Here is a 240,143-nt window from a genome sequence, read left to right as displayed (position 1 = left end):
TGTAAAGCGACAATTTTTCAATAATATAATCTATTTTATTTATCGTGGAAACGCTTTTACCCTGGGGTAATCCTGGGGTATTCCCAATGTAATACATAAAGGCACAGAATTGACACTTTTATTTAAGAGACATTTGTACAGTTGTTCGGAGCAGCAGTATATAAATAGTTATTAAGATCAGCTCGCCTTGCTTACATTTGTCCTCTCTTTAAAATCTCTTTTACTAGTTTGCTATTGGCGCGCTCATCGCTCCGCTCCCTCTTACAGTGCATAGAAGCGCACGCATATGCATGTGGGATCCGATTGGGGTACGGTAACCAAAAACACCAGAAACGGGCACACTTACTAATCGTCTGTCTCTGACCGAAGATATCGATAGCCGGAGTACTCGGTTGCAACCGACCGTCGCCGCCAGAGTATCGTAATACGCACATCAAATCTGTTAAAATTAAGCCAAACAAACACTAATGGAATAAACTATGAATAAATATAAATAAATAAACCGTCAGTGTTCTACCATAAAAAGAGGACTCTGCATGTATGCACCCTCCGTACTGCTTACATTGCAGTGCTTTGACCTTTTCTGTGGCTCAGTCTAACATATTGTCGATCGCCGCGCATCTCCGAGCAATCCAATTATTTTCTATGTCCAACGCGAACCCGTCATATTAATCGAGCTCTAAATTATTGTGAAGTTTACGGCCACGCCCCTATAAATTGTATAAATTCGTCGAATAATAAACAAAATATATAAAAACTAAAACGGAGAATAGTTTGTCGAAAATGTGGAGTCAGAGTTGCCGGCAGCTTCCAACAACAGTCCAATGCCTAAATACTGCAAACTAAAAGCGGAATCGAAGGAAATTCAACTTGATTAAGAACAAAGTTTGGTTTGAAACATGCTAAAATATGAGCTACAAATAAATGATTTGCTTTTCATTGTACCGTTCGCACCCGTACTCGCACTCGTTTGCTTTCATTCACAACTTCCTCTCGTCTTTTAGGGTAAAAATCTTGTCTCGTTCTCAAGAACTCTGCCTTTTCCCCAGTGCATTTCGTTGCGGCCTGCTATCGGTGGTAAGTCCTTTGCCTCTATTGTTGCATCTGCCCCGCAGCATTGCGTGTAGTTTCCGACTGAAATGTAATTAACATGCGATTTACCGTTTGCATTTCAAGGTGTCATAAATCAGGGCATTGTTCCGTGCCCCCGTGTACCCCGCTGCCCCCGTGCACCACCCCTAGGGGTTTGAACATTTTCTATTGCTTGTTGTGGGGCTGGGGAGGCAGGCGGGCGCGTGTGCCGTCATTAAAAAGCTCACATTACCGTTGATTTCCTGGAGGCATTCATTTGGTAAGCATGGCCATATGAATTTTTGATTAGTGGCGGGGCAAACCCGCTGGACAGTGGCACTTAAAAGTATGCTTACATAAGGGGGCTACCCAGAGTAAGATTGGAAGCAGAGAAGGAAATGAATGAACAAGATAGAAAATATTGGCAAAGGAGGAAACTGGAAAGGGGTCTAAGATTCGCATTGTACAGAGTTTAAGATTTTATGTAGAAAACAGGCTTTCGATTCCCGTATAAATGATCCTGTACCCAGTAAGAAGTCTGCAATGCCATCAGATTCAGGCATGAACCTAAAACTCTACAACAAATTTACATAAAAAGTAAATTGAAAAATTGAATAGTAGAACAAAAATGCTAATCTAATCAAAGACTAGCAAATCGGAGGGCAATGATTAATAGTGCGGCGGCGGCACCCTTAAGCTTTATTCCTCTAACTGTCTCCGCAGACCACGCCCCTGGGCGTTGGTGGTTGCTGGATTCAATCCCCCTCACCGCCCCGTACCGTTCCGAGTCGCGTTGCGTTGTGGTGCCACCCACCCGGTGATGAGAAGTCGTAAATTTTGCAAATTTCTGGAGTATCTGTGATGTAGATTTTGGCAAGTCGACAACGAGGACAACTGGAGGACACGATGCGCCCTCATCACTAATTAGGTGTGAGCTTTGGGGCGTGGCATCCACCCATACACCCAGCCACCCAGCCACCCCGCTCTGGAATAATTAACCAAAGGCTGTGGCACTCCAGGCCATGGTCCTGTAAATCCTGTTAGGACATGATTGCTTTAAACGCTCTACTCAGTGCCGCATTCAAATTGAATTGTGAGTGGGGAGAAACACACACACACACACACAAACAAAACAAACAAACAAACAAACAAACAGAGAGCGAGAGAGAAAGACACTTCCGTCTGCTTGCCTGCCATTTCCGCTTCCGTTCGAACGCGTGCAATGGGGAAATGTAAAGCTTTTGATTTTGATTTTGATTTGCCTGCCCCGCTCTGTCACAAAATCCAAAATACATTTGGCGAAGAAAAGTAAGTAAAATTAAGGAAGAAACAAATTCAACAAAGAAAGTAATCAAAAATGAAAAACCAAAGCTAGAGAGAGAGAGTAAACCGAAAAGACATTCACGCGCCTCCCTCTCCCCACGACTAATTCGAGCAGCGTCCCTCCTTGATGCCGACTTCATTTGATTTACTGCAAAAGATCAAAGGGCAGCCAGGCATTTGGGGGCAATTGCTGCCACGACCTTACCCTCTGTTCTTGCATAAATTGAGTGACAGTTTTTTGTGGTGGGCTGTTGTACTTTTTAGGCGGCTTAAAGTTGCACACAAATCGAAATGGCATTGCTGTGGTGTGGGGGGAACAGCCACAGAAACCAACGTTACACAACACACACACACACAAACACACATCAACAGCAGCAGTCCTTCCTGCACTCCTACCTTCAGACCTTTAGCCGTGTGTTGCGGTTTGACTTATGCTTTTGACTTCCACTGACATCTTTGGGGTCTAGCTTTCCTTCCTTCCTGAGGTTCTTGCCTCTGCCACCGGTTCGTTTTTGAGCCATTTTTGGCATACAACAAATGCTTATGACATATTTTACACATGTGCTGCACGCACGCAGTGGCATACCACACGGCATCTGCACCTGAGATGCAGCTTAGGGCACACCCCACAGGCAAAACCTCTGGCAAACACACAACTCAAAGTGAGTTTAGCTTTTTGCTAAAACTTAACCTTTACTAATTTAATACAGAAATACATTTTTAATATTTAGAACTCAAAGATTTCTACAAAATAAATCTCTTCGAAACTAAGTTGAGCTTATAAAAATATTCGAAAATTGGTTGTGCGTGTTTTTTGAGCGATCTTTTATGGCCCTGACACGCGTTGAGCTGGAAAATTGGCAACGAAAAAGTTGAAACTGCCCTGAAATGATTCAGCCATATGCAAAAGTTCATTCCCATTCAGGCAGGCCCTAAAATTGAGCTCTCAGCGATAGATTAATATCTGGCTGGCACTTTGCTGCCAGGATGCCAGCGCACCTTTCAGCACAAAAGGAAGTTGGGGAAGGAGCCTGGAGAGCCAAGGAATGTGTTCTCGAAAAAGTACTTAAGCCATCCAGGCGGCAAACCTGAAGCTCATTTAATTTGCAAAACATTTCTCACACAAAGCCCAAAACCGACAAAAGTTTCAATAAAATTAACACTCAACTTGTTACACACAAAAGGGAACAAAGAGAGCAGCAAAGAGAGCGGCATAACGAGAGGTCTCTATCTCTATCTGGCTTACTCCTTTCCTTCCTTTGCAGAAAGCTAACACAACTAATTAAAACCACTTTGTAGACTTCATGGCAGACACATTTATTAGCGGAGAGGAGTCTCAGCTGAAAGAACGGCTTCCTTCCGCCAGATGCGCGTATGTACATTCATACTATATCCATTGTAGTCGTAGGAGATGTTTTAGGGCATATTGGATAGGTGATAATGATACTATAAGATATAACGATTGATTGGCCGAAATTGGAGCAGCGTCAGATGAGTCGATCTTTGAGTTGGACACATTTATTTTGCTTCCCAGAAGAGCCAAGACTGTAGGGGGCTTTATGGTGTTTGTACTTGAAAAGAAATTGCCACTAAATGTAGTATAATTATTTATGTTTTTATTGCGTGACCCTAAGAACAACCAAAAGAGCAACGATATAGTTTTCCAAACATTTTAAAGCTATTTCCACACTTTAGTGAGCATCTCCCTAGTCGCTATTAGCACCCATTTCATAGGGACCTTTTCGTTTTGTGGCATAAACCGTAGGAACTTGAGCCTTTTCTCAAATGTTAGCCGCTAAAGACGTGGGCGTGGCAGCCGCCACTGTATATGAGCAACAAGCAAACCGCAACGCGCCAAACTTCATTAAAAATGCACACGAAAGAGGGCAAGAGAGAGAGGAACAAGGTTCAGAGGGATACGCTTACGGAGGACTGCATTGGAATGAAGTTGCCATGGAGACGGGGCCACAGCTGGAGAGCTGGAAGTTTGGCTTTAATTTATGGGACTCATTAGATGCAATTTTCGAGCACCTGAGCGCCAAAGAGCCATTTGGCAGGCGTTCAACAGTCGCTGCAATTGTCTCCATGGCTAAGAATATAAAAATTGGGGCCAGTAGTCAAGTCCGGACAGCTGCCAGACGGATAAGTCAAGTCAGAGGCAGGGATAGGGCTCAGGACTAGGGCCAGAGATAGAGCAGAGGCCATGACCAGACTAAGGCGCAGCAGCAGAAGGAGCACAAGAAGCAGCAGCAGCAGCAGCAGCCAAACGTTTTCTAATTTTCCACGCCATTAAATCACGGATTTCAAGCCAGACGCATGCAATGGCAATGTGACATGGAACGTCCTCCCACTGCCAGGCGAAGGGGCCGTCGCATTGGACGCGCAACAAAAGGAGGCACAGACACAGACCCAGTCCGCTGTTGCTGCTGCAACTTGTCCAAGAAACAGGCAAATGTCCACCCACAATTGAGATTGAGAACTGAATGATAAGTTTTTGTACTCGGATGTGCAAGCAAAGTTGTTTCAATCTTGATGGAAAACCGGAGAAATAGAACTGCAGCACTGGAGATGGCTATGAGCTCGGTTATTGAATAACTTGTCTGGAAGTTGAGATATGCAAGTTGGGTTGTATCTAAACACTTAAGGGAATTTAACTTAAGGAACTTTGCAAAAATACAGAACTACAAACAAGTGCTAAATATTTTTTAAAGGTGAAAGTAACAGTGGGGATTTGCTGAAAAGATAACTTGAAGCTTTAAGACTTTTAAATGAAAGAATACTCGCAAAAAGCTCAGAAAAATATCTGAAAATGAACATAAGGATGAGGTTTATTTAGTTACAAATAAAAATCCCTCCAAAGATTGCATGATCAATCCGAATTTCTTGCAACTTTAAGGCACTCCAGCTCCAGCATTGTCATTGGTTTTCCCTACCCCCAAAATAACACCCGCACTGTCCCTGCTCTTCCCACCAAATTAACAACAAAGAGAACTCCTGTATTCTCATTGTTTACCCCACCTTATTGCAGTCTCGAACGTTTTTTTTCACGAAATTTATAGCAAGATTTTGTACAAAAACTGACCTGATCCGAAAAAAAGAAAACATCACCGAAAAAGTTCCTCGCCGAACACAAGGAGATAATTTCTGTTTAAAGTTTTCTGCAGCACCAACGTGACAGGCAAAAAGATAAACTTGGAAATAAACTTTTAACACGTTTCAGTTACGCGGCAGAAGGGGGAGAAGATACAGATACACACGCCCACACACACAAGCGCACACATCTTGCGTGTACTCATTAAATGCGGAAGACACGGAAGAAAAATGCAATTAATTGTCAACGCATTTGAGAAACAATTTTTATAGCATTGATTGCAGGTGGAAAGCCGCCTGCAGGCGGTACTGGAGGCAGTAGAGAAAATCGATTTAATTGAAAAAGTTTGCCATTTTTCTTGAGAGTTTTCTTTTCCTACTCTCGCTGGCGACAAAGTATTGTAATTACCGTTGCTTGTTGTATTTGACAGTTAACAGCAGTCGTGTCCTATGTGTTTGTGTGTATCATCAATAAAAATGGCGACAATGTTCAGCCTAACAATCGAAGAATGATGTTACAAGAGAGTGAGATAGGTGCATTCAAGAGTAGTGCGGCGGATGATTGGGTGTGTTTGTGGGTGTGTGTGTGTGCCGCATCTTGAGCCGAAACTTTTGTGCCCCACGATTCGTTTCGTTTCGCCAAAGTGCAATTCAGCGTCAACTGGAAGTTTTCTATGTGTTTCGTTGCATGCAACGTGTAAAGTTTTGTTGCACAGGTTTTTTGTCACATCAAAATGGGACTTATTGATTTGTTATCGTGTTTGTTATCGATCAATTTGGATATGTACTATTAGTGATTTATTACAAAATAATTTTAGAAATTAAGAATTATTATTATAAAATGAAAGGAGTATAAGAAATATATTCAGGCTATAAGGAAAACAACTTTTCAAATCTAATTTCTATCGATAATTTGTGAAGCGATTAATAATGAATTAGTTAAACTAAGCTAATTAGACTAAAAATCATTTTATGGCCAAGAAATGTATTCAGATTCGAAAGAGAATAAACTTTAAAATCACATATCATTATTACAATGGGTACTTATGTTCTTTAAACGTTTTGTGTTATCGATAACATGTGAAAAGATTAATAATCAACTGAAGAATGAACCCAATATTGGATAAAACGGATACAAAATCCCATAGATCTATCAGATAGCAAGTTATAAATTTGTCTAGCTTATAACTTATTTTCTGAAAACTCCCTCGAAAGAGTCTCCAATATTCGTTGCCACCAGGGATGCCTTCCGTAATTGGTAACCAAGTTGGTAGATGCTCCTCTGGCTGTTGTTCCTGTAATTGTTGTAGTTAAAAGTTAGACAGCAACGGCAACAGCCACGACGAGGAGGGCCGCCGTTTGCAGGTGTTCCTCCTCTGCCATATTATTTACAAGGGCAAAGGAGAAAGAGGCATACTCGTTGGTTAGAGGAAAGGCGCACAGGTATCCTGTTATTCGCCCACAAGGCACCTATAATTTAGCGCTGTTTATTTGTAAATGTCTGAAGCGACGCATCGAGTTTTGCAGCAGGAGCAAGAGCACGAGCACCTCGACATCCTAGTAGTCCTTGTCCTTGTCGTCGTCGTCGTCGTCACGGCGCTCCATGTCAACAGGGGCAACTTCATTGTCTCGATGGTGAGTACGAGAACGGATAGAATCCACTGTGTGCGAGTGAGTGTATGTCGGTGACATTAAGTGCAGTTGGTTTGTCGATTCGCAGAAAAACGTTTTGCAATTTATTAACTGACATTTGAAGTGTGCGCACTGCCGCGAGGAGGATACCGTGAGCGAAGGAGGTCCTCCAACGTTCGGTGGCTCCCATCGTGACTCCCAATGACACTTATTGCCATTGCCAGGACTCATGCCACAAGAGTCGGCCCCGGTGCATTGCATATTTGATTAAGCTGACAGGCGCCGCAAGGTACGCAATGATATTTGCAAAACCCCCAAAAACTTTGCAGACAAACGAGGCCCCCGAACCCAATCCCAGTCCCAAAACCCAAACCCAAACCCAAACCCAATCCTCCATTAAGGCCAAACACAGGGAACAACAATAATGCGTAAGTTTTCCGCTTTATTTTCGCAAGAAACGAGAGAAGTTTTTGGTAGTCGAATTTGGAATGGGACTATAGCCAGAAGCGGAAACTGTTTTGATATGTTAAACTGCGTAGAGGAAAAAAGGGGCAAAGAGCCAAAAGACCTTTAAGCCCAGACAAATACAACGGCCCTTGGTGGTTATTAAACGCGTATTATGTGAGCGACAGTTGGACAAGGGCAATGCCAAAGGCCCATCCACAGGACTTGTGCGATTAGCAATGCAAAAAAAGGAAGTAGAAAGATAAAAGGTTAATGGTCGTTGAACTAGTAGTCGGAGCTAATAGTTATTCCTTGTGAACCTACACAAATGTCAGCCACATCTAGGGGCGTCCACGTCGGCTCCTCGTTGGAGTCCTAATTGTTTATTTATGAAGTGTGCAACTCAGGCCACCTGAGAGTGTCCGTAAGCCTGTGGGTCTTACAACCATCAGCTTGAAATATTAAAGTTAAGACGATTTTGATGGCTGAAAATGTATGCGGACCGATTGGTACGAAAGATGGGTCGTTAAAATTGGAAGGAGGAAAACTATTTATGGACAATATTAACGCGAGACTCGCAATATGAGATTCTCAGCTCTTGGGGATTTTCTTTAATTTTGTAGTGCTTCTGATTTAAGTCATTAGAATTTCCATAGGTACATGCTGTACATGCTTTTTATACCCGGTACTCGAAGAGTAGTTAGGGTATATTGTATTTTTGTTTCCGACCCCATAAAGAATATATATTCTTGATCAGTATCAATAGCAGAGTCAATATAGCAATGTCTGTCCGTCTGACCGTCTGTCCGTCTTGATGAGCGACTGGATATAAGTTATATATAAGTATAAGTAATATAAGTATTAGGTATTATTATTATTACATATATGTAGGATAAGTTTATTAAAAGAATAGTTTATTAGGTTATTTAAGTATGAGTAAAGATTAAATGAAGTGTCTCTTGAACATATTTCAACGGCTTCTTCAACTACGACAAAACACGACTGCAAAACATGACGACTGACAACGGATTCTCTAACTACGACAAAACACGGCAGCACAACTTGACGACTGACAACTGATTCTGCAACTACTACAAAACACGACTGCACAACTTGACGACTGACAACTGATTGCCGACCGCTCTCTCTCTGTGCTCTGACGCTTCCACGCTCTCTCGCTCTCGCGATCTCCTCTTTGACCTATGCTCTCTTCTCTCTGCTCTCTTGGGGTGGGTCCGCGCTTGTACGCTGAGCTAGCCTTCTTACATATATTATTAGGAATAGTCAATATTTTTGTAGAATGTTATCTATTTAATCTCTTTAAAGTATTTTTCATCTACTTATTTTGATTCGTTTATTTGTTTATATGGCTTAGGTATATTTTAGGAATCATTTATATGTAAATTTAATCCGCGTTCAAAAACTTGTTAAGTATTTATTTTTTTTTTTTGTATTTAATCGCTACAGCGAATTTGGATGGTCGCACGACGATGAGTCCGCATTGACCAGGTACTTCAGTTTATGTTGGGGGAATATTAGACTCAAAAAAGAGTTGTTTGCCGAACGGACACCAAAAATATAATGTGTAGTATTAGTTAAGATTAGTTTAGTTTAGTATATTGTACTATTTTATAATTTGTTTGTTATAATTTAAAAGAATTTATTTGTAGTATTTCCATACAACAATTTTAGAACACTCCGCGGAACTTGAATGAATTATTAATCGTTTAATATCATTCGAATTATGCCAATAACTTATGACAAACTTGTGCAGTGATTGTACAAGGTTATGAAAGCAATTCGAAGTTTCCATGAAAAAGCACGATGATCCCCGTAAAGCATATGGAAGCACAGGTGTGAATCCCTCCCCTCACACAAGAACCATCCCAACAGAGGGTATATTTAACCAGTGCACTATGGGTAAAAAGCACGAATTTTTGGCATTTATGTAATTTTTTTGGGGTAAAATATTTGAATGCGACTTAACTTTTCTGATTCCTAAATATCCAGATAGAACAAAACTGGTTTTAGAAGATTTTTACCTAGTACCATATCTTTTTTGCGCGCTTTCAAAGTCGGCTGATTTTGAGATGCTTTGACTTGTGAAAAAGTGCTGGAAAAATTGAACAACTTGCAGCTGTAATTGCAGCTCGATTACAAAGTTTATATACAAGTAAAAATATGGAAATAACAGGTCGAGATATTTAAATTAATTGTTAATACATGTTTTTGTATAGGTGTGTGTAGTTATTAAGTTGTCCAATGTTTTGTTCGTGTGTCTTTTCAGCTTGGTACTAACAATTGCACGTGTTTTCTGTGGAATATTACTTTTGCACAGCACACCACTGCACAGAAGTTCAAGTTACTTGTTATTAAACAAATTTTGCCCGTTTTTGCCCCTTTTCGAAAAATTTTAAATTTTGCAGGTGCTTATGAGTTCACTCATGCAGCCGCTGCTGTAGGTCTGGACCAACAACAATCGTGAAGCAGACGCAATAAAATGTTGTAATTTAAAGAGTATTGACAGTATTGTATTGTATTGATTACAATTCAAACGAAAATGATCCAAATTATTGTTTAGTTAAACAAGCACTAAGCGAAATTCAATTGTACGTTGGAGCAATTCCAATCAAATTACTTTTACCCAAACAATCATTCAATCAGTCAATCAAATATATTTTTTAAAAGTTCTAAAATGTTTTAAAGGATCTTTTATCATAATTAATCTTTTGAATACCTTTTTTTATAATTAATACGACGTAAATGGGTTCCAGTTTGTATGGAGGGGTCCAAATGACTACATTTTTTTTTTCGAAATTCTACTTTAGTCTAACGAACATTCATGCCAATTTGTAGAGCTCTAGCTCTTTTGGTTTGGTTAATGCCAAAAAAACTTTTTACCCATAGTGTAGTGCCACAACGAACGCAGGATGTCCGATCAGGTCAGAGGCTCAAAAGGATTCCATTTGTCAGAGCTTATCAGAGCGGTGGAAATATTGTTTCCGCTCGAAGTATTTGATATGATATGAGCCCTATCCATTCCATTTATGCGTAATAATCCCACTGAGGCAACGAATTCTCCCTGTGGGGTCCATGCAACTAGTTAGTATTCCATGTTCAGAACTTCCTTTTACCAATTAAGCCCCAGCCACAACTATTTCAGACATCTGTTTGGCCAAACAGCTACGGACACTACATGACGCCACTCCCCAGAACAGGACATGGCTCCCTCTCTCTATCTCTGTCGCTTTTGGGGGTGTTGAAGCTCTCAGGTGTCATATTCCTGGCGTAACAGTCGGGGAATGTGACCCCGAAATGAGAGGCTGATTCATTCATTTGATATGCACGACACGACATGGGTAAAACAAACAGACATTTAACACTTTAATGTTCTGAAACACACGGCACAGAGAGACACACACAGAACACAAAGATGTGTGGGGGGGTTCTGCTGATGAGATCCGCCTGCTGCGTGTTGTTTGAGTGGAGGAAAAACTTCAATTAAAATGCCAGCATAACAATACACAATGGACTATCCGTTGGTGTTAGCGCTTTACCTTTTGCTGATTTTTTTTATTTTGCAATTTCCAATTTAATGCAAAATAGCCGTAAAGCCACACACACAAAAAAAAGGACAAAGTACAAATGGACAGATGTAGAGATGGGGTTAAGCTTCTCCCCAAACGCTTTCGCAGTGCCATAAAACGCAATGGAACAGCTCTCTTAACTGCCACCAACAACAGCAGCCACAAAAGCAACATTAAAAGCAACAACAAAATGTTAACCTGACTGACAATGGGGGCAATGTGGCTGACAATTGCATTGCTGGCTGCTCCGTTTTGCCCCACAGAGAACAGTAGAGTCGAGTCGAGCGCATGAAATGAATCCTCTTCAGATTTTCCATTTTTTAAAGGTGTTCTGGCGAGCATTTCTTATCAATATATGTATATGTACTGATTTTTTTCCTAATTAAATTCCTCAATACAAAAATTTACAATAATTATTGTATTGACTCAAAAATGTCTTATAAAGTCATAAATTTGATTTTTCAATTGGCGTAAAACACACTCGCAACCTCTTCAAGCATTACATTTCTTGCATTATTATTAATTGTTTTATGTTTGGGAGAACATGTTCCAGATAAAGTATAAATGAAAATAAAATCATTCGGGCTAGTAAAACGTAAAAGAAAACTCTACCAGAATAAAGTAGAAATGACTTCCCCGAATATTCCTTATATTTATAATATTTTCTGCCTGCCAATGGTATTGAGACACAAATGTTTGTCCTTCCAACCTTTAATCCCAAAGAATGCACAAACAGCCGGCTGAAAATATACATATACATACATACATACATATGTACATATGTACATATTTAATGTCTACATCTTACATTTTTGTATCTGCAAAATGAAACCGCAAACCAATGAAAAGTGAAATTGTTTTCCAGAACATTTCCTTCCCTTGTGTTTCTTGCAATCTCTCTTCTTGGGTATCCGCCCCCGCCCAGTTAGCGCGTTTGTGGCTTTGTTTTCCTTTGCATGGCGAAAAAGATGCTATAAAAGTGTACAGTCAAGTGATTTTGTAGCAATTTGCAGTTTGTTGGCATTACGAGCAGTGGTGGCAGCAGGTGTAGCAGGTCAGAAGGTGGCAGAGAGTGTGGACCGACCGGCTCGTAAATCTTTTTGCAAATGTTTGCCAAGTGAAAGCCAAGCAGGTCGCCGCTGATGGTTGCTTGTCCTCTCAGCGCGTATTCGCTGCCGTATCCTGTTGCCTTGACTGTCAGTAAATTCAATTTATTTAAAAGCTTGTCAACAATAAGTCAAATGAAATACTTTGCTCAGCTGTAAATATGGCGGGATACACCAGCCTGCCCCATATATAGAGGTACTCCTAGGACTCGGTAATAAAGCTGATTTATTTTGCACAGTGCGATTTGCTGGCAGTAGCCCATAATTGCCCTGGACCAACAGGAAAATCTCTTCTTTAAATTAAATCTCGAAAGAGAAAACATTCTTGGAAAGAAAATTCAGTTGAGGAAATGTTGGCAAACATTTTGTGGCTTGTGTTTGACCATAAATTTTAGATTCAAATTGAAAGACATTTATTGTGTGGAGCAGATACAATATTTACTCCTTTGTTTTACGCCTTAATGGATGGGTCCATGTGTCCTTTTTGGGCATGGCTCGCCCCGCTATGGATATCCAAGTTATTTCTAATTGTTCCGCCTGGCAACAGAGTAAATAAATCTTTGGTCTGGCGGTTGGGGTTCGGGTTTTGGCAATAGATAAGCCAGTGTCCAGTGGAAAGTTACCACAACAATTGGCTGCAGGACATGCGGATATGCTGAACTGCACACAGGATATCCCTGCACCATGCACTAAATGTGGATGGATGCTGCAGCAGCAGGAAGGAGCCTGGTGACGTGCCACATTTGGCAAATATACAAGTTTCAAGAGTTTCTGTTTTTTAACATTTGCAGCGAGCATAAAATAATGCAAAAAAATGGGACGGCGGGGCATAACGGGGCAGATTGTAGACGAGGGCGGTTCCAATAGAATTTCAAAGGCGAGCTATTTTTATAGCCGGTACCCGAAGAGTAAATGGAACAACGAAGGAATTGTGTTGAGAATAGAGCCATATAAAGCAACTTCCTTCGTGACTTAAAATTGTATGCGAAATAATAGGAGTACATTGTCGTTAAATAATATTTTATTTCCTTATCGGGCAAGTGCCCTTTGGACGAAACATCATTTGCATTCCTTTAAGTGTATAGCCCCATCCGCGCCAATAGAGCCAATATATTTTCCCCTTTTGTCCATGCTGGACACGGTCCCAATCACATGTATGCCGACAAGGTTACTGAAAATAGAAGACTACAATGTGACTATATTGTGGTGAGTGAAACAATATAAAATGTACAGACATACCCATAGTTACAATTATGGTGCCACAACACCTCTCGTTACCTGGTGCCCTCTCGCTTCCCCATCGTTGTCGTTGTCGTAGGTCGTAAACTTCTGATTCTTGCTATAAGTCATTGCATCACCAGCATCTCCTCTGAAACTTCCCAACTTTGTTAGCCGATATAAGTCATTTTCACTTTCGATTTGGAACTCATCGTATTGGGGATAGCGAGTGCTCTCCTCAAAATCTTCGAGGTGTATGCACAGCTCTTGGTTCTGTGACTTTGTAATAGCATGCAGCATGTCCAATCCTATGAAGAAGTCGCCTGAGATGTCACCAAACCCCTCCATGGAGTCCTCCCAGTCGCGGTAGAAACTCAGAAACTTGTTTGTATGACGTGCTATTACAGTCCAGCCTGCTACCTGCAAGCTCTGCATCGCTGAAAACTTGGAATGGTGCTAGGGCACCAAAATAATAATATTTATAATTATATTTACAATAAGATTCTTTGTTGAGTTATAAATGGTTTACGCATTATGGGCTATGGTTTTATCAGTTCGCTAGCATTCTGATTTGGAATGCGGTATGTATGTATGTACATAGGTATGTATGCATGTGTAAGTCTCTCATATTCCCGTTTTATTACTACGACTGTTTATTTATCAATGTTTCACAGCCTAATATTATACAGTAAGCATTCTCTAGCTCATAGTGATCGTTCAACCTCTGTAACTTTATCGTGCTACACATATGTACATATGTACATACATATGTACGTGTGAGACGCTTCGTCCGCGTCACAACTTTTATACCCAGTACTCAGTCTGCACCATGGTGGTTTTTTTCGTCTTTATCTTAATCTACAAGACATCCCGCCAACTCGCCCTCATAGCTCGCCAGCCTCTTCCAGTGTCGCACAATGCATCAGGCAGAGTGTGCGAGCGAGAAAGAATGACAGCCTTGACATTTACAGCACAAAACGATGCAGTTGTTACTGTTCCTAGTACCCCTTATTCACCTATGGTGTTAATGAAAGTGTTGAAGATTTATTTCAATTTTACTATGCTGGGATTTTCATCTGCCTTAAAATATTGAGATTTTGTTGTACTATTTGTATTATTGCCTACTCCTCGAATTGATGCAATGATGCAATGCAGAAACAGTCGAAACGGGTTTCTCTCTTGGCTATTATTATAACTGTCTCCTGCATTGGGAGTGGTGTGTATTAAACACTGCACTTCATTAAAATCAAGAAAGAGACGGAACAGCGGCAACAGATACAGCAACAGCAACACAATAAACCAAATTATTATTTTTATTTTTTTTTGTTGCTGCAACACTAACATGTGGTCTAACGGTTGGGGGGTTATCCTGCTCCACACTACACTTCAGGGCCAGGAAGAAAGCAACTTCCATTTACAGCAGTTTTCCTGCTATCATAACAAACAAATTCCCAGCATGTGCGTCTCCAGAGTGGCAAAAACTGACAGTGTGTGTGTATATGTACATGTGGCGGAGTGGGGATGGGTGTCTCAAATGGTCGAGAGTCCAAGAATTTAATTATACTTTTGATTTTAATGAAAAGACAAGCGCATATGGCATGTGCTGTTGCTCTCTTAGGGCCTGGATTTCCGTCTCTCTTTTTCCTTATTTTTATGGAATTTCACTTGGGAGACAGACTGGTTGGTGGGCATCGTTCTTCCTGACTTTTGCCTCATTTAGGGTCATTCATTCTTTGCTTTTTGCCAACAGGGCGAAAGTTCATTTCAGTGAATGTCAGCGCAACGGAGTTGTCGTCGTTCCGTCACTGCGAAATTGCAGTTTAATTACACTTTTTAAACATTTTAACTTGTCTTTCGCAATGCCATTGTAAAGGGACATTGGGAGGCGTTTTTGTGTGTGTACTCTCTGTGTGCTGTGAGAGAGAGCATTAAATGAAATTAGTCTCGCACAAGGGCATGGGAAAATGGAAAATGAAATGAAATGATTATATGCTTGGGAACACAAAAAATTGCAATGCGAATGGGTCAGGCCAGTGCACGACATTGAGCCTGAAACATATGTGATTCCAGTGCGGGGAAATTAAATGAATTTATGATAGTGTAAGGAAAATACATGTATGGTAAAGGGTGCGAGGGATGTACAATTAAATTAAATGTGGGATTGCAGAGGGTCAAGGAACTATAAATGAATTTTTTAAGATCAGAACTCGTGGAATAAGCGCAGATTTCTTCCATAAACCTAAGAATAATTTACCTAATCAAACAGATTTCAATAAGTCTCAGATAAACTAATTTATACATTTTTGCCTCTTCTTTCTAGAGCGTACATTTATATCAAATCAAATAAAGAATGCAAATACCTTCTCAAAACCCTAAGAACAACTCCCATTGGGTGTTATTGCTGCCATCATTTATCGCTTTATATGCACATACAATCCTTCATCAAGTCTGTTTCCCCTGCCACTCAGCCGCCCAGTCTCCCAGCATTTGAACAACATTCTGACCACACTTGAAGTCGTCACTTTAGTTGCATTTCCGGCTGCTGCGAGAAGGAGTCTATGCCATGCCACTCTCTGCTCCTGCCCCATAATGTCCTCTCCTGTGCTGTCCCTGTCCTGCATTTAATATGCAGTTCATGTTGTGGCAGAGGCATAGCCGACCGACTGACTACCAGGCTTTTGCAGCCATGATGCATGCACAGCATGCACTTGTAATCAAACATGTCCGTTGAGCGCGTCCGCCGCCATTTTGCAACGGTAGTGGGTGGAAAAGAGGGAAAGGGGGATTTTACCCTACCCATTCGTGCTTATTTGCATGCAACACTTTGACGCATTGTTCGCAAGTCGCAAAGACAGATGGCAGCCAGCCTCATTCTGTGCCAAGTGGTGCTGCTTGGACCAGCCACTGCTGTTGCTCCTTCTGCTGCTTATCCTTCTACTGTTGCTCCTACAGCTGTACGCACTTCTGCCACTACTGCTGCTCTGACTGCTTCTGTTCCATGTTCTTCTCCATCTACTGCGCCTCGAACTCTTCCTGCCTTTGCTTCTCCACTTGAGCTCTAATTAAAAGCAAATTTAAGCTTGCCACCAGTTCCCGCCATCACCTTGTGCCATATACATCACTACCCAAAAGACCACAAGGCCCCACAGACAGGGAGACTGAGACTGACTGAGACTGACTGAGAGACAGGCACACAAATTTGCCAAATGATTACGTTTACAAACGAACAAAGAACTCCGACCTGATACCGGTCGGTAGACGGTAGGAAGGATGCTGCTGTGATTGGGTGCGGAGAAGCTCTGGCACTTTACAAATGAGTGTTAATTAATACGATTTTAAGTAGCAGACAATCGAACCAGAGATTCACTTTGGTTCCTGCTGACATCATTAACCCATTTTAGGCGCAAAACCAATTAGACAGACCACCCCAATATGGGTACAATTTTCATTGAAATTTGAGTCACAGACGACGAGCTGCTTCCTCGTCAATTAATTTTGCCACTAAGACTGAGCTAAGACTCCCTTGAGTGTCTGTTGGAAAATCTATTAAATTGCAAATTTAAATCACTTATTTAATACAGAATGGGCTTAAATTCTGGGCAGATTTTCAATGTTTTTTATTGTATAATCTCCTGCCCATGAAAAATCTCGCATAAATCACAAGCTTTCCCTGCGGAAACCGACGTCAACACATTTTCAAAGTCAGAAATTAAATGAAAAAAAAAAGAATACAAAAAAAATGTAATGCCGCACACCGCAGCTGGCGACGTTAAGTGAAAATCTTCTAAGAGCGCCCAAGTAATGCACATAAATAATAAATACAACGAGAAATTAACTTTCCGGTGACAGTCAGTCGCTCGCAACGCCACAACGTGCCAGTCCGTCTACCACACCCGTCCTCGAAAATTCCCCAACTCTGGTACTACTGCCTTCCGGTTTAGGGGGGGGACTAGACCAGAACGGTAGCCGTGTGTTGTAGATTACGACTTAGGGATGCTCATCGCGTAGATTTGATGTTTGAGAACTAAGGAAAATGTGTTCTTGTAAGAATTTAAGTGGGGTTAGATATGTAAATATTCATTTAAAGTTAAGATATACGATAGTATTATTGTACATTTTTCATTTTTTTGCAATTTATTCTCGTATATTTAACATTCAAATTTCTATAAACTGATTTGCAAAGCTAAAAAGATATTTACAAAAAAACAATTAAAATTTCTCTGTTGACACTATTTTTGTTTGACAGAACCATTTCTCTTAAAATAGTATGGGTGTGTTTTTGAAAGATTCTCATAGTTGATAAAATCTAATCCAATAATTCAAATAATGCCTAATATACCCCCAGTGTTTTCCGGCTATGAGGTGTCGAAAAGAAAGGCAAAACCAACACCGAACTATTTACGAATGCAAAGCACATTGAAAGTTGTAAGCGTGCTACGTTGGCTTTTGGGGTTTTGGTTACGGTTTTTGCTCTTAAGGTGCGAACGCTAACCAACACAAAAAATACAAAGAAATACGCGAATAAGGGTGAGAAATAAGCGAGAAACTGTCAACGGGACATAGGAAAGCGTTGAGTTAACAGAGGGAGGCGTGGCATAAAATCTCAGACATGGCAGCCATAAAAATTCATAAATTTCGATCGCTCCCTCTCTCAGGGGCTGTAAAAGGTGGCAACGGCCCCTCCCAGAATATGGTATTATGAATGATGAAGAAAGAATAGCATAAAATTTCGGGCATCCCCATCTGAAGGTCAATAAAAGTAAATAGGGAAGAGGTGTGCTTTAAGACAGAGACTGGTGCGTGCATATTTGACAATTTTATTAGATTAAATTTCATATAAATGTGTTGATAATGGCAGCTAGACAATGTCTAGACTGAGCAAACAGAGATACACACAGCAGAGCCAGGAAGAGACATTGACATTTGATACGACAGAGACAGAGGGAGAGAGTTAGTGAGGGAGAGAGTGAGTGAAAGGTGAGTGAGAGAGTGCATTGCATGGCTGCTGTCACAAATGCCACAAAATCCACACCCAAGCAACAATGCAAAATTAATAGCTGTTGCATTGCCAGAGCGAGTACTCTCTCCTACCTCTCCAAAAGTGTCGTCTATGGCATTCCACGAATGTCAGCGACTCTCTCTCCCGATGTCATCATCATTTAGAAACTGGAAAAATGTCAAGGGCAAAAGTTTTTCTTCAGCTTTCGCTGACGTAGGTGTGATTTATGCAAAACAAAGCCATATTTGAATTTGAATTTTTACTACTTCAAGTGCACTTTCCTTGTATCCTTCCTTCAAGCTGTTTCTGCTGCTTTTACTCTTTGGCTAAACTATAGATAAATCCTTTAAGCTGTTGTCCGGTATAAATTGAAATTGCCGGTATAGGATTTTCCTTTTGTAATACCCGGTATTCGAAGAGTAAACAGGGTATATTATATATGTGTATATATATAATATTTGTGCGCGAAAGTGGATGTATGTAACGCCCAGATGGAAAGGTTTCCAACCCCATAAAGTATTTATATTCTTGATCAGCATCAATAGCCGAGTCGATAGAGCCACATCTGTCTGTCCGTCCGTCTGTCCATCTTGAGCGCCTGGATATCAGAGACTATAACAGCTAGAGCCACTAAATGTTTGCATCCAGATGGCTGCGGTATCACACTGTTACAAGTGTATTTCCAAATTTTTTTAGCAAAGTAATCATACAAAATAAATGACAAGGATTTAAAAAACTATTAAATACACTTTTAAATTTAAATTTAAATAAATAAAAAAATCTTAAATCTAACATTCAATATGCATATAAATATTTGTATTTCTTACATACATATATTTAGAAACAATATTTTGTATAATACAGCTGTTTAAATTTTCTGTGTATTAAAAATAAAAACTAAAAAACAAAAAGTTTTAGAAGTGTCTCTTCATGGAATTAATTTCTCCACCCCTCTTCCCGCCCTGGGATATATTTTTTGTATTATCTACTATTCCCAATTCGTCTCACAATCCTTCACCCTGTTTTATATATTTTCTATAAGAAACATTCAAAGCGACATTTGCATTTTATTGTTGAATGCCGGGCATTACAATGCCAACTTTCTGCTCTTTGCCTGCAATTTCCTTGGCGTGTCCTTCCTCTAGCCCGAAGAGTGTGTCTGCATGAAATAAGAGTTAATCTTGCGTCCACTGGGAAAAACACACTCCCCCACACACAGACCCACAAAGGACAGAGACGATTCGAGACAGACAGGAACGCATAGACAGAACTGAGTTGGCTCTCGTAACAGATGTCCTTGATTTTTCATTTCGAAAGGAAAATATATTTCAAAAGCTGAGATTTTGGCTGCAATTTTCCCGTCTCTCTCTGGCTTTGTGCGACATCAAAGTGCAACTTTACTCGCATAAACCCCCAAAGCGGGGTAAGCCGATAAAGCAGCGAAAAGTACGAATGGAAGGCAGCGACTAGCCTCATGAAGTATGCAATAATATTGTTACAATCGAATTGTCAACATGGGGAAAAACCGGAAGGCTGAGTCTCCCCAGCTCCGTCCGCCTTCACCGGAGATTTTAATAATATTTTAATAATAAAATCAGCAGTCGCCGCTGCTCTTTGCGGCGGGTGGTTGCTTTTTTATATATTTTCTTTTGCTTTTGATCTTACCTTGTGACGGGGCTTCAACCCTAACCCTCGCCGACGCTGTGGCCACAAGACGTTTTGATGGATGGATGGATGACGGGGCTCGATGTCATGGGTAGCATGATGTACATTTGTATTTATGCTGTATTTATGTATGAGGAGTAAAGTGGATTTAGCCGCAGCTTACATGTCATGAATCATATGTTGCTTTGCCCTCACAAAGGATCGAGTCTAATGTGCGTAATATTTGTTTGGGCAGAACAAGAAAAAATAGTTCATTTGTGGAATGGATATTGCGTAAAAATATAGGTTTAAATTTAGAAATAAACTGTTGGTGCGGCTACCGAAAGTTTTTATAATCAAAATAGCGTTTAGGTGCTTCTGAAATCTTTCACATTCGATCAGGCAATATACTGAGTGAAATGCATAATTATTTTTATTTATTATAAATTATTAAATATATTATAATTATTTAAATTCATAAAAATAGTAACAGTATGTGTACGATAATAAGTAGTATAAAAACTGGCTCCCAAAGATACTGCAGATATTGGGATCGTATTCAAATTGAAGAAGCAAATCAAATTGAATCTATGGAAATTTTTGATGCACAGTAAAGTATCAAATGAAATGGAAGTACAACTACTTTTCTCTCGCCATGTAATTGAGGGTATTCCATTTATATTGGAGCCTTATTTTCTAGCAACTTTCACTCTAGTTTCGCTGAAATTTTAAGCATGTCAAAGTTTTACTACTTCAAAGAGCATCTATCCATCAACTATTCCCTAAAATGGTCTGCATAATTATGCCAGACGAAAACATGAGTCTTCGTTGGTGCGTTCCCGCCCCCTGGTGTCGTGTGGCTAAATCCATGTGGCTCTCTCCATGTGTACTTTCAGCTTCAGTGGAGCACAATAATTGGGACATGTTGTCAGGTAAGCAGCAGCAGTAGCAGGACGACTGCCACGAGGATACAGAACCAGAGCAGAGGTCAGATGTGCCACAGTTCCGGGTATATGCTCCAGGGCTTGTTAGTCTTCTAGCCTTCTCAGCCACTGACTGATTGACAGACTCGGGTCAATTGCTGTGAGTCTCGTTCTCGTTAGCCTTCCTTCTCCCTGACAATCAACTTTTGCCAAAGCTATTGATTTAACTGATAGTTGCTCAAATATTAACCCCAGGGTATTTACTGTGCTCTTTTTTTCTTAGATTTTCTCTACTTTTCAATGACTTTTTTAATTAAAAACTTAGCTCTCATCTTAGCGGTATTATAACTTCATTGTAAGTGAAATAGTGCACAGCAAAAACTTTAAATTGTCGTCCCAAAAGCCAGTGAAAATCGGTCACATTCGAATAACATCTAGTACATCAGGGATGCAGCCACACATGCACATGGGTCATGGGCCCTGCAAAGCCCCAACAGAGAGCCACATGAATGGAGGAATAGCCCCCCAAAAGTTTGAGAGCGAGGGACGAAGCTTATTTGCATTTTTAATTAACTAACAAGTGCTTACAATTAAGGCGGCCAGCAGCAATATTTCCATAATAGCCAGTAGCTGCCAGTGAGGGTGGACACCGACATGGCTGTAAATCAATTAGGCGGCAAAACACGACAAGCATTTTGGCATAAATAACGCGCTCGAGACGATGTCATGTGTCGTATAATTTGCATGCTTCATATTTTAATTACTTAACTTTTTGGCATGAGTCCTAAAGATAAAACAGGGCTTGGTACCCCGTACTCTGCCTGTCCACGAACGCGGGTGCTCTTGTCAAAACTTGTGAATGATAATGTTGCATGTGTTGTCGTTGCCGCCACCGCTCCTGTCAAACTGTGTCAAGACGATGTCGGGAACAAAATACTTTGCACGCCACAAAACTGAAGGGAAAAGTCAGTCTGCCGTGACATTTATTGGCCCAAAAGCTCTACCCCGCCCTACCTTACCTCCTGGTTGCACTTGCTCTCTCTGCCCGGCGGCATGAAGTGCACCATTTGACGGCTTGTGCGCTAGCAGCGTAAATATTTTACCAACTCAAAAACTAACACCTGGCTGCCTAACGGACTGACTCTTGGAATTGCCGTCCTTCCTACGTTCGTTTCGTTCGTTCCAGCCAGCCAGCCATTGTGTTGGCATTGAGTCAATTTTGCCGCTTGACATAAATCAAATGTGATATTTTTATTTAATATTTTCTCTGCTCTGCAATGCCATGGAATTCTTGATTTCTGCTCACGCTCGACTGCCTTTTCGTGTGCGAGTAATTTGGTAATCTCTCCACCTCACACGCCCCCCCACACACGGATTGACTTTGAATTTCAATAGGTTTCGAATCGATTGTGGGATATATAATTTCATTTTGGTGGTTATTTGTGGCTGGCTGATTGTGGGAGACTATAGTTAGCTAAAACATCACGAAAATTAAAAAGAAAATTGCAAAACAGCAGAATCTTGCAAATTAGAACCACTCTGTGACTGGGCTGATTCAAATTTCTGAAAAGTACTAGAAATGTTGGCTAGTAAAGTTTCTGGAGATTCTTTTTGGACAGAAAATGCTAAATAACCCAACAAAAATAGTTGCTGATTTATAAAAACTCCGTTTCTTTAAAGTAAATGCATAGAACTTCATTCATTCATTCCAATAAAGACTCTAATAGTTTAAGTACTTTGTTAAGAACTGTCGACCAGCGGGGAGGCAGTGTTGCCGATCAAAGCAGTCACTTTTTGGCTAACGAGCGTGCCGAATTCAAGTAATTCAAGTATTAAATCTTGTCACTCTATGGGTCTCCCATGTTTAATATTGCACGCTTTTTATTAAGATATATTTCTATCTACACCATTGTCTGATATGTATATTATCTCATTTAAAGCTCAGAATCGTACAATATATATGCTTACCTAACTTTAGAAACTTTCTCGCTGTGTATGGTTAAAAAAAAGTACGCTTTTATATGAATTTAAAGATTGAGTCTTACAATTTCTCCTTCAATTTCATATTTTACACACCCCCTGTAGTCAGTCTGTATGTCAGTCTGCAACCGTTTTCCACGCCTCTTTTGGGCCACACTAATAATCATAATAATGGCGTCGCGCCATTGAAATGATAAATGATTGCCTACTGTGTTTTTACAACCACACACACACAAAAAACACACAGAGTGCGCTGAAAATGTGCTGAAAATGCGGTGAAAATAAGTATAAATAAATAAAATTATGCATACGTATTGTTGTGATGAAATGGAAAGAGCAAACGGTTTCAGCTCTCAAGGGGTCACCCACAGTCCTGGACCTACGACAACAAACAAAACTTTTGTTTTAATTGCAATGAACCCGACTTTGTGGCAGGGGGTTGAACCTACCCAAAAGTCAAGGGAATGTCTCAATAAGCACACGACTGAGGAATGGGGCCAAACCGCTTGGGGAGCACGATTTAACCTCAATTTTGATTAACAATGTCGTCTGGCAATGAAGCTGTCAACGTGAGGCCAGGAGGACCTCAGAACCTCAGAGTAGGAGGCGACGGAGAACCCAAAGGCAGACGCTTTCCCCACCTCTCTGGGGAGTTGCTTCGGTTTGTAGATTGAAAGGAAGGGATGGATGGATGCATGGTGGGATGCCAATGGTTCTCGGCAAATTGCAAGCCTGAAAAATGAGGACAATTTGTTTGTTGACTTGTTGGCAGCTGGTTCTGTCCCACCACAACACTTGCCATTTGCCACTCCTGTAACGCTTCCGACCCTTGCCACTCCTGCCAATGATTTCCTGAACAAATACACATTTTATTCGTGCGCATTATTCATTTGCTAATAACATGCTTATGGGCGAATGTGAGGCGTTGCCAATTCTGTAGATTGGCGGCCTTCTGTTTCAACGTTTTCCGCTGACTCTGCTCCGTCTTTAGCTGCATTATATACTGCTCCATCAGCTGACTGGGCATGGTCTGGCGGAAATTGAGTGTGGGCGTATCTGTAGAGCTGTTGCCAGTGGCCCTCTTGCGATGTGAACGCCAACGTTGACGCAGTCCCTCGATGCCATAGGCGGGTACTTCGATGCACAGAAAGTAGGCCAGTTCCATGCCGCTGATTAAAGAGCAGCCCAAAAAGAGACCGGCTATGCCACCAAAACTAACTGAAATAAACGTCGTATATTTGATATATCTGGGATATCTTCAGTGTTTCTGTGCTTCACTGTTATGTGCTTACCCATGAGATCCACCCAACCAAACAACAGGCTTGTGCGGTACACCATTATGGTCTCGAAGCGGTAATGCACATCCAAATCCACATACGAGTAATTCCCATAGACGTCGGGCGGCAGAAAGGCAGGCCGGACATCGCTGATATAGTTGAGGGAGTAGCAATTCCGATAGCATTTACAGAGCATGCCCTGGAAATTGTTGCGCACAAAGCCCTCCTCCCCGGGCTGATGTGAGTACCGTAGTAGGTCTAAGGATGGATGCAGTAAGTACAGTGCCCTGGGATTAGAACAAGTAGCTTTCAGGGCTTTGCTATCTACGAACCATTGTGCTCTGCCAGGCAGAGTAAATCCTGTGAACGGCACGACCGATATTGGCCTGGACACAAGCAGCATGCGGTTCGAGGCACGTGGCACGAGGAGCCACCGGGATGAAGCATGAAGTGTGTAAGGTTTTTGTCTGCGGTTGAACGAAACGTGCTTACCCGGTGGAAAGAGCAGGTCCATTGTGCAATTGCAGAAGCGCACTAAGTACTCCTGATGGCACTCCGATTGGCAATTCTCAATCATGTAAACGTAGCCCAGCAGCGACTTGAAATCCTGGCTGGTATGCTCATCCTTTTTTGTCAAGAGTTTAAATTTAGAGATCCTGAAACTTTGCCGTTACGCAATACTCACATCGAAAACGCACTGTCGCTGAGCGGAGCTCACTCCCCTCGTATCATTATCATAGAAATAAATGATGGGCTCAATCTCCAGCGATGTCTCCGTATTTGCGGGTACATAAAAGGGATCCTTGTGCCAAACAAAAGGCTCAGTGACCATCACATCGATGCCCTTTTCGTTTTTGCGGCCCGGCCAGTGTTTATCCGGTTGCAACAGCACACGCACTGATAGGGCGCTCATAGGACCGGCGGAGCCTGTGCGCCAGGGCCACATGGGATCCAGCAACTGCATGCGTCTGCCCTCGATGGTCTCCAGGGAGTTGAAGGCCCAACACAAGCCGTTCTTACTGCGACGCTTGGAGAAGATCTCACAGCAGTTGTAGCCATAGTGCCGCCACAGGCAGTCGGACAGGAGCTCATCACAGCTCCAGCTCATAAAGTCCACTACCAAACTGAAGTTTACGTGATTCAGGAGCTCAGTGGGCTGATGGCGAAGTCGCTCAAAGGACTGAAAGTGCCCGAAATGAACGTCGTCGTAGCTGCTGACAATCCGTTCGAAGAGATTCAATTGAACAGCATCCGTCACATTCGGCAGGAACCGGCTCTTGGCCTGGGCTAAACGATCCCAATTGAGGCGATTCCGATTGCAGATGGTGATTACAGGAAAGGGTATGCGATACACCGGATATCGGGTGCTGTCCACCACCGTCTGGAAGTGTCCATCGTTGTAGCGCTGCGAGAGTATCAGGCAGACATAGATGGCGCCCAGGAAAGCGCTCACAAAAGTGCACAGCCACACGAATCTTTCGCAGCGACTGGCTCGGGCTCCTAGCAGCCTGTCCAAACCATGGATCGTGGTGCGTTTGCCGAATCTTAAGGCTAACTGCCAGGCAGATTGCCCGAGCTGTTGGGCATAGCGACGTGCCAACGATTGCTGCGGCCGCGACGGCGGAAAATAAACCAGCGTCATGTTGAATTGGAACCAACTAAATCCAACCAATGTGTCGGAAAGCTCTTTTATATCGTTTTGCGTGATGGCGTTTCATTGGTAATTAGATGCCGTTTAGCGCCTTGTCATGTTTCAGTCCTACACCAGCAGCGGCTTTGACGTGTTTGGCTCCTATTAACCTTGCAGTCTGACACTGCCAGCAAATGTCACGCCAATCGATTGCATTTCCCCCAAGAGATTCGATTCGACCTGATTTGCATCCCACCCGGAATCCCAAACGGTGCTCGAGTACATGTGTCCAGCTAATTGGCACCAAAATGAATTCAATTGAACGCAATAAATCGAAAATGATTTGCACACAACGATTAGAAAGCACTCACAATGGAATGCAGCCGGTAAGAAAGTTTATGGCACTGCAGGCGGATGATTGAATACCCTTCAAACGTTTGCGGTGTGTACTTCGGAATACTTGATCAACGCACTATAAATGAGTTTAGCTACTCCACATCTATAGATTGTATCGATCTTTAAATCGGTTACTGCCGGTTACTGTTTTAAATGCAGAGAATTTACGGATTTGTATGAACATTTACATTTATCGATTTAATCGATTTTACAGAACGATTTTTATGTCTGAAAACAAAAAATAATTGGATTATTATGGATCCCAAGTAATTTGTAACTTTTTTAGAGACTTTAACTCTAGAAAACAATCAATTTCTGAATCGATAATTTGTTTTAAATAGATTATTAGAATTGTGTCTTGACTTAACAGGTTTCCATAATAGAGAGCTACGAAATTTCGGGTCTATTGAGTTCTAAATTAGTGTACTGACAGTACTTATCGAAACTTTGCTGCAAAGAAACATTTAAAAAGTAAAACTCTGCCACTGGCAAGCCCAACTGCGTATAACCCAGCGACCGTATCTGTTATAACTTTTAAAGTAAAAATTGCAATCTGAGATTATTTTAAACTTTTTTATATAAAAGTTACGAATAACACAACTTTTATATAAAAAAGTTTAAAATAAAATTGCAATTTTAATTTTTTCAATAAAAATCAGAATTAATAGTTATTTTTAATTTATACTTTTAAAATCAAAACTAAGAATTAATTATGATTTTTATAATAAAAATTATGATTTTTATTATAAAAGTTGAAAATAAGAATTATTCCGTAGCCCTTAATTTATAAAGTTAAAAATAAAAGTTTAATTGATTATCCTTCGAACTGAGTGTCTTGTTATAATGAATGTATGTATATTCCTGATCCTTCAGAATATACCTTTCACGTGATGCATTGCATGTCCTTCAAGGACGAATTTTAAGGATCTGGACTTGCAGTTTCGGGACAAAATTTCGCATATTCTCCACGATGATCACCACCGATTGGCTAATGCCATGTTTTTGAGCAGAATTAGATGTCGTATATCCATTTTCAGTGAGCTACACAATAATATTTAAAATTTCTAGAGATTGTTTCTTCAGTCTCAGGTACTATCTAATAAATTTATGAAATCGGCTTCGATTGTTATGAGAAATGTCTTAAATTGATGTTAGTATTACTAGAATATAACTAAAAAAATATTTAACATCAAATCTGCAGGCATATTGTTGACTAGAAAATTATGAAATATTAAATAAGTGAAAACAACGAAAAGTGCATAAATGAGTACATGCGACTTTTTTTAGTTTTTTATTTTTTGCTATTTAAAAGCTTTACATTTGTGTTTTTCTGGTATTGCCTATTTGTTAAGGATAAAGTGATTAATGTCTACAAAAAAATTGGTTACGTTTGCATTATGCGTTTAGAAGTTATGGGCGACGAAAGTCAGTTATTGTGAACATGTACTCATCATTGCTCCCCACTGTATGTACAAGTAAGCACACATATTATGACGGTGCACACATGACGCTCAACAAGACGGACGTACGAAGGGAGGAACAGACGGACAGACAAACATGGCTTAATCGAATCGGCTATTGATGCTGATCAAGAATATATATACTTTATGGGGTAGGAAACGTTTCCTTCTGTGCGTTACATACATTCACTTTGTGCACAAATACAATATACCCTATTTACTCTTCGAGTACCGGGTATAAATACTTATGTAACCTATATGCTCTTTGAGTACCGGGTATAAAAAAGCGGTGAAAACACCAAAGAAGCCAATGTCTGCTGTGATTTGCCTGAGATCAGCGAAGAAGCAACAGATTTCCAATGCGCACCCAATAAAGAGACGGCAAAGAAAGCAATTGCAAAACCAAAGCCATGCCCCTATGAATGGCCTCCGAGTACGTCAAAAAACAAGAGCGATTCGAAGAAACTAAATGAAACGGATGAGGAACAAAACCGAGCACGGGCGTTGTCAAAGGAAACATTTAGAAAGGAGCAGTTGATGCGCCGACCAGACCAGAGGTCCAAGGTGGACCCACAATCGACATCGCAGGAGCCGTCTCTGTTTCATAACATCAGCGTGGCCTGCAACTCCACCGCCCTGGCCAATGATACGGCCAGTACTCGGGTCCTAACCAACAAACTGAAAGCGAAGAATCGTTCTGCCGTAAACATCTCGAAGCAGGAACCCAAAATATATGAAATTATTATACTTGACTCATCCACGGAGAGCGTTACAGGCTAGAAACCAAACAAAGCGGCCGGTGAGGCTGATTCCACTGTGGTGACATCGACAACCAGCTGTGAGACAAAAGAGGCAAGGCCGTCACGACTCACCAACACCAAGAGGGGGATCCTGCTGCACAGCAGCGTTCTTGGTAACCCCAAATAGGATTGACTTTTTAAAGGAACTAAGGAACAATTATTGAAATCAATTGGTTAAACTTGAACCACGGTTTAATACTTACGAACACATTTACGATAGAATATTGACTATTATCAATACTTTTGTATTATTAAAATCAATGGATATTTCAATCTACGTGAATGGAATCAATCATCATGGCATTCATCATGCCTGTAATCGTACCTTTAGGCATTTTCCTCCTCCAGATAGATACTGTTGTTGCGGCGCATCCATTGGCCTACATGCTGTTCGATCTTTTGCGGATCGAAGGTGTCAAGCAGCCCAGCTGCCTTTCACTTGCGATCGTGCTCCTGGACAACGGACATCGTTTGATACAACATCTCTAGTTCGGCCGTTTCTGCTTTGTTCTCCCCAGCGCACAAAATCATCGTCAGCTCCGCCTTGCTCATTGCTGTTGCTGTATTGATGTTCCCCATGCCGAGGTCCTCTTCCTGCCGGGCATCTTCGGCCGCCTCCTCATCCTCCTGCACATCGGGGTCTATGTCTTCGGCTTTAAACAGATCCTCAAAATTCACCACATCAAGCTCTTCGCCATCGTCGATTTCCGTGTAGAACTGCAAAAACAAAATCGCTAAGCATTCGGAGTGCAAAGCAGAAAAGCAGGATAGCCTCACCTTTAATATGTGCGCCCAGGTTCTGGAGCGCTTGTATACCAGCGTCTCCAATGTTTCTTCGTTTACCAAGGCGTGCGACATGTTTGCATGTTCAGTAAGATGCTAACTTCACAAAAAATAAAGCGATGCCAGAATATAAACGTTAGAACCCAATTGCTATTAGTGTGACCGCGGGCACCAAAATATACCGTATCTTTTTCAAAATATACCGAGAAAAAAATATTCCTTGAAATTTGGCAAATGGCAAATACATTCTCAATTCAACTACCAGCTCTTTTTGTTTTTTTTTTATTTTCAGTTTGAATTTTAAACTACCACTGCAGTACACATGTTTACAAAACATAGCTGATTTTTATGCCTGTGTTAGTTACGTTCCACGCACAAACAAAATATATAGCAAATTTTTGGCTAGAATTTTTTATGATGAACCTTATATTTTGGCCCTGTGTACCAGCTGTTCTCTCAGTCCACACACGCACTTCGTATTGATATATCGATAAGAATCTGTGGATTTTGTTAACGTCGCTGGATACTCAAGAAACAAAAAGTCGAACCAAAAATGTTTGGCTCAGTTTTTGTATATGAAGTTTGGCAGAAATTGTTTGCTTTTGTGGTGCTGGATACCAGCCTTTAGGCGCAGGAGATGATTTCCCTGTAAAACACGCGGTTGTACGGTATACAATCCAATAAAATGGAGTATTTATAATAAGCCAAATTCATTCTTCAATCAGTGGCAAAAAGGTTTCCAAGCTTGTAATATCAAATAGAATATGACTTAAGACCAATGTATATTTATGGTATATTTTAAAAGTGAGAAGGAATAATTTGGTATATTTCCGAGGGTCTGACGGTATATTTGATCAAAAATCCGCGGTCACACTGCATAACTGTAAACGCTCAATGAAAAGTTTTGGTGGCAAAACATTGTGATATTTAAAAGTGATATTTAAAGTGTTTTAACTTCAATTTAAGCTAAGCGCAATCGTCTAAACGTTTTCTTTAACAAGTAAGTGCTGATTATTATGTTAATCCAAGACCCCCGCTCGCTCAAAATGGGGCAAAGTGTGTCGCAAAGTCTCACGCAAACGCGGTGACTCAAAAATTTGACGCACCTTCTGCTTGGCAAAGTCGGCGTCGGTGAAGTTCTCCAAATTGTTGTCTGCCGTCTGGGACTTGTCCTGGCTGACGGTGGGGAATATGCCATGGCTGGCAAAGAATCCATAGCACTCGCGGCGGTGCACCTCCTCCAGTATTTGCTCGTAGCTGGGCACAGGGATGCCCAAGTCGAGGTTTAGAAGCGTCTCTGACAGGCGCGTGTGGTAGATGCGCAGAAGCTGGGGCCGCTTGTGTCGCAGCACCTCCAGACTGAGGCTGGTGTAGAAAAAGTAGTTCAGATCGATGCCCGGGCTGCCCCAGATGCTCAGCTGGAAGTCAATGAGGATCAGGTCCTGCGGCCGCTTGGCGTTGTTGTACGTGAAGAGTAGATTGTTCGACCGCAGGTCGCCGTGGTTGAGTACCCGGATCTCCTGGTCCTGCAGCGCCTGGCAGCGCACCAGATTCGCGCGATGATTTTTCATGTATTTGGCAATCTTTTCGGCAATGCGCTCGCCGTTGCCTGCTAAGAAGCGCATCAGAAGGCCATCGTCCTTGGCCAGGCCGTTGGGCGACAGCATACCATCGCTGTAGGACTCAAAGATGTGCGGATCCAGCACTGCCAGCGCCATGGAAGTGGCGTGGAACTCTGCCAGACGTTCCATAACCAAGCGGCAGTGCTCCTCATTCAGGCCCGATTCGCGGCAGGCCATCACAAAGCCCAAATGGCCGAGGTCCTCAAACACCAGCGTGTTCTCCGGCCGCTTAAGGCACTGAAAGAGTCTGCGAAAAGGGGGAATTTAATACGGAATTAAACCTTCTACCCGAACTTGGTTCCTTACTTGGGTCCAAAGCGCCGCTTGCATTGCATGAGCAGCTCCAGGCGTGGCAGAACATCGTGATAGGAGATCTCCTTCAGGTAAACCTGCAGATCCTCAATAAACTTTACGGACTCCACTCGCGGTAAGCTCTTCACAATGAACAATGAATGGCCTTGCACCCTTTACGAAGCCACCTTTCAGACAGGCATTTAAAATGTGTTTGTGAGTTTCAAAAGGAACGAGAAGGGACGTGGGATCTCAGAGACTATAAAAGCTAGAGCCACCAAATTTTGCATCCAGACTTCTGTATGCTCACACTGAAACCAGTGTATTTCAAAAATAAGCCCCGCCCCCGCAAAAAGGCGAAGACCTCCCCAACCTACAATTTTGAAGATAAAAGAAAAGTAAAAACGCCATTCCGTAGGGAATGATCATATCTATCAGATCACCAAATTGGGATCTGATTGAATCATTATTATAGCCACAATGAATAAATTTATTTGCAGTGGCTAAACCAACCCTGTCCCGCAGCTTTTGTTGCTTTTTTCAGCTAAAGGAGCGTGTTCGCGTGAGTAGTGTTGTTGATGTAGATGACAGATGAAGAAAAAATGTAAAATTTGACAAATAACCGCTAAAGTGCAGATGTAGTACTGAGTGCCGGGAATAAAAGTTGTGACGCGTAAGAAGCGTCTCACACGTTCCTTCTCGTTTAATTTCAAAACTTAATATTTACCAAACGGTAAGCTAAAATCACAAAGTGTTTGGGTACACTTTATAGATGCATTCATTAGCTTTAAAGAATGGCTAGGTTTACTGCAACCAGAGGTAAGATACTTAAGTTTTGTGAAAAAAAAGTGTATATATTCTTGATCATCATCAATATCCGTCATCCGTCTTGTTGAGCGCCTGGATCTCGGAGACTATAAAAGCTAGAGCCACCAAATTTTGCATCCAGACTTCTGTATTCTCAAACTGTTACAAGTGTTTTTCAAAAATTCGCAAATTGCGAAAAATCTGCGGTTTTTAGTTTTCTGCTATCTTCAAAATTGTAGATTTGGGAGGTTTTCGCCCTTTTGCGGAGGCGGAAGGGGGCGTGTCTCATTTTTGAAATACACTTGTAACAGTGTGAGCATACAGACAGACATGGACTCGGCTATTGATGCTGATCAAGAATATATATACTTTATAGGGTCGTTACATACAACCGTTATTCGCACAAATACAATATACCCTATTTACTCTTCGAGTACCGTGTTTAAAATGGTTGATTTATGAGTTATTTTTACGAAATTTTGACTTTAAAAACTCAGGAAAAGTCGAAACAAATTAAATCCTGTGTCCACTATTTTTTTTATGAATAAGAATGAATAAGCTTTAAAAATTAAAAAAAATATATATATATAAAATATAAAAATAAAAAAAAAATTCTTTAAAAAAATGTAAAGCCCTCAGTCTATCAGAAAAAATTGGTTGGGTTCGAAGCGGAAAAAAAAGTTCGATTTTGTCAAGTAGTGTAATAAGATGTCGTTTAGCGCCTTGGAATGTTTCAGTCCTACACCAGCAGCGGCTCTAACGTGTTTGGCTCCTATTAACCCTCCAGTCTGACACAGCCGGACACTACCAGCAAATGTCAGGCCAATCAATTGCATATCCCCCAAGAGATTCGATTTGATTTGCATCCCACCAGGAATCCCAAAACGGTGCGCGAGTATATGTGTCCAGCTAATTGGCACCAAAATAAACTCAATTGAACGCAATCAATCGCAAATGATTTGCACACAACGATTAGAAAGCACTCACAATGGAATGCAGCCGGTAAGAAAGTTTATGGCACTGCAGGCGGATGATTGAATACCCTTCAAAGGTTTGCGGTGTGTGGTTTTCACTTCGGAATAGTTGATCAACGCACTCTAAATGAGTTAAGCTACTCCACATCTATAAATTGTATCGATTACTGGTTTTCTGACGATTATTCAGAATTTTGACTTAAATAAAAGGGGTTTTTAGGAAAGAATTGAAGTATTTTTATGAACATTTTATCGCCTTCTGAATCCTTTCAGCGATTCCAATGTCCTACATTTATCGATTTAATCGATTTTATACAATGTTTTCTCCAGAAAAAAAGTTGTAATGTCTGAAAAAAAAGAGTGATTGGATTATTTTGGATACTACGTATTTTGTAACTATTTAAAAGACTTTAACTCAAGAAGAAAATCCATTCGTGTATCGATAATCTGTTTTAAATAGATTATTGTGTCTTGACTTAACAGGTTTCCATAATCAAGAGCTTCGAAATTACGGGTCTATTGAGTTCTAAATGAGTGTAGCGACAGGAATTATCGAAATCTATTGATTTGTACCGATAATTTTGCTCTAAAGACAAATTTGAAAGAGTAAAACTCTGCCACTGGCAAACCCAACTGCGTATGAACTTTACCCGAAATGTGCCCTAAATATCCAGACCCACCAAAATATCGTTATAAAAGGGCTGAACTATGTGGCAAAGAACTAGAAAAGCACAAAATGTACGCCAGTAAGTTGGGAAAACTCCAGAGTCGGCTGCCAGTTGTGGCTTGGCGCGAGTGTCGAGATGCAACGGATGCATCAAAGTGCAGCAAATCCAAAGCAAGGACAGATTGGATGCAGTTGCTCGATAGCTATATATCCCGATCGCATATACACGGTTTATATATGCTTTTTTTACCAACCATGCGACGACGCATGCGGTGAGTGGAACGAAGATCTACCAGCTAAAGTTTTTAGCCAAGCTTTTCCGCTTTAGTGTGCTCTGGTCCTTGGCCTTGATCTGCGCCTTCTCTGTGCTGATATATGTGAGCTATCTGTTGGGCGAACGCTATCACAATCGGCACTTTCAGACCATAATCGCCCACTCGCATGCTCCCATACTGCAGATTGCCTTTCCAGTGGTCATAATATGCAACAAGAATCGTCTGAATTGGTCACGGTTGGAGGAGGTTAGAAGTCGATATAACATTACCCCATCCCAGGAGCCACTGCTCGAACGTATACTAACCGCCTACGATCGTTTGAGTTTTCATCGTTTTAATGTCTTTGATTCGCTGGAGGATCAGCCGCTGCAGGCGCTCAATCATCTGAATTTCACGCAGATTGTCAGTGAAATGTCATGGCGATGTGATGAGATCCTGACTAATTGTAGCTGGCAGACGACAGCGCGGAATTGCTGTAGTCTGTTCCGTCCACGTCGTCTACCCCTGGGTTACTGTCTGGCCTTCAATGAGCTCGAACAACGACGAAATGCTGCCTTTGGAATTGATACGGGATTGCTGGTACGCCTCCTACTCCATTCCGAGCAGCATGCTCCAGGGAATCTGGACACCAAAGGATTTATTGTGCGTTGAAGACTGCCTGTGAACAGAATAGCTTTTTATCTCTACTCTCCAACAGCTAAACATAGTGGAGCCTTCAGTGTGGTTTGGTTTTCCCATCGAGGTGGTGGCTCACACGCGCACCAATGTGGCGGTTACCGCCGTCTATCATTACTTCGATGAGCATACCCTAAGCCTGCCCTCCAGTCGGCGCCGTTGTGTGATGGACTACGAGCAGGATAGCGAGCACTTCCACACACTGATGGGGCAGAAGTACATGCTGGAGAACTGCCAGGCCGAGTGTCAGCAGAGGTACCTGCTCCGCTACTGCAACTGCACTTTGGATCTGTTCTATCCGCCGTCGAACTACAGCAGCTGCCAGGCGGCAGATTTTCCCTGTCTGGCGGCCCACAATCACTTGCTGCAGAACTTTGAGCAGTCCGGCGAGCATCCCTATGTACACACCGAGGATGCGGGTCTCATGTGCGATTGCCTGCACAACTGCAAGTCGCTGACACTAGTGACGGAGTTGCGCAAGAGCGTCATGCAGCCGTGGCTCCAGCCCAATTCCTCGCTGGTCCACGGCATGTGGCTGAATGTCTTCTTCAAGAAACCCTCCATGTTGGTCTATAGAACCAATCTGATCTACACCTGGGTGGATTTGTTGGGTAGGTTGAGATTATCCCACAAACCCTAAATCATCATATTGCTATAGCTCGTTTTATTTTTCATCGCAGTTTCTTTTGGTGGCATTTGCCAGCTGTGCCTCGGCTGCTCTCTGATCAGTCTCCTCGAGTTTCTCTACTTTGGACTGCTCAAAGTGCCTCGATTTCATTGGCAGAGAATAAGGCAGATGAAAAAGAATTGAAAATGTTAAAACTTGATTAATGAATTTATATATTTTTTAACATGATTTGAGAATGATTTTCATAAAATATCTACTGCTTAACAATACAGAACATATCATTTAGAGCTTTGCAATGTTGTTTTTATGGTTCTTATACTGGATACAAATATGAAAAAGCTTACAGCAAAGTGTTACGCATTGTTTTGGCGCATGCGCGCTTAAACCCCATTGAACAAAGAATTTAGTGAACAATGAAATTGCAGAACATGGAACTTCTAAAATGTAGAATATGAAATATAGAATTGCCAGGACATAGAATATAACATAATAGAATATAGAACACGGTATGTACTAAAATATAGAACGTGGACTTACATAGAATACAAAAGTGGACTGAGATAGAATACAAAATGGACTGCCAAAGTTAGTGCGTCAGCTCCTACCCGCGTGGGGGCGCTTTTAAGTCTACAACTTCGAAGAGTAAATAGGATATACTGTATTTATGCGAATAACGGTTGTATGTAACGCACAGAAGGAAACGATTCCGACCCCATAAAGTATATATATTCTTGATCAGCATCAATAGCCGAGTCGATTGACCCATATCTGTCTGTCCGTCCGTCCTTATGAGCGCCTGGATCTCAGAGACCATAAAAGCTAGAGCTCACACTGTTACAAGTGTATTTCAAAAATGAGCCCGCCCCCGCAAAAGGGCGAACACCTCCCAACCCTACAATTTTGAAGATAAAAGAAAACTAACGAGAAGGGACGTGTGAGACGCTTCTTACGCGTCACAACTTTTATACCCGGCACTCAGTACTGCATATGCACCTTAGCGGTGTTTTGTTAAATTTTATATTTTTTTCTTCATCTGTCATCTACTTCTACAACACCTCTCACACCAACACGCTCCCTTAGCTCGCCCCCCTTCCTTAAACCCACACACAGCAGACTCGCGGCAGAGGCCGCGCGAAGCAGAGTGTGAATGAGAGAATGTGAAAAAAGCAACAAAAGCTGCGGGACAGGGTGGGTTTAGCCACTGCAAATAAATTTCTTCATTGTGGCTATAATAATGATCCAATCCGATCCCAATTTGGTGATCTGATAGATATGGTCATTCCCTACGGAATGGCGTTTAGTTTTCTTTTATCTTCAAAATTGTAGATTTGGGAGGTTTTCGCCCTTTTGCGGGGGCCGAATGGGGCGTGGCTCACTTGTAACAGTGTGAGCATACAGAAGTCTGGATGCAAAATTTGGTGGCTCTAGCTTTTATGGTCTCTGAGATCCAGGCGCTCAACAAGACGGACGGACAGACGGACAGTCGGACAGACGGACGGACAGACAGACATGGCTCAATCGACTCGGCTATTGATGCTGATCAAGAATATATATACTTTATGGGGTCGGAGACGTTTCCTTCTGTGCGTTACATACATTCACTTTGTGCAAAAATACAATATACCCTATTTACTCTTCGAGTACCGGGTATAAAAACGCCATTCCGTAGGGAATGACCATATCTATCAGAAGATCACCAAATTGGCATCCGATTGGATCAATATTATAGCCACAATGAAGAAATTTATTTGCAGTGGCTAAAACCACACCGTCCCGCAGCTTATATTGGTTTTTTACACATTCTCTCATTCACACTCTGCTTCGCGCAGTTTGTGGCCTCTGCCTCTGCCGCGTGTCTCTGCAGTGTGTGGCTCTAGGGGAGGGTGGCGAGCTAAAGGAGCGTGTTGGCGTGAGCAGTGTTGTTGATGTAGATGACAGATGAAGAATAAATGTAAAATTTGACAAATAACCGCTAAGTTGCAGATGTAGTACTGAGTGCCGGGTATAAAAGTTGTGACGCGTAAGAAGCGTCTCACACGTCCCTTCTCGTTTTTTCTTAGCTTTTTGTTTTGTTTAAAGTGTTCGAAAAGCTAATCCTTTGCTTTTGCAGAGGGAAAACACCAGCAACCCGTAGATCAACATTGACTGCATTATAACGTGCTGACACTGGCAGGAAATTGTCATTAGATAGTGGCTCTGGTAACCTTTTCGCAATCTTTTGTTGTTCTTATCGCTTAATTAGCTTATTATATCTATATATTCTTACTTCGCATTCATCGGAAATACAGACATTTTTTTTTAATAATTTGAACACTTATCTGTATGCTCTCTCCTAAAATAGCTTTAATTAATAAATAATTTGTCTCAATTGCTTTAAATGAAAAGTGGGCTTAGAAATTTAATATGTATTTCGGTTTGGAGTTCGATTTTTAGTCCATTGTTCTCTCCTTTTTCGGAGTCCAGTTTTCGTACACTTTGTAGGGTCCTTCGATCTGGATGGGGAATTGCACAGGGATCGTGGCACTGCAGCTTCTCCATGCAAGTACGAATAATATCAAAAGCCTCCTGCTACATGAAATCCCGCCCTTGGGGTTTCCTGCCCTTGGGCAAGTCCAGTGGCCACAACATAGTCATCGGAAATGATTGCGTCACAAACAGTAATGGCCAGGAAGAACCTTTAATTTGGCTGCATGCCAACCAAAACGAGAAGGGACGTGTGAGACGCTTCTTACGCGTCACAACTTTTATACCCGGCACTCAGTACGACATCTGCACTTTAGCGGTTATTTGTCAAATTTTACATTTTTTCTTCATCTGTCATCTACATCAACAACACTGCTCACGCCAACACGCTCCTTTAGCTCGCCACCCTCCCCAGGGGCAGAGGCCATAAACAGCGCGAAGCAGACTGGGAATGCTGCGGGACGGGGTGGGTTTGGCCACTGCAAATTAATTTCTTCATTGTGGCTATAATAATGAACCAATCGTATTCCAATTTGGTGATCTGATAGATATGGTCATTCCCTACGAAATGGCGTTAGTTTTCTGCTATCTTCAAAATTGTAGATTTGGGAGGTTTTCGCCCTTTTGCGGAGGCGGAAGGGGGCGTGGCTCATTTTTGAAATACACTTGTAACAGTGTGAGCATACAGAAGTCTGGATGCAACATTTGGTGGCTCTAGCTCTTATAGTCTCTGAGTACTAGGCGCTCATCAGGACGGACAGACGGACAGACAGACAGACAGACATAGACTCGGCTATTGATGCTGATCAAGAATATATATACTTTATGGGGTCGGAAACGTTTCCTTCTGTGCGTTACATACAACCGTTATTCGCACAAATACAATATACCCTATTTACTCTTCGAGTACCGGGTATAAAAACATCGTTGGGCTTTAATAATGTAATTATTATTACTATTTATTCTACCTTCTAATATTAAGTTTTTTCTTAACCAATTATCTTACCAATTGTTAATTTACATACATAATTATGTATGTATAATTTAGAGTCTAAATTTTAGACCATTCATGTATTAAAAATATTGGGTCTAGATATTTTTTATGCTATATTTTCTACTTTTCGCTTCTTTTACTTGCTTACTAATGTTTGACCAAGATCATTATTGCATTTCGGTTCTTAGTTGTTACCAGCTTGCCAATTTTTTAATATTTATTTAAAGCTCAGATAGTCATCTTTCATATCGGCTATTTAATTTCCAGCCAACTTTATGAACATCTGTCCAAAGTAAATCTCATCGTCTTTTTGTTTTTCTAGTGAGTTTTTAACGGTTTATTGACTGGCTGCGGGCGGTGTCTTAACTGCTGCAATGTCGCGTTTGCTGCTTAACAAGCTGCGCTCCGGCTCCATCCGGATGTGGGGTTTTTGGAGGTTCGGATTGGGCAGGGTGTCTTGTCGAAATTACGCTCATAAACGTGACTTGACATAATAATCTGGCTGGCGCGATTCCGACGGTTCCGACTCGCCCGCTGGCTTTGTCTTTTGCGCTTTTGCCTTTTTGATTTTGATTTTTTTTTGTGTTCTCTGCCCTTGTAATTTCTTCTCTTTACTTTTTGTGGTAGCACTATATATCCCACGCTTTCCTTTTTCTGGTGTGGATTCCAAGGCGGCGCTAATTTTTTTAGGTGTTCTCTTTTTTTAATTTTTTTTTTGCGGTCAAGTTGTATGCTTTTTCTTCTCTTTGGGGTCGAATATGGCAAAAATTTCATTAGTTTTACAAACAAGCTAACAAACCGACCAAGAAACAAATATTTGCGCTTGAATTTTTTAACAGTTAAGCGGCAGTTTCTGTTGTTGTTGTTCCTGTTTCTATTTTTTCCCAGCTCTGGCGAGTTTTTATCTTGAGAAACAGGGAATAAAAGAAAGCAAAAAACTGTGGAAAAAAAGTGAAAAAGGCAATGGGTTGGTACCATCTGGGGTTATGGCCCGGTTCTAGGTGAAGCCAACAGACTCCAGGGATATCAAGTAAATAAACAGAAAAACGTATCAAAGAAATCGCTATGCGAGAGGATTCCCAGCGAAATAAATAATGTGGAGAGGTTCAGACATTCTCCACATAAACGAAATGGAAGCGTAGGGATTTAAATTGTCTTAGAAATTTAGGGCTGCGATAAAGAATGTGTTGTGCAAACCCGTTTAAAACATGCTCTATTATAGGTCAGAAACCAACGCAAATTCGCATTTCAATCGTATCACCTTTTCTACTATGGTGGTCTCATCAATGCTAACTCTGCTCTATCTTCCTCCTCCACTCTTATTGCAGCATTTACTCCAACAACAACGTGCCATACGCCAAAGCGAACAACAAAAAAACATTACAAAGCGGACAACTCTCTGAGAACATCTCAGCAGAGGTGCGCTCTTTCCCTAAACACTGCGGTCTTTAACTTTATACTTTGCACTTACAACAACAACTGCACTGGGAAGAGAGAATTAAAGATGATATTGTCCACGCACTCCCCATCTCACTCAACCCAACTAGAGCATAATTCAAAGCAACAACACACACACACATTGCAAATTTTTTTTTCTTTTTTTTTTTACGTGCGGAACCCAGCAGAACGCAGCCCTCCTCCCGCCCAACCGACCGAGGGGCGCTGACGCATGACGCGCGGTGCGATTAACCGAACCGGTCGAGAGCATGCAGGAAAGACAGATGTTAGGCTAATATTCGAGGAAAATTAGGACTAAACACAACTAAATTAGAGCAACTATAGCTAAGCAAGCAAAATTATCAAAGTCAAAAATTAAATTAACTACGGGAGAGGTAGGCTAGTATAAGAGATTTAAGAAGAGGAAGGGAGTGAGTCGAGGATATAATGTGATAGAGAGAATTAAAATCCGAGCATAACACTCTAAAGGGCTCGTGCAAGGCATAATTCGATCTACACATTGGAAGGAACAAAGGAATATAGTTTCTAGTGGGTCTAATGGGAATCGTAAAGTTTACGCGGCTCAACAAGTCAGGGCTGTCTACATCCCCCTTGATCAAGTTTTGCATAAAAATTACACCAAGCATTTTTCTACGACTAACTAAGGATGGAAGATTTATTAAAAGAAGTCTACTACGGTAGGATGGCAGTCTCACAGTTGCACCCCAGTTAAGGCCCCGTAGGGCAAATAATAAAAAGTTTTTCTGTACTGATTCAATACGGTCCTGATGTATGTTGTACTGAGGGCACCATACACATGAGCCGTATTCTAAAATCGGACGAACAAGCGATATATAGAGAGTCTTCGTTATATAGGGGTCATCAAATTCCTTTGACCACCTCTTTATAAACCCAAGCACACCGATGGCTTTATTTACCATGGTAGAAATGTGTTCAGAAAACTTTAACTTGGGGTCATTGCGGAAAATTATAAGTAAACTCGTGTGATAGAAAGTGTTCACAAGGAAAAGCTGCAGAAAAAAATGTCGAAATTTGTTGTGAAAAAGCCGGAAAGTGATGAAAAGTGTTTGGAAAAGTAGGAAATGAAAAGCGCATGTGTGTGGAGATCCAAAAACTCAGGAAAAATTTTAAAAATATCAAGCAAGTGGTCAAACATTTAACAATCTTCATGGAAATAGGCATAGAAAATGGCTATTGTGTCGCAATTTCAGCGCTGCTTCCCACGCTCGCTTCCAGTAATGGGAATTCGAATGGATAAAAGGCAAAATAGCGGGACCATCAATATCGTGATGTACCACTAAGTTTGATTTATTTTATTAAATGTTTTTTATACCCGGTACTCGAAGAGTAAATAGGGTATATTGTATTTGTGCACAAAGTGAATGTATGTAACGCACAGAAGGAAACGTTTCCGACCCCATAAAGTATATATATTCTTGATCAGCATCAATAGCCGAGTCGATTGAGCCATGTCTGTCTGTCCGTCCGTCCGTCTGTCCGTCTTGTTTGTCGGCTAAATCTCAGAGACTATAAGAGCTAGAGCCACCAAATTTTGGCACCAGACTTCTGTATGCTCACACTGAAACCAGTGTATTTCAAAAATGAGCCCCGCCCCCTTTCGCCCCCGCAAAAGGGAGAAAACCTCCCAAATCTACAATTTTGAAGATAACAGAGAACTAAAACGCCATTCCGTAGGGAATGACCATATCTATCAGATCACCAAATTGGGATCCGATTGGATCATTATTATAGCCACAATTAATTTTCAGTGGCCAAACCCACCCCGTCCCGCAGCTTATAGCAGCACACTCTGCTTCGCGCAGTTTATGGCCTCTGCCCCTGACACATCTCTGCCGCTGCCTCTGCCGCGACTCTGCCCTGACCTTGCAGTGTGTGTCTATAGGGGAGGCGAGCTAAAGGAGCGTGTTGGCGTGAGCAGTGTTGTTGATGTAGATGACAGATGAAGAAAAAATGTAAAATTTGTTAAATAACCGCTAAGTTGCAGATGTGGTACTGAGTGACGGGTATAAAAGTTGTGACGCGTAAGAAGCGTCTCACACGTCCCTTCTCGTTTTTTACTGAGAAGGGGAGTACGGTGGCAGGCAGTACACCGCGATTTTGGCAAGTGTGTGAAAGCCTTTAAGTTTTAATTATACCCGGTACTTGAAGAGTAAATAGGGTATATTGTATTTATGCGAATAACGGTTGCATGTAACGCACAGAAGAAAACGTTTCCGACCCCATAAAGTATATATATTCTTGATCAGCATCAATAGCCGAGTCTATGTCTGTCTGTCTATCTGTCCGTCTGTCCGTCCTGATGAGCGCCTAGTACCCCAAGTGTATTTCAAAAATGAGCCACGCCCCCTTCCGCCTCCGCAAAAAGGAACAAATTCCGTAGGGAATGACCATATCTATCAGATCACCAAATTGGGATGCGATTGGATCATTATTATAGCCACAATGAAGAAATTAATTTGCAGTGGCCAAACCCACCCCGTCCCGCAGCATTCACACTCTGCTTCGCGCTGCTTATGGCCTCTGCCCCTGACACGTCTCTTCCTCTAACTCTGCCTCTGCCTCTGCCGCGACTCTGCAGTGTGTGTCTATAGGGGAGGGTGGCGAGCTAAAGGAGCGTGTTCGCGTGAGTAGTGTTTTTGATGTAGATGACAGATGAAGAAAAAATGTAAAATTTGACAAATAACCGCTAAAGTGCAGATGTAGTACTGAGTGCCGGGTATAAAAGTTGTGACGCGTAAGAAGCGTCTCACACGTCCCTTCTCGTTTTTTTCTGCGAAGAAGTTAGATTTTCACTCTAACATCCCCAAACCTTTCATCCCTTTGGTACCTTAAAGCTACAAATGCCGGTCTCTTCAAATATATTTATTTTCTTCATTCATTTTGAGTGTTGCTAATTTGCTAGTCCACTCATGTGTGCAATGGCATGGTTTAATAAAATCTAAACAAAAATCTGCGACAACCCATTTTTACGGTAATTAGGTGGCACCGTGTTGTCCTTTGGATCCGCATACGGCCCGCGGCCAAAGACAACAGGGACACAGGAGCCCTTCTACCCGTCTAGGAGTCGCCTGGTCAGCCCCAGTAATATTTATTTTATTTTTTTGTATGCCGCAACTGTAGGTGATAAAACAGTAGGGAGTGCGGCATATACGAATATTGCGGGGAGCGAGTTTCGTAATGGATGCATCTATTAAGTTCCCTGAAATTTAAATGATTCCGATTATATATTGAAGAATGAATGAATGAAGAAAGCTCCTTCCTATTTGCAGTGCATTTGCAGTGGGTCCTTTGCCGGACACACACACACACAGTATCTCTCTCTCCTCCCATATCACCTTGTCTCATAAATTATGGCAAAGAGGTTACTTTGTAATCAGCAAATTAACTTTATCGCCAACGGCGCTTTATGAATGTACCAGTACATGTTGGGTGGGTCGATTGGTATGTTAGGGGCGTGTCCTCTCGCTCGACCTGGCCTCTGACGTTGGCCTTTACAGAGGGGGAAGAAAACTGGCTGTTCCCTGCCAAAATAGATTTATGTGTGTGTGTGTGTATATGAAATTTTAATAAATTATATTAAAATATTAACAAATCAGTCATTAAATCATGCTGGAAGGCAGACAGGCGGACAGGCGGGCGTTTTCCTGTTGGATAATCGAAATTTGAATGTTTACACTTCGTGTGGGTGTTGTGTGTGTGTGGGTGTGTGCGTGCATTGGGGAGGGTCACATAACTCATAAACATCCCCTTCTCCTTCATTTGTAGCTACTGCGGTCTCTCTATATCCATCCTCTCTGTAACTGCTATCCCCTCTTCCAATTGTATCTACAGCCCTCTCATCTCAAATGTACATACATATCTACCGGCCGCTCTTCCAACTGTATCTAGAGCCCCCCCTACACCATCTGTATCCCTAGCTGTACACCCTGAATGGTCGCGATTTGCGGTGTGTCGCGGTTTTGTTGGCATTGGGGATAAATACAGAGATAAAGAGAGAGAGGAGAGAGTGGCTGATGCAGAGGCAGAGCCGGCAGGAGTGTGGCAACCAGCACATGCGGTAATTTACCTAATTTTCAATGCCGGTTCTCCCACCCTACAAGCCAAATTTTTTGTGGGGTGGGATGGGGCTACTGATTGGATTTCACAGTATTGTACCCCCCCTCCCAAATCCATCCTCATTCAGCCGCCGCCCTGCCGCTATTCGCGAGAGTTAATCGAATCTGCCTTTTATGTTGACGCATTTTCATATCAGACAAAATCCTGCCAACCAATTTTCTTGTTTGCATTCGATTTTTCACTCCTGGGGAATGGGGGAACGTTCCCCTTCTTTTTGATTCACTAATTTCTGGCCATACTGCAAACAGTTTTGTAAAAGAAACCTCCCAACAATTATGTTTGTCTACGAAAATGTTTTTGTTTTTTGTGCACCAGAAATTTAATGTTGAATCATAAACACTTTGTGGGAGGTTTATGCTCTGTTTGTGAAGGCCAGAGTTACCTTTGCGGGTCCCTCATTAAAGTTGCCTTATCTTTCATCTTTAATCTTGGGAAATGACTGTCCAGGAAATGAACTCTAGAGCAGTGCGGGTGGGACATATCCTTTCCACAGAATATTGTTAATAAGAAAAAGGCAGGAGCAAGTGAAATCAAATAGCTGTCAAAATGTCAATAGCAAGTTATTTTAATTTTATTAAGGGTCACAGTACATGTATGTACATATGTATATACATATACATAGTATATGTATATCCACCTGCCAGACCCAAATCTAGGAGTGGCACATGTGTTGCCAAGACCGTTTAATAAAGCAGGGATTATCGCCAAGGCATTATTTCAATCACATACCAAGTGTCGAGTATTTAGCAGACAACACATCGCCCCAACCAATCCCATTCCCACGGACGGATGTATCTCCACGGTTGTGTGTATGCCCCATGTCAACTGAGGGGCAGAGAGTGGCGCTTCCCTAAAAAAAAGCCAATAAAAATACTTTGTTTGACAAATAAAAGCCACAGTGAGAGGAGCTTTGGCGATAAAATGTTGTAAGATAGCCGCCTGGCAGGGCAGGGTATACTCTCGGAGGAGTCTCAGTCTGAACTCCCTCCCACCCTGCCAATTGCCTGTGTTACTGACAGGTCACATGTGTGGCTGTGTGGGTGTAGTGTTTGTGCCGAGTCCTCACATCGCACTATGGTCCAGATGACCACTTTTCTTGGCCAAAACTAATAACTCGCGAACAGAATACGATTTTTTGATTTAGTCTTTTGATATTAGTTAAGAATAGGAAGAGGAAGGTTTTTTTAAAGGGATAAATCGGTTTTTTATTTTTTTCTCAAAATGTTAGAAGCAAAAAAAGGATGGGAATATGTTTAGCAGATCACGATTAAAACTTAAAAATCTACGATATTCGCATTTTCCCACAGAGCATGCTCTTCAGCAGTTTCCATTATAAAAAAATATTACACTGGCTACACTCTAGCCCTCCAAAATAGCTAGTGACTAACACTAATACTGACTAATGACTACTTCACAATTTTCTTCTTCATTGTGTTCCAAACGGCAAAAAACATTGAAAATTCTCATTTGAGGTTATGATCTATAAAGGCAAATTGTAAGAGTTGTGGTCAAATGTGGCATTTGTGACTATATACATTTTAGCAATCATTTAGTGCTCTACGACACACAATAGATTTCAAGGTGGGACTAGGTGGCACTCTATTAAAAAAACTTTCTCAAAATTTAGTCTTTACTACGAACTGATACATATTGAAGGCCTCACTTTGACACACAATTACGAATACATCGCCAACCACTAGATACCGTTCGCAATACAGAACACGTAGTAAAAACCCTACCTAATAAAATGAATCCAAAAAATTGGATCAGTTAATCGTATTTTTCAATTAATGAGACATTTAAAACAGCAAAAAAAGTGGTACATTTTCACTGCACGTGCTTTTCAATAATGACCGCTGGGTTTCACAGCTGATTTTGGGAAAGTGGCGTCATCTATGCAAATTTCTGGTACGCAACTTTGATGGTCACTCTTTTTCTAATACAGATCGCCAAAAACCAGTCTTGGTCTTAACTTTTAAAAATTGGCTTTTGGCCAAGAAAAGTGGTCATCTGGACCATAGTGCATCGTTTGACTTTACGAGCCAGTCGTAGTGCGCCGTGCGACCCTTGGATGTGTATGCTATGGCTATTGTTGCTGCCTTGAGTATACCTTACATCTGGTGTGGGGTATGATTCTCCGCTCCTTAAACTTCAAATCTCTGAGATGCCATTTGCTCTCTTGTCGTAAGTGGGAGATGAATTCTTAGAGTATTGACAGTGTCGTTTTATTTATTATCACCATTTTGTTATTTGCTTTCGACTTGCTGCAGCCTTAGCAGATCTTGTTGATGTTGTCGACAACTGTCCCACATCTTTCTTCGCTTTCTGTTTGACAATAATCAAGCCTGACGACTTTGCCTTTTCATATATTTGCCAACATGAGACAGCAGAATCGGCGGCGGCGACGGCCATAATATATATTTGTGTGTGTTTATTGTCTCCTCTTTGGTTCTCCTCTGTCTTTTTTTTCGAGGATTAGTACATGTTTTTATGCAGGGTACGAGTTGTATACTCATAGTGTTGATACAACTAGTTTTATACATTTCTTTGTAACGTAAGCTCTAGAGTTAAGGATCATTCTGTATCGTACAAATATTCAAGGGTTGGAAAAACGAGACAAGATGTTTTTATTTGCTAAAGTTGTGTAAAAAGGGAATACCTTATCGGGTGTTCTATTTAGGAGAAAATAATGTCGATAATTAAATTTTTGTATTCTAATAATTTTTTTTTAATTTTTTTATTTATTATTATTTTATTATTATTATTATTTTTATTTTGTTTATATTCATTGTTATTTATTCATTAATTCATTTCTATAATTTGAATTATTAATAGATTGAGGAAAATATTTGTTTCAGAAACTATTTAAGGCAAAAAATCGTTTTCTAACATTCAAGTGTGGTTCATAGACATACACATACATCTAGATTTTTCAATCCTGATTCCTTGCAAATATTCGTTGTTCCAAGGTATCCCTTATTCGAAATGTCAAATAAAATATTATATTTTAGATTTTTTCATATATGTATGAATATTTTTTCCGCGCACATATTTGTACTTAAATAGACGACCCCGTCCATCATTTGCTCCATCACTGGCATTCTCTTTGTGACTTTAAACGATAACTTTAAAGTAATCTGTGATGTCATCGTCGTCCCTTTCGTGACTTTTCCTCATGCTGTCGGCTTCCTTCTTTCAATTTTTAAGCGATGGCAGGCGCGGGGTAAAACTAATTAAAATTGTGGCGCATAAATATGCAAACGAGAGGAGAAGGGAAAAAAAAAGATGGAAGCCGCCGTTTTGGGCGGCAATTAAAATGGTAGAACAACTTTTGGGGGTCGTGGAAGCCTCTCAAGCACGTTTCGATATTGGAAAATGTTTCTGTTATACTGTATCTTTTCGTGTGTGTTTTGTGCGTTGGATTGATGTTTGCTCATATCTTGCAATCAATGCACACAGAGAGAGACAGACATAATTACAGTTGGCACATTAATCAAGTGGTCAGAATATGTCAGGCTGCTGCTTCTCTCTGGATCTGCCTTTTCCTATATCCAGGAATTGTCTCATCAAAATTGCTTTGCTTAACGGCTTGTCTGTTAGTTAATTGCAGTCACCAACACATTCAAATATGTATACCAACACTCTCAGCCACACTCGCACAGAGAGGAAGAGAGAGAAACGCACACACGCAGATGACGCTCAAAATTTCAATAAATGATTGCATACTTTCGGACGCTGAAAATATGTCATCGGCATTGGAAAATATGTACATATGTATGTTTGGATGGGCTTTGAAGCACCCATCCCTCGTTTTGATGGTTTCCATCCATCTCCACCACCCTCTGCCACCATAGAGTGGACAAATTTCTGGCATTGGTTTGATGGTTGTATATACGGCTTTTATTTGATGATTGATGCACTTTCAAACCATGTTTATTTCTCGTCGCTTTTGGCAATGTTTTGTATGAAGATTGCACATGTTACTGATTGATTTTGAAACTTGGCAGGTAGTTGAAGATATCATAAGCTTTGATTACATTTATCTACTGCCAAAGTTGGCAATTAAATCAGAGAACCTTTCATATCTAAATGAGGATTAGTATTTTGCAATAGGCAATACAAAATTTGAAGATTTCACCATCTATAATATATTAAAATCCATTTAGGTTCTGTGAATGTTAGCAAAAAATGTTTTGACTGTTTTGCTGATGAGCGTTCTCTGATTTTTCAAAACGAAAAATTTTACATTCATTTTTGAGAAAGTATAAATAATTTTAATTCCAAATTACTAATTTTATTTCAGGTTTTTTTCAGTGTTTTTTAATGTACATAAATGTATATGTATTTAGATAACTAAGGTAAGTGCGATCTTTAAATAATATACATACTTTTATCTATACTTTCTTCCATTTTCATTGTTTTGCCGTATACTTTCAATCTTGGATTTCTACTTCCCACTTGTCTACCTTTAATACTTCTATGTTCTACTATTAATTCTTGTTTTTATATTAACAAACCATTAACATTAAATGTCAAAAGTTTTTTTAACAGCGTCAGTTAAATTTTATAGACTCTGCTTTTATTTCGACTCCCCAATTACTGTCTGTCAAAAGTCTGTTTTTTTCGTGTGAAAATCAGCACGTGTGTCTGTCCCTCTGTCTCTCTCGCTGTCTTGTTTGAAAGGCATAACAATGATGCTGACAACAGCAGCAGCTATAGCATCAGCGGCAGCATCACGACAAAAATCAGTCGTACCGATAGAACACAACTCCATAGTTAGTCAAACAAACAGAGGGGACATTTAGGGGACAAAAACAAAAGCATCAACAGGAAAATGGCAGACAAACCAATCCTCAAAAATCCCACCGAATGTTGAAAAGCATTTACAAACATTGTGGTCGCTGAAAAAATACTCTTGTCACAGAGAGAGACAGAGAGAGAGAGAGAGAGAGCAAGAGAGAGGGTGATACGAATACAGAGAGTGTTATATAATAAACACATGCGGCTTGGGGTTTTTGCGGGCTAACTAGACTGTCGTTCGTACAAACGGACGGACGCACTGTCAAACATTCGGGACAGCGGACATCAGACATCAGACGGTGGTCAGGCGGACACCAGACACCGGACGAGCGGACAACCGGACCATCGCTGCCCGTCAGTGGCACTAGAACGTGAGAATCGCAGCCGCAGAGATTTGGCTTTTTATTGGGAGAGCCACCAACACCACCGGCATTATGCGCATTTTGTTTTGAAATCAAAGCAGCGACGACCCCCACTCATCTCTCGCCACTCTCCACTTTCTGTGTGGGTTGATTAGCTATAGGTGCAGGTTATCATGGAATTTGGGGTGGAATAAACAACAACAAAAATCGGCAATTAAAAGTGCAAAGAGGCATGAAAGAGCTGAACCCATAAAGAAAACCCACTCCAACTCTTTATGCAAAACTATGTAAATGACCTTATGAAAAATTACCTTATTATGTCGAATCAGAATGACGATGCAATGGATTGTAATTTCATCATTTCCCCCAATAATCATGGACTCAACAATCAATCGAATGTGCGGCGGGGTAATCGGCAATCATGCAACACGTGTGCGACATACAAGCACAGAAGTCCGGCCGGTAACCGAGAGAGAGTGAACCCATTGGTCCACACGTGACATGTGACATAAATTCCGGCACTACCCGCGCCAACAACGTACAGTGCGGAACACTGCAAGCAGTGCGAATGGGATTTTGCTTTGGCCTTTTTCTGATACAATTTTCTGTGTAGATTGCGTCACTCGAATGTGTGCAAATTCCGCATTGCAAAGCGGTTTAAAATTAAACTTAATTATAAACCGAAACCCCAACAATAATGCTGCCGTTGCCCCGCCGCCCAACCAATTTGACTTACATGAATGAATGAAAAGCCCCCTAGCCCTCGGACTGATAAGCCACGCGTCGTCGCGCGTCTCAGTTGGGCCGACCAGCACCGCACAGCCCCGCCGACCGCAGCGCGATTCGGTAGTTAGGGGAGCCAAGCAAATCGCGCGACTCAGCATAATGCCCCCAGTCGCCAGTCGGCAGTCCGACAAACCCCAGACACTGCTAGACATTTGAATTAATTCAAGTCTTCTCTCTCTATCTCTCTCTCTCTCTTTCCCTGTGTGTGTGATTACTGGAAACTAGGGAAATACTCATTACAAGTGCCCGCCCAGCGATGTTTTATGGATTTGTTCAACACCTTTGATTTCTAATCAATTGAAGTGCACTTGAGATAATATTCAGGAACTACTGAACCTAAATTCGTAGAGCGATAGCAGGAACTACATGCAGTGCATAGAGTTTCTTGACTCATGCCAAGTGTTGTACTTATTTTATATATCTGGTAGGAATGAACTCATGGGAATGCCCAGGGAATCATTTTGGTCTCATTGAGAAGGGTTCCTCCTTGCATAGATTTTGATGAACAATACCTTTAACGACGCCCAATTAAAGTGTATAAAAAGTATATGCAATAATATTAATACATAATAATAAAAAAAAGTAGAGAACACAATATATAATTTTTTTTTCATCTTTTCCCGAGTTTTTAAAATTGACATTTTGTTAAACTCTCGTCAGAAACAACCACATTTTTGCATTTCAAAGCTTAATATTTCCCAGACGGTAAGCCAAAACCACAAAGTGTTTGAGCTCACTTTTTAGCTGCATCAATCATCTTTTCAGATAAACAAAGTTCTTTAAAACCACTTTAAAAAAAGTTCTGCCATAGAAAAAAACATAATTCGTTAAAAAATTTATTAATCTATCAGAAAAAGTCGTTTAGGTTCGTTGAGGAAAAAAAGTTCGATTTCGTCGAGTAGTGTAATCAGACCCCTGAAACATACCACTATCATAATTCTAGCACGTTTAACGATCTCTTCCATGATAAAATCTGAAATATCTCCAGCAAAATATCTTGATTTGAGTTGAATTCCAGCTGACCTTTAGTGTGAAACAGGGTTCGGCATGGCCCTATCTATTGTGCATAGATAAACTCTACAAATTTTGCTTCATCAGCAAAACCAAAGACAGCTAGACAGTCACTCGTCTGGGTCTTTGTGGGGGGAGGGATTGAGTTCCCAATTCCTGCGGTTGACCGACCCGATCCGACCCAACCCACTTTTGGTTTAGTCATTTTACTCACGTGCAACGTGTACCGGGGCCATGTTGTTAATGGTCTATTAATGCGGTCGCCAGGTGGAAGGCATACCGTTTCTATCCCCATGCCGCCAAGCCAAGCCACGCGTCGTATGAGTAATATGCGCAACGACCTTCAACAAGTTGCCAAGTGAAACCCAACGGTACATACTTCCCTCTCCCTGTTGTTGGCTTCGACTTCGGCTTCGACTACGACTCTGCGACGGCGAATGCTGTGCTGTGTTGTGCGGCAGGAAGCGTGTTAATTAGCAAATACATAAAAAAAGCATGCCGGGAAATACGCACATAGATACAGAGCACACACACGCACTGACTTGTGAGTAGTATCTGTGTGAGTAGCTCGGTTGCTGTGCTTAGTAGAGGTACTGCCCGGTTTTTGATTTCAATGCATGACGGAACAAATCTTTGTGCTATTTCTGCAAATTTCGTACATTTGTTTTTGGCTGAAGGATGCCCTAACTGGTTTTTAAAATGTTATAAAATGTATAATAATTAAATTTGGAACCTTTTTCGAATTGTGACTTTAAAAAGTTTGTATTCATTAATAAACTTATTTTGGGTACCATAAAAGCTTGAAAAATCCGTTCAAAAATGCATTAAATAATCTACATTTACCACATTTTTTTGATGCGGTTTCCACAGCTTCCAAATTTATTTATTTTAAATGTATTTCATTAAATTTATGTATTTTATATTCCCTAATCGGATTTCTTTGGTATTTTTGTAACACAATCTTTAATATCTAATTCCCTGATGGTAATATCTTCACTTCAGATAAATCCATTTCGCCACAATGTCCTAGACAACAATGCACTCTGTTCGGATTACTTTAGCACGAGGGAGGCATCTGGTAATCCATAGATTTGTTCTTACCTTTCAGCCTCGACATGCCTTGGAATGTCTCTCACGTTGTGCCACGTAATTGAAAATTAACTTGTATGCGACGTTCTTGCAACGTTCTCTGCCAAGTATTTAGCTCGCCATATGCGTGCTGCATACCAAAAATTAGCAACCAAAATAGAAATAGAAACAATAGAAACACACGGCAAAGAGGTGTACAGTTAAAGGTTCCTAAACAAGGATATTTATTCACAATACTTGAGAGGGGGGTTGTGGAAGGGGCAACTAATTAAAGCTACACACCGACTAAACACTAAACTAAATGCTAAAGATACTAATCGATATACTCTATAGATTGGCTACCAAAACTGGCATTGGATGGCAGAATTCATGGGAGTGCCCCTGGCACACTGAAAGTACTCGGCAAACTGTGGCATCTGACTCAAGGCATAATTGAGGCGCGTGCTGCCCATGTCGTGGTATCTGTCGCCCTCGTCGCCGCAAAAGAAATGCGAGAACTGCAGGAAATAGTATCTGCCATTCGACTGTCGGCTCTGAGAATCCTTCATGTAGGTGCGAAACGCCAGCCGCGATCCACTGACATCCGAGGTGCGTTCATTCAGCACCACAGAGCTGTCGTTCAGGCACTTGACGGCCTCCACATACAGTGGCTGCTGTTGAAGCTGTTCGCTGTAGTCACGCATATTGCCCTGAACATCGTAGTCCACCAAATCCGTATCGAAGGCATGCAGCATCTCGTGGCCCAATGTGTTAGCCAAATCTCCGTAGAGCATTGCCGGCCAGAACTCAGAGTGGTAGAACGGCAGCTGAGCGTACGAGTACGGAATAATAATGATATTCCCCAGGCAGTAAAAGTAAGGCGTGGCATCGATGTTGTCCGTGAGATCGGGCGAATGATTGTTGAAACTGTACCATAGAGCCTTCTCTGTGGCGTTGGGATTGTCCTCCAGTTCTGCCGTCAGCGAATAGTAGTAGAGCAGGCTGTTCAGATGGTTCTCGTGAAAGTCGTGGCCCACAATCCAGTTTCTGTCGGCGGCCCAGAAGAAATCCTCCGTGACATTTCTGGGTACATTTCCGACATTCAAGCGCATGCCCAGGACCTTTGTCTGCAGCGCCTCCACTAGTCCTCTGTTGAGATTGAAGTTGTTTTGGTCCAGCGTCTGCACCAGCTGATCCTTGAGCTCTGTGAAGACACTGTGGATGACACGTTCATCGGATGGTCGCTGCTGCGCATAGTATACCCTCTCGTAGGCATAAATCATGGGCAGATAGAGGGTTCGACGCATGTGACGAATACAGGCAATGGATAGGGATTTCGAAGACTCCAAAGGAGACGATGATTGGCTACCCAATGGGTTGTGTGGCAGTTGCAGTAGATGGCTCAGAAATCTAGCAAGGCTGTACAGATTCAGTAGTAGTCTGTCCTGTCGATTGAGGTACAAAATCAACTGCCTGATGGCCGACAGCTCATCCACTTGGAACGAATGATCAGCATTCACCGATGAACGATTCAGCTGCCGCTTCAGGGCTCCCAACCAGTCCAATTCCGGCACTCTCCTGCGAATCTCCTCCAGCGTCAGGTTGTGAAAACTATCATCCGCAACGTTGGGCTTGGCCAGCCGGTTGAGGTGTACCTCCAGTCGACTAAACATCTCTTTGAGCTGATGAAAGCATAGATGCCGCTGTGGTAGTGCCTCATAAATCTCCCGCGTGAAATTCAGACTCAGATTGTGGTTGTGCGGCTGTATGAAGATCATGTGCTGGCTGATGTTGTGATGCCGCACTTCGATTTGCACATAATGATCGTGATAGCCATACCGTCCCAGGATAGAGACCAGCTGCATCCAGTGGGAGGTGTCCAGCGAGGGCAGTGGTGGCAAATGCTGCAGATATTGCCTAAGATTGGGACTTGTCAGCACCGTGCAGCTCTGGTAGTGGCTCAGCAGCTTCTGTTGCATGGGATAGCCATGTTCCGGTGCACTTGGATCTTGCAGCAGACGCAGGAATAAGTCCTCAAAGCGCTGATTGATCTGTGCCTCACTTATCGTTGTGGCTGTGCCACCCTCGCCATGGATGCGCCGCCAATTGCCACAGGCATAGGCATAGAAATCTACACAGGGATCCACATCTCTACGCACATAGCTCTCCAGTCTACGGATATGCTGCCAATTGATCGCAGGACTGCATTGGTTTTGGTATGGGCAGCTCTGATTGAGATGATGTGTAGGGGGCATTGCCTCGATGGAAATCGACAGCAGCAGCAGCAGCCACAGGCCTCGCGCCATTTCTAGAGCTTCCAAAAGTTTGATTTGAAATTTCTTTTTTACTCAGTTTTCACTTTGATTTCTCTCTTCTTTTTTCTTTGGGTTATTTGTTCCAACTGGCAATAGCTGTAGGCCTTTTGCTTGGTTCACTTTGTGGATTTTTAATCGCAATCATGTCAAAAATTTAATGGCAAAAATGAATTTCACAATTTACCGCGATCGTTTCTCAATTTTTATTTTTGAATTTTGTATGGGTTTTCGGAACGATTTGTTGCGCGTTTGCCGCTTGCTAAAAATCAACTAAATAATCGTTTCACGCGGTTCCGTTTTTTATGTTAATTCTCGCATTTCCATTACCATTCTCCCATTGTGCTGTTCGTGTCGGCTTGTGGTCTCGGCTCCAAACGAAATATAAAACCCATATACTACTCGTTAAATCCCTCTTAAGTATTTCTCGATTCACTGTCCGGTCGATTATGGATGCCAGTGTGTGTGTGAGATTCTTGCAGCTCGGCTCTTTTTTTCGCTTGGTTAGCTGATAACGCTTGAAGCGTTTTAAATACGTCTTTTCTTTTGAAATTCTTATCTATGAAAATGCACTGAACGCATTAAAGTTAAGAGAGTTCCAAGAAGAATATTTAGAACCCTAAAGTTTTATGGAAACATGAAAGAAAAGATGCTTTCTGTAGGGATTTATCTGAGAATTCAATAAATGTATCAGAATTTTATGGACAAAATATCACTTACATCTAGCCACATAAAGAGCACCCCATTATGGAATGTTATTTAATATTCAAAGTAAATGTTTATTGAAATTTATGTTTAGTTTATTTTGTACCTTTTTTTTGTTTTGTATTTTCTCTCAGTGTACAATTAATGACACTCACATTCTCTGTTCTCGCTGTGTTAATTGTTACACATAGTGTTTTAGTTATTAATTGCGATCGTTGCTCGGCAATCGAAACCCGATTATCTGTTTGAAATAACGTATGACGCAATTTGAGCTGCAATTCATGATTGCGGCTAACGATTAACGATTAACCTTAAGCACGAGAGGTGATCCCGTGTCAAGGGGTCACGAGTGCGAGTACGAATACATCTACTGGACATTCAAACATAAAGATAGTGCTCCCGATTCAATGGTTATTTTGGGAGGAGGCTTGTCCATGCACATTGCGATTTTTTCAGGAAATACTAAAATAGTTTCCAGAGATCTTTTAAATTTGTTGTTATTTTCGGAGTCATTGGACTCGATAAATAAAACAAATTATATCCATATAAAAAAGATAAATATTAGCATTTAGTCCTTAACATGCATTTAAAGGAGGTTTTTTTTTGTATAGGTTTCTAAGATAATACTCACCTATGTGTATGTGATTCAAACAAATTTGTTTCCTTTCTCTTCAAGCCCAATCCCAAAAACTATTTAAACATTCATATTTCATCATTTTGCATGGCATAATTTATTCATGGTTTATACTTCAATGGTTCCTAATCAATAAGCTGCAATCCGTCATTTGATTTTAATTGATTCCATTTTAATTAATTGCAGTTTAGCAAACAGAAAAACAAACAAAATAAAGAGTGTTCGGAGGACACTCACCTATAAATCCATAAGGGGCTCAGTAAAAATGCCACAAAATATATATATTCATCAATCATTTTTAATACGTGTGGTGTGACACTTTAAATAGGTGAAACATTTTTCATTTTCCGTAAAGAGAAAGTCACACTGCATTTATGCAAAATTATTGAAAATAGTTTCAAGGCACAAACGTGGGCGATAGGAGACAAAGAGAGAGCGGAAATCGTGTGTAGAATGTTGGTTTGTATCAAAGGGAAAATCAAGCGAAAATTATTTATATTAAAATTTTGCACTTTTTTCGGCACATAACTCCTATGATATCATCGTATCGTTTATGTACGAGTAAACCTATGAACAAGGCATACCGCCAAAGCGAAAATATGCAATTTAATTTATTAATTTATTAACAAGCGAGCGAAAATTAATCTCTGCATCCCCAGGATGGGTCCTGGTCCTGGCCCTGGCCAAAAGAGAAGAGAGAGAAAGGCCGTGAAGAATGCCGAGTCGTTAACGGTTCAATGGGAACCCAACACTTCCGCAGCAGCTCCTCTTTTGTTGGACATGCAGGCAGGCAGAGGCAGCTTTGCTCGCCTCACTGCGCTCCAAGGACCCAGAACCACTGCCGAGGACGCGTACGAGGACGCGTACGAGGACGTCAATGGACGCCTTGTTGAATCACCAATTTCATATTTCAATTACGCCTCACAGGACTTCGAGAGGGAATATACTTGTACAAGGCAAGAGGCTTGGCTAAGGGAAGGATATACATACATATGTACATATATAGATATCTGAAAGATAGAAAAAGACTGTCAGTAGATATACTGAAACAGAGTCGGAGACCTTCATCTCTTCCTTAACTTATAGAGAATATATAATTTCTAGGTTCTGGCATTTCGAGGGTCTTATAAAAGTAGAAAAATACACAACTCTGGTTAAAAATTGAAGAAAAATATTATCGGAAATTGGTCAAATTATTTATCAATTTCTAAAGCAATCTAAAATTGTTGGACGTAATCAGCAAAGTTGAAGAAAAGAAATATAAATAAATAAGTCATAATTTTCGCTTAAAGATCTTCTTTAGCTCCTTTCAAAATACTCATTTCCAGCTCTAGTTGATACCTTCTAAAAATGTAGACGGAAATTTATTTCAATGTACTTTAAGTATCTACCATTTGCCGAATTTATGCATCTCAACATATGTATCAGTTCCTTTGTTAAACTCTTAAGTGTGTCTTAACCTCTTAACCTAACCGAACTCTTTTGCTGTCTTCATTATTTCTTCATAGTTTATTTTTGAACCAGTGTTGATATTTTTTCTTGGGAAAATCTACACTTTCGCATAGTGTGAACTATCCCCCTTTTCTCGTTTGCCCACTTTTGGCCAAGTACATTTTCTTCTGCATTTTCGCTGAGTGAAGGCGAGCATTAAAAATATCTGTGGTTCACTTCCACTTCCACTGCCATTGCCAGCGCCAAACAGAGCAGAGATGAAGAAAAACTCTTGCACAGCGAAGAGGTTTTTCCATCCGTATTTCGCTCTCGAGTTACTCGCGGAGTAATTCAATTCAATTTCCGGCGTACAAACGATATTAAAGTTATTGAAAGAACAGTTCTGGGAGAGAAAACAAACAGACAAAGGAAAAATAGAGAGAGCGCCAAAATGGTGGAAAACCTTTTACTTTTCCAATTTGTTGTCTAGACCAAATCGTAAAGAATAAGAAAAGAGAGTGGTGCCTCGTCTTGCAGGGAAATATGCCACGTGGTTATTAGCAAATTGAAATTTGTCTGTTTAAAGGGCATGCCACCGACAATAACGACACAGATTTCCATTCACTCATGCAGGACACATCATCATCATCATTGGGAAACCAAAATTTGGCACCTGAGGTTGCTCCAAAACACCTAAAAATCTTGGCTTTCCATTTGGATTTTCATTGCTTTTTGGCTGTGATTTGCATAAGGTGGCAAATGGCACAAAAGTTTTCACATTCCCGAGCTCCATTCCATCCAAACGACAAGTTGTACAAAATGTACCAGACATATTTACTTATATGTATGTACATATATGTACTCGAATGTGTGTGATTTTTATTGTGGAACTGCTGCAATCCGCTGGGGTCTTGTTAGTACTCGTATTTGCTGGGCAAAGAATTCTCCAAAGTGGGCTAGGGGAATATTCGTTTATGAGGTTTTAATTGCTGTTGAAAATTTAAGAATACATTTTTACATTTGTGTGTGGCATTTTTGGTTTAACTTTGGTGTTGTGTTTTCCTTAGAAATTCTTGCTCTATCGTAGCCTTTTCAATGTTCTTTTCGATATCTTTACTATTTTCTCGCTCTCTTGTAGAAATCTAGAGATTTCCAAGTCAAAATTACCTCTTGTACGTACCATAATCTTGTAGAGTGTTTTCCCTGTGAAAGTGATCATAAAAATTATTCAAATGATTACCTGTTGAGTATATTCGCAGGTCACTTGAAGGCGCAAAAATTTCCTGGAAGGTTGGCGAAACCAATTAAAAGTAAAAACCCATTCTACTCGCAGCTGCTACAGGAGCTTACCTGATTTGATCAGTGCAGATTAGCGGAATGTCATAAATTTATTTTGTATGTACCTAAACGCACCGAACCTAAAGCTACCTGCCATTACTATAAGAAGCGCGGTAAAATCTCAGAGCCAGCACAGTTACAAACTGGAACGTCTAACGTGAACAACGAAATACCAAAATGGTTCTAAGCAATTCCACACCCAACCAGAAGCCGCACCACGAGCTCATGGTTGACACGGCGGCCATGAATAGCGAGGATCTGAGCGAACTGCTGCAACTGAATGCAGAGATTGAAGAGAGAAGACGATCCAGTCGTCACAGCAGTGATGCCTGCGGCCTGCTTCGAGCCACCATGACACGAGAGGAGCTCTTTGAGATCTCCTCGCTGGATGATGATCGCTTCCTGAGCGCCTTGGAGCATCAGAACTCGTATGCCACGCCATCCAAGGCGAGGGTGCAGGTAACGGACCTGGATCTGTCTAGCATTGAGAATTTGATGAGGTACTTTGACGAGGAGGTGCCCGTCACACCCACCAAGTCCGCCCAGGCAGCCAAACTGGTGGCTGGCAGCGGTAAGGTGGCCAGTGCCATTGCCAAGCTGGCGAATCAGCAGCCAGAGATGGTTGTCAGTCCGCCCAAGCCCAAGGTGGATGCTGGCAAGATAAAGATTAGCGAACTGAAGCAAAAATACGAACAGCAGCAACAGCCTGAAACGCCGCAAACATCCGGCAGAGGAGGAACTGGAGCCAGCAAGTCAGCGGGGAAATTGCCCATGAAAGTCAAGGAAATGGCACAACTTTTCAACTCGAAGATTAGCCAAGTCATGCGGCGAGGCGAAGAGCCACAATATGTCCAACTGCACAACGAATTCTCGCCCGAGGCCAAACCGCAGCCGCAGTCGAGATTGGAGTCGAGACAGGGCCCGTGCCTGGTGGCCGAGGAGGTGTTCCGTGAGCTGAGTGTGCGGGATAAAGCGTTGCTGTTCAACCAATTCGTTGGGGATATGGCAGCAAAGCATCCCAAATTCACGGCCCATGCGGCGGATCTCAAGGCAAAGGTAAAGAAACAGATGGCCCGCGGCGAGGTGGTGGCCGAACAGCAGGCGAGTGTCAAGCTGTTGGCCAAAGAGCTCGAAGCAAAATGCATCCTCGAGCCTGGCACACCACCGCGCCCTGCAGGACTATCCACCACATCGAGTCCGCCAAAGGAAAGCCGAGCTGTGGAGGAGCAGAAACCAGAAACCTGCACCTCCAATTTCCATGTGAGCACACTGACGGTGATCCTGAAGCCCAGTCCCGAGCGACGAGCACCACAGCCCCGGCCAAGACGTTGTCTGGAACGTCAGAGCGAGAGTCATGGGGGAGAGGGCTCGCAGAAACGGAATCTGGCCTCCATACGCAGTGTTTTGCCCATCGAGGCCTTTGCTCCGCCCAAGAAAATCCGTCGAACGCGTCAAGAGCGAATCGGCGCCGACCATCAGATGTTTTTTCAGAACGAGCCGCTGGAGAGTCTGTTCTACAGTTGGCTAAGTGCCGAGAATGGTGTACAATTCGACATTACCTGCGTGTCCAACAGCGAGCAGACCATAGAGATTGCTCTCGAGGAGACAGAGAGCTCCTCGGGGCAGGCGACGCAAGAGCAAACGGCCACATCGATGGGCGAGGTAAGCCAGCGATCGGCAGTGGAGCGGCTGCTAGAGGAGGCCATAGCCAAGCTGGAGCTGGAGAATAAGGTGAAAGAGTCCAGCCAGTCGGAGGAAAAAGAACAGGACACAAAGGACACGCCAACAGTGACGCCGCGAAAGGTAAAGCGTCAGGCACCGCCAGTGCCAGCGCCACGTCCAAGTTTGAGTCAAACGCAGTCCACGTGCGCCATGTCGAGCAGCTCGTCGAGTCGCAAGCAATCGGAGGCTGAGGAAAGTGAATCCGGGTTGTCTACACTACCAAAGGTAAGTCCTTACAAGCATATCACCCTCCTCGAGCATCCTTTAACATTTTTTGTGTCCCCTAAAAGATTACCAGCGATGAATCTCAGCCCGAAATGCACAAGGAAAATATGCAAACGAACGACTTTGACTTTGCCAAGCCGCAGCGTCCGCCACGCAAGAAGAAAATGCGTCGCACACTCACCTGGAAAAAGGAAAATTCCATTGTGGAGGCCACTGCCAATGCCATTACTTCCACCGACTCGGACTCGGATTACAAGCCAACTTTGGCAGCACCCACCAAAAAGAAGATTTCAACGAATATGCAAATGCCCGAACAGAGCTACATTGAGCTGGACAAATCGCTGATGCGGCAGGTGAACTCTCCGCGAAAGATCAAGTCCGCCTACACGCTGACTGTGATGTCGTCGCCTTCGCCGAATGCTGACAGCGATCAGTCGCCGGCACAGACGCCAAGGCAGTCGCTGGATCAGACCATGAGGGATAGCTTCATCGATCAGGGCTTTGAGACCTGCTCGAACGATGCCACGGATGGTGGCAGTCCCTTGAGACGTTCCTCCATGGGAACGACGGGTGGCAAGCCATCGGGATTTTCGACACCCGTCAAGGGTCGCCAGGCGGTGAGCCCCGCCCAGCAGCAGCTTTTCAGTCCGATCTTGACTCCGGCACAGGATAACAGACCGAGACGCAGCTCCTTGGCCATGCAGGTGATTCGAGAGGATCATCCTTTGGATCTAGATGACACGCCCAGCTCTCCGCGGACGCCCTGCAGCGAGCGGGAGTTCTTTGCGAATGCACCGACAATGGAGATGAATTCATCACAGGACGACCTTCCGGCACCCAAGCCAAAGTCAATGTTCTGGATATCCGCTGGAGACTTTACCGTCTCCCTGGAGATCTTCCATAACACGCCCGAACGTTTGGGTCTGCTGTACGAGATATTCACGCAGAAGAGCTGGGAAACGCGGGACATGGCCTTTGGCATCGATGCGCACAAGTTTACGCGGGGCGGCAGGCTGGAGGCCAAGCAATCGCTGCCCGAGCCTCCGGCCAGTGTGAAGGGATGCTCCCACTACTGGTTCGCCAGCGGTGATTTGGCCGTTCCCTTCAGCGGCAAACTAATGTCCGGCGAGAAGGTGGAGCGGCTGTTTGAGTTCTTGGATGCGGAGCTGAACGAACAGGCAGAGCTGCGCTTTGGCGTAGATCATCTGGAGTTCAGCTGCGTGCCCGAGTTCTGGCCCACCACCCAGAAGTACTCCATCGAGAGCAGCTACAGCATGCTCGTGGGACTGCAGACGGGCGCCAGCAATGGCCTGGAGGGACGCAACAAGTACTCCTGGCCGAATATTGGCAGCAACGCTAACAACACCATCAAAACAAGCGACCTGGACCAAACGGAGTTCGAGTCGGATAGTTTCAGCAACAACAGCGGCAGCGGCAGCGGCAGGCTCTCCTTCTCACCGGATATGTTCTCCCTCGACTACGAGGCAGTGCCACTGGATGAGCTGTTTGCCAAGGCGGCTCCTGTGGTCCGCTCACCAGCCATGTCCATGCCCCAGATGATGCAGGTCCTGAAGCAACAGCAAACAAAGCTAAAGAATGTGGAGGAAAGGATACGCTGCTATTCAAAGCCATCGAATCTGTCGGATGACTCGCTGGAGCATTGCCGCAATACCCCGGAATATGTGAAGAAGCTGCGCTCCATTATCCGAGCCATCGACAATATTGGCCGGGACAATGGATTCCGCACCTGCTCCATGGAACAGCTGGAGAGCTTCATGTATTTCCTCAGCGAATACGCGGATGTTTGTCTGGCAAACTGCAGCGAGCACATGGACAAAATATTGGACACTCTGCTCGATCGTCGTTCTGTGGAGGTTTGATAAAATATTGGACAAAATTCCATTTACAATTGTAATATGTCTTTAGCATAAGCATCTTCAGCAAATTAGTTTTAAAAGCCAACAACATATAATGTTAAAAATATTGTATTTTAAATAATAAAATTTAAAAGAAAAATCTAATACAAAAAGCGTTGACTTTGAATGATTTTATGACTCATTACTTGCCATTTCCGTTGTCAAATCTTAGCTCTGCTCCAAGAAAATTACTTCTTAGCCTTCAATCTGTTCTGTTCTATGCTCGTCGACAATCAATTTACGCTTAAGCTTAATTATATATAATTTTTCCCGCAAAGACTAGACCATATTCACGGAGACAAAAACTAAGATAAAAGTCGCATGCGATACACTTTTGGGATTATTATTGTGCCTCCAAAAAGCATGCAATGCTTTTTGGCTCAGTAAATCTATAAAATTCATGTATGTATGTACATATTCATACATATGTTTGTATGAATGTACATACATACATATGTTTATATGTTAATTAATATCAGGCTTTATTTCACAATTTTTGGCAAGTTAAAAGATAGCAGCAATCGAAGAATATTTTAAATTAAAGGAAGAATATGTACATATGTATGTCTTTAAATGTCGCACATAGACCTGCAGTTAGGGTGTAGACTTTATGTAGATTTTATTAATTATTTTTAGAGAAATATTTCTCTTGTACTTCCAAGTCATTATTCCCTTATGTGGACATGGCATGCCTTGCTATAATTTTTCTTAAAATAGTCACTTAAAAATTTCCAGAAATGTGAATAATTTCCATAAGAGTATGACCGATCCACCAGAACTTTAAATATTCGGTTAGTGCTCTGATGGCTGTTGGTAGCTGGAAGTTAAGTGAAGGAAGAGACTTAAACTCTACGCACAGAAATCACTCATCAATAAGCATTCGTCGTTTGGGAGTCCTTGGATTACCTTTAAAAATCAAAGCAGCATTTGTGGCAGCTTAAAGTTTTTAAACTGCAGCGTCAGCCTCTTGCCTCAAGAGATGTCCAATCCTGACTATTTGTTTGCACTGCACATACGCCACGCAGGACATGAGGAAAAGGCAGGCAGGCAGACAGGCAGGAGCAGGAGCAGGAGCAGGCATCACGTAAGCAGCAGAAGAGGATTTCTGCCATGGCAACAATGTTTGTGCAGTTGCCGCTCATTGCAGTAGTGCAGATAAATGGAAAAGGCACCGAAAGACGGGAAACGAGAACCGCCTCCGGTTCAATAACAATTTCACGTGCTCAAAGTGCTACGCAAACATGGAATCAAATATAAATCCGGAATAAAACGAAGCTTAGCATTTATGCGATGTTCTTCTGGTCAATGCCTTTTCTGGTTGTTTGCCATTTGAATCTAGGGACAAATAATATACCCAGTTGACAAAAAAGAAGAAACCACGTTCATATGAAGCAATCCCAAATAGATATTTTATTTGTGTTCTTTCTCTATCTCTCTTTCACTTGCATTTTTTCTCCCCGCTCCGTCTGTTCCTTGCGGCAGGGGAGGGAGGGAGGATGGAGGATTTTGGGGGAACCCAAATATAATTAAATGTACATTATCACTCTTAACGCTAAGAAACACAAACTAAAGCCTATGATATATGGTTTTTAAATGTATATTCATGTGTATTTATGTTTATGTATAGTTTAGAACATATTTTTACTTATGGTTTGGCATCAGGGCTTTAATTCCGGGCTTAAATGGATATATAAATATGCTTCAATCAATACGAATTTGGCCAACCAACTCTCAACTCTCTCTCTCCGTCTGGGGGTATCTTTTCTGTTCTTTACTTCTCATTTTTTCTATTCAGATTTTATGTATATTATTTAATTGGTTTTTGATTAGTGCCGACATTGCGCTCTCTTTTTTACTCATTCTGTCTCTCTTTATTTTCTGGCTCTGCGTGTCCTTTATTATTATAAATTGCTTAATGTTCATATTTCATTACAAATGAGCAATCATTTGTTTAGCTTATAACGAGTACATAATTTACAATTGCATTTGCATTGGTTTTTTCTTGTTTTTTATTCGGAGTTTGTGTATTTTTCTATGTACATGTGTGGGTATCGTGTGTGCTTTTGTTTATCTTTTTTGGGCTTTTCTTTCTTCGTTCTTTTCAACAATTTGGCAACATTTGAAATGTATATTTTTATTCAGAATTGTTTATTTAAATTAATGTATGTTTCAACTAACTAACTTGCTTCGGTCTGTGTGAGTGTGTGCGTGTGTTTTGATCTTGTTGTATTCCTTTTTTATGAAAGTATCTGTCCACAAAAATTGTAGGTATAATTCAGTTATTTTGTGCAAATACTCTCACTAAAACCCTGTTCAGTTTTAAGGAAAATTGCTATGGAAAATAAAGAACATTTAACTGGCAACGAAGCTAAAATGAATCCTTATTTAATGGTTCAAAAACTGTTTAATATGATTAAAGATTTGATGTAATTTTAGAACGTTGTACTATAAACTCCGACTAGGTTGCATCCATACGTAGTTGATTATAGATTTTACTTGGTTCTTTATAGAACCAAAACAATTATAAAAAATAAAAACCTAAATAATATAGTTAAAATGCTATAATTTCTTAGTCCTATTTCAACTGATTTTATAGTCGTCTTACTGTTGGAAATTATTGAAGATTTTAGGTATATTTAATGAAGGGCTTCTTGCGGTGTTCCGCTCAAAACTGCTTTAGAAATGTTTAAAATTTGGTATCATTTTTAATTCTACTTAAATAAAAGAAGATATTTTAAAGTTTTAATTATATACTGATTGATAACATTTTGGAGCTATTTAAATTGTATATATGTATGTATATCCTCATTTCTACTAATTAAGATGTAGAGTGTACCCTAGTCGGAGTGTTGAAACGCTGCTCTTTGTTGATTAATTTACTGCCTTTTGTGGGTCCACAAACTTTTTTCATGCTGCTGCTGGTTTTTTAATAATGCTAGGCCTGGAGTTCATCTTTTTTGTATGTACCAAAAATCGAATCAAATATTTATGGAGCTTTGTGGTGAAAAGGCAAACAATGCTAACCAAAAACTTGAAATGGCAATTTTGCGTTTGGCAATTTGCTTAATTAAGTTCATATTTTGTTGGGTTTGGATAATTTTTTACGTGCGTGGCGTCAAGTGTATGTTTGTGTTTGTGTTTCTGTGTCTGTTTTGTTTTTCTTTGCATTTTGTGTTGGTATGTTTTTTGTTTTTTAATGGCACTTTATATGTATATATGTATATATATATAATATAAGGATATATTTTCCATTGCAATGCAGCTCTAACGATGCGAGTGCGTTGCCAGCAGCAGTGAGAGGGTTGTCAGGAGCCAGCAAATCATTGGGGAACGATGGAGACGACTGGCGCTGCCCTTGCCCTTGGACCAGTCATAGCCCTTGGGATTGTTGCCTGTCAGCTTCTGTTCGGATTTGTCAATCTCATTCAGATTCGATTGATATTTAATGCCCACTAAAAACAGCAAACGGAAAAGGCAAATGGCAAAAACACACAGAGAAAGAAAGTCAATTGCTGGTTAAGCACTGAGTGCATTCGTAGTACTCACATTTGTCAATCACAATCACCGAATTCGTTGGCCCTCCACCGCCTAGGCCATTCAGCGGGGCGTTGGGGCCATCCAAAGTGTTTGCCATTGTTGTGGTTGTCGTGCGCCGCAGTGTTGTGGTTGTGGGCGGTGGCTGTGTGGTGGGTGGACTCGACACTGCAATGGGAAACGTACAATCGAATCGATTTGAATACGAGATGTATTTTTGGACATGAATCCCCAACACTCCACCCTCTCTCTCTCTCTCTCTCTCTCTCTCTCTATCAATTGTAATCAATGAGTAGACAATACAAAAAGAGGTCTTCATCTCAGTGCTGTGCTTCAGTCGGATGCAATCATAAACAACGCTTACAACTTCTTTTAATGGCCAGACACAGGAACCCCTCCATAACACTGCTCAGAGTCAATATCTTAACTGCGCTTTTCTCTTATTCCCGAAAGGAATTTTCAGGCATCGTGAATTCAGGTTTTCGCTCGCTCGCTCGCTCTGCTTTCGTTTTCAATTTCTTGGCTTTCCACACAGAGAGAGAGAGAGTGAGAGAAGGGAGGGAGCTTCTTGTTCTTTTCTTTAGCTTTTTTTTTTTCTTTTTTTTCGGTTGGATGCTGTCTGGTCTGGTGCGCTCCTCCTTCGGCATTATTGACGACAATTTGTTTGGGAAAATTTATGGTGCCCGGCAGTTGGCCTCCGCCTTGGCACTGGCACTGGCACCGGCACAGGCACCGGCACCAAAAACTACTCCTGACACAGGGAGATCTTCTTCTGCTTCTTCTGACCAACCACTTAATAAAATTGTCACAGGTTCATTGTTCTCATTGTTGGCACTTTACCGTCCCCGCCAACGCCCACACCACCATTATTATCAGCAGTCTGTCTGCATGCCACTCGCCTTTCGGATTGTGCGGGCCCATTGTTACCTTTAATTGGTAGAACGACACCCACTTCCGCACTATCCTTGTGCCCCCACCAGTCACCAGGCCTTTGTTGTGACAGAAAGTATCTGTAGCATAAATATACACATATTTGTCCGTAAATGTGTTCCGTATTGTATATATAAATTAAGTTGTCCTTTTTTATGGATGCCAACGCATCGATATTTTATATTGTTTTATGAACTTATTTGTACAGCATTGAAGTTGCGACTTTAATGGCAGCAAAAAAAAAATCGAAAAAAAAGAAAACCTCGTAAGTGTCGCAACTGGGGAGTGATTTGGCAAATTGACAGATTATTGACACTTTATTGGCCCAAAAGGGACTTTAATTGCCAAATGGGTTCCGTTTTCTGCTTTCGACCATTACATTTACTCTCTGTGGGTACGTAACGTGCTAACGAACTGTGAGGCAATCAATTGATAAAGCAAATGTTATGGGAGTGTAAAATTAATCCCCATGAAGTGGTGGGAGTATAAATCATTATACACAGATATTTTAGGGGGTTTTACTAAAAACTTTTTGGTACATTCAAATCATTTAAAGAAGGGAGTTTAAAAAGACATAAAAAGACTGTGCTTTTGTATTTCTGTTCCCAAAAATTCAACTTTGTTGAAATTGAATAGAGATCAACTGATAAAAATGAATTTACATACATAGAGAATTGTTAAGTAGTTTAAGCTATTGAGTAACCAATGTTAACTATTGTTAAGTAGTTAGTAGGCTATCGAGTAACATAAATATTAACTCATTTTCTAGTGTTCGTTCGGCAAACTCTTTTTTGAGTTCAAAATTTTTAGTAACATTTGTACATGGTCAATGCGGACTAATCGTCTGCGACCAACCAATTTCGCTGTAGCGATTAAATTAAAAAAAAAAGAAATATTAACTATCGATAAACTATCGTGGACCAGCGATCGATAGCTGGATCGGGTCGGTTTTCAATGGAAGTGAACGAGGAGAGAGAGAGATTGCTTGGAGAAGTAGAACCATATATAAAAAATACATTTAAAGAAACATGTGCAAAAATAAATCTTAAACTGCGTAAAAATATCTAAAATCGTGCTTGGAGAGCCCTCACAGAATCCACAAATTTTATCAGCTGTGAGAGAGTGGCAAAGCCCAACTTAATGAGATGTTTTCACACCCACACACACACAGTATATGTTCTAGTACTTTTACTACCTCACAGTTAAAGCTCACCTTTTTCGAATCGCATGGACCGCGCATGAACTCAGGGAAAGCAATACAAAAATACCTAAAAAGACGCCAATTTAAACACCTGTACATTCAAAAGTAGAGGACACAGGATATACTTTTTCTTTCGAATTTTCCTGAGTTTTTAAAGTCAAAATTTCTGAAAACATACCTCACAAAAATCAACATTTTTGCATTTGAAAGCATTTGAAACTATTTTTCAAACGGTTAGCATTATAGATGCATTCATCAGCTTTAAAGAATGGCAAAGCTCATTACAATCAGATGTAAGATACTTAGGTTATGTTAAATAAAGAAGTGCTACCTCTAAAAAAAAACAGTTACAAAAAATACCAGACTTTAAATATTCTTTAAAAAAAAGTTCTGCCTTAAAAAAAAAACATAATTCTTTAAACAAATTTGAAGACCTCTGTCTATCAGATTTTCAGTCTAAGTTTCGAAGCCAAGTGGTTCGAAGCTGATAAAAAAAAGTTAGATTTTGTCGAGTAGTGCCATTGACAAATCTGAACATAGTGTAATGTTGCACCGTCCACTTATTCGAATTTCTGTCGAAACTCTCTTCATTTATTATCCCTGAATGGGGACTGTTGTCCCCCCATACCTAGCCTCCCTGCACTTAAATGTATCCATACAGAGACACATAAATGATGGTCTGTCTCTGGCCAGTGGGCAACAAACTGCCGCCATAATTAAAACCACAAAATGATGCAGTTTTGAATTTCCCCAAACAAGCAATCCCAACCCATGCCCCCTGCAATTTATGTTCCGCTTTGGAATGGTGTGGCACCAATATTAGGAAGTATAAATAACACATATTACGGAGGGGTAGAGGGCAGTCCTCTCGCCGATGTTCCCACTTACTGTAAAGCTTTATGTTGCCATCCATGTCGCCACGAGGATTTTTGGCGACACACTTGTAGTTGCCATAGTCGCTGCCCTGGACATTGGTGATCGTCAGACGCATGGTCGCCTTGTACGATGGATGGCCCGGAATTGTTTCGGTTCTGCAAAAATAAAAAAAAAAGTGGTTAGGCTTAAGTGTCGTGTTTTGGGCAAGTTCAATGACAGCAAATTGCGCGTTGACGATTTGCAGCACCAACATATGTACATATTGTAGGTCAGCCTCCGGACTCAGAGCCTCAGAGAGACCCCAAACACAAATGAGAGGCAATCAGGAATCAAGGCCAAGGTGAAACTGATAAGTTCCCGGGGTCTGTTTCACTTAAATCTAATCAGAATGCGACCCGGCACACTCGGCACAGTGGCTACAAATGCTGCCAGAATCTGACACAAAATGCTGTCCGTATTTATTGGCTCGTAAAACATTACTTTCGACCCACTGTACCATTGTTACGATGAAGACTGACAGGCGCAACATGGATGCCGAGCAGAATCTTGACATTCTCTCTGGGTGGTGTAGAATCTCCAGGCCAGTTGCAATTTGTCCGGCATGCTGAAGCTTACTCTGATCGTTTGGCTTCTCTTCTCACTGGCCTGGCGCACCACTCCCACCAGCTGCCGCCAGACGCGTCCGCCGCAGACCATACGCCAGCTGCTGGCCACCCAATTGCAGAGCTACATGGACACCACAGCGCGTCCCTGTGAGAATTTCTATCAGTATGCCTGTGGCAACTGGCAGCTACAGCAGGAGCAGCCCGCGCAGCACAGAGACCGGGAAAAGGAGCGAGAACGTGAGCAGGAGCAGCTGCTGCCCAGCGATACGTTGGGCGTGCTCGATCTCAATTTGAATCGACAGCTGGAGATGGCACTGCGACGCTCCAATGAGAGCACCACGGAGGAGGAGCCACCCATCTACGATAAGCTGCGTCTCTACTATCGCTCCTGCAAGCGGCTGAAGCCGTACAACCTCAAGAAGTACCTGCAGCTGCTGCCCCCAGGGAATGGCACCCACTGGCCGCTGCTGAGTCGCAGCTGGCGGAGGGAAAAGTTCCATTGGCTGACGACGATCGGCAGACTGCGCCTCCATGGCCTGAATGGAGTGCTGCTCAAGGAGCAGGTGCTGCCGCGCTGGGACGACTCGAGTGTCTACTCCATTTACCTGGATAAGCCGAGTCTGGTGGAGACGCTGCCCATGGGCGAGGGCGCCATGATCGAGCTGCTCCTGGACATTGGCCAGACGAAACGAGTGGCGAATGCGTTGGCGCGGGAGGTGGATGACTTTGAGCGGCGGCTGCATCGCCTGCAGGAGCTGGAGGATGACGAGGGTGCCAAGGAAATGCAGCTGGGCTATCTGGCCGAGTATCTGCCGGAGCTCAAGTGGCTGCCGTTCATGCGGGAAATACGCGTGGACACCGAACCCGATGTACGCTCCACGCTAATCATCCAGAACATTCCCTACATGAGGGCGCTGCACGAGTTGGTGGAACGCCAGCAGCCATACACCATCTGCAACTACATAATGCTGAAGTTTCTGGCGTACCTCAAGCAGCAGGGTCCAGCGGAGATCTCGCGGGGCGAGTGCGTGGCCAGCATGAGACGTGCCATGCCGCTGGCCAGCAGCTGGATGATCGGGCAGCGGCTGTACGATCCCGAAGCCGAGCAGGATGTGGGCTCGCTGTTTCAGCAGCTCAAGCGGAGGTTTGCCCACATCCTCGAGGATAATCGACTGCAGCTGGCACCGCCCATTGTGCATGTCCTGCAGGAGAAGCTACGCGCCATGCGCCTCCAGCTGGGCTTTGTGCAGATGAACGACTCTGGCTATGTGGAGGAGTATTACCAGCAGGTGGAGCTGAATGGCCACAACTTTTATGCGAATCAGCTGAAGCTTCTGCGCCTGCGCGTCGAGAGGAATCACGAGCTGCTGCTCTCGAGCACAGCCACAGATCTGGGCAATGTCAGCTACCTCACGGAGTCCTGGCTGGCCAGCAGCTCCTCGCCGTTGTATGTGAAGCCTCGGAATCTCGTGCTAATGCCCTATGGCCTGCTGCAGCTGCCCGTGTGGCATCGCAACACGAGCTCTCTGCAGACTCATGCCGTTCTGGGCTTCGCCCTGGCCCACGAGCTCATCCACGGCTACGATGCCTCGGGCATTGACTATGATGGCCTGGGCAACATCATGGGACCCAGCGAGGAGATTGCAGGCAATCAGCGTTTCATCCAGGGTCTGCGCTGCATGCAACAGCAGTTGGCCACTGGCTCCAGGTCGCTCAACGAGAAGCTGGCTGACTATGAGGCACTGCGTCTCGTCTACGAGACCTTCTTTGGGCTGAAGCCAAAGCCCCGGGAGCCGCGTGATCCGCTGCTGTCGCAGTTTAGCCAGCGGCAGCTCTTCTTCATCAGTTTTGGGCAATTCTTTTGCGGTAAAATGCCGGCCCTCAGCCTACAGGCGCAATCCCACCTGGAGCACGCCGTCGACGAGCTGAGAGTGATGCAAACGCTGGCAAATTTTGAGGATTTCTCTCGGGAATTTGGCTGCGAGAAGCGCACCAAAATGCAGGCCAAGCAGCGCTGCAGGGTCTGGTAGCGACGAGTTCACCTTTAGCATTAGTTTCAACACAAATAAATAAGGCCCAAGAAAGTGTAATTTCATTTTTATGTTCCCTTCACCAGAGCTGGCAGCGCTCTGTGGATCGTGCCGTGGGACACTGGAATGCCTCATTAAATGCCGCAAAATTTGCTAGAGTCTGCTTCAGGCGCACAGCATCCGCGTCGTGGTCCAAGAAGTTCGAGGCGTCCCCATTGCCACAGAAAAACTGCGCCAGGTTGAGGAAGAATATGCGCTGCAGCGGCATGTCCGTGAAATCCGGCTGTGTCCTGTTTTGATGTGACTCTGCGCCAAAGTACGCATCGTAGGCGAGTTTGATGCCATCCATGTCCGCAACTCTCTCATTGAGGTAAGCTGTCTCGTTGCGGTTAATGCACTCCAGCCCGGCCTCGAAGCGCGCAGAGCTGCCAATCTGCAGGCCCGCCTCGCTGAGATTCCCCTGACCATCGTAGATCACGCCATGCCCATCGAATGCGTGCATCAGTTCGTGGGCCAGGATGAAGCCCAGCAAACTAAACTTGAACACTTTGTGGCTGTCCGGCAGGAAGACTGGCTCCTGCAGGAAGCCATAGGGAACGATGATGACATTCTGGCGTATCATGTAGTAGGGACTGGAGCTCATGCCCGTGCTCGAGTCGGTTATGTAATAGTACTCGCTGACCCGGTGCGGAGAGTGGCTTAGCTGTGACATCCATTGACGGTTGCGGAACTCCAGAAGCTGCAAGTGGCTGCGGGCGTAATCCAAATCCCCAGAGGACATATCCAAACTCGCATAATGCTGGCTGACGTATCGGCGATGGTCAATGTGCTGCGGCATGTTGCCAATGTTGAGAACCATATCGTGCACCTTCTGTGTGATCATTCTGCGCTGCGTGCGATCCAATCGCAGGCGATTTCGCTTCACGAGCCGCACAAACTGTCGACGAAGTTGCTCAAACGTTTGCACAACGGACGCGCTGTTCCTTTGCAGATGCCCGGCGGATCCCAGGAAGCGCTCCTTGTAGAGCAGACTCGTGGCTAGGTTCATGTTGCGGCGCACATCCTTGACGCACTCGAGCGGCTCCTCGCTGTCCATTGTCTCCTCCCACAGATAAAGCATGAGGCGCGTCATCATGTAGCTGGCCACCACACTGGGCTCCCTGTCGTTCAGCAGCTGCACCAGAGCCTTGAAGTAGCCCAAATTCTGAACATTCACACGAAACTGTGGCTCGATGGGCTGTGCCAGCAGCAACTCGATGAACTTTTGCCAGTGGACGCCAGTGCGGCGCTGCAGTTGCCGCACTGTCATATATTGGCCATTCGTGTCATCGTCGTCCTCATCAATGATATCTCGCAGTGCCGTCTCCAACGACTTTATTTTCTTTGTCAGCGTTAAAGCGTGGGCTGTGGGTACACCTAAGACAGCGAGGGTTCGCATGGTCTCCACAAACGGCCGCAGTCGCTGTCCCGTCTCTTCCAAGCTAGGCATTGAGAGATCCATGACGTATTCGCTGCTGTTGCTTGGACTCGATTGTATGAACACCTTCATCAGGATATTCACTTCGCCATAGCGATGCAGGCGTGCCAGTGTCTCCATCCATTTGAAGCGCTCCCCAGGCCAGACGCTGCCCTCGGGTGTGAACTGCGGCCAGGTTAAGCCCTCGTCGGGTGGCACGAGTGTCAGGTAGTGCCTGCCACTGCGTGTGTCACTCAAAGCGTTGCGGCAGGTGTGATAGAAGCTCCACACTTTGGCCTCCACACTGGTCAGATTGAAGTTTGGTGGCTGTGAGCGCTGCTCCAGCTCCTGCATTAGCGTGAGCAAGTCCTGGTTCACCTTGTGGTCCACCATTTGTGTAATCTCCGTGAAGGGGTCGTCCAAGTGCTTTTTCGCGTACTTGCCACACGCATGACCAAAGTAGTCATCGCAGGCACTCACTTCCGTATCCACGTAGCTGAGAATATTGTCCAGCAGGCGGGTATTGGGATTGGACACCTTCTGAGCTCCTACAGTGGCACAGGCGATGAGCGCGAGACAAATAATCCACATGATCGCTGGCGGAGAACTGACTTACAGTTGGTGCTGCTTCGCCCTGTCTACGTGTTTACGTTTAGCATTATCAGGAGAGGTCATGCCGAAGCTGATAGTCGGCGACCCCTGCTAATTCCGAGCTGCAAATTATTATGAATTGTGGACAAACACTTGCTGCCTCCCATTGGATGACTCATTGCAGGTAATTTTCCTATCAAAAGGGTTTTCCTCCTCGGAAATATATGTTTTCCCTCCCAACTTACTTGTACTTTGGTGATTCCGTAATCATTTGATCGTTTTCGCGTGTCCAATAGTTGAGCGATGTGGGATTCGCCTCAATGAAGCACTCCAACGTCACATTGAAGCCCATGGGTATGCCCACCAGCTGATGTGGGATCCAAACCATGGGGGAAACTGTATTGGCAGAAGCCCAAAAATATATGTAAGCAGTTGGAAAGACCCTCAAAACCGCATCAACTTACAGTCCACGCTGACTTTGATTCGCTTCGAGACGCTGGGCGGCACACCGTTGGAGGCAATGCACAGATAGGCGCCCATATGCAGCCGCGAGATGCGCTCCAGTTCAAGCGAGTCCGTCTCCAGGTCGTTCACTGTTCGATCCAAAAAGATGGCAACGAATTGAGCATGTAAATGTATTGGATGTGGTGGCTGACACTCACCTTCGAGCGTTTTATTTATGACAATCTTGTGGCCATCGTCTCGCTTCCATTTGATGGTCGGCTCGGGGCTGCCTTTCGCCTTGCAACGCAGCGTCACGTTATCGCCCTCTCGCACGATGACGTCGCTGGAGGTCAGGGCATCGTCGATGTTCGGCGGCACTGCAGGGCACAGGGGAAAAAGGAAGTGGTTGGTTGGCTGGGTTGAGTCTCATTATATTTGTCAGGCAGAAATATAATCTGAACGCGAAAAACCCATGATTTACAGGCTAACTTTGGTACCATTCCATTGTCATGTGTGTATTGGAGACCTTCTGCTATTTGCTCTAAATTTTTGTTAATTTTTAAAGAAAAAGTTATATTTATTCTTTTCATTATTTGAATTTTTTGCAAGTTTAAATTCTGTCAAAACCTATGAAAAAATCCAGCATAGCTTAAAAGAAAAACCCCCAAGAGAAAATCTGCAAAAAATAGAAGATTTCACGCATTGTTGACTCCGATGCACTGACACTGTGCTGGAACCCAAGTTTTTGGTTCCACTCAAAGTCACTGCCAAACTTGACTTTAAGGCCAATTAGCTTTGCGAGCAGGTTCTGGCCTGCTGAAGCTGCTTCCCCGCTTTTTTCCTGTTTCTTTCTTTTTTTTGGACTGCAAAGAGCAAAGAAGTTCCCATTTTAAATTCAAGGAGAAGAGTCGAGAAGTCTTGTTAATTTAAAAATCGATGCGGCAACCTTCATCAAATTGTCATCAGTTTCACTCTCCTTTTACTCGGTCAGCCCTTCACTCCTTCACTCTGCTTTCACACGGTCACTCCCTCACTCTTTTGCCCCTTCCTTCTCCTTTCTCGCACCCAGCCACGGCCAAACGAATCTTTCAATTGCCGGGGGAAACCCTTTTTCAGGCGTTAAGGCCCTCACAAATCTGTAATGAAAAATCTATGCAAATCACAGAGCATCACAAAGGAGCGCAGGCAGCGGTCTAAGGATTGTCCTCCGCAGGACACAGTTCGCAGGACATATGGATCCATTGACTGTCGCAATTGCTGACTTCTGGCTGACAGTTGCTGCATTTCTAACCCCCTTTTGCAAAGGCAAAAGCCTCATTTTATATTCCAAACATTTTCTGTAATCAAAACTTATCGCATGCGACTTTTTCACCACTGAGGTCAAAGCCTGGACATTGCTCGAGAGTCACGTAGCCATTGAGCGTTTAGTTACGTTCTGGCGTTGTCTGTCTGGCATTGACGCCTTCTGTCTAAGTACATACATACATACATATATACGTGGTCGTATTCAGCTCCAAAAAGCGACCCATCCAAACCAATTCAATTGAATGCCAGAGCCAAAGCCATACCCAAACCACTAATCAATGAAGCCCAGTGACGGGGAGTGTCAGGGACTAACTGACAGGCCATCTATATTGTCTATTTGTGCGCGTAATAACGAATATCTGCCATATCGGTGCCAGGTAAGAGGTTGTATAAGTATAAATATCAAGAGACGATTTTAGGGGCTTAGTTCGGACTATGTTCAGAACTAACATATGTATGTAGTTATGTGCTTACTTCTCTTTTGAATGATGTATTTGTCTTTATTATAATACCTTTGATTGAAACACATTTTAAACCGATATGTTTGATTTCTTAGAGTTCTACCGGTCTTATATAAGGTTAGCTTCCTGAAACATTTCATCTCCCTTTATGAACGTTCTGTATGCTGCCCCCTGAGCCACCTCATTATCCTTCAACTTTTGTGTGCCCACAAACCCAAAGGGGTGCAAAAAAACCGTAAGAAAAAACTGTAATTAAAAGCGGAAACTTTTGTAAACTTTTGTCTTTATACCTTTTGCGCTTCTTATATCCCCAATAATGACCGAAAAAGTTTCTCACGAAGCGTCGCCCTTGTTTTTTTTGTCATGCTATTAATAAACGCTTGATGTGCTAATCGCAGGACAGCAGCAAGGACACCACAGAGCAGTACCCTGGACTGGACACTACCGTAGAGAGTTAGCAGCAGCTGCTGCTGCTCTGTTTCATAGTTTTTTGACATATTAGTTTCTTTATTGATATTTTTAGCAGCTGGCGACAACAGAAAAAGTTTTAGCCCCCCAAAAATGTTTGCCCGAAAAGTTTGTCCTCCCCCTTGTGGATGAGCCGTTTAATTAGCGAAACATACAACGTTTGGCAGGACATAGGGATTTCTTCAAAATCTTTTTGACGCTATTTCTAATTGCGGTTTTTTATTTTTGTGGTCTACAATATTTCACACTCAAAATTATTACATTTTCCTTGTGCTCTCTGGCAAACTTATCTCTTATTTTTTTTCAACAAACGCGGATAACGACGTGCCATGGTCCATTCTAGCTATCTAATGAGCGGGAATTACTCTTCATATTTGCCACCAAGAACCACATACAAGCCGCAGCGACGCCTCGACTATGTGAGGCCAGTTTATCATGCTGCTCATAAATCTGTTGACTAAAAAAGTTGGTCGAGAAACTGCTACAGTGTCCCTGCCTGACTAGTAGATGGTGATTCTAACAATATTTTGGATGTTTTATTTAAATGCCGATTAGATGTATGGGTGGGATACCTTTTTGCTGGTGCGAGCGGAAAATGTACAGCTCTTAAATGTTTAGGAACTTGAAACAGAATCTTTATGGGGCTTTTAGGATATTTCAAAATATATTTTTAGAGCCGAATTTTGTTAAAAATATAACGGAAGCACGTTTCATTTATATATGACATTTTCAGCACAAAAAAGCTTTAAAACAGCTTTTAAGGTCTGAAATGTTTTTGGACATGAATATGTCTACCTGTAAAACATTATATAGTAGTGCTATGCTGGGCAGATAATGTCTCATGGTGGCACGTACAGCGCCAGGCAATGTCAACAAAATAATTGAATTTAATAAATTGCCTCATTATGTGAGCAGAAATGAGAAATTATGCGCCAACCCGTGGCGAGGTAGAGGCACTCTAGAGGCAGAGGCAGAGGCAAAGCCAGGGCCAGACCTAGGACGAGGACGAGGCTCAGGGACACGTTGGTGTTTGCTTCAGTTGCATGTTGCATTGGGCTTGGCATTTGGTGCGGTCATTTGTTTGGTGGCGAATGCTGATGCTGCCCCTGGGGGTTGATTCTGGGAGTTAGCAGCAGCCTGTCCGTGTAGTTTGTAGCAGGCGCTGGTCACATTTAAATGCATTTTGTGTGCATGGCTCATAAATTCAGACGCGGCGTTTAAATGTTTGTTTTTTTGCCATACTCAAGCCACAAATTTTGTGTCTGTTCTGTGCATTTTATTCCATTTGGCCGGCGCACATTTCACATTTCGTGTTGCACGTTGCGCATTTCGCATTTGAGTCAGCAAATTAAATTCACAAATGTGTTGCCGTCGCACCGGCCTGCTGGTATACCCAACAAAAAATGTGTGTATATATTTATTTATTCACTCATTTGTGGAACAAAAACAGTGACCACCGACAGCAATTGTGCAAACGACAAATGCAACATTTTAATTTCATTAAATATCTGCTTCACAATGTAATTATGTTCTATTTTTAGGGAGCGCAACCCCCAACCCCCAACCCCCAACCCTATTTCGTGCTTTGTTAAATTGTCTATCCAGGGGGTGGGTTGGCTTGTAATATTGCTGCAGATTTTTCCACATACGTATATTAAACATTGCGCACCATTTAATTTGTTGCTTTTAATTGGATTTGTTATGTAAATGAAATTCATTTGATTTGGCTGCGACAAGCGAACTCCCCTTCGCATCACAAGTATCACTCTTGTTTAGACAATGCAAAACGGGATATGGGAAAATGCCATTGCGCAGAACGACCCACTAATGGACAACATAATTTATTTCACCAATTGCTGGCCTACAACAGGTTTATAACATGAAAAGAATGGCGGGTTTTTGTGCCTAAGGGTTTCAATACCCTAAAGAAGGAATTTTTCTATTGGGGAAGAGAAAATAGGGTAAATTGTATTTGTGGTCCGTTTTTTGTTTGTTTTTTTGAAAGCTTTTATAATATATATTTATAATATATATTATTATTATATTAATAATATATATATATTATATTATATATTATAAAATAATAATAATAAAGCTTTTGAAAGCTATTTTAATTATTATTATTATTATATCAACCGCGGATACATATGTATCCGTATATTTTGTATTTGGATATCTAATGGCAAAGTCTTCAGTGTACACATTTCCCCTAAGTGAACGGATATGAATCTATGCAAATTCCAAAAGCGGATACCAAACGCTATGGCTGATCATGTTTTTTGTTATCGATGGAATACCAAATGTTTCAAATGCTTCCTATGCATTGTAAATATCTCTACAAAAATACTAATACCCTGCTGATGGCTAACAGAGTGATCTGCTCAAAAAAAAACTTCTCAGTCACTGAAGAGTCCTTCTCTCTAGCTTCATAGCGGAGGGGCACTTTACAATATTTTCTGTCTACCTCTTTTTTTTCGGCTTTTCTGGACAGCAACCCCCACCACCACCCCAAATTTGCCAGGAGGGAGGCCAGGCAAAAGCAAAGCAAAACAAAAATATATATGAAAAAATACCACTATGACAGCTCTCTGGTTGGTCTCTGGTCTGGTCAAAGCCAACAAAACGAGCAAGCGAATACGGAAAAGGCAGGAAAAAATGTTTTAAAATATGCCACAGCCATTTTTATACCTGGCAAAAGTGCTAAGGGGTATGCTCCAAAGGGTGGAGTAGGCCAGCGCCAGATATGTGCGTGAAAGCTGGAAAGCTGCCATTTAGCTTATTGATGTGCAATGCATTGAGCTATCTATAAGGTTCAATTATATATTTAAATCGGTCTGGGAGAGTGATTTATAATGGAAGAATCGAAGGTTCAGCTTTGGTTTTGCATGTAGGCAGCAGCTAAGAAGGGAAGATTTGTGTGTTTATTCCTTCCTCTGTTTATCCCAATGAATCCTCAAAGCACAGTCTCTCTCCTAGCTTTCTTTCCAAACAAGAATCTTAAAGGGTATCCCTTAGCCCACATCCATTGGTATTCCCTAGCCAAAAGCACAGCCTAAACAGAAATCCTGCAACGTGCAGCATATGTGTCCTTGCATTTCCATGCGGCGTCTATGTCTATGTCGGTGTCTCTGCCTCAGTGCCACAGTGCCTCCGCATCTGCATCTCCCTCTTGCTGTTTCCGTTCTAACTGTTGCACGGCACTGTGTGGCCGGTCCATTCTCCTCCTTTCACTTCATCGTACGCTGCCTGCCATTTGTTTGCGCACATATTTTTCAAGTTTTGCCACAAAAACTGATTTATGCGAGAGGGCCTAGTGGCTCGCCCACAGTCTGCTGTCTGCTGTCCGCTGTCCGCTGTGTCCCTTTGCCCATGTCCCCATGCAGTAGCCATAGCCATTGGGGCATCTGACTGCTGTTCAGTGCTATTCAGTTACGATGTGAACTGAACTTTGCGTCCCGTCGTTCTGTTTGTCCACCGGATGATGTTGATTTGTCAACTTGAAAAGCGGATCTTGTTCGAAAATTCTTGCATTTCCTCCAGCAGCAGCACATTGAAAAGTTGTTTTCGGCAAGTGTTTTATTAGGTTTATTTGCCAGCGAATCGCTTTGCCCACTCACGTAAAGAAAACCAAATAAAATGTGCATTCGCCAAGCAATTAACATTGAAAACTCTGCACTGCCAAATGGACAAACAAAGAGCAATTAACATTTGTTGTGTGTCGCGTGTGTATTTGTAGGGAGTTTCTCCATTATTTGATTTTCGATTTGGTTGTGGCCATTACCATTTTGTTTAGCTCTCTTTTTTATAGCGAGCAGTGACTAAAAGTAACCGCAAGCAATTTGCAGGTTTTTGTTTGATGAACAATTTAGCAGTCATCGATTTGAAAAGCGGAAATTAGAAGTGGATAGTGGAATGGGATTGGCAAAAAGGTAGCGATTTTTTGCAGGGACTCAATCGATATTTAAAATGATAACTGTGCTAGGCAGCGAGAGAGGGATCAATGGGAAGCTATTTTCGCCATTCTGCGAAAAAGAGTTACTGGACTTCTATAGTTTGTGTAGTTGAAGACTGTTTGTATCCACAGAATCCGAATGAGTTTGACTTCCTTCAAAGCGATGCAACACACCCATTTAATAGCGCTCAACTTGTGTTTTTTAGCTAAATATTTGTCTACTCTCCAAAACTCCATTTGAATGTCAGTCAGTTTCTCTACCACTTGACTCAAAATTCCAACCATAAATGATTGCTGTTCTAGCAGCTGGCAAAAATACGTCCTGGGGGTAGGAGAGCTTACTCTGATCATGGAATACCATGAAACACCCACCACCCTTGGTCAACACTGGCCGAATACCTAAAAACGGATATGCATATATCCGTGTTCCACGCACACACGCAAATGCAGATGTCAGATGTCAGACGGACGCGGGGCGAAAGAAGAACATCAGCCAGGGGACATGCTGGAAACATGCAGAGATCTGCATTTACATTTGGGTTTGGGTTTTCCCCCATAATTTTCCACACCAATAGCTCATTTCTAAAGCATACTTTTATGGATCGAGCTGTAATTCAAATATACGGCAACGGCATGGGGAAATATACAATAAAGGACATGCAAAGGTTTGAAGAACTCAGCAGCTGTCTTAGACTTACCAACAACTTTGACAAAGCCGTATTGGGTCTTGGCCGTCACCGTATTGATCTGGCACATGTAACGTCCCTTGTCCTCCTCCTGGACGTTGTTGATGTGCAGGAACCAGGTGCGATGCTTGTCATGCTTATCATGGGTCACACTAATCCTCGGATTACGCGTTATCACATGGTTGTGTACAGTAAGAATGGCCGATTGCTCAAAGTGCATCCACGCCACCTGTGAATAGATCCAATGAAAATGTATACCAATTTGAATGAATAATGTATACAGCGAGGGAGTGTGAGCTACAGTAAAACAATGCTAGAAGGTTGCAGTAAAAATCGATGCAATATTTGTGGTGACTTATACACCTTTTTAGGTGCCACTGTACGCGAGTATGGTAACAGGATATCGCTCTTCCAGCAAATGTGTCCCATCAAGTTGGGCCATTTATTAGTTCAGCTGATGACAAAGTGTCATCGCTTTTATTGGCCAAACTTCGGGCCCATCATCATCAATTCTTATGAAGGATTAACGATGGCATATATCCGGTCAAAACTTTTTTCTTCGCCCACATGTGACTGGCAGATGTTGCGACACCGCAAAAAATCGAAAAATTTCAGCCGCCTGCGTGCGTCATTGGTGAAATATTTTTCGCCTACCGAATTATGCAATAGTTTTTGCTGGGCCTTTTTTGGGTGCGAAAACAACAAGCAATTTATGCAAATTTAAGCATCCATTCCATCGACTAAGACGTGCTAAATGCGAGCCAGACGGAGCGAGCAAAGAGGCAGGGAGGAACATGTGCTGCTCGTGGGGGGAAAATGTGTTTCGTGTCGATGCCATTGCAATGATAAATTTCAAAAAAGGAGAGACATAGCAAAGGAGATAAACAAAGCTAATAGAATACCGAAAGCAAGCCACTATCAAGGGGCACAATCCTTGCCAGACAGCCAGCCATTCAGACAACCAGTCAGCCAGCCACCGAGCCAGTCAGTCAGCTCCCTCGATAGTGTCAGGACAAACAGAGACAGATATCGGTTAATTTTTCAATGTCTGCAATGAAAACGTGCACCAGACCCCACGAGATCCCAGGAATCGAAACTAAAGTTGAGAAGGCAGGCGACTTCTTATTTTACATTTTGGGACGGGTAGTCTACCCGTCAGCTCGTCTGTTCGTCTACTCTTTGGCATATTAAAAGTCAGCTTTCTGTATAGCATGGAAAATTAATGCATTTGCATTTATCAGTAAGAGGGAAGAACGCGTCAGCAATGAAAATCAATAAAAATGCATTTTCCAACTGCATTTAAGCTTTCTGTTCACACTTTGGCTTAAAGCGGAAAATTCTGCCTGAACCGAATAGAGTCAACTGCCGTTCACCATTTTCATTTTACAAATTTTGGTTCGGTTTTCTTGTTCTTTTTTTTTAGGTCATTTGAATTAAATTAATTAGGCGCCATGTATGGCCAACAAAAGTGGACTCCTCTGTGAATGTGTGTGGGTGTGGCCTTTGGCCAAATTATATTTTGGATTTTCGGGCGAGCAAAATGTCAGCGAAAGTCAAGGCAAAGTTGACACTGGGCTATGGCCTGGCCCTCTGACGGTGTGACTTTTTAATAGGCTTTGCCGCAGCACCCAGTAGCAGCCAGCACCCATCACCCAGTAGCAGCTGCTCCTATTAAAATTTTACGCATATTTAAGTCCATTTATGGCTGGGTGGAAATGGCAAAGGTCCTGCTGCTGGATTATCATCAGTCTGTGCGGCTTGAGGCGCACTCCAGTTTAATCTCAGTTTTAAAGTTTTTTGGCTAATTTGAGTTACATGACGCGACATATGTATGTAGATGGGTTGGACTTTCCCTAAGTGAAACATGTAGAGGGGCTTTGTGGAAGAGAACAATTAATTAAAATGAATTTATGGCTAGGGAATGCAGTGGTACTTGTTATTCCGAAGCCAAATTCAAGTCAGAGTTGACTCATTTCATTATTGATAAGGAATTGACTCTACAGTCAATATTCGTAGCCCCTTTCCTAAGTGGCAGCTCAACATAAAGCTCTAGTCACATCTGTCATCTCACACTCAAAAGAGTCTCTCGTCGGTTGCCCCCCAAAAAAATGCGACATGTCCAAGTAGTTTTGCCCCATTTGGTGATGTTTGAAATCTGCTCTCGTACTCGTATTTATCTTCATTTTCATGGCTGTGGCCTGGCCGTATGCTGATGGCCCCAGTCGATAGCAGACGACAGACAGAATGGCCAGTTTGCAATTTACGTAATGGCACAACTCTTCTCTCTTCACTCTCGGCTGTTCCTTCCTTTTCTAGTAGTTCTGAGTCCTGTCCTGTTCCTGTCTGTACCAAAAACACTAAATGAAGTCATAAAATTTTAAACAAAAACTAAAAAGGAAAACAACTAGTAAAAACTTTTAGCCGAAGCAAAAATAAACACACTTTATTATTCCTGAAAATGTTTATGCTTTTGTATGGTAGGGCAAACCCAGGGAGGAGAGTGTGTGGAGGGGGCAAGGCGGGGGCAAAGGCAGTACAAACACCAACATAAACAAACGAAACTTATGCTCATGTTCCTGACGTTACTGCACAATTGGCAAGTGGGTATTATAGCTTTTGTAGATGAGTTTGTATCTGCAAATGTATGGACAGATTCAGCATGAAAAGAATTTTACTTTGAATTTATTTCATTGCCATTTTGCCATCGGAAGACCATGACTTATTGTTGCCGCAGGATATATCTCGAAAAGATAGTCTAAGCGATCGAAACTGAAGTTTTTCTTGCAGTTATTTAGCTTAGACAATATGATTTGAGCAATGTTCGTCTCTCATATAGTTACCACTGGAAGTATCGGTCCGAATGGATTTATTTTCAAGGGCCACTGAAGATACTCGTCCTCTAACCAAAATCCAACAGTCTGTTTCAAGTTTTATTCATACTTTAAAGTTTTAACAACTCCAATTACCATTAAATAGATGCAGATAAATATACCAATCAATCTTTAAGAGTATCAATAGCCTCGGCCCCTGAAAGAAAAGTCTACCCAACGTTATTCCAAGTGTATTTGAATGAGAGTGTGTATGTGCTTGTGTTCATATCTCTCAGTGTGTGTGTGAGTCTCTGTCTCGACTGTTTATGTAGGCGTTGAAAATTGAAACACAAACAAAGACACAGTCTTCGGGAGCCTTGGCCGGGCATGAAAATTGTGCTGGGGTACCTATGGTGGGAGGGAGCTTTGGAGGGGACGGGGGTGAGCTTGGCAAATGAAAAGCATCTCGCTTAATATTAACAATTTAAGCGTAAACGTGTTAAAAGGAGCGTCGCAGCACTACGCGAGTTAATTTACACGCAGCTCAAATATTTGCACAGACGGAAATGGAGCAAAAAAAACAGCAAAAATAAATTAAATAGAGTGGCACGAAGCGGGTATGCTCTTTCAGTTTAGAGTAGAGAAGTAAGAGAAAATGGGGTATTTGTAGTGCGAGTCAATTTATTGATAAGTTACAAACAAAAATCCACTTGGAAGAGGTACACTAAAAAGTAGAATAAAGGAGTTGCTGAATATCATTTTGTCCGCTTCGATGTCTCCACCAATTATAGACAAAAACTAAAACACCTAGAAGGTAAAGGAGGTAAACCTTATAAGGAAGGCATTGCTCAAACTCATTTTAGCAGAGTATCGTCAGACGATTGAAGTTTCATGAAGATTGGATTCATATTCTCATGTTAAATATCAAAGTTTCATGAAGATTGGATTCATATTCTCATGTTAAATATCAAACTCTCATTTCGAAATTTGCTTTCAGCTCAAAATTCTTCACAGATTAATTATATCTGTAAAACCCTAATTTAAAATACTGTTGCTGCTGTAGTGTTCAATAATGAAAATGCTAAAATCTCTTGTCCTGATCAGTGTCAGACCCTCTCAAAATCCTCTCGCAGCTGTGACCAGAGCTCTTAGCAAGCAGTCATACCCCTCCGCTACCTGGTCTATCAAAATCAATTCCAAGTAACCTGGCTGTTAGCGAGGATGATGGAGATGAGCAAGAGCATGAGCAGGAGCAGGGGCAGAGGAGTAGCTGCAGGAGGAGCGTACATAGGTTGTTCTTAACCGTCGACTACGCAACTATTTTGCATGCAAAGTCACGTTTTATTGCAGCTACGAGCGGTTCCAGCGTTTGTTGTTTTTGTTGCCGGTTAACTTTTGAGCTTACCTGAGGCCAATGTGGCAGAGCAGGAGACAGAGATATATAGACAGAGACAGAGAACGACAGCGAGAGAGGAAGCGCTGAAGAGATGAATGAATGAATGGTTAAGAGCGGGGTTGGCGATGCTTCGCTGGGATCTGAGGGGTTTTGGGGCATGCCAAAACTTAAGGGTCATAAAAATTATTACGAGCACCACATAACATGCGGCGAGGGAGCCAGAAAAAGCAGACACAGAGAGAGAGATAGCATTAAGAGGGGGTAGAGAGAGAGAGAGCGAGAGGCAGAGGCAGAGACAAGGAGCGACGTGTCAAAATGAAATTTATGCACGTTTCGGTCGCACGCACATTATGGAAATTCAATTGGATGCAAATTTAAATTGCCGCACTCTACACACATACACATAGGAAAGAGGCACACAGACAGAGAGAAAGAGCGAGAGAGCGAGAGCGAGAGAGAGAGAGAGTAAGTGAATGAGTGCAAAAGATAGCCAGACTGCTATGCATATCAAGCGCAGCCTAAAAGTATGCACCAGACAATGCATATTGAGCAGTGTCGATGAGCTAGTGACCAGAGCCAGTCCATTTTGCCATTCATCTTTCCCCCGCTCTCCACCACTCGCTTTCTGTCTGTCTGTCTGTCTGTCTGCCATCTGCCAATTTTGTCCTCTCTCATTGCTTCAGTCACGCCTTGAATGCCGGAAAAACCATTAATTTTTGGCTCAACTTGAATTTCGGTCCCCGGGACTCACAAATTACTTAATTAAAGACGAAGACAAAATTCTCGAGTTGTTTTTGTCCCCCATTCTGCCGTTGACCAACTTTGTTTTGGCCCAAGCAAAAGGCAAACATGACAGCAGTTGTTGTTGGCAGGGACACAGGGAGAGAGAAAGGCAGGGAGAGGGGGGTAACGATGAGAGGGAGTGTGAGTGAAAGAGCTACAGAGAGAGTCAACAAGAAGGCGCCTGTTGCTAGTCATTCCAGAGTCCTGAGAGAGAGGGGGTGAGCAAGAGCAAGAGCCTTGGACTTGTTTGTTCTTGTCCTTCTGTCCTGCATCACTTGCAAATGCCCCTGGAGGCGACTCAAGTTTGTGGAAATGCGTCTACGCACATACCTACATATATTTGTGCAACATAGGCATAAACCAACTTCAGTAGTCACACAGCGGCAGTGAAAACTCTTTTTTAAGAGACCAAAGTACAGGTCTGAGCTGTGCAAGAGAAGGCTACATGGAAATAAATTTTAAAAGTTGGGTATAAAATGCTTTTAAAACTAGAAAGTAAGAGAATCCATAAGTGAAATTGTATTAATAAAATATAAACAGCCCATAAATAGTATTAAAATAAGCAATAATATATTTAAAACCCAAATATATTATTAATTTTGTATTTTTGTTATTTATTATATTAAATACATAACAGTAGATCATTTCTGATTTATTTTTATATTATTCCTATTTTATTATATCGAATATTGCTAACTCTATATTTTTTTCTCATTTTTATAAGTTTTAAAAATAATAATACATAATAAATTATTTATATTTTCAGTTCCTTTCATCAAAATTATACTGTAAGTCCTTCCAAGAACCAATCAACTGTTTATTTTGAAGGCAAAACCAATACACCCAACGCTGTGCAGAGTTTATTTATGATTTTCGTAGTAAATACAGAAGTAAGAACTCACCTTGTAGGAGCCCAGATTCTTGACCGAGCAGGCCAATTTGACATTACGCCCCGCGGGTACAGTAATGTTCTCGATGACATCTGTGAATTCGGGATCTTCGCTGATGACTGCAACAATAAACAGAGGGGAAGTACATGCATAAGTGTGTGTTGGAATCAGTACAGTAATTAAAGCAGTCACTCAATTAGTTTTGCTCGCACCCTTGAGTTTTCTTTGAATGCTTCCCCCCTCTATATATAAATAGAACACATTTCCATTAAGTGCCTGTGGATTTTTATAGTTCTAATTTTGGGTACAGCGATTTATGGGAATACTTAAAAATTACGAGCAATAAAGGAAAGCCCCTCTCACTCGAGGTTTTGACAGCACGAGAAGCTGAATAAAATCTAGTTTCTGTGAGCAAGATTTTTGAGTGGCATCATATCTGATCAAATCCAAGGGGAATACAAGGTGAAACTCGATTTGGACATTAAATGTTTTGTTTGAGCCTCTCTGCATGCGGACAAAGGTCTGCCAAAGCCATAAATCATAATTAAATTTTATGCCTTACACCCTTTTGCGAGCATTGCCTTTTTCGGACTACGGGTTCAGCTGGTTACCCCCATGCGAGAGTCCACGGTCCCAGTTCCTAGGTCCGGTACAGGCATTCGGTTTAGCCTAGTGTGAAATTGCATTTCGTTGCATTGTTGTTGCTTTGGTTGCTGCTACTTTTGTATCGTGTGTAAACGTTGGCCGCCTGCTGTATTGCCTTTTGTGTTCAGGATGAGCGCCACTCAGGCCCCATCCGCTGCTGCCAGCCCCCGACTGTGTTGGTGTTGGTGTTGGTGTTGCTGCTGTGTTTGGTGCATTAAAGGTGATAAATGTTGTGCAAACGGTTGGCAGCTTGGCAGCTCTCCGGTGAATGCGGGGGTGTGCATAGCTCTCTACGTGGCAGTGCCACGGCCATGGGACACACAATTCGCATTTGTATTGCCATCAATGCATACATTTATTTTTGTATGTGCAATAAAGCTGCTGGCTATCAATTCTTAAAGCTATAATATAACCAATATTCAGTTCCTTCCGAATATCTTTTATTTAATCTAAAGACTCGGTTCTAGATGTAACAAAGAAATTAGCTGGAAATTGCTAAGGCTCAATGATTGCTTTTTGTACTCAAACTTTCAGTCTTGTGTCTAAACATTAAATTCTAGTGGTTGAGTGCATTTCCTAATTCACTTTGTTTTTGCTATATTTCTCTTATTTGAAGTTGGCAAATTATTTTACAGACATGTGCCATAGGACTTATGACACTTTTGGTATCCAAATTGCGATTCAGAAATGTGAAATCATTTTGTTTGGTCAACACACGGGATGAAATGTCATCTGGCCAGACAGACTGTCGGGGGAGGGGGATGGGCATGTAAAGGCCATGGGCCATGGCTGTCAGCTACACATAGTACATAGTTGGGAGGGAGCATCATTTTTTTGTTTTTGGTTTTGGTATCATCGTTATCCTTGTTGGCTCGTTGCTCGCTTGATGCTGCTGTCCTGTCCTGTCCCGTCCATCCCGGATGCTGCTTCCACTCCGTGATGCAACGGCAGGCAACTCATTTAAGTTCTAATCACCTGCAACGACGACAATTAATTAGCTGGCTTTGGCCAACGACAGTGGAAGCAGCAGTCATTAGTTTGGCAGTTCCCCCCCTCACACACAGTCGGGGGTCATTCAGGACAGGGAACGACTTGGATTCCATGGTAGATAAACAACAAATACTAGCAGCAACATTCGGGGCAAACGGGGCATCAGCATAATGCGGCAAAAGGAAGCCTCAGTGGCAGGGATTGGGCCATTTGAACACCATCCCATGCGACAGATGCCAAGAGATGCAGCTCCCCAACGGATATTAAAAGCTGCCAGATGCAACAACGAATTGCAAAATATAATTAAGTTGTGCAACGAAGAAACTTGCATCCCTCCCGAGGCAACAGCAACAGCACCAGAGATGTCTTATGGCATCAAAGAGCTTTGATCCTTCAATCCTTGTTTCCGTCTCAACGTTTTACCCAGATTGCTTGCCGTCAGAATACTATTTTATTAGAGAGATAATCTTGCAATCTTCTGGTCTTAGCCTAAAGCAAATCCTGGCACTTGGCCTTGATCATGTTGAAGGTAACACTGCCCACATTCTGGGCAGCATTGCACAGCAGCTCAAAGATGTGTCGATTCCGCTGTCCCTGCTCCACGGTGCGCTCGTGCAGCTGTCGCAGAGCCACCGCGTAGGCATCGTACTTGGCCTCACTCTCCGTGTCCAACTTGAAGTTCTCGTAGAGCTGCTGCAGATCGTACAGCTGCCGCGAGGTGTCGTCATACAGCAAGCTGGGCGTCTGTGGCAGCAGCAGCGACCACTGTTCGTGCACCAGCTCCAAGAACTCAAAATTGCTAAACAGAAAGGTGACGAATAAGTCCAGACCTTTGGCTTTCATTTGCTCCAGCAGTTTCTCCGTCAAATGCTGCTCGGCACTGGCTGTCTCACGCAGCTGCTCGTAGTCTGTCGTCAGATGACGCTCCAGATAGGCATACACCTTCTGACGCTTCTCGAAAAAGTCGTGAGTGGCCAACATATCATTCAACTGCTGCAGCATGTTGTCCAGCTTTGGGGTGCTGTCCGCCAGATCCTCGTGCTCGCCTTCGATGATGTACTGCAAGACGTCGCGGAGGATCAACAGATAGTTGTCGATGATCTCGGCGCCCGATAGCTTCACCCGATCGTAGAGCTGCTGTCCAAACTGATTGAGATCTATGCTGGTGATGTTGCCCTCGCTCCGCGTGAGGTTCAGCTGCTCCAGAGCCGCTCCCACAGTTTGATCGTTAATGAGGTGATGTGGTCTCCTGGGCCTGGGCACTGGGCGATCAAACTGCTGGCATAGACGATGAAAACGCAGCTGCCGCATCTCCAGGGCACTGGCGTCCACAGCTGCCGTGATCATTGATTTCAGGCGATTGAGAAACACAAGATTCCGCAGTACAGAGGTGTGCTCCAGATTCGTATCCGGATGATGATGGGCATCTATTAGCTGCTTGATGAGCGTCACCTTCTGTGGCAGTATTTTAGTGGCTCTCGCCGCACCCAACTCCGCGGTGTAGTTGCTGAACCGTGGATTAGCCTCCATCTGGGCCAGAAAATCATTGAGACTCATTTCAACTCGCCGTTCGGCCTGCTCGGCCATTCCACGCAGCAGTTCCAGCTGAAAGTCCTTGGCATTAAGTGGCAAAAGTGGATCCACAGCGGCCATAGCCACAGCCACATCGACCACCACCCACGCGAGGCACAGACACAGAATCAACGAGCACTCAAACATCTTCTCAATAGGGCTTGGGCTGGCCAACTGATTGAGGCATCTGCTCATCAGCTCTCAGCATCAGCAGCAGCATCAGCAGCAGCATCAGCAGCAGCATCAGCATCAGCGGCAATCTCTCAGTCTCAATCGCAAGTGTAAACATCGAATCGAACCGACTGATTAGCACATGGAGGGGGAGACACAGGGAGGAAACAGCTTTAGCTTTGTCCGGGGTCAGTCGGTGAGGCATGGGTTGTGCTGCTTGATATGCTGACAGCTGATGTACGAACGCGTAGTTGCAAACCGAACGAGGCTGAGCCCGTTGTTGCCCTGCTCTTGCTTTGCTCTGCTTATCGCACTGCACTGTGCACCGGGAGAAATGTTGTGGCAGGCCCGAGTCCGGCGCTAGACCTCAGCAGCTGTGGCTAACCCCACCAGCCAGAACCAATTTAAGTTAGGGCCCATGACAAGGGCAAGCAGTGCAGGAAAAAATGGCGAGGCAAAGCCAACTAGTAGTTGCAGAAACGAAGGGGGCATATTGAATGTTCTAATGGATTACCAGAAACTTCAACCAGAAAGGCATTGGTTCCTATTTATAATCATTTCATGCACTGACCAACACTGCCTTGTTTTAGTGTTTTGGCCTTGCCCTTGCCATATCTCCCGCTTATCTATCATATTTCATTGCTTATCTCGATTCATTTGAAAACCATCTAAATATTCGTTATACCCTTCAAAACCTCGTTAGAGTATAACCAGTTGTTGCCGTAAACAGTCAAATGTGTTTCTGTGTGTGCGTGTGTCAGTGCACGTGAGTGCAAAAGTCAGAGTCTCTCCTCTTCCTTCCGTTTCCCAGCTATGTACGTGGGGCAATTGTGTTGACCAAGCTCTGGAGTCCTCTGTACCGGTCCTATGTGTATCTGGCTCTCTCTGCTCACAAGTTAAATAAAAGTTGCAGACGCTTTCCATTCATTGACAAAACTTCAACGGCATCCTAATTGTACTGTGGCGTGACTCGGCTGGGTATGGATACCTGGGGGCACACGAGACACGAGAGAGCTGTGTGCCTCTTTTTTTTGCCACAGCTTGATTGAAATTTGTCAGGTTGATTGAACTCGTTGCCTGGCCTTTGCCACTCGAGTTTAGTTTCGATTTCTCGAGCATTTTTTGCTTTCGTTTCTTGTTGGCAACCTTGTTCATTAGCTTTAAATATTTGATCAAAGCGACTAATGGCCGTGGATTGGTTGGTGCCCACACACACAATTCCGTAAATTGAAACTTGGCAACTTCTTCATGATTGCCAAACACCTACACATACCTCGGAAGACATCAGCGGGGCCCAAAAGCCCAGCATGCCACAACCCTCTCGGTTTACGGGCTTGGCAGAGAGCATAGAAAAAATAGTGGGAAATACGAGAGCACCACAACGTGCAAGTTTTTAGCCAGGGAAAATCAAAGCATAGAAGTAGAAATTTTCCAACAATTGCACAATTGGCATGCGCTACGCATTCTGCCTCAATGGCGGTCAGCATTTTGATTCCAAACATTGCCCTTCAAGGTTAAAGCATTCTATCTTTGGGGATTCGACAAAGGAGGGGAAATTCGAAATACTTCTTGGATATTTATGGTTTTATTTCTAGAAAAAGTTAAGCGGAAGTTAAAGTGTCAGAAAATATAAAAAACCACAAAAACAAAGAATTATTTCCATTCGCTGCGTTGCCAGTTCATAAGATGCTTAACCAGTGTTTAACAGCGTGTTAATTTAATCAGCAATTAGACAAAGAGAGTGACGAAACGGGCATTAAATGCAACAATTGAGAAAGTGTTATTTGTGTCTGTAACACTTTGCCGACCTTTTCAATCTTCACCAGCGTTCCCACTCAGCTTGTAACTTCTTAAGCAACCTAAAACAGTGTTAGAAAGCGAGCAAGTTCAGCAAGAAATGCAATAAGCAGCCACTGCAGAGACACAATCGAAGAGTAAATTGGCAATAAATTGATCAACTGAGCAAATAAAACTAATTCTACTTATAATACCCCTTTTTATAGGGCATCTATAACTCTTTGCTGCTTCACGCCACTCGCCGCAGCCAGCATTATCCCGCCATTTCTCTGTGTTGTGCCTTTGAGGGAAAACTTTGCCACGTTTTTTTCCATCGTCGCCATCCATTCCATTCCTTTTCTTGTTTTGTTTTTTGTTGCTTTCTTTTTGTGACTTTTGTTAACAAAGCCGAAACAAAACTTTGCCACGCTTTGCCAGGACGCCTATAAAGGCGACGACGACTGGAGTCAGGAGGAGACGCAGCAGCAGCTTCCCTGGTCAGGGGCGTGAAAAGCGCTAAAAGCGTTTAAATGAATTTAAAAGAGTTAAACTTTTGTTTTATTTTTGAAACAATGTTTTTTTTCTTCCTTTTGGCTGGCAAAATTTCAGCTTTTGTGCGTTTCACAATTGTTTTCTCATACTGTGATTTGGCTTAAAGCTGTAAACTTGGTCGCTTCCCCCGAAAGCGGACTTTCAGATCTACTCGCGCAACTCCTGTGCGGGAGGGAGCGCCATGAGATAGGGTAATTTGGATGCAAATGATGAGCCAACTATCCAGTAGGATGGCAAAGCGAAAGCCGCAGTCCAAAAAGCCAACGCCAAACCTAATTGATATGCTTAGAAAGAACAACAGTCGCCGAGCGACCACGACAGTTCACTGAAATGTGAGACTGGGCAAAAAGTTTTCAATGGAAAACAAAACTATCTGGGCTCATCCCATCCCATCCCTCTATGCCAGTGCCCAAACTCCCAACAAACTACAATTTTCCCCTTTCCAGCTCTGGCTCTGTGTCTCCTTCGCCCTCGCTGTTTTTGCTTCGCTCCCTCTGTATCTCCTTCGCCCCCTCTGTGCGTCTCCATCCCTCTACTTTCTGTCTCTGTTTGTGGCTGTCACAGTCAATTGGCCCCAACAGCTATATGCTTTGCAAACTGAAACGAATGCTTCTACTTTGGGTTACTACGACTATATAAAGAAAACCCAGATGAAAATTGAAAGAGAAGCCAAAAGAGGCAGCAAAAATGTGTGCATTAAGATGCAAAATTGATAGTGTTGTGGGAGTCAAAGAAAAATCGAAAATATTCTACCATCGAGACTGGAGTTTGAAGGTGTATGTATGTAAGTATATTCATGTATAAGTAGAAATCATTGTATTTTGGTTTCCTGTCAAAAATTAATTGTATAAACCTTGTAGAAGCCTTCAACGCGTTCACCCTTTATTATTTATTTATCATCTTTCCTCTGTATGTCCTATGTTTCCCATTACTCGCGGCATACACTTGAAATTTGACCGATCTGCATCTAATTTAACGCATCAACAATTAGTAAACAAAACCTGTAAATTCCCTGCCCCACAGTTGACATATTTTCAAGCCCGATCTTACTTATCCCTCTAGAACATCTCAACTTACTCCAACTCCATGTTCCCCTTGCTTTTTCTGGGATCCTATATATTTATGTTCTCTCTCAGCTTGTACTCTCACCATTTCATTGTTGATCTACTTATCCGTCTTTTGCCATTTTGCTTCATTGTTGTATCACGTTGGCAGATTAAGTGATGGCTCAAAGGAACAGAACAGAACCAGCCAGCGACAGCAGCGACTGAACATAAAGGAAATACATACTCGTAAGTATATATTCTTCAAGTTTACTTTTCGCCCAAGCCAACGCTGATGAAGAGTGCACCCGCCATAAAGAATGCCACAAAAAAGGGACTCTAACTGGTAGCTGGTAACTGCAACTGTAGCTGGGATCTGCAACAGCAACTGAAACAGAACTGTGACGGGGAGACTGTGACTGTAACTGTAACTGTAACTGGAAGCTGCGCCCCACATAGTGCCAGCCTTTGGGGCAGTGTCAGGGAATGTGGGTCAGGGCTTGTATGTGGATTGTGCGGGGGGTTTGTGGGTTCTGGTGTTTATGCATTTAGAGACATGCACGTGAAGTTGAGTGGAGTCTCCTATACACGCTACAGCAATATACATATGTACATAGGTAACCGTATCAGGTCTCTCTCTTACTTGACTCTTGCCTGAGGCTCTCTCGCTTCTATGGTCTCCCATCGATGAGTCTCGTCTGGCTTTCTATCAGAGTTTTATGGCCAGAGTCTGTAAGGTTAGCCCCAGCATTTTTTCGACTGTCAACTGTTCCAGCAGCAGGACAAGTAGCTGAACCCGGGACAACTCCAAGTGGCGACTGTGTCGGTGGTGGAGGCGAAGTTCAATCAAGCAAATGTAATGCTGCCCTTGCCCTGGCTGCCAATTGCAGGCAAAAGCACAAAATACAAAGATTGAAACGAGCATTGACAGTTTCGACTGAGCGAATGAGTGACAGCAGTGTATGTGTGTGTCCTTGTGGGTGCCTCCCGCTCCTCCTGCAGCTTGCACTGTTGTCCCTCTTGTTGTTTATGTACGGGGCAATTGCATATTCGAAAGGGTTGATGGAAGAGTTCAGGGAAGGAGCAGGTGCATTAAGGGTGGAATCTTTCAATACTTGACTATCCCAAATACACATATAATGCAGATAGTATTCTTAATCATCCTCCTCTCAGATTTTAGGGACTCTTTTTAATAAGTTTGTATGGAAATTAAGTAGTTTTTTTATATATTTTTAATTCCTAAAAAAGAGAATAATCACTCGAGAGAAATCAATTTTCCATACAACTGAAGAACTATAATTGAAAATGATTATTTTTACATTTTAGAACTATAAAACAATTTAAGAAAATATTCTTGTACATTTATAACTACATCGTGGTGTACTGTCTTTCATTTTTTATCAATTTTCATACACATTGAGCCGCGTAAACTATATTCCTTTGTTCCTTCCAATGTGTAGATCGAATTATGCCTTGCACGAACCCTTTAGAGTTTTATGCTCGGGGGATTATAATTCCCTCTATCACATTATATCCTCGACTCACTCCCTTCCTCTTCTTAAATCTCTTATACTAGCCTACCTCTCCCGTAGTTAATTTAATTTTTGACTTCGATAATTTTGCTTGCTTAGCTATAGTTGCTCTAGTTTAGTTGTGTTTAGTTCTAATTTTCCTCGAATATTAGCCTAACATCTATCTTTCCTGCATGCTCGCGACCGGTTCGATTAATCGCTCGGGGACCGGCTCGGTGTCGCTCGGGGCCACTTGATGGTGCAGTCATTGCATATCAGCGTCCAGACAAAATTCCAGGCATTTGTAGTACAACAGCGGCATTCTCCACACCTCTTAGTACAACAAACTCTTTTCACAGCCCTCGCTGTTTGCCTCTTCCATCGCCCCCACAAATAAACATATAGGTAGGGTAGGGGGTCCTGTATGTGTAAGTGCCTCCCCATCCTGCGCCTCTGGCATGCATGAGGATATGTAAGCAAAAGCAAAAGCAAAGTCAGAAGCTACTCAGGCGGAAATGCGCATAACTGCATCACAGCCACAACACACACACACACGGACACATAGACACATCGCACATACAGGCAGACTGCCACACAGATAGGGTATGGGGTGTGGGGGTGTGGGGGTGGGGCAAACTTTAAGTAGCCGCCACACATTGAAAGGAGGTTGAGGGATGCGTAACGAGGAATGGCAATGTGCTCTGCCAGTGGCCTCTATTGAGGCACTAAGTGCTGCTTTATTAACCAAGAGTCAACAGGAGCAGAGCCATCAGAAGCATCAGATGGAAAGTAGAGAAGCATCAGCAGCACCAGGAGATGGAAGGAATGGCAGCATCACCTGGAGAAGGCGGAGCATCAAGAGCCATAGAATGAGCAGCAACAGAAGGATAAGCACTAGCAGCAGCAACAAGAGAAGTACCATCAGATGACGCTTCAACATGGACATTGGCCACAACAAACAAGTGAGCTGCCAGGAGACGCTCAAACTGCTACGGTCGCAGCTGTTGCTGTTGCTATGGCTGTTGCTGTTGCTGCCTCAAAGACGCATCCTCTTAATTATGCACTTTGTGCCGCAGCGAACACACTCACACACACTCACTTGATTGACCTGTGTGTGTACTCGATAATAATTACGAGGCCCAAATGGCATTAGAACCAGAGCTCTGGACAGCAGTGTGGCTCTATGTACAGCAAGTGCAGATTTGAGTGTGACAATGCAGGAAATGCTGAAACGAAGCTATGCGACGAACCCTGGGGACACAGAGCTACTAAATGGGGCACATAAGACGACTGCACCACCACTCAAGCTCATTGGGATGTGTGGGTTCTCTGGAATTGTCTAGGGAAGTACTCTTGGAACTCGCGCTCCAACCAACCTAGTAATTGGCAATTTCCGACAATAAAAACATTTGAAGATCTAGAGATTAATTAGAAAGTCTACTCATTAGGCATGGCACGGCACGACACAACACGGCGCAAGTTTTAGGCCACCAGGAAGTCGCGAGCTGTGGCAACATGTGTGGAAGAGTGTGAAGAAAGGAGGCAAAAGGAAACAACACCTTTGGTTCTCGCAGTACCACCTGCTCCCACTTGGTTGCTACTTGCAACCCCGAAAACCCCTGAGAACTGCACCGTAAAAACTTCAAAAGCCGTAAAGTACTCGCCACGGCATTGCAAATTTTAATGACTGGCGCGGCGCGTCTGTCGCATTCAAGTATTTGTTTCTGCACCCCCAGGGAGTAAATGCAAAACAAATTTGTGTCTTACATTTCGAAGGGCAGTCTATAATTAATAGAAAGAGAACAAACTCCCCGACGGGCAGGCAGGCCGGCAGCAGGCAGCACTTTGGTTAAGTAAACTCTCCCGGTGCTTGGGCTTGTAAAGAATGCAGCAGATTAATGACACGAGTCGAGAGTGAATCGAAGAGGAGAGGAGGGAAGAAAAATATTCCAGAGAGAGTACGAGTTATGCTTCGATAAATTCAAATCAATTTTTGGTGGCATTAAAAATGACAAAAATGTGAAGAGTATCACAGAGTTGAACAGATTATCATCTGAATTGTCTCAAGTGCAGTTTATTCTACTGAAATCTGTTGCTACTGCCACTTATCCCATTTGCAGAAGTTTATACACAAAATTGCCCATCAATTGCCCATGGCATGGACGTAGATAGACATTTTTAATTAAATTCAACTTGAAAACTCGTATCAATCAAAATTGTAGGCAAATGTTTTTCGATTTTGTGATGATGTAAGGTGCTGCCCCCTCGCAATGCCCAAATGACCTCCGAAGGCCAATCAATAGAAATAAACTTTGAACTTTACCAACGAACTGTATCTATGGCCTTTATATGTATGTGTGTATGTTTGTGTTTGAGTTTATGGGGTAAGGGAGCAACAAAAACAAACAAGATGCTAAGGGAAAATGCTGCCATGCCATGGAAGAGCAGAGGAAAACTTGTAGGAAAATTCAAACTAAAAATGGTAAATGGAATCAAATCAAATAAAGTGAAATAAAAGTTGGGAATAAAATGTGATTATATATTTCGGTGCCGCTGCCAGTGCCAGTGCCCCGCCTCTCCTCTCCGCCACGAACGTGCCCCACAACGTAAACTGTCGATGAAATCTCAGACCCTTGGTTTGCTGCATTCAATGGAGGCTGCTGCTGCTGCTGCAAAACACAATGGCTGCGAGGATGTGTGAGAAGTGGAAAATTCATTTTCACTTTGCCCAAAAAAAAAAACAAAAAATAGAACGGACACGGCAAACAGGACAGAGAAAGAGGCAGGCAGTCAGAGTCAGCGAGAGGGAGAAAATAACAGCGGCAGCGGCGCATATGAACAGGAAAAAATAGCGATAACTCAAATTGAATGCCAATAAAGTAACATATGCGACCCCTCCCGGCAAAGGCTACGTCTGACTACAGCTGCCTCGGGAGCTGGGGAGATGCTTCTCCAGATCTGGATCTGGATCTGGACACTTGAGTGCGTTACGTTGCCTTCTCCGCCACTAACAAGGCCCTGGCCCGGAAACGAATTCGAATCGAAATGCCAAGAGCAAAACTAACGAGCTGCTACACCCCACACCCTATTTAGCTGTAAGGCTCTTCTTCTCCATCCACAAAAAAGTAATGCCTGTCTGAAATAATACAGAATAGGAGCATACGTACGTACATACATATGTACATATGTATGTGGGCCATTTGGCGACGGGCCTGCCCCCAAAGAAAGAATCTAGAAAGGAAGGTGCCGCCCCAGCCAAACAGGACGATAACGAACTGCGAACGGAGGCGACACACTACTGGAATGGGGAGCTGGTATCTGGCGAGTCCTGCTGGTCCTGTCAACTACGTTTCGTTGACAACTATTGACACTAACATGATATTACTTATGCATAACGCCATATGAGCAATGAAGAGGCGCAGGAGGGCGCGAGACACAGAGGAGTGATTGTAAAGTTGCACAAAAAACTAGCTAAGGAAAAGCTAACAAGAAAATATTCGCAGTAAAATAAAGCAAATTTATTGTGGCAATATTAATTATATAATTTGTTAGCTTTAAACCAAAGATGGTACACACTGGGGAAATAGCTATAACTTTAGTTAATTTTAATTCTTTTGTTTCGTTGATCTTAAAATACGAATTTAAATTGTTTTAAGAGTTAATCTTTCTGGACAGCATAGTTCCTATACCTAGATTGGTTCGAAAATTAAATTAAATTCCGATCCTTTGCCTTTTTTCTGCAAATTTAATGCCTTTTTAATTACACAAAATATTATTACTTATACACAGTTTCTATTACAATTTTATGTTCCAATCTTCTTGAGCTCCTTTCGCCCAAACTTTGCCACTGCAACGAAAAATAGTTCGCCTACTGGACTCTCCATCTCAATCCATCTTCAAATCTGTCTGTCTTTCGGTAGGTCTGTCTTTGTGCTTGGACTTCTGTATGTCTGTCTGCATGTCTTTATTTTTGCTGTATGTGTGCTGGTCTTTTGTTATTTTTGCATACATCATTTTGAAGACGTTTTTCAGGCTGTATTTTTCTGGCTCCATCTTCGAATGGCTTCAGACCACGACCTGATCCTGGGGTCGTCCTTTCATGGCTTTGAAACGGCATTCGTATTAACACTCTTGGCCATTTTACACAAAAGGCATTATCATAAGCTTTTTGCATATCGATGGATACAATAAATAAGTATACGAATACATATATGGATATCTATGGCATGAGAGAGAGTGTCGTTCCATTTTTCTCATGGCCTTTTGTGAATTTTAGCATCATATTCGGCATATTTTGTTTATGCAGCACCTCTTGGGGGCCACCTGAGGGCACTTTCCGCCCAGCAAATGATAATGTTTAGTTTTCTCTGTGTATTTCTTACTACAATTTCCTATGCATTTTTGTTTTAAATCAAATATTTTCTCACCACCACCGCACTTTCTCTGTCTCCTCTATCTCCCTCTCTGTCTTCGCATAAATCAAATGCTCGTATTTTCTGCTGAGAAACACTTTTTGGCATAAGCACGCAACATTTTTACAATAATAGATGACTAAAAGTTGTTGGGCTTCTTAATAGTTCATCTAGTGAAAATGTGTAATTCAAATTGGCTCTGCCTTTTCGTGCGTTAAATGCTTGATAAACGTTTTGTCGATTTGTGCATTTTCATGGCACAGCAGTTTTCCCAGACACAACTTCACTCAGGCTCTCACTTCCACGAACAATCAACAATCGCTCTCACTCACAATCATTCTCAAGGCTTAGTCACTTGGTGGCATGCAACAGAACACCAACAGCGCCATCAGTAGAGTGAGAAGGAAGGAGTTCGCTCCTAGGTTTTTTGGTTATAGGAAGTGTGGATACTCTTGAAGATCTGCGGTAAATATGGCAAATATAAGACACTTAAGGGGTAATTTTAATGTGTTTTTTTTAAAGAGTTTTCAAGAAATACATAATTTATAGTACCTTCTGAAATAACACAGTTTTAGGCAAAGTAATATAGTGATTATTCCTCTGATAGTGTTCCATCAATGTCTAATTTACGTGCTGCAAAAGTAAAGATTTCTAGAAGAATAAATCAACTAAAATTAGGGAATACTTCTTATAAAAACAGACAGAGAAACAGACAGAAATAAATGAACCCCTCACGTGCAACAATTGCACCATAAAGTTGCCTAAAAACCCTTTTCGCAAATCCTAATTATAAGCGCAAAACTGACCGAGGGGCTCTGCTGCAACACTCGAAACTCTGAGAGCTGAACAAACTTTCAATCTATCCTGGCCGATCCTCATTCTACCCTCTCTGAAAAGCCCAAGTTCGTTGCAGTATCATTGTTCCCTGCCCACCAAGAGCACAGCAATATGGAGGGGGTCGCCTCTAATTCCCAGGGGCAAATGTGGAGGCGTGCTACTAAATGATGCTGAGTGCACATTGCCACAATTCTTGGAGTGTTGTTCTTATTGTTGCTGCTGCTGCTGTAGCTGTGTCTGTTGCTACTGTTGCATTTGCCTCTTGGTGGCATAATTTACATGGAAGGCAGGCACTTGAAACAAACCATTGCACAAAGGCCATGCACACAGCCGAACGGGGAGCTCCAACGAGCCTCAGAGGAGCGAGTGCGGCATGAGATAGTTGTAATTTTCAGGGGAAGGGTTTGTGTGGGGGAGTGCGTGCCTCATGATTAGCGCATAAGGGGTTGAGCTTGAAGATGCTTGCTCGATGCAAGGAGGAGCATGTACAAATACATACGTATTCGTAATGCCTAATTAGCGTTGAAGCCAAAAAGTTTCCATAGCAATGGCTAACCGCAGGCTCCACAAACCGACAGATAGACCAACACACCGTCAGACCGGGGGGGAGACCAACACAAACAGACACAAGGCCAACTCAATGGGGCAACTTCAAGCTGCAAAAATTTGTTTGGCTTTCGGTGCTGTTCTGCTTTATTTTTTGTATCCCAGGCGAAAAGCTGCTGCTGCAGCAGCAGCCTGGGGCAGGTGCAGCAGTAGAGAGAGAGAGAGAGTGAGAGGGAGAGCAGATTGGAGGATGGACGACAACTGTTCGTGGCATGCAAAGCGCGATAATTGACCCGCAAGCAAGCGAGTGAGAGGGAATCTCTATGCCACGAGGTTTCCTCTGTATTTGTGTGGGTATTTCTGTGCAGTGTGCTAGCGTTTGTGTGTGTATGTGTGCCTGTGTTGGCCATGCAACTGTGCAACAACTTTCGCTTTGATAAAGGACCTTGGCGTCGAGTCGAGTCACAAGTTCTGAGTCCTTTAAGCGGCATTGGGGCGTGCTTCCAGAGCGCCAGAGCGCCAGAGAGTGCCGAGTGTAGAGAATATGGCACACAAACCTACAAACAAACAAACAAAAAATCAACCAAACCACAAGCAGCATACATTTTTTTTGGCACGCAGAGGGCACCCGCATTGCCCCACGACGCCCAGCCTTAAATCATATTTTATTTGCGGATATTTTTTGGGTGAAATTGAAGAATTTCATCTACTTAAAGCGCAAAGAGATGCCAGTAAAATGCTGCTGGAACTCTAAGAAAAACGCTTAAAATTGCTACATTTTCGTATGACAATAAATATGCCAAGAAATATAGAATTCTCCTACTTAACTCTGCAAAGATATCCCCAAACCCAAGTCCCCAATAATATTCCAGAGATAGAAAAACACACAAAACAAAACCAAATCTCAGTAAAACCCAAAAAAAAAGGAAAACAAAAATACATCTACATATACTCGAATCTTAAAACAATAAAAACGTACAAACAAATAACATCAGACAAACGCCCAATTCATTCAAGCGAATAAAGCGAAAATAAAGTTCGCCACCAAAAAAAAAGGAAAGAAGGAAAGGAGTACGAAAGAATAAAACCGAAGAAGTTTCCTTTATTACCCGTCCCCGACCTCCACTGACTGCGTGTGAAATCAAAAGGAAAATCGGACTAGATAAAGCCACAGTGCAGGCCCAGCGGCAAGTCTGGCATGGAAAATGGTACAGCCGAAGGGGGAAATGGAAATGGAAATGGATAAAGGTTCTCCTTTAAGCGGTCCGAGAGTGAAGGGATTTGCTACGAAATTAGCCAAAGCAATTTGCATAAGCAGTAAAACAAAGCAAAAGCTTTGGGGGGGACCCCCGCAAAATAAGAATGTCCTGTAGTGTACTCCTGAGCAGCCATAAATGGCCAAGCAACAGAAAAGGTTGGCAAATAAAACATAAGCTGATTTCCAAAGACTTTTGTTTAGGAGTCCTTGGAAATTGGTTAAGCTAATTTATTGTTTTGGTTTTGTGTGGGTTCTGTTACAGTGATTGATTTCGGGAAGTAATTAGAAGCAGAGAATTTTCAAGATACCAACGTACTCAATTCTCAATAAAACTAGAAAGGTGTTGCTTGAGACATAAAAATGACGTTCAATGTCAGGATTATTGCTGCCTATTCAGTCTGATTCGGTCAGACGTGCTTTAACTTACGAAATTAGCCACACCAATATAAATACAGTTATGCTTCATGTAAATATAACCCGAATCAGAACCCAAAGTTAATGGATTTGCATAATTCAATTAAAAATCGTTTCACTGCGTTTCATTCCATAATAAATATTATTCTCAGTTGTAACCGCAATCGATGTGTGCCCACAGGGCAAACCTTTGCAATTGTTCCGCCATCACATATTTAATTTTATTCATTAATAATGTATTAATGATTAATCCCGAGATCCCGAGCCATGACATCAAACCGTTGCCCAATTAAAAACCGCACTTTCGTGTGTGGTGTGGAAAAGTATTCTTGTTAACTGACTTTTCCACCGCAACAAATCTCTGCCGCTTACAGATTTCAATTTTGCGCATTGCTTGCAAAACATTTCGAGAACTTTTATTTGATTGTTTGGCTTTATTTTATAGAGCCACCATTTTATTAGGCGTAAAAATAACATTTAAATGTTAACACGCCATTTAAACACACAAATTTGCACAGGGAGACCATTTGCCTACAGTCGGGCATTGGGCATTCCATGACGGAAAAGGAAAAAAAAAAAAAATAGGAAAAGCGGAGGAGAACCAGAAAACTGTGGCATGCCAACAGGCGCCCGGCATGCGGTTTTCCCGGCTGCTCTGGTGGGCTGGCAATGGCAGCCGAGAGACGACGACGACTACGGACAGAAACTGGATCGAAGAAAAAAAGAACGACATGAACATAGGAAAAGGAAAAAAACTTGTCTGAAAATTTATTGACGAAAACAAAGTCAAGTGCTAAGGAAGAGCTCCCACACCCAACACACACCAGCCACAAGCCACAAGCGAAGGACGACGACGACTCTCACATCGGATTGCATGCCCGTGGAGCAACCATGGGGTCCATCCTTCCATGTGTTTACGAGCTGGCGATAAGCTTAAGGAGCAGGCGGCAGCTAGCCAACTCCACATTAAGTATGCCACACGTTGCCCACTGCAATGTCGCCACCAACCACAGAAGCAGCAGCAGCAGCAGTGGCAGTGGCAGGGGAGCAGTGGAAGAACAGCGGCAGATCCAACTATAAATCTATCATGTTTACGCTGAAGCTTGACGAGCTGAGGCCGCATGGGATGAGCCTGGATTCCGGGGGATTCCCCCGATGGGGTGTGTACTCGCAGCAGCGGGCAGCAGCACCCAAAGACATGTACACTGGGCGCACAATTTGTTTATGCAAGTCGCAAAGTGGTGGGGCAGTCAGTTCGCTTGAGGGCAAAACGTTGCTTGAATTATGGCTTTGTTTATCCCAAGTCGTACCAGAAGAAGAAAATACTCCTACAGCTGCCATTCTGAAGGGTTCCGAAGTTTTTCCGCCAACGCAGACAAAACAAAAGGGAAGAGAGAGAGAGAGAGTCGCCCTTCCGAAGGGAAAACTTTGTAAAACGCACAATGCAACGGTCCCATGTTCATGTCCATTTGGGGGAGGGTTTGCCACTTGGGCTTTTATCTGTGGATCCTTTTGGATGGCAGGGGGACGGGCAGGGGCGTGATGTGTTATGGCATCGTAGCAATTGAATTTATTTGCCTCACTTATTGATATCGTGTGTTATTCTGATTTTATTAGTGGGCAACCCCTCAACTAGTCACAACGAGGAGGGACGTGTGACGCGTCAAAACTATTATACCCGGTACTCAGTAGTGCATCTGTACCTTAGAGGTTTTTATACCCGGTACTCGAAGAGTAAATAGGGTAGCAGTGTGAGCATACAGACATCTGGATGCAATATTTGGTGGCTCTAGCTTTTATAGTCAATGAGATCCAGTCGCTCAACAAGACGGACGGACAGACGGACGGACAGACAGACATGGCTATATAGGCTCGGCTATTGATGCTGATCAATGGCACGAGCCATGGTGCTGAGCGTTAAGTTCTCATCTGGCTGCCACAACCGTACCGAACAAACATCAGCGGTTCCAATGCTAGTAATGATAATTGCTAATAATGATAACTGAAATAAGATTGCCAAGTACCCAGAGAGGAGATTTAATAATTGTCTGCAAAAGACAGATCTTAAATATAATTAAAAAAAAAAAAAGGATAAAAGGATGCTGATCAAGAATATATGTATATACTTTTTGGGGTCGGAAACGTTTCCTTCTGTGCGTGACATACATCTACTTTTGTGCACAAATACAATATACCCTATTTACTCTTGAGTACCGGGTATAAAAAGGGGACAGCGCAAATTCCATTTTGGCTTCCCAATTTTCATTAGCAGTTGGGGATTTTTTATTGAGGATTCTTTTTGTGGGTTTCCCCACATGTTCCGGCTCCAAAAAGGCCATTTCCTCACTGATGTCAGATGATATTCTTTTACATTTATTGCAGGAAATGTTTGAGCACATTCATAGAACACGAAATGTGAGTTGGAGTTTTTCGTTAAATGATGTCTGATTTAATGTGAGATTTATTTATTTTTCCTTCCAATTTAGGTTGATTTAAATCTACCAAAAATCAAACCCAATCTGTCCTTAATTTTAGTACGCTTTACTCCTTTTTCTTCCCCATAAATATTCATTTATTTGCCAAAGCCCCCAGACTTTTGTTGACTTTGTATTGAATCTGAATTTGCATTTTTATTCTCCATTCATTTATTTATAAACTTGTTGCTTCTTTGCTGAACTTTTGGACACCGAACGGACCTTAGACAGCTCTCACAGGAAAGAAACTGCGAAACAGCTTATTGATTTCGTGGCCTTTTTCCGTGCCAAACACTTTGACACTTTGGTTTTGGCACTTTGACAAGCGGCACGGCTGAAAAAAGTTGCACCTGAAATATTTATGAAAATGTTTCTGACACGTTTTTAATAAGGTTTGTTCTTCTTCCTTCCCCGCACACAACAAAACTTCTGCTTCAGAGTTCACCTTCAGTTGCTGCTGTGGCTGCCTGGTGGCTGCTGCTATTTGCGGCTTTGCTGATGCTGTTGTTGCTGGGGCACTGACTGACATTCCCTGGTGCTGGCTGCTTGGCTGCTGCTGCTGCTGCCGGCTGCCTGGCTGCGTTTGACAATTCGTGTTGTTAATTTAATTAAAATCAGCGGCTGCGGTGGCGAAAGGAATCGCGACAAGGCCATAACCCATAGACCGAAATTCAGTCGTGTGTTTGGCTGGCAGAAAGGCAATCCTGGCTGCCTCTACAACATTTTCCAAGAAAAATGCCTCGGCTAAAAAAAATAAACAAGCAACCAAGTGAGCAAACGGCAATCATCAGCGGTGCAGTGTGGTTGAGAAAGGTCGACGGTGGAGGTGCCAGAGCCAGAGCCAGTGCCAGGGCCAGTAACAGTGGCAACGGTAGCACGTTGGCCAAGTGGCTTGTTAATTATCCAAATGATGCCTTGATGCCCTAGGTATATGGAGTGTGCTCTGGGGGCAAGAAAATTTGCAAAGTGGTCATTAAGTAAGAAACTCATTAAACAAGTTATCTAAACGAATGTGTAGGGTGGAAGGAGGGAAAGGGTTTTACAATTTATTTATATACAAAGGACATGTAAATACACGTAAGTATCGGTCATTGCCAGGAGGGCTGTAGCCAGACTGTTTAAAATCGGACAAGTTTTGCCGGAGATTTTGAAGGTCTTTTGAAACGAAAAACGCAATCTTGTGGGATTGCCTTTTAGAGGAAGTTTCTGTTTTCCAAGAGATCATCGATGCTTTTAATGTCTAAAGTAGATTTCAGGATTTCGTGGGGCTCTGCGTTTATTAAGAATATTATAGTTATCCCAAAAAGAATGTTGTTATCTCTTAAACAAAGATATACAAAGAAATACTTTATAAAATTGTTTTATAATTATCTCAAATGTTGTTAAGGATAATCTTTTATTTATTAATCTCTTAGGGATTGCTCTACATCAGGGCTCGGCACGGCCCTATCCAAAGGGTATAGGACAAGGCGCTGCACTATGGTCCCAATGACCACTTTTGTTGGCCAAAACCCAATTTATAAAAGATAAAACATTAAAGCGGTTTTTGGCATAATGTATTAGAAAAAGATTGACCATCAAAGTTGCGTACCAGAAATTTTCATAGGCGCCACCTTCGCAAAATCTGCTGTGAAACCCAGCGGTCATTATTGCACAGCATGTGCGGTGAAAAAGTACCAATTGTATTGCTGTTTTGAATATCTCATAAATTGAAAAATACGATTAACTGATCAAATTTTTTGGATGCATTTTATTCAGTAGGGTTTTTACTACGTGTTCTGTAATGCGAACGGTATCTAGTGGTTGGCGATGTCTTCGTAATTGTATGTCAAAGTGAGGCCTTCAATACGTGTCAGTTCGTAGTAAAGACAAATTTTTGAGAAGGTTTTTTTAATAGAGTGTCACCTAGTCCCACCTTGAAACCTATTGTGTGTCGTAGAGCAATAAATGATTGTTAAAATGTATATAGTCAGAAATGCCACATTTGACCACAACTCTTACAATTTGCATTTATTGATCATAACCTCAAATGAGAATTTTCAATGTTTCTTGCCGTTTGGAACACAATGAAGAAGAAAACTGTGAAGTAGGGTACCATTTTGCATTGCATTTAAGCCACAGTACTAGTCACTAGCTATTTTGGAGGGCTAGAGTGTAGCCAGTGTAATATTCTTTTATAATGGAAACTGCAGAAGAGATTGCTTTGTGGGAGAAAAAATTCGATTATCTTAGGTTTTTAAGTTTTTTTAATTCGTGCTACGACTTTTTTTTATAGAATCTCGATCTGCTAAACATATTTCCATCCTTTTTTGCTTATAATATTTTGCGAAAAAAAATTAAAAACCGATTTTCCCTTAAAAAAAGCAGCTGGCACGCCCATTTTTTCAAAAAACATTCCGCTTCCTATTTTTAACTAATATCAAAAGAATAAATCCAAAAATCTTGATTCGTTGGCGAGTTATTAATTAAGGTGCGCTGTAGTATGCTGCTGCTGCGCTGCCGCTCACGTACACGCGTATTACAGTGATTCGTACCAATACCAATATAGTGAAATGTTCCGTTTTGCGTGCGTCTGCACACATAATTGTATGGGTGCCGAGCCCTGCTCTACACCAAGTAAAAGGAAACAAAATTGTGGTTGAAAAAATTCCCCATTTCTTTGTCCACATATTTCCACACATATTTAATTTATTTTATGTATCATTCTGATTAGTTTCGTGTGTGCCAAACATTTCATTAGCACCGCCATAGTTCAATCCTGATTTCGCTGCTGTTGCTTAGTGTTGAATATGATCCTTGGATCCATAAATCTTTACTGTCATATTAATGTTCGCTGTGCACAGCGCTCGTCACCTTTATTTTGGTGGAAGACAGTGGGAACAGACAGTGGGTCATAAAACGTTCTTATTCAATCTCGTTAAGCGCTCTTTTGGCGCCTCGTCTCGTCTCGCCATGTCACGCTGCCAGCTCTTTCGCTCGCTCGCAGATGCTACCCATCATGTGGCAGATCCTTCATATCCTTCATATCCCCTGCACTTAACTTCATTAGGCGGCAGCCAAATGATTTAACTTCAGCCAGACGACAGACGAGAGACGCCTTCGTCTTACATACTTTCTCTTTCGCCTTTCTTTTGCTCTCTCGCTGACTTTTGTTCACTTCATGTGCCTGCCTCTCTTTTGCTCTCAGATATGTGAGATACATATGTACATATGTGTCTGTGCGTGTGCTCGAGATTACATAAACAATTACAAAACAGCAACAAAAACTGAACGACAGTGTTGATGAGACGCGCAGGAAAAGTAAAAGTTGGAGATGAGGAAAGTCGACAACGTCAGTCGAGAAAAATCAAATTTGTCAAATGTTATACATTGTATGTGAATGTGAGCGCTAATTGCACCAAGAGAAAATTAAAAATTTAGTACTCTTTCTTATTTTTGTCAAATTTTAAAATTGTTTTAAATAATTTGTTTAATAAAAATTCTAGTTTTAACAGGTTTGAATAATTTTGAAACATTTCATTATGTAATAATAAATTTAATGTTAATAATTATTTTAGTAATATTTTTAATAATAATTTGAAAAATTGTGTGTTTGTAGTAGTGAGATCTCTTATCAATACAACTTCCCTCTTCTCTCAGTGTATTTTTAGGTTGAATTTTTGTGGGTGGGGTACATGTGTGTGTGTTATTCAGGACAATAAAAATTACACTTAATTCGGTATTTAAGTGGCGACACACACAATCACAACAACCAAGGAGCACACAAGAGAAGTGTTTTCGCCCCAACAAAAAAATTTGGAAAAACCATAAAAAGCCATTCAACAACCCCCTTCACACCCCTCGTGCCCAAAGTTGGTTGAGTGTTAAGTATCATTATGTAATGTCACATTTAAACAAAGAAAATGATCCCAGCCCCTCGCTTCCAGAGTGCTTCGAGTGTGTGTGACATTTGTTGACGTGTTAAAAAAGGAAGGGAACCCAAGTCAAAGTCAAAGGAAACTCAAGAAATGACTCGGAGTCAAGTGATTGTTGAAACTATCATAAGGCAAGGGAAATACTTAGCTAGAGTTGCCCTTGAGGGCTGGGAATGGATAAGGGAGAAATCCCATAATAAGAACAGATGACAGATAAACCAGACAGAAATACAATGAGTTATTTCCATAAAAGCAGAGGATCATTTGTCAGCCGAAAAGTAGAATCTCCTAATGCAACCCTAATACAATCAGCGGAGAGGAGGGAGGAGTGTGGAAACTGACAGTTAAACATTCTTTGAAAAATATGCGCTGATAAATACACTTTAAAGATTACTGAGTGTTAGTTCAAATATCTTTAAGAAATTGATTCAAAAGAATAGGCTAATCCTCTCAAGATTTATGTCTTTTGGCTTCGCAATATGCAACACAGTTTCGTTGGTAGTCTCTCGAACTAGTTCTGGTTTCATGCCACATTTTTGAAGCATCCTTGGCGTTCGATTTCCTTTTATAGGCAGCAACAAGGCTTTCAAGAGGCTAGGCTTTAATCTAAAAAATGTATTTTGTTTCACTCCAAAACATAACAAATAGTACAAAATAACAATTTAAATATACATACATACATACAAAACATATGTATACCTTTAAAATAGAATATTTTGAAAATTATATCTATATGACTCTTAAAGTCCTTCAATAAATGGAACATTTAATTCAATCAAATTTTTTCCTGATCAGAATGGACCCTAATTACATAGCAGACAGTACCTTTGCTCTCCCTTACATCATTTCATTTCATGGAACTCTCCCATTTTCGTCAAAGCCTTTTGGCCTTTTAAAAGACATTTTCTCAGACCACTCACATCCTGATTTACTCTAAAGGGGGATTCGAAGCAATAAAAATAAAATGATTTTGCGCTTCGCTTCATCGCTTAATGGGTAAATGGGTGAATGCGGGAATAGGCATGGGAATGGGCATGGGAATGGGCATGGGAATGTAAGGCGTGGCCGCCTGTGGGGTCTGCCTTCGTGCTTCTTATCTGCCTTGATTAGCAATTAGCACGTGTCCGTGTCCGTGTCTTCTGTGGCCCAACGGGCAGCAACAGCATTGAGTTATTGTGGCGAAGGTCAGGCTATGGCCGAGGCCAATGTCCAGATGGGCGGCGGCCCGTCAGAGCCAACATCCCGCATGGGGAGCGTCATGGGGAACCTTGAGATTAATGATGTTGCCCCGAGTGGCGGCTGCGGCGGCTACCCGTAAGCATAAGGATATGGGAAACCCATTTCTTCCACGGTTAGGATTTGGATTGGTTACGCCCCTCTTTTCTTCCTCTCCTTGTGTGCAGTGGCATAAATCAAGAAGATTATCAGGTAGCGATAGTCGCAGCAAAAGGATTTGCATATGAAATTTCGTTGACAGGAGTCTTCTTTTTGTTGTTGTTTGTCGTCCCTTACCCTTATAGACATACGCTACAAATGAGTCTCGTTAGAATGTGTGTCGTGTGTCCTGGAAGCATATCCGCCACGAGGTTGCATCCAATTAGTAGACCATTCAATGGGGTGGCAAATGCGGGACACTTCTAGGGTGTCATGTGAAGAACTGATGGACTGGTTACGTTTATGATTTCATTTTGTTTTTCGTAATATGACTTAGTTATGCTTTACATCGGAATAGTTTATCTCACATTTCCAGAGATCTACACCTTAATTAAGACATTTAACTCCAGTCCTCACTAGGCCATAAATTGTATAACTGGCTCCATCGTCAGCTTCCCGTCCCCACAAACATAATTAGGATACACTTCACAATATTTATCGCTCCCTTCAGTACCATGTGCCCACCCATAACTTGATTCCAAGTTGATCTTCTCCTTGCCCGCAGCTAAATCAAAATCGCACCAAGACTACAAACTTTGCAAGCTAATAAATGGCATGGAAAAGTTTTCGGTTCGCTCGTTTGTCATTTTCCTGGTTAACTGCGACCGCCAAAGAGATGAAAGGAACGAGGGGCGGTCGGTCCAAGAATAATTGTCAATTTGTTTTGTGGCACCGAAAAGGGTCCCCACCTCTGGATAGTACCCAGGAAGACGATGGAATGGCGGCTGGGCGGCTGGGCGGCGGCTGCTCTTTGGGGCAAATAACGCCTGACAGCAATAAAATGTATTTAAGTGGCCTCATAATTGTTAACAACAAGAAGAACAAATATAATAATAAAAGGCAAACAAAAGGCAGCTGCAAGTGAAATGAGCAATTATTAAGCCATGAAAAATGCAAAAACCCCCCCACCAGCAAGAGCAGCAACAAAAGCAACAACAACAGCAGGCGTCATAATAAAGTTATTATCCGAGAGACAGAGAAGGGGGGAGAGTGCGGAGAGAGCGGGTTGGCATTTGGTAGGGGCTCTGCGAAGAGATACGCAAAATACTCAACAATGAAAATATTAATAACGTTAATGAAATTCTCATTTGCTTGCTCGGCTCAAAAGCACAGGCGGTGGCTGTGGATAATAATGCTAATGGGGGGGAGAGACCACGGTGGCGGGAAGGCCTGTTTGTAGGCGACAAGTGACATGCCAAGGGTTAAGTTAATGGCCTCGCAAGGCACAAGGTAGATTAAATATAAGGTGAGGTAGCTGAAAATGTGCTGGAGAACTTGTCGATCGTCGCTGAGAGAGAGGAAGTGAGTTAACAGAAAGAGCATAGCACAGCTGTACCTTATTTTTGTTATACCTTGGCCAGACATTCGTCTTCTTTAGCCCACTCCGAGGCTCCCTTTTACCCACACCCTTTTTCTCTTTTGTCTCGCAAAACAAATATTTGCCCCGCTAAGTAGGCAGCAAAAAAACTTTTAAGCGTGTTCGTGTGTGTGTGATTGTGGGGGCTTGTTAATGTGTGTGCTACGTTTGCTTGTGTGCGTGGTTTCGGTCAGTGGCAACATGATTTCTTTATTTTTGCGTGTTTTATTTTCCGTAGAATAGTCTCAATGAATTTGTCATGAGACTTTGATGACATTTACATAAGTACCAGAACTTTGTTTGCCTGTGTTCTTCCTGCCAAGCATGATTTTGTGTGAGTGTGTGCTATGCAAAATTTAATGCATCCCATTATTAAATTGGTTTATTTTAGCACATGGAAATTGTCTGTGCGGTTTGTGCACAGAGCATAAATCATCAAGAACATCACGAACCATTCATTTCAGATGTAAACCATTCTTAAGCTTACATTCGTTGTTAGGTAAAATATAAGCCGCATCAAAACACATGTACTTGAGCATTATTTAAAGAGAGATAATTACATTTTGCACAGTACAATTTATTCATTGGAAAACCAGACAATTTGCTGAATTTTCAATGAATTTTGTACGCTTTTTTTCTATCCCAAAACGGATTATTATTTCGCCTCAGAAGTTAAGCACTTGAAGCACTGCACTCCACTCCACACCCACAATCAATCAGACACAATTCATTCAATCGAAATTGAAATAAGGACCATTAAAGCATAATCAACTTTTGCAATTTAGTTCGAGACTAAGTAGATTACAGCTGTGTTAATTGGCCATGAAAAAAGGTCAGCGATTTGTGGGTATTTAAAGTGCATTTAGCTGATTTAAACGTACAAACCATATGAGCCATGTGTTGTTAATCTCTGGTTTAAAAAGTCTCATCATCTAGTCATGCATTTGAAAAACACGTACATTCAGATTGGGATTCGGTGCGTCAGCCACATATCCATCCAGATATCTCCAAAACCCATTCCCATGTCACATTTTAATTGCCCTGACGCTGTCAGCGCTACTCCGACAAGGGCCTTACACAGAGAGCAGAGCAGCCATTAATTTAGTTACCCATCCAGCCACACCACGGGAATGTCATGCAACATGTTAAATAACAAGTGATTTACATTTTTTTTTTTTTCATACGTTACATTCTTGCTGGGCAGCATTCCGCGCACGTGCCGGCCATGATTGTAATGCAATTAAATGAATAATTAAATATAATATGCCGCCGGACACATTTGTCCCAACAGCAATGTCCGAAATCAGAAACAGAATCGGAGAGCCTTGCGAATGGTCAATCTTTGCAGTGCAGTTTTCTCGTATTTAAAAATAAATATAATCGATACATTTATGAACAAAATATCTCTGAAAAATAGACATATTAAATATCGGCTGTGACGGCCCTGTAATAAGAAAAGAGAGGAATGTGTTGCCCTCTTGCTTTCGTATTTGTGCATTTTGTGTGCCTCTGTGTGATGTTGTTTCATCCAAATGTTTAGCCAGAGCCACCGGGCACATGTTTTTGAGTTCCTCTTCAATACCATTTGTATGATATTTTTGTAAGTGTGTTGCTGCTGCTTCTGCTAATTCTTGATTTTGTTGTTGTGTGTTCTTGGGCATAATAGTGAAGAGCACCGATGACAGTCGACTGAAAGCGGGGATCCGTCTTGATATCTTGAGTAATTTCGCGAACAAGACACTGAAACGGCAGCTTGCGGATAAGGAGATCAGTCGAATTCTGGTTGCGACGAATCTTACGAAGGACAGCAGGGCTGGGACGATAACGATTTGGCTTCTTGACGCCACCGGTAGACGAGTGGGCAGCTGGTGGCCAGAAGAGCTGACGGCCATCTGGCCAGCGAGGAATCTTGCCCTCAGTCGATTTATGGAAGGGCTTATGACAGGTCACTGTTCTACATTTGAATCAAAGCCGTTTGATTAGTTCAGCAAACTGAAAATCAGTACATTTTTGCAACTCACACTACGACAATTTCCTAATCAGTATAGGCATGAGTAAAGTATTATTTTACAGAGCTATTTCCTTAATTGCTCAACTCTGTATATTGCACTCACTACAACATTATTTTTATCAAATTATGATGTTAGAAAAGTGGAACAAAACTCTGCTGGAATGCTGGAATTTTAGGAATGATTTGTCTGAAATTTTGACGCTTACTTTACAGTGTTGTGTAACGACAAGTGATATAAATGTTGGGGACTCAACTTACACACATCAACTAACAGTGCCAATAAATGTAATTGGTATATTTGTAAATAATTTCTGAATGTTTTTTAAACGTTCCCCTAAATTATCTTTTACAATAGAGTTAATAGATTATTTATTTCCAAACAAAAACTCACCATTATTGAGCGTTGAGCCGCCCACATTGACGCCGTTGCCCTCGCTGCCCGTGTCGGTGCTCAGAGCCATCGATGTGGCCAGTAGACAGGCAAAGGCCACCACGATATGCATTAGAAATATTGCAAAGTGATTAAACATGTTGGTTTAACGGTATATGGATTAAACTTTGTGTTCAACGTTTTGTTTGCCTCATCAATTATGCAAGAAAACGATTTTAATTAATTAGTGCCGCGGCAGTGCAATTTGTTGTTATCATTATTTAAATATATTTTTTCACTACTTCGTTTTTATATTGAAAATTGCTGCACAGTTTTTGCAAGTTGATTGTTTAATGCTGTTTATGTTTTTATTATACTTTTTTTTAATGCTGCACATTTAATTGGTATATGTACACGGGCGTTTGTTTTTCATGGATTTTTTTCCTGAAATATAAGGGAGAAATTATGAAATGGAATGCCATCATTAATCACAGACTGAAACATAAATTTAAAGGGCAACAACATTAAACAAGACGAGTGTTCCAATTTGCTTCTAGATTTATATTTATAAATGTATTGTATTTAAAGGCAGACTCTGCTGATTTATTTGATACCCGGACCACGACACAGACGCCACCCCTGACGACAGCAGACATTCAGTTCACAGTGGCTCTTTCTGGTCTTGAGCGGGGGTAAAAATGCTGTGCAAATTCTTGATTGAATTTCGCCTGACGTAAGCGGATTAAAAATAAATTCTATGAGAAAGCATAAAACAACATACCACACAACAAGAGAGGGCAAGAGAGAAAGAGAAAATGGAGTTATGGCGGTCAAGTCATAAAAACGCAGCCGACAAAAAGGACAAATGTGGGCAAACACTCCTTCCCCACTCCCATGGAGAGCGACCGGGAACACTGATTCAAATGATGAAGCAAATTCCTTCACCTATTTAACACACATCAAACGCACTGTACAATGGAATTTATAAATTAGTTTGTTTCAATTTCAAATGCAATTAATTAATTTAAGCTTTAATTTAACAATTAACTGCCTTCTGTTCTAGAGGCATTCCACATGGAATCGAAATTCAACCCACAATTGATATCTCATGCCTCAAGTGCCCATCGCCTTAATTAAAACCTAATCAGATACTCCATTAAACGTGGCTCAGACAGAGAACAGTATTAAAAAAACCTCGAGACCCCCCCGCACGTTCCTCATTTATAAGCTGGACTAAACCGCTTAGGGGAGACGGAGACGGAGACAGAGACTTGATAGCCAAACATAACACTGCAAAAAAACCGGGGTCTAAAATGTATAAAAATACTTGGGCCAAATTTTCTAATATTTTTAAGATGCGCAGACAGTGAAGCACTCAATTGATTAAAAGTGAATCAAAACTAGAGAACATACTTCTCTCGCTCACACAGCATGCTTTTCCCATAAAGTTTTCATTGATTTCTGGCTCACACAGCCATTGAAATACGTAACTGAAATTTGAACAAACCAAATATTGTGGTGAGTGTGCAATTTATAAAAATGAGTCTGCATAATAGTTTTCTACTCAGGTCTAGCCTAACCATGGATATGCCAACTTACAAGTGTATTATTATGGGCGATGCAAACTGTGGCAAAAGCGCATTTTTGAAGCGCCATCTAATTGGAGAATTTAATACGAAATATGTGCCCACGGACAAGTATGCAACCAATGTGGACACACTGATATTCAGCACCACTCGCGGACCCATTCGCTTCGATGTCTGGGACTGGGGTAAGGAGGACAAGGAGCTGGAACGCTATCCAGATGACTTCTACAAGGGCAGTCAGTGTTCGATCTTGATGTTTGATCTATGTGCAGTGGAGGCTTTCGATACTTTTCCCAACTACGCTGTAATGTTGGAGAAACAAGGCAACAAGGCGGATATAAAACTTGATTTCGCATTGAGACCAGAAACCTTTTTGGGATGTGGCACCGAACCCGAGGATCGCATTTATAGCGAAATATCAGTCAAGACAAATACCAATATCAATGGACCGTTTCTTTATTTGGCACGCAGCCTGTTCAAGGACTTCACACTGCAGTTTGTCAAGCTGCCTCGCTTGGTGCTGCCACCGCCAGTGAGGATCGTAAAGATGTCTTAACTTTGAAGTAGTTCAAAGAAACAACAGCACACGTAGGCACCTAAACAACTCTGGAATATGTACATTCCCTCTGGAGGGAAATGATTGCCCTCCATCCCACTTTATTTGCAACACCTAAAAACTATATAAACTTCATCTATGGATATGCCATCTATATCAAAATCTTGAGACCTTTGTTTGGTTGCATTACAAATAAATCTCTGAAAATTGGCGGTCATTCCAACAACATTCCCTCCTTCCAGTATATTTCCACTTGTGTCAAAGTTTCCTCTTGTTTCTCTCAGTGCGCTGACAGGTTGCAGTGCTATTGGCATCGCCATCATCATCAGCATCAGCTTCATCCTCCTTCTCTGCTCTTCTTGTGGTTATCTGTGGCTGCCTGTGCTCGTATGTAGATTCTTTTTCCATTCTGTTTGCCTTCTAGTCTTCCTGGTTGTGTCATAAGCGCAAAGCAATTTGCTCTGTCAGCTGTTGTTTTACACTCCCAGTGCCCCATTCCTCTCCCTCTGTCCGTGCGGGTCTATCTCCGGTTCTGGGATCGGCACCATCTCCTGCTGCTCCTGCTCTTCCTGCCCCTTCAAGCTCCTCCATTGTATTGCAATATGAATGCATTCCAATTAGAATACTTCCTTCGGGGCCAGCTGTTATGGATTTGCCGCTTCGTTCAGTCAAAGTTATTGAAATCCATTGGTGAACTTAATTGATTTCCTCGTTTTGCGGACATTTAAAGGAGCTGTGTGGCGTCCCTCTCCGCTTCGACCACGACTTTTTAGCCTCGCAGATGTGCCCCACCAAAATGTTTGGCATCTCTATTAGCTGAAGTAGCTGCGAGTAGACGCCGTGGTAGCTCCCACAACTCCTCCTCCCTCAATGTCTATGCATATTTCACAATATTTCTTCGTTTTTTTCACGCCCCAACAATTTGGAACAAGGCAAATGTTAGCCCACTCCCACACACACACTCTCTCATACACACACAGCTGGCGGTACTCCCAAAAACAACTCCCCATCCCGTCTCTGTACACAGCCTCTATGTGTTTTTTCGCATGCAGAAACTAGTAGAAACAAAATAAAGCAAAAAAAGAAATGCTTTTTGTATTATTGCCAAAAGTTATTATGGCGGGCAGAGCATTCCAATTTTGTTTTGTTTCCTTCCTACCCCTCACTGGCTCTTCTTATTCCGCCCCTCCATCTCACGCTTTAAATCTCCATCTCCTGCTGCATCCTCCCACTCCTCGCCATCGCGTTTGCGGTGCATACTTTGCGGTTGACTGGAAAAGTTTTGCCTTTCCACGAACTAAGGAATGTTGATGTCACGGTGCCGTTTGCTGCCTCCCCGCTAAGTGGAATCTTTTGCGAAATTTGTTGGAGTCTGTTGCGAAATGTTGTCGACTTTTCATTGGTAAATTGCAAATCGGGAGTTTAATTGTGCTTCATCGAATCATTTTTTAGGCTGCCATCCGTCATACATTATTCATTCATTACCTGAAGAAAAAAACGGTCCTCAAGATTTTGTGCATTTCAAATTTTTGAGTTAATTTAAATACAATAAGCAGAACATTTTTCCCTCATTTTATTCGGATAAAAAAATCTCCTAGTACCTTGTAACTTCCATTAGGTGCAGCTCTAGTTTGATTTTCTGAAATTACGAATACCTTACAAATCTGGAAAAGTGGTGAATGCTTTTAGCTATTCATATTTTATATATGTATATATTTAATATTCATATTTTCATAAAATGTTGTTTCTTTTTAGATGCGTTTTAAGGCGTTTATTGAATTGAATTTGTTCTCTTTGTTTTGTATTGCTTAAATCCAGTTCTAAGAGTAAAATGATGCATCAATCGGTAAGTCGATTTTTCAAACTTTTACCCTATGCTCTTCTACCTGTCAAATGTTCTTCATACAACCCCATGGAGAGTATTAAAATATTCAGCTTTTGCAAAAACAACCAAAAAACCGTCGGTGCCGGTTGCCAGTAGTTTTACTCTCGGCTCTTAAAGCGTTTGATTTTTGCAATCTAGCTAATAGCGAAAAGTCAACACTGCCGCCGGGGCTTTGATTCGCAACGACAGTGAGTAATGTTTGTTTTATTTCACTTTTATTTTTTTGAGCTCCGAGGGTAATGGGCAATATCTTGACTCTGCAACGGTCTCATCCTGACGGTTTCGTTCATTTAAATCAATATTAATAGCGATGTTTACGCCCCGCAGGCAGTGAGAATGGTGCCGTGTGCCGTGTTCCGTGTGCCGGTGCCAGTGGTGGTACCTTTTTGCAGTCTCCTGCAATCTCCTGCTTTTCCTGATGAGCAAAAAAAAAAACACAAAAGCAGCAGAAATGCACGCACGAATGCGCTGTATCCTACTGAATGACGATGGCTATCCTCCTCCTGCTCCTTCTGCAGCTGGGACCCCTCCTACTGTGACTCCTCTTCTGTCTGCTGTACATACTCGTCCTACTGTGACTCTTGCTTCGACGACGACTCCTCCTTCTGCTCCTACTGAGCTCTGAGTCTCCCACGAAGCATTCATTCGCTTGTGCATAATAAATCAATTTACATTTTCTCTCGCCACACGCAAAAATGAAATGCAAATAATGGCAACAAACCCGAGGCCCGAGGCTGGCGAAGGGAGTACGAATCCTGCTCTGAGTGGGGATGGGTTTGGGGAAATGGTAAATGAAAGATGTAGCAATGGTGGAACACTTTTCACCGCAGAGATTTACGCGCACTTAAATCACAGCCAACAGAATTGATCACCATCAATGAAACAGCTGTAAGAATGGGTAAAAAGGAAACGGGAACGAGCACGAGGAGGAATTTCCTCCTTAATTTTCATGGAAATCATCTGCTTCTGTTGGTCATTTAGGAACGCTGGAAATGATGCACTTAATGAGCATAAAATATGCTAAATACCCAACGTTTGTTAGTGCCTTGTATCTTTTGCTTTTTCCATCGCCACTTCGGGAGTAGAGTCGAGGGAAATGGCAATAAGTGAATCGCGAGAATTATGCAAAAGAGTGTTGATGTAAATCAACAGTTGCTCGTCGCCCCAACGGGCATATCCATGTCAATGTCCAGGGTGCTAAGCTCTTTATAAAGGACATTCAGTAGAAGAAGTTGCATCTGTAGCTGCAACTGCCTCTGCCTCTGCCCCTGCCTTTGCTGTTTGTTTGTTTGTTTGTTAGCCATCGAGGCGCCAGTGTCTCGCAGGAAGAGCAGGAAGACACAGCTGCAAGTGGGAATTTCCAACTGATAGAGAATGAGTAATTTAAGGCGGAACAGGCAGGCAAAGCTTTTGTCATTTATTTTAATTCATAATCAGCGTCTGTCGACAAGATTACAATTTACAAAAACATACAACACCGAAAACAGCATCCGCTTGGCATCAAGATTTCAATGAGAGATGCAATTTATTATTATTATTACAGAGTAGATTTCCAGCGAAAAATACCACTGATCTCAGATGTATTGCGAAACATTTTGCATTTCATTTAGATTTTTCATATTGATTTTTGTACCACTTTTAATTACAACTTAATCCAGCACTTTATCTGTCCAGGCCTGCCCAGTTTTAAGCACTTTAAAATCCTGGAACTTAAGCACAGCATTCTCAACGCCCTGCCACTGTTTGCAACGCCCTGTCCTGCCGCATTTTCCACCTTCTTCTGGAAAATGGCCATTAAAGGTAGCTGCCTCATTGACAACAAGGCAATTTCTTACTGCATTTAACACGCTGGGCCTGCCAGTGCAAAGCGTAAATGCTTTTGTTAAATAAATATGTATACCTTACCTCCATAAATATACATGCCACACACATACAAATATATAACTATAAGGTGGGGGGGATGGTACATAAAGAAAGTTTACTTCAATGCTCGGCAGCGTGATTTTTCATGCGCATAGTTCTGCAGACGGTGGAAAACTTTACCCAAAGAGGTTAATACGCTGGATTCAACAGAAAAGGGACAGAGTGGCAGAGAACTTTCGAGGGGGGTGCGGGAATAGATGGACAGAAGAAGCGCCGTTCAACGGTTGACTCAATGGAGCTGCAGTTTCTGCTGTTACTCTTCCTGCTCTTTCTTCTGCTGCTGCCGCGCATAAACAACTGAAGAAATGAAGCCAGAGCACAAAAGGCAACATTTGCAGCTTCTTCTGGGGCGGCGCACCCGCATAAACCAACAATGCAAGACAGCAAAAGTGTTTAATAACTCAAGGCGGTGGCAAGGCCATAGAAGTGGGTTTATTGGTGGCATTGGGTACCAGACTGGGAGTGGAAGCAAGAGCAGCTGGCCATAACATTACCATTAGGGAAAGAGAATGGAGACGACATGAAATCCCATTTAGTTTGTGCCAAATACTTGCTTGAGGCGTTTATTATCGATGCCAACAGAGCAAATAGACCATATACAGCACCTCAATGGGTCTAGTGACGGCAAGGCATGCAGTGTTGATCGTTTGTTAATTGGGAAAGATTACTATCGATGAGAAACGAGCTTGGCAGCATGACAGCTTCGATACAGCCATCAATTGCAATGCAGTTGGAAGGAATGTTTGATTGATCGACTGACTGTAATGCTGCCTGCTGGGATGGATCTTATTTCAAATGATCAAGCAACGATAGAGAGGTACATTTTCGATGGCAGCTACGAACTACGAACTACACCCAACCACAAAGCTGGATAAACTACGAAAAGCTGAATAGAACTTCAAAATAACTTCCAAAGAAACTCAAAATATCCATCAGACACTAATACAAAATTTAGATAAAATATGTGCATCTAATATCGAATAATTTCTTATCGAGCTTCTTCGCACATAATCTTAACCGATCTGCATGACTTATAATATTCAATATTCGTTTTGTATTTCTGTTGAGTCCCACAAATTGTAGCTATTTGCGAAAACCTAAGGGAGAGCTATTTATAAATATATCTGTGCATGGCTGAACGGCTGCATGGCTGCATAGACGCTTTCCTGATGTATTTATTCTCATGATCTCGTTATCCCGTACATTTTCCCACCGGTTATTGAACCCTGGTCATGACTAGCATTAAAAGTTCTTGGGGTGCTCACAAATGAATCCAATATGTATTCTGCGAATTCAATCTCCCTTTCCGCTTAATCTTTACGCTCTGCTCCTTGTGCAAATTTCCCCATTATCTGCGCTAATAACTCACCGTAGCAGCAGCATATCTGCTCCGGTCTGGTCTGGTCTGGTCTGTTCTGTGCAGTGGGGCTGGCTGGCTGACTGACTGTCTGCAGCAGTGTGGTAGACCATCTGGGGGCGAATTGTCAGTTGGAATCAGCAAATCAATTTATAAATAGACCAGCGAGACGACAGTAGAACAACGCCTTTCCATGTTTCCTTCTGCCGCTGCTATGACTGCTGCTGTCTTCATTTTTTTATTTGCAACATAATTTAATTAGTAGAACGATAGACCACGAGACGCCACCACCGCGAGCCGGTAAACGGGAGACACCAAAAATCAACAACAACTCGGGGAACGTTGCAACAATAATATGATTTGCGGTGGCATGGCAAATCAAAATAAACACTCGCACACAATCGTTGATTAAGAGCACAATTTTGTAATTATTAATGGATCAGAGATAATATTATTTCCACAAACAAAAGTCGTGGGAATTCCACGCGAAAGAGAACTACTAAGGACACCGCACAGCGATTCGAAAGAGATTTTTGAGCACGAACTAAACAGGACTGCCGCGCGCAACGGTATATTTAGCACTGAGACACGATGCCACACGATTGAACCCTCCAAGTAGCCGAGACGCGCGACTCAGCATCCCGAAGTGGGATGCCTGTCTCGTGGCTGGTCGTGTGTAGTCGTGTCTGGCCGTCGGTTCGGCTCCAGCCGCCTGTTAAAAAGATAAACAAATGTTGTGGTTGGCCGTGATTTATGTTACATTTACATCTGTTTACAGCCGCATTTAACAGGCACAGGCACAGCCACAGCCACAGCTACATCCACATGCTGCTGTTAACAGCTGTTACCATGTCCAATGCAAATGCTTACAGAACTCTTAATGTTTGGAACAAATGCGTTTTATGTTTATCATGTGAGATGAATGTGTGAGAAAAGTTAGAGATCAACCCAGGAAAAAGGGGGGCAGCTGCTGTAAGACTAAAGTGTTTTGTGTACGGAAGGGAAAATAATTAAGATGCTCGGCGTAACTCGATTTCTGAAATTTAGGCAGAAATTTCAAATTTCTTTGTATGATGCCTTTTGTAGTAAACTTGTTCGAAAAGGGGGAAAAGAATGTGTAAGACACTAAGTAATTTGATAATACATACATATGTACACACATATTTATCATTGAAGTGCCTTGAACCATAAATCAACTTAAAGTTCTAAAACATTTCTTCATTTTTAAAAAGGAAATGAGAACAAATTTTAGTGAAAATGTAGACAATTAATTCAGTAAAGTACTTCAAGTACTTTAAGTACTTCACTATTATAGTTGTACGGACACTTTCAACTCCTTACTGGAATCCATAATCTTTATTTTAATCCCTAAATCTATGTGTTATTCTCTATATTTGTGCTATTTTCATATCTTTCATTTTCCAGCGGCTGTCCTCGTATATTCTCTTGTTTTTCCAACTCGTTACCTTGTTTAGTAGCTCTTAAAAGAGTTTAGGAACTTATTTGTCATGCGTCAAACTTCCAAGCTTTGTCCCACAATAAAACGTATCTCATTTTCTGAGTGATCCAGTAGATAAGTTAAATATTCTGACACGTTAGCTCTGACAGAGAATTAGCCAAGGACAACTGTAACATTCTTTGAATCGAAACATTCAGTACTTTGAAGGGGTAGGTAACAGAGATCTGCTATGCAAATAATTCTCAAAGCTTTTAAGGGATACTTATCAGCTCAATGTTAGGCCAAAGGCATTCTCTTTGCCCACTGCTATAGTTAACATGCCTTATAAAAGCACAAACCCCCTTCAAACCGAATGTTACTACAGTCACTGGCAACATTAACAGTTCTAAGAGAGTGCACCAGCGCTCTAACGACCCCCTGTTAACTGCGCACCCTTAAAATATACCGTTATTACCCCACTTTACACTCAGGAAGCTTTATCCGAAAGCTTTCGCTTCTGTAAACTTTCCAAGTTCGATTATAGGAAATTGGAACTTCCAACTTGAACTTCCAAGCAACTTGACAGCTCAAAAAGAAAGCAAAAAGTCACAAAGAAAGCGAGCAGAGAGCATGGCAATCAGCTGATTGTCAAAAGTCGCGCGCCCCACCACCCCGCCCGGCCATCAGCTGCCAGCTGCCAGCTGCAGAGTGAAAACAGTAACTTTGTCGCTTGGCTCCGTTCCGTACCCCTAAACAGTCTTTGGTATCGCCATGGACGCGGGGTGCGTCACCCAGTGACGTCGGCTAACGGGGCGCATGCAAAGCAGTTACGCGTTGTATACGTTGTGTCCGTGTTCTTTGTGTCCGTGCGTGTGTGTGTGTATAGTCGCGAAGTTGCAGTGAAAAACGCTTTTCCAGAGCCAAAACAATAGCCGAAAAAATCAGCGGCAAGAACCACAGGCCTTGACCCAAAGGCAAGGCAAGCAGCAGGCAGAGGCAGAGGCAGGTCGCCGCATCATGAGGCACCACCAATTAACAGCGGAAGCAACAATAACGTGAAAGCCAACAAAGGAGGAGAGGCAGCAAGCAGGGGGAACCAAAGAGCTGCTGCTGCTCCGCGGTTTGGACTACTTCTACGCACCTACCGTGGAGCCCTGGAGCATGGGTTCATGTCTTGGCAGCTGCGTCACAGCTGCCACCAATACCAACAGCTCCAGCACATCCACAGCATCGTCTTCCTCCACGGCCTCGTCCTCCTCCTGTGTGCCGTCAGCGGCAGCTGCCAACAGCTGGCTTTGGTAAGGTCTCCTTCTGCTCTCCCTTGCGAGTGATACCGCGGAACAGAAGTTAATTAAAATTTAATTTCGTTTAATGTGTGGCGCGCACAAAAGTGTAGTAGAAAGTAGTTCCAAATCCAATAAGCACGTTGCCCCCCAATCAATACGAGCTTAGAGGCACAACCACGAAGAGGGTTGGGGGGTTGGCTTACTAATTAGCGCTAGAATTGCTCCATTAAATGGCTGCACGCTTGCTGTCCGAGCCCCTTAGTCGACGTCGTCGTCGTCGTCGTCGTCCAAATTGCATAAGCAAACATAATTTGCGAGTAGGGGGATACACTTTGTCCGTAGCCTACTCCGTTCAATGGAGAATGAAGGGTCAACAGCCTGAAAGTATGCAATGCTCGAGGGCCTGCATGTTGCCACAAATAATGCCACAGACGACGACGACATCGACGGGCTTCCACGGATATGTGCATGGAATGGATTGCCCCAGCAAGTGGGGTTGGTTGTTGGTCACACATAAACAAGGGAAACAAAAGCCACAAGTTAATCAAATCAAGCGAACGTGCACTATACCCTATGCACCCCTCTGGTGAGGCACTGAAAATGTGATCGAATTAGAGGAGCGATTAACATGCGGCAACAGTAAACTAGGATGGAGAACCAATTGAACCAATATCTGTGATAGTTTGCATTTGCATTACTTGAAAACTTCTTTAATAAACGAAGGTTCTACAAGTTGTTCATAAGAAAACAGCCACAGATTGTATGCTAGCCAACATTATCAAACGTTATCCAGCACCATCGGTCATTATACAGCACCATCGATCGTTATGCAGCACCATCGACCGCTCCACAGCACTATCCATCGTTCTAAAACACTAACCACAAATACACAGCACTGCACATCATCATCCACCAACTAATCGTCCCAAAAACCAATATACCCCAACAACAATCGAGCGAACAAACGAGGAAAACAACACCGAACGCCATATCGAAGACCACAAAAGGTGCAACGTATGCACTGAAAATACAATTTGCATTTGCCACTTTCAGGCGTCGACGCAGGCCCAGGGCCAGGCTGGCCACAGAAGAGCTGGTCGAGCAGGAGCAGCCCGAGACAGAGCTCATATCGAGCGACAGGGGGAGGACGACAGGCGGAGGACAGCGATGCCAGCAGCGACGCGCCCTTGTCTATCGCATTCTGAAGTTCAAAAGGAAACAGCAATGCCCCCAGTTCCTGGACAAGTACTGGGAGCAACAGCCGAGCTATGCGAAGCTACAGAATGACAGGTGACATGAACATAAGCCAGTCGTAAATCAACTCCAATAACTCTGTCCTTTACTGTAGTGCAATTTCCGATATACAGCTGCAGAATTTAGATGTTTTCAAGCTGCTCAATGCCCAGGCAACGCCCAGCAAGGAGACTGAGATGCATGGCAACTATCAGCGGATGGCCAGCTCGAGGGCCAGCTCTTCGTTGGACTTGGAGTGGGAGCACGAGTACTCGCAGCTGCGAAACTACCAGCAGGAGCAGAAGGAGCTACAAAAGGAGAAGCCAGCGACAGAGAACACCCCACCGATGGCGGCCAAACAGCCGCGTTACGCCTCCCTGGACCAACTAGCGACAGCTGCATCGATGGCTGCCGGCAGCCATGGACGACACGGAGCCAGTCGATATCCCCGTTTGGGCAGCCATCGGCACGGTGGTTCCTTCACGCGAACCTCCTGCTGTTCATCCACACAGAACTCGTGGTCGCACATCTCCACGCCCGAGTCGCTCGAATGGGATGTCGATGAGGAGCGGCAACAGCAGCTGCAGCTGCGCCAAGAGGACGACAATCTGGACGATGAGACACTTAAACTGCTGCACCAAATCGAGCAACTGAAGCATCATGTGCTCCAAGAGACAGGAGATGGACTGAGCATGGGAGCTGTCGCTGTCGTCGGGGAGGTAACGGAGGGTCTGCAGTTCAGGGCCACGCATTTCGGAGGTGGCTCCGAGCTGGAGGCATCCATAAGTTGATTTCGAAAGAGCAGTCGATGTACATAAGAGTATTCTAAGGCATGTAAAAGATCATTTGAATGTGAGGAGGATTCTTTGAGGGAGTCTTACTACTCGTACCCTGTAAATTGTAATAGAATAATTGATTAATAGCAAAGATATATAGATACATACACATACATAGATGGGTATCCCGTAGATTCCAAACTACAGAAAGCAGTGCACGCTCGAAGGAATGAAAACGGTGCTCAAGCGAGGGAATTTCAGAGGTGCCATAGAAATACGTGTGAAAAACGTAGCTCCCTGTATTTTATTTAGATTATACATTTACTTTTAATTGCAACTAGAAATTAGCAGGAGTTCTAATAATCAATTTTTCTCCTTCCAACTCCAATTTAAATTCATTTTTATCCAACAAATCTTGTCTACAACCCATTATCGAACTCACAGAACTCCCAAGCTCCCAGGTGACAACCTGCAACGTTGCTGCCAAATTTAAGCAACAAATTGTCATTATTTGCAGAGGTTAATTCTTAATAGATAAATTCGTTAACTCTGTCCAAATTATATTTAAGTTTTAATCTGTCAAATTGGCATTTAACCGATTGTTTACCACCATTGAGTATTTATTCTCCTCCCAAATACATGCTCGAAATCCAACACCTAATTCCCGTGCTCCACCAACGAGCGTGCTCTGTAGTATCTGACGATCCAAAGCAAATGAAGTGCCTAGCCTAAGAACCATTCCATTAGCAGATCGGAATGGCAATCTCTAAGCCCAGCAACAATCTCCCAAAAAATAGAACATTAAATAAAGCCTTCTCCAAGCATATCGTAAAACCCGCAAGATTAGCACAGCACAGAGATCAGAGAACAGAGAACTTAATTTCCTATAGCTAATACCTGTTTATAATAATCGCCATGAAAGCTGTTTATATTTCGCGTAGAGAAATGAGCAAACCAAAGCAAACAAAAACAGAACCTATTATATTTTCAAAGTTTATTAAGGAAAACGAACAAAATACAAAAAGATTACGTCCTTAAAAAGAGAGAAATAGAGGAACAGAAAGTCTCTCAAGACAGAGTGTAAAAGAGTTAGGGGAGGAGCAGAAAGTCCTCTATGGAAGAGGAGTAATTTCAGTAGTAATTAGTTTGTATGTGGCTGGCACTAGTGTGACCTTTCTCGAAATCTCATTTATTTATTTATAGACTAAATATTAAAGAAACATTTCTAGAAAATATATATTTGAAGTTTGTGTGGTTTAGGTTTCGTGTAACAAATCGTAACTATTCGTAAAGTATTCGATAAATGGCAGTTTCTTGCTTTTCTTCATAGGACTCTCTAACCGATCTTGCTCTTGAGTTTATCCCAGAACGAAGGCTCCGCGGTGGCCTCCACTTCCAGTTGCTAAATTGAATTGGAGGAAGTTTATTGGAGGGACTCTTTAGAGGTTTATTGTGATCAAAACTTACCTTTGAAGGAGTCTGCTGCAGCTGTCCACTGGAGCTGTGGCCAGGATAGCGTCCACCTGCCCCCAGACCACTCAGATCCTCCACTTCCACCTGCTGCTGCTGCTGTCCGAAGTCCTCGAGATTCTGAGACTGCTGTTGTCCCGCCTCATATTTGGCATTCCAGTCCGCGTCCGCATCCTCCTCCACCTGCTGTTGCTGTCCCTCGTTCCAGCCCAGATCCACCTGCTGCTGTTGGCCCAAGTCCTCGACCTGAGGCTCCTCGCCGGCGGCACGACTCCATTTGCCCAGGGTGGCGCTCGCGCTGGCCGATGAGCCAGTGGGTCCGCCGCTGGCCGAGGCTGAGGAAGAGGCCCCACCCCCACCCACGGGCACATTGAAGGTGTAGTCGCGGCGACTGTACTCGTAGCCACCGCTTGGCGATGAGCCGCGACTGTAGGGCAGCGGCGGCAGCGGGGTGGACAGAATGGGCGCTGGACGGGAGAAGGGACGTGGCGTGCGTGTCTCACCCTCTAGTCCCGGTTCATCTGTCTCATCGTAGGACTCCTCGTACGTGTGTGGAGGCTGGTCCCCACGATCCTTGGAGAAGATGGGCCTGTACACATGCGTGGCATTGGTACTGCCAGGATCCACGACATAGCCACCATCGGCACTGCCGCCCGCAGGCAGGTCAATCAATCCCTGACTCAGCAGATACAAAACACGCCGCCAGATGACCAACTCCTGACCAAACTTTCCATATCTGCTCTGCAGCCTGCCCAGCGTCCACTTGTGGGTCTTCTCCCAGTTCTGTGCCTCGGCGGCGGACATTAGTTTGCGATGATTCACGTAGGTCAGCCAGCGGAGTTCGCCCTCGCGGAACTGCTGCAGATCGCTCTGCGTCATGCCGTAGTAGTAGGCAACCTTCTGGATGCGCTCCAGCTCGAGTTTCTGCCACTCCTTGAGCTCCTGCACGGAGATCTCGTACTTGCTGGCAAAGTCCTGCAGCAGCTTCGTGTCCTGGTTCTGCCAGCTCTTCAGCTGAGTCTGCGTCATGTTCTGGGTGCGTATGAACTCGTACAGGCGATCCCTCTCGCGACGCTGCCAGTTGGTCAGATAGTTCAGCTGGCGCTGCTCCAGCTGCTGCTCCTTGTTCAAGTTGCCAACAATTATGCGCTGCACGGGAGCCAGCTGAGCCAGGCCCACCTGGTAGACCTGAGCCAATTGGTTCTGGAAGTTGTCATCGTGCGAAATGAACTCCAGCAGCTCCTTCTCGGTGATGACCAACTTGCTGGCCACATCCCGCAGGCGTAGGCGCTCCTGTTCGTGCCAATTGTTCACCTGTCGAACGGTGTCCGTGGTGAGGCCCATGTCCGCAAAGCGACTGAGTTTGTCGTGGATGAAGAGGCGCAAAGTCTCCACTGAAATCTGATATTGTGGCGCCAAAACGTGCACATCCCTGAGTAGCAGTGTCTCCAGCGCCTGCCTGCCAACGTCTGGCTTGTTCACGGCCTGCAGATAGATGCGCTCCAGCTCTCGGCTCTGCCAGGACAACGCCGAACCACGATCGATCTTGCGTTGATCCAGCAGACGCTTCAGTTCATCCTTGTACCAGGCCTTGAGCTCCTCAACGGTCACGCGGTACTGCTGGATGGCCTCCTGCAGATGCTTCTGGTCATTGTTCAGCCTCAGCTCCAGCTCCTCGATGGTCCACTTTCGCTGCTTGCGCTGCTGCTGATTAATCAGATCCTGGATGTGCTGCTGCTCCTGCAGCTGCCACGCCTCCAACACAACGGGCACCGTGATGAGACCCTCCTTCTGGGCACTATTCTCCAGCCAGAGATGAATGTCCTCAATGGTCACATGGTACTGTCGGGCAATCTGCTCGTGCACGGCCTTGTTGCGGATCAAATAGCTCTCAAATTCCTGCCGCGTCATGGGACGCCACTTGGTGACGCTTCTCAAACGCGACAACAGATCCGTCTTCCAGCTGGGTTGCTGCTGCTGCTGCTGCTGCTGATCCTCCCAAATGTTGACAATCTCCTCGTACTTGACATTGTTCTGTGGCCGATCAATGACGCCAATGAGGGAGAGTCGTGCCGCCTCCTTTTGCACCCACTTCTCCACCTGCTCGACCGTCACATGGTAGTCGCTGGCAATGCCATCCAATCGCTGCTTGTCTCGCTTCAGGAAGTCCACAAACTCCTGGTAGCTGGCGCCGTTGCGCTGCTGCTGCAGCCAGTCGTTGAAGCCATGGCTGATCTGCTGCTGCCACTGGGTCTGCTGTTCAAACTGCACCAAGCCAGAGCTCTGCAGACGCTTCAGTTCCTCGCGTGACCACTGCTCCACCTGATCGATGCTTACGTGGTGCGTCTGCGAGAGACTCTCGAGGCGGTCGTGGTCCCTGGTCAGCTCACGTTCCACATCCTCGTAGGGCAGCTCCTGTTGCTTCTTCAGCAACAGCTCAAGGAGACGCTGCTGTTCCAGAGCCTGCCACTTGGTTAGGTTCTCTACCTTGCCCTGGCCCGTGGTCTTTAGGTTGACCAACTGCTGGCGCAGCCACTCCTCAATCTCCACCACATTAACAGAGTACTGATTGGCCAGCTTCTGCAGACGTTCTCGCTCCTGGTTCAATTCCATTTCAAACTCCACGTAGGTCAGATGATTCTGCTGCTTGACGAGATTCTGCAGGCGCTCCAACTCGGCCACCTGCCAGGCACTGAGACTCTTCAGCGAGGACTCTGTGTTGCCGCGCAGCCGCTTCAGCTCGGAGACCATCCACTGCTCGATCTGCTCCACACTGAGGCGATACTGATCCGCCAGCTGATTGAGATGAGCGCGATCTGCGAGCAGTTTTTGTTCGTACTCCGCCGTGGACAAACCGTTCTTGTATTCGCCAATCAAATTCTTGATGTAATCACGTTCCACCAGCTGCCAGTTTTGCAGCTGCTCCATTTCAAATTGTCCCTTCTTGTGCAGGTCCTCAATCACTTGCTTGACATAGGTCTCGACCTCCACAACGCTCACATGGTGCTGCTCGGCCAGTTTGATCAAGAAACGACGATCGTTTTGCACCTGCAAAAAGATTATAAATCATTTTGGGATGAAAAATCGATTGGGTAAGCGAAATGTCTCCGCCTTACCTTGGCTTGGAACTGCTCCAATGTGATATTCGAGTGCTGTTGGAGGAGCGACAAAATGCGCTGCTGTTCGGTTCTCTGCCACGCCGAGAGCTGCTCGATGTTTAGCTTTCCCTGCTGCTTCAGTCGCTCAATCTCCGCTTGAACCCAACGTTCAATCTCCTCCACTGAGGTGTGATACTGGAAGGCCATGGTCTGCATATGTTCGCGATCCTTCTCCAACTCGGCGCGCAGCTCCTCGGCGCTCCACTGCTTGTTCTGGCTGATTAGAGCCTCGAGGCGTTCGCGTTCTGCCAGCTGCCAGGATGTCAGATTGTCGATCTGCAACTGACCCTCGTCACGCATGCGCGCCAGCTCCTGCTTCATCCAGAGCTCAATCTCCTCCACCTGCACGCTGTACTGGCGCGCGAGGCGCTCGAGCAGCTCCCGATCCTGCCGCAGGCGTGCCTCCAGCTGCTCCGTGGACTTGTACTGCTGCTGGGCGAGATTCTTGAGATGGAGACGCTCCACCTCCTGCCAGTTGGTGAGCTTCTCGCTGGGCTTCAACAAACCCATGCCAATGAACCGCTGCTCCTCCTTCTTGACAAACTGCTCGATCTCCTCGATCTGCACGTTGTGCTGCATGGCCAGGCTCTGCAGCTGGGCGCGATCCTTCAACAGCCACTTGTGGAACTCCTCTACGGTAAAGTCGCGGTCCTGCACCATATTGGTGAGGTTTCCCCGCCACTCCAGCTGCCAGTTCTTGAGGCGTTGCATCTCGATGAGTCCCTCGTCCTGCAGCTTCTGGATCTGCTGCTTGATCCATTGCTCGATCTCCTCCACGCGCACCTGATGCTGCTGTGCGAGGCTGTAAAGATGCGTCTGATCGCGACTGATCTTCGTCTCGATCTCATCGATGGACAGGTCATTCTTGTTGATCAGATCCAGCAGGCGCTGGCGCTCGATCTTCTGCCAGTGATTGAGTTCCGTCTCCATGCGCAGGCGACCCTCGCGCTGTAGCCGATCGCCCTCAGCCTGGATCCACTTTTCAATCTCCGAGACCTGCACGTTGTAGGTGCTGGACAGATCTTGCAGACGCGCACGATCGGCCAGGAGTTTTCGCTCAAAGTCCTCCAGGGAATATTTGTTTTGTTGCACCAGCTTGGAGATTTCTACGCGCTCAACCTGCTGCCAATCCTTCAGGGCCTCAGCCTTGACCAGACCCTCGCTCTGCAGGCGCAACAGTTCCTTCTTCAGCCACTCCTGAATGTCCTCGACGCGCACCTGGTAGGTGTTGGCCAGCTCAAAGAAGTGCGTCTGATCGCTCTTGATCTTGGCCTCCAGCTGCTCGACTGTCAGGGAGTTGTGCTGGACAAGCTGCTGCAGGCGCTCGCGCTCCTTCTGCTGCCAGAGGACCAGCTCCTGTTCGACTTCCTTGAGCAGACCCTCCGACTGGAACTTCTTCAGCTCGCTCTTGATCCAGCCCTCGATCTCCTCCACCTTTACCTTGTACATGCGTGCCATTTGCTCGAGCCGGGAGCGATCGTTGATGATGGAGTTCTGGAACTGCTCGATGGTCAGTTGATTCTGACCCACAATGTCGCGCAGGTTCATGCTGACGCTGATTTGCCAGTCCTTGATGTGCTCCTCCAGCTGCTGCTGTCCGCGCACCTGCAGCCGCTGCAGCTCCTCCCGCTGCCACTTCTCCAGCTCGTCGACACTCACACGATATTTGGTGGCCAGATTCTGGATGTAGTTGCGATCCTGGATCATCTGCTGCTGCAGATCCCCCACGGAGCCCTGATGCTGGCGCAGAATGCTCTCGAGGCGCGCACGCTCCGAGCTCTGCCAGGCCGAGATCTTGGTTACCTGTTCGTTCTGCTCCTTGATGAGATCCCCAATGCGTGCCACCTCACCGCGCAGCCATTGGGTTTGGTTCTGCATGTCCCCCTGGTACTTGATCGAAAGATCCTTCAGTCGCTGCTGATCGTTCCAAATGGAGCTCTGGAGTGCGGCAATTGTGGCATTGTGCTGGCGGATCAGCTCGTCCAGGCGCTGCTGCTCCTTGGTGTTGTCCTCCGTGAGTGAGCTGGATGTGGGATAGGCATGCGGCACCTGCGGCACCTGTGGCGCCAGCGATTCGTTTACCTTGTCGAAATAAACATGCAAACGCTGCAGTTCCTGGCGCTGCCATTGCTGCAGCTGGTCTTGGCTGACACCATGCTGCTGGGCCAGCTGTGACAGCTTCCTGCCATTCTCCTGCTGCCAGCGATCAATGTCTTGGGCCGAGAAGCTGTTCTGGTGTATCAGCCAGTCCAGGCGACTGCGCTCCTGCCTCTGCCAGGCGCTGGCATCCTGCACCTGCGACTGGTACTGTCCGAGCAGCGCCTGATAGCGCGACAGCTCGCGGCGATGGAACTCCTCCAGCATGGGCAGTGTGATGTGGTAGCGCTCCACCACACCCAAGAGCCGATCCTCCTGCTGACGCTGCCAGTCCTCCAGTCGCTGCGGCGTGGTCAGGTACCAGAAGAAGCGCTCCCGCTCCTCCCGCTTCCACTGCTCGTCCCGCGGCACAGAGGACTGCCCAAAGGGACGCTGTTCGTCGAGCACCAATTGGCCATCCTGCCAGCGCTGCTGCGACTCGGAGCCACCCACAGAGCTGGTGCCGTCGGGATGTGTGGTAATGGTCTTGTTGAATCTCCGTATAACCACAGTGGAGCTGGAGCCGCCGGGAGCGCTCATCTGATTGTAGGCACTGGGTATGGCCAGTGGAGCACCTCGCGAGCCTCCATCCACGTGGACCACCGAGTTGTAGCCCACGACAGTGGGCTCCATATTCTCGCGCACCCAATCGTGGATGGTCTTCTTCCGCGTAATGGTGGTAGTGGTGCTGCTGCCAGCTGGGATGGAGGTCTGCGATTGCGTATAGAAACCCTGATTCATTTGTGCCGCATTCCCATAGTTGCCGGTCAGCTTGGTGGCCTCTGTGCAGTTGCGATGCACCACGTAGGTCTTGCCATCGATGACCTTCACCTCGGCGGGGTAGGCATAGTTCTTGACCTCATCGAAGCCACTCAAGTCCACAGGCTGGAAAGAGCTCAAGTCAACGCTCTGCTGCAGATTGCCGCTCACATTGCTGGAGAAGCGTTCCAGCAGCTCGGCGGCCTTTGACTCGAAGAAATTTGGCTGTGAAATGGTGGCATAGCTGAGGCTGCCCTGTCGCATATCGGCCACCAGTTGCTGGCTAAGCTGAGAGCTCAAAGCATCCAATTGGCCGGCACTCTTGCCGCAAAGATCCAAAATTGAAGCTGTGTGAGTAGAGGCTTATAGCAGGAGAGTCTTGTAGGGGAATAGACTGAGAACTCACCACTCCAGGCCCCTCCATAGCCCATGCTGTTGCTGGCTCCCTGGGAGAGCGCATTGTATTCCTGCTTCAAATGATTCGCCAGCTCTCGCACATCGTTGAAGTGTGCATAGGCCCAGGTGCTCAGTTGTGGTGCAGACTGCACGTAGGAGGCACCTTGGGACGATGTCTGTCCACCGCCATACGAAGACGACGACTGACGTGAGCTATAGCTCGATCTGGAGTATCCCTCGTAGCCCTGGCTGCTGGCCACAGCCAAGAGCAGGGCACACAAACCCAAAGCTCTCATACCGGAAAGCCTGCAAAGAACAGCGGCAAAGGCAGGAAACTGTGTCATTCATCAAATAATTGTAAATATAATTATGGAGCGAGTGAGAGAGGCCTTGGCGGAAATGATTGAAATCAGAAATTGCCTTTTTGGAGGGCCCAAGTCATGTACTGTATATAATTATTACAGTCTTGAGTATTTTTGGGCTGCCGATAAGGCCCGTTGTAGAAGCTGAATCTGGACCAGATTCAGGCGCACAGAGCACGGGGATTATCGCCGTCTATGGGTCGCCCAAAGGTTAATCAGGCGATAATATAAGGCGTACAACACACATATTTGGTTCCTATACGGATCGTACGGCTATTGTGTTCTGTTCTGTTCTAATTGGGAGGAGGCTCATCAATTTGGTTCTTATTTGCTGCGGGACCTATGTGGCCTCGCAATTCCCTTTCCATCCGGTGTTGGGCGATAAGTGAATGCCAATGGGCGCCATGGACATGGCAACGTGTTACGAGAACAATCACAACCGATCTAGATTTCCCTTACTCGGAGACACCTTTGACAAAACATCACACACACAATTTTCGTTCTTGTTTTTCTTTTTCTTTCCCAAATGGGTCACCAGCATTTTTCAATGCATTTCTCATGCCCAATTTTCAGTTTTATTTTATTTCTGGAGCGCCACTGCAGACGCTGCTGCGACGCTGCTGCTGGTTTATTTTTAAATTTCATTATTTTAGTTTCGTTTTTAATTATGTGCAAGTATTTTTGGTCTCTATTTTTCGAGTGTTTTTTGCTGATTTCTACTCACTTTCCAATGGGGCTGCACTTGTCGTAGATTGTTCGTTTCACAGGACACTTCACTGTACTTTCACTGCACTCTAGCTACAGCTTTACCGTTGCGCCTTGCGTTTATTTGATTCTGTTTTCGAAATGGAAACAACCGTTGCGCCTCGTGGCGCTGCCGCAACTGACAGCCGAGCGGCAGGCATCTAATCTTTTATTGAACAGACAGAGAGAGGGAGAGCAGCGACAGATCATTGGAGAATCTTGGCAGAGAGCGACATATCATTAGAGAATCTTCTTAGAGAGAGATGTGATGTGCGCTTATCCCGTGCTCTCTCTCTCTGTGGGAATTTCCTCACAGTTTAAACAAATATATTTCTCACAAAGAAATAGATAATAGTTTCATTTGGCGACGTCATGGCCCAAACGGAAAGCCGGTCCGGTTTATGAATGGCAATCGAGTCGATCGGCAGCCTTAATGACCTCATATTCCACCACCTCCAAAGTGAATCACAATCCGCTGGCTGTGGCTTCATTTCGTTTGCACTCTGAACGGGCAATAGATCAATATGCGACTGGAAATAATGAATAAATATAAAGTGAATATGAATGTACATATGTACATATGTACATGCGTGATCTCATGAGAACTGCCAACTGCAGCAGCTGAGATGCTCATAGAACTGCTGTATTACATGACAGATTGGGGGGTTTGCGTGGGTTTGTTTGCTTCACGAGTGTCTCAGACTGTGTGAGTGATTCAAAACAATTAGACGAGAAAAATGCAAATTTAAAAGTGACCTTGGAAACACCCCATGCACCCCCTTACCAGCCGAACAGTTTAAATTTGTGTAGAAAAGAGGAAAGAGGCAAAGCCGCAAAGGGGTTAACGCGGTGGCCGTTTTTCAGCATCCTGGCTGCCACTTAGAATATTGGGATTTCTAGTGGACTAATTAGCATGCAACCACAAGGTGACTGAACAAGTTTTGGACAGATTTGATTTTGATTTTAAATGGAATTGACCATAATAAAATGGCCAAAAAATAATGCTGAAAGATGGCCAATTGAGTCAGCTCTAGCTCAAAGAGCTCTACTTTTCATAGAACATCATTCTTCTTAGAAAATAAATCTTATTAAAGATTTATTCCATAGTTCGTACCATTATTTCTAGCTTTCCATTCAGCTCTTTTCGTTTTCTTCTACTAGGAATCCCCTCAGAGGCGCACTGAATAATATCTGAAGTGCTCTTTTGCCACTCTCGAATCTCAGCTAGCTCATAAATCACTGACCACATTATGTTTGGCTCGACGACGGGCGAGTGTGAGATGTATTGCCTGTGACACCATGTCTCAATGCGTTCTATAAAACTCAGCAGATTTATAAATAAAACCAAAACAAATATTTCTCGAATTTAATAAATGACGAGTGGGTTTACTCATAAGCTGCGAGAAGCACTCAGGGGATTCTTAGGAAAAATGTAAACAACAAAATGCAAAAATATTACTTAGCCAGTATCCGGTTTTTGGGCCAAGCGAATAATTTCAAGTTCAACTTTCAATTAAAAATAAGATCCACCAGCGCCATCTATGGGATTTAGTGTTGTAAAGCGCCAATACTCACTCTCCTTAGCACCTTGCAGCTCTTTCGATACTTATAGGCTAAGCTTCTAAACTATTGCTAAAAACATCGCCATGTGGACTCACTTTGTTTTGCTCATACCCAATATGACCATTTAAGATATATTTTACTTACTTTTACATTTACTTTTGGGGATGTTTTAACCACGAACATCAGGTTAATATATATAATGGTATATTCAATGAATTTCATCCATCTAATAAATTATTCTTAGGGTATATTCAATAATATGGGGTATCCAAACTCCAAAAATCCAAAAATACGCATGTTTTTCAAATGTCCCTTGAGAATTTTCTTTCTTCCCCGTAGGGATTTTTCTCTCTCGCAGCATGGGAATTTTCATCGCAGCAATATGTCTTTATTCCATCCCGCTTACGTATTTTACCGTTGGCAACATAATTTGTGTGGACCAGCGACATGTTGCGAAAAGTGAGCAGCACTGTTCCCCAACATTTTTCATGGAATAAGCAACATTTAGTACCCTTGGAGGGAAGGACGTCGTCGAATTTAAGAAATTTTGGAAATCTTTGGCTCTAATCAATGAAAAAAAGTAAATTTGCGTTGGAGAGATATTTGAACAAATTTAGCATTATACATATATAAACATTAAGGCAATATTATGTTTCAGAGCAGCTTTGAAAGCTGCGATCAAAGTCCGATCATCCCTGCGATGATTTAATCAAAAAAAAAAATATTAAATTAAATAAATTAAATAATGGAAACAGGGTAAACAAAGAAAAATACTACTGGGTGGCCATCAGCCAATGGTCAAATAACGTAAGAAAACATTCTAAAAAGCGTTTATTTATTTCGTTTTTTTTCGAAACCTTTCAGCTAAGTCGTTATTTTTGTAAGCAATCCAATAAAATAGTCAAGAAGAGTAGGAAAATCTTGTGGCGAATGTATTGTAAAATCGTAGAAAATTGTATTTCCACTGCGGAGAGTCTTAGTTTCATGGCAATATTAAACAGAATATTAAAATCGAGTAAATATGTCATTGACCGAGTCCGATTAACCTTCTGTTGACCAATGGGTGTTTAAGTGCAAACTAAGAAATTCATGAAACTGAAAGGTTTTTAACGCAGTTTAGCTGAATGAAACGGTGCCCATTCGAATTTATCCGTAAACAGGGGGGATGGGTGGCTACAATAAACATTTACAAGCAGTTTTATTTCGCCAATTTGGAAAAAGTGCTAACCTATTTAAAAGCGGGCGTTTAGTGTGTTAAGTTTGAACAGTCACTCGGAATGAGCCATCAAAAAAAAAGTAATAGTGTTTAAAAATAAGTCCATCGAGTAGAAAACTAAATTATTTATCTGAGATTGTTTTGTTGGTGCTAAGTGTGTTAATCAAACCAACTATCAGAGAACTAACAAAATATAACGTGCAAGGTGGCTCACACTTGACAAAATCGAAGAAGAAGCACCAACTACGTGGTGTTTGGGTTTTCGCTGGAATATTTGTGCAAATAATTGAGTAAAACACACCCCGCACTTAGTGAGAATCAGTGGAAAATGTACCTGCAGTGCACCGTAGCCAAAATTCGTGTAAAGCATAAACTGTCATAGAGTGAGCGACAGGGTGGAAGGAACGAACCATGGGCATGGCCAAACTGCATGCACCCGAGCAAGTGAACGCGGAAGCGGAAGCCAACTGTATAGCAAAAGAGAAGTCAAGGGATCAGCAGCAGCATGGCAGCACTTCGAAACGCCATCAGTTCTATCGTTTTGCTTTGTTCTTTGTTGCTGGCAGCTTTGCTGCTTTCACCTTTCACGCGTTGACCTCGTCCAGCTGGAGGCTGCGACAATTGCATCATCTGCCCAATGCCCACTATCTGCAGACGCGAGATGAGTTCGCCGTGTACTCGGTGGAGGAGCTGAATGCTTTCAAGGAGTTCTACGACAAGAGCATCAGCGACAGCGTTGGCTCGAGCTACTCGGAGGCGGAGCAGACCAACATTAAGGAGGCTTTGGGTGCGCTGCGGCTCGCCCAGGATATGCATCTGTCGGGCAAAGATGACAAGGCGTCGCGACTGTTTGAGCATGCCCTGGCCCTGGCGCCCAAGCATCCGGAGGTGCTGCTGCGCTACGGCGAGTTCTTGGAGCACAATCAACGCAACATTGTGTTGGCGGATCAGTACTACTTTCAGGCTTTAACCATTTGTCCGAGCAACTCGGAGGCTCTGGCCAATCGACAGCGCACAGCGGATGTGGTGCAAACTCTGGATGAGCGGCGGCTGCAGTCCCTAGACTCCAAAAGGGACGCCTTGTCGGCCATACACGAGTCCAGCTCTGCTTTGCGTCGCGCCAAGAAGGAGGCTTACTTTCAGCACATTTACCACTCGGTGGGCATTGAGGGCAACACCATGACACTGGCCCAGACACGATCCATTCTGGAGACACGCATGGCCGTCGATGGCAAGTCCATAGACGAGCACAACGAAATCCTGGGCATGGATCTGGCCATGAAGTACATCAATGCGAGCCTGGTGCAAAAGTAAGACCATAAAATGCATTTCTTTGACCCCCAACTAATGGAAATCATCTTTCAAAGACTGGAAATAACCATCAAGGACATACTGGAGCTGCATCGTCGTGTTCTAGGGCATGTGGATCCCATTGAGGGCGGAGAATTCAGACGAAATCAGGTCTATGTGGGTGGCCATGTGCCGCCTGGCCCTGGGGACTTGGCACTGCTAATGCAACGCTTTGAGCGTTGGCTGAACTCCGAGCACAGCAGCTCGCTGCATCCTGTCAAGTGAGTGGAAGATGACTCCCAATTAGGAATATGCTCAAGAATCGAATTTCCCTTCCAGCTATGCTGCCTATGCGCACTACAAGCTGGTGCACATACATCCTTTCATCGACGGCAATGGACGCACTTCGCGGCTGCTGATGAACACCCTGCTGATGCGTGCTGGCTATCCGCCCGTAATCATACCAAAGCAACAGCGCAGCAAATACTATCACTTCCTAAAGCTGGCAAACGAGGGCGACATACGCCCCTTTGTGCGTTTCATTGCGGACTGCACGGAAAAGACGCTAGATCTGTATTTGTGGGCCACCAGCGACCTGCCCCAACAGATCCCGATGCTCATCCAGACGGAGAGCGAGTCGGGCGAGCAGCTCGCTCAAATGAGGTCTGCGCCACACATCGCTCAAAGCGCCTCAATACCGGAGTTCTATGAGTTCTCCGGCTCCGGTTTCCTGCCCTGACACCCAATTAGCAAATTCTTTCAGTTATTTATTTTCCTTTATATTTGTATTTGTTTGTCGGACTGTGATCGTATTTAAGCTTAAAGAACTAACCAAAAAAATAACAAGCTGCTGCTGGACAGATGTTGCAAATCAATGCACAAAACAAATCAATCAGCACCGAGTAGTGCTATTTATTGTATTTTTTTTTTTTAAGTAGCAATTTGTATGTGTATACTAAGTCTACCAAAAATTGTGACGTTTATTCCAAGTTGAGGGGAATCTTGAGGTTTTACCCTGGAACACATGTAAATATGACATATCCTAAGAAACAGATTCGATACCGTAGTTTTTCCTCAGGGATTGGTTTATCTGGGAATTGCCTAGACACTATAAATGGTTTGAGAACTTGTCGAAGGGGCAAGACGCTTCAGAAGTTATACCACTGTTAAGTTTGAACAAATCTTTGGTTGATTTAATCTGAGAGCCACTGTATAAGGGCCCGAGCTGGCCCTGGGTACAAGCAGAAAATATAGGAATAAGATAGATAGATGGCTTTCGTCATGAATTCCCTAAATTTTCAATGGTAAACGATTTTTTGGGATGGCATGAGGCTCTCGTGTTTCTAGAGCCTGAGTCTGAGAAATCGAATGGTTAGGGTATTTAAAAACAATTATTTATGTCATTCGTGGGCTGATATTTATTTATTGAATAAACTCAGTGAAGAAGTTATCATTTTAGGACACATAATGCTTGAATTTTTCATCAATTTCAATAGTAAACGATTTTGCTGAGGCTGTTTTCCGCCACTCTTACAATTTTTAATGCATCAAAAGCCATCCTGAGTTCAGATTTGACAAGCAAATGAATTCCGTTTACGTTCTTTTGTATTTTTTTTTTTTAGAAATTTGTAGAGTATTCCAAATATACAAAAACCATTCATATCCAAATGCAATTCACCCATGCATAATTGGTTGTCTAATATCCAAAACGTTACACAAATTTCTTCTTTTTTGTGTCTTGAACTATTTATAATAATTGCGAAACGTATTTCATGATGTAATTAGCATCGCTTAGCGATTAACAAATTATTAAGTAACTTATTATTGCACATTTGTGAATGTAAAAAATGGATTTAAGTGGTGAACACCCTCTACAACTTGGCGCGCTTCAAATAATCCTTGTAGGTGACATCGCGCCACCATTCGGGACGTTCGAAAACACCAGGCGTCGAGACAATTGTCTTTTGCAAATGCTGATAGATCTGAAAGAATAAGCAAAATCTATTAGCATTTAAAGAGCAGAGAGAAAAGGTAGTCAAGCTTACGTTGCCATCACTCATGCCCAGCGGTGAATTGAGAATAAAGTCTGTGGGTGCAATTGCATCAATCAGTGCAATTGCCTCATCCTTCAGCACTGGCAGCAGCTGCAGAATACCCTGCTGGTAGAGCTCAATGTGTGGACTGTCGCGGAAATAGCCGCCCTGATAAAAAATGGCCGAATACTTGGTGACCAAATGGGCGCCATAGAATGAGAGCAGCTGCTCCAGCACCTGCTTTTCGGCCGACGCGGGCAGGCTGTTCACAAACTTGTAGAAAACGTAGTAGATGGTGCGCTAAAATGGGAAACATATCAAGTCAGAGTATGCTCAACCAACAGAGGACTCGCAGTCACCTCGCCATAGATGATGGACAGTTTCTGGGCGGCAAACACCTGAATGTTGTTGCGTGTCTCAAAGGCGTCCTTGCCCTCGCGCTGCAGCTGCTCGGCACGCTTGACAGTGGTCTCCAGCTGCCAGGCGGTGAGCCAGTTAAGGGCCTTCAGGAGATCTAAAAAGATGATGATTATTTTACAAATCAAATGATTTCAAATAATCCACGACTCACTGTTTGCATCCAATGCCTGTGCTGGTGTGCGCTCCTCTGCCTTGCTCTGCAGAATCCCATTGATGTCGCTTAGGAAGGACACCGTTTCCAGTGGCGATACAGCCACAAAATCAGCATTGCCGCGACGCAGACCAATCAGCCAATTAGAGGCCTGCTGGATGAGCGTATTGTTCTCGCCCTCGTATGTGCAGTTGGCATCATTGTCGTTCCTCAGATCACCCAGACCAGAGGACTTCAGATAACCATGTCCGCCGCAGGCCTCGCGGCACTCCTGAATGCCATCGCGAGCAGCCCAAGTGGCCACCGGCTTGAGAGCCGAAGATATGGCATGGATTTCCATGCCCGCCTTGGAGGTATCCTCCCCAGCGAAGCCCTTCATGGTCATGTCCACGTTCTCCTTGCCAATCCACAGCGTGGCCACACGCAATGCAATTGTGGTGGCCAAATGGGGAATGAGACGATACTGTTGCGACTGATACTCAATCACGGGCCACTCCGTCTGGCTGCTGTTGGGTCCGAACTGCCTGCGGCTCGCACCATAACGTGTGGCTATGGACACGGCCTTGCTGAGCGCCACATACGTGATGGCTGTGATGTTGACGCGTCCCTGGGAGAGGGCGCCCAGCGAGGCACCCAGTCGCTTGCGCTCATCCTTGATGGGACTGTTGTAGTTTCCCTGGGCATCGATGTCGCCAGTCTTGGACAGCAAATTGTCCTTGGGAATGCGATACTGATTGAAGCTCACAAAGCTGCAAGAAATATCATTATAATCCATATACAGAAACTCTTTTTGGTGGCACCTACCCATTGTCAATGCCATTCAGGCCAATCTTCTCGCCCATATCGCCCACCGTGACGCCCGGGAAGGGCAGCAGCGTGCGCTCATCGCGAATGGGCACCAGGAAGGCCTGCAAACCTTGATGCTTGTCATCGGGAACAAACAGCTGTGCATAGACAATGGCATGGGTGCAGGTCTTGCCCAGATTGCCCACCCAGCACTTGGATGCCTCGAAATCCGGTGTGTGGATGATAAACTCCTTGGTCTTCAGATCATAAGTGGCACGGGTGCGCATGCCCAGCGCATTGGTGCCGTGCGAGAACTCTGTAAGAGCGTAGGCGCCCAGAATCCTATTATCAGAGATCTTGGCAATGTACTTTCCCAAGCGGCCAGACCCGTTGGACACCAGAGTGCTGGGGAACATGCCATTCGAGAGGCCAAACTTCACCGAGGTGCTAAAGTCATAGCTAAAGATGGCTTGGCCAAAGGCCAGAAGCAGATGAGGTGTACCCAAATACTAAAGGGGGTGAACATTATTTGAAATGTAACTGGTTAGCTATGACGTGTCTGCTTACCTCATTCACACCAAAGAAATGCTGCTCCCAGAGCAAATGCTGCCGCTTGTTGGCCAACTCACGAGTCCGCTCCAATGTGGCCACCTCCGGCTCCCGCTGGTAGTCTGGGTGCTGCTCCATCCATTGCCATACCTTGTGCTGTGTAGACAGCGGGGGATGTAAGTTCGATTAGTCAATGAACCAGATAAGAACGCTTCGGGGTAAGATTAGATGGTGGGTTAAGTGCACTTTCCCCGCAGATAACACCAAAGACAAAGGGCACAAAGCCAGCGACAGAGACATTGTACTTTGTACCGCACCACAGTAGCCGATCGATCGGCTGCTCCACATTTAATGCTAGGCTATTAAAATGTAATTAATGGCGGTTGTTACCTTCAGTCGAATGTGCTCTTCGCCCTCTAGGAGCACATTCATCCGCTTGTAGCAGAAGCTCGCCTTCTGACGATACGCGTCCAGTGGGCCGCTGCGGAACTCCGGAAATATCTTCTTATCGTCAAAGAGATTGCCCGCCTGCTGGCCATTATCCTCACCACTGTAATAGTCCGATAATGAAGTTAAAATCTCGTTTATTTGATTGTCGGCGGATTTTTTGTCGTCTTCGGCGCTGTCCATTGCAATTGTTGAATGTATCGGGTATCGATATCGGCGGGTGTAATAAAAGTACTCACTTGATTGCAACCATGTCTCTATCGCTGTCTCTGTCTCTGTTTGGTTCCGTTTGCGGTGGATGTGCTAACGGTCACGGCTCTGCTCGAACTGTTTAAAAATTAACAATTGCCGAACTATTATTGGGAAAAAGGTCCAAGAAGGAAAGTGGTCAGCGATAAGATTTAACAAGCTTATCCGCATTTCATGGCCAGCCGGTCGTGCTGTGCTGCCGGGCAATGAATTACCTCTTCAAGGCGTGCGTCCGCCTTGGATAGGATAAGATAAGAGCGCCCAAAACATGGTTAGCTGCCCAAATTCCACATTGTTGCTTGCCCACTTGTTCGTATTTGGGGCTCTGCTCAGCTGGTTGTTAGTTTATTTTTACTAAATCAATCTCATAAATTAAAATTGAAATCAGAACAAAGAGAAGAGAGTGAGAGCAGAGGCAGATATCGATAATTGTTGTTTCAGTGTTGCATTAACTAGACGGCAAGGGCGCGTGTTTCAATTTAAGCACTTCTTACTAAGCAGGGTACATTTTTGATTTCGTTTTGCCCCTAACTGATAGATTAGATTTAACTCAAATCATGTTAGATGTATTATTAAGGTAACACTTGTGAAGTTTTGTTTGATAATCTTAGCTAATAAAAAATGTGTTTTTCTTCATTCATTTATATTGCAAGTGATATGATGTGCAAGTAGATAGGTGACTGATTGGCGTTAAATTTGGATGAGGAGGGACGTGTGAGTCGCTTCTTATGCGTCACAGTTTTTTGGTGGCTCTAGCTCTTATAGTCTCCGAGAACTAGCCGACAAACAAGACGAACAAGAATATATATACTTTATGGGGTCGGAAACGTTTCCTTCTTCCTTCCTTTTGTGCACAAATACAATATACCCTATTTAATCTTCGAGTACCGGGTATAATTGGGTGAGTGCTACATTATTTGGGTAATATTGTATTCTATTATATATATGTACTAGCTGACCCGGCGAACCTTCGCTCCGCCTAACAGTCAATGAATGCCGTGTTACTTTTTAGCTGAACTAATTTAGGCTTTGATGAACGTAAAACAATGATACAAAATAATATGTTTATATAGATAGAAAACAAAAAAGTACCAACTTGATAGCGCGTGATTTCATCGTTGGTATTGGATGTTTGGATACCAAAAACCGCCATGTCGCTCCCTTTCGTGACATATTTGCAAATGTATTTAATTGACTTGACGGAATTGCAATCACTTGGCATGCGCTCTAAAGCAGTTTTGAACAGCCTGACCAATGCATGATGTTCATGAAGCATTTGCTGCAAATCTTGGAGAATTGCTCTCTTCGTAGCTGTGTTGATCCCTTGACGCCTGTCAAGTTGTTCTTCCATATTGCCCATGAAGTATATTTGCAAGAATTTATGCTGTGCATCTTCTATAGGTTGCAATGATCCAATGCGATGGTAATAGGATTTTCATTCAAGCACTTTGTGGTAAACGACATTCTTTGTTTTTTAGTCAGGCGCAAGAGCAAATAAAGCGGATGGTTAGCCGACACGTGAGCATGCCACGTACAATTGACCATGAGAAAAACATGCATTTTCAAAATTGAGGCCACAAATGATCAAGGATTGGCCCTGTGATTTGTTGATCGTCATGGCGAAGGCAAGACGAATCGGGAACTGAATTCGTTTAAACTCATAGGGCATATCGGTTGGGATCATCGGAATCCTTGGAATAAGAACTTCCTCATCTTTAAATTTTCCTTTAAGTATCGACGCGTGAATCACATTGCTCATCAGTTTTCTGATCACCAAACGCATTCCATTACACAGTTTTGGTTGGTTTAAATTTCTAAGCATGATGACTACCGAGCCAACTTTAAGTTTTAAATTGTGCGGTGGTAAACCAGGCACATCCAAGGAGTTTAAAAATTCAGTTGGATAATTAGTGGCTTCTTCTTCGTTTGTTACACAGTCGATAGATTTGAATGAATACAGAGTACCTACGATTTGATTTTGAATTATAAGATTGAGGTCATATACATCTTTATTTTTAGCGGCCAAAATGGCTCGCTCACTTAACCATTTAGTATTTTTGTGGTTAGCAATGATATCCGGGAATACTTTGTTGATAAGCTCGTCTTTTGATGATACGAAATTGCAAAAATTTGGAGGAAATGAAATCAAACCGCTCGATTTGTCAACAGGAACACGGCCATTACCGATAGTCAGCAATTGCTTCGAGAAATCATCAGCAGATAGATCGTTCAACAATGCAACTCTCATATTTACAGTTGATTTCTCGTTCTCCATCAGATAATTGACTCGCGATATTCCGTTGCCTAATTGCATTACGGCTTCGCTGGGAAAGATTAGATCTTCTAGGACGCGGCATTGTTATTAAAATGATTAATACAAAATTAAACAAATAAATAAAACAAATATTAAATATGATTAAACAAATACAAATGAACAAATGAACTTTTTAGACAAATTTAGACAAATTTTAGACAAATTTCTGAACACACACATGATGTCTTATACATATATAGAAGATAATGTATAAATATACTATTTCTCAATAAAAACAATTGTCATGGAAGACATTATGATTTGTGGTCCACTTCTAAGGTTCCGTGGGTATGTTTTCAACATTATGCTGGGCTGTTTTAGCAAGCATTTCCTGAAGCAATTATATTTTTCATGATCCAAACTTTCTGATTCCTTCCTTATACGAGTGATAACTCAAGTTGGCAAATTGCCAACTCTGCGCAAAACTAACCACTTAAACTAAATTTAGAACTGGGCAACCACCTCCCTGTATTATGGAATAATTATTTACCTGTTCAACTTCAGCTGTTTGTGTTCCCAGCATTTTGTCGCAGATGGAAATGACAGTCGCTTGATAGATGCACTTTTAATTGATCTAATCGCTTTTTATTTGATGCAATAATTATTACTAATACTACTTACACTTAGTTAACATGCAATGCGCTCTATCGGTCTTGCGTACTTGGCTTTTTATCTTTTCTCAATCAATTTCTGTTTTGTTATTTGTTACTGGTTTACGTTTAGTGATTATCATTTTTCTTTAGTCATTTATATAGATTTCGTTACATGGTTTTTTTGTTGTTGCAAAGTTGGAGCACAAACTAAAATTGTATGTGTTGTATATTGTATTTGTTGTACTTAAGTTCTGCTTGTGTTGTGTGTTTTTTGTTTTGTTTATTAAAATCATTTTTGAAATCCTCTAAACGGCACATTTTTGACAATTTTGGCTCCCCCACAAATAATTAAACTATTTAGGTAACACGTAGTCGTTAGTCATTGATTAGATAGATTGTTTTTCTTTTGTTTCTTGTAAATCTCATAATTTCTGTTGCATTCGATATAAAAAGCATTATAAAATGCAGCCTGCAGCTACCGGCTGCCGCCCTACCGCAAAATGTTTACGTAAACTCCAAGTTTAAATTTCGCAGTTAAGCTGCTAATTATAATATAATATACGTATAATATATATACTTGCTAAAATATATACTAATTGACGAATTGGGTGTTTGTTAGTTTTGCCAATGAAATGAATGTTGTGTGTGATATATTAAAATTTCCAATCCTCCTTTTCGGATTACAACCGTACGTATGAGAGTCACAGAATTTCTTCAGCAGCTTTTTTTGTTGGCCTTAATGCTAATCAAAGTTTTGAGTTGTATTCGTGATTATATTAGATAGAATCGTAATTGCGGGGACATCAAGGAAACAGGCTACAAAAATGTTTTGTGCTAAATATAATTTAAAAAGAACCGAAACTAAACATTTTCCTAAGTTAACTAATGTTTAAATATAAACTTAACTATAGTAGAGATTGCAGCAGGTGTGGTGTGGTGTCCGTTAAAAGAATATATCGGGTGTGTCGTACAGATTGAGGCTCTTCTCCATTAGCGTACCTGACAGCAGGTCCGCCGCCTCCATGGGCACCTCGAGCGGTGACGGTCGTGCAGCAGCTGCAGCACCAGAAACACCAGCAGCACCCCTAGCTGTTGTGCCCCGTCCACCCTCACCATACGTCTCATATCATCGACTCTGCACCGAGCTGGCCGCCGACGAGTTGGAGGAAAATGCCGACTGCAGGCTGGTCATCGAGCCCTTGTAGTTGATCGAGCTGAGTACCTCATAGAAGAGGTTCAGTTGGGCACCCGACGGACTGAACCAGTGCATTAGATAGCTATCGTTGTGGTGCATCACATGCGAGCCCTGCACACTCTCCTTGTGCCGACAGACGAGCGTTGGCTCCTCCCGGAAGTAGTTGACACCCTCGACAAAGTCCTGCAGATCAAAGTAGGAAACAGCATCATCTGTGGGAAAGGATATTACAATGTGAACTCCTTCAAGGGGGGAAAAAGAAAGGAGATTTACTCTTACCATTTTTCTGTGGCAGCTCTTGGGTGACTCGATATAACGTAAAGTGCAAATCATTGCGCATCACATCAAAGTCCCACGTGAGCACACTCTTGGGATCCTCGTTACGGATGAGCAGCTCGTGGCTAAAGCCCGCCTTGAGGTCCACACTCTTGTACAGATTCTGATGGTCATGCTGATGGGCTGCCGACAAACGCTTCATGGGTGCCACAGCCACTGGAGCCAATGCCGAGCCACTGGCAGGCGAAACAATTGTCACATCATCATCATGATCCTCCAGGGAATTCATCTTGTAGAGCGTCTTTGGCACCAGTCCGCCCTCGTGTATCATGGTCTGGGGATACAAATTTGAAATGTTTAACTTATGCGAGTTCATGGAAGCTGAAAGAAAGATCTAACTTTGGCTAGAAGTAAGCGTAAAACAGAGACACAGGAGACACGGACATGAGGACATGGCTTGTGGCGGATGTCAATGCTAAGCAGCAGCGGCAGCGGCAGCGGCAGCGACGGCGCATTTATGGACTTGGCACAAAAAAACACAACAAAAGAACAACAAAGACGACAAAAGGAAAGACCAACACACAAAGAGGAGTGTAAAACAGAACGATGGACAAAAGGCATAAACTGTGTGTGTGTGTGTGTGGGACATGAGACATGACATCGCAAATAGAGAGCGCAACGAGAAAGAGTAATTGTTGTAGGGAGCTGCTTACACAACCGCATTTGGATAAATAACAATGCGTAAAATATTTCTGACTGACTTGCTCCACATGCGACACAGGCTGCAGTTTAACCGCAGAGCCGCAAAAGAGGCAATAAAATGTTGAACAAATCAAATGTAAAATGGAATCAAAAATACTTTCATATGTATCTACAACTGCCATCCAATAAAAACTGACTGCAAACTACTACAAATCGAGTGGAATGAGGATGGATCCTCTACACTCACCTTGCAGGGTCCACCCAGAAAATCTGGCACTATCTCCTCGTCAATGTACTGGGCCAGACCGTCGGTCATGTGTGCACAATCGGGGCCATAGAACAGGAACTTTGAGCGTGTGTGTTCATCTGTAGAGCAGGAAACGATTAAAAGTCATTGACACTGGCAGAGGAAGAGAAACCCCTAGCCACTCACCAATGAATGCGCTCACAATGGTCCAGGCAATGGGAAACACTCGAGGCGCTCGCACCACCAGCACTCGGCCCATGGTCTCTGGATAATTGCGCTCCACGGTCTCGATGATGTACAGCAAAGCCTTGATGCCGGGACGCCACAAATGGCGCATGGACAGACCCTCCAGATCCACCAGCAGCGACCAATTCAAGACAGGCTTATCTAAGCGCTCGGCAGATTCGTTGATCTTCTGTATGCCCTCCTCGCAAATGTGTAGGGCCTAATAGAGAAGATATTTACACGGGTTCCAAAGCTTAATTCGGATACCAAACATACCAACTTTAGTAGCCCCTCCATGCCCAGACTCTTGAGCAAACCCTTGACATCCATGTGACCCAGACGCAGTATATAAATGGGTCTACCATCCTTGTCTTGATGGTGCCAACCGCCTGGGAAGTGCTCCACCACCACCGCTGGCTTGGTGTACTCCTCGAGGAGAGCATCAATGCGATGCTCCTTGCGCCATTGCAGCGAATCGCGGAGCATGGCAAAGGCCTGGCTCACATGCCAGTCCCTGGCTGACAAGAAACGCAGGATGGTCTGATAACTGGGCACACGCTCCAGATCATCGACACCATCGAGCATTTTTCGCAGCTCCAGCAGCTTGGACTCTTGCATCGGTGACAGTTGGCCCAAATTGCGGGCTATAAAGTCGCCATCCAGCAGAATATCGTGATGTTGCTGCTGTTCCTTTTCGGGTGTGGGTGACTTGGGGGCATCGAGTGGCGGCACCCAACGCTCCACATGTGTGATGCCCTCCTCCTCCAGCTGACTGATGAAAAACTCAATAATCTCTTTGCCCTTGAGCGTTGTCTGTGTGTACTGCTTCATGCCCATCTTCTCCATGGAATGCTCGAACCCAAAAAAGTTCTTAATGTCCAGCGTGGCAGTCTGATCGAAGCACGTCCATTCGGCATTGTCCGGATGGGCGTAGTAGCGACACCGCTCGAAGATTTCAATGCGCGAGGAGAAGCTCTCGTTGACGGCCTCGATGCTCAGCGTGCGGGCGCTCATGTCCAGATAGTTGTGCTGCAGAAAGTACACAAAATCCACGCCAATCAGCTTCTTGAAGATGTAGGGCGCATCCACAGCCAGCTTGCAGCGACGGCTAGTGTTCCGCTTTGCCCCATTCTCCAGCGACTCATCCTTGATGATATCGCAGTCGAGGACAATGGGCATCTGTGGGCATTTGGGAAAGCGTCTCTCATAGGCCTGCAAAAACAGAGAGCGAGTGTGGATTGAGAGATGAGATTTGGATGGGTGTATATGAAACCACTCGAGGTTTTTTGAGACTAAGGGCAGGGATGGCTGCTCTATGGCTAAGGGCACAATGCCAATCGGCCTTGAACGTTGGCCAATTTATGAACATGAACTTGGCTAGGACTTTGGTCTCTGCTCCCCAGCCGCGACTCTTTCTCTTTGATACAAAACATTTGCTAAATATTTGCCAACAATTTCTACACTCACAATAAATGCTATTTTTGGTATACTCTTCGGGTTGTGGGTTTTTGCTCAATATTTTAAATTAAATTTCGGTTGAAAACGTTCATAATTTCATGCTTAATGCTTGCCATGTTTGAGCAGGTTTTGCACATGCTTTGAACTATTTTTAGTTGCTCCAATTAGCGGTAGAGCATCTATGGTTCGTGCTGCTTTTGGCCTAGTTTTGTTTGTGGCCCACCTTCCGCCCCACTCAAATGAGAGCTTCTTCAGCTTTATCTCGTCGGGTGGCATAAACAAATGAGCAAACTACGCCGCACTCAACACACGGCCATCTATGGGCTACACTGGGAAAAAAAAGAGGCGACTAATGGGACTATAAAGTGTGCGTTAGTACAACTGGTACAATATTTTATAAATCACAGTCTTTCTTCTAATTCTAGTCAATAACGAGAGGGGACGTGTGAGAAGCTTATTACGCGTCATATACGAAGTTCCAGAAAATTCTGTTTTATCTGCAAATCTATTAATGATTTTTTCCCACACTGATTTTTAAAAAAAGCATAGATATATTACTGAATCTACCTAATTCGGGGAATGTTTTCTTTACGTTGAAAAATGCTATCCAATTTTGCTCTGCCAATCTTCTCTCCACTGGAATTCCCATTAGATCATTTTCTTCTTTGAAAAGCCAAAATAGGGTGCTTATTGCACAAACAAAAAATTATCTGTGTACAAACTGTGCCACAAAGAATCGTTTGTATTTGTTTTTCCCCCTACCCTCTGTGCAATTTATAATAATTACCTAAAAAGCGCTGCTGTTAATTCTCACACGGAATGCCATGCCAGAAGTTCCAATCCCCAACACAAATTCCCTAATAAAAGTTTACAAATTATGCAGAACAGAGGAACTTCCAGGCAAACAATTGTGGAAGCAAAAGGCGCCACAGTGCTCAGGACATGGCCTGGGCCATACCCCACCATCAAGGCCATCTCTCCATGGTCGCGTGTCCTTTAAGATGCACTCGAAGGCTGACATTTTCCTCCGACTAGCAACGTTCGTAATTAAGCCGAACTTGTTTAATAATTAAAAAGTTCAAGGCAGATTGTGTGTCGCCACGGGACTGTGTGTCCGTGTCCGGTTCGGTAGGCTGTCTGGGAAAAAGCGAGGCCAGGACAACTTGTTATGTTCCGTTGGGCCCCCATCGATTGCTAAATTATTTAACTGTTGAAAACGTGTGAACAACCACATGAGCAATGATTTACGACCTCTGCATGGGGGTCTAAAGGTCTCGGGAACAAACGAGAAAGTCCAAGCAACAGTCCGGCGATCCCTTTCTCCCACCCACACACAGTCGCAATCCCTTTTATTAGGCTGCCCACGGATGGATGAGTTGTCCTTGTTCCCGTGGAGTCATGGCATATGCTAATTGGCCATTGAAAACTTTGTCGGTTCGTTGCTCGACTTTTACAGTGACTCAAAAAACAGACGGAGAGGTAGATGGCAGTGGGGAGTCAGTGGCACACGGGTTCTGCTTTTGTTTTCGCTTTTTTCAGCGGCTCCTATACTATATATAGAAAGTGTGCAAATTTACTTGGCACATGTGACGTAGTATCATCAAGCGTATACGTATTTTAACTTCTCTCTCTTCTCCCTCAGTGCCCCCGAGACACGACCCTACACGACTCGAAGCGACTCTCGAGAGCGTGTCGGTGGTGTCGTCGCTCTGAGCCAAATGTAAATTGATGATGACCTTGATCTACCGCCATCCACGAATGCATTTCAGCCAAATGACTATTACGTCAATAATGAAATATTAAAAAATTCTTTTTGCGTGTTTGTGGAAGTTGCAATGATGGGATAAATCTTCATAAACAAATAGTTGTTATACATAAGTTATTGCACTCATTTTTAAGACACACATGTAACTATAATTAGATGAATATGGATTGTTCCGTTCAGAGCAATAAATACATTTTTAGATAATCTTATGCCAATATGTATGTATACCAATTACTTGAGAAATTTTCTAAAATAAAGTGATTGTCAATGATAAATTTTTAGCTCCTGCCCAGCACCGATTCTTTTTCACCTAAACTCCCTCGAAGATGGGTGCAAAAGAGTAAACAGCTTTTCTTGACATTTAATATTATAATGCAGTATTTCCCAACTGCTTTTGCTTCGAAGCCGAATCAGCTTTGACACTTGATATTTATTTATTTTGAAAGTTCTGCTGGGGACTGGGGTGTGGAGCTCAAGTGAAAAGATATCCAATGTCTAGCCTTGGTATTGCCTCGTACCAGTTACCAAAGAGGAATTTACACTGTTTATTACGTTCATTGCGCCACCAAACATTAGTTGATTGTACAATTTAAACTATAATTTAACTCATATCATGAATTGGTGCAATCCCCAGTGTGCAAAAAAAAAACAACTGTCCAATCAGACACATACCTCGAACTGCCACACAAACACAGACAGGGACTGGAGGCACTTATGTACATACATACATTTCATCAAAACGTGACCACTCGTTCTATGGGTGATAGATGGGACAGGCAAATAGTTAGATAGTATAATGCGATTATTTACTGTTAAGCCAATTAGTTTCTTCCTTACTCGAATGGCAAATGGTATACAGTGGCAAGCCATTTATCTATGTTTCGAGTCAATGACTTTATGTTCTGGACTTTTGGACTCTATAGCAACTGCAGAGAGCAAAAAATATTATTCTTTTTTTAATAAATACTGATAATCAAATAGTTTCGCCAGCTGTGTTACAAGAGTCTTAATTAAATGGTGTGGGGTTTTTCCTCTGATAAGTTCTAGATAATAAATACTATAGGGAAAATGCGTCAACAAATATTCGGGGTTCGGCAGTGGTTTGCGTGAGATTTTATCAGAAAAAATATGTCTATGGAATATAAGCCAATATGATTGAATGTTCATAGACGCATATTAGCACAGTCTACACTGAATAACTCGACTGGGAGCTTATAAAAGCCATACAAAATCAAGTAAAACCTTAAAAGGCGGGTATCCAGCACCGTGGAAAAAAAATTCCTTCCAAACTTCATAAAAAACGAGAAGGGACGTGTGAGACACTTCTTACGCGTCACAACTTTTATACCCGGTACTCAGTGGGACATCTGTACCTTAGTGGTTTTTTTCAACTTTTAAATGTTCTACATATGTATGTATGGTATGTATGTCATCTACATCTACATCATTTCTCACGCCAAACATAAACTTTTACACCCTGAAACTGCTCTAAATAGTCCCTACTGAGGGCCCACTGTAACACTGCTGTATCTGACAGGCAGTACTGTTATCAGTTGTATGACCGACACACTAACAACACCCACACACACGCATGTACAGTAGATAGTATATAGTTTTTTGTGCTTTTATGGTGTCTCTTTTTCAGTGATTGTTAGTGTAGCAATGGGCCATAATCGCTTATTTCCTGTCTCAATTGTAAGTTTTGTCCCATTGTGTGAGAGACGAAAAGGCGGATCTTGCGAATGCAAAACACGAACATGAGCCTCTGGCACCCCCTTTCTATCTCTATCTCTTCATTCAATGGGACAGGCTTCCTCTGCTAACATTTTGCTCTCTGAGAGGTTTTTTGTATTTTTTGCAATTGCTTGTTACGAAAATAAGAAAGTGCCAGAAGTATCCGCTAAAACTGTGCATAGAAGGGCCAATTTTCCTGAATATGCAATGTAAGTGTGGTTTAATGTGTTGCCTCAAATAATTGTTACATTTATGGGAACAAATGATATGGTTAGGGTGTCAAAAGCTGCGGCCTTCAAAGCTATCCGTTTGTCTCCGCCTCCCACTCATCCTCCAGCATCTCACCCTTCCCCGCCTCACACTCATCTTTTGTTATGAGAGCGATTTCCCATTCATGAAACTACTACGGACAGAGAGCCAAATCAGAGATAGAGCGAGATGGCTAGACGTAGAGCGACTCTCTCTCTCTCTCTCTCTCTGGATGTGCAAGAGAGGGGGAAATTATGGCTGCCCAAGGTTAATTTTATTTATCTTCTGCATTGGTGCGAAAATTAAGGGAAATCCGAGTGCAAGAAGATTGCAATGAAAATCAATCAACAGCTGCTGCTCGCATAATTGAGAGTGTTGTAACCAGCATTATTCACGAGAAATATAAATAAAACAAACACATCTATAGAGGAGAAAAAGAAACACGGAAGAGACACGCCTACACGCCTGGTGTTGGTACTGGTTCTGGCTTGCTGCAAATAAGATACACACCTTCATCACCAGCTCAAAGGGATGTTTGTAGACCCGAACGGGGGACTGGAATTTCTGCACCATCTTGTTGTTCTTGTGGTCTCAATTTACACTTGACACTGGTTAAAAATCAATTTTCACTTATTGCACTTTTTCGTAATCGTATTCCGTGTTTTGTGGCGTGGGTGGGTGGATATGGATATCGCCTCCGTTAAACAGTATATTACTCTGTTTGCGAGTTAGTTGTACTTTCTCATGACACTTTCAAATGATTATTCACAGATCTATTTGAACACTGCTTAATCCGTTCTCTGGGTTGCTTGTGTTGTTGTTGATGTGTTCTTATGCACACACACAGGCCCAGCGTGTGTTTGGTTCGTTGTTGGTATGTTCTACTTTTGGTTTCACTCCAAACGGTCTGCAGATGATGCAAACCAAATGCAGACCAGTTGAATTTTGGAAGATTTGACGTTTCAAGCTGCAAAAATTTGTGAGAAAAGTGAAGGTGTCGACGCCATGTAAAGACGTCACAAAAATTTGCAGGGCTGCAAGGGATATTTCACCTGGCGATTTGAATACTCCATGATTAGTTTGTTTTTAATCGGTAAAATTTCAACCAATAAAATTGAGAAAGAGAAAACTATCGATAAATTACCTATCGAGAAAATACTGATATTTATTTGAAAAATAAAAACATTATTGTATTGATTCTCTTTTATTAATAGACATCCCGTCCTGTACGACCTCCATCATTTGAGGGACAGGATATGGCAAAATAACCGCCATCGGGATGTTGCCTTCACGTCCACATATACTCGCACGCATGGTAATAAATAGGAGCAGGAGCTCCCAACCATTGAGGAGGTCAATCCACCGGCCAATGGGCACGCCGTCCACATTCAAGAGTTGAAGACGATGTAGTGCGACGCAAGTTGGCCCTGGCTGGAACCCCAGTCAGCCTGAGGCATGTAAATAGTGTAAAGCTTGAGGTTTTCGGACAATCCCTAAGAATTAATATTCTGAACGTACAAATTCTGGATTATTAAAAAAAAACAAATCATGTCGCACAAGTTGACAGCCATCAAATTATTCAACTGTGTGCTGAGCATTTTAGTGAGCTTGACGGACTTCAGGGACTGGCACCTTAGGATTAGAATAAATGAACAGTTGCTGAGTTGTTGTTGATTTAAGATATCTTCCCATTTGATTTTAGCCCGCCAGATACTTTAATTCATAACGAAATTATTAATTTAAATACTTTTCCAACCTTTTTACGGGTTTTCAACTTTTAGCCAATGAGAAAATTCGAAATAAATTTAAAAAAAATAGGATGCTTTCACCAGGTGCGAGAAAGAACGGATTAGGTCAGCAGTTTTCTCTCTCTACTCATTTTTTCGTTTCACATCGATAGCACCATCGATACTATCGGGATTTTTCACACTCAATGGTGGAAACTATTGACGGTTGTTTTCCCAACCCTAGAAGCAGCGACAACAGAAGCGCAATCGATTGTTGGCTGCCATCCCTAGAATGGATTTTCGTGAAATAAATAAATTGAATTGGCGTTTAAATCTGAATAACAACAACAGCCTTGTCGAATACAGCAGTGCGGTGAACAAGTACACGACTTCCGATGTGCCGGACGAGCATCCAAAACTCCTTAGACAAATCGATTGTGCGACCGGGGCGACAATGGGCACGAAACAAAAACAGGCACCAACAACACCAGCCTCAGCCTCAGCCATAGGCGTCGAAGACGAGGGGTGCGGCGGTGGTGGTGGTGTCGCCGTGGGGACAGGGACTGGGACTGGGACTGGAGACTGCGCTGCAGCAGCAGCAGTAGCGGCTCTTCAAACAGAGGGCAGCGGCGTTGTCGGTGATAAGGCAAGTGCACTCTCGCTCACACTCCGTCGTGTATATGCAATTTTCAGTGACTTCTTACCCTCCCCTCTTCACAAACCCACACGCATACAGATTGGGGGCGCGGCCGCCTACTGCGCCTTGGATCTGGATGTGGCCGGCTATGGAATGGCAGCTGCAGCGGCTGCCTTATCGCCCACCGATGCGGCATTTGGCGGAGGCGGCGGCCTCAGCTCCAGCCGCACCTCAATGAACAACTCCACGGAGAACCTGAGCTATGCCAGTGACAACTTCTACGGCGACGATCTCATCCTGCTCGACGACGACGATGTGGAGGCGGAGGAGATATCCCTTAATTCTGATGACTGTGTGTACGCGTATCGCGGCGACGGTGCCGATTTTGACCTCTCGCTGGATGCCGCCGCCATGGGACGCGGCGGACGACACCATCTCGACTTTGGGCTGCCCGTGGGTATGCCAGATCTGCTCGGGGCCGATGATGAGACCGAGTTTCTGGAAATGGACTTTGAACCGGATCCCTCCTCGGAGCTGGAGTTTGCCAGCGGTGCCCAGGAGCTCGGCGGCCTGCCGCAGGCCAATCTGCTGCTCATGCAGCGCGACTACAGCCAGATGAGCGGCATGGGCATGGTCACGCCCACGCAGGGCAGGCAGCTGTACAGCTCTCCCATCGACGATTTCCCCCAGGAGGATGCCCTGCAGCAGCAGAAGCAGCGTCTGAACAAGAAGTTTGCACGGATTAGCCTCAATCTGGATCAGATCAAGGACGGCACTGGTAATGGCGTAGACATGGATTTGGATGAATTGATTGGCGGGGCAGAGGAGGAGGCGGGATGTCATGCTCATGTGGGCGGACAGCTGGCGGACACGGCCCTGGCCCAATCCCTGCCCAGCACACTATACACCGGCTCCAGCTTCAGTCGGAGCACCAGCGTTCCCAGCGATCATCCCGAACCGAAGCTGACGGGGGCCAAGCCCAAGCGACTGTCCAACTCCTCGTCGGTGATGTCCAAGAGCAGCTCGTCCTCGAAGTCGCGACGCTCCCAGCCGTCGGCCAGCTTCGATGAGCGCTGCTACAGTTGCACGGACTTTCGCGCGACTTCCGCCTCCTCCTGCCAGCAGCTGCCACTGCAGGGTGCGGATACGGTGGCGCCCATGCTGGTGGCTGCTGCCGCCGTGGTGGCCATGGCCGCCTCATCCTCGTCCATGGCCCACTTTGACTTGACGAGCAGCAACGAGGACAACTGTCTGGACTGCCTGGAGAAGGAGTTTCTGGCCAACACAATTGGCAAGGCCCTCGACATGAGCACCTGCCCCAAGTGCCGGCGACGCGTGGGCAGCAACAGGGGCAGCAGTCTCTCGCTCTACACCCGGGCGGAGCAGACGCGATGTCGCAGCGGTTCGCCAGGATACTTTGATGAGGCTGGTGGCCTGTTTGCCGGCTGGCACAGTGGTGCAGCTGGCGCCGGTCCCAGTCTGGGTCCCGCCTACAACCAAAGGTTTATTTCGTGTGATAATAATTTTGGCGGCGTGCAGGTGAGGCTGCTCTAAGGGAATCCTTTATCCTTTATACGGATTGTTCCTGAAATGCTTTCCTCGTTTTTGCAGCTGCTCAAGCAAAGCTTTTCGACTGAGCCGCTGGTGGCGCGTCTGTCCACAGGACAACTGTGCGATGAGGAGCATCTGGTGCAGGCGCTGGACAAGCTACACATTTCCTACGACAAATCCCTGCTGCACACATACTTTCAGCAGCTATCCAAGCCAGTCAGCAGCACTGGGAATCTGAAGCAGCTGCTGCTCCAAGCCTCCAAGCGGCAGTGCAACCATCGCAAGCTCAAAAAGCTGATCGAAATGGCCACCCAGCAGCAGCTTCACGTGCAATTTAAAAGGGTAAGCGAAGCATAAGCGAAGCTGCAACCATTTAATATCTCTGCTCCCATTTGTGCTTAGACAAACGATGGGGAAATCCCGACGGCTTTGGTACCCGTAAAGGTGTCGGACATTTTGGATTCCTGGGCACGCCATCGAGATCTCTCTGTCTTGCGGCAATTGGATGCGCGTTTCCATCGAGCCAATGTGCTGGGTGAGCATAAACAAGGGGTGCCATTTGCCGACAGCTCGTATTAACCTTTGTTTCTCTTGTGTAAACAGGAAAAGTTGGTCAAATTGTGCGCCAGGCGGCTGCAGCATCGTTTGCAGCAGCCGCTGCTGCCGCCACCTCAACCTCCACTTCGGCGACGCGGCGTGCCCTGCCCGAGTTGCTGATGATACCGCAGTATTATGATAGTGGAGAGCTGACATTAACGCGCAAATGTTAAGAGCAAGGACAAGCACATTCATCCACACAGAAGCAGAGAACCCCCACACACTAAAACTGATAATTGTATGCTTATCTGCGTTCTATGTCGTCACCAATTGAGAAGAAACGAAAAACCCCCCATGGAGAGAGAAGTAACTTGAGGCAGAGAATCCCTACCCCAGCCCCTCCATGTTTAGTGTGTACTTAAAAAACAAGAAGAGATACGGATGTAAACGCAACGCGTTGCGTCTCACACTTTAATCGTTAATCGAGTTTTGCAATATCGAATATAGTTACGGTACCAGTACAAGTAACCCACGCCCTCGCCCTCGCCCATTATCTATGTATATGCCACCACACGCCCACTAAAACGTATATACATATATCACCCGTATACATATATACATAATATATACATACATATGCATACACACAATACGTACATACACCATTATGTATAACTCGTACATAGCTTAGCTTGTATACTGACAAACCAACAAGGAAACAAAAGAAATCTGAATAAACTCTAAGTAGGAAAGTAAAGTCTCAGACACACACCAGGCACAGCTACACGGAGAGGATCGTTCAGTCAGAAACTCGTCCTGCTGCTGCTGCTAATGCTCCTGCTCGTGCTCTTGCTCCCTCCTCCCTCGACTCGACTCCACTCCGATTTGATGTGTGAAACGGTGAGATTGTTTTTGTTTTTAATAAAATTACGCTTTATTAATTATTAATATGTTTAAACAGTACTTTCAAGCCACTTCCTCCACTCCACTCCCCCCCATTGTTCTTTGTGTCTATTGGTATCGCTGCTGTGACTGTCGCCCGCCCGCGTTGTAATAGCCACCGCCTGGTCCCCCCGGTGCACCCATATTCGGGGGCATTGGTGGTGGCGGTGCAACGGCGGCATTATAATGCGTGGGCGGCGGCTGCTGGACGTTCCATGCCGCTGCGGCATACTGTGGCATAGGCACTACGGGTGGCGGAGGAGGCGGTGGCGCATGGTACATGTGATAGTTGCCCGGTCCTCCTCCTCCTCCTGCACCAGTCGGCGCTGGTGCCAGCGGCATTTGCTGCTGCTGCTGCACCAGTGGCAGCGCATCGTTGTTGCTGTTATTCATGCCACTGCTGCTGCTGCTGCTGAGGGCGGAGGGAACGGCATTGGCAAGCGATTTGATGCTCTGTATGTTGTTGAGGTCCAAATGGTTGCCATTGCCACTGCTGCTGTTTATGGGTAGCGGTGGTGGTGGCTGCTGCTGGGCAGGTGCTCCGCCTCCTCCTCCTCCTCCACTGGGATTCATGGGCTTCACAATTGTGGGACTGTCGGCGCGACTGGGTGGCTTCTGGGGCGGACTGTTGGGTAGCTGGGCCTCCTTCTGTGTGGACTGGTACAGATCCAGCACCTGGTGGCATATATCCTCCAGTATCTCCATCGTCACGTCCGACACGAACATGTCCCACCAGCGCTGATGCTGCGGCTGCCGACCCTCCCAGTCCTGGACCGTAAATTTGCTCAGTTTGCTGGCCAGATGGATGAGCGCAACGGCTATGATCTCCGGCTCCCACTGAAGACAGACGACCGTACTGAGGGAGTCGTTCACGAAATTCCATGCCATTTGGACCATCTTCTGGAGCTTCTGCTGGTCGCCCTTGAAGCACTTGGCGTACTTCAGGAGGAACGTGTACGGGTGCTCCACCTGCAGGTCGAACTTGATTGTCTGCAACAGTATGCGCTCCAGTGTCATTACCTCCTCCTTGGGATCGTCCCCGAACGAGTAGAAGTAGCTGTCGTTGAGGATGCCGCGGGCGGTTTTGATAATGTCGCGACACTTTTTGGGCGTCTCCTCCACCTTGCCGGCGAAGAAGAGGCAGCAGCAGGCGGTGACGTAGCGTGGAAAGCTGCGGAACGAGTGGAACATGTAGAAGCGATGGAAGTACACCACTCCGGTGGCCATCGTGTTGTGGCCGAGTCCCATCTTGGTGCCGCACTCCATGATGAAGCGGGCGCCCTCCTTGCGGTAGCGTCGCTCATTTTCAAACGTGATCCCATCCAGAATCGACGGTGTCTCTCGCAGTTCCTTTTTGTCATAATACCAGCAAGGCATCGCTCTTTTCCGGCTCCTGGGATGGTGTGGTGGTGTGGTGCGGTGTGTGTTGCTTTCAGTGCTAGGGATGGTACTGTGGCGCTCTGCACGACTCGTGCATGGCAGGGCAACTTGTCTTGCACTTTACTCAAATTTACTACTTTCTAACTTAATAATTTTGATATTATTTTTAACTAAACGTACAATTGTTTTAATACGTGGAAAATTATGTCTCCCTTTTAATCTTTGGCTGGCAACCCTAGCGGCGAGTGTTGGTAAACTGTGCAAAGTGGCCTTGCGCGATGTATGCGAACGGGCGCCGATACGTGTATCGTATTTAAAGTGAGGTAAGCGGCATTCAATTCTTTACATAATCATACTCAATGGTATTTAGTAATAAATAATAAACGTATGTAGACAGTTTTTATTAGTTTTTGTACCTATAACTACTTTTTGTTTAAGATTCCCAATTGCTTAGAAGTTTGGCGGCAACTAATCGATAGTTAGATGCACTCTTCTATCGATACCTATTACCTATTTCGTGGAGTTTGCGTTAATTAATTGTTTTGATGGCTTTTAACTATAGTTATCAACGTAATGGAGGTGTCCCAGTGGTCAAATGCTTGTCATTGCAGCCTCTGCAATTGCTGCTATCACAAATTACACACAAACTTCAATGCGGTAGCGAAATCCGAGCTGCGCCCGTCGCCGGGCTGCGAGCGGCACTTGTTGCTGCTCTCGTCCATGACCATGCTTCGACAGCAATTAGCAGCGACTGCAGCGCCTTGGCATAGTTGAGGTACGAAGAAACTATTTATAACAAGCCTTTCCAGTTGTACGTGTACGTCTCACTGCAAATTGCTCTTCGGCAGACATCCAATAATGCGGTCAACAGAGCGCGGATCTGACTGCGACTCGTTTGTGCCTGCAGCCAGCTAACAGGAGTTTTGGCCATGTGCCGGACGCTGCAACAACGACTCCCAACTGGAGTTGTTCCGCCCACTTTTGTCGCAGTGGGAAACATTTGTCTTCATTTTTGCATAACCACCAACGGCATGGCATGGCTTAAATTTGAATACAACTCTCGCGCGAGTGTTCCTTCAGGGAAAACGAGTTTCTATTTTCGACTTGAGGAAGTCTCTCAAGAGATGCCTGAGGGTGTGCGCTGCAGACAGATAAGGAGTCTGAGATTTATAGTTCCCTTTAGTTATGTACACATGCAAGTCGGATCGGCTGCAGCAGAAGCCAACAACAATGTTATTAACCTTGGCAAATCTGTGTATGTGTGTGCAGAGCTTCCTTTTGGTGGCTTCTTTTGGCCAAGAATTGTGCCGGGTCTGCAGAAGGCAGGCAGCCCAGCCTAACCAGTTTCTTTGTGTCTTTCATTCTTGGCTCCGGCTTGGATCGCGCGCTAGTGCTGCTCTCCAGCTCCGCTGCCTGCTGCCACTCTCTCGCGGCGCTCGCTCGGATAGTTTCCAATGTTTAAGACACGTTTGCAGCTTCGTTGCGCTTTGTTCAGTCACTTTTTGAACGTCGCCACTGCCAGACCAACAAGCGGAGATCGCGTAGCGCTCTCTTTTGGCCAATACCCGGGGCCCCCAAGTTAACAGTTGTGCACACATACACACACACACACACGTACACGCGTACATGTACTGAAATACCAAGCAACATCTCCAGCTTAATGCGCGTTCGCTTCGGGCTACGCTGCGGTCTTTTCCGCAAAGCAAAACAAAAAACAAAAAGTGGCTTTCAGTGTGCTATACTTTACTAAATAGAAGAAAAAGTGCTTGCCTAGGCAGAAATAATTGTTTCTTTTCATTAATAATACACTAAAAAAGCGAGTTAAATACAACAGCAACAAAATAGAGATAAATAAGCGTGCAGAAGTAAGAAAAATGCCTTGCAAAAATGTATAACCAAAAGATCGTGCAACTATAGCTCTGCGCTCTCTCTTGATATCGGTCCAGCTCCAGTACCAGCACCAGTACCAGTTCCTCTGTCCATCTTTCTTTCTGTGTATCTTCTACCCATCTTCATTATATCTCTACTGCATGCATTCCTTGGAATCATTCTATGTGGATTATCTTCAGTCGACAATTGGAATATTTTTTACGTTATACCTCAGTCTATAACGCTAAATAAGTGAGTAAATTACAAGAATAACTACATATATGTACATATGTATATGGTTAAGGTTTGGGATGATTCATTTCGGTTGGAATTTTACTGAAATATTGAACGATATCTCCAACGAGAAGCTTTTTCTAAGCTTCGATTTTATCTTGTGATGATTCACTACTTATGTTTATTATTTTTGTGTGTTCAGAAATAAGCAGTCGAGAGGCTATGTCAAGGCCATCGATAATATCCTCTGATGTTTCAGTTGGGTTTAAACATTCAAATTAAACATTAACCCAGCACTGCTAACCCATAAATTATCTCCCCTGTGATTTAATTCGGTTAGAACTTGAGGAATCCTAAACGATATATGCAACAAAGCTGTGAAATAGCATTTATCTCTAACTTGAATCAAACCTCCTCCCTTGAGGGAGTATTCAGTGCGAGTTGAACTCATATCTAAGCATAAGATTATCTGCTCTGTGATTCAGTTCGGTTTTGTGTTTTAGTATTCTTTACTGACTTTGATATGGCTCTGCCCGATACAGCGGTTTTAACTTAAATATCTGTTCCTAAATGGATTAGGCAGTATGCAATTCAAATATAACTTTGAGCGTGCAATAGATTACATGCAGGAACATTTCATTTCATCGTGAACTATTCTATAGAAAAATATAATAGAATCTGAAACTTTTAAAGGGTCTACTTTCTCTGCTCGATGCTTTAGTCTGACTAAACTCTAGTGGTCGAAATGGACTAAACTCTAGTACATTTCCCTTTATTGAATTCCATGACTGATCATCTCGGAAGTGCATTATTTCCGCCTTAGATGCCACCCTCTGATGATTAAGTTCGTTTTTTGAGTAAAATAGTTTCGTGCTTAGCTGTAGATGTGAATATTGTTTGATGTGGTTGTTGCTTGCTGTTTTGTGACTGTGATTTCTCATCGTCGCAGTCGCAGTCGCATTCGTCGTCGCCGTCGTCGTTGGGGGAGCCACAATTAAGTGCTAAGTGTATGACGATTAGATCATCCATGGGGCGCGTCAAACCGCTTAGCCAAGCTAATTCGAGTGTGTTGGCCCAGGCGTAAGCCAAGGCCATTAAGGCACATGGTGCGGTACTCTCTCCTTCTCTCGCTCTCCCTACCTGTTGCTAGCTCTCTCTCAGCGATGCAGAGCTAGAGCGAGAGTTGATTGAACCTGCCACAGCATCGAGGAGCAGCCATGTGGCATGCTGCAGCTGCTGTTGTTTGGGCTAACCAACAAAATTCAACGAAAAAGAGGCCTGTTGCCACGTTACGCGTCATAATTATAGGTTTATCTGAAGCCTTAAGCGGTTGTCTGTCTGGAGTTTGGGAATGTTTGAAAAATGATTGCAGAGAATCTTTAAGTTTCCTTTCTTTCCTTTACATTGGAATCATAGTTAGTTGCTTATGTGATTATTTCTCACAGTGTAGTGCAGCCTGCATTTAAATGAAATCTCTTTCGATCTTTGTCTCTGTTCATTTTTATTTCAAAGACAGCAAGCAGTCAGAATTGCCGCCCTAAGCTCCGACTTTCCCTTAAAATTACTCCACAATTACTGGGCTTATCGCATGATTATTTCTCACAGTGTAGCAGCGGTGCGGCAGGGCCCATTCCATTGTTATTTGTCTAAAACACAAGCCATGTAAATGTTGCAGCCAGCCGCTGAGTTGTTGAGTTTTCTCATTTTTCTATTTTTTTTTTTTGCACAATATGTTAACAATTTTGATTGGCAATGCTGTAGACAGCGGTGGTGGTGCTGGTGCGTGGTGTGGTGTGTGTTGTGCATTGTTTTAGGATCTGTTGCATGTTGCAAATTGCAGTTGCAATTGCAGCCGCAGCAGCAGTAGCAGTAGCAGCAGCACCAACCACCAACCGGCAGAGTCCCACGAAGCGTGAACAACTCCAAAGCGACTTCGAATGTGACGGTATGGGGACGGCGTTGAACTCAACCGAAATGGTTATGGCCGCATCAATATCTCTGCCGCTGCTGTTTCTCCTGTTTCTCCTGTTTTTCCGTTTTCTGTTGTTGTTGTTGTTGCTGTTGCTGTTGTTGCTGTTACCCCCCAAACATGTATTCTCTTCGTACATTACACATTCTTGGATGAATAGACCCACGGACCACGGAGACGTGCCCATAAATCACGCGTGTCTTGGCCATACTTTTCGACTTACTTTTGTGGTAGCACTTTGGGTCTGTCCACCACACACACATTCACATACGCACACCCATCAAAGAGTCAGCTACCTCTCTAGAGTGGTTTTGATGCCCATTAGAAGGGGTATGTGACGGGTTTAAAGCTTAGCGGCATTTTGGAGGCTGCAGCAAATATAATTTTGGCGTACAGACAATATTTCTCTTTGAGACATCAAGCTCTTCTTTACTATAATTATTTGGATAGATTTGATGTACATATCTAAACAATAACATTATTTTAGAATATTGTTGTTTGGCTGTGTTTTTTGTACATTTTCCTTTTTTTTTAAGTTTTTTCGAGACTTTTTATTACTAATTGTAAGTACAGGGTAATTCATAGTAGATTCTTCAAAGATCTGGTTCTTGTTTGGTGTTGTATTTCATGTTTTCATATTGATGGAAGTTGTTTTGGCCTTTTTGGGCTTTCCAGAGAAGTACACCCGTCTTCAGTAGTGATCTTCACAATGGTTTAGTAGCTAATCCTTTGGCTGCACAATTCAATGTTGGTGGACAGGTCCGTTTGTTATTATAAATGGTGGCTTTTGCAGCAGGTAGTTTTCTTTAATTTATTTGAACTTATAAACATTTAGTCTTGAATAAATAAATACATTATTGTGTGCCCTGGTCATTGAACTGTCACTCCAGGTGGTTAAATAATAATTAAATAATTATTAGATTAACTTTCCCATGTGACGAGTGATTTTCTTTTTAGTTTTGCTGTTTAAAACTCAACGGCTTTGGCCTCCAATTCATTTTAACTCTAAGTCAAAGATCTGCTTGCTTGATATATATCTATTTTTCATCATTCGCATGCCCATTCTCACTGCCATACGCAAATCTCTACCTCAAACAATGGACCTGTAAAACCCACAAGAAGTCAGCTAGAAGCAACACTCTTAAATGTGAGAAGATTCCATCCGAGCACAGCTTGAACATTTTAATTAGAATTTCCTAACCGGCAGTTAGGAAAAAATACATACATAAATAATATACATATACATATGTACATACATACATACATACATACATACATACATATGTATGTATGTACATTCTTTCAGACTTTAGCCTCAGCAGCAGAAAGACATTAAAATGTTATATTTTGGTTTGCTGCCTGCCAGTTTGTGGCCTTTCAATGAACTGCTGGCACTTTGTAGTATGCCAAAGTTGAGCTTCCATGCGGCTTTAAGATGGTTTATCAATTGTGGGGGCCAAGCTCCAGAAAGTTCATTAAGACCCCTAGCAAATGTCAGAGAGAAAAAGAGAGTGGCAACAGTCGGGGCGACACTTTCTACAGAGCAGAGCTCTCTGGGCAGGGCTTTGGATCGTGCGTGCCTTGCCTTCCGTCTTGATTCAGGTCAACGCGTATAGAAGTAGAAGAGGGAATTACAAAATGTATTTATATCTCTCTTTTTGGCCACAGGCCAAGCGATGACTGAGTCAAATAAAATTAAAAGAAAACATCGGTATCCTATTCCATAATTCCATTTCGATTCCAATGTAGCCTGAGGCATTGGTTCTTCCCCAATATCATCGAAGAAGTGCTCAAAGATTGATTGTTGCGATCAAGTGGGTCAGGCCAGCATTTGGTGCCCTTCTGTGGCCCCAATCTTCAGGTGAGAGGAAACGATCGCTAGGAACTTCACGCTGTGCCAGATAGTACTCGTAATTGGCTGTTTTTATTCCATGACATGAAAGTGTGACTTTGCAGATATTTTGTATGTTAATTATTTTGAAACCTTCAAATCATCAATGTACCTTTACGGGTCTTGTTATCGTTACCTCTTTCCGTAGTAATATCCCTAATTTGGGCCTTAATTAACATTTCTCAGCGTACGAAAACACATTTGCTAATCCAACATGCCAAATGTAAATGCAATTGAAATACTACAGCATTTTCAACGCCCCAAATTTGGGCCGCCGCTTGAACTAAACCAATTCGCTCCGGTCCACTCCACTCCACTCGACTCGACTCGAGTCCACTCCATGCCGCTTCAGTCCACACCTCTCTCGCGGGGCTGCGTGAAGGCCGAACCGGCTCTTGTGGCAGCTTTTTCTATACACACAGACACTCAGAGAGCTCCAGCCCCAGCCGCCGCATAATGACTAATAATGCCACCGATTTGCATGCTATAAGGCAACACATAGCCAACAGACAGACAGCCCAACAGGCCGAACAGCTTAACTATGTCTTGAGAAACTGAATTGAAACGAAACTGGTTTCCATTGCATTTCAGTTCATTTCATCGCAAAGTCTACTACGACGACCACCACTACGATTGAGAAACGTAAAACAATTGTTAAAAGCTTCTCTTCTCCCGGCAGATCCGGGCTAAAAGTGTGAAGGAATGTGCATAGCTCTCTGCCTTTAAGAATGGAAATGAGTTTGGGAATTCAAAAGGGAATTCATAAGTGGAAATGCTAATCCAACTTTAGGACTTAAGAATGGAAATTGTTTAAGATTGCGCGAATTGGAAAGGGAATTGCATTAATCAATTCACAAATTCTGACTAGAGTACAATCTTTGGGAACATGCTTGGGAGTCCCTGCTGTGACTGATTAAATAAAAAAAATATGGGGCTTTAATATTCACTGCATTAAAGGGAAAAAATCATTGATAACCCAATTATCTTAAAAAATATGACCCAGAATTCTTGGAATTACCTGAAAGCTAGATCAATACTTCATCAAACAATACAACTGCATTCCTAATTATAATTTAGAACCCAAAACCACAAAATTCTTTACAAAATTGTTCCTTTTGCTTTAATTTCCACCGACAAATTATTATTTGGCCAACTGAAAATTTCAACCAACTGCAAAAATTACCTTAAATCGATCTTGGCCGGCCAGCCCAGCCGCAGAAATCCAAATTACAAATGTAATGCCAACTAATTTATGTACCATTACAGTTTTGATTTCAGTTGCTGCAAAGAGCAGAAGAACTCCACTGAAAGTCTATGGTAATGGTTTTTGGTTAAGATTTGATTCGTTTTTAGAGTGGCCCCGGGCTAAATGTTCATCGGAGAGTTCATTCAACCAATGCGAGCGTTTGTTTTGAAATGTGTCAAATACATTTGGGAAACTTCCGCTCTGGAATTGGCCACACTTTTACAAAATCTTCTGATTATGGGGTGGTGTCTCCGCCTGTCTCTCAATCGCAAAATCATTTTGTTAATTTGCTGGCAATTATAATGCATTTGATTGAGACTCTTGCTCTTGTGATTGTGTTTGGCAGACAGACTTTCACCCATTCAACTAGAGGCAATGTATACAAATGACTTGGCTCCTTTTGCCATGTCGAATCGAAATGATATGAGTATTTCTCCTCTCGTGCCTCTTGTGTCACAGTCACAGTTTTGACACCTGGCTCTGAATGAGGGAATCTCTGTGTGTAGGTGTTTAACTTCGAACACGATCCGATTTCTTTCTTTGTTTGTGTTTGTGTTTTGTTAAGCTTCCTCTTTTGGGGACTATCTTGGCCTCAATTTGCATAATTTATGTAATTTCTGCTCAGCTTTTGTTTCCCCATAAATAAAACACACACATTTTTTGTTTGGTTATTTTTCTTCGTTTTTTACCCGGTACTCGAAGACTAAATAGGGTATATTGTATTTGTGGTAGAAAAATGTAGCACACAGAAGAAAGCGTTTCCGACCCTAAGAGACCTCAGAGCTAGGTCTGCCTAGCCGCTTGCAGTGTGCGTCGCTGGAGGAGGGTGGCGAGCATAAAGGGCGTGTTGGCGGGAAAAGTGATGGAGATGTAGAAAAATGTAAAATTGGAAAAAACACTTAGATACAGAAATGTATGCTGACTGAGTAAAGGGTATAAAACTTGTAACGCGTTCGAAGCGCCGCACACGTTCCTCCTCTTTTTTGTGTGTGTTTGTGGCTGTGTTTATCTAACAATTTGATGGTTAATTCCTAACAATTTTCATTAAATATTTGCGATATGAATTTATGAGCGGCATCACGTAGCGTTGAATGGAGCTGCACGAGCTTGAGATTTGTTGAATCTCTCGATTGAAATTTGAGACAATTATTAAGTGCTAAAGATATGGTATAATTTACAGCTTTTCTGATGGATAAATTATTATATGTGGTTGAGTTTCAATGATCAGTGGGAAAATGCGCAGTAAAATGTACGTTTTATGCATTTGATTTTATGATGTTTTTATTTATATTTATTTAACGCTTTTTTCTGTATCTCTCTTGGGTTTTTCTTGAACCAACAACTTTCTAATTTTTCAGAGCTATCTATCCGTTTTTACTGTTTTCCAATAATTATTGGATAGATGTTGGTTTATTACCCAATAATTCATTCGTAAATGAATGAGTATTTAAATTGTGAGAAGAACTCTTCCGATTTTTATTTACATACTGCAAACCAATTATTGCATATTATTATGTATGTTTTTCTTACTTTATAACTACTACGAATGGATCAAAATGTTTATCTTTTAGAATAGTTATTTTAATGCGTTAAAAATTATCTTTAAATATTTTATTCTACATTCTATGGAGCCATGGAGATCTCTACATTTCGTACTCTTCCCTTATGTTTCTGGACCCTCTCTTTATGGGTTAAAACTCTCTTTAATTGAAGATATTTTGCTGCCTAATCGCCTAACCGTTGAACAGTTCCCGCGTTCTGTTCTTAAACAAAGCCATTTCTATGTGCCTGCTTCCCAGGGCAACCGCTAAACACTTTAGAAGGTCGGCGACGAGTCGGTTTTTGCTGTTGTCACATTTTCTCCCCAAAGAAGTTGACAACAACTTAATTTCCAAAAAGCATTTTCTTATGACCTTGTTCCCACAAAACATGGCTGTGAGGCACAAAAAAAAAACCAAAACAGAAGAAAAACTTCAATCTAGAAACCACAGAGAGAGACATCAAGATTGGTCGGAGAGAGCAATACAAATTCAAATCAAAGTCTGAGCTTAATTTACGGTCTGTGGTAGAGGGAGAGAGGTTTCGTTTGATTTGTGCAACCGAGTCACGTACCAATGATCGCGCTACTCTGAGAGCTGCACCCACGTTCCTGAGACCTTCGTTCCCTCATGCCACTAAATCCTCATTTCCATTCCACAATCCCACCATTCCACCATTCTGCCTGAAGCCGTTGATTAAACGCCCACCTACTTTCGTCATTCCCCGTACATCTGTCTGTCTGCCTAAGTCATCTTATCATCTGGAACTGCAAGTTTGCCTGACTGTCGGCTATTCATTCACTCATTTGCTGGCATACGAGTGTATTCTTAAGTGGCACTTTGTTTGGTTGCCGGTGCTGCCTGTGCTGCTTGTGCTGTTGCTGCTGCGCATGCGCTGAGGCGTGTCCAGTTCTCATCTTGAATGCAGACGCGTCATTCTATCTCTCATTCCCGTTTTCAATCATCTTTTTTTCTGGCTGTTGTGCCACTTCCCTGCGAATTTGGCACATACTCGAGTCGAGTCTAGTCCAGTCGTCTCTCGAGACACTCTTGCAGTGTCGCAATAAAAGAAACAAAGATACTTTGTTTTTTCTTTTGCCTGTTTTACTGCCTCTCTACACGCCCTCTTGGTAGCTCTCCTTTCTCTATTGCTGCTGCGGTTCTACAAGTAATATTTTTTTACTCGTATTTAATTGCTTTTTTTTCATATTTATACCCGGTACTCGAAGAGTAAATAGGGTATATTGTATTTGTGCGGATAACGGTTGTATGTAACGCACAGAAGGAAACGTTTCCGACCCCATAAAGTATATATATTCTTGATCAGCATCAATAGCCGAGTCTATGTCTGTCTGTCTGTCTGTCCGTCTGTCCGTCTGTCCGTCTGTCCGTCTGTCCGTCCGTCCGTCTGTCCGTCTTGTTTGTCGGCTAGTTCTCAGAGACTATAAGAGCTAGAGCCACCAAATTTTGGCACCAGACTGCTGTATGCTCACACTGAAACCAGTGTATTTCAAAAATGAGCCCCGCCCCCTTCCGCCCCCGCAAAAGGGCGAAAACCTCCCAAATCTACAATTTTGAAGATAACAGAAAACTAAAAACGCCATTCCGTAGGGAATGACCATATCTATCAGATCACCAAAATGGGATCCGATTGGATCATTATTATAGCCACAATGAAGAAATTAATTTTCAGTGGCCAAACCCACCCTGTCCCGCAGCTTATAGCAAAACACTGGCCGTCTGCCGCTGGCTCTGCCTCTGCCGCTGGCTCTGCCGCTGTCTCTGCCTCTGCCGCTGGCTCTGCCTCTGCCGTGAGTCTGCAGTGTGTGTCTATAGGGGAGGGTGGCGAGCTAAAGGAGCGTGTTGGCGTGAGTAGTGTTGTTGATGTAGATGGAAGATGAAGAAAAAATGTAAAATTTGACAAAACACCGCTAAGTTGCAGATGTAGTACTGAGTGCCGGGTATAAAAGTTGTGACGCGTAAGAAGCGTCTCACACGTCCCTTCTCGTTTTATAATGGAAATCGCATGCATAAATGTGTTGGAAACGGTGGGAAGGTATGAAGAAATGTTGATAAATAAATTATGGAAAATATTAAAGTATATATAGAATTTGTAATCAGACTTTGGAATGAATAAAAAAGTTTGGTAACTTAAAATACAGTTTGAAAATAATATCTGTATCTGTATTTGTATGTATTGAAAAAGAGCTTCCTAAATTATGTGAAATGCCTTACAAATGTTTATAAACAATCATCAATTAGCCTTGCTCTCCATTGCAGCCTCAGAAAATGTGTGTTTGGGAGGGAATTCATATAAAAGCAGATATTTCTGGCTGCAAAAATAAAATAGAATTTCACAGATAATTGAGTTAACATTGGATTATAGTTCCATTCGTTTACAGAACATAGTATACAAAGCGATTCAATTATACCCGGTACTCGAAGAGTAAATAGGGTATATTGTATTTGTGTACAAAGTGGATAAATGCAACGCAGAGAAGAAAACGTTTCCGACACCACAAAGTATATATATTCTTGATCAGCATCAATAGCCAGGTCGATATTGCCACGTCTGGACAGACAGACGTCCGTCTGTCCGTCTTGTTGAGCGCCTGGATCTCAGAAACTTTAAAAGCTAGAGCCACCCAATTTTGCATCCAGATGGCTATATGCTCACACTGTCACAAGTGTTTTTCAAACATGAGCCCCGCCCCCGCAAATCTCGAAAATCTGCTGTATTCACAATTATGAAGATAAAAGAGAACGCCATTCGGTAGGGAATGACCATATCTATCAGATCACCGAATTGGGTGTATTCCATTATTTTGTATTCCACCCCGTGCAGCATTTTTTTTTTTTGCACATTCTCTCTCTGTCTGCTTTGGGTAGTGTGTGGCTCTAGGCGGGGGGGACGAGCTAAAAAAACGTGTTGGCGTAAGAATGATGTAGATGTAGATGACAGATGCAGAAAAAATGTAAAATTTAGAAAATAACCACTAAGGTATAGATGTACTGCTAAGTACCCGGTATAAAAATTGTGACGCTTAAGAAGCTTCTCAGAAGTCCCTTCTCTGAGGTTTAATTTAATTTTTTTTTTGCCGATATAAAGCTAGTTGCAACCACATGTTGCAAACACTCTCAAACTTCGAAAATTCAGAACCAGTCTAATAACACTGAAGTGTGTTCCATTCTATGATTTCTAAGCTATAAGCTCGGAGCATCGAACATTCCTAAAAAATAAAGTTTAATTTAGATGGACTTTATGGCTATTATATCATTCCTCCCGTCAAATCCAACCATTTACAGAATCATAACCGATTGACACCTGTAAAATCATAACAATCCCACCTTCAACTTTGAAAATTCTTTACAAAAATGTTTATTAAAACGCATTAAAACTTGTTCTCTGGCAGAAATATAATACAAAGCCATACAAAAAGATGACTTAAAGTCACAAACACAAATATACATACAAACATATGTGTACGTTTGTTTAACACAATGTGTTTATAGATCGACTGCAAAATTGGAATTTTTGCATAATGACGACGATGCCTCCCCACGTTGAGTTCGAGTGACTTTATAAACACAAATCGAGCGCGACAATCGATTCGAATCTGACAGCAAGTTTTGCGGTTTTCCCACGAACTTTTGTTGATGTTTGCCCAAGTGATTTAGCGTTTCGTAGAGAGATCTCTATGTTTCTCTGTCTAAAATGTCACCACATACACTGCGAAAAATACTTTGGTTCTCAAGTCGGAGTTGGCTCACTTCTCGCAAAGCCGTTCATTCGATAAAACAGGAATCGAAAATATTTAGACACGCAGGAAAATGCAAAAACTAAGAATGTTAGCAAATTATTAGAACAAAACCCAGTGCCGGGCAAAGGAGAAAAATATTACACCAAGCTACAAAATTGAGAAAGGTTAGGAAAGTACGGTCTACCTATCTCTTAAGGGAGTTGGTCTATAAATTGTATATAACTAATTAACCTAATAAAACATTAATAAAAAAATAACATATTAAAGAATCATTAAAGAAATTATTAAAAAACTATTCCACACTCTTTTTATACCCGGTATAGGGTACATTGTATTTTTACACAGACAAAAATTATTGTTTTGTTTCTCATTCTTTCTCGCTCGTACACTCTGCCTCATGCAGTGTGCGTCACTGAGGGACGGTGGCGCGCTAAAAGAGCGTGTTGGCGTGAGAAGTGATGTAGATGTAGATGACATAAGTAGAAACGAAAAGGGACGTGTGAGACGCTTCTTACGCGTCACAACTTTTATACCCGGTACTCAGTAGTACAGCTGTACCTTAGTGGTTTTCTTTTAGATCGCCCCATTCCCCTAGAATGGGCCAGGTTTAGCCACTGGAAATAATTTTCTTCATCCAAATTCAGTGATCTTATAGATATGGTCATTCCCTACAAAATGGCGTTTTCTAGTTAGTTTAGTTTAGTTTTCTTTTATCTTCAAAATTGTGGGTACAGCTGATTTTTTCCCTTTGCGGAGTCGGAAGGGAGCGGGGTGAAATTGAAATACTAAATTAAGTACTATGTACGCTCATAAGGACGGAGACATGGCTATATCCACTCGGCTATTGATGCTGATCAAGAATATATATACTTTATGTGGTCGGAAACGTTTCCTTCTGTGCGTTACATACATATGTATATCGAATTGACCCTACAAATACAAAATTTATTTATTTATTTTTACTCTCCGAGTACCGGGTATAAAAATGTGAACTGTAAAAATCGAAAAAAAAAAAAAAAAAAACCAATGAGGTACAGAAAATCTGACTGAGTGCCGGGTATACAAGTTTTGACGCGTACGAAGCGTTTACACGTTCCTCCTCGTTTTTTATAGGTCTTAGATCTTCATTAAAGTCGTTAAAAATTCTGCAAACCATTCTAAAATCAAAAGCTTTCTCCTGCACACGTACAGGAAGCTCCTTAAAAATGTACATACTGAACACTAAATATCTAAACATCTACTGAACATATAAAGAAATGAGCAAACCACAATTCCATAATTAATTCCATTCTCCAATTCCTACAAAAAAGTTGTTGTTTAGTGCAATACCGACGCAAGGTTGGTGCAACGGCGGCTTTCCAACCAAACATTTCATTAGAGCAGAAAATCAGAAAATATGAATTATAATGAAAAACAAAGGTAACAGCAAAAAAACTACATAAAAGCTTCAAAATTTGCATAAACAAAAACGAAACAAAAGTGAAACAGTAGGCGTGGCGCGTGGCCAATGGAAAATAAAGAGAAAAAAACCACAGCTTGAGACTCCGGAGATCAATTAATGTGCATCTCAATGCCCCACCTAAGTCGTAAGTTGCTGGATTTCCAGACATTTCAAGGCATTCACTTTTGCGGTTACTTCCTACTCGCCGCAACGGCTACAGTTCCTCACTGTTGAAAGTTGTGAAAACTTTAGGGAACACACTATTGCATAGTGTCTCTGAAAGACTGAGATTAAGTTCGGGACTGAATCTGAGAATTGTGGTTAAAGCAATTCACGAATTTCGCAAACGATGCCCCAAAGAGACACCAAAAAAAAAGTGAAGAAAGACCCAACAAAACGTATCTACATATATTTGCAATTGAGTAAAGAGTTTTTTTGTACTCAGCAATTGAAATGTGGAGGGGATGTCTGTATAGTGTCTGTACATTTAAATTTTCATTTTTGTACAGGATTTTCTGTTGATTAAATCTTTGGAGTAGTCGGGTTGTCTAAAGTTGATGGGGTGATCATTTAATGTTCAGTATCATCGATCAATACAAAATCATAAAAAGTACATAATAATTAGATTTGTAAAATATGTTCTTAAAATCTGAGACTAGGCTCAATTGAGTTGAAATTCCCATCCTTTTGTCAAGATCCTTTCCGTATACTAAATGCAAGCTTTAGCATTAAAGCTAAAGCATTATAATTATTTACTTACCACTCGGTATCCCCTAGTCGTAATCTACACAAACAGACCAGTTATTTATTTTTTTGTTTATCTTTTGGGTTCCCACTAAATTTAAAAGTCTGCTATTGCGACTGCAATTGCGGAGTAGAGTCTCCCCATTTCCAAATTTTGTCTCTCAGACTTTTGCGAAAACCGAATGTTAATGAATCTGAAAATGTGTGCTGTGCCGTGGTTCGTGGTTGGGCCTGACTTTAGTTATACGCGCATCAAATGGAGATTCATTCGTCTCTCTGAGTCACAGAGTGGAGGAAAGTGAAAGTCCATTAGACATCTGGAGTGGTGTGCAAAAAAAAAAAAAAACAGACCAGACCCAAGCGAACGGATTTTGCCTTTTGTTCGAATTTGGTGCGTTTCACACGCAAGTTTATTACACTTTCAACTTTGACTCTCTGGCGCAAAAAATATAATGCCAAGAGAAGAAAAAACATAACGAAATTGTAAAACGAATTCGGGGCGAGTTACATGACAGAGCCAGTAGCGGCAGCGAAAGGTGTGAAAAGTTTAGAGTTTACTTGGGAACTGGCAGACTGGCGTGAAGTCTGGACTCTTAGAGAGCGTGTGCAACTGAAATTGCCTGAATAGTGCTTTGAAAACCATTAGCTTAGATCCATTTAGTGATTTTATAGAGTGTCTTCAACAGTCAATTGAGTTTAGGATTGTGATGCAATGCAAGAAAGTGGAAGCCAATGCTTTTATAGTAGGATTGACCAATGAAAAGTATCTACAGAAGATCAAGAATGTTGTGACTCCAAAGCTTTCGACTGATTCTTTTTGCTATCCTCTCGTGAATTCCTCCTATGAATACTGTTTAGTGCACTCTTCACCCCATTTTTATTGTTGTCCTAGACCCCGTTTATCTTTGATTGCATTCGTCACCATGTCCAAAGAGCCTTCTCCAGATAATGAGCCAAAAAGAAACCCTAAGCCAGTGACATTGTAAGCGATAAGGTCTTATCGCTGACCAGCAGCGATTGTAGTCGCCACCCTCCAAAAAAATTGATGTTTTCCTTCTTGTTATATGCAAACAAATCAATCTACAACACTGACGATCAGTTTGGTCTTTCAGTTTGGCGTGGAATGGTGGGGCGTAACCTCTCGGCCGGCTCTCCAATGTGGTAAGAGATCAATGAGAATGATGCCGGGAATGGGATAACGCGCGAACTTTTGTTTTTCCCTATTTTCGAAATATTTATTTATGCGTTGGGGATTTACTATAAGGGGATTCGCGACTGCAATCGCGCACGACGACGACACGGCCGGCTGCGGCGCTGCGTTGAAAAAATTGTAAATAAAATCAGAAACAAAAGAATTATGATCGTGTGTCGCCGAGTATCATCATCGCTGACGCCTCCTCCCGAATGAGTCTGAGCCTTTTTTTCTGTTTTGCCAGTACTCAAACGAATCCCAGACGCTGCTGCGATCGGTCGGTTGTTCGAACGGTGTGGTTAGCGGTCGGTGTGTCGGTTGAGTGGATCGTTTGTGTCGCGGGGCACCCTTACGTTTTAGCACTTTTACCGCTTAAACAGTGGCCCGTTACCACATGTACTAAAAAAAGCACGAAGCACACGGCAGAAAAATTGGCAACAAGATTACAGAGCCCCGTTAGTACGGGAACCGCGTAGCGTAGCGACGACCCTCTAGTTTCCGGCGATTGCCATTCGACGACGACGTGCCGCTGTTTTGTTTTTTGTGTTAAGAGAATCGCCTTATCACACACGGCCCACGGCACCGCACCGCACCGCACGATTATTATTTTGGTTTACTATTATAACATTTTTCAGTGTGTTTTTTTCTGTGTGTTTTCCATACACAGAAAATGTGCACTCCACGATAACCATACCCAATATAAAATATATACAAGTATATATATATATAACGACATTTGACTCTCTTGGCTGTAATTGCACATTGAGCTAAATACGAAAATCAGTTAGTGCCTTGGTGTTAAAAACGTTTTAGGTTTTTAGCACAACGTTTAAGGGATTACAACAAACGAACGAGCAGTTTCTCAACGACCACAGGTGAGAGCAGAGATGGGGGAGGCTCCACTGAAGGTTCTTCTAAAGAAGGGTGCGGCCTGGTAAATTTGATAATTAAGAAAGTAAACATTTGTTTACACACACCCCACAAGATAAGGTTCTAGAAACTGGCGGCGAGCTGCAAAAATAATGGATTTTTTTTCGATTCGATTTATTGGCATAAAAAACTAAAAGTATACTATGAATGTGTGTGGTAAAATGATTTAACTACGGGTTTCACAACGTGATTTTAATGTTTTCTACTTTGTAGAAAAGAATCCTTGATGTTGTAAAAGTTTGAATGTAGGATTAAAAACTCAATTATTTATGAGTTTTTACATATGTATAAAGAGTGGTGGAAAAAAATGAGTACACTTAAAAAAGTGTTGAAAAAAACACTGAGGATTTTAGCTGTTAAAGGTTTCTTTTAAACATTGCCTACTTGATTTAAACCGAATATTTTTCAAAGGAAATGACGATAGAAAAGTCTTGAAGGTGAAGCGAGCATAATGAGTTTATAATAGTATTTTAAGAACTGGTGATACCATTTCAAAGTTAAGAGTACATTTATGAGGAATATTTAAGGTAGTTAAATGTGCATATAGTCTTAAAGTGGGTCGTAATCATTTCGTCACTTTAACTTCTTCGATTGAGAGGAACATTTTTCGATTTTCTTAGAACGATTTCACTCTTTTCCATACTAGTACTAAAACCATATGCATTAAGACTTTAAATTACACTAAAAAGATATATATTTTGTTCGAATTTTCAACAATTTCTTCTCTGTTTTAGGTCTAATTAGGTCCCAAGGTCTAATTTGTGCCAACACTTTTGTAAATGCTATGAGCTAACTGTGCCAATTCCACCTAAAGACCCTACCTATTTATTTACTTTACTACTTAGGCATATTACGAAAATATCGCAGCGTAGAGCCCCCTTGGATATGCAATTATACAACGGAATGACTCATCGGTCAGGCCAAAGGCAAGCGTGTCCCAATATACCTTTTGAGTTTTTATTTCCGGTACTCGAAGAGTAAATGGGGTATATTGCGACCCCATAAAGTATATATTCTTGATCAGCATCAATAGCCGAGTCGATATAGCCACGTCTGTCCGTCCATCCGTCTTGTTGAGCGCCTGATGAAGATGAAAGGAAACTAAAAACGCCATTCGGTAGGGAATGACCATATCTATCAGATCACCGAATTGGGATCAGTTTGGATCAATATTATAGCCAGAATGAAGAAAATAATTTGTAGTGGTCCTCTCTCATCCGGCTTTGTGATCTGTGTTGGTGTAAAAAGTGATGTAGATTTAGATGGCAGATGTCGAAAAAATGTAAAATTTGTAAAAAAAACCAATAAGATACAGATTTACTACTGAGTACCGGGTATAAAAGTTGTGACGCGTAAGAAGCTTCTCACAAGTCCCTTCTCGTTTTTGCTGTGTTGTGTTTTGTGTTTATGAAAGGCCAAACCGAAAAGCCAACGGGCAAGAAACTGAACAAAACCCGAAACGAAACCAAAATAAACAGAGTATCGGGAGGGGCTGTGTGTAAAAGATGATCGTACAATGCGTGGCCATGCGGGCTAAGAGGGCGATCGCTGGCCATCGCAGGCGATGCGGACAAGAGGAGCAGAATTAAGCAATTTATAACTGCATATTTCTGAGGCATATGGGGCAGGCGGCACGGGGCGCATGAACTGGTGGAACTTTTGCAATTACTCGTAAGATCAACGGCGGCTTGGTACAGGCCAAGGAAAGCCAGATGGCTACCGGCCCCATAGTTTTCTCCCCCCAAGATTTCCGCAAGTTTCTATAGCTCCACGCACTCTCTGTGGTTTTTGTACCAATCTTATAAAATAATTTATGCTTTTATAAGAACATTCTCTCCTGGCCTGGCCTGCCCTTCTATCAGAGCGTAGCCAAATGTTGTGCTGCGGTGGTTGAGGTGTCTTTTTGGTTGGGGTTTTTTAAGCATTTTATTTATAGAGGAGTCTGAAATGTGACGCATTTCGTTTAACGTTGGCATGTGAACTTATTTTCTTTTTTTATACCCGGTACTCGAAGAGTAAATAGGATATATTGTATTTGTGCAAATAACGGTTGTATGTAACGCACAGAAGGAAACGTTTCCGACCCCATAAAGTATATATATTCTTGATCAGCATCAATAGCCGAGTCTATGTCTGTCTGTCTGTCTGTCCGTCTGTCTGTCCGTCCCGATGAGCGCCTAGTACTCAGAGACTATAAGAGCTAGAGCCACCAAATTTTGCATCCAGACTTCTGTATGCTCACACTGTTACAAGTGTATTTCAAAAATGAGCCCAGGCCCCTTCCGCCTCCGCAAAAGGGCGAAAACCTCCCAAATCTACAATTTTGAAGATAGCCGAAAACTAAAAACGCCATTCCGTAGGGAATGACCATATCTATCAGATCACCAAATTGGAATACGATTGGTTCATTATTATAGCCACAATGAAGAAATTAATTTGCAGTGGCCAAACCCACCCCGTCCCGCAGCATTCACACTCTGCTTCGCGCTGTTTATGGCCTGGCCCCTGACACGTCACTGCCTCTGCCTCTGCCGCTGCCTCTGCCGCTGCCTCTGCCGCTGCCTCTGCCGCTGCCTCTGCCGCTGCCTCTGCCGCTGACTCTGCCGCGACTCTGCAGTGTGTGTCTATAGGGGAGGGTGGCGAGCTAAAGGAGCGTGTTGGCGTGAGCAGTGTTGTTGATGTAGATGACAGATGAAGAAAAAATGTAAAATTTGACAAATAACCGCTAAGTTGCAGATGTAGTACTGAGTGCCGGGTATAAAAGTTGTGACGCGTAAGAAGCGTCTCACACGTCCCTTCTCGTTTCTTTTTTGTTTATCTCTCTCTCGGCCTTCTTTTTTTATTCGAAGCGAAATGTGAATGACTTGTATGGTACAAGTGTCAATGTTTCAATTGATCCAAGCCCTGAGAACAGTAGAGTGTCTCTCATGGTAGAGATCTGTGAAGGTACGAGCACAGTTTGTGTCACGGGAAAGACAGTCTCGAGTTCTGTAGATCTTTGCAGGCGTGCCTGGTCTTATTAGGACATTGGGAAGGGATATGATCATACGAAGTACAGCAGAGAGGGAAAGAGTTTAAGAGGTTCTGCCGGTCTTCTCAAGTATAACACACCTGAAATCATGCCAGGAGTCTCTCTCGTTCTGTCAATCTTCGAAAACATAGCCCAGCTACTATAAAACTTCATTCCGCCGATCTTCCAAGCTAAAGCACACCTAAATCTGTGCTGTCTCTACCGACCTACGAGGGCAACCATATACCATGCCTGACTCTTGCTTTTATTCATGTTTTCTTTTGCAGGCTCCAAAGTTCACCTCCAATGAGGGGGCTTTGTTGCTCCACCTTTTGATGGATGCGTTGAGCAAAGCCCAAAAGCAAACAACTTCCGATTTATAATTATCTGGGTGCTCCACTATATACAGGGTGTCTTGTCGGTCGATTTGTCCACAGTAACTTTCCTACGCTAACATTGTAGTTGTAGTTCCTCCCGTATCTTATCGGCGGGCGTATATTTTACAATTAATTTGTTGTTGGTGCTTGCAGAATCTACTAGAACATGTACTAAACAAAAGAATGTATTCCTGTGGTCTTGTCTGGTATATCTCGCTGCTTAAGTACTCCATATATCTCTCTATCTATCTCTGTTCGAGCACTCCATATAGACATGAAGGCATATTCCCTGGCCGATAAGCCACGAGATAAATGATTGATGTCACGCTCTCAAGGCACTTGTGCACCGCTTTCCTCGGATGACACCCCCTCCATTTCTTCTCCTTGGGTTTCTTGGACAGCTGTCAAAGTTTTTGTTTACATGCCAAAACATCTAAATATGGTAGCATCTCATTTGCATGATTAATTAGAGTGATATTTCTTGCATATACTTGACTTATGACAAGACACGAGTGTGTCTTTCTGTCTTTCTTTCTGTGTGTCAGCGGCGGGGGAAAGTGGGGCGAAGAAAGTGAAAACCATTTCCGCAAAGGGAATATCGAGCTACGATGAATGCGTTCTAAATCAGTGCTAAAGTGTTAGATGAAAAGTTTCAGCTGCTGTTGTCGTCAGCGGGTTTCCGCTTGCTGCATATGTTTACGTAGGGGTGCTAAATAAGTGTACTAAATGTGTTTAGATCTATAAATCATCTATAGATCAAAGCAATGAATGTGGAAAGGTGCTAGTTTTACGGTGAAAGTGATATTCTAGTGTTTCATTTTGTCTAGTGTTATGAACAGACTTTAGTAATGTTTTTTTATGTGAAATAAATAAGATGAGATATTATTTTTAATGTTAAGGCAATAATGATCTAAGGGTCATTACAGATGTTATATTGACTCTGAATCCTTTGTATTTATCTGGGTAAACACCTGTATGTTCGAAAATTATTTTTTTAAGGTTTTTAGAGCTCTTAATCTCGATACTAAATGGTTATCCTATAAAAAGTCTAAATAAAAGTTTTGTGTATGTAATCTTTTAGAGTCGTAAAAATCAGTGCTAAAAGATTTCCCCAACGATCTAAATGATTATTCGAACAAAATGTACTTTTAAGAAGCTAAAACTTTCAACCAGCTACCTTTAATCACATTTAAGTACACCCCACACACACATTTCTGTTCAAATCCGCGACTCTACCGCCTTTGAATGAACGGAAAAAGTAGCAGAGTTGCATTTAGCCTATTCATTGCACCTGTGGAACGTTGTGTGCTCCGCCCCGTCATGGAGCCCGTCATGTGTGGGTGTCTTTAATTGCAGCCTCCCTGCGCCGCCTCCAGCCAAATGCTAATAAGCAATTCTATAATTTCTGTAAAAGTACTCATGCTCGTAGTACGCCTTGCACACGGCAAAAATTATAAATATAAATCAAAAAACAAAAATAGCTGCCCGGAACACTCCACCAATGCAGCTGGCAGCTGGGATCCAGTGGGCGAACCAACCGTATCGAGTGGGGAAACAAACAAAAGTATGAAAATTGCAACAGCAAAAATCTCAAATTGTTTTGCTCAAATATTGCCTCCAGTTGCAGTTTATAATTTATAGATTTTTACATTTCAGGCTGATTTTTCGATTCTGTGCTATGAATGCTGATAACCCAGATTCCACAACGATTCCGAATCCCAATTCAATGTCATAAGGGCGGGGGCCACGTCTGGAGTCTGGGAGCTGGAATTATGCCCCAAATGTAAACAGGGAGCAGCAACAAATATTTGCGCTAACGTCACTGGGGCATCCGTGTGTGCGTAACGCGTATTTATTTCACAATTCCGAGCAATGTAAACTTCAGGGGATATTTATAAACAGATTGGAAACACAACACAAAAACACACACATTTCACAACACAATCCAAGCAGCAGGAAAAGGCACACAAAAAAACAGTTTCTTTAAAAAAATATAATTTTAATTCATATTGAAATTCAATGCCTGCCAGTGCATTGGCAGGAGGCAGGTGCAAAGATTACCTGTCCAAATGTTATTGAAATCGTTTAAGTAGAGTATCCCTTACATTAAAGCACAATTCAAAAATAGTTATCGAGGCCAGAGAACACTTGCATTGATGAGAGATTAAGCAGAAACCGTCAAGTTTAGAGAAAAATCAATTAGCACTTGAGGGAAGCCATTTAGTAAGGGGTTCTGAAATTGGTATCTGTTTAAAGTTGCATAAGTAATGAACACAGCTGTTTCGGAACATTAAATGTGTGTGATTTTTGAGGGAGAAAAAATGTGAGTGGTACAAAAAAACTTAAAACCATTGGCCTAAGTAGATCCAAAGTTCATTTAAACATTTTGAAAACCCATTAAGTACAATGTTTCAAACCTCTAAATACTTTCAAGTCGGTTAATTAATGACCAAAAATGTTTAAGAACGGCATGCAGGGGCCTAATTAGTCAATATTCGAGTTGTGCAGGAGTTGATTTAGTTTCAATCTTATAATTAGGGTTAATTTGAGCAATTCAGAGCATTCACTATTTCTTCAAAGATATATGAAAGCTTTCCAAATGTGTTTAAATGAGTTATTCAATAACGACTTCAAGCTGTAGCTGAGCTAAACATATCCCAAAGAGGTTTAATTGCTATTTTACCTATAACATATACCTTTCGAAATGATATTACTTTACGGGTCTCTTTGCAACCCAATTTGTATATTTGGCCCTCTGTTTCCATTCACACACACAAATATGGATGGCTCTGACTTCTTATCGCAAAAACAGAACTAACGTATTTCTCCCCACTCTCTTCTCTTTGTTTTCCATCAGATATCGTTTTCGCTTATCGAAAATAGAACAAAATTCTGTACTCGAATGCTGCCACCGAATTGCAGAAATCGAAAACAACAAAGCAACGCAAAAGGCAACGCGAATGGAAATGGGAAGGTGCTATTCAACAACATCAACGCTCCAGATGCACTCGCACTCACACTCACACTCACACTCCGATTCACATTCGCATTCACTGAAGAGAAACTGACCAAAAGGCGAACAAGCGTCGAACGAGAGAAGCAGAAGCTACAGAATAGAAGACGAACCGATGTGATACTTGGAACTAGAAACAACTAAAGCGTTGCAGTAAAAAACCTATTGAAATTCACAAAGACTTGAGTGCTAAAAAGACTTGCAAACCAAAAAGAACTCAGCAGAAGAAAACCCTCGGAAAACATGGAGCACCTCGATCTGGCGGGTTATCTGAGTAATGCACCCACAACGTGGAACAGTTTGGGCAACAGTTTCGAACAGCAAGGTAAGGGGTAAGGGGTAAGGGAGGAGGCTTACAGCAGTAGAATGAATGTCTGGCTTTGGGTCAGCCCGAGTCCGCCCGAGTCTGTATGCTGAATGCCCTGCCATTATGGGTCTTTATTAATAAATTGCATAATTAAGCGGGCATGAATAATGCCGCAGTAGAGCAGATAAGATCGAGAGTTGCAGCTAAATGGAATTGGATGACAGACAGATGCAGTGGCAGTGGCAGTGGCAGAAGGCAGAAGGCAAAGACAGTGCTAGTGCCAGTGGCAGGGATAGGGATAGGGCACAGGGATAGGCATAGGAACTGTGGAGAGTCTGTGCCTCTTTTTCTGCTCTGACAGATTGTCGCTTGGCTTCTTGGATTTAGTTTTGTTGTAGTCACAGCTGGAGATGGTTCTTCCACCCATGAAGATGCGCAAGTGGCAGGCACTGATGCTAAGTGGGGGGACTAGAAGACCCAGCAGAGGAGGCGGCCAGACAATTAACTTATCGTTTTTCTGTATCTTTCAGATGCCATTTTCTTGTCGAACTCCCGGCAAATGCTGGAGCCCATCATGGAGGAGACCAGCGAGGATGAGGAGCATGCACAAAACAGTTGGAATGGCTACCACGAGCAGCAGCAGCATCGGGGCTCCACTGGCAATTGCGGGGGTGGTGGCTTCTGGAGCTCCACAGAGTCTGAAACCGGTTCCGTAATACGCATTGAAGTGTCAAAAGGTCAGCAAAATGCCTGAACAAATCATTCAGAAGCCGGCATTATCATTTCAAATTCTTTGCAGATATCGATGCCATTTCGGAGAGAGACTTTGCCTGCCCCCCGAAGCGTCCCAGACGCTGCCAGGAGCCCGAGCAGCCACACAGTCTGGAGGATGGTGTGCAAATGCGACTGCATCGCCGCTACGATGCCGAATCGCACAACAGTTTGGAGCGATTCCTGGCCCTGGAGGCCTGTGCCCGGGATAGCTATGGCAGTCAGGGCCAGAGGAGCAGCACGGGCAGTCGTCGTGGCGGAATCTTTGATGACTATTACTCCGACAATGATTCGTTTCACTCGCTGTCGCGCAGCTCCTCGTTGGTGCAATTTGAGTCGCTGGAGCGGCAGCTGACGCTGCAGGAACAACACCAGAGCATGAACAGCCTGGGCAACAGTTCGCCCTCGCTCTTCAACTGCGACATGGGAGGAGCCAGTGCCAGTGCCAGTGCCAGTGCCAGCGATAGCAATCCCGAGAGCAGGCGTGGATCCGCCACCTCGCTGTCGCTGATGAAGCGCTACGAATCCAGCGACGGGCGACTGCATCAGACGTACTTTGAGCTGAACAAACTGAACTTTGAGGAGCAGCAGCGGGAGCTGTTTGCAAAGAACCTCCTCCAGGCGGAAATAAAATCGGATTCCGAGTCGAGCACCAGCTCCTCCAGCGACAGCAGCGGCCACAGCCTGCTGAGCTCCTGCCAGGGCAGCGGAGTGGCGAGTGGCAAGCAGGATGGGGCCGCCTCGCGGCGTATACCACTCAACTCGGCGGAGAATCTCTCCGAGGATTCCGGCTACTGTGAGCCGAGCACATTGCGACGCGAGAAATCTAAATCCATACCAAAGAATTTCGACAAGCTGTGCGAGGAGGAGGAGGAGCTGCTGCTGGAGGAGTCTGCAACCGTCGTGCCACATTCCAAAAACTCCAATGGCGGACATGATTTGTGTCAGACGAAAATAGAGCAGACGACGGAGACTACAGCAACGCCAGCAGTAGCAGCATCGGCATCGCCATCGGCATCGGCAGTAGCAATGCCCAAGCCCATGCCCATGCCTCTCTCTCCGTCCGAGTCTATTAATAGCAGCACGGAGAGAGCATCATCAGCATCAGCATCAGCATCGCCACTGCCATCGCCCAGCGGATCATCGGCAGCCTCATCGTCGTCCGCCGCCTCGTTCACTTGGCTGCGCAACAGTTTGCCCGACATATGCGAGCCGCGAGGTTCATCGTCATCGCCAACGTCCGCCAACAGTCGCCAGCGCCACATCAACGCCGCCATCGATCCCTCGTTGCCGTCGTCGTCGTCATCGTCGTCGTCGTCCAAGTGTTTCCCAGAGGAAAACGATTTACACGGCTACGTGCTGGCCAGTAGCGGAAATCCACGTTGCAGTGGGAGTAGCCGCAGCAGCAGCTCCTCCTCCTCCTCCTCCTCCTCAGACTGCTCCCCGGTCCTTGGGGCCACCTCCCTGCCCAACGAGCTGCAGCAATTGGGACGCCGTCGAGCGCGTACGCGCCACAATCGTCCAGCGCCACGGAACTGCCACAGCAACAGCAGCGGTGGCAATAGCTCCAGCGAGGAATACGACTTGGAGGAGGAAGAGCGTCGCGACGACTTCTTCCTGGACTTTTGCCAGCTGCCAAGAATACGCAGGAGCTGCAGCTGGAACGTGGGCAACAGAGGACTCGGAGGAGGAGCCGCCTCTTCAGCTGCTGCAGCATCCACCGGCGCGGGTTACATGAATGCCAGCTACCAGAATCTAACACTTTTGGATTACACGGACACGCAGCCTGAGGCGGAGGATCTGCAGAGGAACTCTAAGCGAAGTCTAGCCACAGCGGAACCCCTGGAGGGCCAACCCCTGGCAATGTCTGACAGGAGCAGTCAACCCTTGGAAATGTCCAACCGGAGCAGTCTGTCCGGCGGGGACTACGAGCAGATCATCTGCAAAGGCAACTTTTTGTTGGATGAATTAAGCAAAATCTACGACAAGAATGTGTCCATTCTGAATGACAGACCAGCAACAGCAGGAGCAACAGCAGGAGCAACAGCAGGAGCAGTGGATCAGGTGGATTCCTGCCAAAAATTTGAGGAGCCAGAGCAACCGCCACAGGTGCAGCATGTCCAACTGACGATAAGGAAGCCACCGCCACGCCAGAAGAGAGTCAGTGCAGAGGCCAATCCCACGTCCACACCCACACAGAGACCCAATCTGCCTCCCGCTGCTGTGCTGAGTTTTTCGAGTTTCGGCAAGACCTTCGATCAGGATCCCACAAATCTGCGCACCTCCTATGCCCAGTCGCTGGAGCAGTGCAACTTCGATGCCCAGGAAGTGAGCCCCACGAAGGTGCCGCCCCCCAGGGCGCTGCCCAAGAGGCGCTTCCAGTCGCAAGCGGCGGCGGCCAAGCAAAAGAACCTCGTCAGCAGCACACCCAATCTCTCGGCGTACGACAACAGCAACGGGGAGACGGAGGATGACATCTATGTGAGCAGTGCCCATACATCAATGCACCAGTTGCCACAGTCGACGAATCAGCCCAAACCTTTGGGCATACTCCTGCCTGCCGGCTCACGGAACTCGTTCAGCAAGGAGGTGAGCTTCTGTCCAGTAGTCAGCAAGTACTGCTGGCAGGAGCAGTCGTCGGAGGAGCCGCCGGAGGATCCAGGACAGGGCAGCGACACTCCCGGCCACTCTGACGACGATGATGAGCTAATGGATAATGTGGACGCCACTGTAATGCACAATACCAAAGAGAATGAGAACATAGCGGCGCGCTACAACCAAGAGCAGCAGAAAAGAGAAGCACAGCCGGACGAGAGCGTAGTGGTCGAAGTGAGCATCGAGGTGGAAGAGCACGCAACAGCAGAAGAGAGGTTAGCCACGATCGCAACCGCAGAGAGCGAGGCCGAAGAGAGCGATGACAACAACGAAAACATCGCAAACATCGCAGCCGTAGCCGCTGCCGCTGCCGCTGGCGTAGCCGAACTCGATTCGGAGCCCCGACACGAGCCCGTTTCAAGCACAGCATTCATTCTCGAACAAACACGCGGAGCGCAACCATCGCAATCGACACCGTTATCGACATCGCCATCGCCATCGCCTTCCCACTCTTTGCCATTCTCCGCCAGTCGTGATACCGCGCCCCCTCTGCGTCCCCTAAGCCTACATCTACCGATCCTTAGTGAACCGCCCACGAACCGCGCCCACCACATACTCTACGCCTCCCAGCAGCTGCTGCAGCGCTACGACGAGGAGGAGCCACACGAGCGCGAGGATCGCCGCCAAATGGCACCCGCCGCCAGTGGTACAGTGGAGTCGCCCACACAGCAAAGGGGTGGAAAGTCGCCCGGAAAAACAGACGACAAGCACCCGAGCTCCAAGAGTTTCCTCTCCAGATTCGCCAATGGCCTGCGCTTCTCCTTGAGGCGCAAAAAGAAGCAGCAACTCGAACAGAAGCCTCCGCTCACAAAGGCAGCACCCGTGAAGGCCACCAAACAACAGAGCAATGGAAAGTCAGCGGACTTTATACACATACCCCTGAAGCCGCCAAGGAGTGCAGCATCCAACGCCCAGACGCTGGACGACAGCAATGCCTCGGAGGCCAGTACAGCGAGTGTGCACAGTGGCTCGACTCTGGCTAAGACATCCACATTGCAAAAGGTGGTGACCGGTAAGCCACCGCTGCCCAAACAGCCACCCAGATTGACGCATGCGCCTCCGCCAATGGTGCCACAAATGGTAGCAAGTGCTACCCATGCCTCGGAGGCTTTGTTGAGCGCCGAACGGGAACAGTATCGCGAGTTTGCGGACCAGTTGTCGGCGGGCATGCAAGCGGCGAGGATGCGGGAGACCGAGTCGCCGTCGCGGGCCACCGTTGCCCAAAAGACGCAAATGTTCAATCAGCTGGTCGCTGGAGCCGGTGCCGGTGCCGTTGCCGGTGCAGGTTCCGGAATGCGCCCAACAATGGTCACTGCCGTACCCGTGCAAGTATCCCCCGTAATGGATGAGGACGATGGATCCGGTAAAATGGGTCTGATTGAGACGAATCTGGACACCCACGAGACGGTCATCTCGGGCAAAACACGCTCCCTGATGGACATCACCTGCAATCCACAGAGCCAGCCCCACAAGCGGTATCTGGTGAAGCGTCTGAATGTGACCAGTGCCGCCTACGATGTGGATGTGGACGATGACCTTCTCGATGGGGATGTGGTAGTCAATGGACACCGCATCAAATCCTCGCCAGCTGCAGGCGGTGTACAGATAGCGTCCGTTAGGAGGCCGCACAAGAGCATGGAGTTTCTGTTGGATAAGGAGAATCAAAGGAATGTTTTGGTGAGTACCACGGCCACTCCCACTGCCCCTCTTCCACCCTTATATTTTTTGGGAGGCGGCTGGCAAACTATTTCGTTGTCACATTCGTAGTTTTTATGCCTTTTGTCTGGCACTCCAGCCAGCAGCGGCAGCATTATCATCCCCTAATGGTTGGTGTAGCACGTATTTGGGGCATGCCGCTCCCATCTTTTGGGTGGGAAATCTTTTGTTTTGCGAAGAGGTTTATCAGCTAGAAGCAGACTTTTGCTGCTAAACATTCCATTCGATGGTGTAACTTATTTCAATCGAAACAATTTTTGGAAATTCTTCATTTCCATCAAATTGTAACTAACAAATAGTTTCGTTTCGATAATGTGTTTTATTCCCATCGAATAATACCTCAACTTCTTAAAATTGTTCAATTTTGATTAGATAATGTCTTACAAAGGAAAACAAGACCTCCTCCATTTGTTCTTTGCTTTTTGGTGTTCGTTTAATCGATTAAGGGCTAAAATCGGTTTGATAGCTTTTGATTAGATAAATATTTGTTTTGGAATTGATTCCATATAGGAATGGTGTATGGTGTGATTTTATATCAATTGCCGCTGTGTTTTTGTTTGAAATAAATGACTACATATTTTTATCCTTAATTCCTAAAAACTTCCAGTTTGAAATTGAAGCTTCCATTCCCTTCAGAGCACTTCCAATTCGTTGATTCTTCCTTTGGTTTGCTTTTGCCCCCGATTACTGCTGTCATTCTGTGTTTTCCTTTCTGTTTTTCCTCGTCTTTTTTTGTACTCTGTGCAAGAGGCACGAACAAATTATGCAAACGATGCAATCTCTCTCGTGAAGCGCACTGCTGCTGCTCCCAAAGTTTGTTCCCGTTTCCGCTCGACAGGCGACAACGGGCGACTTTGATCTTGTCTTTCGGGGGGACATTATGGATGTTAATTGATTTGAGCGGAGAGAGAGGTGCAGAACCAACCAACACCCCCATCGAAAATGCTCAATGAACTGTGACAACTTAAATACCAGTTCCTCGAACATTTCCTCACGCTTTTCTTGGATTGCCGTCTTTGCGCCTTCCATTTTTTGTCCATAGAAGAATACTCTGTGCTGTATCAACTTTGGAAATGGTTATATCCTTTATCCTTTCAACCCTGCGAGCGGCTCTGTCCAAGGCTTAGCGCTGACTGAGGTTTAAAGACGTTTTCTTCACTCTCGTGATTTTATTCTTTATTTTTGATTTATTAGGCGACAAATTCCATTCCCCTTGCCTTCATTCCCCCTTCCCTCCATAATCCTTGAACGCATAAATCAATGGGTGATGTCGTTTTTCTCGCCTCTCAGCCGCAGCCTCAGTCTCAGTCTCACATTTTCCTCAGTTTTCTTGGGTGCTTGGTGCGTTTTTTTATGGCTCCTACAAATTACTTGCACGATGATGATGCCCCGGCGATGCCGCTGCCTGCCACAGAGACAATGACCACTTGACCTTAGTTTTCGTAATATCCGTGTATGTGTGTGTTTGTGGTTGTGTGTGTGAATGCCCCCGAGTCGTGCCCGTGCCCCACCGCGCCCTTATGCTTCTGGAAGGCCTTTGTTTTCTGCGGGCTCTCACATTTTCCCTGCCTGTTTTTCTCTCTCTCTCTCTCTCTCTCATTACGTTAATTGAGTCGATGGAGAACGATGGGCGTTGAGGCATTGGGGCGATGGCTTTTGATTAATAACGAGTGAAAAAGCCCTACAGTTTTCGGGCAAACCGTCGGGTTTCTTTTACTTTTGCGGATAGTAAGTCCGGATGGGCTTGGGATGGTGGTTGGGTGATGGGTGGTAGACCCAATTAACTCGCTGTTTACTTTGCAATTTTTTGTTCGGCTCTGACCCATTAACATCATGGCTTAAAGAGCAGTTTTGGCTAACACCGCGTTAGCTTTTTTTTGTGGTGGCAGGGAGTCTGCGGATGTTGTGTTTCCTTTGTGTTTAATTATAGTTTCAATTTAAAGTTTGCTTTAGCCTTGGCAAAGCTCAAAAGATGGAAGTTATGGATCCATCCATCCACTTTTTATTTTCTATCATTTTCGATTATTCAAAATGTTTGTCCATGAGTCAACATTTTTCGTGAAAAGATAAAGAACCAGAAGATATATGGTGCAATATTTAATGAGGAACATTTCGCTAATATAATTATACCCATATATTTTTTGTATACCTTGGAAAAATCTCCAATTTAATTATATTTTTTGTTGACGGCAGAAATATTTGTTGTGCTTTTTATGATGGCCCATGTCTGCTAGCATTTTGTATGTAAGATACACATCTATGTTGAGCTTTTCGTTTAAGTTTTCCACTCACGTACTCGGATATTTTTTTGTAGAAATCGCCTGTTCGTGATTAATAAATATAATTAAATATGTCAAATAATAAACAAAACCTTTAGGGGCCTCCAAAGGTTTTGTAATGGAAAATGTTGAAATTTTCAATAAGAGAAGTTTTTTAAAAAGTAAAAGTTGGTTGCAAATACAAAACAAAAATGGGTGTGGTGTGGTACAATATGCCATGCAATTTTTGAGTGGATTAAGTTCATGTGAATTATGACCGGCACGAAGGGCATTCAAGACTCGACTTAGCCAAACTTTTGTATCTGTACCTCTCCCACTTTTTTCTGTTTGCCTTGCCTTGTAAAACAGAAACAGAAAAACTATTAAGCTGCGCCTTCTTTTTTTCTTCTTTTGTGCTGCTTTTCTTCTTAGTTTTCTTCGAATTCGAGTTGGTCTTGGACTTGGACTACTCCTACGTCTATCTGTCTTACGTCCCCACTTAATGCCAAAACTTTCGCCTTGATTTCCGCTCAAATCCAAAAACTATTTCAATCCCATGGAAATTGAGCTCACTTCTCGAGCTCTGTCTGCTGCTTGCTGTCTGCTGTCTGCTGTCTGCTGCCTGCTGCCTGCTCTTGCGGAAATTTGTCGCTGCTGCGCCCGACAGTTGTCATGTGAATAATAGTACTAAAAAAATAATTACGGGAGCGAGTACAAGAAAAAGAAAGCAGAGCCAAAGAAAGAAATGATGATGATGGCCCCCTGGGTGGCCCCCTGCGCACAACAAATAAACTTTAATTAAAATTTTCATTATTTTCACATGTAACGTAAACAAATCCAATGTCTGTCTGTTCTTCCGATAAGAACAAGAGTCCCGCAGAACAGCAGAACACCAGATTGTGTGTGTGTAGTCTCCCTGCTGGTAATCCTTCTCTCTCTGTCTGTGGATGAGCCCAGGCGGGAAGGCAAGTGTATCACTCGCTGTGGACAAAAGCTTACATCTGGTACCTAGTACGCATTGTTGATGGAACAGGGTATATTGTGGCTAAGAAGAAACATTTCACTTGTGGAAAGAAAACACAATAGTTTGCTTTTGGTATTAAGGATTATTAAGGTATTATTATTAAGGTAATTTCCGTATTAAGGAATAATTCCGAGTAGAGTACTGGTTTCATATGTTACTCTCCCAAAATATATACCCCATAGGGTATCCCATAGCTTTGCACTCAAGGCGGAGGTGTTCTTACACGAAATTCCTTTTGGTCACTCCGCCTAGAAAAGAAAGCATAAAAGCTAAAACTACAAAAGCGTAAACCAACAAACTGCGTCTCTATTTATTTGCTTATCTTTTCTTGTACAATTTTAATGTTTTGCTGATAAGAAACACCGAACACCGATGACACCAGGCGACATTACTAATACTAGACTAAAACTAGCGGTGCTTCTACGTCTCCCTCTCTTTCTCTCTCTCTCTCTGTCTGTCTGTCTTGTCTCCTTCTCCACCGCCCTTTACTCACTCACCAAATTAGTTTCTAATGTTCCTCAGACAAACGGTTCTTTATTTCAATTGTTTTTGTGCGTTTGGATTTGTTGTTCTCTGTGCTCCTCAAATATTTGTTGTTGGAATTCTTGATTCTCATTCAGTTTATGGGCCGCGGACGTTGTAAAAGATGAAGATGGAGGCGAAAGCATACATAGGTAATGAGTGGGGACCGCTTGGAGGTGTGCCAAAATGAAATGAAAGAGGAGACAAGCTTTAAAAGGAGAACAATCTGAAGAGTTTACTTAACAGAACTAATTGATTTATCTACTGCAGTTTCTCTTTACGTTCTTAATCGATTACTCCAGCTCAAAGTTCATCAATAGAAGGTGCAGCGCATTGCCAATGAGCACGCACAAGCCAGATCTACTGTAATGCAAGCCTCACCAGTATCTGAGTATGCCTAACCTTGTGTAAATACACCCTCTTCAGAAGCATTCTGAAAGCAGCACAGCACTTCTGTTATTTCAGGTTTCTGTTAATAATGCAAAGGAATCTGTAAGCATACACACCCTTAACAGAGTACTCGAGTGATTGCTGCAAAAGTAATCTTCCAACAGAGCTCTTAAGATTGCCCAGGTTATGTAGTCTGCGCAGTCTCTCTTCAGCTGCTGCTATTACAAGTCTCTTGCGATCTGGCGCTCTCTTTGATTTACACTCTCGGCCAGTTTCGATGTTTTCGTGGTTTTACCTGTTTCACTATTGCTTACCTCTATAGATGGACGGTTTTTGAGGAACCGCCTAAACAATTTCTTTGCCATATTGGTAGCAATTTGTTTTGCTTGAACGATTGCTCCTTCCCCCTCTCCCTTCCTCTGCTTTTTCCCCTTCTCTATTCGCAGTTGTCAAAGAAAATTGTCTACAGGAAAAATACCTGGAAAATGTAACCTGCTTGCGGAAAAAGTCAAATTGTAAAATATTTGGTACAAGAAATACTTTGAAACCGCTTTCTAATGGTAGTTTTAAAGTCCCAGCAGAGTAAATTAATTAAAATTGTTGGGCATTTAGTGGATTGTCGGATTGTTAAATTGTTGGATTGTCGGGGGCTCTGAGATCACTGCTCAGGCATTTCCATTGTCCCTGAAGCGACTGTAATTTATTCAAATTAAAACGGAATTTTGACTTCCATTTAAGACACACACTCGCTTCACGCAACATTGAGCGTGCTTGTAAGACTTTTTACCCCGTAACACTGGCCTCTTGCGATATTAGACCAGACCTCTCGCAATACTTTGCGCCTCCCACACACGCCTCTCGCATTATTGCCTCTGGGTTGCTCTACTTAAGAGACACTCGCCTCCAGCTTTAATTGTTAGCAACACTCGCATCTCGTCACATTAACCCTGGGGTCTCTGAGGCAGCAGGAAATTTAATTAATTTAAAGTCCATTTTGCGGTTTGCTGTTGTTTAGAGCCGCTTGATTTTTATTTCATTTCGAATTTACGCCACAATTTATTTTTCACACTCTTTTAATTTCGTTTTGCATTTGTTTTTCGCAGCGTTTTTCCTTTTTCTTTTGTGTTTTTTCCATCACTGTTTTCCTTGCGTAAACACCATTTGTTTTTCCAGAACGCAGATAAATGGGGGACGGCCCAGTGGGTTTCAGTGGGTAGGTGGGTGGCTTGTACTTTGTGGGAGATTACAAAAATTGAATTATTTTTAGCTGAAATTATCTCAAATGATCGCCTTGTTTTCAATTGAATTTCATTCAAATGAGTCTGAAAGTGGGAGAGACCTTTGGTCATAATGTAAAGTAGATAACTTTTGTGCCACATCTCGGCATTATCCTCGACCTTGCTTAGTATACTCGATTTACTGTCCATTGAGTGTGTCCGTCCGTCTTTCCAAATCTTTTACGTCGAATGTTTGGCCTTCGGTGGGTACTTGTTTATGGGCGGCTTTCCGTTCAGAGATCACTCTGGTGGGTTCCGCCCCTCAATTTCCCAATCTGTTTTGGGTATACATAAAATGGGGCACTTTGTCTATTGCTTTTGGCCATTGCGATGCGATGAGGCTAAGCAGATTTTTTGTGGCTATCTATAAACACAAAATTTGTGGCTTCTGTGAGATATGTACATGGGTGGAATTTGTGGCTGTTTCACACAAGCTGTCCCCTTCAAGGAATCTCTTAAACTTCAAGCAAGTATGCAAATATTATGACTTTATTTATTTTCTGATTTAATATCATTTAACGCCTACAAATTGCCAGTTAGCCTTCTTTTTATCCGGTGACTTGGGCTCCCCTTTGTGCAAAAAATCGTCTACGCTCCACTTGACTCATCAGAAAAACAGATTCCGAGTTATATAAAGCAAATCCCCACCGATTGTCTGTTGTTTACACTTTTTCTTTTATTCTTTTTTACGATGGATTTCAAAAGTGCAAAATTTCACAAGCCGTTAATTATTCGAGACGAGTACGAGTATCTATGATTATTTTTGTAGCATTTGCAAAATGTTTTTGTGTGCAAAGTGAACTTGCGATATTCCATTCCAAAAATAAACGAACCGAAAAACCATCCATAAACGTACAAAACCTCCACAAATATAAATAGGAATTTAAGCACACGAGTTTCAAATTTTTGTTTATACGAATTTTTGGATATTTTGGATATTTATTCGCCAAGTGGATAGTACGGGCGCACCCTAATCTTCAGAGTCTTTTGCCGAGTTTATTCTGCTTCTGCTTCTGATTCCTTTTTCTATTTTTATTGCGTGGACAGCCAGCTGTGTTTTTCGTATAATACAAAAGATACAGATACACAGCGAGAGAACTTTTAGCAGATAGAATATGATTCAGTCCCCCTTCTGCTGCTGCCGATTGCTGACTAATTTATGCATCGGCGACAACAATGCCACCAGCAAAGTCCAATTACTGTCATGATTATGTGACACGACTGTGGTTCTATAATTGCATATCGCCCACAGTCCGTTGGCTGCATTTGTCTGGATTTCCCACTAATTATTTCCACAGACTGCAATTCCCACCAACCCAATCGAATATGGCATTTAGTTTTAGTTTTAAATTAAATTTCAAACCATTAAATATGTTCAATACCAGTGGAGAAAGCACAGAAACTACTAGAATCCTTCTCTTTTGAGTGCCTTTCAAGGTTTAGGCTTACAAATCCCATCATCCAGTGCATGCGGAAGCTTCTTGCAAAAATATGAGGAGAATGAAAGGAGTAAAGAGTGAAGCAAGAACTATGGGAAATCTCGAGCAAAAGGTTAAAGGACTTTATTATGTCGCGAACGGGAGCGGATGGGTGGCGGGTGGGAGCCGCATCCTAGTCGTAGCTTGAGCCTCCTCTGCTGCAGCTAGTGGCCTTAAAAGTCAACTGCCTGGAAGCAGAATAAAAGCTGAAGTGGTGGCCAAAAGGAGCGACGACTACGAGCCAGAAGGGAGAGACAGTCAGTCGACTGAGACTGTCGCTGTGTGTGGATGTGTGCTTAATTTGGCCTGCTGCCTGCTGCAATGTTGGTGAACTTTTAAACCGTTTAAATGTAGGCTTATATGGGGCCTGAAAGGCTTGAAAGATTGTGAATGGCATGGCAGGAAGAGGGTGTTTGTGCAAGTACAACAATTTGTTTGACAGTATGTCACTATGAGGAATCATTGGGAATCGTAGGGAAATTGCTTGTCTAATAGTATTGCAGAATCGAGCTATGAAGCAGGCGAAACAATGGAATATTCTTTATAATTGCTCTAAAAATGAACAATAAATAGATTTTATCATTTTTATAACCATTCTAAATGAGCTGGTACCAGCTGTCATACTGTCTACAGTCGTATATAACAGTTAGATATGACACAACCGCCATCATATAACACAATATTCGTATAGCAGTCAGTCTCAGACTAATTATCCCAAAGATAAGGTGTACGACACTGTCTGTAAATGTGTGTTTAATTGAATAGTACCCAACTATGGAATTAATATGTTTCTAGGAAAGAAAAGAAAAGGGAAAGAAATCTCTCTGAAAAGATGTTGCTGTGGAAGGGGCAATTCTCTCTAACAGAAATATACATACATTTTTATACCCGGTACTCGACGAGTAAATAGGGTATATTGTATTTGTGCGAATAACGGTTGAATGTAACGCACGAACGAATGTAGCGTGTTGGCGTGAGTAGAGTTGTTGATGTAGATGACAGATGAAGAAAAAATGTAAAATTTGACAAATAAACGCTAAGGTGCAGATGTAGTACTGAGTGCCGGGTATAAAAGTTGTGACGCGTAAGAAGCGTCTCACACGTCCCTTCTCGTTTTAATTAATAGGGAGAAGAATCTCTTCCAAAGAAAGAGAAATCTCTGAAGAGGAGAACAGACCCCTGCATAGTGCTTCTACCTTGTTGCTTCCACCAAACCGAAAGCGTTCTCTTGCCACCTACATGAAATACACGATAATGACGAACAACTGTTTTATAACAGTGCCAATTTGTAGGTCATACGCCTAGGCAGGCAATCAAAAAAGTAGTACAAGTGCTGCCCACATTCCAAAACACCTTCCAGACTGCGAATTTCCATACGAACCAGACCTCAACTATCAGGGGAAGCGCACTGAAGAGAACTGAAAACAGCAACGATAGACGAGGCATTCGACATTCTATTCCATGCAAATATGTACCTAAAAGATACATATATATTTTTGTGTGTGTGTGGTATGGCAATGGCCCGTAAATTAAGTTAACGATTTTCATGGCAAACCCGAATGCTAATTGGAAAATGAGCAGAGAAGCAGAGAACAACAGAACCAGAGAACCGAATTCAGCAGCAGAAACAGAGACCAGAAGAAGAGAGTGTCAGCTGTCGCTCTGGTTTCCTCTGCGTGTCCACCGTACGATAACGATAATGCACACCTGCCTCGGGGTTCAGAGTAAAAGAGAGACAGAGAGAATGAGACCTGAACTAAAGACTCGAGAGAACACCCTCAAAGCAGAACAACCGGCAAACAAATAAAGCGCACTTCCTTTTTCCGCTCACAATGTATACACATACATCTCCTCGTTCCATTTCTTTTTCCCCTCGTGCTCTCGCTTTTCCTGTTCTATGGTACTCTCTGATGCATTCCAAAAATAGTTTCCCCGTTTTGGCATTTTCAAATAAATCACATTTTAATGTGCGCCACACATCTTTCACTCCCAAAGATTCCCGTTCTCTCTGGTTGATGCCAGCAGCAGCAACATTCTCGTTTTACCTTCAACATGTGCCACATGCCACACGGAAGAGCGATCCGAGAGTGGAGAGGGGGCGGCACTGGTCCGTGGTTTTGGGAATTGTGTGCCGGTTATGTAAAATGCATCCCATATGCGGGAGAATAGTTTGGGGCTCAAGTATTCGCTTGGAACTGGGTTGTACGTTGAGGACGCCTCCTTGCTCTTTTATTCCCCCGGAAAATGTTTGAAGGACATACCAAAAATGGATTGTCCTCGAGTGTTTAGGCATTCAGGGCATACATATGAAGGCCTGAGGAATCGTTATTGCACTCTAAATCTCAAGTTTCATTAAAGGGTGTGTGATCTCTCACCGAATCAGGCATCTTTCAACACATTTTATAGGGGGAAAACTCTGAGTTTTTCATCACTTGAGTGATGGGAATGTAAATATAAAAATCTCACGTGAAACTGATTTCCTTAAGTGGAATTTTTGAAGGTGTTTTCTTCAAAATAACATTCAAATGTTGATTCGGTGTGTTTTATTCGAAATTGAGTCCATTTGCTTATGGGAAATTTGAATTGGAAAATTTAATGAGAAAGGGGCATCAAACATTCCTCCACTGCGCTCAAGTTATATTTGAATTGTGGAAGGAGCATTCGTTTTGCCACATGCCACATGGTACGTACAAGTGGGATAGTGGTCCCAAAACATTTAATTTACACAGCATTTCCTTGGGGTCTATGTATGCGTGTGTGTTTTCTGTTTTCTGTCGAAAGGGACACATGCAAATGAGAGCCAAAACAGAGAGAACTGAATGCCGAAAGCATTATCAGCCAGCCAGAGAGGCATCAGGCGTCCCACCCCGTTTCCCTGGCATTCCAAAACAATCAAGAACAAGTAGGAACGTTTGTGAGGCACTTCGTACGCGTCACAACTTTAATACCAGTATATCGTTGATTTGAGAGATTTTCGACCCTTGTGGGGGTACGCTCTTGTACGCTTGTAACAGTGTGATATCACATGAGTCTTCGTACAAAATTTGGCGAGTCTACCTCTTATAGTCTCTGATATCTAGGCGCTCATCAAGACAGACATAGACTCGGCTATTGATGCTGATCAAGTTTCATTCCGTGCGTTTCGCACATTGCTCCGACCACAAATTCAATATACCCTATTTACTCTTGGAGTACCGGGTATAAGAAGGTCAGGGCTGTGGAATGTGAAGTTCAACGGCGGACGACAGCTGATTCATCAGTGAATTATACGTGTACATATATCCCGCAGCATTTATGTATATGTATATGTATTGCTGTTCCACTTGGATGGATTGTGCGTAGAGATAGCCCTGGCTCTATCTCTCCCTTGGGGCTCCGTCCCTCATTAGTCGTACGCTCGACTCAGGCAGGCGTGAAATGCGTTTGATAAATGCTTGGCACGTGTGTTTTTAGAAGAGGAAAAGCCTATTACATTTACAGTTTCCAAGTGGCAGAGCCCCATATAATATTCCAAAGTGTAGAGCCGTACTTGAGTTTGAGTTTTGGAGTTCTATTCATATTTGGCCCCAACATTCTAATTGTTTTTTTGAGGCTTGTCATCAAGCAAATCTGGGGAGAGTGCCGCTCGGTGCCACTTCACACGACACAACGCCTCCAGACATCCACACGCTGCCTCTGCCTCTCTTTCTGTCTGTCTGATTGCCTTTTTTGCCCATTCCCCATGCCCATAATTACCTGACATGTTTGCCTAATTGCAACTGCAACAGGAAGCGGCAGAGAGAAGAGCGTGGTAGACTCAGAACTGCACTATTCCCGTAGTCCATAAACATAATTATGTTGGAGACTTGTGCATACCATCCGAAAGCCGTTCTAAAACCGATTTTTATATCCGTTCTTCCGCCCTCCCGCGAAAAGAGAGAGAGAGAGAGAGAGGGGGGGGGGGGGACAGCTTACCCCAAAGGGGTAACTTCCATGGAAACAGATGAGGCAACTAGGCAACAGTTGCCACTCCTCCGTTGTGGCAGTGTCGATCCATCAACAACAGCAAGCGGAGGAGTCACTGACCCCGAGTGGAGGGTGACCACTGGCTCTGGCTCTGGCACCCTTGTGTTCCTGAGGCAGGTGTTCCCTTGCACCGAATGAATGAATATGAACGCAACTCAGTGAGGCACAAAGTTTATGCTTGCCGCAAAAAAATTGCTGTGCAAGTAGCAAATGGTAGCACCCCAGGGTTAGGGGTCCACAACGTGGGGGTTGCAATATCATGGCGAATGCCACGCGAGCTTATCAACCTGTATTCCATCTACGGGTAAATAAGTTACCCTCCAAGCCACAACTCAATGGCGGCTACTACCGACTACCAAAACGAAACGATACAAGTGTAAAATGTTTGAACTCAGGGATTTATATATCTGGAGTTTCCAGGAGAGTTTCATCAGAGATTGCAATTGTCTTCGTGATTCTTAGAATTATTGCAATTTACTTGGTCAGAGACAATGAATAAAGAGTGTTAAGAATCTCTATTTTAATTCAACCATTTAATTCAATAATTCAACCATTAACGCATTGCAAGCAGAGATGAGCTAGGTTAAGAACCATTATTTATTTTCAGTGAAGATTACAACTGACAGATCAGTGCAGGGATAGTATAAAACCTATTTCAATATACTCATCTGAAAGATTAGACATTTAATCAACCAAATCATTCCAATAACACTCAACTGATGCAGTTTTTTAATTATGAATCAGAGCATTTGCAGTTCTACGAGGTCTAAGATAGTTTCTAGAACCTTTATATGTGCGTGTAGGCTTTTGAGTGTCTCCTCTATCTGTACGATCAATGTACGACCTCCGAGTTGCAATTGTCATAGTTTGTGTCCCACATTCGTGCTCATTGAGCGATACGTACAGAGACTGGCCCAATGGCTTATCAAAGTTGATTCATTCACTCAATTGTTGAAACTGCTTGATATATCCGCTCTACTATTCTGTATTCTGTTTGGATTCTACATACTAGATCTATATGGTGTTCTGTATAGTTTTTTTGTGGCTGAAATTAATTTAGTCGGACAGCCAGAACGAAATGGTTTATTTATCCATCAAAATATTCAAGGTCATTTATGTATTATACTCCCATCAGAGGTCTTGCTCTCTCGCTGTCCCTTTCTCTATTGTGGTCCCTGGATGATTGATGACATCTTTCAATTACAGCAACTTCGACTAATCATGGCGAAAGTGTGTTTGTGTTTTGTGTTGAGGAAAACCAACAGAGCCCTGAGCAAATTATTGCATATTTATTTATAAAACTCAAGCGAGCAATTGGCAAGCCTTCTGCTGACTTTGACAGAACTACTGCGATCGTATATACAGATATATGTATACATATATAGTATATATTGCTGTGGAATGAACAAATGAGAGATAACCCAGAGGTTCGATTCAGCCGTGGAACTCGATTTCTGTTGACTTTGTGCAATTTGTGTTTGTCTTGTGTTTTTATTTTTATTGTAATAGAACTCGTTTGCTGTTTGTTGTTTGTTTATTTAAATTCCAGTCGCGACTTTTGGCGTTATGTGAAATGTATATCCATTGAGTCAGACGCTTGCGCTTACGCAATGATTCGATCGTCAAGTGGAGGCAAGATGAGGCAAGCACATATGATGTGCAGGATTACCAGCGAGGGTTTCTGCAGAATATTTCGTAGATTAAATGATGGAGGATGGATGGAGGAGTTCTTAGGGGTTCCCAATTGTAGTTTGTTATTTGATGAATCCTAGGTACGAATTCCAAAACATTCCCTTATCCTCGACTATTTCTCACTGCAACTTCTGGAGATCTTCTAGCTAAACATTTCCCCATTCCAACTCTCGTGTCATAAGCTGAGTCGAGCCACGACACTCCATTGGCCTTAACGCTGCTTGGGATGATGTCAGCAATTAGGCTTGATTAACGCCCCAGTCCCAAGTGCCAAGTGCCAGTCCCAAGCACAGCCACAGCCGCAGAGCTTAAGGCAATTAATTCCAATTGCCAAATGCCCTGCCCCATTGGGAATTATGTAAAGACGCACTTTACCTCGCAGTTTCCCCATCTTTCTGTCTCTCTCCTTTGCAGTCACTGAGTCAGCAATTGGCGGCATAGTTTTTCCTTCTCTTGCCTTTCGGGCGAATGGCGAAAATGTTAAGGTGCTACGAACTCCCACTGACCGAGTGGCCCCAAGAGACACAGGGAGAGAGGGAGAGTGAAGGATCTCGTCGTTTATCTGCCGTTTGCCGCATGCCACAAATTGTTTCCCTGTTGAAAAGTTAATTGTGCGGCAGTTTTCATTTCACTTGGCCCATTGCCCACACAACAAAGCAAACAACAGCAACAGCAGCAGTGCAGATACTTGGCTGTTTCTTATTTAATTGAAACACAAATTCAATTTCGATTTGGATTCTCAATCTTCTTTGCCTGCGTCACACACGAGCACTCCTCACGTTTACTCTGAATCACTTTGCCACTCTGTGGGTCATGTGGGGCGTGTGGCGGCGCCGGCGGTGGCGGCTTATGCTCAATTTCAATTGGGTTACATATAGTATATTACGGAGCAGAAGCCCCGTAAAAGTTCCGCTGATAACTAAACAGAATTGGAATGAATATTCGTTACCAAAGCCACAGCGGAATCGCCAGAGAAACACGCGTCTTTTGTTGTAGCTTTTTTGTCGCATTCGTGGAAGCGGTGAGAGAATTACTTAACAATGGAAGGCAGCGGGGAGGGGACACATTCCAATTTGCAAACAAAATTTCAGCTGCAATCACACTTTAATTTCAATTGAATTTTCAAGATTTTTGCACGCATTCTCAAACGCCTCTGCCTCTGCCTCGGCCATAATAATCTGTAGATTGTTTTTCTGCGTGGGGGCGGCAAGCCTCAAGTGCAATTTTCAAGCAGTGCAACAGAGGGAAATTTGCTGGAAAGAAAGCCATAAAAGGTCGCCAGAGTAGAGCTTGAGTGTGCGATATTCGATATACTACGAATGCGAATACGAACACGAATGCGAGTCGGAACACGAATACGAGTGGGGCTGCCATGTGCCATTTATCATCAAAGCCCCGTCATTCATGGGACGACGCCTCTATTCTCATACACTCGTAGAGACAATTTGCAAACAGAGAATCAGAGAAAGAGAGTGAGTTCAGTGACCCACCCAGCACAAGTGAAAGAATCTCTGGCAATCATTTGTGCGCGTAATGTAAAACAGAAGAGACAGAGACCCACAGCCATAGTCACAGTCACAGTCATAGCTATAGGAATACCAATAGCCATTACATTTATGCCTCACATTTTTCATAGATGAGATCAGAGGCGACTCTCCATTGACACTAGGTGCTGGCGGGGGGTGGCACATTAATAATAATTACATGACGACCGGCCGCTCGACATCTGTTTGAAGTTTTAATGCTGGCCAGACCAGCAGCAGCAGTGCTGCTTCCAGGGATCGTTCTCCACTGATGGAGTTATTACAATGCTTCTATAAATAGAGGAAAGATCACATCCAGAAGCCAGAACGGAGGCCAGATCAGATCGAAGGCACGCAACCAGCAGCAGCACCAGCACCAGCAGCCGGTGGTGGCTGCAGCTTTCATTTGTTTTCATTTGTGGGGGTATTACCGAATTATTCCGTTGTGATGGTAGAGGGTCTCTTTGTTGACTCTTGGGTATGGAATTAGCAGGGGAGTGGCTTTCAGGGGGGGTCTCATATGCATTTTCTGGGGCATTCCACTGTTCTTTCCCAAAAATTGTCCATCATCTACTTGTTTGTTACTTGAAGCAATTGAAAATGCCTTTTGCTTGATTGGTGGGCAGTGCAGGCGCTCTTCGTTCACTGATAAACCCACTCCCTATCCCACTTCTTAACCCATTCCCACCCCCACTGGGCGTCTTGTCATTTGCCAATTGACATTTTATGTGCTCGAGTACTGTGTGTTGTTTGTTTTCTGGTAAATTGATACTTCCGCTGCCACTTCTTCTGGGTGCAGCAGTCTTTTCCTTTTCCATTTCCATTTCCCCCGCTCCAAGTCATAAAAATACTTTGAGAAGCAATTTAACTAATTTGTTCCACTTTTTATCTTTTCCTTTCATTACAGGTATGTATCCCCCATCCGCGTAAACTCCATTTAAACCCGTTTCGTATGTATATCGTATTTCAAATGAAAAAAAAGTCTCAAAAATCCCTTCTATCGTAAGTAAATCAAATTATTTTCGAACAAACAACAGTCGGCGGGCACTTTCTGGCTTTCATTATACCCGGTACTCGAAGAGTAAATAGGGTATATTGTATTTGTGCGGATAACGGTTGTATGTAACGCACAGAAGGAAACGTTTCCGACCCCATAAAGTATATATATTCTTGATCAGCATCAATAGCCGAGTCGATTGAGCCATGTCTGTCTGTCCGTCCGTCCGTCCGTCCGTCCGTCCGTCCGTCCGTCCGTCCGTCCGTCCGTCCGTCTTGTTTGTCGGCTAGTTCTCAGAGACTATAAGAGCTACAGCCACCAAATTTTGGCACCAGACTGCTGTATGCTCACACTGAAACCAGTGTATTTCAAAAATGAGCCCCGCCCCCTTCCGCCCCCGCAAAAGGGCGAAAACCTCCCAAATCTACAATTTTGAAGATAACAGAAAACTAAAAACGCCATTCCGTAGGGAGTGACCATATCTATCAGATCACCAAATTGGGATCCGATTGGATCATTATTATAGCCACAATGGAGAAATTAATTTTCAGTGGCCAAACCCACCCCGTCCCGCAGCATTCACACTCTGCTTCGCGCTGTTTATGGCCTCTGCCCCTGACACATCTCTGCCGCTGCCTCTGCCGCTGCCGCTGCCTCTGCCTCCGCGGCGACTCTGCAGTGTGGTTCTATAGGGGAGGGTGGCGAGCTAAAGGAGCGTTTTGGCGTGAGCAGTGTTGTTGATGTAGATGACAGATGAAGAAAAAATGTAAAATTTGACAAATAACCGCTAAGTTGCAGATGTAGTACTGAGTGCCGGGTATAAAAGTTGTGACGCGTAAGAAGCGTCTCAAACGTCCCTTCTCGTTTTATTTTATTTTCAAGGCAATTAATTAATTTAATTTTTGTTGAGTGGCAACCAAAAAAAAACATTCAATTTGTGGCTCATAAAAAAGCCAACAAGGGGTTAAGTGCTCCCCTTTTTTGAGAACTTTTCTTCGGAGCAGGAGCATGGAACGTGCTTAATTGGAAGTTCAATGGATTTTAACGGAATCCCCACTCCCTCTTAGTTTTTGAAAGTGCAGCAGCAGCTGCCACACTGCCACACCATTTGCATGCCACTCGGAAAAGCAAAATACCGAACCCGACCGTCTTTCGATAAGATTTTGGCAGAGGCAGAGACCAGCAGCAGCAAACGTCATTATCTGTAGTGGAATTATTAGCCAACTGGCGACAATGTCTCGCCTTTTAAGAGCCGCGCGCCCTAAAGAAAGTCTAGACAAGGGCCATCCCATCTCATTCCATCACCCATCCAGAGCCATAGAGCCAGCACGGGCCTTGGCTTCCATATGGGAGATGGTCTCATGGCCACATGGTCGCTTGGTCTGTTGGTCTGTTGGTCCCTCACTCCCCGTGGCTAATGTAATTCTTCAGTCGCGACTGCAAAATGCATGTAGTATCTGGCACTCTTACCATAGAGAATGGTATCTAAATGACTCTTCGTCGTCTGGCTTTGAAATTACTCTTTTGGAAACCCAAGTTGGATCCTAAATAACTGTTTGTCAAATGCATTTTTAGCTTAGTAATCAATCATGTTGCAAGATGAATGATTCTCGATTTTGCAAGTGGATGAATGGTCGGAATTATTGATTTTGGATTAGCGCCAGATTAACATAATCTAAGCTTAAGCTGGGAGAAATGTCATGTCAGGGTTGGCTGCTTGATGGAAATTTGTCTGCAGATAAAGAAGGATTTGCAGGAGGTATTTGTATATCCTTGGGCTTCTAACGTTGAGGTTCAGGCTAGGCACTCAATTTTAGTCAGGCTGCCTATTGATCCTTAGGTCATGGCGTACCTGTTTTGGGATTGCCTTTGGTTTGCTCTTGGGTCATGGTACTTATAAATCTGAAGATCTTGACAAGTTTTATGCAGCGAATAGACTTCGGGTTAATCATAGATCTGAGCTATCGCTGGACCATGTAAAAGATTGACTAGATCGAGTGGAGTAAACAGGGAATCTACACCCCATTCCATGGCATTTGATAATCCCGAGAGCCACTTCATTTGGTTTGTTTCCCGTGACCTAAAACATCTGTTATATCCTACGCAGACATCCCATTATTTTAAAGGTTCCTTATAGCTTAAATTCTTGTATAACTTGGTGCTGTTTTATATTGATTCGACCTCTCCTCTGCGCCTATCTCGCTTCTGCTTCCACCCTTCGTGTCATCAGTGGAGTGTCCATGGAATTGGAAATTGCATTCAGATTCAGACTCTTAGCACAATGAGGGACTGGGACTGGGACTGGAACTTGGACTGCGACGGCACCTTGGACGAACTGAACAGAACAGAACAGAACGAAATGGGCAGAGTGCAAATTGTTCCGAGTACTGATTGAAGGGCAAAAGCAATGGCATTGCCATCGAAATATTTATACAATATGCATGACCAGGTGTCAAAAGCAGACGAATGTCCCAGCAGAAGGAGGCCCACGGAGCAGGGGTAGGAGGACTATTCCATTGGATTGTGAATTGCTCGGGTTGTGCATTTTATGGAGGTCTGCCGCCAGCCATATGGTAAAGCGACCTTACAACAGGACAGGCGGTAACAGCGTCAGGCAGAACACGTGTTTGGATTAGGGGAAATGCCAGAAATTAAAAAGCAATCAGGGCAAAACCCAAATGACACTGCCCCATCATCGGAAGGCTGCTACCTTCTGCCTCCTACCTGCAGTGCGTGTGCGTAAAGTGGGTTGGTTGGGTCACAGGTCCCAGGTCACAGGCCACAGGTCAAGGAAGGTAGGATAATCCACCCTACCTGATGCAGCATATATAAACCTCAGCGAGAGGAGCGTCCAGCATCAGTTGCACAGCAAACAGCAAAGCTACAACACATCGATAGATCAAAATCGACTCGAAAGCAAAAGCCATGGCCACCACCTACATTTCCACACAATTCCTGAGCCTCAACGAGAAGGTCTCAACGTCGACTTCCACGACGACCTATACCCTGGATGCGGCGCGCTTTGGCCAGCGTGATCTGAATCTCTTCATCGAGAGCCTGGAGACCATCTCCCGCCTGGAGAGGGAGCGGCACGAGCGTCGCCAGCGAAGACGCCAACAGAAGCTGCAGCAGGCGCGCATCGCCGAGCTGGAGGATGAGCGGTGTGCGAGTCCCACACCCAGTGCGGAGGAGGCCATTGATGAGCCACTGATGTACATGGAGGCCAAGTGCATACCCTACGCGGTGTCCGAGGCAATGCCCGCGGCGCACAAGAGCAGCCACCTGCCGCCCGACTATTACTCCTGCGACGATGAGGCGTACGGCAGTGCTGCCCACTCGCCCAGGAGCAGTGTGACCTATTGCTCCTGCGGCGGACTCTCCAGCATCAATTCTGGCTCCTCAGAGTCTGGCATCTATGGCGCCGTCTCCCAGTCGCCGCCTCCGCTGCGTCCCCGCTCCCAGGTGATCACACAGCCCAAGCATCGATCCACACGTTCCCGCATCATCAGCATGGTCCTCAAGCGGGAGTACGTGAAGGCGCCCTCCGCCGAGCACCTCGAGCAGAAAGAGCGCTGCGATCGGCTGCTGACTGAGACCATACAGCACCAGTACCAGCTGTCCACCAAGTCCCGACAGGCCATTGCCTGCAGCGAGGGCTCCGCCGAGGAGCGCTTCCTCGACAAGGCACTTCGCTACCTGACCTTGTGATTGCGATCGATTTCGGTATTCGAAATCTGACAGCTGCTTTATTCCTATAGATTTACATAGCCATAGCCTAAGACTTATACTTTGTTTGCAAAACATGTAAATAATTAAAAATTGAAAAACTAATTGAGATTGAGAGGAAATTATTGGTAAAAGATTTTGAAAGGAGACTTTTGGTAGAGTGATTTTCCACTCCAGAAGATATTTGGGGTTGAACTAGAAGAAGTGAAATTTAAAAATTAAATTCAACGAGAAGGGACGTGTGAGACGCTTCTTACGCGTCACAACTTTTATACCTGGCACTCAGTACTACATCTGCAACTTAGCGGTTATTTGTCAAATTTAACATTTTTTCTTCATCTGTCATCTACATCAACAACTCTACTCACGCCAACACGCTCCTTTAGCTCACACTGCAGAGTCGCGGCAGAGGCAGAGTCAGAGGCAGAGACGTGTCAGGGGGAGAGGCCATAAACAGCGCGAAGCAGAGTGTGAATGCTGCGGGACGGGGTGGGTTTGGCTAAGGCTATAATAATGATCTAATCGTATCTCAATTTGGTGATCTGATAGATATGGTCATTTCCTATGGAATGGCGTTTTTAGTTTTCTGCTATCTTCAAAATTTTAGATTTGGGAGGTTTTCGCCCTTTTGCGGAGGCGGAAGGGGGCGTGGCTCTTTTTTTAAATACACTTGTAACCGTGTGAGCACACAGAAGTATGGATGCAAAAATTGGTGGCTCTAGCTTTTATGGTCTCTGAGATCCAGGCGCTCAACAAGACGGACGGACAGACAGACAGACATAGACTCGGCTATTGATGCTGATCAAGAATATATATACTTTATGGGGTCGGAAACGTTTCCTTCTGTGCGTTACATACAACCGTTATCCGCACAAATACAATATACCCTATTTACTCTTCGAGTACCGGGTATAAAAATCAATATTCAATACAACTTTGACGACACGGAATGTTCACAGGAATTCGTTGCAGTTGAACATATTTTGTACTTGTTTATATGAAGAGCAGGTTCATTCGAACAAACCATCATGTGGATTACTTTACAGTCAGTCTAACACAATAAGCGCTTGATTTTTGTGAAATTTTTCATCACCACTAAATTGTTTTGCCTAAGCCTAATTACCCAAGAATGTGCATCATTAACGGGTTCTAAAATAAATATTTTGCTGCAACAAAAGATACAAAATATGTCTCCCTAGCTTCTCCTTTTACAATCTGACTGTTGACGGCATATTTCTAATCAGAATTCAATCGATTTTTGGTGTAAATCTCAATGTAAACCCTTCATAGAATCAACACTGTCTTCCGTCTGTAGCATATCGACATCTATCCCCATTAAATCCGTCGCTGCTGCCTCCCTGCCGTTTTGTCTTTCCGTTTCCCGTACTTTTTGTTGGGCGGCGACGGACGACCCAGTGACATGATTGTCTCCCATCATGTGGTCCCCATCCGTCTGAGAGCGATAATCTGCCCTGTCGTTGATGTTCCAAGGGATTCCCTGGCTCCCCCACTCCGTTTTTTTCAAAGTGTTTTTCCATCTTGTGTCTAAAAATAGATAGACCAAGTGGCGCCTCTTCTTACATCGACCCTAGAAATGCCTCTCCCTCTCTCCTCATGCCTCTGCTTACCCACGATAGCTTCCAGTGTGGCTGCTGCTGCCACTGCCTGTTGCTCCTATGTTTTGGATGTTTTTCGACACAGGGTGTAGGCAGCCGTGCACACAGGGCGTCCCTCCGGCTGCATCCTGTGCTGCCATAAAATCAGAGGGGTAGAAGAGAGCTTTCTCTGAAGGAAGGACGGACATGCGCACAAAAAGCTGCCATAAACTTGCGCTGCTGCTGCTGCTGCTTCTGCTTCGACTGCTTTGGCGTGTGGCGGCGCTTCCTGGTTTTGTTGCAGCAACGATGGACGCCCGCCGCAGTATCTATCACAAGTCCAAAAGCGAAGCTTACTTTTGTGCGCCGGAAATGGGCAACGGCACGTCGTAGTGTGCCTCCTGCGTTCCGTGCGTGTGTGTGTGTCCGGTCCAGCAGCACTGCTGCTGTTTTTGTTTTTGTTCGTCGGTGTTGCATGTCGCGCGCGCCATGTTTGCTCAAGTAAAAGCCAAATTAGATTAATTAATTTTCGCAGCTCAAAAGAAAATGTGTTGAAAATCGTAGGCAGGGAGACACAGAAGAAGAGGAAGCCCTAAAAAACTGTGTGTCCCCTTACTGGCCCGAGGGTGCTCTCTGGCACTTTTATCTGCGCTCCCTCTTCGGCCCCCTCTTTCCTTTCTCTCTTCCGTGTACTCCCTGCTGTTCCCTCTTCCTCTTTTTTACAATCAAAATCTGAAGTGATGCGCGCGCTGTGCCGTTATTCGTTATTCGATTTCGTGTCGGTGCGTGCTTCTACTTCTTTTTCGTTGCCCCGTTCCCTTTTCTTCCCTACCCTCTCCCTTTCCCTTTCCCCCTTTGCCTGTTATTTTAAGGTCACACAGCATACAGTTATGGATGGGGCGCCCCTCTCCTATTTATAGAAGGGACTCTGCTCTATGCATTAAAAATAAATAATTGCCAAAAAGTTATTTTCATCAAATATTTATACATCCCATCGCGGCCGAGAGGCAGGCACACTGTTTTTTCTTTTTGGGTGTGACTTCCACTTCCCTCTTTCTCTCTACCTCTCTCTCTCTCTCGCTCTCTATTTGTTACTCTCTTTCCCTCTAACTCTGCGTGCGTGTGTGTTTATTGACTTCCTCTTCCATATGTATGGCTGTGTGTGTGCGTGTGTGTGTGTGGGTCTACCGTCTTTTGTTCGTGTGCGTATGCTAATTGACTTTTTTTTAGCACTTTCTACTTTTTCGTACCTTTTGCTTTTACCTTATTTTGCCTTGGATGTTGCCTTGGATTTTTGTATCAAACTTTCCATCAACCGTCCCACTTGTCAAATGTTCTCATTTAAAACGTACGTCCTTTGAATTTCAAAATTATTAATCGAAATCGAATTCAACATCGAAATCCAAAAGGAATAACAAGACTTGAATCAACTGTATGCTGTCAGCCATATAGTGAGTTATGCTGCAATACGATCAGGTAAATTATGGCAAAGCCTACGAGGAAACATTCGATTTTGTTGTACTCTTAATATTCGAGGATACTATGCTGAGAGTATTGGAACTTGAATGGGGTTTCCGCAGGAAAGAAGCAGCCCCTTTCCCAGTTTCTCATCTTGTACAGCAATAGGAAGTTTCACATTTTTGCGGAATACTTCTTGAACTTCTTCACTCGTGGATCGAGAAAACATCTCCGTTTCCATGGAGCATTTCAACGTTTTTCTTTGGGGTACATTAAATATGTAGTTTCATGTGCTAAACTCTTATTTTATAAATCACTGACGTATGTACATACCTTTTATACAAACAATCAACCTTCAGGGGTATTCCAAGCTTCGCCCCACAAAGCTGTTCTCATAACTTTATGACTGGCGGACTGTGGACTGTGGACTGTCACAATCAGCTGCCAAAACGAAATATGACCCAAATCGGGAGATGACACTGTCACAGCCTCTGACTCTGAGAAGCTCAGCATCCGTCGCCGCCTCCGCCTCCGCCTTCGGCTGCTCCCCCATTGACGTCTCTTCTGAGAATATTCAATTGCAGCAGCTGCAACAAGCCGCAACAACAGCCGCAGCAGGGGCGGAGGCAAAACAATTGTCAACGACGGCGTTGTTCTTGCTGCCGGCATGCCACCCGGCTGTGGCAGCTTAGACGCTGCCTCCTCTCCTCTCCTCTCCGCCTCCTACACACCCACTTACACACCTGATTCTGCCCCCTGTTGTGTGCCACCTCCCTCGAGTGCCACTGACGACTGTGATTAACTTTTGTCTCTCGTTTGTCCTTTGCCTGCTGTTGAGGCCTGAAGACTGAAGCCGAAGCTACAGCCAAGGCAAAATGTTGGCACACTTTGTACCCTCTAAAGGGGTCTTTGAGAGGGGTTTGTTGTGACGGGGTGGAGGGCATTGTTTGCACTTGGGCTGCAGTCTTAAGGTTTTTGCAATGCTCTTGAAATCCTTTATTAAGAAAGAGGCGGCTTTAGACTGAGAAAAGGTCTTTTAGCAGTCGGTTAAGGTCTATTTAAAACCTGCTTAGTGTCTCGACATATTGGAACTAAAAAAACTTGCCTTTAAACAGATGAAGCTGCTCTTAGTGGGCAAACGTAAGGAAGAGTAGCTGCGAGTCATTCTCTGACTTCTCTGTAAGTCTTTGCGGGGTATCGTTGGGAATGCTCGTTATTTGTCTTCTAATATTGCATTTTAATACACAATTGAAATACGTCATTTGTTCTTCCCACTCGAGTGTTAAACTCTGCCCTATTCCCCCATAAAACAAGCTCGTATCAACAGGTTCTCCCACAGACAACCACCTAGCTCCGCCCATTCCGTTTCTCCTACGAATCCTGCATAGTTTTTGTATTACTGTAAGACCCAGGCATACATTATGCCCAGGAGTTATGTTCGTTGGTTTGGCATAAACCGACACTTGCGATGATATAAGCTGCCACATATTTCGGGGCACACATCCTCTGTTCTGTGTCTCTGACTGTCTCTCAGTTATGATGAGTCATCGGGGGCACACTTCCGTCCAGTATTCTCGGGGGTAAAACTTTCAGTTTTATTTCGTTTGTTTGTTTGTTGCCGGGTGGCGTTGTGTTCCATTCAATTGTGTCAGTCGGGCGGACTGGCGGCTGGCTCTAAAAAGTTCTTCTTGCGGCTCATATATGTATAAAAGAAGAGCTTTGGCATTAGAACAGACGTTTTTTGCCTGCTGGCCTGGCCCTTTTACATTCAGCACTCCCTCTGTGGGAACAACAATGAACTGCATAAAAAACCAACAGCGAGAGAAAAGTTTTCTCCATGACATTTCTGGGTTATGTGGCATGTGGCATGGAGCTCCCGTTGAATGCATTTCAGGCACAAGGTAAATGGAGCATTGGGTTAGGTCTGGGGCACAAGACCCCCTGTCCCTCGTTCCTCCATGAGCTAAACTTTTCTCTGTGGATAAATAATCTTTTGTGGGTGACAATCTTTGGGTTGGCAGATGATTAAGATGGGTTTTTTCTTTTTTCTTTTGTAATAAATATCTGCAAGCAATATAATTTCAAGAAGTACCTTTCAATCCATTCAGGAAACTAACTTTTATGTTCTTTCGTCTCGAATACATTTCAGCCCCCTGAGAATGAGCTACAGAAATCGCACGATCACAATCCGGCCGCCCTGAGTGAGCATCAGCTGCGTGTCCAGGCCTCGCTGCAGCGTTTGAATATACCCGAGTGGTTCCGTGCCTACAACCAGGCGGCCGAAGGTGCGGCTTCAGGGGGCACCGCGGCCTCTGGCGGCGGCTATCGGCCGGGTAATTTCACGCGTAAGCGCACCCAGGACTCGGGCCGCTGGCAGGGACTCAACTCGAAGACGACCTCGCTCAGTTCGCTTGGCTCGCACTCGCAGCGCTCCGATCGCAGTCCTCTGCTGTTGAGTCCCTCGGCGCACAGCCACCATGGCGGCCAGAGCAGCAGTGTGAGCGGCGGCTCCGCGGCGGGGGGAGCAGCGCATGCCCATGGCCATCAGCAGGGACACGGACACGGACAGGCACAGGGACAGGGCGGAGTGGGGGCCACCAGGTGGTCCACCTCGCACCTGAACTCCACACAGACCTCGCCGAGCGTCTCGCAGCGTGGCAGCTTCGCCCGTGGGGCGCCCATCAACAGCAGCTTCATGTCGGTGGCCAGCAACAACAGCAGCGTCCTGAGGAACTCCTACCGCCAGCCGTATCTCGGATGGCGAAGCACGGAGAAGCTATCCCAGCGGACGCCACACGAACGGTGAGTACGGTGAAGCATTCGTTTCTGGAGAGACCTGAGCTAATTTCACTCTCTTTTCCGCAGTCTCGCCAGCTCTCTGCTGGCACAACGCACAACCCCATCACCCACGTCGGCGGCTCCAAATGGCGGACGCACTCTGCAGGCGGTAACGCCAGAGATCCAGAGCTCCATCAAGGAGGTCACCTCGGCGATTGTCCACTACGTGAATGACCAGCAACTGTCCCAGCAGCAGCAGCAGAATCGCAGCCGATCCGCCAGTCCGAATTCGAGGTAGGCAGCGGTCTCCTGCCCGTTGCTCCTTTTGCTCCGAGCTAAACGACAATCAGAGCTAATATAAACCTAGAAAGCTTCCTTGTTGCTGTCTTGTCGATGTTGTGGTGCCATCATCTATCCATCTGTCGTATCCATCTACTGATCCATCCCATCCACCTATTGTCAACCCTCGCCCCACCCAGTGTGTAGCTGTAGCACCCACAAAATCCATCTGCAAACCATTCTTCCCATCTTCAAACTCCCACCGTACTTCACCCTCGAGAAGACTCGAGCCCCATTTCGATGTTCCCATTTATAATTTTCTTCTTTCAAAAACCACACACAACGCGTAGCTACCTGTAAAAGTCTTCAGCACCACCACAAGCACCACAAGCACCACCAACACCACAACCACCGTTCAGCAGCACCACCAAAAACCAATTGACATAAACCGAGTAGCAAGAAACAAAAAACAGAAAAGAAATACAAGAAAACGAGGCTCTGTCAGAGGTAAGACGCCCCCGCAACGGTGAGGCTCCTCCTCCTCCATGTGGCTAACATCTGTGACTAATCCAAAATATTACTCGTTCTTACTTGTATTATCGGTGTGTGTGTGTGTTCCCTAATGCCAGCTACTAAACCAACTAAACAAAGAACACTAAAAACTTTCCTCGCTTACAGCAAAAAAGTTTGCTCCTTCGAAGCACTTGGAACAGTGCCAAAATGGGGAATATAAATAGGTCAAATAGATGCAGGAAAAGAGAGATAGAGATGGAAAATTAGAGAGAAATCTTTGTGAACATGATTGCAGGAAGGAGTCTAATACGTTGCGGGATAAATTATGGATGCTTTGAAGCTTCAAAGCTGAAGATTAAACTCTCAACTCTTTGAGCAAAGTGCCTTTGCTTTGAATGGCTTTTCCTTCTTTAATTCTCAAGTTAGATGATGATGAGATTATCATAAGTAATAGCAGTTGGCAGCTACAGCACACTTTTATGTAAAGATTTAAGTCATGTTTCTCCCTTCAATAGTTTCCCTTGAGAACTTGCTCTTCCATGTCACATTCTTCTTCCCTTAAATGCTTTTCCTTTCACTGGCTTTCCCTCCCTTGACAATAGATTCTTCCCCCAGCAATTCAATTATGAGTGCTGCTCTCCTTAACAAATCTGATTAATATTTCCCTGCCACACACACAATGCCTCTATAGAGAGCAAAGAGTAGGTCATCTGTATCCGTATCCGTATCTGTGGCATGTGGCATGTGGCAATCGGAATCAGTTGCGTTTATATTTACATCTTTCGAGTATTGTGCCTCGTACTCGTGTATGCACAAAGCCCGGTGGCTCATTCAAAGCCAGATTGATTGAGAACTCTGTGGCACATACAGAGCTAGTGCTCTGCTTGGATGAATGCTCTGCCACTCCTCTTGGATCCCCTGACCTGACTCCCTGCTCGTGTACTCCATTCAAAGGACCACCTTTGATACCATTAATACAGCGACATAAAAAGACTCAGCCCAACTCCCACCTCACTCCTGACTGCCTGCTCCGTCGCTTCGCCTCTCATATGCCACGGACTGCTGTCCGTTGCCAAGCAATTTAAATGTCAGCCATGCAACTGACGGTCCGGTATGCATACCTGAGTATAAATACGTTTACCGAACAGGAGCAGGTCATCGGAAAGACCAGGTGGGGTCTCCCCATCGCTGCCACTGACACAACGGGGCGGGCGCCCCAATGCAATCAGCGGAGGCCACTTGTACACGTTTCGATTCTGTTGCTGCAGTTCCTCCTTGTCCCTCCCTCAATCATTATAAAAATCAATAGCAGTCGTAGCACTTCTGAAGTAGAGCAAAACTGGCAGACAGGGTGCTAAAGAAAACCACGTAGTATATAGAACAAAGTTGAAGTGGTCGAGGCTTTAAAAGAGTTATAGATGGAGATGGAAATCCCCTTTAAACCCTCATTAGTTGCCGTTTTTCTCGAAATATTTGTGGGTATATGTACCCAACTCAAGCCCTATGTCATGTAAGAGCCACTGTATTTTGTTAGCTTTAGGATCTCCCAATGACATGAGTTGTTGTATCTGGATAAACACTCTTTCAGAAGGGATCCTTCTCTGCTTGTAGATTCCTAAACATCAACCTTTGTAATTTCTATAACATTCCAACATTATATTTTGTACCCCTTTTCGAGTATCGTCTCCAGAGTATCTGGAATTTCACTTTTCTTTGTTGTCTCTGTAATCAGGCCGCCATACGGGCGCCCGGAGCAGCATCCAGCATCCAACCACCACATTTGCTCTCCATATGTTCTGCTCTCTTTCTCTGCGAGTGTCTCGCGCGCTCTCTTTCTGTGGTGCCATCTTTTGTGTATCGCTGAGGACAACCCCAACTTTCGAGGGCGACCCCGAGGGCCACCCACTTTTTGGCCTCTTTGGCTGTTTTTGTCCGCATCCGCTTCTCATTCGTGTGCGACGTCTGCTGCCAGTCGCTCGCTTCATCAGAGACGGAAAAATCACAACGAAAATTGCCCAGTCGCAAAAGTGCCAGTAAAGAAATTATATAAACGGAGAAGACAGCGTCGAAAAGGGTCCAGGAGCTAGGAGCTCGAGAGTTATTCTGCAAATCCTTTCGTTCAATTAGCTAAAAGGGTGCACATGCAAACGCACAAAACGAAGAGTTTTTCGAGTGCCGCAATTTGAGCAGAGTTGTCGGAGGTTAGTGACACTGGTTCGTGCCCCCCTTTTGTGGCAGCCACAAGTGCAGGACGGTGCAGTCGGACTGTGATGTCATTTATTGATTTTGCCAATTTAATTTGTAAGAATATGTGAGCCAGGACTCCCACTAACGAATGCCGTTTGTATCTGTGTATGTTTCCAAACAGAAAGTGCTGGCTTGAGAGCAGCTTTGTGGGCACACGACCATTGGACTCGCCGCAGACACCCGTGATTGACAGCAGCCCCCCCGCCACAGCCCAGCAGCAGCTGTACCAGCAGCAGTACCAGCAATACCAGCAGCAGCAGCTCTATCTGCACCAGCACTATCCCCATCTGGATGCCACCTCGTCGTCGGTGGTAGCCGCTGGACAGCCGCCACTACGCATGAACGGACTGAGCCGAATCGGCGGCGGTGGCGGTGAGTCCACCATATATATCTGACAATTGAATTATCCGATTGAATTGAATACTCCGATCACCAACCACTCGTAGATACCAACCCAATAGTAGCTGGAAGTAGCTTCCAGATGCGATGCTTAGCTCTTGTTTTCCGTTTCTTTTTCAATTCAGATCACACAAATTTATTCGTTTTGTCGTTAGATGAAAAAGAGCAAGCAGCAGCAGCCAGAATTCTATTGTATATCTATTGTATATCTAATACATCTGTAGAGTAACGACGAGTCCCCTCTCCCCTCTCCACCCGACACCCTCACTCCCTACATGAAAATGCAATTTTCTACACTTGATTGTCTGTTTACATAGTAGTCTAGTAATTTTTAATGAACAAAACCATTTTAATGTCGTAGGGTGCATTTTTAAATCGACTGTAAATTAAACAAAGGAAATTCCCGTTTCTTTCGTTGTGCGATTTTGGACAAATTCACAATTTGCTCAAATGTAGTGTTTAATAATTTTATTAAATTTAATGCCTTAATTTTATGTTTAATTTTTAAATAAAACACAAAGCAATGGTCTACAATTAATTATTGTATTATTAACATAGTTTTAACTATTAATTTTGTCATCGAAAATCACAATCCTGATCATAGTATTTTTATCTTTGGATAATTATGCTATGAATTCCCATTATCATTATCATTTCAATTGCAACTTCTCCCCATACATCATTCTGGAATTTTCTATTTTAGGCTCGGTTTTTAAAACTAGATAAATTCACCCTTCGAAATTCATCCTTCTTCTTCGAGGTCTGAAAAGAATGTTTGAGACCTAAGCGTGCTATAAAAACTCTCGCAATTGATTATTTATGCAACGAAGATATACATATATTTTATACCACACAATATACAAATATTGGAACTACATACATACATATATCACATTTTGTATAGACTATTAGATACGTGCTTTACATACGATTATATACACTACAATCTGGCCAAGCCCTTGCATTATATGGTGGCTATATAATAAAAACTGATTTATATATTGAATTTCCCATGTTTTATTTTATTTCAGTTCATTTCAATTGAAAGTTTTGTATTCATTTTTCGTTTTCCAGTCCACGTTTGTATGAATTTCTTTTGTCACTAGAAACTCTTAACACTTGACACACATTTTCTCAGTGTAATTTTGAGCACAGTCTAACGATCCTTGAACCCTAGTCACTTCTCTAGCTAATAAGACCATCATCTAATGCGTCTCCAAAGCCTAACGATTGATTTCCATTCTTTTGTATTCTTATACGTTTTTTGTCCCCTCGTAAAATTGTGTGTGTAAATTGAAAATGAAAAAAAACAAACAAATATAAACTGGTAAAAGTAGCGCCCGAACGCTCCTTGAGCAGCGCATCGCTAGAAGATGTCCTTGCCTCGCTTCTAGGACTACCAACAGCCTCCTCGTCCCAGAACAGCCAGAACAGCCAGAACAGCAACAACAACCATCAGAACCACAACAACAGAACACAAGCGAATAACAAGGCACCCACGCAGACGACAGGTATGCACCTGTAAGTTTTTGTTCCAATATAAACCCAAACAAATCAAAAGCAAAAGCAAAAGCAAAAGCAAAACAAAAGAAACATTACACAAATTGAACTAAAAAGTAACCTTACAAAAAATAAAGTGAAGGAAAGAAAGTGCAAATATGGGTATAGGCAAAAACTAATTCCGTTCTTGTTTGTTGTTCGCATATAATAATATATAATATATAATCCTTACAAACGTTATATTCCATGGATCAAAGGACAACTCACTGAGCGAGCCGTGGCTCACTTCTGGGAGCTTCCTTTGTTCCTTTTTCCATACAAATATATAATCCTCAAAGAACAGTTTCATTTATATTCCATTTGATTTAGTTTTTAGTGTAGTTTCTTTAACCATCATTTATATCTTTGAATTACACTGAGAAAAAGAAACTACATGAACAACTCTACGCCCCCATACCGTTCCTTCCAGCATGTTGGATGACTGACCACCTCCACCTCCGCCATTGAATGCTCTTTGTTGTTTGTTACAGTTGAACTATACAGTGATCTTGGAACTGGGTATAAACAAAGATCTTACTAGTGCTCTGTCTTTTCGCTTTCTTCTGCAGCGGGAGATTCAGCTAGTCGCCAACAGCTGGAGGTGCTATCGGCAGCCGAACAGCAGAGACTGCGGCGCCGCAGCGAGGGAGACGCCCCCAGCCAGAAGAAACAGCAGCAGACAGCACAGACCCAAGCACAGTCCCACAACCAATCGCAATCGCAGTCGGCCGGAGTTGGTTCAGCAGCAGGTGCAGGATCAGCAGGAATAGGAGCAGGAGCAGCAGCAGCATCGGGACATCAGCAAACAAATGCCAGCAGCGGGAGCAGGCGCGTCTCGTTGGGCGACTCCGCGAACACGGACAAGGGCTGCGGAAGCGGAAGCGGGGGCCAGCTCAATGGGGAGCCGGGACTGCAGATCCGCTGCCGGAACACCAAATGCGAGCAGAGCGCCACGCCCGCCGATGCCAAGAAGCTGTACAAATCATGCCACAATTGTTCCCATCTATACTGTTCACGTGAGTGTCGGCGCGCCCACTGGGAGAAGCATCGGAAGGCGTGCCTGCACTCGCGTGCCTCCAACCTGTGCCGCCAGGTGCTAGCCACCTGCAAGGACGACCTCGACTCGCAGCGGCATCTCAGTCTGCTGGCCCGCAAAGGCAGCATCTCCCAGGGACGAGGCGTGGTGCGCGTCCTCTTTCGCAGCGCAGAGGCCGCCGAGGGATTCATCAAGAACGGCTTCCAGTGCATGGGAGAGGCCTCCTACGTGCGCTGGCCTGACCTGATGCCCGCCGAGATGGGCCTTGAGCTGTATTCGGAGCTACTGAAGCTGAGCACGGAGTACAAACCGGAGTCGAAGATGCTGATCTACGTGGCCATCTGCGTGGTCTCCGAGGCGCCAGGAATGGGACAGGCTCCCGTACGCTGGGAAAGGCAGCTAGTTTCGCGCTGTGCAAAGCTTAAGCTCTGCAAGAGTGTCCTGGCGGAGCTGGAGATACAGCAGCAGGCGCTGCAACAGCCCCTGGCCGTGGTAGCCGTGCCAGAACGCACTGAAATCCTTATACTCACCTTCAACCCCGGCCTGAGGGCAGTGCCTGGGAGTCGCGAGCTCATCCTGTCCAACATCCTGGACATTCTGTCACGCCGAGGAGTGCTGCTGCGTAAGCACTACCCGGAGATCTATCAGCGCCTACAGACCTACACCGAAGGCCAGACTGACAAGTTTCATCCCGTGACGCTGCACCCGCGGGACTCGCAAACGGGCCAGAGCTTCGTCTGCATCATCATGCCGGTGCATACGGACAGCGAGTTTATCAAGCTGCCCTCCGCAGCCGATGGCGGCAATCGGGTGACCACCATCGATGTCGGCTCGCCGGCAGCTCTCGCCCAGCTGGATGATGATGAGCTGCTGACCCGCACCACGCCAGCAAGTTGATTAAAGGCCAGCAGCAGCATCGCCAGCAACAAGGGCAGCAACACGCCCAGGAGAACTGGAAGCGTGACGCCTCCACACGCTTCACTATATAGCGACGCCCTGGGATGTGGCCTGGAGAGCACGCGAATGTGAAGGTTGCTCCTTCCCTCGATGGCTTACAAGCGGCTTCTATGCATTGTTCTCTAAACTCTAAACTCTATACAATATACTTTCCCTCGAGGGCACTACAATCTCAATGGAGTTATCCAAACAACTTATAATCCCATCCCAATCTGTCATTCCATCACAGCGCGAAACTAGCTTAGGACATTCATATGTGTGTAGTAGTGCTGTAGTAGTGCCCTCGTCTAGTTAGTCGAGATATTCAGTTATTCTTCGAGTAGTTAGCGGGCGTGTCTGTACGATGGCATAGCCAGAATCTCCATATATCAGTAGGGCCCTCCACTTGTTGTCTGAAACACCACAAAAAGCATATTCGTATTCGTATTCGTATTCGTATAAATCCCCCAATCAAATCATAAATACCAGCAGCAAGTTGGCCAACCTTTTCAACTCTATCTATCGATACCAAGCCAAGCTTTACAACATACTATCCACATAAATGATACATACATCATATATCTGAGCTTATGGGAGCGACATTCAGTTATCTATCGTTTGAGCCACTAACAAGGAGGTCTAAACCACACATACAATACATTCAAAGGTATATCCTTCAGCTTCCAATAAACAAATTAATAAACACTAAATGTGACGTAATTGATCGCGAATAGGAGGAGTAAGTAACCCGCAACAAAAAGAAGCAAAGGATTTCCTACTAAGCTGCAGCGCAACCTCACTTTTTATAAAGCAATCCGAACGGAATATCACACTAACTAAATAACTATAGTTGTCGGACATGTTCTATGTAATAATTCAATAAGAGCAACAAAGCTTGCTTATGGCCTTATTTAAAGTTTGTTAAACTTGTTCAGCCCCCCAAACAAAAAAGGAAGAAAATCATTTTGTAGCTTTTCGAATTAGGTTTTAATGATTTGTGTATAAGTGAATGTATTGAGAGAAGATATAGGTTAGCTAAAATATATATGTATATGTATGTACTTGTATTAGTTAAATTTCTGTAACAAAAACTCGAGTTGAAAATCAAAACCAATACTAATGTCCGATGATTTGAAATTTCGCATTTAGCTAACATAAATATTTAGATTGATTAATTCCCCCTTCCTCCTTTCCACTAGTTCAAGCTGCTTAACTCAACGCCAGACTATAAGTTCATAAACCCTAAACACTACATTTTTGTGTAAATAATACTGAGCAAACATGTATTTGATGACTTACAAACATAGATACTACATACAACATTAACGACTATTTATCACTTGGTCCTAAGAACAGGTTTGCAGATTTCATTGGTTCTCGCATAAATAAAATAAAGTTGCTTAGTATGTATCTAAGAAGGACTTGACAAAACAATAAACCCCTTTTAAGGAGTTCAAGCGACTTATGGGCATTGTCCTTTTTGCCCAAGGACAGCATCAAGCCAAACGTCAGGCCAGTCACGATACAAGCACGATACATATTTAAACTAAAACTGGGAAAAAATAAAAATTATATCCCAAATACCACAAACTGTTATTATTTAGAAATTATAACATTAAAAGCGGGTCATAGCAGGAGCTTTATTTCAAAATAACTATTAAAATACTCCTTGATTAAATTAAAAATTTTACCTATCTCCTAGTACTCCTATCGAAAAAAGGGGTCGCAAAAAAAATCAGGATGATATTCGTATGGAACCGATAAGAAAATGTTGTGCGCCCAAGTTACTTTCTAGCGGCTGTTCGCCTGGCAGTACTCAGATCGACAAAAAACAGGCCGAAAAAATCTAGAAAGTCAGACGATAGTATTTTGTGGTATCGATAGTATTTGTGTGGTATTGATAGTATTTGTGTGTTATTCGTTGGTATGTTGCTAGCAGCTCGAAAAGTAAAGATTTGTTTTAATTTCCGAGAGGGTACCTAGCTAAGAGAGAGTAAAGTTTCAATCAAATGGAGGCAACAATGCCGCTGAAGTTGAAAGATAAATGACCACCGTGCTTCTAAACGAGCTTAAGGCCATCAAACGGCAAAAAAGGAAACAATTATTATAGATTAATGAGATTATCTTGAATTTATTTGCATTTTTAATTTGCCTAACTTATTTGAACGCCAGTATCTTCATGTTGCCAAGACACAGACCCGGCTGTGCTGTTAACAAAATATTTTAAGTTGTTTTCCTTTTGGGACCAAGTACTACAGGGTCGTGCCAAGGGGCGATGGAAGGGTGCTTGGAGGCGCCGTTTTACAACTTTGCAACGGGAGCAAATAATCCTTGGCACGTCCTTGCAGCCATATGCAAATTCTCTGACATAGGGTATCGTTTCATGGGTTTCCATTAATGAAAACATATACATATGTATTTATGATTTATGGTACTCAAATGTATAGACAACGACCGTCCTGGATTCTTTCCTGCATATACATATGGGCTTAATCAAAGTTGTCTTCGCTTATTTCGCTGATTGTCCTCCTCCTCCCATCATGCAAGAGACGCCAGTCTCACTAAAATAATCTCCTGCATAGATCCATTTTGCATTCATTTTTTTATTAACCTTTTATTATATTTTCACACATTTTCAAAAAGGTGAACAAAACAGCACAGCTGCCTGAGAAGTGTAACCGTACGGAATGCGGCTTTCACCTCTGGTCACACTCAGCTGCTAGCAAAATTTGCAATATATTTTTTGCAAGTTTTTTTTTCGATTTGAGTACTAGGCTTATCCTAATTCGCGAGTGCAAAATCGAACCTTTTTGTCCCTCAAGGAACCCAACCTTCTTTTACACCCGGTACTCGAAGAGTAAATAGGGTATATTGTATTTGATTGGAAAAAATGTAACACACAGAAGGAAGCGTTTCCGACCCCACAAAGTATATATCTTCTTGATCAGCATCAATAGCCGAGTCTATATATCTATCCGTCTATCTATGTCTATCCGTCCTTATGAGCGCCTAGTACTCAGAGACCATAAGGGCAAGGGCGAGCCATCTCCTCGGCATCGGCACCATCATCGCAGTTCATCGACATCGCTCCGGACCAGGACCACCTCCAACCATGTCGACCATGTGAAGATGAAATACTTCCAACCGCGTGCTGTGTTTATACATATGCGCAGCAGTGCCCAGGACAGTGCGGGTATTGTGGGGCTATTCGCGGTACCAAACGTCACGAGTTGGTTTTCAAGCTTCATACCGTGACCAAGAGGACACCGGAAATGTGTGGAATGCACAATGCTTAACCAAGATTAGTCTTGTGCCTAAAAGGCTGACAAACAGCTTCGTGCATTTTATTATCGCATCGCTGAATAGGTTTTATTGCATAAGACAAAAGAGATACAAATAAAACAAATAAACAACAAATTTTCAAATATTGAAATCGAACAAATTTTTCAATTGAAATACCCACTTTTTGCACCCCTTGCAGAAAATTTTGAAAATTGTTGATTGGTTAATTACCAACATTTGGTATATGTTAGTATTTTTTCTTTTTTTCATTCGGTCAAAAGCTTGCCGATAAAAAACTGACTTAGTACATACTGGCGACCCGACCTTTTGTTAGGGCGCAGCTGGAGGCGCGAAATTCAAGTGTGCGGATTGTGTGTAATTAGTTTATGGGTTATCAATTCGCTCTAACTTGCTCATTTCTCTATCAATCAACGCGTTTGATGAGTTCTCGTGATGGGATTTATATTATTGATATTATTGAGCACTTACTAAGGACCAAGGATCAAGGATTTCTCCAGTCGAACATAAGATAAGAGTGTATATTTTTCTCTCCGTCATTGTAGGCCCGATCGGGACGTGCGAGGGCATTCTGTAACCGGGTAAACCATCCTTGACTTGATGGAGTCCACCGTCATAAATACTTACAAATGTACCTTCCACCTTAACAAGGACTCGGAAGTCCGGTCTTTGCCAGCGTTGAGAAGAGCAAGACGAGTGGGTTAGTAAAAATGGTAATTTTTATTCAAATATTTATTTGATTTATGTATTATGGTAATACTTATTTAAATGTACATAAATTGTATTTAAATGGTTTTCGGCTTACAACTAATATTGTTTTCGAACGCAATGTTTGTATCTTTATCGAATGCATATATTTATTTTCCTTGAATATATACAGCTGTATGTAGTGGTTTGTTGCCTGCGCAGATTCTTACGTATTTTGCTTCTCGATGCGCTCCTGTCGTCCCCGCCCTGACCCCGTCCTTTAAATCCGTTTAATTACACCTACAATTTGTATACGGAAATAGACTATAACACTTATAGATACCATGCCATACCATACCATATACTCGTCTATATATATTATGTATATAGTTATATATTTAAGCCTACTCGAATAGCTATGTGTATTTTACAGACTACCAAATAAATTAGGTTCATTCGTTTGTTTAACGTAAAAAGCGTTTCGTAGAGCCTACAGGAAAGCTAGAGTAAAAAAAATATATATATATATATTTATGTATATGTATATATCCTATGCGATGCCTAGCTAGTGTTGCTGGTAGTGCTGATGATTAGGCTCCTCCGTTGCTTCCCTTCCCGCCGTCCACTCAGTATCTTGGTGCGGCGAAAGCCGCGGCGCTCTCCGTTTCGGTTGGAAGAGGCGGCGGTGGCGGCATCTGGTAATAGTAGCCGGGATACGATTGCGTAGGGGTATACGCTCCTGATGAATGGTAGCCCGAAGATGTTGTTTCGGGCGCTGCCGGACCCTCGGAGCTGATCATCGACTTGGCATTGGCATTCGTTGCTCTTATCTATAATCCGCCGATAATCACCTCCTGCTGGGCTTCGTCATCCATGTCGGGGATCTCCTGCTTATGCACTATCATTCCATCCGCTCCGGGCTGGCGAGGCGCCGTCTGGCCGTACTTCTGGTGGATGCCACGATGACGTTTCAGCGCAAAGCGATCGGCAAATGCCGCCGAGCAGATTTCGCACTTGTAGGGCTTCTCTCCGGAGTGAACCTTGGCGTGGTTCTTTAGATGCGCCGCCTGCGAGAAGGCCGAACCGCATATTTCACACTTGTAAGGCTTCTCGCCGGTGTGAATACGCCGATGATTCCAGAGCGTTGCATGGCGTGCGAATCCCTTGTCACAAACTCCACACACGTACGGGCGCTCTCCGCTGTGCGTCCGCTCGTGATTCTTAAGATGTGGCGATTGGGAGAACTGCATGCCGCAGGTTTGGCACCTACACGAAGAGGGAAAACCATTGGTAAAACACTACGCATAGAGAATACAAATGAACGCTTACTTGTACGGCTTTTCTCCCGTATGGATACGCGCGTGGTTCTTCAGATAGACAGCCTTGGCGAAGGCTAGTCCACAGATGCTGCATTTGTAGTTCTTTTCGCCGCTGTGAAGTTTCTTGTGGGACCACAGACTCGAGTAGCGCGAGAATAGACCACCACAAATATTACAGCTGAAGGGTTTCGAAGGATTCCTGCATGACGAACACCTTGGTTTTGTTAGCGTAGATTTGGGGTTGATCTTTAGCTTACTACTCACTCGGTTTTGACAGTGACGGACGACTTGACTGAGCCACCAGCTCCACCGGTCCCGTGGGAATGTTGACCGACCAGCACCACCCCAGAGCCATTGCACTTTTGGCACTTGGTCATTTGCTGGGAGTTGCGCTTTTTCACTGGATGGTGTCCCGTTCCGGTATTTGGCTCACGCTTGGGTGTCGTACCACCAGTCTGTGCTGCAACAATTTGCTGGAGCTGAGCCTGAGCCTGTGGTGTGGTTGATATGATCTGCACGGGATGCGCCATTTGACCTACATTTCAAGGGAATACGTTTCATTTCGTTTCACAATCAGATTGCAACCTCACTCACCATCCTGCGCCACGAAAAGTTGCTGCTGCTGAGCCGCCTGTTCCGCCTGCATGCAGGACTCGCATCGGACCTGCTTTGGACCCTTTCGTTTGGACTGCGGCAGCATGGAAGTGCCGCAAGTGATGCACTTGTTGGCCTTGGAGTCGTGCTGCTGTTGCTGCATCACGTTCTGCTGCACGGGATCCAGCGTGTCGGACGCCACAATCTGAATTTGGCCCATCTGACCATTGTTGATAATGTTCTGCGCCTGCACCATGCCCTGGGCATTCACCACAGCAATGGAGTCGCCTCCCTGCTGGGAATTGTGCTGCTGCTGTTGCTGCTCACCCTCGGTGTGCATTCGCTTGTGGGCGTTGAGCAGGGCCAGGTGTGGAAACATGTCGGAGCAGACGTCACACTTGAAGCTGATGTTGGATATGGTATTCTACAGCAGAGGAAGGCGCGGTTTAAATGTGATCTGATGAGCTACTCTACGAGTTCTACTTACCGCTGCTATCGGCTTGTTCTGATTGACGATTTGTATGCGCCCTTGGGCATCCACTGTGGCTATGCCCAGAGCAGTGCCCTGGTTGAGGGGCATTCCGTTGACCAGAGCATAGTTATAGCCGCCTACAGGCTGGGCTATGTAGCAAGTCTTGTTGTCCTCCGAGGTAGCCAGCTGTGCGAGATTTACAGTACCTCCATTACCCTAAGCGCAGACACACCACACAAAAGGATTAAAGGGATACAATTTCACGAAACTCGCTGCACAACTCACATTTGTTGTATAGTAAAACGTTGGCTGCTGCTCCGTCTTTTGGCCCTCTATTTTCGGCTGCTTGAGAATTGTGCCGTCTGCTGTTTGATATTGGATTGTAGTCGGTTGCCCGTTGATAGCATTTGTGAAGATTATGTTTTTAGTGATGTCTTCCATCGTGTAGGCAGGTCACTTTAAAAAAATAATATTATTTTATTTTATTTATTTCCTGCTGCATGTGAAATTGCTGCGTGACTTTTACAACACTCAAACACGCGACGCTTCAAGTGCGCAAGCGAGACAAACATAGTGTAGACACAAAAGGCAGGGAAAAACGACTGATTAAAAATGGCGACGATGAGACAGAAAATATGTATGCGACACAAAATTCATCAATTTGAGCGGCTGCAGCCACTATTTCGACCTTTCAATCTGCTCATTGATGTCTTTTTCATGCCGTAATCACTTTGCAAATAGCCTCAGCACATTGCACCTTGGAAACCCTTCGTTTTCACAAGTTACCTTTTATGCAACCAGCCACACACCAATTTACAAATTCTCTAATATCAGACGGTTTTTGCACAATTCGATTGATCCGAAAGGTTTGTCCACACAGCCGGCTTGGATTCTTATTTAGAGCACTGAAACTTTGTTTGGAATGAAAGCAAAACGTTTTATTATTGTTTTTTCTTTCTCTAACAAATTCCAGCACAGCAGTAAACTTTCTGCCCGTTCTTTCGAATGAGTGCAGAAGGGAGATGGAGCGAGGCAGATTGTTTGTGTGAGTGCACAATTTCAATGTGTGAGTGACATCGCCCAGGGAGAGACAGAGAGCGCAATTGCACACAGTGTGACCGCAGACTTATCGATAAAATATACCGTCTGACCCTCAGAAATATACCGAAATATGAATTTCCCTGACCGTTTAGACACAGGAGAGAATTTCACTGACCGTTTAGACACAGGAGAGGATTTCCCTGAAGAATTTCCATCACGGGGGATGAAATCGCCGTGTAATGCACCTGGCGCCACTGGAATTTTTGTGACGTATTAACTTTTTGTCGACACCTTAGTTTTTGGTACAAATTTATTACCATGAAAGCTCTTTTGCTTCGTTAAGGGAATTTGAAAGCTCTTTTCCTTTGCGAAGGGAATTTGAACAACTAATGAGACAACTGATAAAACTACATATCAAACAAATAAAATAAATTAATATTGGAACATGGAAAATATATAGTATTGCATAAAATGTATTTATTTAATTATTTCAATTAAGAATTAACTGCTTATTATGGAATAAGAAGAGTAATAAATATAAATTAAATATCAGTACAGGAGAGGAATGAAAGATAAAATTTACAAATTTGCTAAAATAAGGTTTAAATAACTATAATTTATAATCATTGCATAAAATCTGGATATGGCATATGGGTAATGGGTAATCGGCGGAGGGGGGTTGGAAAGTACGGGTTGGGGGTTGGCACACATACAATGAACGCGACCTTTTTTTGCGAAGAATTACATTGGACATTGGTATTGGTACGAATCACTGTAATACGCGTGTACGTGAGCGGCAGCGCCCAGGACTCCCTTTGGCAAAATGTACATATATCAATAGCTTGTTATCAAAAACAGGTTGAATTCATGCAGCTACATAAGAATCGGGAAGAAGAATTTTGAATGATTAGAAATTTAGTTCTAATGAAGTTATCAGGCGGCGTTTTGAGATTAGAGCTTAGATGCAGTTTGACATAATCCGGTGTGGCGGCTCCTGGTATAAAATATAAGACGAGGAGCGATCCTCTAGGAGTAGAAAAGAGTCCATCTGTTGTAGGTGAGAGTATATTCAAATAAAAGAAAATGAATATTTTATTTTGTATTTCAGTATGGCTTTGCAGCTTTATTTTAACAATATATGTACATATAGAAAGTATCGGGCTTGTTGTGCTAATAATCTGTGCCGGTTGGAATCCACCTAACATTAACTCACTTGGGCTCGTTGTTTGTCTAACATTACACGTACTGGTGTGGCTGAAAAAATAGCATCATAAAAATAATTTTTTTCCTTGCAAATTTTTTTTTACTTTGGATCTAATGAAGGTTTTGTTACAAAACTTTTTTTTATCATCTTCGGGCCAGGTTTTTCCCAAGCGCAGGTCTCACAATATACCAACGAGTTGGACATCTCGTGCAAATTATTCCATCAAAACGACAATTCGACATAAATCAACGGTTGAGGTGTTGATACCTCCGACGTACCCCCCCACCTGAGATCCGGAATCAGAACATTGCAGAATCTCCCTGCCATGCCTAACGGAAAAGCAATGCGTAGGCAATACGTTTTTTTTTTTTTAGCAATAGGACGGTACGCTTATCCTTGCTCCGGCTACTGGAACGTCGACGCGGAAGGTTGGTTGCGGACAACATTTTTTTTTCAAATTTTTTCAAAATGTTTATTTGTTCAAAACATGTTCTGCCTATTTTAGCCGACGAGACCTCCTTATATAGTTGCTTTATGGGTATACTGTAGCACAAAATTGAATGTATGTAAGGAAAGAAACGTTTCCGACCCCAGAAAGATACATATATTCTTGATCAGCATCAATAGCCGAGTCGTTAGAGCCATGTCTGTCTGTCCGCCTGTCCGTCCGTCCGTCTTGTTTGTCGGCTAGTTCTCAGAGACTATAAGAGCTGGAGCCACCGAGTTTTGCCTCCAGACTGCTGTATGCTCACACTGAAACCAGTGTATTTCAAAAATTAGCCCCGCCCCCCTTTCGCTCGCACAAAGCTACATGTATAATTGCATCATGAACCTCTTATGTGCGTGTCAAACACGGTGCCGGCTCCAATATGGTTAGGGGCTGTATTTGTATAAATGGAGTTGATCCCTTGGTCTTAGCCGATGGAATAATGAGGAAAGAGCAAAACTTAGGCATTCTTCAACAAAATCTCAAAACACACGTCGCTTTTGGTCCGAAATTGGATGTCAAGTCAAAGATTCCAGTGCATGAAGTGGCCACCGCAATCTCCTGACATGAATCCAATTGAAAACTTATGGAGGCATGTTAAATCGCAGCTGGCGAAAAGTGCGTTCCCTACAAGTTGAATGATAGAGCTTTGGGAAAGGGCAATGGACGTTTGGACGATACCCCAAAAGTATGCCAAATCGCATAGCGGAAGTACAAAAAACAAAAGGGATGTGGACACGTTATTAAAAAATGTTTATTACAAATTTTTGTTTATGCTATAACCGCAGTGCAAAACTGTATCATTTGGTTTTTGTCACATTTTTCTTTACCATATTTCCTCTGGATAAAATGTCTAATTTTCAAAACACATAGTTCAATATATCCAACAAAACAAGACCAAGATCTTAAGACTGCATCAAATAGAAGAGAAGATTCTGACCGTTGAAAGGGGAAAATTGAGTTCGTGTTACAGTTTTGCTCATCAGTGTATGTAATGTATATCGAAATCTCTCCGAATTCGTCCACCTCATGGACACTCTGCTGTCCAGATTATCTATAATCTCGCATTTTTGCATTCAGCCCTGGGCTCCAATCAAAGATTGGCCACCATTTAAATTAACTATAACACCACCCGACACGATTTTCCCTCAAGGAACCAAACCAACTTTTTCTAAAGGATATTGGGCTTAGAAATGGTCTGATGATATATTTTTATACCCGGTACTCGAAGAGTAAATAGAGTATGGACCCCATAAAGTACATATATTCTGATCAGCATCAATAGCCGAGACGATATAGTCTGTCTTTCCGTCCGTCTGTCCGTCCGTCTTGTTTGCCGGCTAGTTCTCAGAGACTATAAGAGCTAGAGCCACAAAAATTTGCATCCAGATTGCTGTATGCTCACACTGTTACAAGTCTAAAGGGCGAAAATCTGCTGTATCCACAAATTTGAAGATGAGGTTAGGCTAGGTTAGGCCAGTATGGCCTCAGTTATCAGGAAGGGGGAAATGAATCGCCGCGGCCTCTTTTTAGGCGGGTTTGAAATCCTCTAGAACCGAGGTGCTCTTGGCGAATGCAAATAGTTCCGCTGGCGTCCTCTTGGAACCATCTTCAAGTGATGCCAGCACAAAGGCGCCTTGGTATCTACCTCTTGCTCGTGCGAGGGCCGGACAGATGCAGATGAGATGTTCCAGGGTTTCCGTGACCCCAGGCTCGTCGCATCCTCCTGTGAGTCATGGTAGCAGTGATCATGCATGATCCAGATATGGTTTTACGTCTGGAATTCTTCATAAAACACATTGTTAAAATAAGAGTTTAGGTGAAAAACATTATACTTACGGATGTACAGATATACGCCTATCCACATGCTGATCATTTGAATTCGCAAGAACATTTAATATTTAGCCCCCCCGATTGCAAATTTTGAAAAGCGCACAAGAGCGTGGGAAGGTGCTGGCAAAAAGTCTGTGCAAGAAAAATAAGCTCATAAACCGAAGTTTGTTATTACTACCTAACACACTACTAGCTTTATTAAAACTCTTAGAAACAATTTTGGGAACTATTCAGTTTTTTCAGACGAGGAACAAAAATGCACTTAAATACGCATTGAATGATGGCAAACAGTTTTATTGCTAATTTTATGTTGAACATTAGGGTTATATTTCGTTCACGTATCTTCCGTATTACCTTATTTGGAAAAATAATGTCGTGCCCATAGTTTTAATAAAAATGATCGAGAAATGCATACTTTTATATATGTATGTATGTAAATATATCTTTTATTTACCGCTTCGCAGAAGATTTTTCCGATGGGTGTAATTATTTCAGCAAGAATTTCAGCATTTCCGCTTATCTTTTGTAGCTATTCGTTAAACACTTACATATACATACATACATACATATGTACATTTTTCACTTTTGTCGCATTCAGAACTCAGAGTAGATTTCTTCTTGCATGATTATATAATAGCCAAACGCCAACCTCAAGCGAAAAATCTCTTATTCAAAAGTTCTCGAACAAAGCAGTGATCCGTCTCGACAATCATTGCCAGAATTCCCCCCAGATTCTGCCCAATTGTCACGGCGTGCAACCAAGTGCTGCCGACAGATTCGTGACATGAGTTGAACGTTTTAAAGCAAATACGAAAAAGTTAAAAATTCATTTGCAAAATTAACCTTGAAGTTGTTTGCAAAATGTCTGCTATTACAAGCCCCATTTTGGAGCTACGCGAGGGTGCTTAAAACATGTTAGGCCAGTGCTCGGGGGCTTTCCGAGAGAGTTGAATGGTAAAAAAGAGGGGGGGAGAGAAAGCTGAGGAGAAACGGTACTAGTCGAAACGAGAAACCAGTTTAGTGAACTTGACCCGCAAACGTTGTATGTCGTACGCCCCCTGATCAGATATTAACCCACAAGTTGGCTGCCATTACCTCAGGCTCTGAGGTAAACAAAAATCGTAAAACGATGTTGTGGTATGGAGTCGCTTTCTTGTAAACAGAATTCCGGACTAAGAACACAGAACGCCTCATACGTCGCAGAGATCGCGAACGCAGAGCAAAACAACAGCTGATTCTTCAGCTGCTTCCGTCATGTCATGGAAAGCTTTGACGATCCGAACCGATCTCAACTGATCGGTCCGATCCGAGCGACAAGCAAGCAAGCTTTTGCAAGCTTTCTCGCTACTGAATGTGCCGACAAGCTCTAAGCTAGTTTTATTCGTAGTTTACAAATTTACGCACAGACATCGGACTGGCAGCAGAGCGGCACGAGCCGGTATATAAATAAATTCAATTAATGAAAACAGAAGAAAACTAAGGAAAAACAAACAAAAATTTCATATTTTCAAGTCGCATTGCCGGGAAAACTTTTTGTGGCGTGACTGTCGTGACTGTGCCGGTAAGAAAAAGATTTCATTCACCATTACTGACTCGCTCAGCGATCTCGTTGCTGGGAAGTGGATCTTCGGAATGGTCGCAGCAGTAACGACCTTGCCTAACAACAACATAAAATAAATTTAAAAAAAGACAAGCAAAAGGTTAATTTTTGGAATTGATTTTGCAAATCTAAATTAAAGCTTTTCTTTCAACCATTTGCATATAAATTCGTGACAAATAAGTCATCCAGAGGGGCCTACACAATCAGATCGAGGGAGAGATACTTAGCCTGGGGCGACAATGACCTACTGAAATGAGCCTAGAGAAATGAAATTATGGATATATTTCGGGTTCTTGGGAAATGACTAATAACAGGCAATAAGTACACAAGAACTCTACTCTCACTATTTACAATTTGAGATCACCGTTGAGCTCATCTTTGACATCATTTCTAAATGTTGTCTTCCATTGTTTACCTGACAGTCATTGACATGATCAACTCTCGCATTAAACTTAGGACCCCCCGGTGAAAAAACAAACTGATTATGAAGTGGAAAACACTGAGGCGTAAAGGGTTATAATTAGACAGAGGCAAAGTCTTCAATGGGTGGTCCCGAAACGCTGGTAGCCGATACGGCAATCATTGAAGCGTTTTTCGGGCATTAATCTATGTAGAGATTAGTAAACTCTCGATTGGATCGAAAGATAGTTGCGAACGCACAGGTGTGCGATTATTTATGACTTCCGGCAATCCTTCCACTTGATCTCCATGCCACAAAGGTACCGTTTATGCACATTACATATAAAACAATTCGATTTCATCCATTTGCAGTTGAACAACCTTCTCAACATTTATGTACATCCACAATCAAAACCACACCAGACCGACCAGACACTCGTCGTCGTCTGTCCAAAAGTTCAGATTGACGTCACTTTCCCTGGTCGCAGAGAGTCGGCAGAAATTTCTAATCAGATTGAGGCCTTCGTATTCGAGTATTCCTTTATGAGTGTGAATTTCCTAAAGAGAGTATTTAAATGTACTTTGTGCCCTTGAAGGTGAAGAACAAAGCCACGCGCCGGATGCCCTCAGTGTCAATCGAATCGAATCGAATCGAATCGAGTTGCAACGGATCGAAGAACCTTGTTCTATTGCCTATCGCTATCTTAAATCGGGCAAGAGCCATAGCAGATGGTTGCAAATATTACGCATAATTAATTGAAAATAACAATTGCAAAATACATACTATAAACCCATGAAGTGCAACGAGCTGCTGATTAAGTGTGCATGAGCGCATGAATGTACTACCCGTACTCGCACATTGTATAAGTAATCGCAGCATCGATGGACCCCAAAGGATCGACCAACTTATCAGCGCGCGTAAGAAACGATTTAAAACCATTGTGAAAACAAAAGTGTCATTGAAATCAAAGCAGGCGCGTGCACAACTAACGAAACAACAATTGCAAAAATAATAATGTGTACAACAAAAAATAAGAAATAACCAAAAACCAACAACATAATGTACAAACGAGCCGAACAAAATTTATAACGAAAGAAACTCATGTTCGTAGTTATAGTTTTTAGTATCAGCTCGTAACACCAACTGAGCAGGCCGTGAAGCAGCCTGCTGGCTGTTTGGCAGGTGACTCAAATACAGAGAGCCATAGAGCCGTAGCGCCGTAAATCTGAGAGGCAGGCAGCCAGTCAACAGTCAGCCCACTGGTCAGCCAGCCATCAGGCTGGCAGAGAGTAGGTAACAAAAACCGACTGCACGCGGCCCTAACTGTGCCAGTGCTTGGATGACTTCGACGGCGCTTGTTCCTGTTCCCGAGCTAACCGAGTTAACGCTCCCTGCAAACAACTACCAAAAAGTTATTACAAAATATTGGGCGAGCACACACATACAACATGTTGTACCAACGGCTAATGCAATGGTCTGCCACCAATAGCTGTTGCAACTGCAAATCGGTTGTACCCCGACTGCTGCTGCTGCTGATGTTGCTGCTGCTGCTGAGCGGACACATCGAGTCGGTGGATGGCCACAAAGTGACGGTAAGCGAATGTGCGGTGTGTGCAACCAAAAGTGGTCAAGCTGGAAGATTGGCAAAGATTGACCAGACATATTGGGTAATGCAGCATTGCGTATATTTGATCCAAATTGGGCGTGCCATAAATCATAGAATGAGGCTTAACAGAAGCTTAATCATTAATCGCCCTGAAGGTCATGTTCTAGAATCTAAACAATCGGAAATCCATCATTTCTGAACTTTCCCCCGATTAGATTGGGCCAGTTACTCATAAAGTCCGCTTGAAAAAGAAACACAAGACCACTTGAGAATCGATTCATCGTTTATATGGCGGCTATAATTGCACAAATTTGTGTATTTTACTTATTGCAGTTCAAAGATTACCAAAACAAAGGAATAGTCATTAGCAACGAATGGTAAAAGGGTTCTGTTCGTAAAGATCAGCAGCAGATCTAGGGAAGACTCGATTGATTAAAGAAGGTAGATTTCCCAAAAAAGCATTTATTACTGCATGGAGGAGAGCAATTTTATATGAATTACTGAGAAATAGTTTCTTGAACACTTGCTTAAACAAAAGTAACATTATCATTAGCTAACTTTGGCACACCTGATCGCTGTAGGAAATGATCGTTTATCAAAGTTAAAGCACGACAAACAAAGCTAAGTATGTATGTACATACATACATACATATGTACATATGTTTGATAAGTCTTTCGCACTTGTTGATAGAAAGAACTCTGTGGTTTTTGTTAGAACATGCGCCAGGCAGGCCCCTAGCTTTCCCTTTTTCATTGCCGCCCCCCCGTAAAATGCTTCCGTTCTCGCGCATGATTAGCGAAAAAAATGCACAACGACCGGGTTATATTTGTTGTGTGTAGGGATAAACGCAATGAATATAATAATGTAGATACATATGTATGAGTATATGTAGAGGGGGACACGTACATACATACATACATATGTTATGTGGCAGCAGCGATCACCCGATCTGCTTCTGATCCCGCGCTGCGAGCGTCAACTACGAGTAAGTATCAGCTGCCCGCTCTGCTACTCTGATAAGATTTTTAAGCACGAAACTATGTATAGCCATAGCTGTCGCACAAATCAACTCTTGCGCTAATCGAAGAAACAAAAAGAAAGCTTGCCAAAATGTCTGTGTGTTATATACATATGTATGTATGTATGTATGTACATACATTGTAGTTGATATATTTGTAGTGGTGGTGATTGGCCTAATGAATGGCCCACGACATGGGCTGATTCCTTGCTTGTTGCTCGACGTTTCTATTATTCCCATGTTTATCGCTCGTCGGTCTGCTATGACGCGCTCTTTGTGCTTGGACTTTGGCCTCTATGGTCGGATCGGATCGAATCGGCTGGTTTGCTTGGGTTGGGAGACTACTGAAAGCACCTCACCGTGCAGCTTTGCTTATGTCATTAACTGAAGAGGAGCTGTCGTACCCTTTTTTGCAAAAGCTACCCGAGATACAGGTAGAGACAGATGGCCGTAGATTGGGTAGATTGATCGTAACATGAATAGAAGAAAGATTCTGGATGGCGAAGATGGAAACTTTGACACGGGAGCACGGAGCACTTGGAGGCAATACAAGAGTCTTTAATATACTTTTGTTTCTTTTTCAGGCCACTCTAATCACAAACCACAACTATCCGGTGGAGGAGCACACGGTAAACACGCCCGATGACTACATTCTCACCATCTATCGCATTCCCACATCGCCTAAGCTGCAGCCACAGCTGTCGAATGAGACGATCCAGAAGCCAGTAGTCTTTCTGCAGCATGGCATTCTGTGTGCCTCCGACGACTGGATCATCAATGGGCCGGAAACGTCGCTGGCCTACATGTTCGCCGACGCAGGGTATGATGTGTGGCTGGGCAATGCTCGGGGCAACACATACTCCCGCCAGCACAAGCACATCCATCCGGACACCTCGGACTTTTGGAAGTTCAGCTGGCATGAGATCGGCGTCTATGATTTGGCTGCCATGCTGGACTATGCCCTGTCGGCGAGCAATGCTAATTCGCTGCACTTTGTGGCCCACTCGCAGGGAACGACGACGTTCTTTGTGCTGATGTCTTCGCTGCCGTGGTACAACGAGAAGGTGCGATCGGTGCATCTACTCGCTCCGATTGCCTACATGCGCAACCACTCGTTCATCCTGTCCAAGCTGGGGGGCATCTTCCTGGGCTCTCCCTCCTTCCTGAGCTGGATTCTGGGCAGCATGGAACTGCTGCCCATTACCAGCTTGCAAAAACTGATGTGCGAGCATGTCTGCTCCGAGGGATCCATGTTCAAGTTCCTGTGCTCGGGGCTGCTCGATTTTATCGGTGGCTGGGGCACGCGGCATCTCAATCAGGTGAGCATCTAGACAAATTTCTTCCCATTATTCCTAGTTAATCTCTATTTTCCATAGACCCTTTTGACGGACGTGTGTGCCACACATCCAGCGGGTGCCTCCACCAGTCAGATCATCCATTATCTGCAGCTCTACACGTCTGGGGACTTTCGTCAGTACGATCATGGCAGGGAGCAGAACGAGATCATCTACCAGCAGGCCACGCCGCCCTCCTACAATGTGAAGAACATCAACAGCTGCGTCCACATGTACTACAGTGACAACGATTACATGTCCGCCGTGGAGGATGTCGAGTACTTGGCCTCCCTCCTACCCTGCGCCGAGCTCTACCGCATTCCCTACTCGGACTGGAACCACTATGACTTCCTCTGGTCCATCAATGTCAAGGAGGTGATCAACAATAGGATAATAGATAAAATGGAACGATACGACATAGAGCACGCCACAGGAATGAGTTTCTAGCGATAGTCACACGGTTACCACATCCTCTATGGCGGGGTAACAACAATTTTTAGCCCATTCTAAGCACTGTACATAATGTGTATATACCAATTCTATATTAATTCGATGATAGCTACCAATGATAATGAGATAGTGAGCCTGTGCGTGATATTATAGTTATTAATTAGCTCGTAAGTGTGCTTAAGGTTTGTGAATCAGCTTTTATGAATTTCTATACGTATGCTTTCCATAAATAACAACATCCAATACAGCTCCAATTTTTGACTTTGCCGCCATTGCACAAGTGTCTTGGCAGCCCTGACCGGAACCAGTACTCAGACAACAACTTAATGAACTTTGGCGTCAGTGGGTACGAAATGCATATAAAGCATATTTTTAGGAGGACTTTGTTATAAACTGCCTCAGAAGTCAAGTATTGCATACTTTTGTGTCAATGCAAAAGCACTTCTAGGAGACATTTTGAAAGTTTGGCAATTGAAATCTATTTCATAGACAATGCAGTGGGCAAAGATAGGTAAGTATGAATAGAGAAGTTTGAGTGTGAAGAGCTCTCCTAGAACATACTTGGTGTTTTATCATGCTGTATCATGAATTCAGGTAAATAAGATACATCAAATCTCACCCAGTCTCACACTTTTCGTTTAATTTATTATATTTTTAAGTGGGCTTGACTGCTCTTGCTGAAACATAATTTTTCGTTGTTGAAAAAATCACATTTGATATGGGCAGTTCATTAACAATCACCAATTCAAATGCAAAAATCTGTCAGATCGGTTGCCGAAAAAAATTCAAGA

At 43.5% G+C, this 240,143-nt stretch overlaps 23 protein-coding genes across 35 annotated transcripts; 10 read left to right on the top strand and 13 right to left on the bottom strand.

Annotated features, from left to right (window-relative positions):
- Positions 1-13,504: 13,504 nt before the first annotated feature.
- Positions 13,505-13,906, bottom strand: LOC117901078 (angiopoietin-related protein 1). The gene has a single exon (XM_034811690.1). It carries the CDS (start codon positions 13,904-13,906, stop codon positions 13,505-13,507), a length of 402 nt encoding a protein of 133 aa, XP_034667581.1.
- Positions 13,907-23,903: 9,997 nt separating this feature from the next.
- On the bottom strand, positions 23,904-25,936 carry LOC117901092 (pickpocket protein 19). Its single transcript, XM_034811719.1, has 5 exons — positions 24,980-25,936; positions 24,787-24,919; positions 24,627-24,680; positions 24,310-24,552; positions 23,904-24,235 (listed from the first exon to the last, which is right to left on the bottom strand). The coding sequence occupies exons 1-5, from the start codon at positions 25,934-25,936 to the stop codon at positions 23,904-23,906; spliced, it is 1,719 nt and encodes a 572-aa protein (XP_034667610.1).
- A 2,905-nt stretch (positions 25,937-28,841) lies between these two features.
- On the bottom strand, positions 28,842-29,521 carry LOC117901045. Its single transcript, XM_034811652.1, has 2 exons — positions 29,358-29,521; positions 28,842-29,297 (listed from the first exon to the last, which is right to left on the bottom strand). The coding sequence occupies exons 1-2, from the start codon at positions 29,436-29,438 to the stop codon at positions 29,016-29,018; spliced, it is 363 nt and encodes a 120-aa protein (XP_034667543.1). The 5' UTR covers positions 29,439-29,521; the 3' UTR covers positions 28,842-29,015.
- A 713-nt stretch (positions 29,522-30,234) lies between these two features.
- LOC117900687 lies at positions 30,235-62,686 on the top strand. Of its 2 annotated transcripts, XM_034811135.1 has the most exons (4): positions 30,235-30,363; positions 48,658-48,712; positions 58,723-60,748; positions 60,814-62,686. In XM_034811135.1, exons 3-4 carry the CDS (start codon positions 58,979-58,981, stop codon positions 62,626-62,628), a joined length of 3,585 nt encoding a protein of 1,194 aa, XP_034667026.1. In that variant the 5' UTR covers positions 30,235-30,363; positions 48,658-48,712; positions 58,723-58,978; the 3' UTR covers positions 62,629-62,686. The 2 variants fall into 2 exon arrangements, with proteins under 2 accessions (XP_034667026.1, XP_034667027.1); XM_034811136.1 differs by lacking the exons at positions 30,235-30,363; positions 48,658-48,712 and adding an exon at positions 49,959-49,969 and having other exon boundaries at positions 58,929-60,748.
- On the bottom strand, positions 30,245-32,919 carry LOC117901077. The gene is made up of 3 exons (XM_034811689.1): positions 32,864-32,919; positions 31,292-31,450; positions 30,245-31,232 (listed from the first exon to the last, which is right to left on the bottom strand). Exons 1-3 carry the CDS (start codon positions 32,917-32,919, stop codon positions 30,383-30,385), a joined length of 1,065 nt encoding a protein of 354 aa, XP_034667580.1. The 3' UTR covers positions 30,245-30,382.
- Positions 33,553-35,510, top strand: LOC117900689 (pickpocket protein 19). The gene is made up of 4 exons (XM_034811138.1): positions 33,553-33,996; positions 34,053-34,641; positions 34,697-35,285; positions 35,355-35,510. Exons 1-4 carry the CDS (start codon positions 33,713-33,715, stop codon positions 35,483-35,485), a joined length of 1,593 nt encoding a protein of 530 aa, XP_034667029.1. The 5' UTR covers positions 33,553-33,712; the 3' UTR covers positions 35,486-35,510.
- On the bottom strand, positions 52,601-54,962 carry LOC117900688 (neprilysin-4). Its single transcript, XM_034811137.1, has one exon. The coding sequence runs from the start codon at positions 54,685-54,687 to the stop codon at positions 52,741-52,743; it is 1,947 nt and encodes a 648-aa protein (XP_034667028.1). The 5' UTR covers positions 54,688-54,962; the 3' UTR covers positions 52,601-52,740.
- A 2,211-nt stretch (positions 62,687-64,897) lies between the features above and the next one.
- Positions 64,898-122,254, bottom strand: LOC117900473 (neurotrimin). Its single transcript, XM_034810852.1, has 10 exons — positions 121,689-122,254; positions 114,391-114,813; positions 87,095-87,201; positions 81,216-81,432; positions 74,550-74,708; positions 74,352-74,480; positions 74,133-74,283; positions 69,218-69,360; positions 66,211-66,366; positions 64,898-66,116 (listed from the first exon to the last, which is right to left on the bottom strand). Exons 2-10 carry the CDS (start codon positions 114,527-114,529, stop codon positions 65,929-65,931), a joined length of 1,389 nt encoding a protein of 462 aa, XP_034666743.1. The 5' UTR covers positions 114,530-114,813; positions 121,689-122,254; the 3' UTR covers positions 64,898-65,928.
- On the top strand, positions 69,775-71,904 carry LOC117900470 (neprilysin-4). Its single transcript, XM_034810850.1, has one exon. It carries the CDS (start codon positions 69,807-69,809, stop codon positions 71,838-71,840), a length of 2,034 nt encoding a protein of 677 aa, XP_034666741.1. The 5' UTR covers positions 69,775-69,806; the 3' UTR covers positions 71,841-71,904.
- LOC117900472 (membrane metallo-endopeptidase-like 1) lies at positions 71,899-73,914 on the bottom strand. Its single transcript, XM_034810851.1, has one exon. It carries the CDS (start codon positions 73,885-73,887, stop codon positions 71,920-71,922), a length of 1,968 nt encoding a protein of 655 aa, XP_034666742.1. The 5' UTR covers positions 73,888-73,914; the 3' UTR covers positions 71,899-71,919.
- LOC117900474 lies at positions 89,150-90,478 on the bottom strand. The gene has a single exon (XM_034810853.1). It carries the CDS (start codon positions 90,434-90,436, stop codon positions 89,207-89,209), a length of 1,230 nt encoding a protein of 409 aa, XP_034666744.1. The 5' UTR covers positions 90,437-90,478; the 3' UTR covers positions 89,150-89,206.
- LOC117901072 (GTP-binding nuclear protein Ran-like) lies at positions 115,951-116,511 on the top strand. The gene has a single exon (XM_034811684.1). It carries the CDS (start codon positions 115,951-115,953, stop codon positions 116,509-116,511), a length of 561 nt encoding a protein of 186 aa, XP_034667575.1.
- A 1,576-nt stretch (positions 122,255-123,830) lies between the features above and the next one.
- Positions 123,831-126,888, top strand: LOC117902450. Its single transcript, XM_034813845.1, has 3 exons — positions 123,831-124,412; positions 125,454-125,690; positions 125,749-126,888. The coding sequence occupies exons 1-3, from the start codon at positions 124,276-124,278 to the stop codon at positions 126,422-126,424; spliced, it is 1,050 nt and encodes a 349-aa protein (XP_034669736.1). The 5' UTR covers positions 123,831-124,275; the 3' UTR covers positions 126,425-126,888.
- A 670-nt stretch (positions 126,889-127,558) lies between these two features.
- Positions 127,559-135,572, bottom strand: LOC117902441 (tiggrin). 2 transcript variants are annotated; one of them, XM_034813831.1, is made up of 5 exons: positions 135,415-135,570; positions 134,339-134,634; positions 130,996-134,279; positions 127,877-130,927; positions 127,559-127,811 (listed from the first exon to the last, which is right to left on the bottom strand). In XM_034813831.1, the coding sequence occupies exons 2-5, from the start codon at positions 134,622-134,624 to the stop codon at positions 127,746-127,748; spliced, it is 6,687 nt and encodes a 2,228-aa protein (XP_034669722.1). In that variant the 5' UTR covers positions 134,625-134,634; positions 135,415-135,570; the 3' UTR covers positions 127,559-127,745. The 2 variants fall into 2 exon arrangements, with proteins under 2 accessions (XP_034669722.1, XP_034669723.1); XM_034813832.1 differs by having other exon boundaries at positions 127,739-127,819; positions 129,850-130,927; positions 135,415-135,572.
- Positions 135,573-138,277: 2,705 nt separating this feature from the next.
- LOC117902447 (protein adenylyltransferase Fic) lies at positions 138,278-140,557 on the top strand. The gene is made up of 3 exons (XM_034813842.1): positions 138,278-139,523; positions 139,581-139,784; positions 139,843-140,557. Exons 1-3 carry the CDS (start codon positions 138,625-138,627, stop codon positions 140,240-140,242), a joined length of 1,503 nt encoding a protein of 500 aa, XP_034669733.1. The 5' UTR covers positions 138,278-138,624; the 3' UTR covers positions 140,243-140,557.
- On the bottom strand, positions 140,494-144,275 carry LOC117902444 (peroxisomal acyl-coenzyme A oxidase 3). 3 transcript variants are annotated; one of them, XM_034813835.1, is made up of 8 exons: positions 143,833-144,087; positions 143,461-143,598; positions 142,912-143,402; positions 142,108-142,856; positions 141,896-142,050; positions 141,549-141,836; positions 141,372-141,485; positions 140,494-140,504 (listed from the first exon to the last, which is right to left on the bottom strand). In XM_034813835.1, the coding sequence occupies exons 1-7, from the start codon at positions 144,070-144,072 to the stop codon at positions 141,375-141,377; spliced, it is 2,172 nt and encodes a 723-aa protein (XP_034669726.1). In that variant the 5' UTR covers positions 144,073-144,087; the 3' UTR covers positions 140,494-140,504; positions 141,372-141,374. The 3 variants fall into 3 exon arrangements, with proteins under 3 accessions (XP_034669726.1, XP_034669727.1, XP_034669725.1); XM_034813836.1 differs by lacking the exon at positions 140,494-140,504 and adding an exon at positions 144,129-144,275 and having other exon boundaries at positions 141,242-141,485; positions 143,833-143,992; XM_034813834.1 differs by lacking the exon at positions 140,494-140,504 and having other exon boundaries at positions 141,242-141,485.
- Positions 144,276-147,460: 3,185 nt separating this feature from the next.
- Positions 147,461-155,882, bottom strand: LOC117902445 (protein real-time). The gene is made up of 6 exons (XM_034813837.1): positions 155,407-155,882; positions 149,967-150,902; positions 149,652-149,910; positions 149,466-149,584; positions 148,520-148,850; positions 147,461-148,452 (listed from the first exon to the last, which is right to left on the bottom strand). Exons 1-6 carry the CDS (start codon positions 155,467-155,469, stop codon positions 148,172-148,174), a joined length of 1,989 nt encoding a protein of 662 aa, XP_034669728.1. The 5' UTR covers positions 155,470-155,882; the 3' UTR covers positions 147,461-148,171.
- Positions 155,883-156,880: 998 nt separating this feature from the next.
- Positions 156,881-160,131, top strand: LOC117902442. Its single transcript, XM_034813833.1, has 5 exons — positions 156,881-157,269; positions 157,360-158,799; positions 158,872-159,153; positions 159,214-159,346; positions 159,415-160,131. Exons 1-5 carry the CDS (start codon positions 156,916-156,918, stop codon positions 159,579-159,581), a joined length of 2,376 nt encoding a protein of 791 aa, XP_034669724.1. The 5' UTR covers positions 156,881-156,915; the 3' UTR covers positions 159,582-160,131.
- Positions 160,132-160,257: 126 nt separating this feature from the next.
- Positions 160,258-161,912, bottom strand: LOC117902448 (cyclin-K). The gene has a single exon (XM_034813843.1). The coding sequence runs from the start codon at positions 161,665-161,667 to the stop codon at positions 160,360-160,362; it is 1,308 nt and encodes a 435-aa protein (XP_034669734.1). The 5' UTR covers positions 161,668-161,912; the 3' UTR covers positions 160,258-160,359.
- Positions 161,913-163,179: 1,267 nt separating this feature from the next.
- LOC117902440 (serine-rich adhesin for platelets) lies at positions 163,180-237,465 on the top strand. 8 transcript variants are annotated; one of them, XM_034813825.1, is made up of 10 exons: positions 177,816-178,430; positions 184,730-185,210; positions 185,723-185,929; positions 185,992-186,954; positions 187,060-190,295; positions 214,429-215,081; positions 215,145-215,351; positions 218,218-218,468; positions 219,833-220,006; positions 220,604-222,957. In XM_034813825.1, exons 2-10 carry the CDS (start codon positions 185,129-185,131, stop codon positions 221,965-221,967), a joined length of 7,137 nt encoding a protein of 2,378 aa, XP_034669716.1. In that variant the 5' UTR covers positions 177,816-178,430; positions 184,730-185,128; the 3' UTR covers positions 221,968-222,957. The 8 variants fall into 8 exon arrangements, with proteins under 8 accessions (XP_034669714.1, XP_034669713.1, XP_034669716.1 ...); XM_034813823.1 differs by lacking the exon at positions 177,816-178,430 and adding an exon at positions 163,180-163,791 and having other exon boundaries at positions 185,992-190,295; XM_034813822.1 differs by having other exon boundaries at positions 177,815-178,430; positions 185,992-190,295.
- On the top strand, positions 207,526-209,229 carry LOC117902451. Its single transcript, XM_034813846.1, has one exon. The coding sequence runs from the start codon at positions 208,426-208,428 to the stop codon at positions 209,206-209,208; it is 783 nt and encodes a 260-aa protein (XP_034669737.1). The 5' UTR covers positions 207,526-208,425; the 3' UTR covers positions 209,209-209,229.
- LOC117902446 (zinc finger protein 93) lies at positions 226,070-229,407 on the bottom strand. 2 transcript variants are annotated; one of them, XM_034813840.1, is made up of 7 exons: positions 229,165-229,407; positions 228,664-228,834; positions 228,394-228,594; positions 227,907-228,330; positions 227,577-227,847; positions 227,323-227,526; positions 226,070-227,259 (listed from the first exon to the last, which is right to left on the bottom strand). In XM_034813840.1, exons 2-7 carry the CDS (start codon positions 228,817-228,819, stop codon positions 226,824-226,826), a joined length of 1,692 nt encoding a protein of 563 aa, XP_034669731.1. In that variant the 5' UTR covers positions 228,820-228,834; positions 229,165-229,407; the 3' UTR covers positions 226,070-226,823. The 2 variants fall into 2 exon arrangements, with proteins under 2 accessions (XP_034669731.1, XP_034669732.1); XM_034813841.1 differs by having other exon boundaries at positions 226,071-227,259; positions 227,323-227,511; positions 229,165-229,406.
- Positions 235,616-239,477, top strand: LOC117902449 (lipase 3). Its single transcript, XM_034813844.1, has 3 exons — positions 235,616-236,535; positions 238,153-238,887; positions 238,945-239,477. Exons 1-3 carry the CDS (start codon positions 236,392-236,394, stop codon positions 239,347-239,349), a joined length of 1,284 nt encoding a protein of 427 aa, XP_034669735.1. The 5' UTR covers positions 235,616-236,391; the 3' UTR covers positions 239,350-239,477.
- Positions 239,478-240,143: the final 666 nt, after the last annotated feature.

Source organism: Drosophila subobscura, chromosome U (assembly GCF_008121235.1).
Source record: "Drosophila subobscura isolate 14011-0131.10 chromosome U, UCBerk_Dsub_1.0, whole genome shotgun sequence".
In the NCBI taxonomy this organism is placed as follows: Eukaryota; Metazoa; Arthropoda; class Insecta; order Diptera; family Drosophilidae; genus Drosophila; species Drosophila subobscura.
Note: the sequence above shows the minus strand (reverse complement) of the source record. Positions and strands in the feature narration are given on the sequence as shown.

Bases quoted from the DNA above. Each gene is read 5' to 3' on its own strand.
- LOC117901078 (XM_034811690.1), bottom strand. From the start codon at position 13,906: ATGCAGAGCTTGCAGGTAGCAGGCTGGACTGTAATAGCACGTCATACA.
- LOC117902444 (XM_034813835.1), bottom strand. From the start codon at position 144,072: ATGGACAGCGCCGAAGACGACAAAAAATCCGCCGACAATCAAATAAAC. The intron at 141,837-141,895 runs GTGACTGCGAGT...TTCCCATTTTAG, and splicing joins TGTCCATCATCTATGGCGAG to CGCACCATCTACTACGTTTT. The intron at 141,486-141,548 runs GTAAGCTTGACT...TTATTCTTTCAG, and splicing joins TGGGCATGAGTGATGGCAAC to ATCTATCAGCATTTGCAAAA.
- LOC117901092 (XM_034811719.1), bottom strand. From the start codon at position 25,936: ATGACGCTGGTTTATTTTCCGCCGTCGCGGCCGCAGCAATCGTTGGCA. The intron at 24,553-24,626 runs GTTCGTAGATAG...ATCCATCCTTAG, and splicing joins CTGCCTGGCAGAGCACAATG to ACCTACTACGGTACTCACAT. The intron at 24,236-24,309 runs GTAAGCACATAA...CGTTTATTTCAG, and splicing joins TGGTTGGGTGGATCTCATGG to TTAGTTTTGGTGGCATAGCC.
- LOC117902442 (XM_034813833.1), top strand. From the start codon at position 156,916: ATGGATTTTCGTGAAATAAATAAATTGAATTGGCGTTTAAATCTGAAT. The intron at 158,800-158,871 runs GTGAGGCTGCTC...TCGTTTTTGCAG, and splicing joins ATAATTTTGGCGGCGTGCAG to CTGCTCAAGCAAAGCTTTTC. The intron at 159,347-159,414 runs GTGAGCATAAAC...TTGTGTAAACAG, and splicing joins CCATCGAGCCAATGTGCTGG to GAAAAGTTGGTCAAATTGTG.
- LOC117902440 (XM_034813823.1), top strand. From the start codon at position 185,129: ATGGAGCACCTCGATCTGGCGGGTTATCTGAGTAATGCACCCACAACG. The intron at 185,211-185,722 runs GTAAGGGGTAAG...TGTATCTTTCAG, and splicing joins CAACAGTTTCGAACAGCAAG to ATGCCATTTTCTTGTCGAAC. The intron at 185,930-185,991 runs GTCAGCAAAATG...AATTCTTTGCAG, and splicing joins ACGCATTGAAGTGTCAAAAG to ATATCGATGCCATTTCGGAG.
- LOC117901045 (XM_034811652.1), bottom strand. From the start codon at position 29,438: ATGTCGCACGCCTTGGTAAACGAAGAAACATTGGAGACGCTGGTATAC. The intron at 29,298-29,357 runs GTGAGGCTATCC...TTGTTTTTGCAG, and splicing joins CCTGGGCGCACATATTAAAG to TTCTACACGGAAATCGACGA.
- LOC117902450 (XM_034813845.1), top strand. From the start codon at position 124,276: ATGGGTTCATGTCTTGGCAGCTGCGTCACAGCTGCCACCAATACCAAC. The intron at 124,413-125,453 runs GTAAGGTCTCCT...TGCCACTTTCAG, and splicing joins GCTGCCAACAGCTGGCTTTG to GCGTCGACGCAGGCCCAGGG. The intron at 125,691-125,748 runs GTGACATGAACA...CCTTTACTGTAG, and splicing joins GCGAAGCTACAGAATGACAG to TGCAATTTCCGATATACAGC.
- LOC117900689 (XM_034811138.1), top strand. From the start codon at position 33,713: ATGTGCCCTAAATATCCAGACCCACCAAAATATCGTTATAAAAGGGCT. The intron at 34,642-34,696 runs GTGCGTTGAAGA...ACTCTCCAACAG, and splicing joins TGGACACCAAAGGATTTATT to CTAAACATAGTGGAGCCTTC. The intron at 35,286-35,354 runs GTAGGTTGAGAT...TTTTCATCGCAG, and splicing joins CACCTGGGTGGATTTGTTGG to TTTCTTTTGGTGGCATTTGC.
- LOC117902445 (XM_034813837.1), bottom strand. From the start codon at position 155,469: ATGGTGCAGAAATTCCAGTCCCCCGTTCGGGTCTACAAACATCCCTTT. The intron at 149,911-149,966 runs GTATGTTTGGTA...CTTCTCTATTAG, and splicing joins TGGAGGGGCTACTAAAGTTG to GCCCTACACATTTGCGAGGA. The intron at 149,585-149,651 runs GTGAGTGGCTAG...CCTGCTCTACAG, and splicing joins CATTGTGAGCGCATTCATTG to ATGAACACACACGCTCAAAG.
- LOC117900473 (XM_034810852.1), bottom strand. From the start codon at position 114,529: ATGTTTAATCACTTTGCAATATTTCTAATGCATATCGTGGTGGCCTTT. The intron at 74,709-81,215 runs GTAAGTCTAAGA...TGTGCCCTGCAG, and splicing joins CGGCTTTGTCAAAGTTGTTG to TGCCGCCGAACATCGACGAT. The intron at 74,284-74,351 runs GTAAGTTGATGC...CTGCCAATACAG, and splicing joins AATCAAAGTCAGCGTGGACT to TTTCCCCCATGGTTTGGATC.
- LOC117902447 (XM_034813842.1), top strand. From the start codon at position 138,625: ATGGGCATGGCCAAACTGCATGCACCCGAGCAAGTGAACGCGGAAGCG. The intron at 139,524-139,580 runs GTAAGACCATAA...CATCTTTCAAAG, and splicing joins AATGCGAGCCTGGTGCAAAA to ACTGGAAATAACCATCAAGG. The intron at 139,785-139,842 runs GTGAGTGGAAGA...TTTCCCTTCCAG, and splicing joins AGCTCGCTGCATCCTGTCAA to CTATGCTGCCTATGCGCACT.
- LOC117902448 (XM_034813843.1), bottom strand. From the start codon at position 161,667: ATGCCTTGCTGGTATTATGACAAAAAGGAACTGCGAGAGACACCGTCG.
- LOC117902441 (XM_034813831.1), bottom strand. From the start codon at position 134,624: ATGAGAGCTTTGGGTTTGTGTGCCCTGCTCTTGGCTGTGGCCAGCAGC. The intron at 130,928-130,995 runs GTAAGGCGGAGA...ATCTTTTTGCAG, and splicing joins TGGAGCAGTTCCAAGCCAAG to GTGCAAAACGATCGTCGTTT. The intron at 127,812-127,876 runs GTAAGTTTTGAT...AATTCAATTTAG, and splicing joins TGCAGCAGACTCCTTCAAAG to CAACTGGAAGTGGAGGCCAC.
- LOC117900474 (XM_034810853.1), bottom strand. From the start codon at position 90,436: ATGTTTGAGTGCTCGTTGATTCTGTGTCTGTGCCTCGCGTGGGTGGTG.
- LOC117900470 (XM_034810850.1), top strand. From the start codon at position 69,807: ATGCTGAAGCTTACTCTGATCGTTTGGCTTCTCTTCTCACTGGCCTGG.
- LOC117900688 (XM_034811137.1), bottom strand. From the start codon at position 54,687: ATGGCGCGAGGCCTGTGGCTGCTGCTGCTGCTGTCGATTTCCATCGAG.
- LOC117902451 (XM_034813846.1), top strand. From the start codon at position 208,426: ATGGCCACCACCTACATTTCCACACAATTCCTGAGCCTCAACGAGAAG.
- LOC117900687 (XM_034811135.1), top strand. From the start codon at position 58,979: ATGGTTCTAAGCAATTCCACACCCAACCAGAAGCCGCACCACGAGCTC. The intron at 60,749-60,813 runs GTAAGTCCTTAC...GTCCCCTAAAAG, and splicing joins GGTTGTCTACACTACCAAAG to ATTACCAGCGATGAATCTCA.
- LOC117901077 (XM_034811689.1), bottom strand. From the start codon at position 32,919: ATGCAATTGATTGGCCTGACATTTGCTGGTAGTGTCCGGCTGTGTCAG. The intron at 31,451-32,863 runs GTTAATAGGAGC...GGCTTCGTAAAG, and splicing joins CGGCTGTGTCAGACTGGAGG to GGTGCAAGGCCATTCATTGT. The intron at 31,233-31,291 runs GTAAGGAACCAA...CCCTTTTCGCAG, and splicing joins AAGCGGCGCTTTGGACCCAA to ACTCTTTCAGTGCCTTAAGC.
- LOC117900472 (XM_034810851.1), bottom strand. From the start codon at position 73,887: ATGTGGATTATTTGTCTCGCGCTCATCGCCTGTGCCACTGTAGGAGCT.
- LOC117902446 (XM_034813840.1), bottom strand. From the start codon at position 228,819: ATGGAAGACATCACTAAAAACATAATCTTCACAAATGCTATCAACGGG. The intron at 228,595-228,663 runs GTGAGTTGTGCA...GTCTGCGCTTAG, and splicing joins CGTTTTACTATACAACAAAT to GGTAATGGAGGTACTGTAAA. The intron at 227,848-227,906 runs GTGAGTGAGGTT...CTTGAAATGTAG, and splicing joins ACTTTTCGTGGCGCAGGATG to GTCAAATGGCGCATCCCGTG.
- LOC117902449 (XM_034813844.1), top strand. From the start codon at position 236,392: ATGTTGTACCAACGGCTAATGCAATGGTCTGCCACCAATAGCTGTTGC. The intron at 236,536-238,152 runs GTAAGCGAATGT...TTTCTTTTTCAG, and splicing joins TGGATGGCCACAAAGTGACG to GCCACTCTAATCACAAACCA. The intron at 238,888-238,944 runs GTGAGCATCTAG...TATTTTCCATAG, and splicing joins GCACGCGGCATCTCAATCAG to ACCCTTTTGACGGACGTGTG.
- LOC117901072 (XM_034811684.1), top strand. From the start codon at position 115,951: ATGGATATGCCAACTTACAAGTGTATTATTATGGGCGATGCAAACTGT.